General features: G+C 37.2%; 5 protein-coding genes across 8 annotated transcripts; 2 read left to right on the top strand and 3 right to left on the bottom strand.

Moving 5' to 3' along the window:
• Positions 1–4,015: 4,015 nt before the first annotated feature.
• LOC129924024 (RNA-binding protein 12B-like) lies at positions 4,016–4,627 on the bottom strand. The gene has a single exon (XM_056017624.1). It carries the CDS (start codon positions 4,625–4,627, stop codon positions 4,016–4,018), a length of 612 nt encoding a protein of 203 aa, XP_055873599.1.
• A 1,569-nt stretch (positions 4,628–6,196) lies between these two features.
• LOC106061922 (fasciclin-1-like) lies at positions 6,197–146,056 on the top strand. Of its 3 annotated transcripts, none has more exons than XM_056017270.1 (14): positions 6,197–6,600; positions 94,643–94,823; positions 96,278–96,384; positions 96,847–97,022; positions 120,182–120,380; positions 121,247–121,373; positions 121,741–121,900; positions 124,198–124,354; positions 125,035–125,167; positions 127,599–127,746; positions 129,548–129,748; positions 136,097–136,199; positions 137,236–137,380; positions 144,304–146,056. In XM_056017270.1, exons 1-14 carry the CDS (start codon positions 6,478–6,480, stop codon positions 144,633–144,635), a joined length of 2,292 nt encoding a protein of 763 aa, XP_055873245.1. In that variant the 5' UTR covers positions 6,197–6,477; the 3' UTR covers positions 144,636–146,056. The 3 variants fall into 3 exon arrangements, with proteins under 3 accessions (XP_055873245.1, XP_055873247.1, XP_055873246.1); XM_056017272.1 differs by lacking the exons at positions 94,643–94,823; positions 96,278–96,384; positions 96,847–97,022; ... (8 more) ...; positions 137,236–137,380; positions 144,304–146,056 and adding exons at positions 7,829–8,009; positions 9,980–10,086; positions 15,317–15,492; ... (8 more) ...; positions 51,994–52,129; positions 53,491–53,872 and having other exon boundaries at positions 6,226–6,600; XM_056017271.1 differs by lacking the exon at positions 6,197–6,600 and adding an exon at positions 76,787–77,018.
• A 12,566-nt stretch (positions 146,057–158,622) lies between these two features.
• On the bottom strand, positions 158,623–163,283 carry LOC129923951 (uncharacterized). Of its 2 annotated transcripts, XM_056017275.1 has the most exons (3): positions 163,087–163,283; positions 158,959–162,979; positions 158,623–158,851 (listed from the first exon to the last, which is right to left on the bottom strand). In XM_056017275.1, exon 2 carries the CDS (start codon positions 161,851–161,853, stop codon positions 160,699–160,701), a length of 1,155 nt encoding a protein of 384 aa, XP_055873250.1. In that variant the 5' UTR covers positions 161,854–162,979; positions 163,087–163,283; the 3' UTR covers positions 158,623–158,851; positions 158,959–160,698. The 2 variants fall into 2 exon arrangements, with proteins under 2 accessions (XP_055873250.1, XP_055873249.1); XM_056017274.1 differs by lacking the exon at positions 163,087–163,283 and having other exon boundaries at positions 158,959–163,072.
• A 21,847-nt stretch (positions 163,284–185,130) lies between these two features.
• Positions 185,131–212,258, top strand: LOC106065759 (fasciclin-1-like). The gene is made up of 14 exons (XM_056017273.1): positions 185,131–185,299; positions 187,513–187,693; positions 187,828–187,934; positions 188,408–188,583; positions 190,062–190,260; positions 194,766–194,892; positions 195,290–195,449; positions 199,960–200,116; positions 200,961–201,093; positions 202,189–202,336; positions 203,678–203,878; positions 205,118–205,220; positions 206,435–206,579; positions 207,620–212,258. The coding sequence occupies exons 1-14, from the start codon at positions 185,183–185,185 to the stop codon at positions 207,829–207,831; spliced, it is 2,166 nt and encodes a 721-aa protein (XP_055873248.1). The 5' UTR covers positions 185,131–185,182; the 3' UTR covers positions 207,832–212,258.
• A 1,926-nt stretch (positions 212,259–214,184) lies between these two features.
• LOC106054739 (COMM domain-containing protein 4-like) lies at positions 214,185–223,192 on the bottom strand. Its single transcript, XM_056017529.1, has 9 exons — positions 223,002–223,192; positions 218,875–218,946; positions 217,792–217,857; positions 217,531–217,570; positions 217,205–217,324; positions 216,037–216,117; positions 215,182–215,243; positions 214,733–214,847; positions 214,185–214,482 (listed from the first exon to the last, which is right to left on the bottom strand). Exons 1-9 carry the CDS (start codon positions 223,002–223,004, stop codon positions 214,439–214,441), a joined length of 603 nt encoding a protein of 200 aa, XP_055873504.1. The 5' UTR covers positions 223,005–223,192; the 3' UTR covers positions 214,185–214,438.
• Between the last annotated feature and the right edge of the window lie 7,296 nt (positions 223,193–230,488).

The raw sequence follows: 230,488 nt of genomic DNA, 5'->3' as shown, positions 1-230,488 counted from the left end.
AGATCAAGAGTGCAAGTGTGGAGCCTTTTCTATTTGACTATTTGAATTCTAAAGTACGTCAGGACGTCTAAGTTCGCAGGTATCAGGAACGAATTTATGTAAAAATGCTTTTTAAACACACATTTGAAGATTAATTTTTAAAAATCATAAAACCAATAGACTATATTTTGTATATTCATGTGTCAGAGTAAAAAAATATATGTGCAAAGTGTAGTTTTTAAAATTAGAAGATTATATCTATATCCTTTCGTTATTGTCTCGTGTAAATATGGCCTAGATCCATGAAATAGTAATACTTTCTTATAGTTGGGCAACTTTTTATTTTTTAGGACCTTTTTGTTTTAGGGCTACTTTACATACGTTACGGTTCTAGTTATTACCTAAGAAACATTTATGCCAAGTTTTATCAAGATTGGTCAAACGGTTTTGATTTCTATTTGTCACATACATACATACATACGTCTTACATTCTACTTTATAGATACACATTTGAGACCAAAAGAAAATCTTCTGCCGAGGACAAACGCAGACGACGAAAAGAAAATCTAAATCGACCACCTGCGGACAATGGTTATATATATATATATATATATATATATATATATTGTGGAGGCCCTATCATTTTGAAGCCCCGGGGCTTAAGCCTCACCTGCACTTCCTTAAAGCAGGCCATGATACGATCTGCCACTTGAGCTCTAATATATTGTTATGTCTCTCACTTTCTAGTCTCTCTGCAAACTGCACCACACGACACTACCAACTCAAAGAACTTGACAACTCATGGATCTAAAGTAAAGTAACACTTTAATGTCCAATAAATCACAGCGAATGCTAAACAATGGTCGTTTTTGCTAGATGCGTTTCTGAAAAGAAAAATACAGGGTGTTGTAATCAAACCCGATACAGGCTACAAAAAGAAAAGACACTAAACAAGACATGTTAAACTACACATTTACAGTATTTTCTTTGACTAGTCTTTACTCAAGATCTGTGTGTTGTTATGTCCCCGACATTTTCCGATACACAATTTCACACACAAAAATAATTGTAAAAATAAACATTGTAGTGATTTAAAAAATTGTATTTACCAGATCATTCGTAAAATTAGACTATATAACTAAAGACCCGAACAATCGCTATGATTCGGACCTTTACTTTTCAATGATGTAATCCATTTTCAGCGCAATCGTTCAGAGATTATTTAAAAACTGATCTTTGAATTTTTTTCTACTTAATAGTCACTCATTCTAGTTCTGGAAAGACTAAGGCATAGCCCTAGACACCAAATGAGATCCCTGGTCATGGCCACATTCATATGCTTGTGAGTCTTAGACGCTGACTGTAGAGCTATAGAGGAGCTTCCTAGCAATGGAATTGAGATGTTACAGAAAGATCCTAGCAATGGAATTGAGATGTTACAGAAGGATCCTAGCAATGGAATTGAGATGTTACAGAAGGATCCTAGGTATCACATTTCAATACTCATCACAAACGAAGAGATTAGAAACAGTGCTGTTACAGCGATTGGATCCCACGATGACCTGCTAACTAGTGTAAAAAAAAAATAACGCAAAATCTCTATAAGGTCTCTAAAATTCGAAAGCTCCATTACAACATACTAAATGCTCCCTCCACTGATCGAGCTAGCTCAGCTTTCATCTCTTCACTTGGTATTGAGGAGTTCCTTCCTTTTACCAGCCACTGCAGCCAGAGTGTCGGCTTGTGAATGTACTAACTCGTTAGTTTACTTTTCCTGATATATAAAACCCAGCAGTTTTCTGTAGCATTTACTCTCAAAGGCATTCATTCTTCTTATGGGATAAGGAAAATAGTTCAACATGGATCTAGAACAGTGTTAAAACATCGGTTGTACTGTTTAATGGTAGAGTTGTGTAGATTTAGTGTTTTCTTAAGGAGAAGCTGTAACACTCTTGGTAACAGACAAATAGTTTGTTGCTCTAAGTTTCTTTACAATGAGTTAGACTTTCTTCATTGCTGTAAGAGAAGTGGGTGAATGAAAGGAACGTCATACAAACATTTCAATGACAGTTATAGAATTTCTTTCTGGAAGATAAAATCAAATAGGCATACTAATTATTTGTTTCCTTCATATGATCTGCCCCTTGACTTTCGTTGTAGGAGTGCTGTGACAGTTCGCGTAATCAAATCCCTTCACTTTTCCTGGTCAGCAGCTGTTCTTAACAAGAGAGAGGCCGGTCCATTCTTTTATGTTATGATATCAAGAGAGAGTCTGGTCCATTCTTTTATGTTATGATATCAAGAGAGAGGCCGGTCCATTCTTTTATGTTATGATATCAAGAGAGAGTCTGGTCCATTCTTTTATGTAATGATATCAAGAGAGAGTCTGGTCCATTCTTTTATGTTATGATTTCAAGAGAGAGGCCAGTCCATTCTTTTATGTTATCCAGTCAGATTTTCTTGGACAATAGTTCCCTTTTCAGACCTTGTCTCTATAGGGTCGATGATGTAAAGGTCGTCTGTTTCTGTGGCCTACGGTTTACGAAATAGGATGTCATGTGGCCTGCACAACGATCAACCGCCTTTACTTTTCCCAACTAATGTCAGGTACCCATGGGTGGACTTAGAGGCGCTCAAAGATCCTGAAATTAAAAATCCCCGTCTTCACCAGTATTTGAACCCCGGATCCCCGTTTCGGAAGCCAAGAGCTTTACCGCTCAGCCAGCACATCTTGTCTTGTACATACTCTAGTTAATGACACCATTATTTTGTGGAACATTTATTCAGGCCCACTGCAACCTGATTTAGATTACTTGGTAAAGATAACAGGATAAGAGAACAATGGAATGAGTCACGTTAACCATATGTCTGACAAAAAAGTTTCTCAAGACTTAGGAGGAAGGAAACTATCATCATATTTAAATGCAATATTTATGCATCCTAATAAAAAGTTATCACTAGTTGAAAAATAAACCATTACAGGGCGGTAACTTGCACACAGGATGTATGTAATCAGTGACTCTTGCAAGAAAAAAATGTAACTATCGATGTTTATAAATCATGAACGTAATAACATTCTGACCAGAAAATCCCACAAAACTCAGTTACTTTCTAGGACTACAATCAGGGCAATAAATTAAAGAGCAATAAACGTTATCTCATGGAGCCACTTGCCCAGTATGAGTTATTACATCATCATTACTGAGACAATATCATTCTTGACCATGGTGATCCATAGATGTGTTACTGCAGAAAATACATTACTTAGAGTAATAGAATACTTTACCTAAACAGTGTAATATAATACATAACTTGTGCAGAGTAATATAGTACTCTACCTAAGCAAAGTAAAAGAATACACAAGTTACAAAACAATAGAAAGTATTTCTTACTATGATTATAAAGTACATTATTTATGCAGAGAAATAGATTGTATTTTTAGTCAGAGTAATAGAGTAATAGTATTTGAGCTAGATTGCCAGGGTTTTATTTTAAACTGGCAAAAAAATATAGACATTACAGAATGTCATTTTACGATGCTTTTAGCGGCCCTCAAAAAAAGAAAAAGCCGCTATTAGTTTCTTGTTGTCTGCCTGTCTGTCTGTCCAATGGAGCGTAGTCTATTATTATTTTATAATTCAAAAGTGTTCCTCATTACTTTGCTATATGAGTCATGCTACTATCTGGAATGATCAGTGATGGAGATTGATTTAGGATTTCTTTAAAGTGGTTCTTCCACCATTGTCTTTTTCTCTAGTCAGTGCTTTTCTTACTTTGTTTTTAACAGGTCTATTGTCGTTCCTTTTCCGACCGGATAGAATTTCACCTCATAGTCCTTTCATATTTAACCCTTTCTTTCCTAACTGACGATACCAGCGTTGATTTCACCAAAATGTGGTAAATAATTACGGAGAGAAAGAGTTAATGCCTTGCTTGTCTCGCTCTCTTTTTCGCTTGTCGGTGAATTTCCAAGGATTGTGTTCTTCTAGCATCTTTCTCCGATTGATTTTGACACTAATTTGTTTTCTGTTTTCTGTTACTTCTTGACTTTTGTCCAGGTTTCTGGAGTTATCCATTCTTCAATTTCTGGAGTCATCCATTCTTTAATTTCTGGAGTCATCCATTCTTCAATTTCTGGAGTCATCCATTCTTCAATATCTGGAGTCATCCATTCTTTAATTTCTGGAGTCATCCATTCTTCAATTTCTGGAGTCATCCATTCTTTAATTTCTGGAGTTATCCATTCTTCAATTTCTGGAGTCATCCATTCTTCAATTTCTGGAGTCATCCATTCTTCAATATCTGGAGTCATCCATTCTTTAATTTCTGGAGTCATCCATTCTTCAATATCTGGAGTCATCCATTCTTCAATATCTGGAGTCATCCATTCTTCAATTTCTGGAGTCATCCATTCTTCAATTTCTGGAGTCATCCATTCTTTAATTTCTGGAGTCATCCATTCTTCAATTTCTGGAGTCATCCATTCTTCAATTTCTGGAGTCATCCATTCTTCAATTTCTGGAGTCATCCATTCTTCAATATCTGGAGTCATCCATTCTTTAATTTCTGTAGTCATCCATTCTTTAATTTCTGGAGTCATCCATTCTTCAATTTCTGGAGTCATCCATTCTTCAATATCTGGAGTCATCCATTCTTTAATTTCTTTTTAGAACATTTGGTCTCAAATGTGTATCCCTTGGCCTTTTTGAGTGACCTCCAGCTGTCTCGTTCTGAAGCCGCATGCAACCAGATGCTCTCTTCTATGTCAGCCAACGCAAGTTGGCGCCTAAGCTGGTCTTTAAAGCATTTCCGTGGGGCACCTCTGGGAGGGACTTCTTATGTTTTGACAGTTACGCTGGGCAGGGCACGTATGCCGAATCCAGTCTTTTTTTTGTGAGCTAAAGGGTGGTTGACGTGACAGAGGAACAGACTATAGCACTGTTTAAAAAAGGTACATATTTCTCTAGTTGGCAACAGTGAACTTACAATCTGGCTTCGTTGACATTGTTTAGTTTGTCTGTTTATTTCAAAATTTCTCTCAATCTTCTTCTCTTTAATTTTTACCTGTTTATTTACATTACCTTAAAGTGCTCCCACATCCCTCAATATGGTTTCTTTTCTTTGTCTATGTCACTGTAATTTATTGCTTCCAGAATGTTAGCCGGATCTAAAAAAAATCAAAATGTTAACCGGATATACTGTTGGGGGGGGGGTGTTCTCCTGCACTATTGAGAAGGCGAGTTTACCTGTAACTGTTATTTTAATTCTTCGAATACTAACGTTTTAAAACTGAAAATGCAAACTTTTTTTTTTACGCAGACATATATCATTTATTAAACATGATTTTATACTGATATAGTGTACCTACCATCATGAACAGTTAATAATGGGATTCGATAACAAATGGAGACAATTTTTGTGTGTAACATTTATTTACAAAGTTTGTTTGTTTTTTGTGTCAAAAGAATGAAAAAGATATGAAAAGTTTGTTTTTTTTTTGTGTCAAAAGAATGAAAAAGATCTGAAAAGTTTGTTTTTTTAAACAACTTAAGTAGATCCCTCCTCCCATACACTGTGAACAACCGGTTCGGTTCGTTCAGATCTAAAGTTCAGGTTAGGTTCAATGGAATTAGGAAATAGCAAAAACTATGTAAATGTAATAATGTTCACTTCATTTTAGTAGATAAAACAGTTACACAAAGCTGGGTGAAATTAACAGATTATTTTAATCTCCAAAACTTGTATCGCGGGCCACATAACATTGGAAATATTTCTTCCTTGTGGCCTTGAATGAGAGATTCGCCCTTTATAATCTATTAGATAATCATTCAATAACATCGCATAATCCAGAGTGGACCACTTCGTTTGCCCATTGTGAGGTTGTGTTTCCGCACATCTTGAACAGTAGTCCGTCCATTTTCTTATGACATCCCTTTCCTCAGTTAACCATCTATTGTGTCTTTCTTGTATTGTGTTAGTTCTTCCATGTTTTGAGGTTGTGAGGTCCTTTACCAGCTGGTGTCCCTTTTTTTTTACTGTGGTTCCTGTTCAGTCCCTGTTCCATTTCTTCCCCCCCCCCTTATTCTCTATTCACTTCTTTGCGCTTTTTTTTCATTTCCCTCTTATTGCGTACGTTGACACTTTTGTATTCAAGGACATCATTTGGGTCGGACAACTTTTTCCCCGTTACTTGTCACAGAGTTGGAGTATATCCTCAGTTTCACTGGGCTTTTGGGGTGGGCGGAGCTTCCCTAGTACTTCCAGGAAACAAAAGTGTAGTGAAAAAAAATCCTCGTCCAATTCTCTCGCTCATAACCGGCTCGCACAAAAACGTCTCGTAACAATAGACTCCATTACGCATAATAAAAAGTAATACCTCCGCCCGTTTGTGCGTAGATGTTTTCTAGTCTATACAATTGTGTTTAACAGTTACTGCAAACGAAAACATTGACAAAATCTTAGAACAGTGACGCCTGGGCTGGGCTTATCTTTACAACAATGGCTTCGCTGGTTTATTTTCTATTATCGTTGTTGTTGTCAGCGATAGTCTCTGTTTACGGTCAAGCGATTTATCAAGGTAACACTGCCTTCGACGCATTGGATGGTTTAGGATGTTCCCAGGTACGTGTTCTTTTAATGTTGTACTTTTTTTAAAAAAAAAGGCATACCCTGTAGAGCTAATACCCTGTAGAGCAAATACCCTGTAGAGCTAATACCCTGTAGAGCTAATACCCTGTAGAGCTAATCATGCTAAGTAGCATGTTGATGTGTCGTTTAGTCTATAACACAATTCCGCTAATTCAAATCGTCTTCTAAAAACTTTTTGTTCAAGAAAAATAGATCAAGTTACCGCACTTTCATGGGTCCCGCGCTAGTTCTAGGTGTAAATTATTCCATTAAACCATTTTAACTTATAACAGGGTTCCCGCCGCCTCCTGGTTTTCTTCTGGAGATCTCATGAAATTAAACAAATCTACGGAAAAATCATAAAATAGACAAAATTATCATTTGAGCTTTTCCACTAATGAAAGATACACTGCTTTCCTAAACTACTTTGTTGCACTAGTGGCGTTGCTAGAGTGGGGAAAAAGGATCCATAATCGAAAGTCCCCCGTGCCTCCACTTGAGGGGTCCCCCAAATGAATGTTCTAATTTTCTTTTACATTAAATATTAAATATTACACCAAAGCCACGTAGTTTTGTTATTCACGTGGATTCAAAAATACCAGACATCATTGATCTAGATGCTGTTTGCTGCACCTAAAGCACAACTTTAGGCGATATGAATAGAGATTTGGTCAATTGTGCATTATCTCGACGATAGGCAACGTAAATATTCTTTAAAAGAATTTTAATGATTTTTTAAAAAAATTTACTTATATACTGTACCAGTTGGAATTTAGACTTGTATATTTATTAAGTGCATTATCTCATGTCATGATGCCTAATGTCAAAATGCAGGGTCTGCTAAAAAGGTCAAGCTCCCAGGCTACGACACTGATATAATTGCTTGGGAACATGGTGGGTAAGTTTTAAAGCACTTGGCTTCCGAACCGATGGGTCCCGGGTTCGAATATTATGAAGACTGGGATTTTGAACTTCGGCATTTTAGGACGCCCAACTGTAAAAGTCGTTGTGCTGGTCAGATAACCCCTATTTAAGCGTTTACCATTGAAACAGATGACCTTTCATCGTATGCCTTATAAATCGCAATGTCTGAAAGGGAGTAATTAACTTAATATGGTGGTTACATATAAACTAAGAGATTTGTTTTTGTTGACTAAAAATTAGGTCAATTTGGTTTTATTTTAGAAACACATTTTATTTCATTATTTTAAAATTTTTTTAGTTCAAGGCAATCATCCAAGAAGCGTATCTGGAACAAACATTTCAAAGTGCTCAAGCCTTGACTCTATTTGTCTTCAATGACACAGCCTACTCTCTACTGCCTCCATCCAGACTTCTAAGTTTGTATGACAAGCAATCAGCTAATAACTTGGGGGCGAAAGAGTATGTCTACTCTTTTACATGTAAGTACCGAGCTTTGAACTCTTCGTTTATTTACCACAACACTTGTTGAGTTCATCTAACGGGCCCGCCCTATGAATCCACTCACACAGACATATTCATTTCTACCTAGTGACATCGAGTTGCTTTTTGTCTTGCTTTTCCCTTGTAACTGTTGTAGAAGCTTGGTCTTGTAGTCATAGATGGATGTCTGACAAAGTACTCAAGAGATGTTCGATGGTCTTGTAGTCATAGATGGATGTCTGACAAAGTACTCAAGAGATGTTCGATTGTCTTGTAGTCATAGATGGATGTCTGACAAAGTACTCAAGAGATGTTCGATTGTCTTGTAGTCATAGATGGATGTCTGACAAAGTACTCAAGAGATGTTCGATTGTCTTGTAGTCATAGATGGATGTCTGACAAAGTACTCAAGAGATGTTCGATTGTCTTGTAGTCATAGATGGATGTCTGACAAAGTACTCAAGAGATGTTCGATTGTCTTGTAGTCATAGATGGATGTCTGACAAAGTACTCAAGAGATGTTCGATTGTCTTGTAGTCATAGATGGATGTCTGACAAAGTACTCAAGAGATGTTCGATTGTCTTGTAGTCATAGATGGATGTCTGACAAAGTACTCAAGAGATGTTCGATGGTCTTTTAGTCATAGATGGATGTCTGACAAAGTACTCAAGAGATGTTCGATTGTCTTGTAGTCATAGATGGATGTCTGACAAAGTACTCAAGAGATGTTCGATTGTCTTGTAGTCATAGATGGATGTCTGACAAAGTACTCAAGAGATGTTCGATTGTCTTGTAGTCATAGATGGATGTCTGACAAAGTACTCAAGAGATGTTCGATTGTCTTGTAGTCATAGATGGATGTCTGGTAAAGTACTCAAGAGATGTTCGATTGTCTTGTAGTCATAGATGGATGTCTGACAAAGTACTCAAGAGATGTTCGATTGCCTTGTAGTCATAGATGGATGTCTGACAAAGTACTCAAGAGATGTTCGATTGTCTTTGTACAGGTGTATTTTAAGTTCGATGCAACAGACAAATACTTGTACGGGTGTATTTTGAGTTCGATGCAACAGACAAATACTTGTACGGGTGTATTTTGAGTTCGATGCAACAGACAAATACTTGTACGGGTGTATTTTGAGTTCGATGCAACAGACAAATACTTGTACGGGTGTATTTTAAGTTTGATGCAATAGACAAATACTTGTACGGGTGTATTTTGAGTTCGATGCAACAGACAAATACTTGTACGGGTGTATTTTAAGTTCGATGCAATAGACAAATAATTGTACGGGTGTATTTTGAGTTCGATGCAATAGACAAATACTTGTACGGGTGTATTTTGAGTTCGATGCAATAGACAAATACTTGTACGGGTGTATTTTGAGTTCGATGCAATAGACAAATACTTGTACGGGTGTATTTTGAGTTCGATGCAATAGACAAATACTTGTACGGGTGTATTTCGAGTTTGATGCAATAGACAAATACTATCACAAGAATAACTGTTGTAGAAATAAACTTCATAGAATCCCAAAAGCTGCTGGTAAAATCATTGGCAAACACAAACCCCATTTGGGCAGCTGTTGGAGACAAACATTCATAAAAAAGCTAAAAAGATTCTAAAAATAAAAAATCACTCTTTGGGTCAGGATAAAACAGATACAAGACACCAATAGCAAAGACAAACAGACACAAACACTCTTTTTTTCACCTGGCAATCAAATCATTAAATAAGAACAATCTGGTATAAACTTTGTCACATGTAAATTATGAGTGAGTCTGGTGTGAATGTACACTTTGGTTTCTTATAGTTATAATGTTTTTTGTTTGGTGTGATGCACAAATTGTTAGACAAATTTCCTCATGGATAATAAAGATTATTATTATTTTATTATTATTATTTCTTATTATTGTTGTATACATATACATATATATATACAACCAATCTTTGACAACTTTTGTCAGTACCGTTGGCCTTGGAGACGTCAGCATTCAGTGCTGCAGCTCCAATGAGAACATACTCAGTTAGAAACAGGAAAGCATTTCTAAACAAGAAAGAACTGAGCAATGGGGTATGTGAAATTAATCTCTTTTTGTTGTGTGCAGACAAAGATAACTTCAACAATTTGTTTTATTTGTATATCTTACGACAATTTTAATAGGCATCTTTTACCAATGTATGGCCTCACCTCATAAAATTATTTTAAAACAAGGTTACAATGACAGTTTGTGTGAAAACACAAACTCAAAATCGGCCCCCGAAGTGGTCCACCCAGGCAGTTAAAAAGGCAGGTATCGATAATTTCAGAAAAAAACATCAGAATTTAATTTAATCATAGACAAATGACAGAAAAGAATGGAGAAAGAAGGTTGACAGATCTTATGTGGTCCCCCAGCGGTCCAGCTGACTAAAGGATAGGTGAAAGAGAATGTGAAGTTAGATGTGAACCTGGCCTAACTGATGTCTTATAATGAATATCTAATTGATCTAATTGTTTTGTAAAAGGGTCAATCTCTTATTCAAATCCTCAAAATATGAAAAAAGAAAAAAAAACATTTCCGTAAAATAAAAAAAATTGTTAATTAAGTGTTCTATGGTTGTGGTGTGGAACTGCAGTTAACGCGATAATAGGAAAACCTACTTATTAATTGTTGTTTTAAATTATGTCCAACTTATATGCATACTAAATAGATTTTTTTCTCTTGAAAAAAGTAAACATATTTGGGTAATTGTAGTAGTTAGTATGACAGAACTTACATAACGAAGCAATACAAATGTGAAAAAAAAAAAATTTTAAACAAAAAGTCTAAAACCATTTGTATAAATGTGTTAAAAATATGGCAAATAGTCAACTCCCCTACTAAAGAGCCTACATTATTTCTGGCTATTAATATTGAATATTTATAAAAGTGGTGTATTTTTATGAAAAACTGCTTGCATAAGTGATTTAAAAAAGTATATTTTTCGCTTTCAGAAAAGAAAAAAGTAGCCGTTTCATCAGAACTTTGAATGAACTAAAATATTATGATGTCGGATTTTCGCTGTCTTTTCTAGTTTACGAGATCTTAACGGGGTGGACAGACATTTCACACAAAACTAATAGCGTCTTTTCCCCTTTCGGGAGCCGCTAAAAGATTAGTAAGCATGCATAATGAAAACAATAATTGGGAATTTTTCACAAGTAGTCTGAGTGGTCTTGAGTTCAAATCTCGGCGAAGACAGACTTTTTAAGGGCGCTCCTGGGTCCAGGGCCGGTCCTAGCAATTGCGGGGCCCTATGCGAAATTGATTGCGCGGGGCCTAGTCTGTGTGGGAATAAGGATAATAAGTGAAATTTAAGATTTTGTATAAGAAAAAAATTCGACTTTACTAAGTTAAAAATTGCGATCTGAACTTTACGAACCTTGTAACCAATGGCATATTTATAAGCTAGTGACTATAAAAGTAAATAAAGTATTGGAACTTCCGATTAAGGTTTAAATTTGCCCGATTATTACATGAAAGCTGACAATGCCTTTTTTCCTTTTATCATGCGTAGGATTGGCGTTTTCCGCAATTAATGACACCCACTAATGACAATTTTGTCTATTTTTCTGGATATTTTAAAGAGTTTTCAGAAGATTTTAATAAATTCAGGAGATTTTCTTGAGTTTTTCGTATATATTTTGCAATTTAATAATTACACCCTGAATTAGCGCGGGGCCTATGAAAGCGCGGGGCCCACTGCGACCGCATAAGTTGCAGTGGCCTAAGACCGGCCCTGCCTGGGTCCATCCAACTCAAATGGGTACCTACCATTAGTTAGGGATAAGTAAAGGTGGTTGATCATTGTGCTGGTCACATCACACCCTCGTTAACCGTGGGCCACAGAAACAAGTGATCATTTGGATCTAAAAGGGGTACCTATATACTTTTTGTAGACTACTATAGAAATGTTAGGTCACTGGTGATTTATTTCAATAATTTATTGAATGTTATGTTGCACTCACATCTACTTGGTCTTAGAAACATGTCATCTTCCTAAAATATGCTTTAATTGCTGTGAAGTCCGTGCAATAGTTGTCCAAATTAATTTGTCTAAAAAAACAACAAGAATAGCATCTGAATGGTAAAAACTTTCTGCTACTAAAATTGCTATTTCTTCAGTATCTCTCTCTTAATGGTATTGTAACGTTTCTAACAATCCAGGCTTTCTGCAAACTGCACCACACTACACTACCAAATCAAAGAACAATTCAGGGCTCCAAAGTAACCTAACACATTGATGTCCAATAAATCCCAGCCAATACTGTACAATTGGCAACAACGTAACACTGACTGTACAAATACTATGTAGCGCTGTATCAGACTCCACTGGCTTTCCTTCGTTCGTCCACTGCTTCATGGCAAATGTCTTTAAAATAATGTTCTACTCCGTGTTTCTTTGTTTGTTTGTATCTAGTTCACATGATAGGACACCTGGCGGGAGCATCCTGGGGGGCTGGAGGGGGGACCTTGGGACAGTTGTGCACTGGATGCGTCGGGTCTGTCATGGATGACTGTCTCTCCATGCAGGTGGCCGCCAACGGAACCTGTCAGTCATCTTTAGACACAGTCCGAGGCCAGGCCTTGCGTCTGGTCGGTGGAGATGTGGGAGCTGCTCTCACGGCGGCCTGTGAGGAGGACTCCGCTATTGGGCCTCTTGAGTTGAGGCGCGGCGGAGCAGCATTGGAGGCTGTTGGGGGATGCGGGGGGGGGGGGGGGTTGGAGGACGGCTATCCAAGTCAACTACTAACACAGAGAAATGGGAAAGACAAGCAAGGGAGGCAAGGAACTCTGATCCGGCTTGCTGGTGAACTGGCCCTGAGGCACCTTCTACCCAGTGGCAGAGAAAGGGTTACCGGATTCTCAGACATGGCTTCTGGACTTGACTGCAGACAGCCAGCAATTGAAGCACATTTATTAAGTAATACTCTAACAGGGGAGTCAGGTCCACTGGAGCATAGGGTGGGCACGCTCGGAGCGGTTGGGGGCTATCCAAGGACAGCCGTCCATGTGTGCGACGACGGATCGGCCGTTGGGGCCGCCGTCGGTGCTGGTCATGGTGCCCTTCCTGGTCTTCAACAGGGGTAGACATTTTGAGATCAGTGCACCCTGTGGCGACTGCTGCTCATGCTTCCAAGCCGAAATTGAGGCAGTTGCCGTAACTTTGCAGACAATCGAAAACAAATTGTATGAGGGGATACGGTCTCCATCAGATGTTGTTGTCTTTGTAGACTCCCAATACACTCTTCGAGAACTTAACGGCAGCACCTCAAAAAGCCCAAGAGAGTTGACAACACTAATAGTGATGGTATATCGGATGGTGACAAAGTTAAACATCAACATCACAATGCGGTGGATCCCTGGACACATTGACGTCATGTGAAAAGAAAGGGCAGATTAGCTTTCAAATGCAGGGTTGTCTATGAAATAACGTGATGGACCTGTTAGCTACCTCACCCTAAGGTCAATATTAATCAACAGCCGCAGGGAGGAGTGGCTCAACCAGTGGGCAACAGGAAACACTGGCAGAGCCATGTACCAAAAATTAACATGCCTAACAAACAGGACAGTATTAACTTCCTCCCCCGTGGGAAGCAATCTACAGTCTTCCAACGGAGGACGGGACGCACACCTCTGTTGAATTGCCGTCTCGGTAGGGTAGATCCCACACGGCTCCTGCTTTGTAGACGCTGCGCCCACCCTTATGAAACCGTAAACAATGTCCTTTTTGAATGCCCCTTCCTGGTCCACCTTGGGCAGACTCTACTGCCACGCGGCCCAACATAACAAACACCCTGTACGGCAGTGCTGAACAACTGAAGAAAACAGCACACTTTTTTTCCTTGGCAGAGTCTGCAAAAGAGCTCACAGCTCAGAAGCAAAAAGCTAGCTAGAAGAAAAAAAAGAATAAGAAGAAGTATCTAGTTCACTTGTTATCATTTCAATCTTGTATCTAGTTCACTTGCTATCATTCCAATTTTGTATCTAGTTCACTAGCTATCATTCCAATCTTGTATCTAGTTCACTTGCTATCATTTCAATCTTGTATCTAGTTCACTTGCTATCATTCCAATCTTGTATCTATTTCACTAGCTATCATTCCAATCTCGTATCTAGTTCACTAGCTATCATTCCAATCTGTATCTAATTCACTTTCTATCATTCCAATCTTGTATCTTGTTCACTTGCTATTAAAAATAAAAATAAACTTAATAGAATCCTAAATGCTGCTGGCAAAATCATTGGCAAAAAACAAACCCCATTTGGGCAGTTGTTTGAGACAAACATCTATAAAAAAGCTAACAAGATCCTCGAAATAAAGAATCACCCTTTGTGTCAGGATTTTGTGATTTACCATCACAAAAGAGATACAAGACACCGATAGCAAAGACAAACAGACACAAATACTCTTTTGTTCCCCTGGCAATCAAATCATTAAATAAGAACAATCTGGTATAAACTTTGTCACATGTAAATTATGAGTGAGTCTGGTGTGAATGTACACTTTGGTTTCTTATAGTTATAATGTTTTTTGTTTGGTGTAATGCACAAATTGTAAAACAAATTTCCTTACGGATAATAAAGATTATTATTATTATTATTATTATTATTTCAATCTTACATGAGAGTTGACTACTTGATCAGTTCAACCAATCAACAGGACAACAGACAGTGGCGTAGCTAGGAATTTGCCATCAATTTTGGGGACCGGGAGGCTTTACCTTTTTGGAGGTCCCTGCATTTTGCGTAATATTTAATGTAAAAAAAACACTCATTAGGGGGCCTCCCTCAAGTGGTGGCCCGGGGGGATTTTCAAATTCTCCCCTCCCTCCCCCCAGGGATGCCTCTGACAACAGCACACGTCAAACAGTATTGTCTAGTAGAAACAAGAACACACTGATGTCTAGTCAAAACTTTACTTTTCTATCCCAAGATCCCATTGCAACAATAGCCCAGGTTGTTGTAAGAAAGGGGGAGTGTTATGTCTTTTTATTCCATTCCCTTACGGATAAATAAAAAAAACTGAAGAAAAAAACAACTCATATTTAAAGGCACTTAAAAAGTAGAGAATAAGAAAGAAAGAAATAATCAAAGCGTTTGATGTGTTAAGTATGAGTTAAAATGAAATTTACAATTCCATGTACGTACTGCCGCGCATTTATGTACAAGAAATATATAAAGTGATACAAAATGGTTAAGAAGTCAATGAAGCAATAATGTAAGTTCACAGAACAACGCTACAGCTTTGGTTTTAAGTTCGTATGTTTTCATTGTCAGAATGTTACCTGTGGCACACCTGGACCTACAAAATACTTCATCAATGGCGTCAAGTTGATAAGACCAAACATTCAAGCTGGGATGCATATTATTCATGTCATTGATCAAGTCTTGGACAAGCCTTTAGAAGATAATGCCATAGCCTATGTGACAGGATACAACCCTTCTAAATTACAGTAATAACGTTCTACATTCTGTTTTATAAACATTAATTATATTTTTTTTGACAAAGCTTATATCAACTTATTCTATCTGACTGATACAATTTTCGTACACATTATTTCTACCACACTCAATCTTGGATCAAGTTTAAATTAGGCTCAGTTATTTTTTTTTGTACCTGACAAAACAAGAATAAATAAAAAAAAAAGATTAGTTAATTAATTATTGGCTATTAACTTCTTTTTTAGTATCGAACAAAGGAAAGAAAGTGTACTTGACATGTGGTGGTATAAGTTGAATTAGTCTCCTTTATACTTTATGTAGAGAATTAAATCATCCCTTAAAAGATTGAAACTAGCTATAGATAGCATGAAACCTTCTATTTTCATAAGCACTTTACTGGCATAGTGTCTAGTAAATAGGCTTGAGAAGGCTTGAGCTCTAGAGTTTATATGTAAGTCGTACAACATTTAAAAAGCTACCACAGTAACATTTGCCCAGATACCCCCTTCTTTCTCCCCATACTTAAGAAGCTTTTAATGCTAGTACCAGGTGGTCGAGCCTCGCTCGGTTTAATAATTTCTTAAGCAAGGTTATATACCCGAAATCATTTTGGGAATATTTTTGTAATTACGAAAATGAACGATCGGATAAAGACTACTAATCTGAAGAGTTGTTTTAGTGTTCTGTTAGTTCTAAATGTAATTGTACATGGCGATTAAATTTAAAGTCTCTTAAGTCCTCCTACAGTCTAGACAAACCACAGCTCACGTCCGTCTTATAGTTTTACAATGCATCTGTATGCACATACCTTGAAATTTTAAAGAAAATCGTTAGAGCCGTTTTCGAAATAAAATTTATATATATATATAAATATATATATACATACATACAAGAATTGCTCGCTTAAGAGTACAGGATATCTCGTTCCGCGCAAGTGCACTTGAACTGCATCGTTGCTTTAAGAAAGTAAGTTAATGATATCAACAGTAGGTTTAAAAGGCCCTCCAGTGTAATTGGTTTCATAGCGTCCTAGAGAGGCACTTCGGCAACCGCTCGTTTGAAAAGTTCGGAATTAATCCCAATTTTAAATAATCAACGCTGTAGTTTACATTTCTTTTTGTTAAAAATTAGTTGCATCTAAACTAAATTAAGCTATTTAACATTAAATACAACAATTTTTCTTTAGAATAGCAGGATAAATAGTTTAAGGATTAACTAAGGTAGGCCTACTAATCTTGTATAAGTGTATGAAATAATTCCATTAATGGGATATCAAAATTGAAGTCACGGATGGTAAAATTAAATCAATTATCGTAGACCCCGATGGACATCTCATAGACCCCCTATTTATTTTTTCACTTTCGTAGACCGTTTGAAAGTCTTCGTAGACCCTTGGGGGTCAATAACTCTATATAGACTACTTTGGGAATGATTGGACTCTGAGTCTATTACAATTTAATTACATGACTTGTCTAAGCCGATTGATACAGTTACACTTAATATATGGTTTATTTTTTTAAAGTATTTTTTAATGTTCTTGTTTTAGTCAGCAAATATATTTTTATAGTTCTTTATAGTCCTAACCCTAATCCTAACCCTAACCCTATTCAATTAACTTCATGATAGGAGTTTGAGTTTTACATCAATTTATGTTGCTGATACTTTCAGAGAAAATCTGTTGTCACAAAACGTGCTGTCCCAGACAATGAGAAACTATACTTTAAGCGAATGATTAATGACTTAATCTGTTCTAGATTGACTTATCTATTCATATAGCAGTACAATGTTTCTCAAACTTTTTCTTTAACGGAACACTTCGCACATTCATGTGTTTGCCTACAAGCTAATTATTCTACTCATTTGGGAAACACCTATGTACACAGTTAGGGAAACGCTGTAAATATGTAATAGTATATATAGAGTTAATCTGTAACGCTGTAATAGCATATAGAGAGTTAATCTGTAACGCTGTAATAGTATATAAAGAGTTAATCTGTAACGCTGTAATAGTATATAGAGAGTTAATCTGTAACGCTGTAATAGTATATAGAGAGTTAATCTGTAACGATGTAATAGTATATAGAGAGTTAATCTGTAACGTTGTAATAGTATATAGAGAGTTAATCTGTAACGCTGTAATAGTATATAGAGAGTTAACCTGTAACGCTGTAATAGTACATAGAGAGTTAATCTGTAACGCTGTAATAGTACATAGAGAGTTAATCTGTAACACTGTAATAGTATATAGAGAGTTAATCTGTAACGCTGTAATAGTATATAGAGAGTTAATCTGTAACGCTGTAATAGTATAGAGAGAGTTAATCTGTAACGCTGTAATAGTATAGAGAGAGTTAATCTGTAACGCTGTAATAGTATATAGAGAGTTAATCTGTAACGCTGTAATAGTATATAAAGAGTTAATCTGTAACGCTGTAATAGTATATAGAGAGTTAATCTGTAACGCTGTAATAGTATATAGAGAGTTAATCTGTAACGTTGTAATAGTATATAGAGAGTTAATCTGTAACGCTGTAATAGTATATAGAGAGTTAATCTGTAACGCTGTAATAGTATATATAGAGAGTTAATCTGTAACGCTGTAATAGTATATATAGAGAGTTAATCTGTAACGATGTAATAGTATATAGAGAGTTAATCTGTAACGCTGTAATAGTATATATAGAGAGTTAATCTGTAACGCTGTAATAGTATATAGAGAGTTAATCTGTAACGCTGTAATAGTATATAGAGAGTTAATCTGTAACGCTGTAATAGTATATAGAGAGTTAATCTGTAACGCTGTAATAGTATATAGAGAGTTAATCTGTAACGATGTAATAGTATATATAGAGAGTTAATCTGTAACGCTGTAATAGTATATAGAGAGTTAATCTGTAACGCTGTAATAGTATTGTTACGAATCTCACTATCCAGGCTCTCTGCAAACTGCACCTTGCACCACCAACAGAAAGAACTTGACAACTCAGGGCTCCAAATAACGTAATAGTTTAATATCAATAAAATAACAGCCAATACTGTACAATTGGCAGCAAGTAAAGTCTGTACAAATATCTCTCAAGTTAATAACCGTGCCGCCGTATCAACTCTTGCACTGGTCTCTCTGTCTCGTCTCGGACTTGTACTGAGCCGTAGTAACGAACTGTAGATCGGAAAGTTGTAACTGACTCGTCTCTGATACCTTTGCTCTTTATATAGGGTCCCTGCTGGCCTTCTAGAACCGGGCAGAACGTCGCTCGACCATTCTGGGACGCTCCTGAGCTCTGTTCACAACGCCGATCCTACTCGAACCTTCATGTTGTTAACTCGTCTCGGTTGACCGTCGTAGCTCGTCACGGTTCACCGCTCGTCAAACGTTGGCCTGGGGCGATTTGCGTCGGCTGACTACACACACACCACAACCCCCATCTGTGCCACCACCAGGTTTATAACACTGCCCCCTCCTTAGATCTGTCCGTCCCGGGCAGATCCAGCTTCACCATAGTACTTGTTGAGTCTGTCGATGTGGACGACCTTCAGTTTGGATCTTGGGCTCTTTTGTATTCGATACACGACATCGTTGATTCTTTTTATCACGCGGTAGGGTCCTTCCCAGTCTGTTTGAAGTTTTGGGGACTTGCCTTTTCGTCTTTGTGGATTGTAAAGCCACACCAGATCGTTCTCATGAAACCCAGCGGCATTGGCCCGTTTGTCGTACCTTGTCTTCATCTGGTCACTGTTGATCTTGATGTTTCTGCGGGCAAGAGCGTGAGTTTTCTCCATCCGTTTTCGGAGATTTGCGACATAGTCTGTTGAGGAGGCTGGCACATCTCCTGGAATCCCGAATAGCAAATCACATGGTAGTTGCAGCTCTCGGCCGAACAACATCTTTGCTGGAGTGTAACCGGTGGTGTTGTGAATCGATCCTCTATATGCCATAAGGAACATTGGTATATAAGTGTCCCAGTCCTCTTGACGTTCATCGACGACCTTTGACAGATGCTGTTCCAGTGTTCGGTTAAAACGTTCCACCATTCCATCTGACTGGGGGTGAAGAGGGGTTGTGCTTGTCTTTTCGATGCCGAGTACCTGGCACATCTCTTGAAAGATCTTGGATTCGAAGTTTCGGCCTTGGTCGGAGTGTAACTCCATGGGAGCACCAAATCGGCTAATCCAATTCTCCACAAGTGTTTCCGCTATGGTGGTGGCTTCTTGGTTTGGTATCGCATACGCTTCAGGCCACTTAGTAAAATAGTCTATCACTACTAGAACGTACTTGTTTCCTCTTTGGGACTCAGGGAATGGTCCGGCTACATCGATCGCTATTCGTTCAAAGGGATTACCGACGTTGTATTGCTGCATACGTCCCCTCGTTCTCCTGTGCGGGCCCTTTGCTGCCGAACATGCGTCGCATCTTCGGCACCATTCTTCTACATCATCCCGGTAGCCGAACCAGTAAAACCGCTGGCGTATTTTTTCAAAGGTCTTGTTGACACCTAAATGTGACCCACTGGGATTATTATGGATTTCTTGCAGCACCTCAGCAACTCTCACTTTAGGCAACAACAGCTGTAAGCGATTGCATGTCCCAACTGCCGTTTCCCAGACCCTCTTGAGAACTCCATTGTCGATTGTCAGTGAGTCCCATTGCGCCCAATATGCCTTGGTAGCAGCTCCTTTATCAGAAAGGTGATGCCATTCCGGTCTTTGCCCGTCTTCCTTCATAAGCAGAATGGGAGCCAGATCTTCATCTTTTAACTGGTCTTCTCGGATTCTTTCGTCGGACCATGACCCGGAAGCTTGTACCCCAAGATGTCGACAATCAATGATAACTTCCTTCTCTTCAACCTTGCTGCAGTGTTTACATTCCATTCTACAAGGTCGTCGAGACAGCGCATCAGCATTCTGGTGAGTTTGTCCTTTTCGGTGCTGTGTCTCGAAGTCATAGGTTTGCAAACGTTCAATCCACCTGGCGACTTGTCCTTCCGGGCTTTTAAATGACAAAAGCCATTGTAGAGCAGCGTGATCTGTCCTAAGGATAAACTTTTGCCCATATAAGTATTTGTGAAAATGTTGTATGGCATCCACAACTGCCAGTAGCTCACGTCTGGTGACACAGTAGTTTCTCTCAGCTTTGGACAAGCTCCGACTAAAGTAAGCTATAACCCTCTCAGTTCCATCTACCTTTTGGGATAAGACAGCGCCTATTCCAGTATTGCTCGCATCGGTGTCAAGTATGAACGTCTCGCCTGGTATCGGGTAGGCCAGAATAGGTGATGAAACAAGAGCCTTTTTAAGTCTCTCAAAGGCCTCATGACATTCCGTTGTCCAAATAAACGGCCGCTTCGGTTCTGTCAATTGATGAAGGGCGCTACAGAGGCTAGAGAAGTTTGGTACGAAACGTCTGTAATATGTGCAGAGTCCAAGAAAGCTTCTTAACTCTTGGATATTAGCGGGGATCGGCCATCCATTTACGGCTTCAACTTTATCCGGGTCTGTGCTGACTCCTTCCTTCGACACAATGTGCCCAAGGTACTTGACGCTCCTTCTGAACAAGGAGCACTTCTTTGGATTCAATTTCATTCCAGCGTTTCTAATTCGTTCAAACACTTCCTTCAGGTTTGCAATATGTTCCTCGAAGGTTCTGCCTATGACGATAATGTCATCTAAGTAAACAAGGCACGTGGTCCAATTAAGTCCTCTAAGCACATGCTCCATTAGTCTTTCAAAGGTGGCTGGGGCGTTGCAGAGGCCAAAAGGCATCACGGTAAATTGCCAGAGACCATTACCAGCAGAGAATGCCGTTTTATCTCTGTCCTCGGGGTGTAGTCCCACCTGCCAGTAACCGCTCTTCAGGTCAAGGGTGGAAAAGATCTGTGACCCAGCAAGTGTGTCCAATGTGTCGTCAATCCTAGGAAGCGGATAGCTGTCCTTGTGTGTGGCATCGTTTAATAATCTATAGTCGACACAAAATCGCGTGGATCCATCTTTCTTCTTTACCAAGACGATGGGTGAACACCACGGACTGTTGGATGGTTCAACAACCCCCTGCTGCCTCATCCGTTCTATCATGTCCATAGCTTCTTGGTGTTTTGCTAGCGGCAGGCGACGTGGTTGTTGTCGGATGGGCCTAGTGTTTCCTGTGTATTCGATGCTGGATCAGGTTTGTTCGCCCAAAGTCCATTTCATCAGATGGCAATATGTCAGAGAACTCTCTGAGGAATCGTTCTGCTTTGGTGTACTGTTCTTTTGACAAGATCGTTTTGACTTCTGCCAGAAGTTTAGTAACCTGTGGTTCACTGAGCTTGAGTGTTCCGTCGGGATTTTCACTGCTGCAGTTTCGTATCATCTCTATCGCATGGCAACCAGCGATGAGGCTTCCTTCCCGTAAACGTTTCTCCACTGTGCCGAGGTTCATAATTCTTACGGGTACCTTTTGGTCTTTCCCAATCGTGACTAGTGTCTTTCCTACTGCTATCCCATTTTGGTTGGTGTCCAAGCTTTCTACCAGCGCTGTTCTTGTCGTGGGATAGTCCTCATCAATTTTCCCCCAAATGATCATTTCCGACTTAGCAGGCAAGGTTGTATTTTCCACCAACGTAACCCTTCTGACTCGGCCATCTTCTTCATTCTCGTCGCCAAGCAAGGGTACTTCCAGGTCCCCACATTGTAAAGTGCCTCCGCCGATATTCAAGGAAAAGCCATATTTCAGCATGAAGTCGAGGCCTATTATGCAGTCATCTGTGACGTCAGCAATCAGGAATTCGTGTTTGAATGACTGATTCCCGATCACGACTGTTATGTCGATCAGGCCTTTTATGGGCATCAGTTCTCCACTGGCTGTTTTCAACGAGCAGGCCCTAACTGGCGTTTTCTTGCTATTGTCCACTTTATCCGTTCGGATGACTGATCGTGAGGCACCAGTATCTAGGAGGAAGTGATAGTTTTGACATCCAATTTTCCCGATGACTTTTAGACTCTTACTCTGCCCTAGCACGGCGACCGGGATGATGGTTGCAGGGGCTCTCATTCTCTGTGTCGCCGGGTTCCGCCCCTTGAAGCCGGCGCGTGCTAGTTTCCCAGGTAGCCCCGGGAACTTGGTCGTGCATACCTTTCTGGTCTGTGATGGGTTCCGGTTTGTGGAAATCTCCTAGTGCAGCTTCTTTGTATATGACCGAGTTCACCCCAATTCCAGCATCGTACAGGAGCCCTAGGTTGATTTTCTGGTATCTGGTTTGTTCGTCGTTCATCTAGTGCCTCTGTCACCCTTCTCACAAGTTGTGCGAATTCTTCCTCTTTGACTTCTAGCCTTCGGCCTTGATGAGTGCTCCCTGATGCGTCTTTGGCGGCTTCATATGAGAGAGCGTATACGAGGGCTTCACTGGCCTTACGTCTACCACTAACTCTGGTAGCTTTCTTCAACTCGGGGTCTCAAAGGGCATCAATGAAAGCGTCTGTAATAATGACTTCCAGAAAATCTTGTGCGGCGGTTGGGTAGGCTAGATGTGCGAGGCCTTCGATGTCTGTCTCTAGCTCCTGTAGTGTTTCATCGGGGCGCTGTTGTCGGGTCTTCAGTTGCACGCGATGAACTTCTTGCAGATGTTCATCCCCGTATCGGAGTTCCATAGCCTGTACCAAAGCCGCGAAGTCTTGCTGGTTCGGTAGAGACTGTAGCAATTCGGAGGCTTTTCCTCTTAGAGATAACACAAGGGCGATGGCTTTCTCTTCCTCGCTGTTCCATTTGTTAACTTTAGCCGCTGCATCAAATTGCTTCTTGTACACTGACCAGGACACGGAACCATCAAATACGGGGGGCTTCATTATTCCGGTGCTTTCAGGCACAAATGACATCATACTCGCTTCCTGTGCATTAGTGTCCTTACAGTGAACTTGCGTTTTCATTTCTTCGATTGCCTTCTCCACTTTGTCGACCCTCTGATTCATCTGTTCGTCAATGGTGGTGATTCTCTCCTCCACAGCATGTAAGCGTTGGTTCATAGCCAATAACTCGGTTTTGATTCCCGAGGCCATTACATCTATCTTGGCGTCTACCTTGGTGTCCATGGCATCTATCTTGGAATTGGTGTTTCCTAGCATGGTGTCCAAGAGCTCCTCTAAATCTGGTTCGACTTTAAAAAGATACGTGTCCGGATCTGCTTCATCCTCCACCAGGTCCTCCCGAAGGCGTGCTTGTAATGTTTCCTTGTTTCCACTTGTCTTCAGCCCTCGATCACGTAGCTCGCGCTTCAGTTCGTTCACAAGGAGTTGGTCGAGCGTTTTCATAGGAGCCATGGAAAAAAAAGGATCCCACTTCTGACACCAGTGTTACGAATCTCACTATCCAGGCTCTCTGCAAACTGCACCTTGCACCACCAACAGAAAGAACTTGACAACTCAGGGCTCCAAATAACGTAATAGTTTAATGTCAATAAAATAACAGCCAATACTGTACAATTGGCAGCAAGTAAAGTCTGTACAAATATCTCTCAAGTTAATAACCGTGCCGCCGTATCAACTCTTGCACTGGTCTCTCTGTCTCGTCTCGGACTTGTACTGAGCCGTAGTAACGAACTGTAGATCGGAAAGTTGTAACTGACTCGTCTCTGATACCTTCGCTCTTTATATAGGGTCCCTGCTGGCCTTCTAGAACCGGGCAGAACGTCGCTCAACCATTCTGGGACGCTCCTGAGCTCTGTTCACAACGCCGATCCTACTCGAACCTTCATGTTGTTAACTCGTCTCGGTTGACCGTCGTAGCTCGTCACGGTTCACCGCTCGTCAAACGTTGGCCTGGGGCGATTTGCGTCGGCTGACTACACACACACCACAATCCCCATCTGTGCCACCACCAGGTTTAAAACACTATATATAGAGAGTTAATCTCTAACGCTGTAATAGTATATAGAGAGTTAATCTGTAACGCTGTAATAGTATATATATAGAGTTAATCTGTAACGCTGTAATAGTATATATAGAGAGTTAATCTGTAACGCTGTAATAGTATATAGAGAGAGTTAATCTGTAACGCTGTAATAGTATATAGAGAGTTAATCTGTAACGCTGTAATAGTATATAGAGAGAGTTAATCTGTAACGCTGTAATAGTATATAGAGAGTTAATCTGTAACGCTGTAATAGTATATATAGAGAGTTAATCTGTAACGCTGTAATAGTATATTTAGAGTTAATCTGTAACGCTGTAATAGTATATATAGAGTTAATCTGTAACGCTCTAATAGTATATATAGAGTTAATCTGTAACGCTGTAATAGTATATATAGAGTTAATCTGTAATACTGTAATAGTATATATAGAGTTAATCTGTAACGCTGTAATAGCATATATAGAGAGAGTTAATCTGTAACGCTGTATTAGTATATATAGAGAGTTAATCTGTAACGCTGTAATAATATATATAGAGTTAATCTGTAACGAGTGGTGAAACGAGAAGTTTTTGTCATCACTTCTTTTTCTAAATTCACATTTAGTTCACCTATTTTTTTATTCCCCTTTAGTTCACCTATTTTTTTTTTTTCAGGTTTATGTTTTATACTAAAATCATGGAAATTCTTCAGAGATCATCTGAAGAAGATGGAGAGTACAATTATAACAGACAGGTTGTGCAGGTTCTGAATAGTCCACAAGTGACTTTCTTCATTCCGTCTGATGAAGCACTCAACATGATCCCAGTGCAAAAATTAAGTGAACTACAAGGAAACTTGAAGTTAATGCTGGATGTAAGTTAAGTGGATGGCTGTTTGGTATGCGCTCTGTCGTCTCCATGGTTTCGGGTTCAAACCCTGCTCGCCACCGTTTCCCACCATCCTTTGGGAGGTTTAGGCTAGGATATAATACTATTCAAATAAATCAGAAAGATATCAAATAGAAAGTGAACATGCCACTTTATTGATTCCAAAAGATTAGAAATGACAGATAGTTGAGCTTTAGTGTCACCTATCTGTTGTAAAAAACAACATTTTTTTAACAAAAGATATCAACAACTAGCAGTAAACACCGGCTACGCCCGTTGATTTGTTCCTCGACTTTATAGTGTTGTATAGACTCTTTTTTTTTTCTTTACCTCTCTCTTGCTCTTTCTGGAACCCACATTTGTATTATTTCACCTTTTTGTCCGACATGAACCTTTGACTTGATTTAGAAAGACCTGCTTTATGACGCCCCTCCAGACACTCATAGACACATATGCTATTAACCCGTGACTTCTAGTACCACATTTTGCTCATCGTCAATGTTGCTCTTCGACCGTTACCCCCTACAACACACACAAACACCCGATTTCACATTTTCTCGAACAAGGGAAAGACATTGTACTTGACTGAAATTTTTGGTATAAAGCTTAAGGGAAAGTTCACCCAAATACTCCTTTCTTTCCCCCCCCCCTCCCATTTTCCCAACTGGTCCAGACACGTGAAAGGACCACAGCGCATTGAGAAAGCTAAAACCACGAAATAGAGCTAAACAAAAACAATTGGTCAAAATATTTTTAATCGAACAGATTTATTGCTGTTGGTCTAGATCCATGACGTAGAACGCAGGGGGGGGGGGTTGGCTTTTAACCCTACCCCCCCCCCCCCCCCGAAATGAAATTCGCCCGCAGGGGAGGGGGCTGGTATTAAATAACTGATTTTTCTTTTATTTTCTTTATTGTAGAGAATGTGGGTTTTGAGCTTCAAATCCCCTCCATGGGGGGTTTAAGATTAATCCTCCCCCTCTTCAATAAAAGCAAAAATAAAGCAACCGACAGTCAGCAAATTCTATGAGAGTAGCCAAGGAGGGGGGTGAGTTTTAAAAAACTTTCTTCAATATTAAACTAAAGCGAAAAAAAAAGTAACCCAAATCTACGAGAGTAGCCAAGGTAGTTATGAGTTTAAAAAACCCTTCCATGTTGTTTTGAGTTTAAAACCTCACAACAGATGGTTTTGACAATACAACTTCCCTTTTTTCGATAAAAAATCTAAACTCCAAATTCCATGAGCGTATGAGCGTAACAAAGAAGGATTTTGAGATTAACCCCCTTTCCAAAAAAAAAAAAGGCAAATCTACAAATACTGAAATTACTATTTTTTATTAGAAGAGTAGAGGGATAATGCACTGTAGATTCCTCGGAATAGGCATTTTTGTTTTAGTTTTAAATAGTAGATATAATGCATGAGGGTAGCCAAGAGAGTTTTGAAGTCAAAACCTCTACAATAAAAAACAAGGTTATAAAGACAGTTTGTGTGGAAACACAAACTCAAAATCGGCCGCCGAAGTGGCCCACATAGGCAGATAAAACACAAATGACAGAGAAGAATGGAGAAAAAAGGTTGATAGATCTTGTGTGGCGCCCCAGCGGATCAGATAACCAAAGTGAATGTGAATGTGAAGTGAAATGTGAACCTGGTCTAACTGATGTCTTATAATGAATATCTAATTGATCTAATTGCTTTGTAAATGGTCAATCTCTAATTCCTCATTAAAAAAAACATTTCATTAAAAAAAATTATATCAAAGACAAATGAGAGAGAGGAATGGAGAAAGAAGGTTGACAGATCTTGTGTAGTGCCCCAACGGTCCAGCAGAACAAAGGATAGGTGCAAGTGAATGCAAAGTTAGATGTGAACCTGGCCTAACTAGTTCCCCTTTCAGACCTTGTGGTCTATAGGGCAGATGATGTAAGGTTCCTCTGTTTTGTGTGGCCTACGGTAAGCGAGGGTGTCATGTAGCCAGCACAACGACCAACCGCCTTTGCTCAGGTACCCATTAGAGTTGGGTGGACTTAGAGGCGCCCAAGGATTCCGAAGTTGAAAATCCCAGTCTTCACAAGGATTCGAACCCGGGACCCCCGGTTTGGAAGCCAAGCGCTTTACCTATGTATCTACCGCGCCTCTCCTTATAATTGATGTAATTGTTTTGAAAAGGCTCAATGTCTTATTCGAATCCCGTATGGTCATTAGCCCCCCCCCTTAAAAATATTAGGAAAATTATGTTTACAAGATTACTATTTGTTTTAAATTACGTCTAACTTATAATGCATACTAATTAGCTTTTTCTCTTTAAAAAATTGCTTGCATAACTGATTTTAAAAATTAGATTTTTCGCTTTCAGAAAAAAAAAGTAGCCGTTGCATCAGAACTTTGAATGGTCTAAAAAATTGTGATGTCGGATTTTCAATATCTTTTCTAGTTTACGAGATCTAAACGGGACAGACGGACAGACATTTCACACAAAACTAATAGCGTCTTTTCCCCTTTCGTGGGCCGCTAAAAATACTTTTTAGTCAGGTGTAAGTATAGCGTTGTATTTTACGCGATAATATGAAAAATTACTTATTAAATGTTGTTTTAAATTATGCCCAACTTATATGCATACTAGATAGATTTTTTCTCTTTAAAAAAAGTAAACTTTTTTTTTCGTGTAATTATAGTAGTTAGTATGACAGAACGTACCTAACTTAGCAATACAAATGCAAAAAAGATGTGTTTTGACAAAAAATAAAAAACCGTTAGCATAAAATGTGTTTAAAATATGGCCAATTGTTCTCTCCCCTACTAAAGAGCCTCCAGTGTTTGTTACTATTAACAGTGAATAGTTGTAAAAGTGTTTTTTTACGATAAAACTGCTTGCATAAGTTATTTTTAAAAATTAGATTTTTCGCTTTTAGAAAAAAAAAGTAGCCGTTGCATTAGAACTTTGAATGGACTAAAATATTGTGATGTCGGATTTTCACTCTTGTCTAGTTTACGTGATCTAAATGGGACAGACGGACAGACATTTCACAAAAAACTAATAGCGTCTTTTCCCCTTTCGGGGGCCGCTAAAAAGTAGAAGAAAAATACAGTAAAGTAATGTACTATAGATAACGCAGTATATGCATTTTTTGTCTTAGTTTCGAATGTCGGAAATAATGCTGGGGCGTGGGGGAGCTCACAGCGCTCCCCGAGACTCCCCTAGCTGGTAAGGGCAGGGTTTTTAGTGTTTTTAACTAACTGCAGGAATAAGTTTTCTAGGGCAGAAAAAACAACAACATCCGAATGAATGAAGGGTTTCAATGAAATAAAGATTAATTACGTATACTCACACAGACTTACATACATAACCCGAAACCCAAACCGAAAAGAAATTTGACTGTTCCAAACTAATAACTACAACTACACTTAGTATAAGCTTTGTTTTTAAAAAACTATTTTTTTTTTATATTTATATTATTTGCATCCTTTAAAAAAAAGATCTATCGTTTTCATGTTTTTAACAGTGATGACCAACCAAATTTAGCCTGCAAGCCAAAATGTTTTTCCGGCACTCGTGTCGCGGGTCACATGACCGAAATGGTACAAAAATGAAATTGACCTGAAACAATTTTATTTGAATATAGTACTTGCATTCATTAATGGGATATCTGAAAGTCATCTCTTTTTATTTTTACGCGTCTAAAAATGACTTCATTTCTCTACTTAAAATGTAGCTAGCTAACCAGCGACTCATTTTGTTATTGGTAAATATTCTCATCAATGCTCCAATCTCTAGGTGTAGTCTAAAATCTTTTATTCGCGGCTCAAACCAAAAATGCCGCCATATTTGTTTGATACATGCCGTTTATATGTTGTTGTTTTATTTAAAAGCCACACTTTCTTTATTCAACCAACATGTTGTATTAATATTCTGTTCCACAAATAAGTAAAGATCGTTCGCTTGTCCTTCTAGATTCTAAATTGAAAGTCCTTAGTAGTTTCTTCGGCTCTCCCATTTCATAAATGTACAAATGTTAAAGGTCATAGTATCAATACATCTGAGAAAAAGTGAGGACCCTCAAACCTTTCTTGAAGAAGGCTATTTTCTTCACTTTTTGCCGACGTTTCGGCGAGCCGGATGAAACCACGTCGCGAGCCGGATGTGGCCCGCTTGCAGTATTTTGTTTGTAAAATGTTGTACATGCTTCGGATGTTCCTTCAGAGTTGAATATAATTTACATCCTAGCCCAAACCTTCCGCAGGACGATGGTGGATGAGAGCGGGCAGGGTTTGAACCCGAGACCATCGATAAATCCGAACGACAGTCCAGCGCGCAAACCACACGACCAGGATGCCTTCCTTTTTTTTTATTTAGACGGCGTCGACAAGGAAGCGATACGAAGTAACACATATTAAAAATAAGTAGACTTGGGGAAAAAAGTAAAAAAATGGCTTTAAAAATACGGACTTTGTGACATATTTCTATTTATGCTTTTTAATTAGACTAGGTTCTTTTGGAGAAATACGAAAATAAAATACAAAGGTTTGATAGAAAACTTGCGGTTTATCGGGGATAGCGGACTTCAGTTTTTTGCGAATCTGTCAAAACCCATTTTTACTGAGCGCCTAGGTGGTAAAAGTAACCAGTGTACGGAATTTGATACGGATACATACAACAGTTTAAAAGATCACGTGATCAATGAGTGGTATCTTGCGAGTATATAGTTGACTAACACTACACACCGGTTACTCCCAGTGATTTGTTCACAGGCTTTAAAATATTTATTATGGCCGGAACACCCACTTTTTTAAATTTAATTAAATGGGCCTCATTCTAACGATAAACCTAGCATGCTTTTTTTTTAGCCCGAGAATGACTCTTACAATGATTAGCAACAAGTTTCTTTTATTATTGGATATGTAGTAAACAAAAAATAGCATCAGAATTTTTAAATTGTTCAGTTCTTGTTTCAAAATATTTGTTTTTCATTATGTTTTCTTTCTTCCTCAGATTGTCACCCTTCACATCATCCCAAACCAAGTTTTGTACACATCCTTAGTCAATCACAATGAACGTTTCAATACACAGTTCAATTCTGAGACTGTGGTTTTCAGGAAACTCGGCGAGACAGGTAGGCCTGTATCTGTCAGTCTGAAAGATTTTGTTTTTTTAATGGAGAAGTGCAGTATGTCACGTGGATACGCAGGTCTAGCTGTGACCCACATATTTTGCCACATCAATTGCAGACATAACCGTTGTCTACCTGTGTTCCGTTTAGGATTTTTTTTTTGCCGCCTTCGGCTGTCCACGGCAGTAGATTTCCTTTTGGCCTCAAATGTGTATCCTGCTGCCTTTGTAAAAAAAAAAAAACTCTCCCTGTCTATTTTCTAAACCGCCTGCTGCCTGGTGCACTCTTCTATGTCATTTCAAGCCAACAGGCGCCTCGGCTGGTCGGATCCTCTGTTACACTGTCTACCCATTAGCTCACCAAAAAGAGAACTACGGTCTTCCCCCATGCGGGCTATGTGCCTTGCCTATATCTCTAAGCCAATAATAACTTTGCTTTGACACCATGAGGTGGTGCTCATAAATAACACCTATGCATGAGACATGAAATTAACAAACTTTTATTAGCAACTATAAAATCAGATCTGCAGGTATGTTATAATCTTTTTGAATGAAAGAGTGTTCAAGATAAAAAATAAAAGGCGTTAAGTAATGACAGTAACATTTTCATACTATTGTGCCGAAGTAATATTTCTACGTACCATTGATCTCTGCCTCTCTATCATGATTATTATTACATCCACATCGTATTTAAGCACATCTGTGAAAAGATTTTTGCGGGCAGGTTTAGAACTAAATTGGTGAAATGCGTAGTAAGTAGTAAGCCCCACTTGGACAACCTATTTGAGAAAAACATAGCTAAGAAAGCTATAAAAATGTTTAAGGATGACAACTCATCCTCTTCTTCATGGTTTCAACATTTTATCACCACAAAGAGGATATCACAAAAAACCAGCAGACACAAAAACAATTTTATTCCTTTGGTTCTGATAGGGATATTAGTGTGTGTGTGTGTGTGTAGTCAGCCGACGCAAATCGCCCCAGGCCAGCGCTAGATGAGCGGTCAACCGTGACGATCAAATGCGATGACTGGATACGTTTCAAGAAACATGTAAAGTAAATACTTCTCAGTCCAGTCACGCCGGAAGTTGTCATGTGATCAACAAGAATGGTCGAGCGACATTTCCTGGGTTTCCTGGGTCTTCTTTTGATTCACAGCGAATTGTACCGTAGCATTTAATATTTGTACGTCAATGAAATGGGAGAGTTGAAGAAACGAAAAGTAGACTCTGAATGTAGAAACTACCAGGAAAAGTTGGACAGATCTTTGCCTTGTTATGGAGCATGAAAATAAGCCAATATAAAGATGTTTGTGGCTGCTTATAAAGAACGTAACTTTAAACAGCATCATGAAATGAAAAACATAAACAAATATTGCGGCATTCTTAGTTTGAGCCACCAAGAAAAAAATACCTAAAAAACACGCAGAGATTGGAGGATTGACGAAAATATTGACCAAGAAGGGACAAGAAAATGAGTCAGCGGTAAGAGCATGGTACAGAGTTGGTCACATTTTAAGTCGTGAAATGAAGCCTTTTTTCGACATGTGGGGAATGCTTTAGTGGGTTACTATCAGTGATGGATGAAATGCAAATAAGAATGCAGTTGAAGCCACCACACTTCTTCGCATGGCCATTAGGAATCTCAATTAAAAACTAAGAGATAGAGCAGAAAAGCTGGAAATGTTTACTATCAGCGCCGACATGTTTGATAGCGCTCATCTCTTTCTACTTGTTTGCAGCTCAATAGCAATGTTTAAATCACAGAAAAGAGATCTGCTATGATGAACATGCATTGGGGCCACCACTGGCAAAGGCCTGCTCAAATACATTTCAGACATCATGGAGGAGGAGGCTCCTTTCCTTTGATAGCAATTAGTGGGGGTGACTACTGATACTGCCAGAAGTATGGCTGGATGACATAGCGAACTGACTGCAAGAGTTATAAAAGTTGTCAAGTCAAACGGAACCTCTGTGGCCAGAAGTTGAATCAGGCTGACAGACGCGCCTTCCAAACGTAATTGCATCTCTTCATTTAACAGGCAGACAGGGGCGAAACCATTGTTGCGTAATAACCCCACAAACGAGCATCTAGACTCAGTGCTTCAACTTGGTGTCTCATCAATGCAGTGGGATCTACAGAGGTTGGTTTTGGATAAACTTCCACATCCCACGAATAAGTGGGGGTTCGATTCCCATCTCTACTTTAGTGTTTGCTTTAGTTTTTATACAAAAGGGGGGGGGTTTCCTTGACAAATCCATATAAGCCATCTGAAGGTGTTTTTTTTTTTAGTTTGACTTTAGGATTATAGAATTGTGTGCTTGGTGATTTCTTTTAATATAGAATTGCGCAGAATAGCTTTTGATAGTCTATTAGAATATAACACGTAAAGATTTTGAACCAAGTCATACATATCTTCTTATCTTATCTTATATAATACAGACGTTACTTCAAAAAAGAAGATGATTACGTCCTACGCGTCATGCATTTAGTCATGCATATTAACCAATGACTTAAATTCTGCCAAGTCACTGGTTTTCCTGGTTAGCTCAGGCAACCCATTCCATGCTCTAATAGCACTAGGGAAGAAGGAGTATTTGTACAAATTTGTCATAGCATATGGGACGAGGAATGTGCCTTTATCTTTGTGTCTTTCAGAGTATTTTATAAAATTTTGTTTTTGTATTTGAAGATTGTGGTTCTGTAGCTTTAAGACATATTTCGCAAGCCGCAGAAGCGGCGTAAGGAGGAGGCGACGTGGAAAATCGCATCGCGCAGATACAAGGAGATTACCAAATAGCAAAGCAGGCAAAGGTGAAGGCACTTACCAAGAAATGGTTACGACACCTAATAGATACGAAGTGGTCAAAAAAAATAACTACAGTCTATTGTAAACAGCCCAGCAAACACCAAGTGAACAGGCAATCAAAAAAGACAAATGGGATATGATTGGTATGACAACGCCAAAATCAAGGGAAATATTTCATGTATTCGGTTAGCGTAGTACATATTTTCATTTATTACAAAGAAAAGAAAAAAGTAAAAAAAAATATTTTGTAGATTTATCTTTTGAAAAGCAAATTTAAGTCGTACGTTTTTATAACCGTATTTTAATTGATTTATATCGGCCGTGTGGCATTCCGATTGAGTGTTGGCTTTTAAAGCTAAACGTACTAGGTTGAGTTCTCACCAAGAGCAGTTTTTGTTTTTACTTTTTTTCTTTTCTTTGTACTAAATGAAACTATGTAATATAACCGAATACATTAATAAATTTGTCTGACTATAAATATTCTTGCCAGGGGCGGACTGGATGTCAAAATCGGCCCAAGCATTTCTATACAGTAGCCTACAGCCCATAAATTGTATATCATATTGTTACGTATTTCTGAATCTTCTGGCTAGAAGTATTAGTAGGCACACAAATAAAAACACTGTAAAGAACTTGACCACTAAACTTTCAGTTTCATATAACTTTAATGACTATGAACTCTAACAATTCGTCACTGTAACATGTAGTGTAGAAGAATGTACAATATCTGTCAGTTTACAGTTAGCTATACTTCGTTGCAATTCATCTCTTCACTTCGTTGCAATTCATCTCTTCTCAACTTTCCTCGAGCCGTATTCCACAGAACAGACCAACGACACACTTCCCAGTGTCGCTCCAGGTCTCCTAAAGCTGAACCTAGTCGCACTCAAGTCTACCGAATCAGAGCCGCACACGTCTTACATCGACTGTATCGACTGTAACGGCTCAAGTCCACTGTAGTTCGCTGTATAGACTTTAACGACAGTAGTCCACTCCAGTTAACTCTACCCTAGTTAACTTGCACCGAGTCGTACACATTTCTCTTCCACAGAGCCGCACACGTCTTACATAGTCTGTATCGACTGTAACGGCTCACTCACGACTCCATACGACTGACTTTCACATTAACTTTCTGGCTTATATAGAGTCCCTAATCGCTTCTCCAAAGTTGCACAAACACTCCTAGTATTCTCTGGAATAACATGTCAGGAAACGTCACATCCTGTCTTTATTTATACACGTAGATTCCAGAAAACACTCGCTGCAGTGTCATCAAGTCGGGGTCACACGTAGTGACCTTTATCTGTCACTGTTCATTAGTAACTGTCCCCCTACTTAGATCTGTTCGTCCCCTGGAACAACACGTGTGGACACGTCACATCCTGTCTTTGTTTGTACATGTAGATTCCAGGGAACACTAGCTGCTGTGTCATCTCGCCGGGGTCATACGTTGACCTCTACCTATCACTGTTCATTTGTAACACTGCCCCCTTCTTAGATCTGTTCGTCCCGAACAGATTCTACTTCATCACGATACTGATGAAATCGATCGACGATCAAGTAGGAAGCTTTGGTGGTTGCCCCCTTCTCAGAGATGTTCTTTCAATCTGGCCGTTGTCCATCTTCTTTCCATAGAAGAATGGGAGCCAAATCCTCATTTTTCAGCAGGTCCTCACAAATGTTTTCTTCAATCTTGGTATGGAAACATCGACCTTCAGATGACGACATTGGGCAGCATTCTAAAGAGTTCGTACTTCACTCGCTGAGTTTTACATTTTCAAGTATCTTTTTACAGAGCTTCTTCAGAGATGACCAAGTTCATCACAGTACAGCAATATTCACATGCTCTTCTTTTAAACAACAGCAACTGACTTGGGTTTGTACGATGTTGGGTTGATCTTCTTGTACAGTTCTGTCACAGATGGTTACTCACTACAATTCTGACATCTTAAACTACTTCTTTTCTGTCCTTCTTGCTTCTGACTTAATTAGCGTTCTTCTAAAACCTCTGTTATACTTCATCAACCTATTCTCACGAGGAATGTTCTTAGATTATTCATTAGTGGCTTCACACTTTCAACTGATTCGTAAGGCTTTCTTCTTTGGTCTGATGGTTCCGGACAGAATCTTTCTAAAAACATGGGCTGTGGAGTTTCATCAGTGCAGGTGGGGGTCTATCAGTGGGAGAAGTGGTGGGCTTGTTTTCTAACAACATGGGCTATGGAGTTTCATAAATGCAGGTGGGGGTCTATCAGTGGGAGACGTGGTGGGCTTGTTTTCTAACAACATGGGCTATGGAGTTTCATAAATGCAGGTGGGGGTCTATCAGTGGGAGAAGGGGTAGGTTTGTATCTAGATCTTGTTGGAGCCATCCACGTTGCACTCTGCATGTGTCGCTTTCTCCGCCTCCTCAATTTGATATTTCTTTGGTTGCGTTGATGTCGTTGTCGTTGTCTTGCTTTCCTGTCGATCAATGCTGATGGCAGCGACTTAGCACATAGGATGGCATTGCATTTCATAGCTGTAGTCATCAAGACTGTTGATCTAACAAGTTGCTTCAGCATTATTCTTCGATGGGTGCTTTGCGAATGAGCTGCAAGTCCACTTGAAGGCAAGTTTTCAAACACGTCATCACCTTCATCCGAGTCTAGAGGACTCGACTGTGGGGCATGTTGATAACATTCAACGTGCAAAGGTCCATCAACTTCAGCATCAGATTCCATTGTGTTTCCTTTCCTTTGACCAGGACTTCTCGCGCTGATCTTGACAGCTGGACAAGCTTCTGTTAAGTCCAGACCTTGCTGGTGTATTTCTTGGCATTCACAGTCTTCTTGTAAAGCTACGTACGTACAGTTCTTGTCAAACGCATTGTTGCAGTAATCAAGTTTCGAGTTCCTCTCGTAGACACTGGCAGATAGAAGACAGAAGTCTTTAAGGCCCACAGCAACAGGCTTGGACGCAGACCCAACGTTATCTTGTTCTATCTGGCTGGTTGAGGTACTCATATCGGGTATATCTCTAGCAAAATCTTCGGTTGAACTATAGGTCTCTTCTCTTGTTTCTTTAACTGTCTCATTCAGCTTCTCGTTGAAACAATAACAGCTATCGTCTCTTTTCATTTCTTGTGGGCCACATTCATTTGGTTTGCTATCACAGTCAAAGACAGCACAACCATCACCAACATGCCTATCGTAATTGTCTGTATCGCCACATCCTTGGTTGGACAATTGTTCTCTGTTCATCAATGGTGTAGCTCTTTCATCAGTTGACTCAATCTGATAATGTTGGGTGTTCAGCAACTCGTTAATCATGATTCTAGTTTGATCTTTTATCGTATTTGTTTGTTCTTCTGTCTTGTTGGGCTTGGTAACTATTTGTTCATTCTCATTCATGGCTTTGATCAAATGGTTAAATGAAGAAAATCGGGTGTTGATTTCTGATTCTATCTCCTTAATGCTCTCATTCACCGAGTTCATTTTGTATTGCAAAGTTCTCAGGAGCTCCGTCATATTAGGCTTGATTTCAAATTGACAGGTGTCCGGATTCTCATCTTCCTCCAACAGGGCTTGTCTGAGACGTGCTGTTAGCGTTTCCTTATTTCCGTTAAGCTGTAGACCTCTTTCTCGAAGCTCTTGTCTAAGTTCTTTCATGTCAAGTTCAATAAGAAGTTTGGTGGAATACATTCTAGCCAGAAAGATCCCACTTCTGACACCAATTGTTACGTATTTCTGAATCTTCTGGCTAGAAGTATTAGTAGGCACACAAATAAAAACACTGTAAAGAACTTGACCACTAAACTTTCAGTTTCATATAACTTTAATGACTATGAACTCTAACAATTCGTCACTGTAACATGTAGTGTAGAAGAATGTACAATATCTGTCAGTTTACAGTTAGCTATACTTCGTTGCAATTCATCTCTTCACTTCGTTGCAATTCATCTCTTCTCAACTTTCCTCGAGCCGTATTCCACAGAACAGACCAACGACACACTTCCCAGTGTCGCTCCAGGTCTCCTAAAGCTGAACCTAGTCGCACTCAAGTCTACCGAATCAGAGCCGCACACGTCTTACATCGACTGTATCGACTGTAACGGCTCAAGTCCACTGTAGTTCGCTGTATAGACTTTAACGACAGTAGTCCACTCCAGTTAACTCTACCCTAGTTAACTTGCACCGAGTCGTACACATTTCTCTTCCACAGAGCCGCACACGTCTTACATAGTCTGTATCGACTGTAACGGCTCACTCACGACTCCATACGACTGACTTTCACATTAACTTTCTGGCTTATATAGAGTCCCTAATCGCTTCTCCAAAGTTGCACAAACACTACTAGTATTCTCTGGAATAACATGTCAGGAAACGTCACATCCTGTCTTTATTTATACACGTAGATTCCAGAAAACACTCGCTGCAGTGTCATCAAGTCGGGGTCACACGTAGTGACCTTTATCTGTCACTGTTCATTAGTAACTGTCCCCCTACTTAGATCTGTTCGTCCCCTGGAACAACACGTGTGGACACGTCACATCCTGTCTTTGTTTGTACATGTAGATTCCAGGGAACACTAGCTGCTGTGTCATCTCGCCGGGGTCATACGTTGACCTCTACCTATCACTGTTCATTTGTAACAATATGAAGGGCCTTCTATTATAAGACTATTTGTTCTCAAAATCATTGTAATTTTTTAAAATAATGCATGCTCTATATCTTTATAAGAAATATAGATCTAATGTTGCTTTTTAATTGCTATGTTTGTAGGCCCTAAAAGGATGAAACCTACTAATAGCACTGTCTACGGATGTAGGCTATTAAATTATTTTTGAAAATGTGTTAGATTACATTAGTATTACACTGTTGTCTGTAAAATATGTTTTTAACATGACACTCATATAGCCCCTTATATATGAGAAAATTATAAAACCTTTAACAATCTCATGCATGCCATAGTGGCATTCATGAGGCCCTTTAGGCCCATTTGAGCATTTACCCAAATGCCCATATAGCTAGTATCCGTCCCTGGAATTGGGGTTACAACCTCAAACTCAATTGAGGGGGGTTTCAATCTCAATACCCTATGTAAGGGCTATGCTCAAGGAATTTTAAAACTCTAATTTGCTATATTAAAGAAGCTTTTTTTAACGTCAATAATCTCTGGAGGGGGGGGGGTTAAACTCGAAGCCCCCCTTGGCTACGCTTAAAAACTTTGGTGACTGTCTTTTCTTTATTGTATAGAAGAGATGGTTTCATCCTCGAAATGCATGAAGTGGGATTTTTAACTCAAAACCGCCCTCCGGCTGCGCTGGAGCAAATTATGGTTAAATATAAAATCTCACTAAAAATAAAATAAAGCTAAACACCAGTCACAAGATTCCACCCCCTTTGCCTGCAGGGAGGGGGAGATTCGGTTTGCGCGCTGGACTGTCGTTCGGTTTTATCGACGGTCGAGGGTTCAAACCCTGCCCGCTCCCATCCCCCGTCGTCCTGCGGGAGGTTTGGACTAGGAAGTAAACTATCTTCAACTCTGAAGGAACATCCGAATCATGTCAAACATTTTACAACAAACAAAACATGTAAAACATTTTACAACCCCCGGGCTACGCTCATGTTGGATATTTCAGGTGACTAGTATCTGAGATGAACTGCGCAGAGGTTTCCAGATCAGGCAGCTCTCCACATAGTTTTTGTTTTGAGGCCAATGTCTTGTACGGGCCTCTGGATCTGTTTTTTTTCAACAGAATATGTGACTGGTCAACTTAAAGGTGGTCGTACTGTAACTGCTAAACTGAATCCTGCCAATATAACAGTGATGAATGGTGTGGTCCATCAGATTGATAACATTTTGGGATTTGTTTACAAGACAGCTATAGAGGAGATCTCCATTGATCCTCTTACACAGTAAGAGAAAGTTTATAGTTGTTTTTTGCGGGGTAATATTAAGCATTAGAAAAGGTCTATTATATTTCTTTTAAAAATCTTTTTTGGGCTTTCAAATAATATTTTGTTATTTAAAGGATTTTTTCTTCAAGTTACATAAGCATAAAAAATAACAAATTAATCTGTCTAAATTATCTTTTTTTTTATTTTAAATAAAATACAAATAATAGAAACCTTCTAAATTTGTCCATCGTGATACAATGATGACCACTTTTGTCCTCTAGGGGGCTCGATGGACAGTTTTGTGTATTCTCTTACGGCCTGTGAGTCATATGTGGGCTCGAAATGATCGCCTGCTCACTGGGCAAGTTATTGCAGCTGGAGCTTGAGTCAGTTGCCGTGATATACACTGGGCAAGTTATTCCAGCTGGAGCTTGAGTCAGTTGCCGTGATATTCTCCTCTGGTGCTTTTTTTTTTTTTTTTTTTTGGCCAATGCTGTTTTCGATTCCTCAGCGATTTTTGGACCAGTTTTCAGAGCGCAGCGCGATGATGTTCTGCCATTTGCTTCCGTCTCCCAGGTGGCACTTTTCGTTCAGAAATTTTCTGAGGTAGATCATGTGGGAGTGGTTCCGCTTCAGATTCTAGCCTATTCAGGACAGAAGGCTCAAAAGTAAAGTAGCAATCATACATAAAACACTGAACCATAATCTTCAAATACAAAATTTAATAAAATACTCTGAAAGACACAAAGATAAAGGCACATTCCTCGTCCCATATGCTAGGACAAATTTGTACAAATACTCCTTCTTCCCTAGTGCTATTAGAGCATGGAATGGGTTGCCTGAGCTAGCCAGGAAAACCAGTGACTTGGCAGAATTTAAGTCATTGGTTAATATGCATGACTAAATGCATGACGCGTAGGACGTAATCATCTTCTTTTTTGAAGTAACGTGTGTATTATATAAGATAAGATAAGATAAACAAAATATGGACATCTTTCAAGTGAATCTATAAACAAAATAAGGACATCTTTAAAGTGAATCTATAAACAAAATATGGACATCTTAAAAAACAATTGAAATTGTTTCATACGAAAACAAAATTATCACTTATGGATTTATTATCCAAGCTGTTGTAGGAACACCATAAAAACTTAATAATCTAAGATGCTATGACTGGATAATATTGTATGTAGCTAAAAAAATCTAGATTTGTAGAATATAAATGTTGTTACGTGTGACATTATTCAAATCCACACTACACTATGTCAATCGTGGTAACATGAAACAATAGATAGAAGCAGGCGCTCAATCTGCGGATCCTGAAAGTCATTGATATCTAATAAAATGCTTACATGTACATCTAGTTATAAATAAACTACAAGAGACACTTACAGACTTTTCTTAGACACAGCTACTTGCTTGCATGTCGATATTTTTTTATAGAAAGCTGTGTAACACAAATAACATCTTTGTATTAAATTGTTACTTTTTCAGAAATTTTGAGCAGCTGATTCATGCTGCCAGGAAAGATCTTCAGAATTATTTGACAGCTACAAGTGGTGTTACAGTGTTTGCTCCAACCAATGCAGCCATGTTTGCTGTAGCCAATGTCTACAAAAATTACCTAAGCAATCAATCACTTATAGACATGGTAAGTTTTATTTATAGATGATATAGATTGATGTAAGAAGTGACACTATTTATATTTAGTCATCACGGCATCTAGATTGATGCAATGGCTTTGCACAGTAGAGAACTAACTCCTTCAATGTGTACTGGTCGTCACTCACTTGTCTTTCAAAGCCTAGATCTTCCCTACATAGACAAAAGGTTAGGAATCCTTATATTGATAAAATTATTTCAAACAAAGCATTAGGGTTTATTAAAAGAATATTTTACAAATCAAACAGGAACATAAAACTAAAATGCTATTTAACTTTAGTTAGGCCAATATTAGAATTATTCATCCTCTCTAGAAACTAGAACAAACGCAAAAAAGAGCTCTGAGATTTATAACAAACAAATATGCACATTTGACTAGAGCATGGAACATAACTAGAGTAACACCATTATTAAACTTCTTAAACTTAGAGACTTTTCAGAACAGAAGAATAAAAAGTAAGGTAACAACAATACAAAAAACATTGAACCGTAATTTACAAATAGTAAAACAAAACCTAATGAAATACTCAGAAAGACACAAAGATAGAGGCACATTTCTTACACAATGAAGGTCCCGAGGTTCAACCTGACAGGAACATCATTTACACACAGTCGTACATAGAGTAACCAACTATGTGGATGGTTTAAATGACAAAAAAAAATTAATTGTAAGAGACTGATAGATGTATATGTACAATGAGAATGATAGATATTTAATAGATATTATTCAATAATTCACATAAGCACCTTGCTACTGATAGCACTTTGTCACCGTGATTTCGTAGTCAACCAGACACTGACCGACTGACGTCACAATACTGCCAACACCGGCAATAATAAAGTTAGACCTCAGCTGATCCCAACTGATGTGTAACGGTCCTGACACTCAACGCCGTCGACGATCGCCAATCTGACAACGGCACTCAAGACTGTACAATATATTTCTGAGACGACAAGCGACGCCCACACTGGCATAGAATCGAGTTCAGTACATACAACTCCAACACTGGCACCCTATAAACAAAATAAACACAAAACACAACTTCTACTCTAAAACCTAGAAATAGTGACAGCTTCATACAACATACAATAAGAGATATCACCAACGAAGTAACTCACCCTAAACAGAAGTCCCAAAAATCCTACCGAATAGCAAGTCCAAGGAACTAGTACTTGTTTATACAGACTAATCTTTTACGGACCAACACACCGTCCGTTTCAACCAAATTCCAAGGGTGAACTACCTCATGACAAAGAATGACCAATGTCACCGGACTATGTGACGTAGCAAAATCAATTCAAAACAAAAATACAAGTATTACGAGTAAAGAAAAAAAACTAAACAGAGCTGGGGGAAAGCAAAAGACACTTGTCTAAACAACGTGACACTTAGCAGTGTTTAATTTGTAAGTCACACATTAACATGTTTGACTAGATTGACACATGAAATGCGTAAGAAGTAATTATCTTCTCTTTTGAAGTCACGTCTGTCATCTATTAAATAGGATAAGAATGAATGAATCATTGACGACATTGACAAGACAAATAGGAAACGTACATTGAGCGCAGGCACTGATTCTACACGTGCAGATTGTCGGGCTTCACCAGTAGCCGTTATTTAAAATCGTCAAACAAAGATTTTCTCAAAGTTGTGACTGTGAGCGCTAATGAACTCGTTCTTCTCAGATGATTGTGTCTCACACCAAAGACGTACATTTAGTACCAACTCTATCGTTTGGGACTGGTACACCGACAGCATTACGTATATCCGGAACAAGGTTTACATATAACACGGTTAAATCTGTGAGACTCAAAATGGACAAAGGCTGCTTTCGGATATTTTTCACGAACCCTTGCCTGAACACAGTCCTGTATTCTAGCCGTCACTGAGCAGCCATCGTAGACTTGGCCGAGCAGTTTGTACGTATCAAGACTGTACGTAATGTATTTGCGGAAACTGACGTTTAACACAGTCAGTAAATCTCTCTGAACAACAGGGACGCAATCAATGAAATCTTGAATTAATTGAATACAATTGCCATCAACAGCTGCCAGTGTCTATGGGAGCTTGCAACAATAACCCGTTGACGTTCACTTGGGCCGTAGACTGTGTAAGCCCAGAGAAATGCGTTGATGACAAGGTATATGGAGTTATCACACTGGTCAGTGATATTTTGCTGGCAGCTTTGGTGGCTGTTGTTTTACTTGATTTACAAACAGTTAGGAAGTGTCCCTTTTTACCACACTGATGACATAAAGCAGTGATGCCCAAACTACGGCCCGCGGGCCAGATCCGGCCCGCGACGTGGTTTTGACCGGCCCGCCAAAACATCGGCACAAAATGTAGGGGAAAAAAAGGTTGAACATTTTATTTTTTCTATGATAGGACTCTAGCTTTTTCTTTGATGGCTTTCATTCTAATCTATTTTCTTGTAATATTCATGTTAACTTTTTTTTTCTATAAGAACACAAGGTTTTGGTTTTTTTTTCGGCAACAAGAATTGACAATACCCGCGGCTGTCTAGAGCTAACCGTGTTCTTGACATCTCATGTGTGTAACGCAGCACATCTTTTCTGTATCACTTTGTTTCGTGTACGTTTGACATCAACATGATTGGTGCCGCGTCGTGTCACATTTGTACGTTTATGAAATAGGAGAGCTGAAGAAACGAAAATTGGATGTTGAAAATTCCAGGACAAGTGGACAGATCTTCTTTCTTTGTTGGTGGAACATAATAAGCCAACATGTTTGATTTGTAAAATTTGACTGTTTTTAAGGAACATAGCATAAAATGCATTGTAAAACAAACCATTACAAAAATATTGTGGCATTAATGGTTGAGTCGCCAAGAAAAGATCGCCTACGTCTAGAGTTGAGCGAGTGACGAAAATATTTACTAAGAAGTCAAGAGAAGGAGTCGACAGTCATGGAGGCTACAGAGTAGCTCACATTACCAAGAGAAATGAAGCATAAAAAGGTGCTTGCTTGCAGTGATGGAATTAAATCGGCCTGAAAAAAAATGAAGCTGTCAGCGTTTCAGGCATGACAATTGCAAAACGAGTCAAATAGACAATGTTGGTGAAAATCTCAATTCAAAACTAAATGACAGAGCAGCAGATTTCGAAATAATACTATTGCCGCTGGAACTGATTGACTTAAAAATCCAGATTTCCAGCTTGATAAATTTTGAACAATAGTGACAGTACATTTCTTTGCCAGGTTGTCTACTTAAGTCTTGCACATTTGCGAAAACAATTGATGGTATGATTACAATAAAATCACATTGTTCACAAGCACTTGTTTTAGTTGAAAACTTTTTCAGTTATAAGACACCTGAAACCCTTGTTACGTAAAAGAATTATGGTGTAAGTAGGCCTATTGGAGCCACGAAATTGTAATATAACCATTTAAAATTCTCTATTTCATTTTTTTGGCCCGCGACACGAGTGTTAGAAATTAAAATGGCCCGCTGGCCGTATAAGGTTGGGCATCACTGACATAAAGCATTTCGAGCAGGGCATTCAGTCCTAAAGTGTCCCCACCTACCACAAAAGTAGCATAGCGACGTAATGGCATTCAAGTCCTGGTCTTCATTATAATAATAATAATAACAACAAGGCTTGTCTTCGAGTCCGAAGATTAATGAGGAGTGCAGTATTTCCCCTGGCCACGTAGCCCCAGCTGTGACCTACATATTTTGCCAAGTATAATCATTTTCTGCGGTTATCGATTAAGATTTTCTTTTCGCCGTCTGAGTCTGTCCTCGGCAGCGAATTATCTTTTAGTCTCAAATGTGTATCCAGCGGCCTTTGTGAGTGACCTCCAGCTGTGGGTTCTGAAGCCGCATGCAATCAGGTGCTCTCTTCTATGTCAGCTAAAGCAAGTTGCGGGCACCTCTGTTACATGAACCACCTTCTAGCTCACCAAATTCGTCCCCCATACACCTAATAAGAGAAACTCTAAGGAGTGTATGTCATGGACTCTGACATAAAAATCAAATATTTCTAAAAACAAATAAAATTATTTGTTTATATTACCAACCTTCCCAAGCAGTACAATTGAAACCTGTAATGAAATAATGAATTGTAACTTTTTTGGCCAGTTTTTATTTTGACTTTTAATTGTTTGTAGTTAAAATATACGTTCGTGACTCTTAAGCTAGACCCAAATATAGACATCTGTAGACAACATTTACATAATACTTCAAATACATTAGTTTAGAAATAAAAGTCTGAATATTTGCAGACGATTGCTCAATATATAGATAAAGTTAAAATATACGTTCGTGACTCTTAATCCAGACCCAAATATAGACATCTGTAGACAACATTTACATATTACTTCAAATACATTAGTTTAGAAATAAAAGTCTGAATATTTGCAGACGATTGCTCAATATATAGATAAATAAAAACAACACAAGACATAGACATTTTACACAGAGAATTGGATGAATTTCAGAGCACAGTGATCTTTCTTTTTTTTTTTTTTTTGTGCGTTTCAGGTTTTAGAAATGAGTCTTCTCCAACAAGGTCAATATTTCAACCTAATGGATTACAATGGAGGCTATGAGTCTTACAAAACAGCTGTGTCTAGATACAATGGTCGACTTATCAAAGTCTACAATGATGGAAATAGTAAGAACATTGTCATTGAACTAAATGATTCAAACCTTCTGAAAATGTAGATGTAGTTTACCTTAATAATTCAGCTGCTCATGAAACCATTTTCTTACAATTTTATGTTACATGGCCAACAAAATGAGATATATGGCTGTAAATGTGTAGTTATTTCCCTTATGTAAGCTTTTTGTTTAAGTATTTTTTTTATTTTACTTGTTTAATTTGTTTTTAGCTGATGACCTCATGACCCAAACGTCAAGCAGAATTTCCTATATGTATTTATATAGTATTTTGTGTGCACATCTGTTCACTGTTTGCCTCTGTATCAGTAAATCTTATATATTCCTAACATTGTCATTTAAGTTAAGTTATCCTCTCATGGAGTGTGTACCTCCTGGCATATCTGGACATCCTGGAACATAAATAATTTACTTTTAAGAAAGGTTAAGGTTAGGGTTATCAAGAGATCCGTGACATGCAAGTGTGTCAATTTATTAAAATGTGAAATACATTTTGTATTATTTCCCAGACCTGTGGGTTGAAGGAGGCTATGTGAAGGCTCGTGTCCTCAAACCAGATATTGGAGTGACCAATGGAGTTGTACATCAGATTGATGCTGTCTTTGGTATTCCAGTTCGTGACATTCCATATACCATCTTTTGTGAGGACTGGCTAGTGTAAGTACATTTCCGGTTGAGAGACACATAGTTTGGGACAACAATCTCCCTTATGCCTCATTTATTTATTTGTTTTAATTGGTAAAAAATATTTTTCAAACTCGTGAGTTGTTTTGTGTTTTCTTCGTGTCGACTCCATTGTTACAACGCTTATATCAAGACACTCTGTATATCTGTCTAGTCAAAAGTTTGTACACGTTATTTCTCCGACACCCAAACTCGGATCTATCTGAACCATTTGCACAGTTATTTCTTCTGCCTGAAAAGACACGAATTCGAACTTGTGGACTAAAATCTTCTCAGGCTTCTCAAGCTAACGCTGTAAACGTCTGCTAGCGATAAGCCTATGAACAATGGAGATTGTATAGTTATCTTTTTTTTTTCTATTTCAGGTTTGTGTATACTAAGCCTGTGACGGCAGCCTCATATAAAGGGGACTAATTCAGCTTTTACCACCACTTCAGTCTAGTACAAAATGCTTTCCCTTGTCTGAGATACCAAACAAATCATTAATTACCAATAGTAATCTTACCTTATCTTATAAAATACAGACGTTACTTCAAAAAAGAAGATGATTACGTCCTACGCGTCATGCATTTAGTCATGCATAGTAACCAATGACTTAAATTCAGCCAAGTCACTGGTTTTCCTGGCTTGCTCAGGCAACCCATTCCATGCTCTAATAGCACTAGGGAAGAAAGAGTGTTTGTACAAATTTGTCCTAGCATATGGGACAAGGAATGTGCCTTTATCTTTGTGTCGTTCAGAGTATTTTATTAAATTTTGTTTTTGTATTTGAAGATTATGGTTAAGTGTTTTATGTATGATTGCTACTTTACTTTTGAGCCTTCTGTCCTGAGGGCTTTCTAAATTTAGTGATTTTATTAAAGGTGTTACTCTAGTCAAATGTGAATATTCGTTTGTTATGAATCTCACAGCTCTATTTTGTGTCTGTTCCAGTTTTTTTTAATGTTTTCTTGAGTTGAGGGGTCCCAAATGGAGGATGCATATTCTATTATTGGCCTAACCAAGGTTAAATAAAATTTTAGTTTTATGTTCTTATTTGATTTATAGAAATCCTAATAAATCCTAATGCTTTGTTTGATTTTTTTGTAGTTTCATCAATATGTGGATTCCATGACAGTTTTTCATTTATTATAACACCTAGGTATTTTGCGTTTTTAGTCTGTGTTACTGGTTTGCCATGAATAAGATAAGTGGAATTAATTTGTTTTAGTTTTTTTGTTACTCTTAACAACTGACATTTTTCTGGGTGGAAAGACATGCTCCAATTTGGTTCCCATTTCTGTAATTCATCTAATTCTTTTTGTAAAATATCTGTGTTTTGTGTTGTTTTTATTGTTCTATATATTATGCAATCGTCTGCAAATAATCTGACTTTTGTTCCTGAAGTAATGCCATTTGGTAAATCATTTATGTAAATTAAAAATAGTAGTGGACCCAAGACTGTTCCTTGAGGTACACCTGAGTTTACTGTTATCGGTGTTGATTTAGAGCCATTTATTATTACAGTTTGTTCTCTCCCTATCAGAAAATCTTTAATCCACTGATGCAGTGGACCATTAATACCGAAATATTTTAATTTTTTAAGCAAACTATGGTGGTGAACTTTGTCAAAAGCCTTAGAAAAATCTAGAAAGATAGCATCTATTTGTTCACTATTATCTAAACCTTTTGAAAAATCATCAATTAGTCCTATTAGTTGTGTTTCACATGATCTATATTTCCTAAAGCCATGTTGGTATGGTGTGAGGACATCATGTTTGTCTAAGTGGTTTATGATGTTGCTACATATTATGTGTTCTAGGATTTTACATGTGATGCTGGTAAGTGATACTGGTCTGTAGTTTCCTGGGTCAGATTTTTCTCCTTTTTTAAATAGGGGGGGTGACATTAGCTTCTTTCCATTCCTTTGGTACTCTGCCCTGGTTAAGTGAAGCCTGAAAGAGTATTTTGAACACTGGGGCTAGCTCATTGCTTAGTTCTTTGAGTAATCTAGCTGGAAAACCATCAGGTCCAGAAGCTTTATTTGGTTTGGTGTTGGCTAATAGTTTTTGAATTCCATTTTCTTGTACTACTGTATCTTCTATGTTGTTTACTTGGTTCAAATTCAGTAATATGTCTTTGTCTCCTGGGGCTGAGAATGCTGATGCAAAGTATTTGTTTAGGATGTTTGCTTTAGTTTCATTATCATTATGTATTATGTTATGTTCATCTTTTAATGGCGCTATGCCTGTTGTTTCCATTTTCTTAGACTTAATTAGTAAATTAACTAATTGGTTAATATTTTTATTGATTCTTGTATTATTAGGTAAAAGAAATTATTGTGCAAAATTTCAGCTAGATCCAAGATTGGGTGTGTTATAAGTTGAATTGGTTCCCTTGAAGAGGCTTGAGTCCTGAGTGAACAAGTTATTTTAATACATTTGAAAAGCGATCAAATACCCCTTCTCTCACACACCCCATTTACCTATTAGCTCGTAGCGAATTGAGATTGAGAAAGCTAGAAGCATGAAATTGCGCTAAACAAAAACAAGTGGTAAAAACATTTCTAATCCCATATTTGTTAGTCTAGATCTTATAATTGGCCTCCTTCAGTCGTAGAACGACTATGGTTCATCTCACAGCACACTTCCTCATGTGACTGTGGAGCCCTACTTTGGAGAGACATTCCCGTCCACAAATAGCGCAGGTTAAGGTGGCTTTTGCTTGGGTGGTAGAGGAGCTGGCCGTTTTTTGGATGTTACGTTTTTCTTCCTGAGCTGAGACCCATGTACTTTCACTGTCCATAACTTTCTTGGTCACTTTCTCTCTCCATCTGGTGCGGTCTAGAGCTATGTCTTCCCTATTGTAAGTATTGATGTTTACTGATTTGAGGTCCCGTTTTATTACATCTATGTAACGGAGGTGGGGGCGACCAGTTTTTCTTGTGCCAGTCGCGAGTTGTCCGTAGAGGATGACTTTCGGGATGCGCTTGTCCTCATCCGGCGCACATGTCCAAGCCAGCGCAAACGGCGTTGTCTGAGGGCTATAAATATGCTGGAAATACCTGATCGCGCAAGGATCTCAGTATTGCACACTTTTTCTTTCCATGTGACTTTCATGATCCTACGGAAACATCTCAAATGGAATGAATTCATTTTTTTTTCTCTTGCTTTGCGTAGGTGGTCATGATTCACTTCCTTACAGCAGTGTACTCATAACGCATGCCTTGTAGACTTTTATTTTGGTGACGTAGTTAGCTTATGATTTTCCCAAACTCTTGGATTGAGTCTAGCGAAGGTCGATGCAGCCTTCCCTATGGGTTTTTTTCATCTCCTCTTCTAGAGACAGGTCATCTGTAATTGTGGATCCCAGATAGCAGAATTCGTTTACGGCGTCCAGCTTGTTATCGTCTATGAGGATCGAGGGTGGTGCTGTAGTAGGTGGTCCCATAACATTTGTTTTCTTCGTGCTAATAGTCAAGCCATATTCTTTACAGGCCTGAGAGAAGCGGGACATTAGTGACTGAAGTTCCTCTTGCGTGTGTGCCACTACCGCTGCGTCATCCGTGAATAACATATCTCTTACGAGGGTGGTTCTGATTTTAGTTTTGGCCCTCAGTCTGGCAATATTTAGGAGTTTGCCATAAAATCTGGAATGGAGATAGATGCCTTCGGTGGATTTGTCAAACGCGTTGTGGATCAGCAGTAAAAATAGTATTCCAAAGAGGGTTGGGGCCAGGACACATCCTTGTTTAACTTCGCTGTTTATACTAGTCTAGATCTATTACAAATGTAATTACATGAACTATCCAAATCAATAGATACAATTACACTTAGTATAAGCTTTCTTTTTAGTAAATATTTTTTCATGAATTTCTTGTTTATTTATTTTATGTTTTTAGCTACCGATAAATTTATTAATGATTTTTTGTAAATGAAATGTCAGATTATATATTAGTATTGGGAGGCTTTGAGCGTAAAATGAAATCATTGATACAAATATATTTGTTAACTGTTGTTATTGAGGTTATTATTTTTTGCTTATTTTCTATTTGTTTTATTGTTTTTTAACACTTAAATAAAATGGTTAAATGGTTTTTCAGGTCTACATATATTCAACTTCAGTATCTTGGACTAGACAAGTATATGAGAGACCCAACTCTAACACAAAATGTAGAATGTACTTTTAGTGCCAGTGCTGCAGCTGGGAGCAAGCCGCCATCCATTGGCACTAATGCCAACAGCAATACCAACAACTTCGTTGGACCTTGTGGAGTAGGCCCACTCAGGTATCTTATACATTTTGACATTCATGATGTATTTATATATACGTATGATCTTGATTTCTTGAAATTAATTAATTAATTTAAAAAAATTGTGTGTGTGTGTGTAAGTCTAAGCACTATTAGACACATTGTCACATTCACCTATCACTAATTATCCTACCTGGAAGTCACACAAAGAGTAATGTTATTACTTACAATGAACCCGTAACAACTAACATTTTCATTAAAAAGGCAAGTGGTTAGATATGTTTGAATCAATTTTTCTTCATGTATTTGTCCCAATATTTTTTATAAAGAGTAACTACAAATGTTTTAAAGCACTAAATAATTTATTTTTTTTAAAGTCTGTAAACTAGCTATTGTATACACTTAAATTAAGATATAAACATTTTAGTAAGTAAATGAAGTAAGGAATCCACTCTCTATATTCTTTGTTTACAAAGATGTGAGTTCACATTTTTTGTGCCCAATGGAACAGCTATTGAAAACTTTGCACTGACTCCTTATGGAAGACAAGTAATGAATGAACCTCAACGTTGGAGATGGGTAAGTAGAACAGTTGTCAATGTTTACAATATTAAACATTGTTTGCAATATTTTTTGATTAGCAAAATTAAATTAAATTATAACATTTAAGTACAACCCCGGACAACAAGACTTTTGATTAACTATTTTAGTTTTTTTAAAACTATAACTACCACTTTTACAACGCAAATATTTAGAGTAGTGCAAGTCCATAGTAGGTAATTTAAAGAGGGAACCGCAGTAAGCGGATATTTAAGCTAAAACAGAAATTAGATATTGAACAGACTAAGCTGTTTAAATCTAGTAAACAACAAACATTTACAGTGTAAGTATTAAATACAACCAAAGTATATAAAACTTTGACTTATTACCTTCAAACGTATGCTAAATAAATGCACTGGAAATGCAGGGACGTTAATTAGCATTAACCGACCAAAAACTTGCTTGCCACATGATAAGAATCTATTGCTATCTACCATCACAATAATTAAACTATCTAACCCTAACCCAACGAAAAATGAACGCATGCATACTGACGTGGGCTTATATAACGTATTGTATGCCTACATGTAAAAAGATTCAGAAGCCTTAGGAACTTAAAATTTATACAAAAAATTCTACAGTAAATCGCAATCATTAAGGGACTTCATCACCTTTGCAATCCTGTTTCTGATTTTCAGAATTGCTTGTAGAGTCAATAATTGTCTTTGATGTATCCAGAAATGTAATCCAGGATCAAAAAATTTCTTCTAGAATTTTGAATGATTTAATAGACATTTCAAATATATTGAACTACTCTAAAAAATTGTCTATTGAGCATGATACACTAATGATGTAGTGCAATGTGAGGAAACGGATAGTGTAATTTGGACTTTTTTTTTATATAGAAGAGGGAAATTTATCTGCAAAACACCCTGGTAGGGGGTTTTAAACACAAAACCCCCATGGCTGAGCTGGGGAAAGTGATGGTTCAGTATTAAAATATCTCCTAAAATAATCAAAATCAAAGCAAAAATTTTTTCTTATTCATTTAAAAAAAAAATTAAATGGGGACACTAAATCAATTAAACAATCTATTTTATCTAAAATTAAAAAAACTTTGTTTCATTCAGTTGTTTATTCAGATATGATAGAAAAAAAAAACATTTTGGAAATCAAGCAATACATTTGTTTAATTGTATTTTCCAGATAATGAGAAGATTGATGACTTCCAGAGAAAAGATTTACATAGATCAACTTGCAGTGGGAGCTCCAAGAAGTTTTTATGCTGATAACGGAGAAGAACTGATTGTGCAGGTTGATGCTGGTAGCAGTGGACGGCAAAGTAAGTGTATAATAGAATTACTCATTTCTAAACATCAACACCAAAGTAAAACAGTGCAATAGTCCACCAGAGCATCTGTTTTTACTGGCTTCCAAAATAGGAAAATGCCTCTATAAATGTGTGTGCTCTCTCACTCCGCTCTTTTATACAAGATCAAACATAGACCTTTACCATTTGCATATGAAAAGACAAAAGAGTTGATAAATGTATTTTATATATTTCAAATTCTGTCTACATACATCTTGAAAGTTGTTTAATTACTTCCTTATGCGCACATAATGCTATAGTCTGCTGATTCTTTAACATACTCAATGACAGGGTTAATGTTAATTGTACAAAATGTAATGCACAAACTAATTACACTTGATGACCCCCCCCCCCCAAGAGACTGTATCATCCCAAATAGGGTACATGTATAGATGTATTTTAAGTAATGACTTTGTTCCATATCAAAATGTACTGATGACAGGGCACTATGCTCTTCAATAGCTCAGACCAATTGTATACAATAATAATGATGCTTGTCTTTAAGTGTGACGGTTAAGGATGAGTGTCTGCTCGAAACATCAGTTTAGGAAAACATTTTCTACTAATAAATATGAAAAAATAAAGAAATGATCATTGGTTTTTGAAAGGGAAAAGTAGAAATAAAAAATGTTTCAGTAGTGGTAGTGCATTTATTTTGCTTGAAATAACTTTTACATTAGATTATTTAAGTTTTCATTTTTAATACTGATAACAATAAAAAGACTAAATACTCCTTTAGGACATTGCGATCTATGGGGCAGATGAGGTAAATGTCATCTGTTTCTGTTGCCCACGGTTAACGAGGGTGTCATGTGACCAGCAAACCTACCAAACGCCTTTACATTCCCCAACTAATGTCAGGTACCCCTTAGAGCTGCGTGGACTTAGAGGCGCCTATAGATCCCGAAATTAAAAATCCCAGTCTTCACCAGGATTCGAATACTGGACCATCGTTTCGGAATCCAAGTGCTATAACGCTCAGCCACCGCGCCTCCTACATAAGCATATTCAGCATTATAAATTCCATTATATCCGCCTGGCTACTTAATCTCTAGATTAAAATGTAAAATAAATTAATTTTAATTCCTTTGTGTCTCATTTCAGTTTTATTTTTTCTTTTATTAAATAGCCTCATAGATATTACACAAAAATCCCTCACTTTCTTGTAGAAAACTATATGAGGATGTTGTCTACTAAATATGTTTGATGAGAAGGAACTAGCTAATGAACACCGCTAATCTTACTCGTTCAAGTGTAGTCCATTAAAAGAATAAAATAAAATTGTCTTTAAATATGTATTGTTACACACCAAATAATGATTATTTTTATTCCAGCTGCCTATATCATGTTTGAAGGTATCAGGGCTCAGGTAGTTCACTCTGACATTGGTGCCACTAATGGAGTCATCCACATCATCAGTTCACTGCTGTTTGTACCAGAGGACTTGGCCCGAGATGTAAGTGGGCCTTCAACAATCGAAGTCTCACAAACTACGAAGGCTTCTTGTCTAAATTGAAACCTTGATACAAAACATTAAGGTCCTTTAGATCAAGGTTCTGTTTATGTCTGTTTATAATGTGAATATTACTTTTGTTTTATTTTAAATATTACACACAAAAATCTTAATTTGTATACACAATAACCAATAATCTTTATTGTTTGGTAAAAAAAAACAACAACAATATTTGAGCTTTATAAATAAACTTGTGATGCAATCGTGGCTTGTTTTTTTTTTTTTTTAGTAAATTCGAGCAAATATGAGCAGTAGAAAAGTAAACGAAAACAAGATTTTTTTCTATTGGTCAATAAAGATGGTTAATTTTCATAATTATCATCATCTGTACCTTGACTTTCATCGTAGGGGTGCTGTGATAGTTCGCATAACAAATTCGTTCCAGCAGCTGTTCAAGAGAGAGGCTGGTCTATTCTTTCACTTTGTCCATCAAGCTTTTCTTTGGACAGCATTTTTTTCATGCTCCCTCTACTGTACCTTGAATGATGACTTTTGACAGTGAGTCATGTCTAACAATATGACTGAACCAGCTCAACTTTAGTCTTTTGACAGTTTTAAGGAGTGCTTCCATTTAGTCAGCCAGCGTGTCGACTTGAGAAAGTAAAATCTCATAATACTTTTAAGATATTTGTATGGACTCTTCCTGGCTTTGTTCTTGCTAGAACACTGTAATAAAAATATGTTTTTTTAAATATATACTTTATCAGTTAACAAATATATTGTTATAACTCTGCCATGCACACCGCCATTCAATATACCTTGTAGTATGTATTACAGCTGCGAGTTCACCACATACACATCATTTCACGTATATTGAACAGGTACCAACAGGACTAAAAGGTTCAATAACTAAGTTAACTCCAGATGAACAATATAAACAATCTTTAACACAGAATGGGCCACAGTCTAGTCCTTCACTAATAACGATGTTTACCCCTTGAAAGTCTAGCAGTAACTGATTTTCTAAATTTCTATTCTAATCTCTAACCCAAAGTCTATGTCGTCACTATAAAATGTACGTTCACTGGCGGTCTAATAGAGTGCATAACTAAACTAACTAAACTAGCTATCTGACACTAGAATTAGATCTAAAACTAGGTCTAGATCTAGCTAGATGTATGTCTAGTTTGTATGACAAATGACAATGGATATATTAATTTTTATTTGCGAGGGGAAAATCTTAAGACTTGAATTGTTGTCATTTGTACACAATTGTAGCTTAAAGTAGGTCAAGAATTATTTTTTTCGTGTTGCCAATGTATCTAATCTTGTTAGAAGAATAAATCTTTTTTAGTTTCTCTTTATTACATGTAACATGTTATTAATTTTGAATGTATGGATAAGGTTAATAATATTTTTTTAAATATAAGTGTACGCTAAATGAATATATGGGGATGAGGGGTAAAGCACTTGGAACTGGAAGTCCCGTGTTCCGATCATTGTGAAGACTCTAGGTGGATCACTTCGGGGGCCGATTTTGAGTTTGTGTTTCACACAAACTGTCTTTGCAACCTTGTTTTTCTCTATTTTTTTTTTTAGTCCTATGCCGCTATGCGAGGTCCCCGCCTATCGGAGACCATAAGCGGCTGCCTAGTTCACCTATGCCTATGGCACACTTAGGATTACTAGAAGTCCGGCAAAATTAGGACATGTCCTCCTTTTTGGGGTCGTGTCCTCCGGCCTGCCGACGTTTGCCAAAATTGTGAAAATGTCTGGCTTTTTAGAAAGCTTATATCAACTTACTATGTCTGTCTGGTAAAAAGTGTGTACACGTTATTTCTCGGATCAAGTTGAAACTTTGCACAATTATTCATTGACATAGACAAGACATGAATTAATATTTTAAAAAGTAACCCAATCAGTCAATTAATTAGTGGTAATTAATTATTTTGTTTGATACCAACAAAGGAAACTAATCCTTTAGTATTCCCAGGTATGACTACATTTAGCCCCCTTAAATTATTGTTAACACTATTTTTCCCTTGTGCATTCTCTAATCAAGTTAATTTATCTTTAACTTTGAAGGAACATTCAAAACATGTAAAAACAACGCCAAATGAATCTTTGAAACATTATTATTTTTGACATCAAAACGAAATCACATCTTGAATATTCCTTGCGAATATGTGGATCCGACAGGGATCCGACTCCGACGGGGTCCGCCTCTGAGTTTGTGTAACAACACAAACTCTTTTTGTAATCTTGTTTTTATTGATACATGTCTTGTCTATGCCAATGAATAATTGTGCGTAGTTTCAACTTCATCTGAGAATGTGGTGTGGAGAAATGACGTTTACACAATTTTTATCAGACAGACAGACAGAGTGAGTTGATGTAAACTTAGTTGAAAGGATCAAACTCCCATTTTTACGGTGATGTCCCATTTGAGAAACAACAAACGTACAAAGAAAATTTGCCTTTTCTCATAGGAGGCTCTTATAGCTTTACCCCCTGGCAGAGGCGTAGTGAGAGTGGCAAGAGGGCGGGGGGGAAAGCGCATACGCAGAGATAAATTATTGGAGATATATTAGTTAGGTAATACATTCTAAGTTTATTTGTGTTTTATTATTAAATACTTTTTATTTAAAAACCTTTATTTCTATAGGAAGTTCATGGAAAATGGTGTGTGTGTGGGGGGGAGCAATCAAATTTTGTTTCCCCGGGCGTACGTTTTCCTTACTACGCCTCTGGCCCCATGGGTTGCTGTTTTGAAAGCGAAGCAGGTAATAAGACTGGTATCAATATTTTCAACATGAATAGCAGCTATGAACAAACAATATTAATAACGCAAATTAAACCCCAACTTCGTAAAAAAAAATGTGCATTTAAAACAAGATTGTCTGAGAACACTCATAAGAGCAATGGCTTAAGGAGCAGAGACACCTCAAAACGAATGATCACCTTATTGTTGGACGCTTTGATATAAACTTTGACAGAGAAGTTTTTAAAGAGCCAACTTTTTCTTCCTGGTCTCTGTGGGGCCTATTGAAATCTATAGGTTTTTCATTCACTAGGAAACTAAATTGCATTTAAGTTAAATGAAATTTGAAAGTGCATTTGTTTGCCTGTCAATGTGAGGGAGCGTATCATGACTCATTCTTTGTTGTTGTTTCGACTTGTTAGAATTAGGCTTATTCCTTTCTTAAATCATTCGATCTTCTAAATCAAGGGCTAAGGAACCCCTTCCCCCCCCCCCCCCCGCAATGAATTTTTACTTACGTAAAGGCTTAAAAAAATAATATGAAATATTACACGTATTAGGTCCTGTGGGTAACGAAACGAAAACAACCTATAACAGCGACTATTTGAGCTTTACTTTATGATTGTTTCTTGTCCCCTGGCCACACTAATGCTTACGTGAACTGGGTGACAAAATACATACATTGCTTTACATCAGTGGTTCCCAAACTTTTTTATCTCGTAGACCCCTTGCCATGTTTTCCATTCTTCGGTAGACCCCCTGCATTTTTTGGAAAATTCTTCAACTTTATTTGTGTTTTTCTCACTGATTTCTAGGCCATTCATTGATGAAATTCAAATTAAAATGAAGCAAAATAAGATTAAATATGCATTATAGGAATTGACTGAAACGCCTATTGCAGTATTCCCTTAAGTTCGTTTATTATTTTCAACAATTATTCATTTATTGAGGGGGGGGGAAGGGGTACTTAGATTTACGAAAATTATTGAAGGGGTACGCATATTTGGTATATGTTGAAAGTTTGGGAAACACTGGCTAACAAGTTTGTGTAACATTTCAACATTAGGGTTCAATTTAGTTAGATTTAATCTATCATAACTTCTCGATTAGATGATGTTGGTTTTAAATTTGAAAATTAGGAAATTTCATCCAATCTATTGTATGCTTCATAACTTAATCCTCACAAGAAACTTTGAGATTATGCCTTCGTTTTGATCAAATTTAGGTAATCACCTTGTAGCGTAAGTTACCCTCATTAAATTTATGAAATAAGTCTGTTAAAATTGGATTTTTAGCACCCAAGAACTCAGAAATAAATATTGTCAAACATAAGCCTTTCGACAACTATCATTCTTCATTGTGAAGGAGCAATTGATCAAAGTTTCAGGCAATGAGCAGTTCTTTATGGATTTCTTAATTCATAACAAAAAGAAAGCATGATAATAATTACACTATATTATCAGGCAAGGTTAACTAGTCCAGCTTTTTTTTTTAGAAGTATGTCTTTGGAAAGTAATTACATAAGAACCTTTCAGTTTCTTAACTCCTCTTACCATTACACCTTTGAACTGAATTGTTGTTTAGAGAAATTTGTTACTATGATATCGGATGTGTGTGGATTTTAATAGTGCAGTTTTCTGGAGTTTGATATAGGCCAAGAAAAAATATTGTAAGAACTCACAAACCTCTTTTCTTTTAGGATCTTTAATCAAACATTTTGTTCTACTGTTATGAACAAAAAGTGTTGAAAGTAGGCTATTTCAAATCTCAATCTATTTTTATCTTGTTGTCATTGTCTCAAATAATGTTCCAGGTTAGATAGTTTCATTGTAACTTAGCTTAAAACTTTGTTACAGAAAAAGCACATATGAAATGATTTGTTCGACAAGGACGAATACAACAAATGACTAGTAACCAACACTGTACTTTCTACAGTTCTTTTTAACAAGGCCATGTACATTGTTACTTTCATGTATTTAAAATAAGATGTTAAAATTTTAAAATTAAAAAAAAACTCATTAGACTAAGAGAATTACAATTGAAAGGATTAACTAAGGTAAAATCATTAATCGGAAATGAAATTTAAAGTCATTACATGCTTAAATGAGATCCACTATAGTAGACCCCCATTTACAGGTCATAGACCCCCAATTTATTTTTTCACTTCCGTAGACCCCTTGGAAGTCCTCGTAGACCCCTGGGGGTCTATATAGACCACTTTGGGAATCACTTCTTTACGTCCTGGTTTCACATAGTCATTCTTCTTCTTCTTCTTCTAGCCAGTTTTATTGCTGCTGAGCTGTGAGCTCTTTTGCAGACTATGCCAAGGAAAAAAAGTGTGCTGTTTTCTTCAGTTGTTCAGCACTGCCTACATGGTATTGGTTATGTTGGGCTGTAGTGGAAGTAGGGTCTGCCTAAGGTAGATTAGGGAGGGGCATTCAAAGAGGATATGGTTTACGGTTTCAAAGGGGTGGGCGCAGTGTCTGCAAAGGGGGAGTTGTGTGGAGTTTATTTTGTTCAGGTGGTAATTTAATAGTGGTGTGTCTCCTGTTCTTAGTTGGAAGATTGTAGATTGTTCTTTGCGGGAGAGGGAGTTAATACTGTCCAGTTTGTTAGGCATAGTCATTTCTTTGTATATGGCTCTGCCTGTGTTTCCTGATGCCCATTGGTTGAGCCACTCCTCTTTGTGATTGCACATTGTCATTCAAACAGTCGCTAATGCATTATGAACAAAGGTACAAAAACACACAAACTTAAAATCGGCCCCCGAAGTGGTCCACCTAGAAACAGATGGACAGATCTAGACATTGGAAAAGGATCGAACATATTAGGCTGTAAAAAAAATATACTTTAAAAAATATTTTTAAAATGCATATCTATTTTACAGGATGTGACTCACAAAAAAAAAAAAAAAGAAATATTTATTAACTAAAAAAAGAAAATTGGGGTTCGAGCTTAGAACCTTCTGCGTGAGGGGCAGAAGTGATAACAACTACACTACGGAAACACTATATTTGAAATCTTTCCTTATACTTTCAGTTTGAAACAAACTATACATAGATCTTGCTAGATCTAGATCTAGTCTAGATCTAGAGTTAGATCTAAGTCTAAGTAATTCTAACTCTAAGTCCTAAGTCTAAGTCTGTCTATATCTAACTAGAGTTAGATCTAAGTCTAAGTAATTCTAACTCTAAGTCCTAAGTCTAAGTCTGTCTATATCTAACTAGAGTTAGATCTAAGACTCTAAGTCAGTCTAAGTCTAACTCTAGATCTAGATCTAGATCTAGAATCTTGATATAGAATCTACTCTATATCTAGACTAGAACTCTTCGTATATGGATCTACGTAGATCTGGCCTCTATTTATTATTGTTATTTAGAAAAAAACGAAAGCTTAAAACCTTTGGCCACATTACGAGATCTACGGGGCTCGCAAAGACCTTTCTTCAGGGAACAGTGCCAGGGAAAGAAGAAGAAGCAGACAGAAAAAGCGATGGGAGGACAACATTAAAGAATGGACAGGCCTGCCATTGAGAGAGGTTCTGAACAAGGCAAAAAAAAGGGAGGAATGGAGAAAAACGGTCGACAAATCTTGCCTGGTGCCCCAACGGTCCAACAGACTAAGGGATAGGTAAAGGTAAGGTAAAAATTTAGATTCAGATTGTTGTCAAGTGTATAGCCTAATCATGGCATCACTGGCCTAATGAGAATGTGTGAAAACTTACAATTGAAACGAAGTTCGTATCAAAATTTTATTTTAAATATAATATTTGAATCAGTATTCTATTCAATGAGTTAGATAATTAATGGAAAATATATTTTATAATGATCCATTGACACTTTTACCATTGTGACCTTAGATGCAAATGTTTTGTACCAATGCGCGAATCTATGAATGAAGTTGTTTTATTACTGAAAAAGCTTGTAAACTTTTTAATAAAACTTACTTCCCCTGAAGATATTCATTTAAAAGTGGTGTAATTTTTGAAAAATCTGCTTGCATATGATTTTAAAAATTAGATTGTTGACTTTTGGAAATGGAAAAAGTAGCCGTTGCCGTAGAACTTTGAACTATCTAAAATATTCTGATGTCCAATTTTCATTTTCTCTTCTAGTTTCTGAGATCTAAACGGGACGAACGGACAGACGGACGGACAGGCTACACAAAACTAATAGCGTTTTTTCACCTTTTCGGGGGCCGCGAATAAAATGGTGAATGTTTACAAAATTGTATATTTAGTAGTGTGCGTAGGGTTACCATACATGTACGTATCCAAAGGAGGCCAATGTTTTACAAAGGAGGATACAAAAAAAACAACAAATTAAACTTTTAAACTTTAAAAACATAATTTAAAAAATTAAATCATATAGTAATTTTTAATATTATTGTAATGCAGTTTTGCATACAAAATTTGTCAAAGGAATTAGCTTTACTTAGTTAGTTCAGTATTTGTGAGAATATATGCTTGAAAATCCATGCAGGAGCATTCTTCAAATATTCTTTGTGAGTCAAAGCATATTTTATTTCTCTCTTTTTTTTTCATCGAAAATAATCTCTCAACTGTTGCATTTTGTCCTGGAAAACTTCACAAATTTTGAGGAGCTCTGAGAAACAAGTTTGATTAAATCAGTTTTGTATATACACACCAAAGTTCATAAAGTAAAAAAATAAAAAAAAAGGTTACAAAGACAGTTTGCGTGGAAACACAAACTATAAATCGGCCCCCAAAGTGGTCCACCTAGGCAGGCTTCAATATTTTCAGAAAGAACATCCGAATGAAATTATATCAAAGACAAATGACAGATAAGAATAAAAAAAGGAGGTTGATAGATCATGTGTAGTGCCCGAACGGTCCAGCAGATCAAGGGATAGGTGAAAGTGAATGTAAAGTTAGATGTGAACATGGCCTAGTTCCCCTTTCAGACCTTGCGGTCTATAGGGCAAATGATGTAAAGTTCATCTGTTTTTGTGGCCTACGGTTAACGAGGGTGTCATGTAGCCAGCACAACGACCAACAGCCTTTTCTTTTCCCCAACTAATGTAAGGACCCATTAGAGCTGGGTGGACTCAGAGGCACCCAAAGATTCCGAAGTTGAAAATTCCAGTCTTCACCAGGATTCGAACCCGGGACCCCTCTTCGGAAGCCAAGCGCTTTACCGCTCAGCCACCACGCCTCCCCTGGCCTTACTGATGTCTTACAAGATCACTATCCGTTTTAAATTATAATTAACTTATAATACTAAATAGATTTTTTCATTGTAAAAAAAATAGTAAACATTTGTTTGTGTGTAAATGTATAACAGAACTTACATAACTTAACAATACAAATATAAAAACAAAAATCTTTTACAAAAAATCGTCTCCCCTAATTAAGAGTTAATAATTGTAAAATGGTGTATTTTAATGAAAAAAAACTGCTTGCATAAGTGATTTAAAAATTTTGATTTTTCGCTTTCAGAAAAAAAAAAAGTAGCCGTTGCATCAGAACTTTGAATGGTCTAAAATATTGTGATGTCGGATTCTCACTATCTTTTCTAGTTTACGAGATCTAAACGGGACGGACGGACAGACGGACGGACATTTCACACAAAACAAAAATCCTTTTTTTTTAAATAAAATAGTGTGACTAAAAGGGAAGAACTTCGCCCTTAAAACTATAGCTATCAATAATGTACAAGTTATTCGATAACAAACAAAATAATTAATTACCAATAATTGACTAATTGTGTTTTTTTTAAATTGATTCTTGTTTTGTTAGGTACAATAAATAATTGTTTAAAGTATTAAAGTGTAGATTAACTTCCTTATCCAAATCTGCCGCTGGACGACGGGGGATGGCATCGAGGAGCTTATGAAACCGGGACCGTCGAGATAATCAGTCCTGCGCGCTAACCACACGATCAGGCATTGCTGTTAACTTAATAACAAAATAATTGCCTATTATTGATAAAGAGATATATTACACATAACGGCATAACAACTACCAGATATGTACAATATGTCAGACGATCGATTTTAGATAATTTTTGGTACCGGTATTGATTTGTACTTGAAAAAAAAAAGAAAAGAACAAGGCATCGAGCTTGTACTTCGGCAACGTCTGCTCGTTGTCCCAGTACAGTTACCAACAGAGCTATCGGCATTTTCATTTAAATGGAACTAGAATGAGGATGTAGATAAACCTAAATTAAACTTCTGATTTAGCTCTTAAGATCTATATCTACTAGATCTAGATCTAAAATATAAATTTGGAATAATGTAGATGTAATTAAGATAAGATTTATGTAAAAAAAAATAAGCCTATATAATTTATTAATAGAGTGAATGCAATATTAGATTGAAAAATAGTAGATTAGTTTTAGTACTTTATAACATTGCAATATTGATCTAGACATTTTGAAAAAAAAAAATCTACACTTTAATTCTAGAAATTGAAATTATAGCTCCTGATCTAGTCTAAATCATGGATGTCTGGTCGTGCGGTTTGCGCGCTGGACTGTCGTTTGGATTTATCGATGGTCCCAGGTTCAAACCATGCCCGCTCCCATCCCCCGTCGTCCTGCGGGAGGTTTGGACTTCAACTCTGAAGGAACATCCGAAACATGTAAAACAACAAACATTCTAAACTAGAACAAGAAATTCTAGATCTAGAATCTACAAGGATTACAATTAAAATATAAATCTAAATCTAGTTTAAATTATCTAGCTCTAGTGTAAAAAAAACAACATCTAGATCTAGTGTAAAAAATATAGATTAGATCTGAATCTAGCTCTTAGGCCTATGTCTTTTTTTTAAAAATACAAGTTAGATTACGAGGTTTAATTAAAAAAAATACTATACCGAGTTGTTTTAGTATTTCATTTGAAGAATTTATTCCATATGACGTCAATGGAAAAAAAAATCCACTACGTCACACGGCCTAGTTAGACTAAAAAATGTCATTAATACGAGCAGCTTGTTGAGGGTTCATAGACATTGTTGCACCGAGTTTTTTAACATTACATTTAAAGAATTCATTCATATGACGTCAAAGAAAAAACATTCCAATACGTCACAATAGGCTGGTACCAAAAAAAATGTCTTTAATAACACAAGATGTTTAACGAGGGTTCATAGACTTTGGTGCACTGAGTTCTTATAGAATTTATTTAAAGAGGGTTAAAGCCGCATTTTTTAGCGCGTTTTGTCTGTCAGTCTGTCTGTCCGTCATATTAATTTAAAAAAAAAAACTAAAAGCTTTTGAAAATTTAATTAATCTTTAATTTTCATTTTGAAACGTCACAATATTTTAAAGTATGAACGCAATAGATTTAAGTATATATTGTTGTAAACTTGTTCCCCCCCCCCCCGACTGACCATTTGTTTTCCCACGTCAAAAATTTTTTTAGTCGTGCTTGTGCTTGGAAACTGACCTGAGGGGTGTGTTGATGTGTTAATAGAGGAGTAATGAGTTTGGATTTCTTGATTGAGGATTCTTTTCTATTGTGTTAGTGAATCGGGATATGTAAATTCGATTTGGAGATTGTGACATTATTTCTTTTTATCGGGGATATTAATTGATCATAGTTGGATTGTGCTTCTACAATCGGAGAGATACCAGCGATCCCTAGAGCACGGTTAGTTATTTTCTTTAGTTCAATCCCACGTCGTAACAATATAATAGTTTTTACGGATGTTTGTATAAATTGTAAGAGAAAAAGAGAATTTTAACCCTTAAAGTGCTGAGCTGTTTTACAATGAGTGCATACCAAATGGAATTACAATTTTGATGTTTAGAGGCTAATATACCACACGCATTTTAAGGGTTAAATAAATGTAATACCATTTATTAAATTTTTGGGATGGTCTCGTATAAAATTAGATGTACTACAGCCAAGTGGAGAGATTTTCATACCATACTTTGGTGTTTGGAAGTTGTTTTCCTAAAAAATCGAAACAAAATATTTACGATAATTAGCTTATGTAACGTTTTAGCTAGAAAATTAAATGTACTGTAAGAGAGAAGTGAAATTTTACATCAAAATAGAGTAAAAACATTTTTCATAAAAATCCAGAACAACATTTTTTCGTAAATGAAAAGATTATTTTTTTTATTAATTAGAAGTGGGATTTCAAATAGTTATTTGGCGTTAGTAGATTTTTAAATAAAATTCAGAAATTTTTGTCAACGATTTGTAAGAAAATGTAAGTAAAGTAGGTCGATTTCTTTTCAAAACAAAATCCGGAACATTCTTTATCCATTAAAAACTTTTGTTATGTTCAGCATTAAAATAAAATGTAAAATAAGCCTAAAAAGTGATTTTCAATAATCGTTTCTAGTAAATTACTTTCTTTGTTTAAAGATGAAAATATGGAACAATTTGATATCGATAATCAAACTTTAGTGACGTATTGTCAAAGAATATAAGTATAATATTAGTCAATTATGCAATTTCAAACAATCATTTGACATAATTCATTTTTTATAAAACAATATCCGGTACATTTTACAGTTAATGAAATTTAACTGTCAGTATAGAGATTTTGATTTAGCATTTATATGCTATTTACATAAAAAAAAACTTAGCAACATATTATTGATAATGTGTTTTTGCAACGTTTAAGCATGAGACCTAATATAGGTTAGAAGAGCAAACAAAAATTCGTTGGCGTTGATTAGTTTTGCACAAAAACACCCGGAACAATCAATTATAGATACTTAAAACTATTGAGATGTTACTGAAGGAACATTAAAAGGTAAATCATATTTTCAGAGTTAAGAGTTGTTTTTTTAAATCTAAACCTGACGGACAGACCAACCGACAGACAAAACGCACAAAAATAAGCCTCTTTTATTCTGATGGGGGCATTAAACAAAAAATAAATAAAATCTGATTATTTTTTTAATTTTGAGGGAACTCATTGCACAATGTCTTGCAGATGCTTGTCACGCTACTGCACGAAAGTCGCTGCATAAAAAGTCCATTTTAAAAAATGTGCGTGATATTTACAAACAAAGTGCATTCTTAGCCTTAATAAACAAACATAAATGTGTGGGTTTTTTTTAATTTAACAGCTATTGACCAGAAAAAAAACACCTTTAACTAATATTTATATTTGTTCAGAACATTTATTGTACTTGCTATACACTTTTACCATAGTGATACTGAAAATACACAAAAACTGCCTTTGTTTATTAACCTATTGTAACATTGCCTCACTTACATTTACGTAATTGTTTTAGAATTGGTGTATATTTATGAAAAAAAAAATCGCTTGCATAATTAATTTTATAAACTAAACGGTTTGTTTTTAGAAAACCAAAGTAGCACCAAAACTTTTCAAGCCGATTCGTATGTTGAAATAATATTTTTCATTTCTCTTCTAGTTTTCGAGATCTGAGTGTCACAGACGGACATTTTGCACAAACCTAATAGCGGCTTACGGGGCCGCTAAAATGTAACCAATTAGACAATAAATTAGCCTACTCGTATGTTGCATTTAGTTTTGTAGTAAAACTGTACACCATCTAATAGCGCCGCTTTCTTCAATAGGCGATGACGCCATTTGTAAGATTTTAATTTGTGCATTTATTTTTTTTGGCACTTCGTCGTGATTTGGATATGATGTCATTTAATCTCTTTGGCGTTTGGTGCATTCTCGAAATCTTGTACTTGAGAGTAACGCCATATTTCTGTGGTCCTGAATTCTTTCCTTTGCTTTACGTTACTGGACAGCCTTAGCGATTGCCTTGGATATATTGTTAATTAATGTTAACTGAACATCAAAAATATATAATCAAAATCACAATTTAGTGTTACATTCAGTCTATTGATAAAGAAATAGCAAACACCTACTATAAAAAGGATAAATAAATATTGATATTATATATAACATTGAGATAATGTTTCAAAAATCCTACATAAAAATAATTCAGGTTGATTTTTATATACATAGATTGATTACCTAGATCTTTCTAGATTATGTTACATAGGTTAGACATAGACTTATATTATATCTAGACTGGAAACTGGAAATAAATTCTTACCCGCTATTGATCGATTCACAGACCTATACATATATAGATCTAGATTTTTATGTACGTAAACGATTTTTTTCAGGCTCTAAGGGGAGTAACCCCAATCAATCTTTTCTGTCTTTGAAAAGTAATGATCTTTAGTTTTCAAAGTTTAGATATAATGAAAAATCAGCGGATCTTTTCCATGAACATCTCGTGACACAGTTGTAGGCCCACAGGTAACCATGGTTTCCAACACATAGTCTTTCTCAGCCTCATCTGTAAGGTATGCCCATGAAATATCCTTGTAACGTTCATCCACAACTACATCAGGTTTCGCTGGAAATAATTCACAACTGTTCAAGTCACTCTCACTGATATGGTCAGAAGTACAAATTTCTGTTAAGTTTAGATCTTGTAGCTAGGTTTCTGGGCATGAGCATTGTTTACGCAGGGCGCCGCCTATACAGTTCTTGTCAATCGCCTGGATGCAGTTGCCAAGTATAAAGTTCTCTCTTATGCCGCTGCCAAAGTTCAATTCGTTGTTTCTGTCACGGCCATTGTTGGGGCCCGTATTCGTAATTTCACCCTACGACATCCAAGGCAAGGAATCAATCACAAACAGTCTTAAGGCTTTCATGGTTCGAGTTCCCGTCAAAGATATTGACAGATAAACAGAGGTCTTTAAGGTCCACAGCAAAAAGCTTGGACGCAGACCCAACGTTGTCTTGATCTGTCCGGCTCATTGAGGTACTCGTTTCAGGTACACTAGGAACAAAAACTTCAGGCACATAACAGACTTCTCTTGTTTCTTCATTTGTCTCTTTCCTTTCGATTCGGCACATCCCGTTGAGATCGTCGCAGCAATCGTTGTCACGTTTCTCGTCTTGAAAGTCACCCCCGCCAGACTTGCTCACAACAGAGTCACAGACAGCGCTCCAATCCCCAGTGCCTCCATCACCACTGTTTGTGCAGCCACAGTCCTGACCAGGTAACTGCCCTTTCACTAACGAGTTTATTCCTTCTTTCACTTGCGACACAATTTTATCACTTTGGTCTATTTGGCCTTCTACGTGCAATAAACTTTCTTTTATGTTCCTACTCACGTTCCCCATCATGATCCTAATCGTGTTCATTTGTTCCTTAAATGCATCCCCACAGTCCTGGATCTTGCCAATGACATCAACAATCCCAGGTTCAATTTCAAATTTATAGGTCTCCGGATCTTCTACTTCATCGATCAGATCTTGCCGCAGACGAGCCGTGAGCCTTTCCCTGCTATCGACGGATTTTAAACCTTGGTTCCGAAGCTCTTGTTTTAGCTCTTTAATTACGAGCTGATGTAATAGCTTCAATGATGCCATAGAGATCGAATCCTACCTCCTCCCGTTGAGTTGCCTATAATCCCACTTCTGACATCAATGTAATAACTTAAGTGAGGCAACTCAACGAGGCACATATATGGTTATTTACAAGACATCACAGGTACACAAAACAACATCTTCTTTTAGCACAGTTTCTTCATATTGACTCAGGACTTGGACGAAAATCGTTCTTCTTTCTAATGATGACATCCTTTTAGGTCTAGTCTATCACAGTGCGCGCCTTCTTGCACTAGCCTGGATGGTGGTGCGCATTGCAGAGTTATAACAATATATAAGTCTATGACAACAACTTTACTTCTTTCAACTACTTTACAAAACAAAGCCTTGATCCAACTTTCTAAACAATTTTCACGACATTTTTTGTAGTGTGAAAAAAAATATCCATGTGTACATATAGTATATATAAGTCTATGCCGCAAACCTATATATACTATAATGAATATATTTATTTGCTCTATATTTACGATTTATTTAGGTATATGCTGTTTTACTATTACACACCAAGCATCAAATTTTAGAAAAACCCAGGTTCGTTTTTTTGTGCAATGCTATTCACTAAGACCGTATAGATCTAAATTACATCTCTTTATTAGTATAATAAAATGTTCATGTTAAAATCTGTATGAATGCGTTGGTAATATAGTAGATCTAGAACATATTATAAATGAGATTAGTAGATTTATGTTAATATATTAAGTGGAATAGATATATTGTTCTAGAATTTTAGAATCTACATTTTTTTGGCATCTCGTGCAGCACAGCAGACAAACTTACAAAAGCCGTCAAGTCGCAAGAGGTTCTGCGTATACCGTAGCCGTACTCATATCACTACATGGGCACATGTGATTCGTGAAACATTCAAATAAATAGTACACACTGCACTCATCATTAATCTACGGATTTAATGACATTGTCATTAAGTGGATTCTATATCTAGATCTACATTTCAGAAAGAATCTAGGTTAGAAATCTAGATTCTATCTTGAAACTATATTATTACTAGTCTAGATCTAGCCTACCAGGAAAAGTTAAACGGATCTTTACTTTTTTGTGGAACATGATAACAAGCCAACATATTTGTTTTGTAAAGTGTGGCTGTTTAAAAAAATAACAACATATTAACAGCACTATAAAACAAATATGACGGCATTCTTTGTTTGAGACGCGATTGTTAAACTACGTCTAGAGATAGGAGGATCAATGGGAATATTACAAAATGAGTCATTGGTAAAGCTGTCTACAATGTTGCTCACATTTTAAGTGGAGAAATAAAGCCAGTTTACGACGCGTAAAAAAAAAGGCGATATAATCATCCAATATGCTATTAATTAATGTTAGTACTAGATCCACAAGTTTCTAATACATTGTTTCAGATCAATTTCATTTCTTTTTTATACTTTTTTGGTCATGTGGCCTGCGACATGACTGTCTCAAATTAAAATGGCCCACAGGTAGAATTAGGTGGGGCATCGCTGCGCTAGACCATGACATTATGATGGCCAGATTCTCTGCCACTTTTGGTTTAGCAGGAATCGTCCTAAAGTGGCTTGGATCCTACCTGACTGAACGCACCCAAAGTGTCGTGGTTAATGGGACAGAGTCAACAAGCCTACTCTTGAAGTACGGGGTACCAGTGGCGTCACTTGGGTCGGTGTCACCCGTTGCGGTAAATAAGGGTGTCACTCCCTCCCAAGGAAAATAGTAATCTCCCCCTTAAATAACAATCAACTATTATTTTTGGTTTCTTTATATTGAATAATAAAACGGTAAGCTAATTAATTGATAAATTACACCCAAAAATAGTTTTCGATTCTATTTTAATTTTTTGTTTACATTTTATCAAAAGTGAATACATACATTTAAAATGTACAATTACTGATTTGAGAAACATTGAGCTGAAAATTTGTATTAGAGATTATTTAAGAGCTCCTAACGGAAAAGGTTTTAAATTATAGTAGTGTTTCTCATAAGCTTCCGAAAAGGCAAACCAAGCTATACATCCTTCATTTTCCTATTCTGTTACATTTTAACATATTCAGTGATTGGAACACCTTTGAAAAAAGTTTAGGAAATTTTGCACACCCCCATTTTGAACTGGCCTGTCGCGGCAACTTAAAAAAAGATGTTGTTAAATTTAAAAAAATGATGTAGAATCATTTTATTTCATATTTTCGTTAATTAATGTTGTATTACATAATAATTACACTGTATAAGCTTTACTGCACACATGCACACAAAATGCATGCAAGGCACTATTGTTTGTATATAGATGAGAGGAGAAAGCATTTTTGCAGATGCTTTATAACTGGGTCCAGGCAGTCTGAGAATTCTATAATAGATAACTGCTTTACTGGTATTGTAATAGCTTATCTCTCAAACAACTATAAAGAATAAATGTATTTGAAAATCAAAACATGCTTGAGTTTTGGAAATACTACAAAAGTATGAGCTACACCTCAGTTCATTTCACTGTTTATTAAACTTTGCTCATGAAGTCCTCCAAAAATGCTTTGAAAAGTAATTGAGAGAAAGCTGCTGAATCTCTGCTGAGTTCATCAGCAAGAACAACCAGATGAGGAGCAATGCTTAGAGGAATAGAATGCCAAGCCATAAAACTGCATATTGAGGCTTCCTAAATCCTTATGTGACTCTTTTTCATGCTGAAACAAGTTGTTTACAAGAAGTGGATTTCTACCCCACTGGGCTTTTAAAGCATTAGTAATGATTAGTTATTAGATATAGAAAAAACTTTTATATTTCTCACTATAAATCTAGATCTATCTATAATCTAAATCTACTTAAATCTAATAATTTGAATCTACATCTCTAGTGACTCTAGAACCAATATATTATTTTTAGATCTATATTCTATCAGACTTATACTCAGTGGCGTCACTAGGCAGGTGAGAGGGGTTCGGGCCGCACCGGGTGACACCCACCAGGGGGTGACACCCAAGTGGGGAAAATGCACTTTAAAAAAAAAAATTACTGCCTCGAATTTCTCTCACAACTGAGTATCAACAGGTCCCAACCCTTCTTAATTTAATTCTATTTGACTTTATTATGTGTTGTAGACGCAAGGAGAAAGCGTTTATGAAGCTCAGAAATGTAGAAAAACGCTTAGCGCCCGTGGCTTCGCCCCGGACAACTTTGAGTGAATTTAAGGCACTCCCCTAAACATCTTATCTGACTAGTTGAGGGGTGAACATAACATTTTTTGATGCAATATGCATTCGACGCTTAGTTCTGCAAGCTTTCTCCAAGGAAATCAATCTAAGGCGACTTTCACAGCCACTTCTCAGCAGGTGCCCACGAAATTCAGGACTTCTACAAAGGTTTGGCTTTCATGTTAAGGCTGACTTTGGTAAACGTTTTTCGTCTTGTCTCATCATATGTCTCACAAATGTCAATTGACGTTCAATCGCCACTTCACTTAGACAGGGAATGCATGTGAACGAAAAGATTTCTCTATTGGTAAAATTATCTCGGGAGGATTCGTAGGATCCTTCTCAGCCATCACTTCTCAGCCTCTTTTCAACCTTCCACGCCTTGAAGCGTAGATGGCCGTTGGGACAATGATTGTATTGAGTAGGTGGATTTTAATCTCCAGGCTAAATGATTTGTTTGTTCAGATAAGCCGCACTTATTGAAAGACGGCCCCTGCTTTCCAATCCGACATGCAACACCATGATATATATCTCCATCACTAGAGATAACACTGCCTAAATATGTTAACTTTACTATTTGTTAAAGATATGTATGGCCAATGTTAATCGGGAACTGGATAACCTGCACCGTATATGTATAACTTTGTGGTCTTCTTTATTGGTCATCTCGTGTATACATTTAATTGTATTTCAAAGTAATGCTATGTCGCCTGCAAAATCCTAATTGGTTTTGGGAATCCGAAACAGCCTGTTTAATGACATCGTCGATGGCTACAAGAAAGAGAAATGGGGATAAGATACACGCTAATCTCATATCTGTATCGATGCTGAAGAGTTCCACCGTCTGTTGTGAGACAACAGCTTGATTTGCTTTAGACAGATTGCTTAATCTGGACAAATAGTTGCAAGATGCCATACTCTCTGGCTATTTTCCAGAGTGATTCCGATGGACGCTATCAAACGTATTTTCTTTTAATCTACAAAACTGAATTTGTGTCCTTTGTTGGTATTCTAGGCTTTTTTCGACGAAGTTACGCAGGACGTAAACCAGTTCAGTGCTTGGTTTGCCTTTTTGGAAGCAGCTGAGAAACACTAGTATAATTTAAGACCTTTTCCTTAAGGAGCTCTTAAATAATCACTAGTAAAAAATATGTTCAACTCAAGGTTTCTCAATTCTATGATAGTACATTTTTAATTTATACAATAACATTTGCTAAAATGTGAAAAACAACATTTTAAAATATAATCGAAACCATTTTTCGAGTATAAAGAATTACATTTTTTGGGGGTGGGGGTGGAGTGTGACACCCCGAGCTTACCGCACCGGGTGACAACGACCCTAGTGACGCCACTGCTTATACTCAGTAACTCACTAGTCACTAGTCATATAAAGTAGACATACGATGATACATCTATAATTCTATACATTAAAATCTATAGTATAGAGTCTAGATGGCTGGTAGGTCTACTAGATCTAGATCTTATAGATCTATATGTCTAACTGTAATACCATTTGAACTCGTGGAAGTCGGCAGGCAGGGTTCAAATTAGAAAAATCTAGGGGCCATCGTATTGTTACGATCTTCTCTATCAGGCCTTCTGTAAACACTGCCCATCAACAAAACACATCTAAAACATCAACTTGACAACAAGAGCTTCAATAAACGAAGTGGCGGTTTATTTACAATTACATCAACAACAGCCAATAAACACAATTGGCTACAGTAACTTCAAATGCTTTGCTACACTACAGAACTGCCCAACTAATCACTACAAGTCTCTCTAGCTCGTACAGCTACATTTTCGAGGACTCACTTCCTAGCACACAGTCCGTACTGCTTGCTGTCCTGGATTCTACTGTCCTTTCTAACACACTGTCTCTCGTCTGTAAAGGCTTTGTGGTCACATGACCATAACATTGGTCATATTGCGTGCATTAGTAGTAATGTCCCTTGTTCACCAGCCCTTGACCTGTGTGACTGGCCTGAATCGTGTGTGTCAGTAGGCCGCACACACATTAACCCTTTCAGTCCGCCACTAGGGTTATATCAGTATCAACAGAGTAAAAAAATTAATAGCGCATAGCGCCCGAGCTTCATGATACGCTGATATTTTTAGAACAGAACCTTTCAAGATAGCAAGCAGCCATTGAAGTCTAGACGCTCTAGATCAGTGATGCCCAAAATACGGCCCGCGGGCCAAATCCGGCCCGCGACGTGGTTCCATCTGGCCCGCCGAAATGTCGGCACAACGTATATAAAATCAGCTACCCGCCCCCCCCCCCCCTTAAGAAAAGGTTTAAAAATGTCTCTTTTCCTACGTTAGGGCCCTCAATTTTTCTCCGATGATTGGTACCATGACTAACATTTGTGCGTTTATGAGACTCTTAATGTAGAATTCATCATAAACATAAAAAAACAAAAAAAAAACAACAACTTTAAAGTGTAGCTGTTTTTTTTTTTAAAGAAACGCGATTATAAAACAAATTTGACGTCATTGAATAAAAAAAAAGATTGTTAAACTACGTCTAGAGATTGGAAGATTAATGTTAATATTTACCAAAATAAAGCTAGCTACAGTGTTGCTCATATTTTTAGTAAAGAAATGAAGCCGTTTTCTGACGCATGAGATAATACTATCCCATTAATGAATATAAGTGCTAGATCCAGGGGGTTTCTAATCAAATAGTTTCAGGTCAATTTCATTTCATTTTTTGTACCTTTCCTTTATGTGGCCCGCGACACCAGTGTCGGAAATTAAAATGGCCCGCAGGTCGATTTATGTTGGGCATCACTGCTCTAGATCAAAAATATTGTTACGATTCTTTCCTAATCAGGCCTTCTGTAAACAATGCTAAACATACAACAACACATCAAGAACTTGACAAGAGCTCTGGTTAATCTGGTACTTTACCTGGAAAGGAATAAAGTGATCTCAAACTACCAGTGCGGATTCCGGCAGGGGCGGACAACAACTGACCACCTGGTAAGGCTGGAAGCTTATATTAGAAATGCATTACTCAGAAGAGAACATCTAGTAGCTGTATTCTTCGATATAGAAAAGGCCTATGACACAACCTGGAAACATGGGATTCTACGTGACCTGGCGCTTATGGGGCTTAAGGGACACCTCCCCCGTTTTGTGGAGGAATTCCTGAAAGATCGAAAATTTCAGGTTCGAGTGGGCAACTCCGCTTCTGACACTCATGACCAGGAAATGGGTGTACCCCAGGGCAGCATTCTGTCAGTCACCCTGTTCAACATTAAAATAAATAGCATCATAAATGCGCTGTCCCCTGGCATAGAGTGCTCTTTGTATGTTGATGACTTTGTCATTCTCACTTATGGGAAAAACATGAACACCTTAGAAAGAAAATTACAGTTATGTTTAAACAAAATTCAGGGTTGGGCAAACTATAATGGTTTCAAATTCTCAGACTCCAAAACAGTTAGTATGCATTTTTGTAATCTAAGGGGACTCCACCCAGACCCTGAACTATTTATACACAAAAAGAAGATCCCTGTCGTGAAAACTACAAAATTTTTAGGCCTCACCTTAGATTCCAAATTTAATTTTCTCCCCCACATTAAGGAACTTAAGAAGAAATGCCAAAAGTCATTAAACATACTAAGAGTACTCAGCCATACGGACTGGGGAGCTGACAGAGATACCTTGCTGCTGCTCTATCGGAGTCTAATTCGATCCAAGCTAGACTACGGATCCATAATATATGGAGCAGCAAGGAAGTCGTACCTAAAAATACTGGAACCAATACAAAATGCTGCCCTGCGTCTCTGTCTCGGCGCGTTTCGTACATCACCTATCCCAAGTCTCCATGTGGAGGCTGGAGAACTCCCCATGGATATAAGAATGAAAAAGCTTGCAATGCAGTATATAGTCAAGCTAAAATCCAACCCCACGAACCCTGCTTTTGACTCCATATTTAACCCCACAGAGGTAGAATGATACAATCGAAGGCCTAACGTCATACAGCCGTTGGGCCTTCGAATGAGAGAACCCATCCAAAATTTAACCCCACCCATTGACCAAATCTCTAAAATAGAAACCCCTCAGAACCCTCCTTGGCTAATGAATAAACCCAAATTAAATTTATCCCTCCTCAATTTCAAAAAAGAAAATACAGACCCAAGCATACTACAAGTCCACTTTAGGGAACTGCAGGAGAGCTACAGAGATTGTGGCACCATCTACACAGACGGATCCAAAATGGAGGGAAAGGTCGCGTGTGCCTGCTCCTTTCGGAACAAAACAATCTCCCGTAGACTCCCCGATGGCTGCTCCATCTTTACGGCCGAATTGCACGCAATATTGCTTGCACTTATGGCCGTAAAAGCATCAGAAAGGAGGAAATTTATAATCTGCTCCGACTCCAAATCTGCATTGCAAGCTTTGGGGCGGATGAAGACTGACATCCCATTGGTACATAAGAGCCTGAAGCTGTTGGAGCAAATAACAGCCGACCGTAGGGATGTCACCGTCATCTGGGTCCCCAGACAGAGAAGCAAAGAGAGCCCTAAATCATGCGGTGTCAGGAACCCAAATTCCCTACTCGGACCTGAGACAAAGTATTGCCTCTGCCACCTATCGAGAGTGGCAGAACCGATGGGAGGCTGAGACTCACAGTAAACTCAGGCAGATTGTGGCGGATGTCAGGTGGCGGCCCACATCTAAGGGTCTGACAAGGCGTGGTAGCACGACCATGTCCAGACTTAGGATTGGCCACACCTACATCACGCACTCTTTTGTACTGAAGAAAGAGGAGCCCCCACTTTGTGAGTACTGTGACTCTCGCCTCACCGTGGAACATATCCTCGTTGATTGCCCCAGATACCAGGATGTCAGAGCGAAATATTTTAGAATCACTAATTTAAATACACTATTTGATAATGTTGACCCTGGGAAGGTACTGGGCTTTATCCGGGAAGTGGGGCTATCTACGAAGATCTGATTTATGAATTTGTGAACATGCACTATTTACATTAGATTTTTACCAAATATTTAAATTTTTACTACCTTGACTATTTTAACTGTGAATAGACCTTGATTTTAATGATATGACTGTATAGAATCTGGCCCTGTTGTTTAGAGAGAGAGTAGTCCTTAAGGAACTGCAGGCACGACATGGCCTAAATTCTGCCGATGTGCCTCAAATCAAACAATCAAACAAACATAATCTGGTACTTTAATAATGAGTGAATAAGTAGAAGACAGCCAATACTAGACTATCGCAACATATCAACTACTAAAATGTTACACTGTACATCACCGTACTAAACTCTACTGTCTCTATCTCTTCCTGGACTCGTACATAACAACTGAGGACTTGAACTGCCGCTTTCTTACACACTGTGTCTCTGGTTCACGCAGGCTTTTGATCACATGACCATAATGCGGGTCATATCTGTGTACTAGCAGTACTGTCCCTTGTCCATCGACAGCCATTGCCCTGAGTGATGTGCCTGAGTTCACGTGTGTCAGCTGAACCTACAGTTAACCCTCTCGCGCCGCCAATAGGGTTATAACAGTATTTCAAATTAAAGAAACTAGATATCTTATCTAGACTGATTCAAACCACTCTAGTCACGAGTCTAGACCGAGACTTAAGACAATATGGTAACACGAGATCTTTTTTAAAAATAGAACTTATAACTGTGTCAAAAGACCGGATGTGCGCATGTTAATTTTATTTCGCATTCTTCCGAAAATGAAAAAATTATTATAACTGGATTTTTTTTTCATGAAAAAAAAATTGAAAAAGATAATCACAAAACATTTCGGGAAAATTTCGGATTTTTTTTGGTAGAAAATCGGATCAGATGAAATTTTCGGAAAATTCCCATCCCTGCATATCTAATGCATTTGAGAACTTTAACTAGGCTATAAGCAGCCAGAAGTTTAGACCTGTGCCACCTGGGCTGGGTGACAACAAAGTTGACAGATGAGCGTTTACCTTTTCTAAAATGGCGACGCTCTTTTATTTCCTATCGTTGTCAGCGACAGTTTCAACTGTTTACGGGCAAGCGGTAAACCAGGGAAACACTGCATTTGACGCATTGGATGGTTTAGGGTGTTCCCAGGTAGACCTTTGTGTTCTTTTTGTTTTATAATTTAGATATATCCACTTTGAAACTTAGATTGAACGAGATGAATTGAATTTTTTATTGAATGATAGTTAAGCACACTTCCGCATATTCAAATGGTGTGTTTACTCATCAAGATATATACTTTATATAGTCACTAATATAGTGACTAGATCTAGATGATACTATTGTAATATAGATCTTTAAATTAGATGTAGTTATCTAGGGGGTTATTTGTTCTGTACTAGATCTATAACTCTCAATTATATTAGATCTCTATAGGATTAGATCAATTTTAAGCATACAATAAGTACAAGATTATGAAGATACAGAAATTTAAAAAAAGAGAATAAGTTGAATTACAGAAATGGGAATCAAATTGGAGCATGTCTTTCCACCCAGAAAAAATATCATTTATGTCAACTTATGAAGAGTAACAAAAAAGGCTAAAACAAATTAATTCCACTTATTTTATTCATATCACCTCGTTCTATCCAATTATAGATTATGCATCCTCTGTTTTTTATTGAATGATAGTTAAGCACACTTCCGCATATTCAAATGGTGTGTTTACTCATCAAGATATATTGTAATATAGATCTTTAAATTAGATGTTGTCATTTTGGGGGCTATTTGTTCTGTACTAGAGCTAAAAGTATAACTCTCAATTATGTTATAGGATAAGGATTAGTGTTGTGAACTTCTTACTTGGATTATACCTGACACATAACATACTTCTTTCAATAATTCAAAGAGAAATGAATTAACAACAAAATATCTCATTTGTTGCTGCGTTTGAAATTCTTCAGTTGTTGTTGGTTGGTCGATGTCATCAGCTTCTTGTGTTTGCTCCCAGTTAAAAAATTGTTTCCATCTATCGATCTGAGCCTCACTGGGAAACTCTATATTTGGTACAGTCCCTATCACCACTTCAAACGACCATTCTCAACAACTATAGCTTCAACCTTGTTATTGAAATAAGGAGAGTTAATGTGTAGTATAGCTGTTGGGTAGCTCTTTATTTGCCCTCCGAAACCTTGTACTCTGCATTGTCTCTTAGTGTATTGGTGGGGTCTCATAAGTTTAGCTAAGAGTACACATTTGGTGGCCCCAGTATCGCGTATGGCGTGGATAAGATAGTCATTAGCTATAGCTGGACATACGTACGGTGAAAGACTAACCGACAAGCCTCCAACATGGGCTACAACATCATTCTTGTAGTATTCTGTTCTCCGGGCGTCTCGAAAATACTTCAATTTCTTGAGTATCATTTTTCTGTAATATTTCTCCTGGGTGTGCCGCTACGTAAGTTTTGCACAGTTTAATAACGATCTCCACATTACTCGGTTTTCTTTCTTGTAGGAAAGCAAAAAGATTCTTCCCAGCTGTTGATATAATTTTGTCCACGATGATAAACTGCTTTAGATTCTCGAATGATTCTTCAATTCCTGACGCTTGAAACCATTTTTCCAAAGTTATTTTCACATCAGAAACAAATTGCTTCATGTTGCCGTCTGATGGTGGTTTTAGCTCATGAAACTTCTGTCGGTAGTCGTCCTCGCTGTATTGATAGAAATCAAGTAATGTTTTCTTAAGGGTCGAATAGTTTGCTACTTCATCATCGCTTAGGACTTGTAATGCATCAAGGGCCTTTCCTCCGACCAAACTGAGAAGTTGTATGGCCCATTCGTGTTGTGGTTCCTTTTCAAGTTTCATCAGCATTTCGAATCTGTTGATAAACGCATCCGTGTTATCCGTGCCTCCCACACATTTTTGTCTTTTTGTTTGGGACTTATTTCTTTCCCTCGTGTCTCTATCTCCTTGATCATCAATAGTCTTTCCTTTACTCTCTTTTCCAATTGGAGCGATTCTGGCTTTCGATTCTTCATCATCTATTTTTATTTTGGCTGCTACTTGTTCCTCTTCTAGTTTCCATTTAAATCTCATCTTTTCTTCCTGCATTGCCATCTTTTGTTCTTCTACTTTCGCCCTTTCTCTTCTTTCTTTCTCTTCTACTTTCGCCCTTTCTCTCCTTTCTTTCTCTTTTACTTTCGCCCTTTCTCTCCTTTCTTTCTCTTTTACTTTCGCCCTTTCTCTCCTTTCTTTCTCTTCTACTTTAGCCCTTTCTCTCCTTTCTTTCTCTTTTACTTTCGCCCTTTCTCTCCTTTCTTCCTCTTTTACTTTCGCCTTTTCTCTCCTTTCTTTCTCTTCTACTTTCGCCCTTTCTCTCCTTTCTTTCTCTTCTACTTTCGCCCTTTCTCTCTTTTCTTTCTGTTCTACTTTCGCCCTTTCTCTCCTTTCTTTCTCTTCTACTTTCGCCCTTTCTCTCCTTTCTTCCTCTTCTACTTTCGCCCTTTCTCTCCTTTCTTTCTCTTCTACTTTCGCCTTTTCTCTCCTTTCTTCCTCTTCTACTTTCGCCCTTTCTCTCCTTTCTTCCTCTTTTACTTTCGCCTATTCTCTCCTTTCTTCCTCTTCTACTTTAGCCCTTTCTCTCCTTTCTTCCTCTTCTACTTTCGCCTTTTCTCTCCTTTCTTCCTCTTCTACTTTCGCCCTTTCTCTCCTTTCTTCCTCTTCTACTTTCGCCCTTTCTCTCCTTTCTTCCTCTTCTACTTTAGCCCTTTCTCTCCTTTCTTCCTCTTCTACTTTCGCCCTTTCTCTCCTTTCTTCCTCTTCTACTTTCGCCTATTCTCTCCTTTCTTCCTCTTCTACTTTCGCCCTTTCTCTCCTTTCTTCCTCTTTTACTTTCGCCTATTCTCTCCTTTCTTCCTCTTCTACTTTAGCCCTTTCTCTCCTTTCTTCCTCTTCTACTTTCGCCTTTTCTCTCCTTTCTTCCTCTTCTACTTTCGCCCTTTCTCTCCTTTCTCCCATTCTAGTATCTCTCTCCTCGTTCTGTCTTATGATTTTAGGAACCCACTAGTCCAATTCTTCTCTCTTGTAGCCAAGACTCTTCCTGTTTCGTATAGTTTTAATAGGTCGCTGTATGCTCTTTCAGCAATCGTATGGACGTAGGTTTGTTCTAAGAATAGTCTTAGTTAATAGTGAATTAGTTTCAGTTTTTCCGGTTCTTTATTTCACGGCGTATTTCAATTCAGCCAGAAGATAATAGGTAAACAACTCTCCTAGTTCATGTCAAAGGTTTGACACGTCAATAGTACTAGTATAATCAATAGTTCACCTGTCAAATTGTTAACATACTTGCTGCTCCACCATTGTTGTGAACTCCTTACTTGGATTATACCTGACACATGACATACTTCTTTCAATAATTCAAAGACACGGCAGAAATGAATTTTAACCACAAAATTTAACTTAAATAAAAGTAATCGGGATAACTGTAGTTGTAGACAACGCATCAAATGTCAACTAGTAAATATATACATTGTCAGAAGGTTCATTTCTTAGCTTGTCTTGTCTTGGCTCGCTAGGGGTATGAATACTCATTTACACTTATTAATACTTGCTTAGTTACTCACATAAGAACAATTACTACTAGATACACTGAAACTCCAACTATAGATCTAGATTATAGATATACTACTATTGTAATTCCAATTCCAATGAATTTTATAAAATCTAACAGTCTTGTCAGTGGCGTAGCAAGGTATCCGTGGGCCCGGGTTCAAGAACATCTTGGTGGGCCCCCCTCCAGCCAATAAGACAAATTTAGTGTGTGACAAAAAATGAGTAATGCAAAGACATTCCAATGTAAAGATTGTACCTTTTTTAAAAAAAATAAGTTATTCGAATGGATGGTTTTAAGGTCATACGATGTGAATGAGTTGGCATTGCATCATATTAGTTTCAAAATCAACCACCGCAAGAAAAGAAAAAATAAACAAACAAAAAACTTCGAATGGATGGTTTTGAGGTCATATGATGTGAATGTTTGGGCATTAGCATCGTATTTGTTTCAAAATCAACCACCGCAAGAAAACAAAGAAACAAACAAACTTTGAATGGATGGTTTTGAGGTCATACGATGAGAATGTATGGGCATTGGCATCGTATTGGTTTCAAAATCAATCATGGCTGGAATTCGCTATCAGAATAGTTTAAATAGGCACTCGCTGAACCTCCAAGAAAACATTTAACATCTATATTTCATTTAGTATGGGGATCTAACCCATGACTTGTGTGAAAGCTAAATGGGAGATGGCATAAACACGGCTTGGTGTTGGGCCGAATTGATGTTGGAAATCAAGTGCCAGTGCTTCTTGTGACTGAATTAGAGACAGTATTATAAGCGCACATTCTTAAAAGCACGGGATAAAACGATATTATTAATTAATATCTATTCATTTTAAGACACATTATGAAGTAATATATAAGCATGTAGTTTAAATATTGGACTATTAGTGTTAAGTTAAATTTTAATTTAGGTTATGGCCAGAGACTGTAGATGTATACGACGTAACCACTGCCTGCTACATTTATCACACCATTACTGCAATGACTATAGGACTTAACCACTGTCATATACACAAGTAAATATCACTCCAGTACTGCGAGGACAATAGGACGTAACCACTGCCTGCTACACAAGTAAATATCATACCAGTACTGCGAGGATTATAGGACGTAACCACTGCCTGCTACACAAGTAAATATCACACCAGTACTCCGGGTTCAAGAACATCTTGATGGGCTCCTCTCCGGCCAATTAAGACAAATTTAGTGTGTGACAAAAAAATGAGTAAACTAAATGTAAAGACATTCCAATGTAAAGATCGTACCTTTTTCTTAAAAAAGTAATTATGTCATAACGTTTGATTTAGTTAGGATTGCATATAAGTAATAGTGTCTTAAAAGTCAATGTTTTTACAGCTTTTTAACAGAAATAAACAACTCAAAAGTGTTTCAAATGAACAAACAAATGTTCTTCCAAAGTTATAACGTGGGCTCCAACTGGTCTTGAGGTATGGGCCCTAGCGTAATGAGCTCCTTCGAGCCATGGTTGCTACGCCACATCTGTGGGCCCCTATTGCTTGTGGGCCCGGTTTCATTGAACCCCTTTTGCGCCATGGATGCTACGCCACTGAGTCTTGTATCTTACAGACCATACAAATTTGCATGAAATTTTCTATAAGCTTTCCATTAACTCCCAGACGCTTGCTAAGAATGGCTTTGGACAGATTCGCATTCTTCGGAAAGCTATAGTGAAAAATCACAAGATTTTATTAAAACTTTGTATTTTATTTTCGGTAGTTCCCCAAAATAGCAAAAGTTTACATATAAAGCATTTAAAAAATTATGGCAAATTTTGTATTAGTAAAGTAATTTTTTATTTTTTTTTTGATAGAGAAAGATAGAGAGAGAAAGAGAGAGAGAGCAAGAGAGAGAAAGGAATGGTGTACTTTATAAACTTTATACAAATTATCCTAATATCATTAAAAAGATAAAACTAGATCTATTGTAATTTAGACCTGAAACCACTGGCGGATCCAGGGGGAGCGGTAGGGGCGATCGCCCCCCCCCTTCCGACCGACCCACTCCCAAGGGGGGGGGCAGACTAATTTTAGTATAGAATTCACACAATTTGTATACGAATTAATTACTTATGTTATTAATATTGTAACGAATCTCACTATCCAGGCTCTCTGCAAACTGCAACATACACCACCAACTTAAAGAACTTGACAACTCAGGGCTCCAAAGTAACGTAACACTTTAATAGTTGAATAAATAACAGCCAATACTGTACAATTGGCAACACGTACACTGTACAAATATCTCTCCGATAGCACCGTACCGCCGTATCAACTCTTGCACTGGCCTCTACGTCTCGTTCCGGGCTTGCACTTAACAGTACTCCGTACAGAACCACACCGTAGAACTGTGCCATAGTCGACCGTGTTCGAACCCCTGTCGTGAACCCTGTTGACTGAGACACCTCCGCTCTTTATATAGGGTCCCTACTAGCCTTCTCGAACCGGACAGAACGCCGCTCGACGTTTCTAGGTGGTCAGATGACTACAACTCTCGTGACGCTCCTGAGCTCTGTTCACAACGTCGATCCTTCCCGAACCGTCATGTTGACACTCGTCTCGTCTGACCATCGTAACTCGTCACGGTTGACCACTCGTCTAGCTGGCACCAGGGCGATTTGCGTCGGCTGACTACACTCACACCACTTCCCCATCTGTGCCACCACAAGGTTTATAACAATATATACTAATTATTTATATTTAACCTATTTTTAGATAATTTCGCCCCCCCCCTCCCAGTATGTTGGCCGATTTGGTAGGGTCGGTAGGGGGCGATGGTATCAATCCATCTTCCCCCCAATAAACTTTCGAGTGTGGAGACGGTCCAATTTATTTGTAGAAATCAGAGCTTGCTAAAAGAGAATCAATTAAATATCTAAATGATTAAAACTTGTTATTGATATTTTAACCGATCTTTATATTATGTTTGCTAATTTGGCAGGGAGGGGGCGAAACAGGAACATAGAGGTAGAGAGCTGAAGGATGAGCGGAAACAAAGAGGCGCTTATGGAGCGTCTTAGGCAGAGCATGATAGATGAAGAACAGGACCCGGAGACCTATGAGTTTGAAATACAACCGACAATGATGGAGCTTTGGAACATGATACAAGAACAAGGCAAAACAAATACTAACATAGGAAACTCAATAAAGGAAGACATGAAATCATTAAAGGATTAACGCAGAGGTATCGACAAAAACGGCACCGAAGGAAAATTCATAAACTTCTTATCAAGATGAAAGAAAGTCTTTCGATGGAAGAATATAACAAGGCTGAGAAATTAATTTTGGAATTTATGGACATTATGCCCAATGACGAGAATGACTGCGGGAGGAAAAACATTGTACAGCACCGTATTGATACAGGAAATGCCAGATCCATTCGACAACCACCATATCGTCTACCGCTGGCAAAACAGCTCTCGAAATGCTGGAACGTATTGTGACAGGTTTTCGCATGTGACGTGTGTATGGCTGGTTTAATGTCTAGGGGATGATTATTTATGAAGCACACACCAACCTATCAGCATATAAATCGGGAGCAGGCACGCAACGATACAAGCAATGAAAGAGAGATACAATGTTAAAAATTGAAGAACATTTATTTACATAAATATTTACATAGAAGAATAAAAAGGGGGAGGGTTTGCATCTCTCTAATCAATACTATATTTAATCATCACTTAATAAGAGAGTATGTCACTTTGTCTTCTGAACTTAGCTGGTTGTCCTGCTTGGGTCGCAGCTGGCTGTGTCCTAGCTTGAGGTTCTGCAGCTGGAGGTGGCACTCTGGTGGGTAGAGGGACGCCGGTGATACAGTTTGTGACAAGTCTAAAAGCTTGCTGTCCGAGTCACTCAAATTTATCCCAGCATTAATCATTATTTATTATTATTATTTTTTTATTTTCATTATTTCCCCGTCCTATCCCCACTTTCTTCACCCGCCCCACCTTTACCTCTCCAGGCTAGACTTAGTCGACCACCTTGGGACAACTAGACCAAGGCTTTCACTTATCTCCCTTGACCGGGGTAAAGATAAACACACAGTCTCTTTGATGTCTGACGGTCGCAGTGGACGCCACCTTTGGGAGGACTGCGAGTCAATCTTTCTTCCCCCCCCCCTTTCTCTCACGTCTCTCTTTGACCTAGGAGATCACTCGGACCAACACCCCTCTCGACGCTCCAAGGTGCGGCTCCCATCTCAAGTCTAATTCACCCACGTGTAAGATAAATCTTAAGCCTAGGACATTTTCTGTTTCCGCCCACATTTTCCAGGCCTATATAAAGTAGATCCAAATCAAATCAGACCCTCTTATTTCTCATTCTATCTGAGCAATCGAGTCTGGACTACTTCACACATTCTCCCTCCTAGAGGAATACCTGATGGTAAGCCGAACTTAATCACAAGTTCCATCTTAATTAGTCTGTGTATATTTCTCACAGGACACTATTGTGTGTATTTTATTATTTCATTTATATCTAAATTAGTGTATTGTGTATTTCTCACTGTCGTAAGTAGAAAACATAAACATGGCATAAGATCGTTGACGCAACCATGTATATCTTATTTTATTTCCTTTATCTAGGCAGACTGCCTTGATAATTTTACTAGCGTATTAATACTGCGCGTAGAAAAGAGATATGAATTATCTTCCCTTTACTCATTTTACTCTAACGAGAGCTGCGCCCCTTGAATGGACACCCTCTCCATTCAAGCGCGCTCCATTGTTCTCGGCCGACGGTCGTATGTAAACAAACCGTCATGGTCGCTGACCCTCAGGTGTCTGCCTTTGTGCTTAGTGCTTTTCAGCACTGCACTTGCCTATTTATCGGATCACTCACCTGCCTATTTATTTGGCATTGTCTGCCTAGTCAACTGCTTTTTTGCAATTGAGTATCATCTCCCGCCTACGTGGATCTACTTAACTCTACTACTTGGCGCTATCGGCCTTGCCCGCCTATTCGACAGCCCACATGCCAACTTATTAGGTGTGACGTCCCTATAGACCCTGATCTGTGCGAAACGTCATAGCTACGCCAAACCCTCTGCAACTCACTGGACTTATCCTGTCAACTACGCTGCCCACGGCAGATCTGCTCTGCCCGCAGTAACCTTGTGCCCACGGTAGCCGACCACCCGCCCTACTGTGTCCACTACAGATATTAGAACTTTGAATTGAGACTCCACAAGAACTATATCACCGGCGTCCCTCTACCCGCTAGAGCGCCACCTCCAGCTGCAGAACCTCAAGCCAGGACACAGCCAGCTGCGACATCAACAGGACAACCAGCTAAGTTCAGAAGACAAAGTGACATACTCTCTTATTAAGTGCAAGAGTGATGATTACATATAGTATCAATTAGAGATAGATGCAAACCCTCCCCCTTTTTATTCTTTTATGTAAATATTTATGTAAATAAATATTCTTCAATTTAACTTTTGTATCTCTCTTTCATTGCTTGTCTCTTTGCGTCCCTGCTCCCGATTTATATGCTGACGGGTTGTTGCGTGATAGCTTTAAAAATAATCATCCCCTAGACATTAAACACGCCAAACACACGTCACTCTCCCCAACCTGTCACACAGTTCTTGTGGAGTCTGAATCCAAAGTTCTGATATCTGTAGTGGGCACAGTAGGGCGGGTGGCCGGCTACCGTGGGCATACGTGTACTGCGGGCAGAGCTGATCTGCTGTGGGCCGCGTAGTTAGCAGGATAAGTCCAGTGAGTTGCGGAGATCTGGCGGAGCTATGACGTCTCGCACAGACGCGAGGTCTATAGGGACGTCGTACCAAATAAGTTGACAGATGGGCTGTCGAATAGGCAGGCGAGTAGAGCCGATAGCGCCAGGTAGTATATCAGGTGCTGAATAACACTAAATAAAGTAGTTGATTGATGTGGAATAAGTAGGTGATCCAAACAAATAGTTGAGTAAATCCCAATAGGCAGGAGATGATACTCAATAACAAATAGGCAGTAGTGCAGTGCTGAATAGCACTAAGTACAAAGGCGGACACCTGACGGAGGCTGCTGTCAGGGTTCTTAATTATATATATATACTGCTGCTGCTATGCTCTGCTTGTCTCTTGTCTTGTGTTTAACTTGGCTCACTAGGGGTTTCTTGAATAGTAAATAATACTTGCTTGATAATTTCTTGGTTACTCAATTATGTCATCAATACTTGCTTAACTCAAATACGAACACTTAATATACATCAACTCTAACTCCTTATATTCATGAATATCAATAATACTTTAATACTTAATAAAGCACACAATTATATCACTCATATGAAATAGCAATACACAAAACACCAGTCCATCAACTTATAAATATATAAATGCATAAATACCTGTCCAGGAAGTAAACGTCCAACCTTCCTGGACCGGGAGCAAGACCTTACTGACTAACACATTCTCTCGCACATTCAACGAAGACTTAATCACTCAGTTCACAACACGTGCAACACTTCGCATTCATAACAAGGGGATATAACAATCATATCATAATATCAAACTAACATTCATTCTCGCTATACCTCTCCCTGACATCCCCCTCTCACGATATGACTGTTATTAGATAACAGTCATTCAAATATATACATAAATATACTTACATACACACTGTGTCATACACATACTTATATACATATATATAAAAAACTATATCTACACACAAATGTATATAATGTACATGAAAGTAAAATAGCCCTTATTAACCTAACAAAAGAAATATGTCCAGATATTTACAACAAAAGGAAAGAGAGAAAAGAATAAATGAGAAAAGAATAAATGAGAAAAAAAAATAGTGGCATGGAGAATTAAATTACAATTTGAAGTCGGCAAGCCTAGTCCTTTCCACGTTAATATTTAATATGTAAAACAGCAAACATACAAGAAAAGATCAACTCCTATGTATAGCAATAATATACGACAAGATACCATCTCTAATAGTTAAAGGCACGTTTCACATTGTATTGGGAAAAAAATGAATTCTAACAATTATAACTAATACAACTATGTTAAGTCTTGACAGTGTATCTGCTAGTAGACAATGGTCAGTGGTCAAACTGGATTGTGCAACCTCCTGGGTATCAGAGGTATCTGTCTAGGCGTTGGACACTCACGCTACTAATGAAGTAATGCTACTCTCTATGTGTCAGCTCTCTGCAGTTTACAGAAGGAAGCCATCTACTTGGTGCAACACACAGCAAGCTATTTCGGATGTACTGTTTAGATAAACACAATAACTATTAAGATTTGGTACAAAAAAAAAATTAAAATACATGAAGACGTACAATGCTGAATTTTCTCTATTGCCAAGTCGCACTCGGGAATTCAGGCGACCCTCGTGGACATTCCCCTTCTCAGCAACTGGGAGAGGGGAAACACTACGTCAAGATTTCTTTTTTCTTTTTCTTGGAAGTTTTAGGTACAAAAACATTTGTAGCCTATTGGGGTCTGGTTTAACTTTACCCCCAACAACAACTTGACAAACTTCTTTAAGACTTATTTTTCGTCTTCTGGGGATTTTTAGGTACAAAAACATTTGTGGCCAATTGGGGTCTGGTTTTACTTTACCAGTACCAACAACTTGATAAACTCCTTTTGTTAGGTTTAATCTCTTTAATGGTTTGTGTACTCTGTGAAATGGTCTCAGAACATGAATATTATTATTGTCAATAAACTGACAATCATTAAGTTCCTTATCAATGAGTTCCTTCGTAGTTACTTCACTAAACCGACAATCAATAAGTTCTTTAGTAGTTAACACATTTTCACTTTCTTCTCTTTTATATAGTATGTCACTGATATCATTTTCAATATAATGGCAGTCATTTAATTCCTTATTAGTTAAGACATTTTCAATTAATACTCCCTTATCTTCAATCTCTCTCATATCATTAATAATATAATTACAATCCTTTAGTTCCATATTGGTTAAGACATTTTCAATTACTTTTCCCTTTTCTATCTCACTGATATCATAAACAGTATAATTAGGCCTACAATCATTTAGTACCTTACTTGATAAGACATTCTCAATTTCTTCATTATCTTCTATTCCACTTATATTATTATCAATATCCTGACAGTTATTTTGTTCCTCATTAGTTAATATGTCATTTTCAATTTCTATTTTATAGTTCACATCTCCCTGTAATGACAGTTTTACTTCCAGTTCCATTTTCAACTTTACCACTTCTATTGCCTTTCTTTCTAATTCTAATTTTAATCTTTCTAGATCTAGTTTTTGTCGGTTTAAATCTTTTAATCTTTCTAGATCTAGTTTTTGTTGGTTTAAAACAAACTCTCGTAATTCATCACCCTCAATTCCAAACATGTGGGCCTGTTCTATTAATACCTCAATTGACCTAGGTTTAAACTCGTCCATGGTAATCACAAATAATAAGAAATATTACTGAATAAGCGTAAATTAATTTATAAAGGTTAAGTTAACAAATAAAATTGTTCAATTTACATAAGACAAATTATAAAAAATTCACCCTTTATCTCCCCTACTGAAAAGGCAATGTACACTCGACCCTGAATGCCCGATACAACAGACAAAAGAAAAACTCAACTTATCTGTGTCTGATGCCAGGAAAGAAATGACAACTCTTCCCACACGACGGTGTTACTTTTAGAATGTAGAACTTCTGGAGTGTCAGGTCGCTGTTCGGCCTCCTTGTAAACGCTTTATGACTCACAGCAGATTTAGAGAATGAAACAAATACAAAACAAAATTATTCAAACATTGATATGATATTAATAGTAATAATAATGGGAGCATACAAAAAAATGATTATCTAGTCAGGTAGTACAATAATGATCCAAAAGATACCAGATATACAAATAATCAAGTCAGTCCCATAGGTTAGACACAGTGATATAGGCACTTGCTATTTCCTTTACGTTCAACGATGACCAAGAGAGCATCGATGCGCTAAAGTCCAGTATAGTCCAACATCAATGTAACAAAGGTAGATAATTCAATATTACTTGAGTAATTGCATTCATGTACAATAATCCAATAGTAAGTGAATACTAGTAGTAGTAGTGTCTTTTTAAATGGCGATGTCCCTTTAATTGGCGATGTCTCTTTAAATGGCGATGTCCCTTTAAATGGCGATGTCTCTTTAAATGGCGATGTCTCTTTAAATGGTGATGTCTCTTTAAATGGCGATGTGTCTTTAAATGGTGATGTCTCTTTAAATGGCGATGTCTCTTTAAATGGCGATGTATCCAAATGGCGATGTCTCTTTAAATGGTGATGTCTCTTTAAATGGCGATGTCTTAAAATGGCGAAGTATCCAAATGGTGATGTCTCTTTAAATGGCGATGTCCCTTTAAATGGTGATGTCTCTTTAAATGGCGATGTATCCAAATGGTGATGTCTCTTAAAATGGCGATGTCCCTTTAAATGGTGATGTCTCTTTAAATTGCGATGTCCTTTTAAATGGCGATGTATCCAAATGGCGATGTCTCTTTAAATGGCGATGTCTCTTTAAATGGCGATGTCTCTTTCAATGGCGATGTATCCAAATGGCGATGTCTCTTTAAATGGCGATGTCTCTTCAAATGGCGATGTCCCTTTAAATGGCGATGTATCTTTAAATGGCGATGCCTCTTTAAATGGCGATGTCTCTTTAAATGGCGATGTCTCTTTAAATGGCGATGTCCCTTTAAATGGCGATGTATTGAAATGGCGATGTCTCTTTAAATGGTGATGTCTCTTTAAATGGCGATGTCTCTTTAAATAGCGATGTCTCTTTAAATGGCGATGTATCCAAATAGCGATGTCTCTTTAAATGGCGATGTCTCTTTAAATGGCGATGTCTCTATACATCGCGATGTCTCTTTAAATGGCGATGTCCCTTTAAATGGCGATGTATCTTTAAATGGCGATGTCTTTTTAAATGGCGATGTCTCTTTAAATGGCGATGTCCCTTTAAATGGCGATGTCTCTTTAAATGGTGATGTCTCTTTAAATGGCGATGTCTCTTTAAATGGCGATGTCTCTTTAAATGGCGATGTCTCTTTAAATGGCGATGTATCCAAATAGCGATGTCTCTTTAAATGGTGATGTCTCTTTAAATGGCGATGTCGCTTTAAATGGCGATGTCTCTTTAAATGGCGATGTCTCTTTAAATAGCGATGTATCCAAATAGCGATGTCTCTTTAAATGGTGATGTCTCTTTAAATGGCGATGTCGCTTTAAATGGCGATGTCTCTTTAAATGGCGATGTCTCTTTAAATGGCGATGTATCCAAATAGCGATGTCTCTTTAAATGGCGATGTCTCTCTAAATGGCGATGTCTCTTTAAATGGCGATGTCTCTTTAAATGGCGATGTCTCTTTAAATGGCGATGTATCCAAATAGCGATGTCTCTTTAAATGGCGATGTCTCTTTAAATGGCGATGTCTCTTTAAATGGCGATGTCTCTTTAAATGGCGATGTATCTTTAAATGGCATTGTATCGAAATGGCGATGTCTCTTTAAATGGTGATGTCTCTTTAAATGGCGATGTCTTTTTAAATGGCGATGTCTCTTTAAATGGCGATGTCTCTGTAAATGGCGATGTCTCTTTAAATGGCGATGTATCTAAATGGCGATGTCTCTTTAAATGGTGATGTCCCTTTAAATGGCGATGTCTTTTTAAATGGCTATGTCTCTCTAAATGGCGATGTCTCTTTAAATGGCGATGTCTTTCTAAATGGCGATGTCTCTTTAAATGGTGATGTCTCTTTAAATGGCGATGTCTCTTTAAATGGCGATGTCTCTTTAAATGGCGATGTCCCTTTAAATGGCGATGTCTCTTTAAATGGCGATGTCTCTTTAAATGGCGATGTCTCTTTAAATGGCGATGTCTCTTTAAATGGCGATGTCCTTTTAAATGGCGATGTCTTTTGAAATGGCGATGTCTCTTTAAATGGCGATGTCTCTTTAAATGGTGATGTCCCTTTAAATGGCGATGTCTCTCTAAATGGCGATGTCTCTTTAAATGGCGATGTATCCAAATGGCGATGTCTCTTTAAATGGCGATGTTTCTTTAAATGGCGATGTCTCTTTAAATGGCGATGTCTCTTTAAATGGCGATGTCTCTTTAAATGGCGATGTCTCTTTAAATGACGATGTCTCTTTAAATGGCTTGTATCCTAATGGCGATGTCTTTTTAAATGGCGATGTCTCTTTAAATGGCGATGTTTCTTTAAATGGTGATGTCTCTTTAAATGGCGATGTCTCTTTAAATGACGATGTCTCTTTAAATGGCGTTGTATCCAAATGGCGATGTCTCTTTAAATGGCGATGTCTCTTTAAATGGCGATGTTTCTTTAAATGGCGATGTCTCTTTAAATGGCGATGTCTCTTTAAATGGCGAAGTCTCTTTAAATGGCAATGTCTCTCTAAATGGCAATGTCTCTCTAAATGGCGATGTCGCTTTAAATGGCGATGTCTCTCTAAATGGCAATGTCTCTTTAAATGGCAATGTCTCTCTAAATGGCAATGTCTCTCTAAATGGCGATGTCGCTTTAAATGGCGATGTCTCTCTAAATGGCAATGTCTCTCTAAATGGCAATGTCTCTCTTAATGGCAATGTCTCTCTAAATGGCGATGTCGCTTTAAATGGCAATGTCTCTCTAAATGGCAATGTCTCTCTAAATGGCAATGTCTCTCTAAATGGCGATGTCTCTAAATCCAATAATCCAATAGTAAGTAAGTAGTAGTAGTAGTAGTAGTAGTAGTAATGTCTCATTAAATTTTGATGTCCCTTTAAATGGTGATTCTTCATTAAATGGTGATGTCTCTAAACGCAATAATCCAATAGTAAGTAAGTAGTAGTAGTGTCTCATTAAATGGTAATGTCTCTTTAAATGGTGATGTATCCAAATGGCGATGTCTCTCTAAATGGCGATGTCTCTTTAAATGGCGATGTCTCTAAATCCAATAATCCAATAGTAAGTAAGTAGTAGTAGTAGTAGTAGTGTCACATTAAATGGTGATGTCCCTTTAAATGGTGATTCCTCTTTAACTGGTGATGACATCCCGTGCTGAATTACAAGTTGTCAACAAAACTTCTGTGTGTAACAGTCACAATCGTGTGTAGAGGTAAACCAGTGAACAAAAAAAAATTGCAGGCTCTGGCTAGTTCAATGTCAATAATAATACTGATTAAAATAGTACACTGGTTAATACACTGGTGTTAAATAATACAGCGTGTCTTAAATCCACTCAAATATGTCAAGGTAGTGTCTCGTTTGGCTGATCGAAGCGACAAATGATAGATAACAGGTACAACGATACCTGCCCGGACGAAGCCTCCAGATGTCAGAGGTTCTTAATTATATATATATACTGCTGCTGCTATGCTCTGCTTGTCTCTTGTCTTGTGTTTAACTTGGCTCACTAGGGGTTTCTTGAATACTAAATAATACTTGCTTGATACTTTCTTGGTTACTCAATTATGTCATCAATACTTGCTTAACTCAAATACAAACACTTAATATACATCAACTCTAACTCCTTATATTCATGAATATCAATAATACTTTAATACTTAATAAAGCACACAATTATATCACTCATATGAAATAGCAATACACAAAACACCAGTCCATCAACTTATAAATATATAAATGCATAAATACCTGTCCAGGAAGTAAACGTCCAACCTTCCTGGACCGGGAGCAAGACCTTACTGACTAACACATTCTCTCGCACATTCAACGAAGACTTAATCACTCAGTTCACAACACGTGCAACACTTCGCATTCATAACAAGGGATATAACAATCATATCATAATATCAAACTAACATTCATTCTCGCTATACCTCTCCCTGACAGCTGCGGATAAACAAAGACAACTTAGGACATGTCTCTCATGCATCTTATTGATGCCCTCGACTGAGGTGCATTCGTCAGATTGGAAAATAGCTCTTGAGCACAATGGGGAGATGATGACAAATGGGATTTGGGAAAATAGATGGCTGATAGTAGCAATATAAAATGTACATAAAAGGGGAAATAATAATCTCAAATAAACATCATAAGTTGGAAGAGAAAGGGGGGGAGGGGTTTCAATGGGCGGTGGTCATCGACCATGACGGTTTGTTTACCTACGACCGTCGGCCGAGAACAATGGAGTGTGCTTAAATGGAGAGTGTCCGCCGAGATAAAGGAAATAAAATATGATGTACAAATATATACATGGTTGCATCAACGATCAATTGTGAAACGTAGCATTAATAGATTAATGCAATACATAACATATGGCTTGTTTATGTATTCTACTTACGACAGTGAGAAATACACAATGCACTAATTAAATATAAATGAAATAATAAAATACACATGATAATATCCAGTGAGATATATTCACAAAGTAATTAAGTGGAACTGTGAATAAGTTTGGCTTACCACCAGGTATTCCTCTAAGGGCAAGAATAAATGAAATAAACTAGACTCGACTGTTCAGCGAGGATGAGAAATGAAATCAGGGGTAGAAGGGGAAATAATAAAAATAAAATAAATAAATAATAATTAATGCTGTGATAAAATTGAGTTACTCTGACAGCAAGCTTTTGACTTGTCACACGTATGAATCCTGGTGAAGACTGGGATTTTCAACTTCGGAATCCCTGGGCGCCTCTGAGTCTACCCAGCTCTAATGGGTACCTGACATTAGTTGGGGAAAAGTAAAGGCGTTTGGTCGTTGTGCTGGCTACATGACACCATCGTTAACCGTAGGCCACAAAAACAGATGAACTTTACATCATCTGCCCTATAGACTACAAGGTCTGAAAGGGGAACTAATTAGGCCAGGTTCACATCTAACTTTGCATTCACTTGCACCTATCCTTTGATCTGCAGCACCATTGGGGCACTACACAAGATCTGTCAACCTTCTTTCTCCATTCTTATCTCTCATTTGTCTTTGATATAATTTCATTTGGATGTTCTTTCTGAAAATATTGAAGCCTGCCTGGGTGGACCACTTCTGGGGACTATTTTAAGTTTGTGTTTCCACTCAAACTGTCTTTGTAACCTTGTTTAACTTATTAGTATTTTCTTTGTTATCATAGGACTGAATAGTAAAAGATTTTATTTCATAAAATTTATATGTAACAATTTCTTAGTTCAAGGCAATCATCCAAGAAGCGTATCTGGAACAAACATTTCAAAGTACTCAAGCCTTGACTCTTTTTGTTTTCAATGACACAGCCTACTCTCTACTGCCTCCATCCAGACTTCTAAGTTTGTATGACAAGCAATCAGCTAATAATTTGGGGGCGAAAGAGTATGTCTACTCTTTTACATGTAAGTTAATTTATTTTAACAGGCCATTGGTTCTTCTTTATATGTATGTAGTACTTACATCAATTCTAATAAAGTGCTTGGAGAAAATGATTTTGAAACATCTACTGAAAGAAGTCAAAACACGTCTCGACCCGCACCAGTTCGCTTACAAACCGTCAAGAAGTACAGAAGATGCAATAATATTCATGTTGAATAGTCTATACCATCATCTTGATACTCAGAGACACTACGCCAGAGTATTATTCGTAGATTTTTCATCGGCATTCAACACCATCCAACCACATCTCATGATACAAAAACAATCTGAATTGAACCTTAGCAAAAATATACAAGTTTGAATTCTAAACTTTCTAATCAAACGCCCACAATATGCAAAATTGAAACGGGCATGTGTCAGGCACGAGAGAGCTTAGCACTGGACCGCCGCAGGGATGTGCCCTGTCACCAGTATTGTATACCATTTACACAAATGACATTCAGAGCCTATCAGCTGACAATCCCATCATAAAATTTACTGACGACACAGCAATCATTGGCCTTATTGCAGATGACGAAAATCTGTACCATTCAACAATTAACACCTTTTACTAATGGTGTATAGACAACTTTCTAATTTTGAATGTTCACAAAACTAAAGAAATGATTATTGATTTTAGGAAACATAAAGGCCATATTGCAGAAATTCAGATAAACAACTATACCGTACAACAAATACAAAAATATAAATACCTAGGTACAACAATCAACAACAAACTGAAATGAAATGAACACTGTCAAAACCTTTACACCAAAATCACCAACGACTCTTCTATCTTAAAAGCTACGAAAATTTAACATAGACAAAACAATAATTAAACTTTTCTATACAGCAACCATCAGCAGTCTAACTTTGCAATCACCTGCTGGTATGGTAATAATTCACTGGCACAAAGACTTAGACTAATTAAAAAAGCATCGTATATCACTTGAACACAGCTACCATCTCTTGAAGAGTTTTTTTCATGAAAGATGCCTTTCCAAAACACTCACGATTCTTAAAGACAACCTGCACCCATTAAACCACTGTTACATAAGATCTGAACAAAGTGGTCGTCTCCTTTCCATTAGGACTAGAACAGAAAGATTCCAAAACTCCTTTATCCCACTTTCGGTCAGAGTGTTACAAGATCATATGTCGTCATCGAGAAGTACATAGAAGTCTAATTCATAAAGCCCTGGTTGGGAATGTGTATGTGTTTCGTGTGTGAATGTTGTTCGAATTTTTCATCTATATTGTTATTGTGCAGTAGTTACGCTAAGGTTGTCAATTGTAGTCAAACTGAATTTTTTTAATCTTGTTTAAAATAAAGCAAATATATTTTTTATATATTTAAAATAAATCAAATACATTTTTATGTATTTAAATGTAACTTTTGTCTGTTACATATAATATACATTTTGACCAATTTTGTCAGTGCCATTGGCCATGGAGACATCAGCATTCAGTGATTCAGCTCCATTTACAACATATTCTGTTAGAAACAGGAAGGCTTTTCTAAACAATAAAGAACTTCGTATAGGGGTAAGTGAATTTTTTTCTTCTCAAATTCCTGTTGTTGACTGTGGCAAATAAGATGAATGAATGTTTTTCTGTCTGAGAAACAATATGTTTAGTGATGTCCTAAACATGTAGAGTTAAACAAAAATGTTAATTCAGATTTATATTTTGCCACTTAGTGCTATTTCAAATGATATCACCTCTTAATAACAATAATTCATAAAGTTTATGAGCAGCTAGAACATTAGTTGGGCATCTTTTATAATTGACTTGTAACAATTTAAGAAAAAAATCTTTTTAAAATAATGTATTAACTTGCTGTAGATTTATTAATGACACTTTTTTTTTATTGCAATGAATTGTTCCCAGAATAAAATAACACCAGTGGAGAGAACCTATTCTAACTGAACTGAAGACCAATTCAGGAGAGCATTACCCTGAGCAATTTAGGTTTTAATTATTTTTTTTATCTGTGTTAATTTCTAGAATGTTGCCAGTGGCATACCTGGACCTACAAAATACTTCATCAATGGCGCCATGTTGATAAAACCAAACATTCAAGCTGGGATGCATATTATTCATGTCATTAATCAAGTCCTGGACACGCCTTTGGAAGATAATGCCATTGCCTATGTGACAGGATACAACCCTTCTAAATTACAGTAAGGATTTTCTACATTCTGTTTAGTAAAAGTTTATAATATATAGATATAGATTTATATTTAAATTTTTATTGTAATTGGATTTTAAAAAAATGTATTGCCAGTGTTTTTTTTTTATTTGGGTATTACCTTTGTGAAGTGATCACTCCATATGTCCCCTAGCGAGTCATGTGCACCATACCATTTACTCTTCCAGACTGCAGTGACGCTGTCTGTGTCCAGTCCCTAAGGCTGTGATGCCTAAATAATTCTACCAGCATCTGATCACCTCTTTCATGATTAGTCATTTTTCTTTTCTAATACACATTTTTAATCACTTGTATAGTTTACGGGAATGCTAGAGCGGCCATTCTGAAAGTTTTTTCCTTCTGAAATGTTGTGGATCTAAGCAGGGGCGGACTGGCTATATGGGCATTCGGGCAAATGCCCTGTGTGCCGGTACACAATTTTGCCGGTAGGGAGACGCATGGATGCCAGTAAATTGTTTTAAGATTTTATAAAAGCAACATACTGAGCGTCATGTTTAAAAATATTTTTATACACTTTAAAGTCTGATACTACTCTAAAGCGTTGTGGTATACATCCGTATAGGCCTATAGTGCTTCTAGTAAACGTCAATTCCTTATACAGAGACCAACTACACGATAAACAAGAAACTTAAGGCCTTATTTCTTATAGAGATCGACGTTAGTGTACATTTATACGGATTAATCTATATTCTTCAGGTCGACTTCAGTCGTAGAACGACTATGGTTCATCTCGAACTTTCCTTCCCTATTTTGGAGAGACATTCCTGTCCACATATATCGCAGGTCAATGTGGCTTTCGCTTTGGTGGTAGAGAAGCTGGCCATTTTTCGTTTTGCACGTTTTTCTTCCAGAGCTGAGGCACATGTTTTTCACTGTCTACAGCTTTCTTGGTCACTATCTCTCTCCATCTAGTTCGGTCTAGCTAGGGCTACGTCAGTATCAATATTCACTGTTTTGAGGTCACGATTGATTACATCCACGTAACAGAGGTAAGGGCGACCAGTTTTTATTGTGTAGGTCGCGAGGTGCCCGTGAAGAATGACTTTCGGGATTCGATTGTCTGCCATTCGGATTTGGATGAATCTATAAAGGGACCAACAACAATATTCCAAGTCCTATAGATGGCATGTCCAGTCACAAACGAATTCTTATTGATCTTATTGATCACATGATCTCGAGTTGGCCCGCTACGAAGTCCTTCATAATTCACAATATATTATCTTGAACATCTTATTTTATCTTATATAATACAGACGTTACTTTAAAAAAAGAAGATGATTACGTCCTATAAGTAATGCATTCAGTCATGCATATTAACCAATTACTTAAATTCTGCCAAGTCATTGTTTTTTTTTGGTTAGCTCAGGCAACCCATTTCATGCTCTAATAGCAATAGGGAAGAAAGAGCATTTGTACAAATTTATCCTAGCATATGGAATGAGGAATCTTTGTCTTTCTGAGTATTTTATTAAATTTTGCTTTTGTATTTGAAGATTATGGTGCAGTGTTTTATTTATAATTGCTACTTTACTTTTGAGCCTTCTGTCCTGAAGGCTTTCTAAATTTAGTGATTATACTAAAGGTGTTACTCTAGTCAAATGTGAATATTCGTTTGTTATGAATCTCACTGCTCTATTTTGTGTCTGTTCCAGTTTCTTTATGTTTTCTTGAGTTGAGGGGTCCCAAACAGAGAATGCATATTCTATTATTGGCCTAACCAAGGTTAAATATCATTTTAGTTTTATGTTCTTATTTGATTTATAGAAATTTCTTTTAATAAACCCTAATGCTTTGTTTGATTTTTTTGATAGTTTCATCTACATTAGGATTCCATGACAGTTTTTCATTTATTATAGCACCTAGGTATTTTGCGGTTTTAGTCTGTTTTACTGGTTTACCATGAATAAGATAAGTGGAATAATTGTTTTAGTTTTTTGTAGCAATGCGTTTATTGGACTCTAAATGCTAAGGAATCGAAAAAGAAGGAGTAGAAAATAAATAAGATAAAAAGCAATTATTGCTGGAATCTTGAGCAAAAAAAAAATGTATAACAATTAATGTTTTCTCGCAAGCACTAGAGATTCACCAAACTTATGATGACAGCATTTCTGAATGAACAGGCTCAACGCCATAAGACGACAAAGACATATACTGAAGTCTAACTACTATCTTTTACTGAACGTTAGGATATCAAATTACCTTCAAACAAGTGGACATAATATGTTCTGTTGTGTGTGTAAGCCAGCTTTACGGTGCAGACTGTCAAACTAGGTTAAGTCAATTTGAAAGCAGCATATGTGAGTAAGGTAAAGTTCTCTTTCAGACCTTGCGATCCATAGGGCAGCCGATGTTAAGAATCTTTGATCAAAGATTAACAAGCAGGGTGTCAAGTGGCCAGCACAACAACCAACAGCCTTTACTTTCATCAACTAAAATCAGTCTTTTGAGGACAGGTATAATTGGATGCCCATCATATGGCGTACAATTTGTATAGAAATGCCCGGGACGATTTTAACACCCAGTCCGCCTCTGGATCTAAGTTGTTTTTATTATTCCTAATATTTTTAGCATAAGTGCAAGTAACTTTTTCATTTGGGTAATTTCCGATTTTAGCTGGCGTATTTACGTCTATAGGCAGCCCTGGCAACCATTGGCCAGATTTTTGCGACGTCTAACAGCTGAATCAATGCTTAAAAAAAATATTTCCAGGAGGAGATAACCTAAATGATTTTTAAAATCGCCAGCTTAAACCATATTCGAAGAGAGAGAAAATAAAACAGAATTAATAGCGCTGTAGAGCAGACTCACAGACCTATATAAATATCGCCAGCTTATAACTGATTTCAATAGAGAGAAAATAAACCAAATAGAAATAATATGAATATTAACTACTAGTCGACCGGCGGCGTAGCATACGCCGCTATTTTGCAGGGCCAACCTTAGGCCACTGCAACCTATGCGACCTCAGTGGGCCCAGCACTTTTATAGGACCAGATCATTAGGATCTGTCGATTTAAGTGGAGGTCCTGGAAATCTCCTGAAATTGCAAATATACGAAAAAGTCCTGGAAATATCCGGAAAATTATTTAAATCTTTTGAAAACTCATACAAATCTCCTGAAATATACAGACGAAAATTGTCAGAGTTGCAAAAATAAAAGAGTGATCTTTCCATGGTGTCCAAACTCTTGAGCGTGCTCTGTCGCCTCGATAGTTACTACAGAGTAGATTACTCCCCCCCCCCCTTTTTTTTACGTGAGGTAGAAATCTAAAAAAAAAGAGTGATATTGGAACAGTCCGGCCCTGCTTTTTTGTGACTACGTGTTCTCCCCCCCCCCTTTCCCTCTTGTTTTCTCGTGGACTATCCACAGAGTGATCTTTCCTTTACTCCTTACTACTTGACAAAACTCTTGAGGGAAGAAGAGAATTATATATATAGATACTGTATGACTTAGCTACACGCAAGGCTCTTAAAGTAATTCTGTACTTAGTAAAGAATGAATAAAATGCATAGACGAATTTATTTTCTAATACAAACTCTTAAATTTCACTTATTATTCGCTTCCCTACCCAAACTTGGCCCCGCGAAATCCCACAATGGTTAAGTCCGGCCCTGCTATTTACATATAGTAGATTATTTAGATTAGTTCCTAGTCCAAACCTCCCGCAAGACAAAGGGGGATGGATGGGAGCTGCCAGGGTTTGACACATTTAAAAGACAGTCAAGCGCGCAGCCAGTCATCCGTAGTGTGAATACTACTCTTGTTTTCTCGTGGACAGAAATACTTCTTACTACTCGACAAACTCTTGAGGGAAGAAAAGAATTATATATATAGATATTAGTATAAGTAGTACTTTTAAAAAGGAAAGGAGGGAGGAAGTAATAGATTATTATTCTTAAATTAGAAATTGCATCAATAACATGATAAAGCGTAAATCTGGGTACCCATTTTTATTTTGTTATAAAAATTGAATTTAAATAGATTTATACCATGATTTATACCTACATACAATGGAATTATTGTATAGACCTATGACGTTATATTTTTAATATTTTGATAAAGATTTAAGGTGCTGACAACTTGTAATATTTTTCATAAAACTGAAATGAATGTTTAATTTAAATAGATCTAAGCCTAAATCGATTGTAATGTTGTGTGTTATCAGACTTAAGCCTAAATCTAGTGTAATGTTGCATGTTATGAGGCTTGTTGCATAGTATCTAGAATGTGCCGGAGGATACACACAATAGAAAATATAGAAAATAATTTCATAAATATTTATTCATTTAATAGAAATATACCAGGTACAATGACTGTCTCTCAAATCTAGCCTCAAGAGTAAAGGAATGTGGCTCGATAGCCATGCTCACTGAAGCTGACTGATTGATTGAAGAAATGGGTGAAACTGCGTGAGCGGGCTGGGAAGGGGAAGGGGTGGGGGTCAGGTGGTGGTGTGAAACTGCGGAAGCGGACTGGGAGGAGGGTCAGGTGCGGTAGCGGGGGGTCTATACGTGGACAAACACGAGATACCCTTTGATCGGGAAACAATAGATTGACCATATAATGATGACGTCCAGGCGTGAATGTTACTGTAGCGGGTGCCAGATGCGTTGCGCAATCAGACTGGAACTCTGTTGCTGTAGGCCAATGAAGGTCATGCTTTGAAGTGACTGTGACAGGTGGGGAAATGTGACGTGTGTTTGGCGCGTTTAATGTCTAGGGGATGATTATTTTTAAAGCTATCACACACCAACCTATCAGCATATGAATCGGGAGCAGACACGCAACGAGACAAGCAATGAAAGATAGATACAAAAGTTAAATTGAAGAATATTTATTTACATAAATAAACATATAAGAATAAAAAGGGGGGGGGGTTGCATCTATCTCTAAATAATACTAGGTTTAATCATCACTCTTGCACTTAATAAGAGAGTATGTCACTTTGTCCTCTGACTTAGCTGGTTTTCCTGTTGATGTCGCAGCTGGTTGTGTTCGGGCTTGAGGTTCTGCAGCTGGAGGTGGCGCTCTAGCGGATAGAGGGACGCCGGTGATATAGTTCTTGTGGAGTCTCAATCCCAAGTTCTAATATCTGTATTGGGTACAGTAGGGCGGGTGGCCGGCTACCGTGGGCACAAGTGTACTGCGGGCAGAGCTGATCTGCCGTGGGAAGCGTAGTTGACAGGATACCTCCAGTGAGTTGCAGAGGGTTTGGCGTAGCTATGACGTCTCGCACAGATCGGAGTCTATAGGGACGTCGCACCTAAAAGTTGACAGGTGGGCTGTCGGATAGGCGGGCAATGCCGATAGCGCCAAGTAGTAGAGTTGAGTAGACACTAAACAGCAAATAGCAAATAGTTGAGTAGTGTCGAGTAGACACTAAGCGGCAAATAGGCAGACACCTGAGGGAGGCTGCGGATAAATAAAGACAAGTTAGGACATGTCTCTCATACATCTTATCGATGCCCTCGACTGAGGTGCATTCGTCAGATTGGTGAAATTGCTTTAGAGCACAATAGGGAGATGATGACAAATGGGATTGGGAAAATAGATGGCTGACAATAGCAATATAAAAATAAACATCAAAGGGAAAGTAATAATATAAAAATGTACATAAAAGGGGAAATAATAATCTCAAATAAACAACACAGGTGGATAGAGAAAGAAGGGGGGGTTGAATTGGGCGGTGGTCTGCGACCAAGACGGTTTGTTTACATATGACCGTCGATCGAGAACAAAGGAGCGCGCTTGTATGGAGAGGGTGTCCATTCAAGGGGCGCAACTCTCGTAGAGTAAAATGACTACAGGGGAGATAATTCATTACAGGGGAGATAATTCCTTACAGGGGGGGGGTGATTCATATCTCTTTACTTGACGCAGTATCAGTGCGCTAGTAAAATTATCAAGGCGGTCAACCGAGATAAAGGAAATAAAATAAGATGTACAAATATATACATGGTTGCATCAACGATCAATTGAGCAGCGTAGCATTAATAGATTAATGCAATTCATAAATACATACATAGGACATGTTTATGTTCTCTACTTACGCCAGTGAGAAATACACAATGCACTAATTAAATATAAATGAAATAATAAAATACACATGATAATATCCAGTGGAAATAGCACAAAAGTAATTAAAATGGAACTTGTGATTAAGTTCGGCTTACCACCAGGTATTCCTCTAGGAGGGAGAATAAATGATATAGTCCAGACTCGATAGCTCAGCTCGAATGAGAAAGAGAGAGTCTGACTTGATTTAATTTACCTCATATGCAGGCCTGGAAAATGTGGGCGGAAACAGGAAATGTCCTAGGCTTAGAATTATCTTTCACGTGGGTAAATTAGACTTAAGATGGGAGCGTCGAGAGGCGCTTTGACTCGAGTAATCTCCTAGATCAAAGAGAGACGTAGGAGAAAAGGGCGGAGGGGGGGGGAGGAGTGACTTGCATTCCACACAAGGTGGTGTCCACTGCGACTGTCAGACATCCTGCCGATAAGATCAAAGAGTCTGTGTGTATCTTTGCCCCGGTCAAGGGAAGATAAATCGAAAGACGTGGCCTAGCCATCTCCAATGTGGTCAACTAAGTCTAGCCTGGAGAGGAAAAGGTGGTGCGGGTGGAGAATTTAGGGGTAGGATGGGGAAATAATTAGAATAAAATAAATAAATAATGAAAAATAATAATTAATGCTGTGATAAATTTGAGTGACTCTGACAGCGAGTTTTTGACTTGTCACAGTGACTAACAGTGCTTGCTTACTGCATATGCAAAAAATGAGCGGGGTGAAAGACTGGCTAAAAGTTCACTATACTATATCTCTTTCATCATAGCAAAATTTTTTATTAATCGATATTTTCTTTTTATTTAATTACCTTCAGTAATCTAATTGCCATTGTTATAGCCTGCTAGTTCCATTGCTAAGTCTCTATTTTGTCAAAGACAGACATTGACTTTTAAGTCATGATTAAAATATGTTCACAGTGGACGTATTTGTGTCATTATTCATAGAAATTAAAAAAATATTTCTAATTTGACTTCAAAATTTTAGACTTATCTGAATATCAATATTAAACAGAATTTGACAAATTTATCATTCTGTTCTGCCTTCCCTTCCACAAGCACATCTTAAGTGTTAAGGTAGATGGGGATAAGGCGATTATATTTAATCATAATAATAATATTAATAATCTTTTATTGTCCTTATGAAAATTTGTCTTACAATTGTGCATTACACCAAACAAAAAACATTATAATTTTTAACTATAAATTTATAAATATAAATTTATCGTCATCACACCCGATCCGACTCTACATCTATCATCAGAATCTTTTGCTTTATAGTTTAAAGTGGGGTGTGGGCATAGGCGTAGCCAGGGGGGTTTGGGTGTTAAAACCCCCACCCCGAAATGAAATTCCCCCTTCAGGTGGTGAGATCGAAATTTAGTGCTTTGATTTTGTTTATTTTAGATGAGATTTTAATACTAAACCATCATTGCCCAAGCAAAGCCAAATGTTTTTGAGTTTAAAACTCCTTACCAGGGGGTTAAAACCCCTACCAGGGGTTTTGAATTTAAAACCCGCTACCAAGGGGTTTTGAATTAAATCCTCCTCTTCTATAAAACAAAACAAAAAAAATGCAAACGACAATCCCCAAATTCCAAGAGCACAGTTAAGGAAGAATTTAATATTAAAACCCCTCCAAAATTTACGACCAATCCCTTCTTCAATATAAAAAGCAAAATTACACACTCAAAATTTTGAAGGGGTTTTAAGTTTAACCCCTCCCCCTTCTTCAGTAAGGTTTGAAGCTAAAAAAATACCTCTTCAATATAAAAAAAAGCTTATTATGCACTCAAAATGTTATGAGCGTAGCTAAATGGGTTTTCACTAAGTTTTGACTTTAAAAACCCCTTCAGCGGGGTTTAAAGGTAAAAAAATACATCTTCATTGTAAAAAAAAAGAAAATTACGCATTCAAAATGTTATGCGCGTTGCCAAAAGGGGTTTTGAGTTTAAAACCCTTTCAGAGGGGTTTGATGCTAAAAAATACCTCTTCAATATAAAAAAAAAGAAAATTAACACTAAAATTATTCGAGCGTAGCCAAGCCAATTTGTGGTTTTAGTTTAAACTCCTCTTCTACAGATGGCTTTTTTTAAAGTTTAAAACCCCTCCAGGTGGTTTTGAGTTTAAAATCCCCTTACAGAGCGTTTTGAGGTGGAAAACCTCTATCTTCAATATTATTCTAAAGCAAACTACATTTACCAAATTCTATGACGTAGCTAAATGGGGTTTTGAATTTAAAAAAAAAAAAAAAACTCCAGAGATTTTTTAGTTTAAACCCCCCAACAGATGATTTTGACGATAAAACATCCCTTTTCGATATAAAATCTAAAGCAAACTACAGTCACCTAATTCCAAGAGCGTATTCAAGAGATGTTGCACATTTCTACCAGCGGCGACGGCTAGTAAGATTGTGATAGAGCGTCGCATGAGGTTTGCGGGACATGTTCTCCAACAAAAGTAATTGCGCATAATAAGAGTTGCGATGACATCCTATTAAGTAAACTACAACTTGGCGCCACACTTTCACGGAGGTCCTCAGAGCAGGTGAAAAGAGGCTTCAGACATTACCAGTGACAGATTTTTGTGGAAACAGCTTGAAGGCAAATGCACCGAAGGGTCTAAGTCAATAAGAATAGCACATTAGGTTTTTGAAACAAAAATTTTAGCAGGAAAATGCACTGTAGATATCTCAGAATATGCATTTTGTTGGCTTTCATTACCAGAAATAGTGCTTGGCTTCAGGGCCCGCGCTGGAGGAGCTCCTAACGCTCCCCCCAGACCTCCTTGCTGGCATTGGCGGGGAATCTACAATTTTTCTATTAACTTCAGGAAGAAATTCTAGGGCACAATGAACGTCTTCCGAAAGATTGAAGGGTCAGAATGTAATAAAGATTATGTACATGTTGTGTATTTATGTTTCCTTTTGTGTGTTGTGAACTGATCTGTTCTAGTGTGTCAAAATGTCATGGTGTCCAGGTCAGCTTGTGTGTGTGTGTGTACTGTGTTATGTGGACTGTTTTGTCATTCTTGTTCAATAAATCCTAGCTTCAAGACATGTCTTCCTGTAGTGTTTTATTAGGTCACTACAATTTATTGAACAAGAATCCTGTGGATTAATTGTGCTTCTAACCTTAAGTATGGATCGTTTTCTAAGACCTGAAAGATTGGAGGTGGATCCTAATGATCCGGACGCTCAAAGGATCTGGAAGCACTGGCTTCACACATTTGAAAAATTCGCATTAAAACTAGCTGTATCAGAAGGTGAGAAGTTTGATCTACTATGTAACGTTATCTCACATGCTGTGTACGAATTGATATCTGACTGTATTGACCTTGAATCTGCTGTAAACACACTAAACGGACTCTATGTGAAACAAACCAATGAGGTTTATGCTCGCTATCTTATATCCAATTGTAAACAGGAAACAGGACAGAGTGTTGACAGGTATATTCAAAAATTGAGATTGCTAGCTAAAGACTGCCATTTCAGAGCAGTCACTGCCCTCGAAAACCAGAACGAGGCCATCAGAGACGCATTCATTAGTGGCATGTCATCACCAAAGATTAGGCAGAGACTTTTAGAGTACTCATCTCTGGACCTCGCAAAGTCATTGGAGGTAGCTAGATCTCTTGAGATGGCACAGAAACATTCTGTGACATACAACTCTCAACAAGCCACTACTTTTCAAACACCACAAGCACAACAATCCACTACGTCGGAATTGCCACTTTGCTCTGCTGTAGAAGACACGATTGATTCGACACCCGTTACCATAGCTGCAGCTCAAGGCAAGTGCTACTTTTGTGGAGGTGCTATCCACTCTCGTAGCAAATGCTCCGCTAAAGATGCAATCTGCAATAAATGCGGTAAAAAGGGACACTACAAAAAGGTATGCAAATCAAAACTTTCTACAGTTTACAGACATAACTCTTGATTCAGCGGCGTATACAATACCAGCCGCCTCTTCGTTTTCTCTATCTCGTGCTGTAATGAAGATACAAGGTAACAACATTACCCTTGACGCCCTCATCGATACAGGTAGTTCGGACAGTTACATTTCTGCATCGGCTGTCAGAAAGTATAGATTCAAAACTTTTCACTCATCAAAACATATATCTATGGCCAACACGAACCTAACTGGTTATACTCGAGGCCATGTTAATGCTGACATTAAGAGTAAAGGCTACACTTATAAAGACTTCAAGCTACACATACATGACAACCTCTGTGAGGATGTTATTTTAGGCCATGACTTCCTTGAACAACATGAGAGTGTACAGATCACTTTTCAGGGGTCTAAACCAACAATGGTGTTAAATGGAATGAAAGCTGCTAATGTCGAACCCGCTCCTCTTTTCCAAAATATGCTTAAAGAGTGTCGACCTATCGCCACAAAATCCAGACGATATTCTGCAAACGACACTCTATTCATCAATTCAGAAGTTGAGAGACTCTTAAAAGATGGCATCATTGAGCCCTTGTCATCTCCAATAACAACTAACGAACGACACAAACGAAGAATGGTAGTGGACTACAGCCAAACTGTTAATCGGTTCACACTTCGGGATGCTTATCCCTTACCTCGCATTGATGATAAGGTCTCTCAAATAGCTAAATATGAAATATTTAGCACCCTTGATCTGCGCAACGCATACCATCAGATCCCCCTAAGGAAGACTGATCGCCCCTATACTGCCTTTGAAGCTGGAGGGAAATTATACCAATTCTGTAGGATACCCTTTGGAGTAACTAACGGGGTAGCCTGTTTTCAACGGACAATCAACAAGATCATAGAACAAGAGTCACTGGAGGGTACATATGCTTATATTGACAACATCACCATTTGTGGTAAGGACAGAGAAGAGCATGATAAAAATCTGCTTAAATTTCTTGGGGCTATAAAAAATATGGACTAACTCTTAATGAGGAAAAGTGTGCATACGCATCCTCAAGAACAAGATTACTAGGTTATGATGTCTCCCATAATGAGATAAAGCCAGACCCCGACAGACTACTGCCCTTGCGTCAACTTCTTCCACCCAAGAACCTAAATGCACAAAGGTCTATTCTCCTACTATGCCAACTGGATAGGACATTTCTCAGATAAGATCCATCCTTTGGTACACAACAGAACTTTCCCACTCCCTGAAAGAGTCAAAGATACATTTCAAGCGTTAAAAAAAGAACTAGAAATGGCTGTTGTCACTAACGTAGACCACAAAACGCCGCTGGAGGTTGAAACAGATGCATCGGATATCGCTATATCCTCTACATTATCCCAGAACAAAAGACCAGTTGCCTTCTTTTCAAGAACACTATCTCTTAGCGAGAGACGTCAATCCTCCGTAGAGAAAGAAGCAATGGCTATCGTGGAATCAATCAAGAAATGGAGACATTTTCTATTAGGGTCGCATTTCAAACTCACCACGGATCAAAGGTCCGTATCACTCATGCTTAACGGTAAAATAAAAAAAACGACAAAATTCAGAGGAGGAGATAAGAACTATAAATGTACAGTTTTGATGTGTGTTACCGGCCGGGGGCTGACAACATGGCCGCCGATGCTCTTTCTCGTGGATTCTGTGCAAGTACAACCACCCCTAGGTCTTTGAAAGAACTTCACAACACTCTTTGTCATCCAGGCATAGTGCGAATGCTCCATTTCGTCCGGTCAAAGAACCTTCCGTATGCAGTTGAAGAAATAAGAACTGTAGTAAACAATTGCCCCATCTGTGCAGAGATAAAACCTCGTTTTTATCAACCATCTGCCGGCAGCTTAGTAAAAGCCACATCACCATTTGAGAGACTTAGTGTTGACTTTAAGGGACCACTCCCTTCTACCACTAAAAATAAATATTTGTTGACAATTATTGATGAGTACTCAAGGTTTCCTTTTGCATATGCATGTCCTGACATGTCTATTCAAACAGTAATTAGATGCTTCACAAACCTATTCAGCATTTTCGGCACGCCCTCGTATTTACATTCCGACCGGGGATCAGCTTTCATGTCTGAAGAGCTACGATCTTTCCTCAGAAGTAAAGGCATAGTAACAAGCAGAACCACAGCATACAATGTCAAAGGGAACGGGCAAGTTGAAAAACTGAACTCGACTCTCTGGAAGTCAATTCTTCTTGTCGTCAGGTCAAGAGGACTACCTAACACACAATGGGAGCTAGCCCTAAACGACGCTCTCCATTCAATTAGATCACTACTATGCACTGCTACAAACATGACGCCTCATGAAAGACTATTTTCCTACAAAAGAAGGTCCGCCTGTGGTGTCTCTCTGCCGACCTGGCTATCTGTTCCAGGGCCTGTCCTAATGAGAAGACATGCGAGGCAAAGCAAATATGAACAGCTGGTAGATGAAGTGGAGCTTATTGAAGCTAATCAGACAGAACTAGGCCCACATACGTCTTCCAAATGGACGGGAAGAAACTGTATCTCTACACCATTTGGCTCCGAGAGGCGACTCATCTTCAGAGACCGTAGTACATGATTTCGCTCCGAAAGACTTTGAGACATCTTCTAAGGTCTTTCAACATCACTGGCTCCTGGTAACACTGAGACTTCTCCGGGTGTCTCCCAACACTCAGTGGCTTCTAGGGGTGACATAGAGACATTTGTAGAGAACATGGTTCCACCTGCTTTTAGAGCAGAAGAAAACATTATTGAAAATGGACAAAATTCACCTGCTAGAGATACGCCCTTACAGCACTCGTATAATCTCAGAAGTAGAGCGAAAAGAAACTAAACGGGGGGGGTGAATGTTGTGTATTTATGTTTCCTGTTGTGTGTTGTGAACTGATCTGTTCTAGTGTGTCAAAATGTCATGGTGTCCAGGTCAGCTTGTGTGTGTGTGTGTGTACTGTGTTATGTGAACTGTTTTGTCATTTTGTTCAATAAAGCCTAGCTTCAAGACATGTCTTCCTGTAGTGTTTTATTAGGTCACTACAGTACACACACGCAAACATACATACATATAATTTTTTTTCGCGGAGGGAGGGGGGAGATCAAAATCTCTTAACCCCCCCCCCCGAAAAAAATTCTGGCTACGCCCATGGGTGGGAGGCTGAAATGGTAAAACTCAATATTCTACCCTCAAAATTGAATTTGCATTTACTAATGATTTATGAGAGGCTGAATTTTACTTTAGAGAGAGGTAGCGAAATAATATTTAATATTTTTTAAAATAATATTAACAATTAATCTAAAGGGTTGGTGGTGGATGTGAAGCATTATGCGGGGAAATATCTCTACCTCCCCTCCCCATAATCCTTTGATGTGCAGGCCTAAATTATATAATGTGATTTCCCCCCGCATTCTTGTGATTGTACTTTTTGTTTGTTTGTTTTGTCAGCTTTTCTTTTGACTCATGAACATTCTGTTGAAAATTAGTTATTGTTGGTATTTTCGAAATAAAACATGCGCTAAAAAATCAATTATCTTCAAAACTAAGTCTCTATTGAAGAGTGCCTAATTCTCTGCCTTGTCAAAAAGTGCCCGATTTCCCGGGTGCCTAAATTACTGGGAGCTTAAATTTCCAGACACCAGTCGATTGTGAGTCAGAAAGAATAAAATCATATGCTAATAGCAGAGCTGAGTTTGTCACCCAGTCCATCTACTGTACATACACACACACCGTTTTCCATTCATTGGACCAAGGCAGACTCAACCTCGGGTTACAGAGGTCGCTTCCCTCCCCTTGTCTCTGGTAAAGCAAAGAGGGATATCCTTGAGCCGCCATCGTCTGGATGTGATTTCATCCTGGACGTCTTAGCTAACTTCTGTTCCCCCCTTCCCTTTAAGACTTTGTTTTCTTTCCCCACTTTCTCTACCCTCCCCTCTTCTTGACATACCGGTACTTTCATTTTCCACATATGACTCCCCTTCCCTCTTGTGAATGGTTATTGGTGTATGTATGAGTGTGACTTACATAACGCACCTGTGGTGTATTGCTCCAGTGGTCAAAAATGGGACGCCTAGTAATTGAGGTATGTCTTTGATGGTTGTGAGATATGAACAATATGGGTATTTGGCGCAGTAGAAAGAGAAAGTGAGCGCTGTTTTCTTGCTGAAGTTCCAGACCGCCGAGCAACAACTTTAGAACAGAATTAGTATACGACTAATTTTATATTTATCACCAACTACCAGGATCCACTTGTCCAGGTACTACGTAATGTTGTAATTATCTTTGACTCAACTCTTTTGACACACAATATAGTCAGCTTTGCAAAGGTTTATAGTGCTTTGTTAACAGCGCTTAAAAAAATAAATTATTATTTTATAGTTATTTGCAGGCTTACATACCTAGATAAACCTAACTCTATCCTAACCCTAACCTTAACGGTACCTAAACCGTTAATATGAACATTAAGCCTATATCTAGAGTCAAAATGTCGATTTTGCACATTAACGTAATCGGTAGCAAATCAGCTAATGACCAGATCAGCTAGCACGTAACATACACGAAATGCAGCAATCCAAAGGTTAACACAGCATTTTTGCTTCAAGTGAAATTAGACTTAAACCAGATGTAATAGTTTGCTTAGATGGTCAGTGACATCTAATTCTATAAAAAGTAGTATTGTCAATAGGCAATTTCTCCACAAAGTATCCAGACACTGTAAATATTTTATCAGAGTTGCAGAGTTAGCAATGAAAGCTTTGGCATACTCTACAATCACCAATAACAAACATTTTAAATATTTTTTTTCATTCAGACAATCCTAATTAGTCATTGAATTGTTTCTAAGATTAAAGCTGGGCTATTGAGTCAGCTGAATAGCTGTTGTTAGATAAAGTTATTTATTCTGATTTCTGATGCTTGTGTTTAAAAAAGAATTCACTTTCAGGTTATTGAAGGAGAGCCCAAGGAATTTAATACTTTTTGTCAGCATTATAATTAAAGCTTTTCTTTTGCAAACACAATACGCCTAGAATGCCACTGGTTTCATTCTTTGAATTTAGGCCTTCATAAATAACGGAACCTAACTAGTCGCTAGTGACTATAACAGTATCTTTCGATCTGCCACAGAAGATACGTTCTGCAAGTCAGGAAACATCAGTTTGATTTCCTTTATCAAGCTAATAGAGAGATCATTTAGTTCAAACCTGTCAATACAAGCTTCCAGTTCTTGAAACACGTCGCGTCTAGTCGTCGTTCCTTTCATGGGTAGTAAGTCCAATAGCTCTTCAACAATGTTCAAGTTTTCGTCGACCCCACGAATGAATACACACAGTATGCGGTGTCTGTTACACCAGTTGACTCGTCCAGTGCAATGGAATAAGCTACAAAGTCTTTTGCAGCGGCAATCAGTTGCTTTTGAACATTTGTCGCTGCCTCGGTGATCCTGCTTGCAACTGTGTTCGCAAACAAACTTATGCCTTCGAAGAACTTCTTTTTCTTGGGGCAGATAATTTCACACGCCTGTAGCATACACTCTTTTACAAACTGGCCTTCAGTGAATGGTCGTGATGCCTTTGCTATCTTGCTAACAACAAAGCTTGCTTTCACAGAATCTTCGCTTGCAGTGTTGATGCGTGCTAAAAAGTTTCTTTGTTTTCTGAAAGATGCTTTCAAGTGATGGACTTTTTCCTCGCGCATTTTGCCGGACAGTCCAGCATACTGTTCTCGATGCAATGTTTCATAATGTCTATGTACGTTGTATTCCTTGAGCACAGAGATGCACTGCAAGCAAATAATACAGCGGAGTTTCTCGCCCACTTGTGTGACAAAATATAAATTTTTCTACTTCTCCTGGAACAGCCTTTTTTCATCCGCAATCTTTCGTTTTTTTTTTTTTGTCGACGATGACATTTTTAGAGCTACAACACTACTACAGTAAAGTTGAGTAAACAATGAACTCTCCTTCGCAACTGACAAACCTGATGACAAAACATACATATACACTGTTCTAGCCGCCCACCTGAGCGATGCCCGCCTGACACATGTACCCCATCCTTTCCTGGCTTATATGTGGTCATTGTAAATTTTATCTATTTTTTTTTTTAATTCGTGGACGTGGCCGCGGGCCGCACAAAATAGTATCGCGGACCGCAAGCCGCGTGTTTGAGACCCCTAGCCTATCTAGAGCATTGAGCTACTAGACCTAGTCTATAGTCTAAATCTAAAATTAGATGTACCGGCACTTTGATCTAGATTAATTCTAAATCTAAGTCTAGTAGTATACACCTGGTCACATCTGATCTAGACAACTAGACTAGAATAAGATTTAGAACTAGATCTAGATCCAAATCTAGAATAATCTACATCTAGATCTATTTAGATCCAGATATTAATTTTAAATCTAGATTTACGTTAATTCTTTAATTGTGATATAGAGTCTAAGTGCCTGACATCGTACAATATCTCTAGTTCTAGATCCAGTCTAGATGAATTAGAACTAATGAGCCAATTGATTCCCAATCAGTTTGAAGACTTCATATTAACTGGCACATTCAAAGGAACTCTGCTTTATTTAGATCATTTAGATCTAGTAAATATTGAAATCTTCGCGCATCAGCGCGCACAAATAAAAACACTCGATACTGTCTCGCAGTAGATCGAATAAAAAATAGTCCATTTCCAGGCATTGACGCACTGATCTATATATATGATTAGCAAGAGCTACTTTTTAGCGGCCCCCGAAAGGGGAAAAGACGCTATTAGTTTTGTGTGAAATGTCTGTCCGTCTGTCCGTCCGTCCCGTTTAAATATCGTAAACAAGAAAAGATAGTGAAAATCCAACATCACAATATTTTAGACCATTCAAAGTTCTGATGCAACGGCTACTTTTTTTCTTTTCTGAAAGCGAAAAATCGAAATTTTTAAATCACTTATGCAAGCAGTTTTTTTTCATTAAAATACACCATTTTACAATTATTAACTCTTAATTAGGGGAGACGATATTTTGTAAAAGATTTTTGTTTTTATATTTGTATTGTTAAGTTATGTAAGTTCTGTTATAAAATACGAATAAGAGATTGACCTTTTTCAAAACAATTACATCAATTATGACACTTCAGTAAGGGCCCGGGGTCGGCAACCTGCGGCTCGCGAGCCACATGCGGCTCTTTAGTTCCATACGCAAATATTATTTATTTTATCGAAACTTTTTTTTAAATAGTTCTGAATCGTTTAATGAAAATTAGGCGCTGATTCTCTCAGCCACTTGTACTCGCTTTTCGCCATAAACCTCCCCCATTACACGCGTTTTCACTGTTGTCAGTTCCTCGGAAGCTCTCGACCGTCGTCGCTTGTTTCTATGTAGTTTTTAATTCGCTTTCGATGCAAGACGAATATGCATCTTCACGTGCTATGGCGTATAGTTTGTTGTTTCAATTAAATGAGTTAGAAACGATTATCGTCTCAAACTTAGAAGCATTCTTTAAGTAATGCTAATATGGCCAGCTTTGCAGTACCACTAGAAGTTGCACAAAAAAGCAAACCATTTAGAGATGGTGAGTACGCCAAAGACTGCTTCCTACGTGCATCTGAAGAACTGTTTCGTTATTTAAAAAACAAACCAGAAATCTTGGGGAAAAAAGGCAAAGATTTACCACTATCCGCTGAAACAGTACAAAATAGATTGGCTAAAATGTCTTCAAATGTAACATATTTGCAGGTGGAAGATATTCAACTTTCTTTTTCCCTATTACTTGCTGTAAATGAGTCTTGCAACATAAAAGACACAGCACAAGTTGCCCTTTTTTGTCAGGTATATCTCTTCTCAAGGTCCAAAGGAAGAACTTCAGGGTCTGATACCGCTATCGTGACAAACTAAAGGTGAGGATATAACGAATGCCATGCAAAAATACCTTGAAGACATTAAGATCAATTGAAATAAAATCGTTTAAATGGAAACTGATGGAGCTAGAAGTATGACAGGAGCAAATAAAGAGGCACCTACGATTCTTCAGAGAAAAATAAACCACGAAATTCTTACACCATTCTGGCCGAAATAGTTGAGGCCATAAATTCGGTAATCATTATTGTTAACATCATCTTGTCCAAGCACTTTACCATTGTCAGTTGTAAAGACTTAAATGGAGACTCAGTATTCCGAGCTCCTTCTTCCCAATAAAGTGCAATGGCTGAAACGTCTTGTTTGTGCTTGAATGGAAAAGGCATTAATCAGCCATAATTAGAGAACGACAAATATATGCAAAAAAATTACTTTATGGTTGATATAACAGAGAAATTTAAATGACCTGAATCTAAAACTGCAAGGAAAGGGAAACCCATGCAATGTTTTGGTAGAAGAATTTGTTTTTTTTTTTGAAGAAAAATTAATTGTTTTTGCAGAAGATATTCAAAGCGTTAAGTTACTTCATGTTTAATGTCTAAAGCAGCATCACGATAAAATCAGTGAATCTTTTGACACAAATTACTTCAGCACAGTTATAAAAAAAATCAAAGCTAAATTTCTTGATAGATTTGAGCTATTCAAAACCAACAAAACCATTCTAGCATTCCTCTCAACACAAATAGTAACACAATCCACATTGATGCGTTTGGAATTGATACTGGATCTCTAGAAACACCTTTGATCGATTTAAAAAGTTAAGTTTTGTGGGGTGGAAAATTAACAGAGTTGAAAATCAAGTTGAAAGCGTTGGAGGTCGAGAATTGTATGTAAGTTATGCAACAAAAGTGGACAGTTAAAAGGAATGCCGAGAGTTGATTGGACGCATGGAATAATCTTCCAAAATGCTACAGTAGGTTGAAGAAGTTGACCTTTGAAGTACTGACTATCTTTGGATCGACATCTACGTGCAAGCAAGTGTTCTCTTGCAGGAGTATAATTTAATGAAAAGTAAGAAGCTAAAAAACAAATAAAAATTTAGAGCGTGTTTGAAAATAAAAACAAGTTATGAGCCAAATGTATCCAAACTTTCTAAAACCATGCAAAGCCATCGCTCCCATTGAATTTGTTTGCTCAATTGTTTGTATGTAATGTACAAGTTAGTAGTGTAAGTAAATGTTTAATTGCTTTAGTTGGTACCGTAATGAAAAAATAATTATCTAATAATGCCATATGTATATTATATAATTTGTTGTGAAAAACGCTAATCATATATGAATAAATATATTCGTTTTTGTTTCATTAAATTATGTGTGAGTAGGCCTACTATTTATTGTTGGTAAGAAAAAAAATGTAAATTTTGTGGCTCTTTAAAAACTTTAAAATTGTGTAAATTCTAATTTTTGTCTCTTCCGACTCAAAAGGTTGCCGACCCCTGAGTTAGGCCAGAGGAGGCGCGGTGGCTGAGCGGTAAAGCGCTTTGCTTAGAACCGGGAGTCACGGGTTTGAATCCTGGTGAAGACTGGGATTTTCAAATTCGAAATCTTTGAGTCCACCCAGCTCTAATGGGTACCTGACATTATTTGAGGAAAAGTAAAGGCGGTTGGTCGTTGTGCTGGCTACATTACACCCTCGTTAACCGTAGGCCACATAAACAGATGAACTTAACATCATCTTCCTTATAGACCACAAGGTCTGAAAAGGGACTAGTTAGGCCAGATTCACATCTAACTTTGCATTCACTTACACCTATCATTTGATCTGCTGGATCGTCGGGGCACTACACAAGATCTGTCAACCTTCTTTCTCCATTCTTATCTCTCATTTGTCTTTGATATAATTTCATTTGGATGTTCTTTCTGAAAATATTGAAGCCTGCCTGGGTGGACCACTTCGGGGGCCTATTTTGAGTTTGTGTTTCTACACAAACTGTCTTTGTTATTTATTTTATTTGCCTTAGCGGGAGGAAATGCGTACTTTTAGATGATAAAGCGTACTCACGTATTTTCGAGCAAAATACGCAAGATGCTCACTTATTGGCAACACTGGCGTATATGTGATAAAATTTGTGTGAAAAAAAAAATCGACAGAATGAAAAAAAAAAGGTTTTTAATAATTAATGCTGCTAGGTGGGCAACGCACCCTCAAAACTTACCGTTCGTTGGCTTTTCGATTGCATCGATTAACGGTTTGGATCTCTCTGTCCTTTAAGATCAGGTAAAACACTGGATTCAAATAGAAACTGTAAAACTTATCAGCTCAAAACTTCATTTAGATTAGTTTGACGTCTTAATATTTTGTTTTTATGTCTTTAATATTCTCACAGCGCATTGAGCCTACATTAGGTTTGTTGAAATTACTATACAATTTAAATTATTATTTCTATTTTGTTGTTGTTTTTAGCTGTTGATTTCTTTAAGATAAATATTTTATAAATATTAAGATAAATATTTTATAAGCTAAAATATATTATTCTTAAATAATTTTGTCAGTGCCACTAGACCACCAAATTCTAGTTTAGAATACATGCAGGAACTATGTAATCAGATTACTACACTTAAAGAGACAAATAAAAATGCAGTTTTTTTGGATTAATGGTGATTTCAACCTACCTGTTATATATTGGAAAACACTAACCATAGATAAACACCAAAACCTTAAGGACATAAATGAGCTTTTCATAGAAACTTTACACAACCTAAGTTTAGATCAAATCATTAAAAAGCCAACTAGATTAAACAACACATTAGATCTCTTCTTAACCAACAGACCTGGATTAGTAATTGATTATGATATTATCCCTGGTCTATAAGATCATGAGATCATAAAAAATACACAGTCAGATAAAAGCAGTAGCCAATACAAAACCCAAAAGAAAAATCTTACTCTGGAATAAATGTAACCTAACACAACTACACCAAGCTGCATTAAACTTTCAACAAACATTTTTATTAGAAAAAGACATTAACCAACCAGTCGATGACCTCTGGAATTTCATTAAAAACCATCTTAAAAGCATTATAGAAAATCATATACCAACTAAATACACATGAAACAAAATAAATAAATGCTGGTTTAATAATAGACTAAAGAAGCTTTGTAAACAGAAGGAAAACCTATATAGAAAATTTAAAGAAACTAATGCAGAAAGAGTTTACAAAAAGTATATAAAAATTAAACACTTAACCCAAAAAGTAAGCAGACAGCTGCAGAGTGAATACATAAACAATGTAATATCTAAAGATAACAACAAAAACCTATGGGCATACATTAATTCTAAGAAAATGGAAACAACAGGCATAGCGCCATTAAAAGATGAACATAACATAATACATAATGATAATAAAACTAAAGCAAACATCCTAAACAAATACTTTGCATCAGCATTCTTAGTCCCAGGAGACAAAGACATATTACTGAATTTGAACCAAGTAGACAACATAGAAGATATAGTAGTACAAGAAAATGGAATTCAAAAACTATTAGCCAACACTAAACCGAATAAAGCGTCTGGACCTGATGGTATTCCAGCTAGATTACTCAAAGAACTAAGCAATGAGCTAGCCCCAGTGTACAAAACTCTTTCAGGCTTCACTTTACCAGGGCAGAGTACCAAAGGACTGGAAAGAAGCTAATGTCACCCCCCTATTTAAAAAAGGAGAAAAATCTGACCCAGGAAACTACAGACCAGTATCACTTACCAGCATCACATGTAAAATCCTAGAACACATAATATGTAGCAACATCATAAACCACTTAGACAAACATAATGTCCTCACACCATACCAACATGGCTTTAGGAAATATAGATCATGTAAAACACAACTAATAGTACTAATTGATGATTTTTCAAAAGGTTTAGATAATAGTGAACAAATAGATGCTATCTTACTAGATTTTTCTAAGGCTTTTGACAAAGTTCACCACCATAGTTTGCTTAAAAAATTAAAATATTTTGGCATTAATGGTCCACTGCATCAGTGGATTAAAGATTTTCTGATAGGGAGAGAACAAACTGTAATAATAAATGGCTCCAAATCAACACCGATAACAGTAAACTCAGGTGTACCTCAAGGAACAGTCTTGGGTCCACTACTATTTTTAATTTACATAAATGATTTACCAACTTGCATTACTTCAGGAACAAAAGTCAGATTATTCGCAGACGATTGTATAATATATAGAACAAAAAAACAACACAAGACACAGATATTTTACAAAGAAAATTAGATGAATTACAGAAATGGGAGTCAAATTGGAGCATGTCTTTCCACCCAGAAAAATGTCAGTTGTTAAGAGTAACAAAAAAACTAAAACAAATTAATTCCACTTATCTTATTTATGGCAAACCAGTAACACAGACTAAAAACGCAAAATACCTAGGTGTTATAATAAATGAAAAACTGTCATGGAATCAACATATTGATGAAACTACAAAAAAATCAAACAAAGCATTAGGATTTATTAAAAGAAATTTCTATAAATCAAATAAGAACATACAATTAAAATGTTATTTAACCTTGGTTAGGCCAATAATAGAATATGCATTCTCCGTTTGGGACCCCTTAACTCAAGAAAACATTAAGAAACTGGAACAGACACAAAATAGAGCAGTGAGATTCATAACAAACGAATATTCACATTTGACTAGAGTAACACCTTTAGTAAAATCACTAAATTTAGAAAGCCTTCAGGACAGAAGGCTCAAAAGTAAAGTAGCAATCATACATAAAACACTGAACCATAATCTTCAAATACAAAAACAGAATTTAACAAAATACTCTGAAAGACACAAAGATAAAGGCACATTCCTCGTCCCATATGCTAGGACAAATTTGTACAAATACTCCTTCTTCCCTATTGCTATTAGAGCATGGAATGGGTTGCCTGAGCTAGCCAGGAAAACCAGTGACTTGGCAGAATTTAAGTCATTGGTTAATATGCATGACTAAATGCATGACGCGTAGGACGTAATCATCTTCTTTTTTGAAGTAAAGTCTGTATTATATAAGATAAGATAAGTTCTTTCCTTAATTTTAATATCAATGGAGCTTGATAAGCTGGTTTAGACTACAAAAAGCATACCCTAAATAAAAACTGTATGTTTCCATGTATAAAGATTAATAAGCTGGTCTGGACTGCTCTCTGTATATGTTATTAATATGAAACAAATGTTAAAATACTTTTTTGACTTCACTCTTTTTTTTTTATTGTTCTAGCTCACCATCCAACCATTTAACTTTTTTTCAGGTTTATGTTTTATACTGAAATCATGGAAATTCTTCAGAGATCAGCTCAAGAAGATGGAGAGTACAATTATAACAGACAGGTTGTGGAGGTTCTGAATAGTCCACAAGTGACTTTCTTCATTCCATCTGATGAAGCACTCAACATGATCCCAGAGCAAAAACTGAGCGAACTACAAGGGAACTTGAGGATGATGCTAGATGTAAGTTAAGAGAATGTGCAACTTCATTCCAAAAGGTTTACAAATATAATAGTCTGTTTTTTTGTGTTGTTTTTTTTAAAGTTTATATTATAATATCTATAATATGTATTATGTATGAGTGTTAATGTGACATATTCCTTTAGATGAATAGTTTGATTTTTTGAATTGTGGCTAATATACTGTTGTATTAAAATAGAATGAGATCTCTGTGATAAAAAATTCTAAAATCCATTGGAACTTCAGAAATCGGTTAACTTTAGCCTACATGTATAGGCAATCTGTTTTGCTCAGCTTAAGGGGTGGATTATAAAATTACCTTTATCTCAAAATGTTTATTAAAGCATATTTTTTCTTTACCACTTCGCCATGTTCTGGAATCAGAAATCATATTCTCAAACTTTGTAGGCAATAACTTTAATGCAAACTCAAGCTCCTGGATTATCTTAATGAATAAAAAAAGGAGTAGACATAATAATGAAAATTAAATAATTAACTTAGAAATTCACAAGAGTAACATTTTTGCATTAAATTCTAGGAAATCAAATGATAGACTTTAAAAATCAGTTGTATTCTTACTACTGGATGCAATTTATGAAAAGTAATTAAACTTATCACAAATAAAAATACAAGTGAAAAACACAATTTTTAAAAGAACTGCTACACTCTAAATAGCATAGCTGCATGGAAATGTTTATAAACAACATCCACTATGAAAGTTCCCAAATGATAAGAAACATATTATTTTTATTTATTATAGTAATGTAAAAAAGAAATGACATCAGAAATTCAAATTATAATATTCAGTTTTTGCTGTCAAAATATTTGTTTCTTGTTTTGTTTTTCATTGTGTTTTCTTTCTTCCTCAGATTGTCACACTTCACATCATCCCAAACCAAGTCTTGTACACATCATTAGTCAATCACAATGAACGTTTCAATACACAGTTCAATTCAGGGGCTGTGGTCTTCAGGAAAAACTTTAATAGAGAAGCAGGTACACAATAATTAGAAATCATTTTTAAAAAATTTAATGGAAATGATCCATGAACTCTGAAATAAGCAAAAACAACTGTGTACAGAATGAATATGCAAATAAGTAACGAGCTTTTTGAATTAAAGATTTCAGGTATATTTTAACATAATAGAAAATGTTATAGAGAATCTACAAACAAAATAGTAATACTGTACCAAAGTAAAATTTTCTAACACACCATAAACCTCTACTTTTCTGGTAAAAGAATTATTATATTGCCCTAGTTAGACACCATCAGCGTTAGATCCAAGGATGGATTTTCTTTAATGTGATTCTGTATATAGTTTGGTGTGTAGTCGATTGCATCCCTTTTTCTTTTTTTCAACAGTATATGTGACTGGTCAGCTTAAGGGAGGTCGTACTGTAACTGCTAAACTGAATCCTGCCAACATAACAGTGATGAATGGTGTGGTCCATCAGATTGATAACATTTTGGGATTTGTTTACAAGACGGCTATAGAGGAGATCTCCATTGATCCTCTTACACAGTAAGAGAAAGTTCACAGTAGTTTTAACATTTTTGGGCTAATGTTAAATGTTAAGTGTCGAGAATGGTAGGCAGGCTTATAATCTAAGTATAAAATGGTGTCCATATAGCAGGCATGTCAAACTCATTAAGATGTAAGGGCCACATAAAAAACTTACTATGACCTGAGGGGCCGCAGCAAAAAATCAGTTGCATAACAGCCTACTTGTTTTATGTAAATTAGACATAATACAGTAGAATACAATAATTAATGGCATATCTGTCCCTTAGTTAGCTAAATTTGTAGTACTATTTGGTAATTAAAAATTACTATGATTACGCATTATTCTCTTTGTCCTGATACTTGACATCATTTCTGGGATACAAGTTTATTAATGTCAGGTTGAAGTTTGTTTGCCACTGACACTTTTATCACTGATGACAAATTTTGATCAGATAATCTCGAACGATGAGGTGATTTTTTAGCTTTCATTATGCAAAAGAACTGCTCACAGAGATCAGTGCTTGCAAACATAAAAAAAAATTCTGGCTGCAAATTTTCGCCATTCGACGTACCGCTCAGGTATATAATTGTAAAATTTTGGCACAGAAAATTATATACACTTCGATTTCAACAAAGAATCTGACTGCTTTTCTATCAGCTCTAGTTGCACATTACCAGCAGTATTTTCAGAATCAAATGAGAATGGAGATGCAAACAACGAAATTTCTTGCTCATATGAAACGACGTCAAGAAAACGGTCATTGAAAGCATCTAATAACGATTCCAGGTGTAAGACATATATGTTGTAGCCTATTTAATATTTTAGTTCCTGACACGTTGAGAAGTGAACAAGATTTTCTCTTCATATTTGGTTTATCCACAAACGTAATTTTGCTTGAAAGCGCTTCAATGATCACACGCAGTTGTGACAATTTTGTCTTTACTTTGAAGTTTCAAATTCATGTCTTGCAGGTGACCAGTGTGATCAACTACAAAAGCCAAATCCTGAACCCATTCGTCAGTTTAAAAATGTTCAACAGGTTCACCTTTCATGTTTAGATACAATACAATTTCATCACTCAGTGCAAAAAATATTTTCAATACTTTATGACAAGAGACCCACCGGACTCCTATGTAGTAGGGAACACAATTATATTCGTGTCCAATGTCATCTACAAACATTGAAAATAGTCGAGGATTTAAACTACGGGCACGAATTAAATTTAGAGCGACTGAAACCGGTCTTATGACATGTTGAAACTGTAATTGCTGTGCGCAGAATGTTTCTTGTTGAATGATGCACTGAAAATGAGCAAGTAGCTTTGCATCAAAACCATTTAATTTCATGGTTGGTGCGCCATCTGTTGTTAGACAAGCTAATTTTACCAAAGGTAAATTATACAGCAATATCACCTCCAGTTATTTCTTAAAAACATCCTCGTTTCTTGTGGTGTTAAGCATAGAACAGAGCTCAAGTAGCTTCTCGTGTATCTCAAAATTCCTGTCACAAGCCCTTATGAATATAGTCAACTGTGCTACGTTATATGAGTTGACTCATAGAGACCCAATGAAACGAATTCAAAATCAACTATTATGTTTTTTAATCACGCAAGATGACTGACGTGCCATTAATTCTATCTACCAGTGTTCCTAGTTAACGCTATTTCTTGGAATGCTTTCACCTTTTCTGGACAAATTACTTCCACGGTACACTCCCTTACATTTACTTAATGATTTGCTATGGCTTGTAATTAAGTTTGACAAAATGTAGCAGGCTTACCTTGCAGACTCTCTCTCTCTCGTTGTTCAGTTTAACAAATACTATTTTTCAATTCAAGTAGCTTGCCATCTCTAATTTTCAAGCGTAATAGTTTAGCATTATTTTGATAATTTTTTAGGTGCCCAAGCGGGCCGCATGCAAAGCGTTTAAAATGCCTGCCATATAGTGTAGTGATTAGAAATTTAATGTTGACATGTTGGTGGACGTAATGGTTAAATGCTTGGCTTCCAAAGCTGGGGTCCTGGGTATGAATCTCAGTGAATACTGGGATTTCGAATGTCTGATTTTTAGGACGCCTCTGAGTCCACCCAGCAACTATAATGGATACCTGACTTTAGTTGGGTAAATTAAAGGCAGAAAGGGAATCATAGCTTAGTTATAACTAAAAAATTTTTTATGTATAATTACAAAAGAATTCAAAGAACAAAATCATTTGTGCTAATACAACTCCTAGCTACTTGTAAGTTTATTACTTTTATATATTATATATATGTAAAAAAAACAAATTAATAATATAAAAGTTATACATTTTCAGAAATTTTGAGCAGCTGATTTATGCTGCCAGGAAAGATCTTCAGGATTCCTTGACAGCTACAAGTGGTGTGACAGTGTTTGCTCCAACCAATGCAGCCATGTTTTCTGTTACCAATGTCTACCAAAATTACATAAACAATCAATCACTTATTAATATGGTAAGTTGATGATGGGAAACACTGATGTAGAGCTTTGAAAATATTAAATTCATTGAATACACTAAAGAATGAGTGAGCACAGATGATAATCTAAATGTCTTGGTTTGAACACTAAAGAATGAGTGAGCACAGATGATAATCTAAATGTCTTGGTTTGAACACTAAAGAATGTGTGAGCATAAATGATAATCTAAATGTCTTGGTTTTAAGTCCTAGTTGAGGCCGGATAGTAGGACTACAAAATCAATACCTTTTGGAAAGAAACTCAACTACTTTTGAACACAATGAGTGTTTCTGTAAAACATTGATGAAGAACTTTCTTAGAATGATTATGAGAAAGAAAACATAATACTAGAATCTAAAATGAGTGTGTTTCATGTCTTTCTATGATAAATGTTTCATGTCTTCTGCACTAACATAATATATAATTGGTAATTATTTGTATGTTTATATAATAAATTTATTCTACTTCCCAAGAGTTTGAATATGTGGTTAGTACAATGGAAACATTTTATGAAATAATGAACTTATGCTGTTAATGTGTTGTTAAGTCAGACTTTTAATTAAAAACTAGGATGTAGTTTATTATGTTATAAATCTTCCACGGACATGAATAAACATAATTTACATACTATTAATAGAAGAAAACTCACCCTTATCTTGAATTGTGTACACTTCAGGTTTTAGAAATGAGTCTTCTCCAACAAGGTCAATATTTCAACCTAATGAATTACAATGGAGGCTATGAGTCTTACAAAACAGCTGTGTCTAGATACAATGGTCGACTTATCAAAGTCTACAGTGAAGGAAATGGTTAGAATATATTTACAAAGCTTATAGGAACTCACTCTGTCTGTCTGGTAAAAAGTTTGTTCATATTATTTCTCCCGCACCAAATCTTTGATCAAGTTGAAATTTCGCAAAAATATTTCTTTAACCTAAACACATGAATCAATAAAAAAAAGTATCCAATTAGTTTAGTAACTATTGATAATAAATCATTTTGTTTGGAATCTTAAAGGAAAGAAATTGTAATTAAATCAAGTAAGCCTTAGTGAACACAAACCTGAAAAAAAGGACGAGACTGTAAGACTAAGACTAAGACTAAGACTGCTTTATTGATCCTTACGGAAATTTGTTGTGATTACAAGGACTCGTGTCTCATATAAAGACAACACAACAGAAAAATACACATAAATACAACAGACAACATAAAGAGTTCATTCAGCGACTACACACAGGTATCTTGGTGCATTTCATGTTCCCTGATCAATGAGTGGCGGTGATAGAGTCTGACCGTGTGAGGTACGAACGAGTTTTTGTACCACTCCGTTCTTGTTTTGATTGACAGCAGTCGCCCACTTCGCGACGACCTGACGTAGTTCTGATGGAGCGGGTGACCGTTGTCTTCCAAGATTTTTTCAAATTTTCTTAAGCACGTTTGTTCAAAAAGTTCCTTTAAATGTGGTAATGTTGTGATGCTTTTTTAATGATGTTTTCTAGACGTTGCAACAGTTTAGATAAGGCGTTGCCTTGCCAACAACTTATTCCGTATGTTAGCAGATTTTGTACAGTCGCGCCGTAAAATGTCTCAATGATCTTCTTGTTTAATTTAAAACTGTTGAGTTTGTATAGAAAAAAGAGTCGCTGGGCTGTTTTCTTTGTCAGAGTTCCAAGGTGGTCTTCCCATGAAAGCTTGTTGTTGATGATAACGCCTAGATATTTATATGCCTTTACTTGTTCTATAGATGTAGTGTTTATTTGCAGTTCACGTATAGTTTGTTTTTTCTTTCTAAAATCTATTATAAGTTCTTTAGTTTTTGTTACATTCAGTTCTAGAAAGTTGTCGGTGCACCAGTTTGTAAACTCTTCTATCGAGCTTCGATACTGAGTTTCGTCTCCTGAAATAAGACCGACTATGGCAGTATCATCAGCGAATTTAATGAGTTTAACTGAGTCATAGATGCTTCTTATGTCATTAGTGTAAAGAGTGTATAGAACAGGAGAAAGTACACAACCTTGTGGAGCACCCGTACATAGTACTCGAGTTGACGATTTGGTGTTGTTGACTTTAACATACTGGGGCCGTTGGGTTAAAAAGTTTAGAACCCATGCTTGCAAGTAAGGGCTTACATTTAAGTTACTCAGTTTGTTTATCATTAGATGTGGCTGTATGGTATTGAAAGCCGAGGAGAAATCTACGAAGAGGACTCGTGCATATGTTTTGGGTATATCGAGATGCTTATAAAGCTGGTCCAAAAGCAATAGAATGGCATCCTCAGTTCCTCTAGCTGCTTTGTATGCAAATTGGTGAGGGTCTAGGCTGTTATTGACTTTTGCTACAAGTTGTTTAAGGATATATTTTTCAAAACATTTCATAACAATAGATACAGTAGAAACAATAGATAACTATACAATCTTCCATGTTTATAAGCCTTTCACTAGCTGAGTGGTTAACATGTGGGCTTGAGAAGGTTTGAGCAATGAGTTTGAATTCAGGTCGTTTCCCCCTTTTTTTTTTATAAATGCTTTTTTATTGTTAGTCTAGATCTATTACAAAATTAATTACATGACTGATCCAAACTAATTTATACAAGTACACTTAATATAAGCTTTTTTTAATAATATTTTTAAAAAATATTTTTTTGTTATTGATCTAAAATTTAACAAAATTAGTTGTTAACCTTAGACCTCAAGTCCTTTCAGAAACTTGTTTCTTACACCATGATGTGTGATATGGTTAACAAAAAAATACAACACTATTTGAAGTAGGAATTTGAGTCTTGTCTCACAATATCTAAATGACTCCACCCTCACTTTGTCTGCTGAACATGGGAACACATTGAAACTGATTTTTTTTTTCAACAAGCAATAGTCTTTGACCAAAATTCACTATTTGATAATAAAATAATCATAAAAAATATATCATTGTAAGAAAAAAAATAAACCAAAAATTTTAAAAGTGACAAAAAAAAAAAAAAGAAAGTAATTAATCCGTCAGTATTCTTCAAAACCATCAACGTCTTTATGAAGAGCATTACTAGAATTACCTAGAAACATTGGTCAGCTGAATAATTCCATTTATATATAACTTTCATTATATTATATACCTGAACTAGTGCAGTTTCACATGATTTATCAATTGGATTCAAGTTAGGCAATAACCAACTTTATTTGATTTAAATGTATGTAATGTTTTAAATTTTAAAACAAAATGTACAACAATATTTTTTTTTTACAACAGACACCTGGGTTGAAGGAGGCTATGTGAAGGCTCGTGTCCTCAAACCAGATATTGGAGTCACCAATGGAGTTGTACATCAGATTGATGCTGTCTTTGGTATCCCAGTTCGTGACATTCCATATACCATCTTTTGTGAGGACTGGCTAGTGTAAGTTTACTTCCAATTGTGATATAAAGGGAGATTATTAGTGTGGGAAAACCTCTCTGAATATCTTTTTTTAATCTTGCAAAAAAAAAAAGGTGAAAAGTTGGAAAACAATGCAGAAAAGAGATAAACCTTTTTTTTTTAAATATCTTTTGAGATTTCTACAAAACTTATGTCAACTCACTCTGTCTGGCCAAAAGTTTGTACATGTTATTTCTTCAACACTCAATCTCAGATCAAACTGAAATTTTGCAGAATTATTTTTTTTTTTTACCTGACAGCACAACAATCAATACAAATGTATTAACCAATTAGTTAATTAACTATTGGTAATAAATTACTTTGTTTGGTATATCAAACAAGGGAAATAATTATTTCTTGACTGAAGTGGTGGTATAAACTAAATTAGTCCTCTTTATATTAGGCTGCTATATGAGGCTTAGTAAACAAACACATGAAATAGAAACAATAGATAATTATACAATTTTCCATGCTGATAGACTCCTCACAAGCAGAGTGGTTACCGCGTTGACTTGAGAAGCCTGAGAAGGCTTTAGTTCGAATTCAGGTTATTCCCTTTTTTAAAAAACACATTTAAAAAGCAATTACCCAGATACCACGTTCTTTCTATCCCTTTCCCAACTGGTCCAGACAAGTTATGGGATCATATCGTATTGAGAACGCTAAAAGCATGAAATTGCGCTAAACAAAAACAATTGGTAAATAAATATTTCTAATTGCACAGATTTATTATTGTTAGTTACATATTTGATTACATGACTGATCCAAACTAATTGATAGCCTACACATTAATATAAGCTTTGTTTTTTTTAAGTTGTTTTTTTTTTATATTCTGCTTGTTTGAATTATGTTTTCCTTGTAATAAAAATAATATACATATAGTAATACTGCATTGTCACAGTCTCTGTTGGCCTTGCCTTTTCACCTCAGGTTAATAGAGTGGAAAGACACTGAAACTCCTAATATAGAAACAGGAAGTAAGAATGACTAAATTGACTTTTAGTTCAGTCAGTAGTATCTTTTGGTCCGGCGCGGACAGTAGTGACTTAGAGAGTCAAGTAGTAAACTTGAGTTAAGTACTAGCTTTTGAGCAGTTGAACCCAGAAGACTTTTGAGACAGTACACGTATTTTGATAAGTTTTTCTCTGAAGTCAAGTAGTAACTTTGAAATTTATTGTTACCCGCTGTGGTTTAATAAGATTTAGTATATTGGATATGTTTGGTATCGCTGTTATGTGGACGCGACTGAATTCTATGCATTGGATCATTTTTGTAACTACCATGAAGTGTGCAACATATTGGACTCATTCAATCTCTACCATTTGTGTTGGTTAAGTGTCAAGTGTGACTCCAGGAAGCACGAACCCAGCATTCCACGACATTCGCATTCCTCAACATTACACCATTTAACCTTTTACATGCATACATCTCTATTACATCAACATTCAAATGTAGAATTTTCAGTCATTAAATATTATGTAAATTGCTAAATGTTGCATTCTTTATACATTAAAATGCATTGTTTTCATTTTATAAATTATCTGTAACCTGTCAATACACACACTCTTACATAGAATTAATAATTTAGTAATTTCATTCTTGAATGTTAATATTCCATCTTCAATGAAATGGTCTCCTATTTAATCTCTTACTAAAAATTCTTGTGATTAAATATCAATAATAGACTTCAATTAAAAATAATCACAATTGATAAATCTATTTTTTATGACTTCACTGAATTAGGCTTGTATTGTTTTTTAATTTTAATTAAATGGTGTTCCAGGTCTACATATATTCAACTTCAGTATCTTGGACTAGACAAGTACATGAGAGACCCAACTCTAACAAAAAATTTAGAATGCATTTTTAGTGCCAGTGCTGCAGCTGGAAGCAAGCCGCCTTCCAGTGGCACTTGGATCACTAATCCCAATAGCAATACAAATAACAATAACTATGTTGTACCTTGTGGTGAAGATTTACTCAGGTGGGTTATACTTTTTTACTTTAATGATATTTATTATGTTCGGTAATACAGTTGTATATCACTTAGGTAGTTAAGAAAAATTATCCTTTCAAAGAGTTTGAGTTTTTTGCACATCGGCACAATTTATGCAATGTCGTGCCCATAATCATTCAAGGATTACTCTCCCTTCATTTCACCAGAGCTAAATTCCATACAGTTAAATCATTAAAAGCAAGGTCTATTCACAGTTAAAATAGTAAATTTTGTAAACATCTTTAGTAAAAAATCTTTTGTAAATATTATATGTTCACAGTTTCACAAATCAAATCTTCATAGGCAACCCCACCTCCCGAACAAAGCCCAGTACCTTCCCAGGGTCGACACTATCGAACAGTGTTTTTAAGTTCTGCGCTTCCCCTAATATCCTGGTATCTGGGGCAATCAATGAGGATATGTTCCACAGGGAGACGAGAGTCCCAGTGCTAACAAAGTGTGTCTCCTCTCTCTTCAGCACAAAGGAGTGCGTGATGTAGCTGTGGCCAATCCTAAGTTTGGACATGGTCGTGCAACCACGCCTTGTCAGACCCTTAGATGTGGGCCGCAACCTAACGCCACAACCTGTCTGAGTTTGTTGTGGGTCTCAGCCTCCCACTGATCCTGCCACTATCGATAGGTGGCAGAGGCAATACTTTGTGTCATGTCCGAGCAGGGAATTTGGGTTCCTGACACCGCGTGATTTAGTGCTCTTTTTGCTTCTCTGTCTGCGGCTTCGTTTCCCTCTATGCCCACATGGGAGGGAATCCAGATGAAGGTGACATCCCTATGGTCTGCTGTTATTTGGTCCAAAAGCTTTTAAGTACCAATTGAATGTCAGTCTTCATCCGTCCCAAAGCTTGCAAAGCAGATTTGGTGTCGGAGCATATGATAAATTATCTCCTTTCTAATGCTTTAACTACCATTAGTGCAAGCGATATTGCATGTAATTCGGCCGTAAAGATTGAGCATCCATCGGGGAGTCTACGGGAGATTGTTTTGTTCCGAAAGGAGCAGGCACACGCGACCTTTCCATCCATTTTGGATCCGTCAGTGTAGATGGTGCCACAATCTCCACAGCTCTCCTGCAGTTCCCTAAAGTGGACTTGTAGTATGCTCGAGTCTGTATTTTCTTTTTTTTTTGAAATTAAGGAGAGATAAATTTAATTTAGGTTTATTTATCAACCAAGGAGGGTTCTGTGGGATTTCTATTTTAGAGATTTGGTCGATGGGTGGGGTTAAATTTTGAATGGGTTCTCTCATTCGAAGGCCCAACGGCTGTACGATTGTATATTTCTACATCTGTATAGCTAAATATGGAGTCGATAGCAGGGTTCTTGGGGTTGGATTTTAGCTTGACTATATACTGCATTGAAAGCTTTTTCATTCTTATGTTCATGGGGAGTTCTCCAGCCTCCACATGAAGAATTGGGATAGGTGATGTACGAAACGCAGCGAGACAGAGACGCAGTGCAGCATTTTGTATGGGTTCCAGTATTTTTAGATAAGATTTCCAAGCTGCTCCATATATTATGGATCCATAGTATTCCAACTTGGATCGGATTAGACTCCGATATAGCAGCAGCAAGGTATCTCTGTCAGCTCCCCAGTCCGTATGGCTGAGTACTCTGAGAATGTTTAATGACTTTTGGCATTTCTTCTTAAGTTCCTTAATGTGGGGGGAGAAAATTAAATTTGGAATCTAGGGTGAAACCTAAAAATTTTGTAGTTTTCACAACAGGGATCTTCTTTTTGTGTAAAAATAGTTCAGGGTCTGGGTGGATTCCCCTTAAATTACAAAAATGCATGCTGTTTTAAAACCATTGTCGTTTTACCAATTTTGAATTTTATTTAAACATAATTGTAACTTTTTTTTTCTAAAGTATTCATGTTTTTGCAAAGTGTAAAAATGAAAAAAATCAACATACAGAAAGGGTTACTGAGAGAATGCTGCCTTGGGGTACACCCGTTTCCTGGTCATAAGTGTCATAAACGGAGTTGCCCACTCGAACCTTAAATTTAAGGTCCTTTAGGAATTCCCTCACAAAGCAGAGAAGGTGTCCCTTAAGCCCCATAAGCTCCATGTCACGTAGAATGCCATGTTTCCAGGTTTTATCATAGGCCTTTTTTATATCGAAAAATACAAAAAAGTACAAAAAAAACAAAAACAATACAAAAAAATATATATAAAAGCCCTCAGCCCCCTGGATGACAAAGTGGTCATCATCGATACACGATGGACGAACTATATCATAGGCCTTTTCTATATCGAAAAATACAGTTACTAGATGTTCTCGTCTAAGGAATGCATTTCTGATGAAAGCTTCCAGCCTTACCAGGTGGTCAGTTGATATCCGCCCCTGCCGGAATCGGCACTGGTAGTTGGAGATTATTTTATTTCTCTCGAGATACCAGACCAACCTATTGTTTATCATCCTTTCCATGGTTTTGCAGATGCAGCTTGTTAGTGTTATTGGGCAATAGTTAGCTGGGTCAGACCCATCTCTTCCCGGTTTAGGTATCGGTATAACTGTGGCTTTCCTCCAGCTGTTTGCGAAAGCGCCTGTTTGCCATACACAGACTTTTAGCAGGGTTGCCAATGAGGGTTCGTAAATATGCTTGAGGAATTCACAATGGATTTCATCTTCTCCTGGCGCTGTGTCATTTGATTTGTCCAGCGAGTCCCTCAGTTCTTTAAGCGAGAACGGTTTGTTATAATCTTCATTGTTCTCTGATCTGAAGTCAATGGGGTGTCTTTCCTCCCTTTTTTGACTTTTTGGAATTCTGGCGTGTAGTGGCGTGTAGTGTGCAGTGGATGATTTATCTGCTATTGAGGATGCAAGGCAGTCAGCTTTATCTCTGGAGGACGTAATGTTCGTCCTTGGTTTTTCAAATGCCATATTGCATTTCATTCTTTCCCTTTGGCATCCAGACTGCTAACAAAATTTCAACAGGAATACATTTTGGCTATCCGAATGGTTTGTCTAACCTTTGCTCTAGCTATCCTGAATAGCTTTAGATTTTCCTGGAAAGGATTCCTTATAAATGCAGCCAGCCTTTTTTTTTCTTATCGCCAATAGCACATTTGCAAGCTGTATCAAATCATGGTTTGATAGGCCATTTAGGGTTTGCTGAGGTTAAAGGGAAAACTTTCCGGGCAATATCAAGTAGCTTCTGTTTATTTAGGATATTTTCTATAATACCCTCGGAGCATCTTTTTGGAATTGTTCCCAATCAGCTTTATTCAGCTTCCACCGCTTAGGTCGTCCCAATGAGGGGAGATTGTTAGTTAGCATTGATGATTGGAAAGTTATCACTTCCTCGTAGATCATTGCTTACTGACCACTTAAATCGTCCAGAAGTCCGGGGACACATACGGTGAGGTCAATTCACGTGAGAGATCCAGTTCCTGTGTGCAAGTAGGTCGGTGATGCATACGACCTCTTGTGTCAGTATTGTTGGATCCCCACTAAGTGTTATGGGTATTGAAATCCCCATGGATTATATAGGGCCGAGAAAGTTGTTTTATGAGGTTCTCTGTGTCTGTTGGGTTCAATGTAGCGCCTGGGGATAGATGCAGGCTGCAGCAAGTGATAACCTTGTGTAGGGTTATCCTAGGTGCTACAGCCTGTAGTGTGGTGTGTAGCACTACTCTCTCATGGGGGACGATGTCCTTCACAAGGATACAGACTCCACCTGATGCTCTCTCTGCATCCTAAACATTCCTGTTGTAAGCACTGTATTTTCGGAAACGGATGCTATCTTTCAGAAATGTTTCCTGTAAGCAGACAGCTACAGGAGTCTCTGAGTAAATCAGTAGCTGCATTTCTTCGTAATTGGCCTTGAGGCCACTACAGTTCCACTGCCAAATTCTAGAATCCACGGCTTGTTGTAAATGATCTACTTGGAGCTATTAGGCCTTGGGAGACCTCTAATGGGTTTCCCTTTATTCCAGTGACCTTGGTATTTTAGTCTTGAGTTTGGATGGAGAGGAGGACAACCCCCTTTTGGGAAAAGTCTTTTTCTCTGGAAAGGGGAGATTCCTCCGGTTAGAGCGGAGGCTATTTTCTCCTCCCTCACTTCGGGTATCTCTCAGTAGAGGTGTCTGGCTGGGTTCTCTGAGAAGAACCTGTGTCAGACATGATGTCTCCGGGTTCTCCAGGAGTGTTGGTTTTGACATGCTGCTCAGTCTCCATGCTCACAGCGAGCACAGAGAACCTGTTCTTTAACATGACAACAAGGCTTTCTTTTCTCTTAGGAGGTGTATTTTGTGGCGTTGTTTTCTTCTGCGTTGGAGGAGGAAGAGGGGGTGGTGGGGTCAATGTGTCCGTCAATGTGGCTATTGATTTCCTATCTTTACCACAGCCTGGGCGTAGGTCTTTGTCAAGCCGAATTGACCGTTGGGTAGGGCCGATACAGCTGATTTCGCCTGGCTGAAGGTACATTCATTTCTTTCCTTGTACTCCTGTACGACAACCTCCTGTTTCCACACAGGGCAGTTCTTAGAGTAGGCTGAGTAGCCAGCGCGACAGTTCGGGCATTTGAACTGGGCTGTTCAGCCGTTGTCCTCATAACCCTCTCCAACACATCTGGCACACACAGTGTTCCTCTTGCAGACTGCCGCGCCGTGTCCATAATCCTGGCACTTGAATCACCTCATCGGATTAGGTATATAAAGCCTCACTAGAACTCGTAGGTATCCTGCCTTCACATACTCTGGCGGTGTCCTAGTTCCCAATGTGAGGATAATATTGGCGGCCTTGACCTCCTCACCATCCCTGCGCCTGGTAATGCGCCGGGCATGGGTGACTCCTTCAATTCCCTCCACTATTTCCTTCTCGGAACATTCCAGCAGGTCTCTAGTGCAGATTACACCTCTGCTGGTGTTCAAACTCTTGTGTGGCATGACTTTCACTTGGAGATCACAGAGTCTTCTGCATCGTAAAATCCCATCAGAGTGTATCAACTTCTACGAGAAGTTCCAATGACTTGTGTAGCTTAGATACACTCTTGGGCTCTCCCACTACTGACTTAAGTCCCTTTTAGATGATAAAAGAGCTCATCTTAGTCAGGCTTTTCCCCTCCTCTGTGTACCTGACCACCAAAAATGATGGCCAGGTAGTTCAGCTTCTTGTGGCCTCCTCCTTTTTTGAATCTGTTATTCGCCTCTTGCCCAGACACAAATCTGGGGCAAGAAGTTTTTTGGTGGTGTTTTTTTTTTTGTCCGTGGACATTAGTAGTAATTTGGCACCTGTGCTCCCCACCCGCCATCGAGTCCCACAAGGGGGCGGGCCATTCAGATGTCCAGAATGAGCCCGCCAGGGCTACACAGGTGCTATACTTAGTCAGCTGCTGCATCTATAGCATTTGTTTGCATCTTTCTAAGACTATTGAGTGGTTTGGTCAGGCCAGTCCAATTACTCTTCTAAAATACCTAACACTTGCCGGATGTCTTGCGGTTAAACACTTTAAAAAGCAACTCAGGTGATTGTATGCCTTCACTGGCATGGATACGAAGTTCACAGGAAATGGTTACTGAAAGGGATGGGGGAACTTTTACAAAGACCTAAAGAAAAGCTGACACCAAAGGCAAGCATAGGCATCCAAAAGAGAATTTTAATCTGCCACCAACAGACATCATTTTGTCTGCATTACACATGGCAAATTATCTAGGTCTCCATAGTCTTGTGAAATATTGCCTCTCTTCAGAACATTCAAACTTGAAGATACAGCACTTTATTAAAAACAAAGTGATATTTTGTTTTCTAAAAAAAAAAAAAGAAATATGTAAGGTTATGTGTGCTATGTTATTAGAGTGAAATGAAATGTTTTATCTACTACATCTAGTCAGAGTATACATATTTTTACCATTCTCTAAAAACCCTTGACATAACAAGATGGCTAAGTCAAGAACCTGACAACTTGGACTCTGATATAACGAGACACTTTAATGAGTGTAATAAATAATGAAAAGTAAAAATCAAATACTTAACAATTGGCTGTAGTCAATGTCTGAATATCACAGTTATACACAACTTGTACTTAAATCTCGTTCTCACCTTAACTCTCCTGGTCCTCTACTGTGTTGGATTGACTTGACCCAAGCTTTTCGAAACAACACACAGTCCATAGTCTAGTGTCTTACACACTGTTGACCTACACAAACCATAATTATGTGTAGGGGGAATGCTACAATTCATTTGAGGTTGCACAAAATACAATATGTTTTTAGAAAATATAGCCTATTAACTTTTCAATGTAACCAGCATAAATATTAGCTGTTATAAAATATAAATAAATATATACAAGTAAAATTTATAATTAATTTTTTTTAAGATGCGAGTTCACATTTTTTGTGCCCAATGGAACAGCTATTGAAAACTTTGCACTGACTCCTTATGGAAGACAAGTGATGAATGAACCTCAACGTTGGAGATGGGTAAGTTGTCAATGCTTACAATAATTCACCTAGTCTCACTTCTTCATCTTTTCTCAGCTAACATTATAATATAAACACTATGTAGCATTTTGAAAAGAATTTCTACTTTTTAACATTTTCAAAATTTTAAGTCAAATCTGGAACATTTAAGTTATTATTGAATCCACGCCTGCATTTAAATATATATTGAATGTTGCCTTAGATAGAGATATAGATGAAGCAAATAATACATTAAATATAGATGTGTAAAGTACGCAACTAAATGGGGCAAAGTAATACAGCCTTGTACCAATAAAATGATAAAAGAAGCCAAGCATGATAAATGCTAAAATGCCACACCATACCCTTAGCTGCATGGATGGAGCCACAATTCATAATAATGGGACCTCCATAGCCATTTTACCTTTCCAAAGTCCAGAGCTGTATGCTTAGCTAAAGGGGGAATAAACTCAATCTGTAAACAAAACTATATCTAGAATTTTAATCCAGGATAACTAAAAGAGTTTCTTTCTAGTATGTTGTAATTGCTTAATAAAAAATGTTAAAAATCTAATCAACCAAATACTGTGTAAAACCAGTTTGTTTACCCTCTTGTTGGCTACATTTGTGCCCAATCTAAGTACAAGCTATGGTGTACATATTGAAATATTGCTATCTTCAGAAATGAACTATATGAATATATATATATATATATATATATATATATATATATATATATATATATATATATATATATATATCGTAGTTCACCCCCCCCCCCTGCAGGATTGCAGGAGATGGGAGATGGAAGTGGGCAAGGCTCAAACTATAAACTATCGGGATGACAGTGCATACATATTGACCAGGCAGCCATCATGGTTTCATAAGATGTAAACAATGAGCTTCTTTCAAATGTAAACAGTTTTGGTCAAGTAATTTTCCTTTGAATTGGCAGCTATTGTGATTACAATCTCAGACTCAATAGAATTGAAATATAATTCAGTAATTCATAAAAATATTTTATAAAAGTCAATTGCAAAAAAAAAATATTTTCCAGCTAATGAGAAGATTGATGACTTACACAGAAAAGATTTACATTGACCAACTTGCAGTGGGAGCTCCAAGAAGTTTTTATGCTGATAATGGAGAAGAACTAATTGTGCAACTTGACTCTCGAAGTAATATTCCCAGTGGACAGAGAAGTAAGTTAATACTTGAAGTAATATTCCCAGTGGACAGAGAAGTAAGTTAATACTTGAAGTAATATTCCCAGTAGACAGAGATGTAAGTTAATACTTGAAGTAATATTCCCAGTGGACAGAGAAGTAAGTTAATACTTGAAGTAATATTCCCAGTGGACAGAGAAGTAAGTTAATACTTGAAGTAATATTCCCAGTGGACAGAGAAGTAAGTTAATACTTGAATTAATATTCCCAGTGGACAGAGATGTAAGTTAATACTTGAAGTAATATTCCCAGTGGACAGAGATGTAAGTTAATACTTGAAGTAATATTCCCAGTGGACAGAGAAGTAAGTTAATACTTGAAGTAATATTCCCAGTGGACAGAGATGTAAGTTAATACTTGAAGTAATATTCCCAGTGGATAGAGAAGTAAGTTAATACTTGAAGTAATATTCCCAGTGGACAGAGATGTAAGTTAATACTTGAAGTAATATTCCCAGTGGACAGAGAAGTAAGTTAATACTTGAAGTAATATTCCCAGTGAACAGAGAAGTAAATTAATACTTGAAGTAATATTCCCAGTGGACAGAGAAGTAAGTTAATACTTGAAGTAATATTCCCAGTGGACAGAGAAGTAAGTTAATACTTGAAGTAATATTCCCAGTGGACAGAGATGTAAGTTAATACTTGAAGTAATATTCCCAGTGGACAGAGAAGTAAGTTAATACTTGAAGTAATATTCCCAGTGGACAGAGATGTAAGTTAATACTTGAAGTAATATTCCCAGTGGACAGAGAAGTAAGTTAATACTTGAAGTAATATTCCCAGTGGACAGAGAAGTAAGTTAATACTTGAAGTAATATTCCCAGTGGACAGAGAAGTAAGTTAATACTTGAAGTAATATTCCCAGTGGACAGAGAAGTAAGTTAATACTTGAAGTAATATTCCCAGTGGACAGAGATGTAAGTTAATACTTGAAGTAATATTCCCAGTGGACAGAGAAGTAAGTTAATACTTGAAGTAAAATTCCCAGTGGACAGAGAAGTAAGTTAATACTTGAAGTAATATTCCCAGTGGACAGAGAAGTAAGTTAATACTTGAAGTAATATTCCCAGTGGACAGAGAAGTAAGTTAATACTTGAATTAATATTCCCAGTGGACAGAGAAGTAAGTTAATACTTGAAGTAATATTCCCAGTGGACAGAGATGTAAGTTAATACTTGAAGTAATATTCCCAGTGGACAGAGAAGTAAGTTAATACTTGAAGTAATATTCCCAGTGGACAGAGAAGTAAGTTAATACTTGAAGTAAAATTCCCAGTGGACAGAGAAGTAAGTTAATACTTGAAGTAATATTCCCAGTGGACAGAGAAGTAAGTTAATACTTGAAGTAATATTCCCAGTGGACAGAGAAGTAAGTTAATACTTGAATTAATATTCCCAGTGGACAGAGATGTAAGTTAATACTTGAAGTAATATTCCCAGTGGACAGAGATGTAAGTTAATACTTGAAGTAATATTCCCAGTGGACAGAGAAGTAAGTTAATACTTGAAGTAATATTCCCAGTGGACAGAGAAGTAAGTTAATACTTGAATTAATATTCCCAGTGGACAGAGATGTAAGTTAATACTTGAAGTAATATTCCCAGTGGACAGAGAAGTAAGTTAATACTTGAAGTAATATTTCCAGTGGACAGAGATGTAAGTTAATACTTGAAGTAATATTCCCAGTGGACAGAGAAGTAAGTTAATACTTGAAGTAATATTCCCAGTGGACAGAGAAGTAAGTTAATACTTGAAGTAATATTCCCAGTGGACAGAGATGTAAGTTGATACTTTTAGCAGAAAAAAAGGAATTTAACAGATGATTCTGTGTAGGTAGGCCCACTAATTCCTAATAAAAGAAACGAAACTGCTCTATATAGGTAGCTAAATTCTATATAAGACTTTGCATTCCCCCCCCCCACCCCCCAAGTTCTAAGAAATTTAATAAATGTTAACAATAATCTTATAGTTTTTAATTACTTACTACACTCTTTTTATCAAAATAAAAATTATTTCTCTTAGAAAGATCTTAACGCAAAATTCTGTCATTTAAATTTGAAAAAAAAAAAAAAATTCTATTTTATTTTTTTCCAATTCTGTCCAAACACACAAGCATTGTCTTATTCATAACACTTTAACCTCAAGGGTTCATGCTAATTGCACATTCAGCATCCATACTACCAGCCCAGTTTAGCCCAATAAATTTACATAACAATTTTTGGTATATTTTTGTAGACCAATTTTTTTTTCTGTCATTGCTGATGATAAGGCATTCTTTGCCTTACCTTTTGGTATCTTTTGGAGTACATAAGGTTACTTTGTTTACTGTTTAACATCATACTTTATTTTCCCATATTAAAAGTACACTTGTAGTAAAGCTGATGTTGAAAATGTTGGCAGTAAAGGATGTTGCCTACTTGCACCCATCTCATCGCACTGGATGATTTGCTCAAACAGAAATTTCTTTTATTCTTGTCCCATTTTTCCAGCTGCATTTCTGCTCCTTCCTGTTTTCACTCTTTCAAATCTTTGAATAAAGTCTCTTCATCAAAATCTTTAGTGAGATCAGTTTCTTATTGTAGGCTCTTGGCATGATTATCTGAAGAAAAAAAAATCACCACATGGTTACTTTGCCTCTGCCTTAGGCATAAAATCTGTAAAAAATGTGTTTCATCAAAATTTCCTCACGTAATTATAAACCAATTATAACAACCCAGAAATATAAAATAACTGTATATATTTGCAAACATTATATTATACTTAAACTCAAATTCAAACTCAGTAAAAATGAAATAGAAGTTCCTGTAGCTGGCTTGTTTTGCAAATTATAGAAGGTGGAAGAGTGATTTCAAAACACTAACCTATATTCTTTAATAAATAGATGAAAAACCAAGGGAAACAACTCAGAAAAACTTTTTAAAACCATTCATATTCTAAGTATTGAGTAGGCAAAATCACCTCTTGAAGCAAAGTATCCCAATTTCATGTTATATATATATATATATATATATATATATATATATATATATATATATATATATATATATATATATATATAATTAAATAAAAAACTGAGCAGATAAAGAAAAAAAATTGACAATTATTTTTTCTGGGGAAAAACTCAAATGAAGTGCATTCACTGGATGACCTGTCATGGAGGGGTTATTCGGGCTCATCTAGGGTATGATGTACAGGCCCGGCTGCGGTTCCTGAACAGTGTAAACCGAGAACAAAGAATACTAGCATTAGAACCACAAACTAAATTATCCAACGGAACTGTTGAATAACAATTGTCAACGTGAACAATATTTAATAACACGTAATTGCAAATTAATAAAATATTTTTTTATGGATATCAATATCATTGTGGTTAGCATTCCATTAATAAATATTCAAATAGCAATAACACACCTTTCACACGCCCACTCCATCTTGGTGGCCTGTTAATATTTGGCTTGTTTGTTTAAGTCTAGGGGAAATTTTATAAATTTATCCCGCTCACATATAAGATTTTGTACAGGCACACCGCAACTTACAGTAAGAACAGACCAATATTAGAAGTTTATAAATTAAAATAATTTAATAAATGAAAGTTTACAAAAAGATAAATGATCAAATAAAATTATAATCAAGAAACTAAAAGAAGGTGCTAATATCTAACATAACTGCTCATCATGGATTGCTAATTATTGAGTGATTGGAAGAGAAGAGGGTTCCTATGTCTGGCTACTTATTTTCTTAGCTGCTAGCCCGTGGGTCGTCTTCTGTCGGTCGAAGGACTGGCACTCAGAAGGATGAGTCATCCGGCTCTGTCTTAGGACGTTGGCTCGGGATATTCTCTATGATGTAGGCAAGCTGGCTCTAGGGTGAGGCCGCTGTCTGTTTAGCAGTAGAGAGGGTTGGTGCTGCAGACTAAGTTGTAGTGGGACGATCTCTCAGCTGTGATCTCTAGCTCGTAGAGAGCCGTGCTAACTCAACACCAGTTTATCTTCTGCAGCGAAGATTGCTCTAATCTGTCGGCATTAGGTAATAGCTATTGGGCAGTGGATAGTTTGGGCCGGGTACTGGACAGATGATACTGGGCAGTATAAGGCACTGTGGACACTGGGCAATATGTTAAGGCCAAGGAAAGTAAACAATGCCAATGCCAATTGGGGGGGGGGTATCTGGTGTGGTCTGCTCCGGTTACAACTTTCTATGGAGATCTGGTAGTTATAACCGCGGCGTTCCAGTACCACCTCATCGTGGTCGCCGCGTGAACACTCCGCTCTTTGGGAGTGGCCAAGGGTACTGGTTGCTTGCCGCTGATGAATGAGCAGCCGGCAAGTGTAAAAGGAACTTAAAGGGGTTATGTCCAGTCCCCCCTTGTGGGGCCCCGGGGCAACGGTGAGTAAGAGACCTAACGGGATCTCCGAAAAGCGGATAGCGCTGGACACCAACTCGAGGGTTGGTCGGGTTCTCCTGGGACTCTGCTGATTCGCGGGTCTCACTTTGGGCAAAGACTGGACTGACTGGCGCGGCCTTAGCGGGCTGCGTCGGGCGGACCGGTCGGCGTCCACGAGCTAGGCTCTAACTAGCCCGTTCCCTGGCGCGCTAGTGGAGGAATCCGCCGCGACCAATGGCGACTCTGACACTGGGAATATCGAGAAACGCGCGCCGCCCCACTCCTGCCTTGCAGGAAACTTATATGCCAATCTGTGGCGGTGATTGCTTGGGCAGGTCTCTGCCTTGCCCTTAGTGGCGACATAAGTATAGGCCATGCACGCTGCTGCATTAGAGCAGTAACTAAGGCCGCCAACGGCCTTAACCATACAACCATGATCGACACAGACACAGTAAAAAGCGGGCACGAGCAGACCCGAACAGGCTCCGTGCGCCGGGTAGTGGGCGTCAGGCCTGGACACGAAAAGTCAGCTACTAGTCGCCCCGCGACCTCGATGAGGGGGAATTTGTCAGGTCGTGAAAAGTTAGCTAAAATTCCTCCACCTAAGTCCTCTTCTCAACGAACACTGCATTCGTACCTCCTTCGGAGGTCCGATTCGAATAAGGTTGATGGAAGTCTGCCACAACCTCCTGCGGACCTAGATACACCGCAGGCAAATATAACTGGAAGCGAAATAGTGACGGGAGCCTCCGGCCCCCAAACAACCCAAACTGACACCAGTGGGATCCAACCCACTCCAGGGACTAAGCCCATAAACACAAGGTCCCTCCTGATTTTACAAATTAACATCTGCGGGGTCATCCCAAAGGTGTTAGAGCTCTCAAAACTCCTCCACGAGAGGGCAATAGACGTGGCTTTATTACAAGAGACATTAACTGGCAAACGCAATGCCAGTATCACCGGCTATACTGTATTTAAGTGCAAATGCACAGACTGCCGGGGGCTCATTACTTATGAGCAGCCACACACCTCGAAGCACCAAGCACGTACTTACAAGCAACGGCACAAATCCGAGCACTCATTCATGAGAAGTGGTTAAAGTCCTGGGAGGAATCCGACAGAGCACGTGGTGTCTGGCAGCGCATGCGTCACCCAGATCGCGACGATCCATGGTGGCGACTGAGGAGGTCAGAGCAGTCAATAGTTGCGCAGTGCAGGACGGAACATTGTCCTATTGGGGCATACTTTGCCCGGTTCCGCACTAACTTTGACTCCCGATGCCGTCACTGTGGAGAGAGCGTCGAAACAGTGTCGCATGTCTTGTACGAGTGTCCCCAGCTCCGCGAGCTAAGGGGGGACTTGCCTGTGCAGTCACTCGACTTGTATGGTAGCCATGAGGCACTACGCCGGACGGCTAAGTTTCTTGCCAGAGCACTACGGGAGGACTAGTCCTTCCTGCTCTGATTTTTCAATAGGAGTTCATCTCAGGTAGTTATAACAGTCGGGTGTAGCAATCGTGTGTAGCAACCAGGCCGTTTGTCCCTAATGAAACCTCACAAGTACAATTCCTAACAGGGGAGACTGTATGAATCCTAGCGGGCCTAACTTAGAATGCTTTGGTCTCTCTCTATATATAGATGGGGCATTTTGTTTAACGGGTGGGGAAGAAATCTAGGTGATTTTCTCACATGTATCGATGTACCGGAGATGTCAGGCGTCAGGTCAGATTTATGGCCTGTACCGTGAGAGTAGGGACTAAGGCGAATATGTATCTGTCCAGCCCGAGTGCAATGCTAATCTTAGAGCGGTGCGTATCCTGCGTGGGGGGGGGGGAATAGGTATGAAAAGTTATTAGGCCGCTGCGTGTAACGCTGGTGCAGCGACCATTGTGTGCTGGTCACCTGTACAGCGGTCAAAAATTAAAAGTTAGCCCTAGAGAAGCTAGTTAATTGTTTTACGTCGAGATTTGTCCGTGAGAAACAGTGCGAGGGGAGATAAATTCTATAAGAATTTAGTTATGGGTGGACAGGAAAATAATTGATTAAGTTAAAATTTAAAGTTTCTCACGATTTGCTGGGAAAAACTCAAATGAACTTTTGCATGCAAGTTTTGTATCGTCACATGGCCTACAGAACATTATTTTTATACACCTCCAACAACGATTGTTAACGATACGGCTCTATGTGCGAAAAGGCGACACTCTTTCCCGTAGCCCAAACCTAACAGAAGTTAAAACGGGGAAATAGAAAAGCCAGCTAAACAGCTAACAAAAGAAGATCTCTCCACCGCGGAAACTAAGGATGATGTTAACATACATATGCACAACATTTTAGACAACAAAACGCACCTAATGCTAACTAATTCCTATACTCTAAAACACAAATATTAAATACAAAAGAAAACTTCACTCGCGCACGACACTAACATTGTCCCAGAAACATTTGTAGTCCCATCTCTTTGCCTTACCATAAAACTTGAACTAAACACAGTTATATTTGATCTCTTCTCTTTCAGCTGCCTATATCATGTTTCAAGGTATCAGGGCTCAGGTAGTTCACTCTGACATTGGTGCCACTAATGGAGTTATCCACATCATCAGTTCACTGCTGTTTGTACCAGAGGACTTGGCCCGAGATGTAAGTGGGGCTTCAACAGTTAATGTCACATCTGTACCAGAGGACTTGGCCCGAAATGTAAGTGGGGCTTCAATAGTTAATGTCTCATTTGTACCAAAGGACTTTGCCCGAGATAAAAGTGGGGCTTCAACAGTTAATGTCTCAATTTTATATATTTTAATCCTGACATTAATGGGTCTTATTTATTCTGTTACATTTTTACAATTATAGTAATTTTTTATTAAATATTACTTCTGATCTGTAGCTAATACATTGGTAAAATCTACCACCTCAAAGTCTTTATGTAAATAATATTTTTTTTTAATAAAATTTTTTGTAAAATTTTTGTTTCTTTGTTGTCTGTCTGGCAAAAAGTGTTTTTTTTTTATTTAATGAAGACATATTTAAGGGTTAGTGTAGAGGTCTAATTCTCAAGACCAGTAGTTCTCCCATTTTTAAACTTAAGGGACCACTTAAATATTTTGTGTCCAGGCTGTTGACCACTATAAAATTTATTTTTTAGCTCTGTTTCACTTATTGGGGGCAGCTTAAGAAATAATGTTAAGGTCTGTTTCATGTCACTAATAAATTTCCAATTAGCTTCGTCACAAGGCCAATGCATTAATCTGCTTACTAAAGATGGGAGTTCTTACATTGCAAAGATCTGTATATAGTTTAGAAGAGAAGGTATAAGTGACAGTTGAAGACATTTTAGATTCCCTTAGACTAACATTTTTCATTTGGTTTTTAATACCTGTGACCAATAATAGTGTGCCAAGCTTTTAATTAAGTCTTTCATTTTAATTGTACAGTGTCTCATTGCTTTGTATGTTTCTTGTGTGTGATGTTTTACATAGGAAAGTTGTCATCTATGGGGGAGGTGATGTTAAGGTCATCTGTTTCTTTGACCAACGGTTAAAGAGCAGGGTGTCTGTGGCCAGCACAATGAGTTACTCCTTTACTGCCCACAACTCTTCACTGAGATTTGAATCCAGGACCCCCAGATTTGGAACCCTTAGCCCCTCGACCACCGCGTTCTGTGCTTTTGTACATACTTTCTTTGAGTGTTCTTTGGTTTTGTAGTTTGTTTGTTGTTTTTTTGTTTAAAAAGAAAACCAAATAATGATTTCCAATGTCCAATTGGATCACATTGAATTGAAGATGTTTTAGTTACTCTCACACTGTATCAAACTGACTTGCAGAAATGTGTTTTTATTATGTTAACCCTCACATTCCAGTTGTATCAAACTGACTTGCAGAAATATGTTTTTATTATGTTAACCCTCACATTCCAGTTGTATCAAACTGACTTGCAGAAATGTGTTTTTATTTTGTTAACCCTCACATTTCAGTTGTATTCAAGGTTCAATTGTTTATATATATGACAAAAGACGTTGTTTTTTTAGTTTGATGTATATTATTAGTGTAGACTAGCGTTACATTTTATATATTTGTTTTTAAAGAAAACACTTTGTGTTAAATTTCAATTGGCCTTCAGGAAAGTAATGTGCCACATTCAAAGGGATACAGTAGTATCTATTTAAATGTTTGTGCATTGTCAAATAGCTGATAATAACATTTTTTAGTATTATCTAGTTTAAATAATCTTTCTTAATTTGGTTCGTCAATTGCATTAAAATGATGCTACTTTATATGTCTTCGTGTATTTTTTGCAGTCATTAAGACTTAATGTTGTGTTGTCTGTTCTATTTATTGAACTGTACTTTGTTAAAAAGTAAACAATTGTGAGCTTGCGCTCCCAGAGCTATTTTATATATATTTTTGTTGTATAGGTTAGAGCTATTTTTATATATTTTATTTTTATAGGTTAGTGTCAGATTTTATAATTGTACTTCCGCATATTTTTATATACGTTAGTGTCTTATCTTATATAATACAGACGTTACTTCAAAAAAGAAGATGATTACGTCCTACGCGTCATGCATTTAGTCATGCATATTAACCAATGACTGTATTAAAACAGTTGAGTGTACATTTGACCAGTGGTCAGTACCGTATCTCTCTCTGTGTGGCAGCCGAAGATCTTTGTGGTCTGTCGTGTAATTATTTTATTATTCTGTACCTGGGACGGCCTGTAAGTGTAGTGTAGATCTATGTCACACTGTGTAATTATGCTAGATATATTTTAATTTAGTTTTATTTTCTAGTTGGCAGCTTTTGTTTTGAGCATTTGAATTAAAGATGGCGGCGCGTATCAGTCCTGCTTGAGTGTTCTAGATCTGATAGAATATATGATTTTGTATTTATAGTTTCGCATTTATGTATTGCAGGCTATTATAATATAATAATAATTTATTTATAAAGCGCTATAACAAACAAAATGTAGGCTCAAGGCGCTGTAATAACATTACAAACACAAACACGACAATTAAAATCATAAACTAATCTAAAAAAGTTTTAAACAAGTAGGTCTTAATGTTCTACTTAAAAGTGGTATAGCATGTTGTCTTGTCTGAGATCAATGGGCAGTGAGTTCCAAACCTTTGGTCCGTGCACTGAAAAAGCCCGCAGACCGTAGCTTTTGAGGGAGAAACGTGGCGTTGAGTTAAGGAGTAATCAGTTCTCTAAGGTACAGGGGCATCTCATTGTTATATATACACTGATGACAAAGCGTGGCGACCTTGTAATCGATTCTCGCTGTCACGGGAAGCCAATGGAGCATGCGCAAGAGCGTAGTAGCAGAATCTTGTCTTGTTTTTCTAAGTACTATTCGTGCGGCGTTGTTCTGTATACGTTGCAGTTGGGCTATTTTGTCATCAGGTATAGCTGCTAGCACGGCGTTACAGTAGTCATGGCGGGAGAGTATGAATGCCACAGCTAGCGTTTTTGTTGACTTCATTGTTAAATCTGGCCTAATCTACGCAGCTGCAGATAAAGACCCTTGCAGAGCTGACTTATGTGTGGGTCGAAAGATAGTGTTGAGTCGAAGAAAATTCCAAGATTCCGCACTACATGGACATAAGGAAGCTGGTAGTTCGAAATAAAAAGAGAATCTGTGCTTTCAAATTTCGAGACGTTGTTTCGAGTGCCAATCTTAATTATTTCTGTCTTATCCTTGTTCATCTTGAGCTTATTTTCAACCATCCAATTGCTCACCCTTGCAATGGTACTACTGATTTTCTCTGCCAGATGCAACACCTCTGATGGTACTGAGGAATCGTATAACTGTGAGTCATCGGCAAAGAAATGGTATAGGATGCCGTTGGCCGTATGACATCGCTGAGTGGATATGTATACATAGTGAACAGTACTGGGCCTAGAACTGATCCCTGGGGTACTCCGTACTTCAAGAGTAAGCTTATTGATTCTGTTCCGTTAACAACGACACTTTGGGTGTGTTCAGTCAGGTAGGATCCAAGCCATTTTAGGACGATTCCTGTTAAACCAAAAGTGGCAGAGAACCTGGCCATCATAATTTCATGGTCTAGCGTATCAAAGGCTGCGGACAAGTCCAGCATTGAAAGAATTGAGATGTGGCCTATGTCGGAATTGTGAAGTAAGTCGTTTAGTACTCTGACCACTGCTGTCTCTGTGCTTCGGCACTTCCTATATGCAGATTGAAATTCTTCCAAGAGACAGAACTGTTCAAGATGAGAAAGAATTTGCGCTAACACGATGCGCTCCAGAAGCTTTGACAGGAAGGGAAGATTTAATACTGGACGATAGTTTTTTAGACATTCCGGGTCAAGACTGGATTTTTTTAAATAAGGGCCTGACAAGTGCATGCTTAAATTGCTGTGGTACAATGCCTGAAGTCAGTGAAGAGTTCGCAATGCTAGTAATTATGGATACGAGCTCATCTAAACATTCAAGGAGCAAGGAAGTTAGAATGGGATCAAGGTCACATGACTTATTTGGAATCTTTAAAATAGTACTTTTGACATAATCTTCAGATACAAGCTGAAACTTGCAAAAAGGAGAATTTTGAAAGATTGGAGAGTGGTCAAGCTGTGATGAGAAGGATGGCATGTCATTTCTAATATGCTCAATCTTCCCAATGAAGAATCTATTGAAGGAATCAGGAAGTTCAGATACTGGGATAGATGACGGCAAACGTTCGTTATTTGCTCCCCCTAACATTTCAGCGGTGATCCTAAATAGCTCCTATGAAGAATTAGAAGTTTCGTAATTATTACTGCTGTTTTAACTGCTGAATATAACTGCTGTGTTATTGTTGCTTTAAGCTGCTCTTTCTCTGCTGAAATACATGCTGCTATTTTTACTGCTATTACTCTGCTGAATATAACTGCTATTGTTATTACTGCTGTAGATCTAGGGAATCTAGTGTTATTTTGATTTTGTTAATGTAGTGTTGCATTGGTCGGCTTAGACTTAGTGGCTTAGACTGTTCTTAGTGAATAGTAAGGTACTAGGATGTTCTTGTTTTAGTGTTAGTGTAGATCTAGGTCTAGTGTAGTAGTAATATAATCAAACAAAATAAATAAATGCTGGTTTAATAATAGACTAAAGAAGCTTTGTAAACAGAAGGAAAATCTATATAGAAAATTTAAAGAAACTAAGACAGAAAGAGTTTACAAAAAGTATATAAAAATTAAACACTTAACCCAAAAAGTAAGCAGACAGCTGCAGAGCGAATACATAAACAATGTAATATCTAAAAATAACAACAAAAACCTATGGTCATACATTAAGTGTAAGAAAATGGAAACAACAGGCATAGCGCCATTAAAAGATGAACATAACATAATACATAATGATAATGAAACTAAAGCAAACATCCTAAACAAGTACTTTGCATCAGCATTCTCAGCCCTAGGAGACAAAGACATATTACTTAATTTGAACCAAGTAGACAACATAGAAGATATAGTAGTACAAGAAAATGGAATTCAAAAACTATTAGCCAACACCTAACCAAATAAAGCGTCTGGACCTGATGGTATTCCAGCTAGATTACTCAAAGAACTAAGCAATGAGCTAGCCCCAGTGTTCAAAATGCTTTTTCAGGCATCTTAACCAGGTCAGAGTACCAAGGGACTGGAAAGAAGCTAATGTCACCCCCCTATTTAAAAAAGGAGAAAAATCTGACCCAGGAAACTACAGACCAGTATCACTAACCAGCATCACATGTAAAATCCTAGAACACATAATATGTAGCAAAATCATAAACCACTTAGACAAACATAATGTCCTCACACCATACCAACATGGCTTTAGGAAATATAGATCGTGTGAAACACAACTAATATGACTAATTGATGATTTTTCAAAAGGTTTAGATAATAGTGAGCAAATAGATGCTATCTTACTAGATTTTTCCAATGCTTTTGACAAAGTTCACCATCATAGCCTGCTTAAAAAATTAAAATATTTTGGCATTAATGGTCCATTGCATCAGTAGATTAATGATTTATTTTATTAGAAAATAAATTCGTCTATGCATTTTATTCATTCTTTACTGCATACATAATTACTTTACGAGCCTTTCGTGAAGCAAAGTCATACAGTATATCATAATAATTCTGTTTCCTACATAGATCACGCTCAATAGCAAGAATTACCAAATGTTTTAATCTATCTTTGAGAATTGTTGACCTCAAGTAATTTTTCATTAGTTTGAGGCGCGAATAGCTTCTTTCACCAGATATAAAAATTACGGCTAATGCATAATGCCGTTTTTATTTATCGCTCGTAGGATTGGAGTTTTCCAGATTGAATGACACCTTAAAGTGACAATATTTTTATATATATTTCCGTATATTGTAAGGACTTTTTAGTAAATTTTGCAATTTTGTGAGATTTCCAGGAGCTCCGTGTAAATCGACAGGAGGGCGCGGGAAATCTGTTTTAAGTTATAAAATGATTTCATTTAATAATTTATACACCTTGAATTAGCGAGGGTCCTATGAAAATGTGGGGCCCACTGCGGTCGCATAGGTTGCAGTGACCTAAGGCCGGCCCTGCAAAATAGCGGCGTATGCTACACCGCCGGTCGACTAGTGTATAAATAAAATACCTAAAATAATCCTACCGTTTATAATCCTTCGCAAGCATACATTTAGTTTTCGATGGGTTATCAAACTGTATGCGTATATTAGACTTACACATATGACACATGGGCATAGCCGGGGGGGGGGCAGGGTTGAAGTTCAAACCATCAGTTGTCCAGATCTTAATTTACTTACTGCCACAGTTCAGCGGGGGGGGGGGTCCCCTTCCAGGGGATTTCGAGAATAGCCCCACCCCCTTTTCATTAAAACAAAAACAAAAAATAAAGCAAACGACAATCACCAAATTCCATGAGAGTAGCCAAAATGGGTAGCAGAAGAGTAGCAGGATAATGCAATGTAGATACCTAAGAAAATGCATTTTAAGCTTTAAACAACGGAAATAATTATTGGATCCGGGGCTTAGCCCCGGAACCCGCAGGAGAACTTCACAGCGCTCCCCCAGACCCCCTAGCTGTCAAGGGCGAGGTGTCTACTGCCTTTCCACTAACTAAAGGAAGACCCTATTTCAGGGTACAAAAAAAGGCCGAAATAATTAAAGGTCGATATGTAATTTAGATTAAATACGTACACACTTACTCATATAAATATATATGTGCGGAGGGGAGGAGGAAAAAATCCCCCTCCCCGAAAAAAATGCTGGCTACACCATGATATGACATGTCATTTGTGGGCCGGTTTATATGGTAATGCCTGGGCCGATTTAAATACCCAGTCCGTCCCTGCTAAAGCCTTTTCCCACCTGCTCTGATGTCCTCCATGAACGTGTGGCACCAAGTTATACTAGGATTTCCCTGTTTGCGCTTTCCTCGTAATGGCCTCCATGTCATCGCAACTCTTATTATGCGTAATTTATTTTTTAGGAGAACATGTCCCCAAAACCTCATGCGAAGCTCTGTCACAACATTACTAAGGGAGTCGACTCACAGTTCGGCATAGGATTTCCTTCATTGAGACGCGAACTATATATCTGACTCCTAAAATCCGTCTTAGCCATCTTTGTTGAGCCACATTTAGTCTTTTTTCAATTTCAACAGATAACTATTCACAGCACTTTATTAATGGAGCCCAGCCACAGGTAGAAATGTGTAACTTCTCTTGGCTACGCTCTTAGGTGACTGAAGTTTACTTTAGATTTTATACCGAAAAGGGAACTATTATCATCAAAATCATATTTTGGGGGGTTTTAAACTAAAAAGCCTCTGGAGTTGTTTTTTTAACAAATTCAAAAACCCCTCATAGAATTTGATGAAAGTACTTTACTTTAGAATAATATTTAAGAGAGAGGTTTTCAACCTCAAAACTCTCTGTAGGGGGATTTTAAACAAAAACCATCTGAAGGGGTTTTAAACTTTAAAAAAAAAGCCCTCTGGAGGAGGGTGGTTTAAATTCTAAACACCCCTTGGCTTGGCTACGTTCATAGAATATTGAGTGTGTAATTTGAAGAGGTATTTTTTAGCTTCAAACTTCGCTGGAGGGGGTTGAAACTCAAAACAAACTTTGGCTACGCTCATTGAATTTTGAGTGTGAATTTTGCTTTTTTTATATTGAAAAGGTGTTTTTTATCTGGATACTCCTCTGGAGGGGGATTTTAAATACAAAAGCCCTTTTGGCTACGCTTATAGAATCTGGTGATTGATGTATGTTCAGTGTTATATTGAAAAGGGGGTTTTATCGTAAATTTTGGAGGAGGTTTTAAAATCAAAATCTTCCTTAGCTATGCTCTTTACCTTGGGCAATGTCGTTTACATTTTGTTTTTGTTTTATTGATTATTTTATTACTCGAAACCCAGCTGCGCTGGGGCAATTGATGGTTTAGTATTAAAATCTCTCCTAAAATAAAAAAAAAATTAAAGCAAAACATCCGTCACTAAATTCCGACAGTGGGGATTTCATTTCTCTGGGGGGGGGGAGTTCAATGTTTACGCTCAATTGAGCCTGTACCCGATTGAATGATTCGAGAGCCTTCTTGCTTGCGTACACTTGAACTGTAAAGTTGTACTCTATCTGCGCTCTGACGGCTCCTAGGTATAGTGCGCATAGCATGTCAGCTCTAGCGTCCCACTTTGTACTGGCTAAATTAGGCTAAGTAGAGGTCTCCGATGTCTTTCTTTTAACCTCCTGGATTCATTCTGATAAAAAAGCAATATTTGTAGCATATGTCCCGAAAGTAATCCTCTTTTCAAAATTAAAGCGAAGATAGGACGGAATACGGACATCACTATGTAGATTGCAAAAGTTGGATTTCACATTAAGATGGACAGTCAAACCAAGAGATTTTATCCAATGTATCTCATTTCACTAACAAAGTCAATGCATTAAGAATCATTTAATTAAACAACATACCTAACTTTGTATAGGACAAACAATGCAGGAGAAAAATCGGGTTTTCTTTTATTTAGTCATTTTCAGGTTTTTTTTCGCAGCTATATAGTTTTTGTTTTGAGGCCGGTGTTTTGTACGGGCCTCTTGATCTAATTTTTTTTCAACAGTATATGTGACTGGTCAACTGAAGGGAGGTCGAACAGTAACTGCCAATATAACAGTGATGAATAGTGTGGTCCATCAGATTGATAACATTTTGGGATTTGTTTACAAGACAGCTATAGTGGAGATCTCCATTGATCCTATTACACAGTAAGAGAAAGTTTATAGTTGTTGTTTTTTTTTGCCCAAATTATCTTTTTTTTTTATATTTTAAATAAAATACATATAATAGAAACCTTCTAAATTTGTCCGTCGTGATACAATGATGACCACTTTTGTCCTCTAGGGGGCTCGATGGACTTACAATACAGTTTTGTGTATTCTCTTACGGCCTGTGAGTCATATGTGGGCTCGAAATGATCGGCTGCTCACTGGGCAAGTTATTCCAGCTGGAGCTTGAGTCAGTTGCCGTGATATTCTTTTCTGTCCTTTTTTTGCTGTTTTCGATTCCTCAGCGATTTTTGGACCAGTTTTCACAGCGCAGCGCGATGATGTTCTACCATTGGCTTGAAACTGTTTCATACGAAAACAAAACAATCACTTATGGATTTATTATCCAAGCTGTTGTATTAGCACACTAAAAACCTTATAATCTAAGATGCTATGACTGGATAATATTGTATATAGCTAAAAAATCTAGATTTGTAGAATATAAATGTTGTTACGTATGACATTATTCAAATCCACACTACACTTTGTCAATCGTGGTAACATGAAGCAATAGATAGAAGCATGTGCTCAGTGAATCTGCGGATCCTGAAAGTCATTGATATCTAATAAAATGCTTACATGTACATCAAGTTATAAATAAACTACAAGAGACACTTACAGACTTTTCTTAGACACAGCTACTTGCTTGTCTGTCGAAATTTTTATAGAAAGCTGTGTAATACAAATAACATAATTGTATTAAATTGTTACTTTTTTTTAGAAATTTTGAGCAGCTGATTCATGCTAACAGGAAAGATATTCAGAATTTGACAGCTACAAGTGGTGTTACAGTGTTTGCTCCAACCAATGCAGCCATGATTGCTGTAACCAATGTCTACACAAATTATCTAAGCAATCAATCACTTATAGACATGGTAAGTTTTATTTATAGATGATATAGATTGATGTAAGAAGTGACAATATTTATATTTAGTCATCACGGCATCTAGATAGATGCAATGCCCTTGCACAGTAGAAAACTAACTTCTTCAATGTGTATTGGTCGGCTCTAACTTGTCTTTCAAAGCCGAGATCTTCCCTACATAGACACAAGGTTAGGAACCTACCCCCATTGTGTCCTAACAAACTATACCATCTTTGAAAAGAATTGTACATCTACCTGTTCAAAACAGGTTATTTGGGTGCAGGGACGGCCGCACGATTTTTGCACGGGGTTCACACTGCGACATATAGCTCAAAGTCGTAGCTTCAACTTTCTTGTTACGGAGAATATTAAAGAAAAGTACGTGTGCCCCCTCGCCTCCTTTTGCGATATTAAGTGCACTGTAAATTGGTGTTTCGTGAAATTTTAAATATATATTGTTACAAATGACAGTGATAGGTAGAGGTCAACGTATGACCCCGGCGAGATAACAAAGCAGCGGGTGTTTCCTGGAATGTACATGTATCAACAAAGACAGGATGTGACGTGTCCTTACGTGTTATTCCAGAAGGTACTAGCAATGTCCAGTGACAGATAGAGGTCACAACTTGTGACCCCGGCTAGATGACACTGCAGCCGATGTTTTCTGGAATCTACATGTATAAACAAAGACAGGATGTGACGTTTCCTCACGTGTTATTCCAGAGGATACTAGCCGTGTTTGTGCAACTTTGGACAAGCGATTAGGGACTCTATATAAGCCAGAGAGTTAATGTGAAAGTCAGTCGTATGGAGTCGTGAGTGAGCCGTTACAGTCGATACAGACGATGTAAGACGTGTGCGGATCTGTGGAAGAGAAATGTGTACGACTCGATGCAAGTTAACTAGGGTAGAGTTAACTGGAGTGGACTACTGTCGTTAAAGTCTATACAGCGAACTACAGTGGACTTGAGCCGTTACAGTCGATACAGTCGATGTAAGACGTGTGCGGCTCTGATTCGGTAGACTTGAGTACGACTTGGTTCTGCTTTGGGAGACCTGGAGCGACACTGGGAAGTGTGTCGTTGGTCTGTTCTGTGGAATACGGCTCGATGCAAGTAGAGAAGAGATGAATAGCAACGAAGTGAAGAGATGAATTGCAACGAAGTATAGCTAACTGTAAACTGACAGATATTGTACAGTCTTCTACGCTACATGTTACAGTAACAAATTGTTAGAGTTAATAGTCAATAAAGTTATATGAAGCTGAGAGTTTAGTCGTCAAGTTCTTTGCAGTGTTTTTATTTGTGTGCCTACTAATACATTTAGCCAGAAGATTCAGAAATACGTAACAATATATATATACACTTTAAACATGTGAATAAATTATTTACTGAAAGCTTGCTTTGTTAAGTCAATCCGCGCCTACGTACGGTTGAAAAAATAAACTGCAAATGTCAAAACTGTCAATAACTTTATTAATGAATAGCTTCTCGTCGCGCTGGACAAGTTGGCGATGAACGCTTATCGTGTACAGTGCTGAGAGTCTTCTTCACGTTCCAGACCTTGCCTCGCTTAAAGATTAAGACAAAACAAGTTGAACTGAGTATTATTGTTGCCCGAAAAGCGTGACGTTAATGAAGAAACTAACGAATAAAGATACGGAATGCAAAGTCGTGTTTTGAATAACTCTCAAAATCCAAACATGTGTCAACTGCAAATTATCGGCAGCACCAGCTTAATACATATTTTACCTGCCAACAGGATGCCATCCGTCAACCTCGGCATGGTTACGTTGCCTTTTGATTTTCTCAATTAGACTACTGATACGGCAACTATGTTCAGTTGGACAGACTGCAACATTTTGGTAATTGGTTCATGAATCCTCATATTGATGAAATTATTTCAAACAAAGCATTAGCGTTTATTAAAAGAAAATTTTACAAATCAAACAGGAACATAAAACTAAAATGCTATTTAACTTTAGTTAGGCCAATATTAGACATCCTCTCTTCGGGACCCATCAACTCAAGAAAACATCTAGAAACTAGAACAAACGCAAAAAAGAGCTGTGAGATTTATAACAAACGAATATGCACATTTGACTAAAGTAACACCATTATTAAACTTCCTAAATTTAGAGGCATTTCAGAACAGAAGAATAAAAAGTAAGGTAACAACAATACAAAAAACATTGAACCATAATTTACAAATAGAAAAACAAAACCTAATCAAATACTCAGAAAGACACAAAGATAGAGGCAAATTTCTTATCCCATATGCTAGATCACATTCGTACAATATCCTTCTTTCTTAGTGCCATTAGAGAATTGAATGGATTGCTTGAATCAGCCAGGAAAACCAACAACTTAGTGTCAGGTTTAGGAGTTATTTGTGTTGTTGAAAAGCTGTACACAATTAAGGCCCAGAGATTCAACCTGACAAGAACATCATTTACACACAGTCGTACATAGAGTAACCAACTATGTGGATGGTTTAAATAACCAAAAAAATTTAATTGTAAGATACTGATAGATGTATATGTACAATGAGAATGATATATATTAGATAGATATTATTCAGTAATTCACATAAGCACCTTGCTACTGCTACCACTTGTCACCGTGACTTCGTAGTCAACCAGACACTGACCGACTGACGTCACAATACTGCCAACACCGGCAATAATAAAGTTAGACCTCAGCTGATCCCAACTGATGTGTAACGGCCCTGAAACTCAACGCCGTTGACTATCGCCAATCTGACAATGGCTCTCAAGACTGTACAATATATTTCTGAGACGACAAGCGACACCCACACTGACATAGAATCGAGCTCAGTACATACAACTCCAACACTGGCACCCTATAAACGAAATAAACACAAAACTTAACTTCAACTCTAAAACTAGAAATAGTGATAGCCTCATACTACATACTATAAGAGATATCACAAACGAAGTAACTCACCCTAAACAGAAGTCCCAAAAATCCTACCGAATAACAAGTCCAAGTAACTAGTACTTGTTAACACAGGCTAATAATCTTTTACGGACCAACACACCGTCTGTTTCAACCAAATTCCAAGGGTGAACTGCCTCATGACAAAGAATGACCAATAAATGTCACCGCACTTTGTGACGTAGCAAAAATCAATTCAAAACAAAAATACAGGGCACTCTCTCCCCGTACAAGTATTACGAGTAAAGGAAAAAACTAAACAGAGCTGGGGGAAAGCAAAAGACACTTTTCTAAACAACGTGACACTTAGCAGTAAACAGAGCTGGGGGAAAGCAAAAGACACTTGTCTAAACAACGTGACACTTAGCAGTGTTTAATTTGTAAGTCACACATTAACATGTTTGACTAGATTGGCACATGAAATGCGTAAGAGGTAATTATCTTCTCTTTTGAAGTCACGTCTGTCATCTATTAAATAAGATAAGAATGGATGAATCATTGACGACATTAACAGGACAAATAGGAAACGTACATTGAGAGCAGGCACTGATTCTACACGTACAGATTGTCGGGCTTCACCAGTAGCCGTTATTTAAGAACCGTCAAACAAAGATCTTCTCAAAGTTGTGACTGATAGCGCTAATGAACTCGTTCTTCTCAGATGATTGTGTCTCACAAAAAGACGTACATTTAGTACCAACTCTATCGTTTGGGACTGGTACACCGACAGCATTACGTATATCCGGAACAAGGTTTACATATAACACGGTTAAATCTGTGAGACTCAAAATGGACAAAGGCTGCTTTTGGATATTTTTCACGAACCCTTGCCTGAACACAGTCCTGTATTCTAGCCGTCACTGAGCAGCCATCGTAGCCTTGGCCGAGCAGTTTGTACGTATCAAGACTGTACGTAATGTATTCGCGGAAACTGACGTTTAACACAATCAGTAAATCTCTCTGAACAACAGGGACGTAATCAATGAAATCTTGAATACAACTGCCATCAACAGCTGCCAGTGTCTATGAGAGCTTGCAACAATAACCCGTTGACGTTCACTTTGGCCGTAGACTGTGTAAGCCCAGAGAAATGCGTTGATGACAAGGTAGTTGGAGTTATCACACTGGTCAGTGATATTTTGCTGGCAGCTGTGGTGGCTGCTGTTTTACTTGATTTACAAACAGTTTGGAAGTGTCCTATTTAACCGCACTGATGACATAATGCATTTCGAGCAGGGCATTCAGTCCTAAAGTGTACCCTCCTACCAAAGAAGTAGCATAGCGACTTAATGGCATTCAAATCCTGGTTTTCATTATAATGATAATAATAATAATAATAATGAAGACAATACTAAGAACAACTGGAATCAAATTGACGGACTGTGATAGCCACGCACGACTCTTATGTTTGAAAGATACTCTGAGACAGAAAGCTAAACTAAAGGGAGCTAGGTTAAAGCGCTACAACAAAACCACCAAAAGAAAGGAGCATTGTCAGGTGGGTTTTGTCCTCGCACTCATCTAGGGTATGATGTACTCCGCCGGGCTCCCCACCTGAGCAGTGTTTATTAGCTTTATGCCGGGGTTATAATTTAGCCTTGGCTCGTCTGCCTGGGCACCCCTAACAGTCTAGTAATCAATTTATGCAATACATATCTAGGAACGAATAAACCAAATATTAACGTATACTAGGGAATAACAATATTGCATATAACAACAAAGGTTTAATGAGTTAATGATATATATGATATTATGAGGCATACATTATGAATAAATATCAATAGCAATTACAGATTACATTCAAAGGGCTATAGCACACCTTAATCTCAGTGCCATAGTCAATCAGGCCTCACAACGCCAACCCAACGCCACGGGCAATAGTCAACTACCAAGCCTACAACTCAGACTTGACTCCAGCAGAGTCCCAAGCCTGCGTCCCTAGATAAGAAAAATACACACTCCTTTGATACCGCCATTCTCACGATTATTAAAGAACCGATTGTAAAGCTACGACATGTAGAAGATAGTAAAATAAACTAACTTACCCAATACTGGGGAAGAACACCACACAGATAACTCAATCTCAAGGCACACCAAGAGAACACAAAGAGACTCATCTCAAGGCACAACAAGAGAACAATGACACCAATATAGCGCATCCTTAGAAACAGAACTAATAAGACCTTATGGTGCTCAAACGAAAATACCCTACCAGATGCGCACGACATCCCCCCTCTCCCTCTAACTGGATCTTGCGAAGACAAGTCCAGTCTTCAAAAAAAAATTAAAAACTGTAAAAAGTAAATAGACAGCAAAAGAAATTAGGAAACATTGCCCAACATTGAAGCCGAAGAATACAACCTTCATAAAGTCAAAATTACAGAATTATTCAAATAGATGATGTCGCAAACAACAACATCCATCATAAAACTAGTATAACATTACAATGCATAATAACAACAAGCAGTACATATTACACACATATTCATACATATCAAGCAATAGCTATAATAAAATAGTCTTTTTGTGCGAATCACACCAGTCTTGAGCACAAGTCTGCAAGTATATTGTCCTCTCCTTTTATGTGACACACGTCGAAATTGTAGTCCTGGAGCATCAGCGCCCACCTCGTAACACGGTGGTTCGTAAAGTTCGTGCTCCGGAGGTAAGCCAAGGCCTTGTGGTCTGTCTGAAGATGAAACGTCGTTCCCCTAAGGTATCTGTCCAGTTTTCTAATGGCAAATACAATAGCCAAGCCTTCTCTCTCGATGATGGAATACCTCTGCTCCCGAGGCAACAACTTGCGACTCACATACTTGACGGGATGCAGAACACCTTTCACGCACTGACTCAGTATACCGGAGATTCCTTTGTTCGACGCATCGGTCTGAAGAAAAAATGGCAATGAAGGATCAGGCAAACGAAGAATGGGGTACCTACACAGATACGCCTGCACCCTGCTCAAAGCCTCCGCGCACTCATGATTCCAGTGCACCTTAACAGACCGACCCTGACCCAATAGATCAGTAACATAGAACAACTCCGCGTACCCTGACGAACCTACTGTACAAAACCGCCGTCGCGATTAATAATTACAGGTATTAATTTTTTCAACCCTCTAGACCACTTTAAGCCTTAAACCTTCCTTTAACTTGGATATCTTTAAAAAAACAGTTGAACAAGAAAATGCTACTATTATACCACCCGTGGTACAATTAAGCATGTCATTAATGATCTTCATCCTATACGACAGAAAATGCAACTAGATTTGTAACCCAGATCCAATTGCTAAATTCAAATAGGATAAGATTGTACTTTTACGATGGTATATGCTCTATTACATGAGCTTCATCATTTACATTTTACTCTCCTACCAATGACTCAACCAACTAGTAACGCAATACTTTCATGTGTGTGCTAACCTAGCAAACCACGACCGCAAAATTTACCGATGCGACCAAATTACTAACTTAATCATCACGTCAACCTCTCGAGCTCACGCGATGAGGGACTACCACAATACTTCTACTACCAAATTTCGACCTGTCCAAATATCTAACGGCCTTAGCAACGTCTGCTAAGTTCTTAAACCTTACATGTCCAACACCCATGGACTTCCCATTTGCCTCTAAAACCTCCACAAAACCAAACAAACCAAAGTCCCTAAACCTATCCTTAAGCTTTTGCCAGTTAACATTGAATGGCAAATTCCTAATAGTAACTGTATAACGATCCGGCATTAACTTATACCTACGGCGACCTTCCGAATCGCGACGACTCTCTAGTCATCTATGTCTAGATCGCTGGTCTTGGTCATTAATACTATCATTGGGATTTACATCCTCAACACCAGTCTCATTATTTTGGGCAACAAATTCATTAGGGCACTCAGCTGATTTATGACCTTGCTCACCACACCGAAAACAAACAATTACCTTCCTTTTAACCACTGGACTCTGCTTTATCACAGGCTCACAACATGCTGCTGCCACATACACAGTTTCTTCCTTTCTTATTGCTACCTCAGACCCAGCAACCTTGAAACATTCAATCACCTCCAACATATTTTCTACTGTGCTGAGTTTGTTTAACACGAGCTGCCTGTACACCTCATTTAATACGCTTTCTAGTATCCTATTTTTAATGAAAAGATCTTTGATCTCTTCTACTGTCTTACCTACCTCGGCCATTTTGCACCAGTTGTCCAGTGCGGCCCTCAACTCAGTCACATACCCACGGAAGTCATTCTGCCGTGGTTTGACCCGGTGGAACCTTTTGCGGCATGTCTCCGCATTGATGTCTGCGTGGCGGAGAAGTGCCGTTTTGACATCCTCATACTTGTCGCTAAGGAACAGACTGTCCCTCAACATAAAGTTTTTGAGAGGTGTCGTCAGTTTGTAGGACAACAGTAGGGCCCACTCTTTACTCTCAATCTTACACCTTGCTGCTACGGCCTCGAAGTGCGTTAAGTACGCCAGAAGATCGTCCTCTTCCTTCATGCCTTGGAAGTTCTTGTCTAGCCTGTCCAAGACATTCTTTTGTCGCACCTCAACTGCCTGACCTACCACTGCACCTGCCTCTGGCGCCGACTTCTCTTTAAGCCGTGCCAACTCCAGTTCATCTTTTCTCTTGAGCTCCTCTCTAGCATCTCTCTCCTTCCACCTCTCGTGTTCCTCACGCCTGGCCTTCTCCTCCCGTTCATGTCTGGCAGCCTCATCCGCCTTCGCCTCTCTTCTCAACCTCTCTTCCTCCGCCTTCGCCTCTTTCTTTAATCTCTCCTCTCGCTCAAGCCTAGCCGTCTCTCGTTCAAACTCCTCCTTCTTGGCTCTCTCGTATTCAACCTTCTGCTCTGCCACATACCTCTCCAACCTCTCACCATCATACCCGAGAGCACGGCCGTCACTGATGAACTGGGCGGTTAGAGTCAACCTCGTCTCCATCACACAGACTATTAAATAATACTTACAGTCTAACTATCGCTAACAAAAACCAAAGTTAGATCATAGAGATAAAAAGGAAAAAAAATATATATTATTTCTTAATTACAACGGGCTAACTGAAATCACGGGCGCATCGACAAAAACAGGGCCAAGGACTTATCTGCTCAGTATCCCGCGTCGGAAGAAAATCGCCTCACTCCAGGCTCCGCAGAAGAGAAAAGCCACAGACAACCAAGGCCACTGGAGCAGACCAACGGTTCTAACTTCAGGACGGTTCCGGTACACCAGCCAGCAAGACACACAGTTTCAGGTCGATCCCGTCGACAGGCACTCGATCCACTCACACGTTGCCGCTCAGAGTCAGAGGATTCAGGCGTTGGTGACAATAAATAAAAGAACAGGTTACAATAGTTTCAAAGAGTAACTACACACTCTAAGTTTCTCGATACACATTGTGAACCAATCCCATTACGCAAAATACACCGAATGCTCGTCTAATCTATTTAGTGCTGCACAACAGCATACCGCTTTAACATCATAAATGTATTTACTGATCACTTTAAAATATACAAAACATATCCATTATGTATCTGCATTTTATACTGGCCCTAGCGGTCAAATCAAGGACACAGAGATCACAAAGTTGACATTTACATATTGTTTCCCAGAGCCCCCATTTCTGTCAGGTGGGTTTTGTCCTCGCACTCATCTAGGGTATGATGTACTCCGCCGGGCTCCCCACCTGAGCAGTGTTTATTAGCTTTATGCCGGGGTTATAATTTAGCCTTGGCTCGTCTGCCTGGGCACCCCTAACAGTCTAGTAATCAATTTATGCAATACATATCTAGGAACGAATAAACCAAATATTAACGTATACTAGGGAATAACAATATTGCATATAACAACAAAGGTTTAATGAGTTAATGATATATATGATATTATGAGGCATACATTATGAATAAATATCAATAGCAATTACAGATTACATTCAAAGGGCTATAGCACACCTTAATCTCAGTGCCATAGTCAATCAGGCCTCACAACGCCAACCCAACGCCACGGGCAATAGTCAACTACCAAGCCTACAACTCAGACTTGACTCCAGCAGAGTCCCAAGCCTGCGTCCCTAGATAAGAAAAATACACACTCCTTTGATACCGCCATTCTCACGATTATTAAAGAACCGATTGTAAAGCTACGACATGTAGAAGATAGTAAAATAAACTAACTTACCCAATACTGGGGAAGAACACCACACAGATAACTCAATCTCAAGGCACACCAAGAGAACACAAAGAGACTCATCTCAAGGCACAACAAGAGAACAATGACACCAATATAGCGCATCCTTAGAAACAGAACTAATAAGACCTTATGGTGCTCAAACGAAAATACCCTACCAGATGCGCACGACAAGCATAACGCTTTATTTCAGCACATGAGAAAACAGTTCTTCCGTAAACTAGCTGATAATGGTGCTGACAAAATTCAAACCATTGATAGCACTAAACACGGCTCCTTTACCGACTACTGGGCGGCGCTTTGGTCCGACCCGCTACATTACAATGTGCAGGCTGACTGGATCGAGGAAATCCAAACTAAAAACAACCTAATACCAAAAATGCCTGATGAGGATTTCACAGCTGAGGAAGTCTCAGCAGCTATATTAAAAACCCACAACTGGACTGCTCCTGGACCGGACAATATACACAACTTTTGGCTGAAAAAACTTACAGCCGTACATGCACCACTAACATCAAGTTTTAACGAGCTAATATCAGGGTTTGCTTCTATCTCTAAATAATACTAGCTTTAATCATCACTCTTGCATTTAATAAGAGAGTATGTCACTTTGTCCTCTGACTTAGCTGGTTGTCCTGTTGATGTTGCAGCTGGCTGTGTCCTGGCTTGAGGTTCTGCAGCTGGAGGTGGCGCTCTAGCGGATAGAGGGACGCCGGTGATATAGTTCTTGTGGAGTCTCAATCCCCAAAATCTAATATCTGTAGTGGGCACAGTAGAGCGGGTGGCCGGCTACCGTGGGCACAAGGTTACTGCGGGCAGAGCGGATCTGCCGTGGGCAGCGTAGTTGACAGGATATGTCCAGTGAGTTGCAGAGGGTTGGCGTAGCTATGACGTCTCACACAGATCTGAATCTATAGGGACGTCGCACCTAATAGCTTGACAGGTGGGCTGTCGAATAGGCGGGCAATGCCGATAGCGCCAAGTGGTAGAGTTGAGTAGACCTCAGTAGGCAAGTGCAGTGCTGAATAGCACTAAGCACATAAATAGGTAAATAGGCAGGTAAATAGATCGTTGATCCAATAATTAAATAGGCAGGTCAGTGAGCTAGTGCAGTGCTGAATAGCACTAAGCGCAAAGATAGTAGATGATTCTTGATATCAAACCAATAGGTGATCCAATAAATAAATAGGCAGGTAAATCCAATAGATAAATAGGCAGACACCTGAGGGAGGCTGCGGATAAATAAAGACAAGTTAGGACATGTCTCTCATGCATCTTATCGATGCCCTCGACTGAGGTGCATTCGTCAGATTGGTAAAATTGCTTTAGAGCACAATAGGGAAATGATGACAAATGTGATTTGGAAAATAGATGGCTGATAGTAGCAATATGAAAATGTACATAGAAGGGGAAATAATAATATAAAATGTACATATAAGGGGAAATAATAATCTCAAATAAACAACACAGGTGGATAGAGAAAGAGAGGGGGGGGGAATGGACGGTGGTCAGCGACCCAGACGATTTGTTTACATATGACCGTGGGTCGAGAACAATGGAGCGCGCTTGAATGGAGAGGGTGTCCGTTCAAGCGGCGCAACTCTCATTAGAGTAAAATGAGTAAAGGGGAGATAATTCAATACAGGGGAGATAACTCATATCTCTTTTCTAGACGCAGTATTAGTGCGCTAGTAAAATTATCAAGGCGGTCAACCGAGATAAAGGAAATAAAATAAGATGTACAAATATATACATGGTTGCATCAACGATCAATTGAGCAACGTAGCATTAATAGATTAATGCAATTCATAAATACATACATAGGACATGTTTATGTTCTCTACTTACGCCAGTGAGAAATACACAATGCACTAATTAAATATAAATGAACTAATAAAATACACAGAATAATATCCAGTGGAAATAGCACAAAAGTAATTAAGATGGAACTTGTGATTAAGTTCGGCTTACCACCAGGTATTCCTCTAGGAGGGAGAATAAATGATATAGTCCAGACTCGATAGTTCAGCTCGAATGAGAAAGAGAGGGTCTGACTTGATTTAATTTACCTTATATACAAAGGCCTGGAAAATGTGGGCGGACACAGGAAATGTCCTAGGCTAAGAATTATCTTACACGTGGGTGAATTAGACTTAAGATGGGAGCGTCGAGAGGCGCTTTGACTCGAGTAATCTCCTAGATCAAAGAGAGGCGTAGGAGAAAGGGGGGGGGGAGGAGGAGTGACTTGCATTCCACACAAGGTGGTGTCCACTGCGGCTGTCAGACATCCTGCCGATAAGATCAAAGAGTCTGTACGTATCTTTGCCCCGGTCAAGGGAAGATAAATCGAAAGACGAGGCCTAGCTATCTCCAATGTGGTCGACTAAGTCTAGCCTGGAGCGGAAAAGGTGTGGCGGGTGAATAATTTAGGCGTAGGATGGGGAAATAATTAAAATAAAATAATAAATAATGAAAAATAATAATTAATGCTGTGATAAATTTGAGTGACTCTGACAGCGAGTTTTTGACTTGTCACAATCGACCACCTTCAAGCTCACCAAAAAGGACTTCTTTTGGCATAAGTTCTTCCCCCATACACCTAATAAGAGAAACTCTAAGGAGTGTATGTCATGGACTCTGACATAAAAATCAAATATTTCTAAAAAAAAAAAAAATTATTTGTTTATATTACCAACCCTCCCAAGCAGTACTATTGAAACCTGTAATGAAATAACGACTGCAACTTTTTTGGCCAGTTTCTATTTTGACTTTTAATTGTCTGTAGTTAAAATATGCTTTCGTGACTCTTAAGCCAGACCCAAATATAGACATCTGTAGACAACATTTACATATTACTTCAAATACATTAGTTTAGAAATAAAAGTCTGAATATTTGCAGACGGTTGCTCAATATATAGAAAAATAAAAACAACACAAGATATAGAAATTTTAGAGAGAGAATTGGATGAATTTCAGAGCACAGTGATCTTTCATTTTTACTTTTTAGCGGCCCCCGTAAGGGGAAAAAGCCGCTATTAGGTTTGTGCAAAATGTCCGTCTGTCCGTTTGTCTGTCTGTCCGTCTGTCCGTCTGTCACACTCAGATCTCGAAAACTAGAAGAGATATGAAAAATATTATTTCATCATTAAATGCGGCTTGAAAAGTTTAGGTGCAACGGCTACTTTTGGTTTTCTAAAAGCAAACCGTTTAATTTATAAAATTAATTATGCAAGCGATTTTTTCATAAAAATACACCAATTCTAAAACAATTATGTAAATGTAAGGGAGGCAATGTTACAATATGCTAACAAAGATGAACAATTTTTGTGTATTTTCAGTATCAATAAGTCAAATATATTTTAAAAATGTACAGGAAATGTTTACAACAAATATAAACAATAGTTAAAGAGGTTTTTTCTGGTCAACTAGCTGCTAAAATTAAAAGAAAACATTTCTGTTTGTTTATAAAGGCTAATAATGCACTTTGTATGTAAATATCACGCACATTTTTTTTTAAATGGACTTTTATGCAGCGATTTTCGTGCAGTAGAGTAATGTCGCAACATGATCAGGTTCTAAACCAATTCCTTAAACTTTTTTAAAAAATCAGATTTTATTTATTTTTTGCTTAGTGCCCCCATCCGAATAAAAGAAGATTATTTTTGTGCGTTTTGTCTGTTGGTCGGTCTGTCCGTCACGATTAGATTAAAAAAACTAGAACTCTAAAGGCTATTGAAAATCTGATTTACCCTTTAATGTTCCTCTCAATAGTTTTAAGTATCAAAAATTGATTGTTCCGGATTTTTTTGTGCAAAACTAATCAACCCCAATAAATGTTTGTTTGCTCTTCTAATTTATATTACATTCAATTTCCATGCTTAAACGTTGCAAAAACACATTATCAATAATATGTTGTTCCGTTTTTTTATGTAAATAGCATATTAATGCTAAATCAAAATCTCTATACTGACTTATATTTCAGTAAGTGTAAAAATGTTCCGGATATTGTTTTATAAAACATGAATTATGCCTAGTGATTATTTGAAATCGCATAATTTACTAATATTACACTTATATTATTTGACAATGCGTCACTATAATTTGGTTATCAATATCAAATTGTTCCGTATTTTCATCTTTAAACAAATTTTAAAAATATCGACAATAGGTTGTTCAGGGCTTAAAAAAAAGTAATTTACTAGAATTGATTACTGAACATTACTTTTTAGACATTTAATTTTCTTGCTGAAACATAACATAGAAGTTTTGTAATCGATAAAGAATGTTCCAGATTTTATTTCTTACAAATCGTCGCCAGAAATTTCCGAATTTATTTAAAAATCTACTAACGCCAAATAATTGTTTGAACTCCCTCTTCTAATTAATAAACAAATAATCTTCTCATTTATGAAATAATGTTTTTACGGATTTTTATGAAAAATATTTTAACTCACTACTCTCTTACAGTACATTTAACTTTCTACCTAAAACATTAAAAAATCTAATTATCGTTAATATTATGTTCCGATTTTTTAAGGAAAACAGAATCCAAACACCAAAGTAAGGTATGAAAATCTCTCCACATGGCTGTAGTACATCTAATTTTTATACGAGACCATCCAAAAAATTTAATTAACGGTATTACATTTATCTGAAATTCTCTTTTTCTTTTACTATTTATACAAACATCCGGAACAATCTATTATATAAACTTTTCAATTGTGTTCATACCTAAAAATTATTGCGATGTTTTGAAACGTAAAATAAAGGTTAATCAATTTTTTAATAACTTTTAGTTGTTGTTTTTTTATATCAAGATAAGGGACAGACCGACTAACAGACAAAACGCAAAAACAATGCGGCTTTGATCCTCTTTAAATAAATTTTATTAGAAAGTGCACCAATGTCTATGAACCCTCGTTAAATATCTCGTGTAAATAAAGACATTTTTTTATGGTCCGGTACTAGCCTATTGTGAGGTAATGGAATTTTTTTTCTTTGACGTCATATGAATGGACTCTTTAAATGTAATGTTAAAAGAACGCACTCGGTCCACCAATGTCTATCAACCCTCGAAAAATTGCTCGTATTGATGAAAACATATTTTAGTCTAACTAAGCCATGTGACGTAGTGTTTTTTTTTCCTTTGACGTCATATGGAATGAATTCTTTAAATGAAATGATAAAAGAACGCACTCGGTGCACCAATGTCTATGAACACTCGATAAATGGCTCGTATTGATGAAGGCGATTTTTAGTCTAGCTAGGCCGTGTGACGTAGTGTTTTTTTTTTCCCTCTGACGTTATATGGAATTAATTCTTCAAATTAAATGAAAAAAGAACTCGGTATAGTAATGTTTATTAAGCCTCGTTATGTGACTCGCGTTTAAAAAAGGAATGATATCTTGATTTAGATCTAATCTAGATTTTTAAAACTAGATCTAGATTTTTATTACAGTATATCTAGATCTGGATTTATATTCTAATTAAAATTATTTTAGAGTCTAGATCTAGAATTTCTAGATCTAGTTTAGACTAAAATAGACTATATTAAGATGTAGAATTTCAATTTCTAAACTTAAAGTGTAAAAAAAAAGGGTAGATTTTCATTTCCAAACGTTTTGATCAATATAGCAATGTTTTAATATACTAAAACTAATCTACTATTTTTTATTTAATTTAAATTTAAATTTACGGCAAATGAATCTTTGAAACATTATTACTTTTGACCATCAAAATTAAATCACCTCTTGAATTTGCGAATATGCAGATCCGACAGGGATCCGACGGGGGCGCCTCTGAGTTTGTGTAGCACAAACTCTCTTTGTAATCTTGTTTTGTTTTTTTTTTTGCGTTTCAGGTTTTAGAAATGAGTCTTCTCCAACAAGTTCAATATTTCAACCTAATGGATTACAATGGAGGCTATGAGTCTTACAAAACAGCTGTGTCTAGATACAATGGTCGACTTATCAAAGTCTACAATGATGGAAATAGTAAGAACATTGTCATTGAACTAAATGATTCAAACCATCAGAAAATGTAGCTGTAGTTTACCTTAATAATTCAGTTGCTCGTGAAACCATTTTCTTACAATTTTATGGTACATGGCCAACAAAATGAGATATAAAGCTGTAAATGTGTAGTTATTTCCATTATGAAAGCTTTTTAAAAAGTATTTTTTTATTTTACTTGTTTAATTTGTTTTTAGCTGATGACCTCATCACCCAAACGTCAAGCAGAATTTCCTATATGTATTTATATTGTATTTTGTATGCAAACCTGTTCACTGTTCACCTCTGTGACAGTAAATTCGTATATATTCCAAACATGGGAATTTAAGTTTGATTATCCTCTCATGGAGTGTGTACCTCCTGGCATATCTGGACATCCTGGAACATAAATAATTTACTATTAAGAAAGGTTAGGTTTAGGATTATCAAGAGATCCATGACATGTGTGTCAATTTATTAAAATGTGAAATACATTTGTATTATTTCCCAGACCTCTGGGTTGAAGGAGGCTATGTGAAGGCTCGTGTCCTCAAACCAGATATTGGAGTGACCAATGGAGTTGTACATCAGATTGATGCTGTCTTTGGTATTCCAGTTCGTGACATTCCATATACAATTTTTTGTGAAGACTGGCTTGTGTAAGTACATTTCCTGTTGAGAGACACATAGTTTGGGACAACAATCTACCTTATGCCTCTTTTTTTTTTTAATTCGTAAAAAATATTTTTCAAACTATTGATTTGTTTTGTGTTTTCTTCGTGTCGACTCCATTGTTACAACGCTTATATCAAGACACTCTGTATATCTGTCTAGTCAAAAGTTTGTACACGTTATTTCTCCGACACCCAAACTCGGATCTATCTGAAAATTTTGCACAATTATTTGTTGTACCTGAAAACACACGAATTCGAACATGTGGACTTAAACTTTCTCAGGCTTCTGAAGCTAACGCTGTAAACCTCTGCTAGCGAAGAGCCTATGAACAATGAAGATTGTAGAGTTATCTATTTTTTTCTATTTCAGGTTTGTGTATACTAAGCCTGAGACGGCAGCCTCATATAAAGGGGACTAATTCAGCTTTTACCACCACTTTAGTCTTGTACAAAATTATTTCCCTTGTCTGAGATACAAACAAATAATTAATTACCAATAGTAAATTAACTAATTGGTTAATATTTTTATTGATTCTTCTGTTACCAGGTAAAAGAATCAATTGTGCAAAATTTCAGCTAGATCCAAGATTGGGTGTGTTATAAGTTCAATTTGTTCCCTTGAAGAGGCTGGAGTCCTGAGTGAACAAGTTATTTTAATACATTTGAAAAGCGATCAAATACCCCTTCTCTCACACACCCCATTTACCAACAGGATCATAGCTAATTGAGATTGAGAAAGCTAGAAGCATGAAATTGCGCTAAACAAAAATAAGTTGTAAAAACATTTCTAATCGCATATTTGTTAGTCTAGAATAGTCTAGATCTTATAGTTGGCCTCCTTGTGTCGTAGAACGACTATGGTTCATCTCAGAGCACACTTCCTCTTGTGACTGTGGAGCCCTACTTTGGAGAGACATTCCCGTCCACAAATAGCGCAGGTTAAGGTGGCTTTTGCTTCAGTGGTAGAGGAGCTGGCCGTTTTTCGGATGTTACGTTTTTCTTCCTGAGCTGAGTCTCATGTTCTTTCACTGTCCATAACTTTCTTGGTCACTGTCTCTCTCCATCTGGTGCGGTCTAGAGCTATGTCTTCCCTATTGTAAGTATTGATGTTCACTGATTTGAGGTCCCGTTTTATTACATCTATGTAACGGAGGTGGGGACGACCAGTTTTTCTTGTGCCAGTCGCGAGTTGTCCGTAGAGGATGACTTTCGGGATGCGCTTGTCCTCATACGGCGAACATGTCCAAGCCAGCGTTGTCTGAGGGCTGTAAAGAAGCTGGGAATACCTGATCGCGCAAGGATCTCAGTATTGCACACTTTTTCTTTCTATGTGACTTTCAAGATCCTACGGAGACATCTCAAATGGAATGAATTCAGTTTTTCTCTTGCTTTGGGTAGGTGGTCCATGATTCACTTCCTTGCAGCCGTGTACTCATAACGCATGCCTTGTAGACTTTTATTTTGGTCACCGTAGTTAGCTTATGGTTTTCCCAAACTCTTGGCCTGAGTCTAGCGAAGGTCGATGCAGCCTTCCCTATGGTTTTTTTTAAATCTCCTCTTCTAGAGACTGGTCATCTTTAATTGTGGATCCCAGATAGTAGAATTCGTTTACGGCGTCCAGCTTGTTATCGTCTATGAGGATGGACGGTGGTGTTGTAGCAGGTGGTCCCATAACATTTGTTTTCTTCGTGCTAATAGTCAAGCTATATTCTTTACAGGCCTGAGAGAAGCGGGACATAAGTGACTGAAGTTCCTCTTGCGTGTGTGCCACTACCGCTGCGTCATCCGTGAATAACATATCTCTTACGAGGGTGGTTCTGATTTTAGTTTTGGCCCTCAGTCTGGCAATATTTAGGAGTTTGCCATAAAATCTGGAATGGAGATAGATGCCTTCGGTGAATTTGTCAAACGCGTTGTGGATCAGCAGTAAAAATGGTATTCCAAAGTGGGTTGGGGCCAGGACGCATCCTTGTTTAACTTCGCTGTTTATACTAGTCTAGATCTATTACAAATGTAATTACATGAACTATCCAAATCAATAGATACAATTACACTTAGTATAAGCTTTCTTTTTAGTAAATATTTTTTCATGAATTTCTTGTTTATTTATTTATGTTTTTAGCTACCGATAATTTTATTGATGATTTTGTTAATGATATGTCAGATTATATATTAGTACTGCACTGCTATGAGGGTAAAATGAAATCATTGATACAAATATATTTGTTAACTGTTGTTATTGAGGTTATTATTTTTTGCTTATTTTCTATTTGTTTTACTGTTTTTTTAACACTTAAATAAAATGGTTAAATGATTTTCCAGGTCTACATATATTCAACTTCAGTATCTTGGACTAGACAAGTACATGAGAGACCCAACTCTAACACAAAATGTAGAATGTACTTTTAGTGCTAGTGCTGCAGCTGGGAGCAAGCCGCCATCCATTGGCACTTATGCCAACAGCAATACCAACAACAACTTTATTGGACCATGTGGAGAAGGTCCACTCAGGTATCTTATGCACTTTAACATTAATGATGAATTTATATATATACGTATGAGCTTGATTTCTTGAAATTAATTAATCAATTTAAAAATATGTGTGTGTGTGTGTAAGCCTAAGCACTATCAGACACATTGTCACATTCAACTATCATTAATTATCATACCTGGGAGTCCCAAAAAAAAAACTTTTATTACTTACAATGATCGCGTAACAACAAACTTTTTCATTAAAAAGACAAGAGGTCAGATTCGCTTAAATCAATTCTCATTTCATTTATTCGACCCAATATTTTTATAAAGAGTAACTACAAATGTTTCAAACACCAAATAAAATTTCTATTTCTTTTTTTTTTTAAATCTGTCAACTAGCTATTGTATACACTTTAATTAAGATATAAACATTTTTGTAAGTAAGTGTAAAATACATTATCACATCCATATTTTTTGTTTACAAAGATGTGAGTTCACATTTTTTGTGCCCAATGGAACAGCTATTGAAAACTTTGCACAGACTCCTTATGGAAGACAAGTGATGAATGATCCTCAACGCTGGAGATGGGTAAGTAGAACAGTTGTCAATGTTTACAATATTAAACATTGTTTGCAATATTTTTTTGATTATCAAAATTTAATTAAATTATCACATCAAAATACAACCCCGGACAACAAGACTTTTGATTAACTATTTTACTTTTTTTTTTAAACTATAACTACCACTTTTGCAACTAAAATATTTAGAGAAGTGCAAGGACATTTTAGGTAATTTAAAGCGCAAACACTAGCATAGCGGACATTTAGGCTGAAACAGAAATTGGATATTGAACAGACTAAGCTGTTTAAATCTAGTCGGGGGCTTCCCTAGCAGTGCGCGGGGCCCTGGGCAAGCGTTATGTGAGGGGCCCTTAGACGTAGAGTCATTAATTTTCTTTAATGTATCCAGAGATGTAATCCAGGATCAAAAAATTTCTTCTAGAATTTTGAAATGGTTTAATAGACATTTCATATATATTGAACCACTCTAAAACATTGTCTATTAAGTATGATACACTAAGGATGTAGTGCAATGTGAGGAAACGGATACTGTAATTTGGATTTGTTTTTTTGGTTTTAGTTTATAGAAGAGGTGGATTTAACTGCAAAACACTCTGGTAGGGGGGGGGGGGTTAAACACAAAACCCCCATGGCTGAGGTGCGGAAAGTGATGGTTCAGTATTAAAATCTCTGCTAAAATAATCAAAATCCAAGCAAAAATTTGTTTCTTATTCATTTTTAAAAAATCAAATGGAGACACTATAAACAATCTATTTTATCTAACATTAAAATAACTATTTTTTGTTCCACTATTTATTCAGATATGATATGAAAAAAAATATTTGGAAATCAAGCAATAAATTTGTTTAATTGTATTTTCCAGCTAATGAGAAGATTGATGACTTCCAGAGAAAAGATTTACATTGATCAACTTGCAGTGGGGGCTCCAAGAAAATTTTATGCTGATAATGGAGAAGAACTGATTGTGCAGGTTGATGCTGGTAGCAATGGACGGCAAAGTGAGTGGATACTAGAATTACTCATTTCTAAACATCAACATCAAAGTGAAGCAGTGCAATAGTCCACCACAGCATCTGTTTGTAGCGGCTCCCAAAATGGGAAAAGCTGCTATTAATGTGTGTGCTCTCTCACTCCGCTCTTTCATACAAGATCTTAATGCAATCATAGACCTTTACCATTTGCATATGAAAAGATAAAAGAGTTGATAAATGTATTTTATATATTTCAAATTCTGTCTACATACATCTTGGAAGTTGTTTAATTACTTCCTTATGCGCACATAATGCTATAGTCTGCTGGTTCTTTAACATACTCAATGACAGGGTGAATGTTAATTGTACAAAATGTAATGCACAAACTAATTGCACTTGATGACCCCCAAGAGACTGTATCATCCCAAATATGGTGCATATTATAGAACATGGGCGTAGCCAGGATTTTTTTTTCGGGGGGGGGGGATTTTTTTTCTCCCCCCCCCCCCCACGCCCCCACCCGAAAAAAAAATTATATATATATATATATATATGTTTGTATGGATGGATGGATGTGTGTGTGTGTACATAATTAATCTCTATTACACTCAAAACCCCCTGGTAGAAAAAAACAGAAAAAAAGAAAAAGTGGACCACAACATGCGAACAACTAGATCCAAACAAGGATGGTCGAAAGGCCTGGACCCTTCTGCACCGGCTAGCAGGAAAGAAACAAATAACAAACCCCCAACCTACAAAAGGCACTGACGACATAATAACAGAAAACCTTAAAAAGCCTGAAAACGTCAATAAATATTTTGCCAACATTAACAAGTCAAAGCCAAGAAAACAACTGGACCAGGCCTTCAGTAATATCTTAAAGAAAGAAGAAAAAGCTCCAACAGTCAACTGTCAGATCTTTGACACTCCCTTCACTCTACATGAGCTCAATACTGCCCTAAAAAGCCTCAAGTCAAGAAAATCCCCTGGACCCGATAAAATAACAAATGAAATGATTCAGGGACTAGGACCACAGGCCCAAAACTGTATACTTAACTTTATCAACCATACATGGAAAACTGGAGACATACCACAGGAATGGAGAACTGCAAACATAATACCCATTTTAAAGAAAAATATACCACCTGGAGACCCAAAAAGTTATAGACCAATATCTCTAACATCCAACATTGGCAAAATGGCAGAAAAAATGATCAATAACCGACTTTATTGGTGGCTAGAAAGTACTTGCTCACTCCACAATGCACAAGCTGGCTTCAGGAAAGCAAGTAGAACAGAAGACCACCTCTTTCGTTTTATCCAGGACACAGTAGAAGGGTTTCATGAAAACAAGCACACTACAGCAGTATTTATAGATTTGCAGCAAGCCTATGATAGAGTGTGGAGAAAAGGTCTATTTTTGAAGATGAAAAAAATTGGCATCCATGGGAAAATGTACAGCTGGATCAGGGCATTCTTAAAAAACAGAACCATCCAAACCCGATTCGAAGGTGCCATCTCTAGTAAAAAAAGTTTGGAAGAAGGACTACCACAAGGTTCAGCCCTTAGCTGCACTCTCTTTCTAATCTTCATGAATGACCTCCCGGACCTCATTTCGGTCAATAAGGCACTTTATGCAGACGACCTTTTAATTTGGACTACAGAGAAATATCCAGTGCTGACTAAATCCAAACTAAATAGAGCCCTCACAACTATCTCCACATATTCAAAATTATGGAAAATGGAAATAAACAAAGAAAAGTCAGTTTATTCAATCTTTAGCCACAGCAACAAAACAGCAAAAAGAAACTACATCCTAAAAATAGACTCTCAGCCAATAAATAAAGAAGAAAATCCAACATATCTTGGTGTAAAGCTAGACCAAAGACTGTCTCTAAAACACTTTATGGCAGATTTAAAAGAAAAGGCATCACAAAGATTAAACATAATAAAACACCTAGCAGGAACATCCTGGGGAGCTGAAAAGGAAACCTTAAGACAGTTATACACTGGATATGTCAGATCTGTAATGGATAACTGTCTCTCCATACAAGTAGCTGCCAACAAAACCTATCAATCATCATTCGATACAAATCAAAACCAAGCCTTGCGGTTAATTAGTGGAGGTATGAGAACTACTCCCACAGCAGCCTGTGAAATAGACTCCAATATTGAACCTCTTAAGTTAAGGCGCAACAGAGCAGCATTAGAAGCTATTGAGAGATACAGAAGGTTGGAGGACGATCATCCAAATAAATTACTAACACAGAGAAATAGGAAAAACAACCAAAAAAAGCAAAGGACTCTGATCCAACTTACTGACGAACTAGCCCTAAAACACCACTTACCCAACAACAGAGAAAAAATTACCAGGTTTTCAAACTTTACACCCGGACTAAACTACAAACAACCAACCATCAAAACACATTTACTAAATAACACCTTAACAAAAAAATCAAATCCACTGGAGCTCAAAGTAGGCACGCTTGAAACAATCGAAAGCTATCAAAAAACAGCTATCCATATTTATACAGACGGATCGGCTTTCAAAGCTACCATCAATGCTGGTCTTGGTGCCTTCCTGGTCTTCCCTAAAAATAAACACTTTGGGATAAGCGCACCCTGTGGTGATTACTGCTCAAACTTCCAAGCCGAAATTGAGGCAATTACCATAGCACTCCAGACAGTGGAAAACAAATTATATGAAGGAGTGCAACCACCATCAGATATTGTTGTCTTTACAGACTCCCAATCTACTCTGCAAGCACTTAACAGCAGCACCTCAAACAGCCCAAGAGAGTTGACAACACTCATTGTGATAATCCACCAGATGATATCAAAATTAAATATCAATATTACACTACAGTGGATCCCTGGACACTTTGGCATCATGGGAAATGAAAAGGCAGATAAGCTATCAAAGGCAGGTTCATCTATGGAACAACCAGATAGACCTGTTAACTACCTCACCCTAAGGTCAATGTTAGTCAACAATCACAAAGAGGAGTGGCTCAACCAATGGGCATCAGGAAACACAGGCATAGCCATGTACAGAGAAATGACTACGCCTAACAAACTGGACAGTATTAACTTCCTCCCCCGCAGAGAACAATCTACAATCTTCCAACTAAGAACAGGACACACACCACTATTAAATTACCACCTGAACAAAATAAACTCCACACAACTACCCCTTTGCAGACATTGCGCCCACCCCTTTGAAACCGTAAACCATATCCTCTTTGAATGTTTGAATGCCCCTCCCTAATCCACCTTAGGCAGACCCTACTTCCACTACAGCCCAACATAACCAACACCCTGTACGGCAGTGCTGAACAACTGAAGAAAACAGCACACTTTTTTTTCCTGCAAAAGAGTCTGCAAAAGAGCTCACAGCTCAGCAGCAATAAAGCTGGCTAGAAGAAGAAGAAGAAGAAAACCCCCTGGTCTGGGTTTTCAAACTCAAAACCCCCTGGTATGGGGTTTCAAACTCAAAATCCCCTGGTTTGGGGTTTCAAACTCAAAACCACTTAAAACCCCCTGGTAGGGTGTTTTAAACTCAAAACCCCCTTGGCTGTGCTAGGGCAAGTAATGGCTTAGTATTAAAATTTCACCTAAAATAAACAAAATTAAAGCAAAAGATCAGTCACTAAACTCCGACACCCCCCTGTGGGGGGGATTTCATTTCGGGGGGGGGGTTGACCCCAAAACCCCCCTGGCTACTCCCATGGTATAGTTAAAAAATGTCTTTGTTCCTTATCAAAGTGTTCTGATGCCAGGGCACTATGCTCTTCAATAGCTCAGACCAATTGTATACAATAATAATGATGCTTGTCTTTAAGTGTGATGGTTAAGGATGAGTGTCTGCTCGAAACATCAGTTTAGGAAAACATTTTCTACTAATAAATATAAAAGAAATAAAGAAATGATCATTGGTTTTTGAAAGGGAAAAGTAGAAATGAAAAATGTTTCAGTAGTGGGAGAGAATATTGAAGTAGATTTATTTTGCTTAACATAGCTTTTACATTAATTAAGTTTCATTTCTAATACTGATTACAATATAAAGACTAATATGTATTTTGTAATTATTAATCTAAGTAAAAATCAATGACAATGTTTTTTCATGCCAATATATAAGTATATATTTACAAAGTAAAGTACCCCTTTAAGACATCGCGATCTCTGGGGCAGATTAGGCAAATGTCATCTGTTTCTGTGGCCCACGGTTAAGGAGGGGGTCATGAGGCCAGCAAAGCTCCAATCGCCTTTACATTCCCCAATTAATGTCAGGTACCCATTAGAGCTGGGTGGACTTAGAGGCGCCTATAAATCCCGAACTAAAAATTCCAATATTCACCAGGATTCGAATCCTGGACCATCGGTTCGGAATCCAAGCGCTATACTTCAGTCACCGCACCACCTATATGCAACATTATAAATTCCATTATATCCGCCTGGTTACTTAATCTCTAGATTAAAATGTAAAATAAATTATTTTAAATGCCTTTGTGTCTCGTTTATGTTTTATTTCTTCTCTTGTTAAAATGACACAAAAATATCTCACTGTTTTGTAGAAAACTATACGAGGATGCTGACTACTAAATATTTTTGATGAGAAGGAACTTGCAGATGAACACAAATCTTACCCGTTCATGTGTAGTGCATTAAAAGGATAACATAGAATTGTCTTTACAAATGTATTGTTACACATCAAATAATGATTATATTATTTCCTTTCTATTCCAGCTGCCTATATCATGTTTGAAGGTATCAGGGCTCAGGTAGTTCACTCTGACATTGGTGCCACTAATGGAGTCATCCACATCATTAGTTCACTGCTGTTTGTACCAGAGGACTTGGCCCGAGATGTAAGTGGGCCTTCAACAATCGAAGTCTCACAAACTACTAAGGCTTCTTGTCTGCATTGAAACATTGAGACAAAACATTAAGGTCCTTTAGATCAAGATCCTTTTTACGTCTGTTGTGTGAATATTACTTTTGTTTTAGGTGAAATATTTCACACACAAAATTGTTATTTGTATATACAATAACCAAAAATCTTTTGTGTTTGGGAAAAAAATCCAACAATCTTTGAAATTGTATAAATAAATTTGTGATTCAATATGACTTGTTGTTTTTTTCTAGTTAATTGAACAAATATGAGCAGTAAAAAAGTCAACGAAAGCAAGATTTTTTTCTATTAGTTAGTAAAGATGGTTAACATAGTTTCATCATTATCATCATGTGTACCTTGACTTTCATGGTAGGGGTGCTGTGACAGTTCGAGCAATAAATTTGTTTCACTTTTCCGGACAGCAGCTATTCTTAGCAGGATATCAAGAGAAAGGCTGGTCTATTCTTTCATGTTGTCCTTCCATTTTATGACTGAACCAGCTCAACTTTAGTCTTTTGACAGTTTTTAGGAGTGCTTCCATTTAGTCAGCCAGCGTGTCGACTTGAGAAAGTAAAATCTCATAATACTTTTAAGATATTTGTATGGACTCTTCCTGGCTTTGTTCTTGCTAGAACACTGTAATAAAAATATGTTTTTTTAAATATATACTTTATCCCTAACTCAAGCCCTAACACTAATTCATAACTGTCACGTAACATAAAGCAGCAGTTGCATTAAGTTTATTTTTAGATTGTATATTTCATGGTTGTATGTTGATGACAAGGAATGACAAGCTCAATTAAAATGATGAGGGTTTTTCCATAAGTTTTAAAAACAGTTTGGATAATGCTAAAAGGGGGCAAGAGGCACTGGCGGATCCGGGAGGGCGATAGGGGCCATCGCCCCCCCCCCACACTAGGCCGACCCCCCACCCCGAAGGGAGGGGAGGACGAATTTTAGTAAAGAAAAAAGAAATCACACAATTTGTATACGAATTTATTAGTTATCTAATAATATATACTAATTATTTATATTTCAAATTATTTTTATATTATTTCTACCCCCCCCTATAGTATGTAGGCCGATTTTGGTGGGGTCTGGAGGGGGCCATGGTCCCATTTCTTTGTAGAAATCACAGCTTGTTAACAGAATCAATTAAATATCGAAATGATTAAAACTTGTTATTGATATTTAACCTATCTTTATATCATGTCGTTTCCCTATTAGCCGAATGGGTGGGGTGGGTTGGGGGGCGACTACATCTAACGATTGAGATGAATTCTGAACCCAAATATAATTTTCCTAGTCACCTTTTTCCAACCTTTACTCATGCTGATATTATTCTATTGAATAAAAAAAATTGGCCTATTGAACAAAATCTATCTCCTACAAATGAGTTTTTTTTTATAAATATTTTTCGAATAATTTTTTTTTCTGCGGTGAACTTCAAAGCCATAACATAACTAATAGGTTCGTATACAAATTGTGTGATTCCTTTACTAAACTTAGTCGTCGGCCGAGTGGGGGGGGGCGATTGCCCCTACCGACCCCTCCACCTGGATATGCCAGTGCATGTTTGTCCTCCGAAATTGGAAAAGCTCTCCAACTGTCTCTTTTAGAGCCCATACGCTATCCGTTACTTTCCTCTATGCATGTGAGGGCAAAATGGCGCCAGAGTTGATCTTTAAACACGAGATGTGCACATTCGCTGTTTTGTCACCTATACTCACCTATTTCTTGGGCTATATTTAGACTTAATAGTTGTACATTTATAATTTAATGACATTATCAAAATTACTACATTTTTTTTTCTCAAGATAAATATTTATGGACAGCTGATTAGAAAAAAAATCCGGATATCAATGCGGCAAAAATTGAAGTTTCCTTTTTTCAAAGTGATTAGGCTGCAAAATTTTAAAAGAACATATAAATAGGTGGGGGGGGGGAATTAAATCTCGAAAACTCAAGTATTAGACTGGGTCTGATAGGAAAATTCCATGATTTAAAACTGGATTTCACAAATTTTTTATGCTAAGGGAAAACTTCGCTTACAATATTTTAAGAGTTGATATTATCGATCTACTTATTTATTTATATGCTCATCAAAACTTATTTTGTTTTTATAGACCAATAAGTATATATGAATAATATCTTACATGTTGCCAGATATGTGGATATGCTTGCTATTCAGAGTATCTTATATAATGCGCACACCAAGGAGCCTTAGATAATCGTAGGCCCTTTGCGAAACGAATTTGGTGAACCTAATAAAATTTGAAAAATTCAAAAGAAACAGCGAAAAATAAATTACTGTCTTGATCTAAATCAACAAATAACTGAAATATCGTAATTTCGGTACCAGAGACAAGAGTTAGACTAGAAAACATAAAGTCATAATGCTCTACTATATGTTTGAGATCTGATCCAAATTTCGTCTTTTTTCCCTTTAGTTTTTAAGTCCTGTGCGGGGCCCCCACCTATCGCAGGCCATTGGCGGCTGCCTGTTTCACCTATGCCTAAGGCACACTTAGGGTTACCAGATGTTCGGCAAAAGGAGACCATGTCCTCCTTTTTGGGATCGTGTTCTCCGGCCTGCCGGCGTTTGCCTAAAGTGTGAAAATGTCCGGCTTTTTAGAAAGCTTATATCAACTTACTCTGTCTGACAGGTAAAAAGTTTGTACTCGTTATTTCTCCCACACCCATTCTCGAATCAAGTTGAAACTTTGCATACTTAATTATTGGCATAGACAATATATGAATCAATCTTTTAAAAAGTAACCCAATTAGTCAATTAATTACTGGTAATCGTACTAGCCGTACTTAGCCTCTCGACCACGCTTCCCACTTCTACAGTAATCGTTCGTAAGTAACCCTTAATGAGCCAAGAAAAGAACCTGACTCCATGGTTGAGTGTTATTGAAGGGGCCCTGAGCCGTAAGGGCTGATAATAGGCCTATATATATCGTTCCATATCTTGCTAACGGGCTCTCGACCGCCTCTAACGCTGTAGTACTTATATTTGTTACAAAACATAGGCTACTACCTTACGTAAGTACAGACTTTTTAACCACATAAACTCAGAGTGTTCTCGATGACGGAAAAAATATGCCATCAGGTTCATGATCTTATAGCCGAGTTTCTGGTCGTGAGCCTCGGCGTTCTTAATTCATCGAAGACGTTCTTCAAGTTCTTGCATGGTTGGGTCGAATCTGTCGAGCATGTCAACCAAGCTTAAAAACTGACCGTTGTTCAGTGAATAAAGTTTCTCTGTTCTCCCACGAAATGTGCTGTGTTTTTTTTTAAAGGTACTGAACGATAGCTAGACTTCTTGCTAAGGCTGCGGCTTTTCTTTTCTACTTTGTTCTAGCATCAAGTTATCCATTGCGCTACCATTGGACATTCTCAAAATTTAATCAAATCACGCTGACACATACTTATAACTCCGCTGTGCTTTTTTTGTGACACTACGCACCGGCACGGCGTACCGGCACATTTTACAGTGAGGGGAACATTTTTTTTTTTACTTTTCTTGTATTTTAAATTTTATTATTAATTTATTAATAGATAAAAGTTAGTCAATCCACCACTGAGTACCGGCACCTTTTTTTATTACAAAAAAAGCACTGCTTATAACTATGGATGGCTGCCTGGTCGTGCGGACTGTTGTTCGGTCGTCTCGATGGTCCCGCTGCCATTCCTCGTCGTCCTGCGGGAGGTTTGGACTAGGTAGTGGATTATCTTCAACTCTGAAAGAACATCCAAAACATTTAAAACGTTTTACAAAAAGATTTTCAAGAGATGTACAGAAACTTGGCTAGACTTTCTAATGAAAAAATACATCAGGTACACGGGTTTTTACACGGCCACCCGATGTATATAAATAGTAGTCTGGTGGGGGGGGGGAATGAATACGCCATCATCAAACTTTCTGGATGCTAATTGGCCGAAATAACTGTATAGCAGTATAGCACATCAACTGGTAAAATACGAGCTAGGTCACAGTAACCAATAAGGACTCCTTCTTACACACCCTCGTCCCTTTGTTTCTAATGGCGGACAAAAGTAACAGTCTACTGTATACAGTACCAATTCTTTTTATATTGTAATGCGACATAACAGTAGTGTATGATCCTTATGTACGAAATAAACGACCTTCCGGCTACGTGTTTTTGTTATGCTTAAGTGAACTGTTAAACGGTGATAGCCGATTAGAATGTAGAGGTCGTAAGATACTGTCTTTACCAAAACTGAACAGTATTTCGAAACCAAAAATGTCATGCTAAGAGCTTACATGGTAATTAGTATCATATAGATGCCAGGAAATATTGAGTAACAAGTCCTAGTTGATGAGAACTGGTCTGGTTTTCAAACCTGACGGTGACAAGGAAATCTCCTATCGCGGGGCCCCCCTCAGGCGCGGGGCCTGGGGCGGTTGCCCCACTTGCCACCCCCTACTGGTCACAAATACAGGTGAACTTGTAGCCCAACTCAATGTCTTTGACCGTGAGTCAAAAGATCATTTTCATGTACACTTTGAAATGCGCCAATCAAAAACAAGAAGATCCACGAAAAACGTGACTTCCCGTACACTTAAAGCCATAGACATTGCCTCCTTCAAAATGGACGTAACCTCTATGCTGTTGCAACGGAGCAGCACAGACTTTCTGAGCAATAATAATTTTTGCTTGAAAAAGTTGCTCGATAAACCATGCACCACTTGTCAATCGTAGTCTCAGTTAAGCCACTTGCATCCTGGATGTCGGAAGACATAATAACAGCTAAACTTCTTCGCCGACGTGCTGAAAGAACATTTCGAAAGACAGGTCTGACGATGCATCGATAAAGAAAAAAAATAAGAAAAAAATAAACAAGGTGAATCAAATTATTAGAGATGTAAAAGCTCGTCATATTCGACAGAACATCGAAACTTCTGATTCTTTCAGGGAGTTGTTTAGGATCACCGCTGAAATGTTAGGGGGAGCAAATAACGAACGTTTGCCGTCATCTCTCCCATCTGAACTCACTGTTTCGTTCAATAGATTCTTTGTCGGTAAGATTTAGCAAATAAGAAATAACATGCCATCTCTCTCATCACAGCTTGACCACTCTCAAATCTTTCAAAATTCTCCTTTTTGCTAGTGAAAGTGTGTCTCAGAAGATTATGCTAAAAGCTATGGTCAAGAGTCTTATTTTAAAAATGCCAATTAGTCATGTGACCTTGATCCCATAACAACTTCCTTGCTCCATGAATGTTTAGACGAACTTATACCAACAATTACTAAAATTATGAATTCTTCTTTGACTTCAGGCATTACACCACAGAAATTTAAGAATGCAATTGTCAGGCTTTTATTGAAGAAATCCAATCTTGATACTGAATGTCTAAACAAATATCAAATCTTCCCTTCCTGCCAAAGCTTCTGAAGCGCATAGTGTTAGCGTTAATTCTTTCTCATCTTGACCGCTAGGCCTACTGTCTCTTGGAAGAATTTCAATCTGTGTAGGAAGTGTCTTAGTACAGAGACTGCAGTGGTTAGGGTTCTAAATGACTTTAATTCAGACATTGATACGCTAGACCATGAAATCATGATGGCCAGATTCTCTGCCACTTTTGGTTTAGCAGGAATCGTCCTAAAGTGGCTTGGATCCTACCTGACTGAACGCACCCAAAGTTTCGTTGCTAACGGGACATAATCGACAAGCTTATTCTTGAAGCACGGAGTACCCCAAGGATCGGTTCTAGGCCAGTACTGTTCACTCACAGTTATACGATTCCTCGGTACCCTCATAAGTGTCGCATCTAGCAGTAAAAATCTGTATGGTTGAGAATAAGGTCAAGATGAACGAAGACAGAACAGAAATAATTAGCATCGGCACTCGGAACAACGTCACAAAAGTCGAGAGCACGGACGAAAGGTTTGGAACTCACTCCCCATTGATCTCAGGCAGACAACATGCTTCAATACATTCAAGAAGAACATTAAGTCATATCTGTTCAAAACTTTTTTGGATTAGTTTGTCATTTTAGCTCTCGTGTGTTATGGTATCACATAATGTTTGTAATGTTATCACAGCGCCTTAAGCCCACGTCATTTTTTGTTAACAGTGTTAAATTAAGTTAAATTATTATTATAGATATATATAGAATATATATAGATATATAGAGATAACTCGAGACCTATTTATAACTCACACGTAATGGTTCTAACAACTTTTACCTTGGTACCTTTGTTTTAATGATATGCCATTTAAATTATATAGGGCTAGACTCTACTGTCTTCTAGCAATACTTTTTTTTTTTTTTTGATAAGTGTAATTGTAGGCCTAGAATAAAAGTAATGCCCCCTTCCATCATTTTCCTAATCTCTGTTACATTTTATCATATCTTATGCATTTGAGAACCTTGACTATAAGCAGCACTTACCTGGCCAGAAGTTTAGACCTGTGCCACCTGGGCTGGGTGACAACAAAGTTGACAGATGAGCGTTTACCTTTCCTAAAATGGCGACGCTCTTTTATTTCCTATCGTTGTCAGCGACAGTTTCAACTGTTTACGGGCAAGCGGTAAACCAGGGAAACACTGCATTTGACGCACTGGATGGTTTAGGGTGTTCCCAGGTAGACCTTTATGTTCTTTTTGTTTTATAATTTAGATATATCCACTTTCAAACTTAGATTGAACGAGATGAATTGAATTTTTTATTGAATGATAGTTAAGCACACTTCCGCATATTCAAATGGTGTGTTTACTCATCAAGATATATACTTTATATAGTCACTAATATAGTGACTAGATCTAGATGATACTATTGTAATATAGATCTTTAAATTAGATGTAGTTATCTAGGGGGTTAATTGTTCTGTACTAGATCTATAACTCTCAATTATATTAGATCTCTATATAAATATTATTATTATTATTATTATTATATTATAGGATTAGATCAATTTTAAGCATACAATAAGTACAAGATTATGAAGATACAGAAATTTAAAAAAAGAGAAATAGATGAATTACAGAAATGGGAATCAAATTGGAGCATGTCTTTCTACACAGAAAAATGTCAGTTATAAAGAGTTTACAACAAAAAAAAGCTAAAACAAATTAATTCCACTTATCTTATTCATTTAACCTTGGTTTGGCCAATAATAATTATAATAGAATATGCATCCTCTGTTTGGGACCCCTCAACTCAAAAAAACATTAAGAAACTGGAACAGATACAAAAAAGAGCAGTGAGATTCATAATAAACGAAAACCTTTAGTAAAATCACTAAATTTTTAAAGCCTTCAGGATAGAAGACTCAAAGTAAAGTAGCAATTATACATAAAACACTGAACCATAATCTTCAAATACAAAAACAAAAGTTAATAAAATACTCAGAAAGATACAAAGATAAAGGCACATTCCTCGTTCCATATGCTAGGACTAATTTGTACAAATGCTCCTTCTTCCCTAGTGCTATTAGAGCATAGAATGAGTTGCCTGAGCTAGCCAGGAAAACCAGTGACAGAATTTAGATCATTGATTGATATGCATGACATGTAGGACGTAATTATCCTCTTTTTTGAAGAAACTTCTGTATTATATTTATAAGATAAGATAAGGATCATCAATATTTATTCATTATTGAATTATAGATTAGGTACACTATAAATAAAAATCAACATCATGCTATGAATTTAATCTTGCTCTAATCATTTATTTTATAATTGATCTAGATTATAGATATACTGCTATTGTGAATTTGAAAAAAAAATTATATCTATCTTTTATCATTCCAATGAATTTTATAAAAATATAACAGTTGTTTGTATCTTATAGAATATAGACTATACAAATTTGCATGAAATTTTGTATAAAAGCTTCCTATTACCTTCCAGACTCTTGCTAAGAATGGTTTTGGACAGCTTCGCATTCTTGGGAATGCTATTAGCGAAAAATCACAAGCTTTCTATTAAAACTTTGTATTTTATTTTCGGTATTTCCCCAAAAGGCCACAGTCTATAAAGCATTTAAAAATTATCATTAATTTTGTATTAGTAAAGTAATTTTTTTTTTTTTTTTTTTTTTTTTATAGAGAGAGCGAGGAATGGTGTACTTTATAAACTTTTTAAAAAATTATCCTAATAGCATTAAAAAGATAAATCTAGATTTATTGTCCACCCAACTCTAATGGGTACCTGACTTGAGTTGGGGAAACTAAAGGCGGTTGGTCGTTGTACTGGCCACATAACACCCTGCTCGTTAACCGTTGGCCAAAGAAACAGATGACCTTAACATCATCTGCCCCATAGATCGCAAGGTCTGAAAGGGGAAACTCTTTTTTTTTTTTACTTTTTATTGTCATTTTGCTACATTCAAAAGGAGTATTACTTCTAATATATATATATATGTAAAAAAAAAAAATAATGTTCCCCTTTCATATCTTTCGATCTATAGGGCAGATGATGTAAAGGTCATCTGTTTCTGTGGCAAGCGATTATTGCCAGCTCAATGACCAACTACCTTTTCTTTTCCCCAACTAATGCTAGGTACCCATTAATGCTGGGTGGACTCTGAGGCGCCCTACTAAAGATCCCGAAATTAAAAATCCCAGTCCTCAGCAGGATTCAAACCCAGGACTCCCAATTTGGAAGTCAACTATTTTACCACTCAGCCACCACGCCTCCATATATCATACTTCAGTAAAATTCTGAGTTAGCTCAATATCTCAGTTTGGTATTTTAAAAACATGATTTTTTAACTCATTCATTATTTTCTGTTTTATCATAGGACTGAATAGTAAGTGATTTTATCTCATAAAATGTATATGTAACAATTTCTTAGTTCAAAGCAATCATCCAAGAAGCCTATCTGGAACAAACATTTCAAAGTGCTCAAGCTTTGACTCTATTTGTTTTCAATGACACAGCCTACTCTCTACTGCCTCCATCCAGACTTCTAAGTTTGTATGACAAGCAATCAGCTAATAACTTGGGGGCGAAAGAGTATGTCTACTCTTTTACATGTAAGTTAATCTGTTTTAACAGGCCATTCTTTTTTTATATGTATTTAAAATAAAGCAAATACATTTTTGATGTATTTGAATGTTGTAACTTTTGTCTGTTACATTTTTACCAATGTTTTGACCATTTATGTCAGTGCCATTGGCCATGGAGACATCAGCATTCAGTGATGCAGCTCCAATGAGAACATACTCTGTTAGAAACAGGAAAGCATTTCTAAACAAGAAAGAACTTCGTATAGGGGTAAGTGAAAATTATTTTTTTTAATCTCAAATTCCTGTTGTTGACTGGAGCTAATAAGAAATGAATATTGGGAATCTGTCTGAGAAACAATATGTTTAGTGATGTCCTAAACATGTAGAGTTCAACAAAAATGTTAATTCAGATTTATATTTTACCATTTAGTGCTATTTCAAATGATATCACCTCTTAATAACAATAATTCATAAAGTTTGTGAGCAGCTAGAACATTAGTTGGGCATCTTTTATAATTGACTTGTAACAATTTAAGTAAAAAATCTTTTTAAAATAATGTATTAACTTGCTGTAGATTTATTAATGACACTTTTTTTTTTTGTGTTGCAATGAATTGTTCCCAGAATAAAATAACACCAGTGGAGAGAACCTATTCTAACTGAACTGAAGACCAATTCAGGAGAGCATTACCATGAGCAATTTAGGTTTTAATTATTTTTTTTATCTGTGTTAATTTCTAGAATGTTGCCAGTGGCATACCTGGACCTACAAAATACTTCATCAATGGCGCCATGTTGATAAAACCAAACATTCAAGCTGGGATGCATATTATTCATGTCATTAATCAAGTCCTGGACACGCCTTTGGAAGATAATGCCATAGCCTATGTGACAGGATACAACCCTTCTAAATTACAGTAATGATTTTCTACATTCCGTTCAGTAAAATTTTATAACATATAGATCTAGATCTATATTAAATTTTTATTGTAATTAGATATTTTAAAATTACCAGTGTGTTTTTTTTTTCGGTATTACCTTGGTGAAGTGATCACTCCATATGTCCAGAGAATCATGTGCTCCATACCATTTACTCTTCCAGACTGCAGTGACGCTGTCTCCGTCCAGTCTCTAAAGCTGTGATGCCTTAATGATGCTACCAGCATCTGATCACCTTTTTCATCTTTGGTCCTTTTTTTTTTCTAATACACATTTTTAATTACTTGTAGGGTTTATGGGAATGCTAGAGCGGCCATTCTGAAATTTTTTTCTTCTGAAATGTTGTGGATCTAAGCTGTTTTTATTATTCTAAATATTTTTAGCGTAAGTGACAATTGACCTTTTTGTTTGTTTGCATTTTGGCTGACAAGCTTTTTTTGTTTTTCTTCTGGCTCTTCCCTGTTTCACTGCTGATAAGGCTCTAAATATCTTTTTAGTAGCTCTGAAAGTGATTTTCAGCCTTAATTCAAGCAAATCTGATAGTGAAATAGCTCTATATTTAGGATACCCATAGATCTAGTGAACGGATGCATTGCCCCAGCTGTTTTAGTAAAAAGATCAGTTTTTTACAACATTTTTCATTTATGATACTGAGGTATAAACTATCTTGTAGTACATTCAATTTCCAAAAAAAAATTTATATAAGAAGTCTATGTTTTAACAAACAGAAAAAAAAAACAGTAGAACATTTTAAATAGGTATATGTGATAAAATTTGTGTGAAAAATAATCATTTGTTTAAATGAGAAAACAATTATGGTTTTTAAGACTTAATGCTGTTAGGTGGGGCATATCATCCCTCAAAACTTACCGTTTACTGGCTTTTTGATTGCATGGACCAACAGTTTGGAGCTCTCTCCCTATTAAGATCAGGTAAAACACATGATTAAAACAGAAACAGTAAAACTTACCAGCTCAAAACTTCATTTAGATTAGTTTGCAGTGCTAATTTTTTGTTTTTATGTCTGTAATGTTCTCACACCGCCTTGATCCTACATTATGTTTGTTAACAGTACTGTACAAATTAAATTATTATTAGTATATTGTTTTTTCTTAGCTATTCATTTCTTTAAGATAAATTCAAGCTAAAATATATTATCCTTAAATAATTATGTCAGTGCCACTAGATAAGCTGTTTATATAGACTAGTTGAAAAATTCTTTCCTTAATTTTAATATCAATAGAGCTTGATAAGCTGGTTTAGACCACTAAAAGCATACCCTAAAGAAACTGTTTCCATGTATAGAGATTGAAAAGCTGGTCTAGACTGCTCTCTGTGTATGTTATTAATCTGAAACCAAATGTTAAAATACTTTTTTGACATCACTCTTTTTTTTTTTAATTTTTTTTATTGTTCTAGCTTACCATTCAACCATCTAACTTTTTTAAAATTTCAGGTTTATGTTTTATACTAAAATCATGGAAATTCTTCAGAGATCAGCTCAAGAAGATGGAGAGTACAATTATAACAGACAGGTTGTGGAGGTTCTGAATAGTCCACAAGTGACTTTCTTCATTCCATCTGATGAAGCACTCAACATGATCCCAGTGCAAAAACTGAGCGAACTACAAGGAAACTTGAAGTTAATGCTGGATGTAAGTTAAGAGAAAGTGCAACTTCATTCCGAAAGGTTTACAAATAAAATAGTCTGTTTTGTTGTTGTTTTTTCAAGTTTCTATTATATTGTTATGAATCTCACTATCCAGGCTCTCTGCAAACTGCACCAAACACCACCAACTTAAAGAACTTGACAACTCAGGGCTCCAAAGTAACGTAACACTTTAATGGTTGAATAAATAACAGCCAATACTGTACAATTGGCAGCACGTAACACAAGACTGTACAAATATCTCTTCGATAACACAGTACCGTCGTATCAACTCTTGCACTGGCCTCTCCGTCTCGTTCCGGGCTTGCACTGGGTTCAACAGTTCAGGATTGACTTCACGCACTAGGCTCGTTGTGTCGGACTCGATCGCAGCCCAAGATCAAGACGCCAGTCGTCTCAACTGTACTTGACAGTACTCCGCACTGAACCGTCGTAATGCTCCGTACAGAACCACACCGCTGAACTGTGCTGTAGTCGACGGGACTGTAGTGAACCGGGCTCTGAACCCCTGCCGTGAACCGTCTTGACTGCGACACCTCCGCTCTTATATAGGGTCCCTACTGGCCTTCTCGAAACGTTTCTATGTGGTCAGATGACTACAACTCTCGTGACGCTCCTGAGTTCTGTTCACGACGTCGATCCTTCCCGGACCACCGTCGATCCTTCCCGAACCGCCGTGTTGACACTCGTCTCGGCTGACCGTGGTAAATCGTCACGGTTGACCGCTCGTCTAGCACTGGCCTGGGGCGATTTGCGTCGGCTGACTACACTCACACCACTACCCCCATCTGTGCTACCACCAGGTTTATAACACTGCCCCCTCCTTAGATATGTCCGTCCCGGACAGAATCAAGCTCATGACATTGGCTGTGAAGTTTCATCACTGTAGGTGGGGGTCGATCGGTGGCGATTGGCTTGCCTCTTGAGCTTGACGGAGCCATCCATGTTGCAGTCAGCAATGGTCGCTTCCTTCTCCTCCAGTTTGCCTTGACCTGGTTGCTTCGCCGTCGTGTTTTCATGGCCATCAATGTTGAATTCAGAAAACGTTTTCTTTTCCTCCAGTTAGCCTTCATCTGGTTGTATCGACCTCGTGATCGCATGGTCATCCATCTTGCATTCAACAAAAGTAGCCTTCTTCTTCTCCGCCAGTTGGTCTTCATATGGCTGCAGTGATGTCGTGGTCGCGTCGCTCTTTTGTCGTTCGATATTGAGGGCAGCCGTTTGGCGCATGGAGAGGTATAGGATGTAAGGGCGGGGGATACCAAGATCGTTGGCTAAAGAGGTGACTTCATAGGGCTTTGCGAAGAAGGAATGGGATGGGCTTCAAATCCACAGGACAGGGAATTGTGGGTCATGTCATCATTTTCAGCCTTGTCTGGAGGGCATGCTCGTCGGGCAGGTTGGTAACACTCCTCGTGCAAAGGTCCTTCCTCTTCGGCCTCAGGCTTCATTCGGCTTTCTTCACCACCATCAGGACCTCTCTCTCTCATCTCTGTATCGCCTGTTGGTTTCAGACCTTGTCGATGACTTTCATAGTGCAAATGTCCATCAACTTCGACGTCAGGCTTCCTTGGATATTCTTCACCACCATCAGGACTTTCATCTCCAGTCTTGGCAGCTGGGCCAATGTCTGTTGGGTCCGGACCTGGCTGGTATCTCTCAGCTTGCAAATGTCCCTCAACAGCTTCGTCAGATTTCATTGGGTTCTTATGGTCACCATCAGGGCTTCTCTCGCTGGTCTTAGAATCTGGGCAAGCGTTAGTAGGGTCCAACCTTCGTACGCCACTTGCAACTTGCAAACGTTCATCAGCAACATGCTTGGACACGGAGCAAACATTCACTTGATCTGTCTTGCTGTTTGAGGTGCTCATATCAGGAACAGCTGCAACACAAGCTTCTGTTGGACTATAGGCCGCTTCTCTTGTCTCTTCCTCGCTCTCTTTCTGATTTTCAGGTCTGTACTCCTTGTTTTCGGATTCACAGACAGCACCATCTTCATCAGCATTGCCGTTGTTACTGCCTATTTCTTTAAAGCTTTGGGTGGGTAATAGTTCATTGTTTAGCGATGGCGCAGCTCCTTTATCTTTCAAGTCTCCTTGGTCGGACAGGGTTTCTTCCACCACGTCCATCGTTTTCACCATGGGGCTCGTCACGTCCTTCACCTAGATATAAATCTTTTCAAGCTTGGTACAGGTCTCTTCGTTGGACTTCTTCCATGTCGTATTCATAGCCCGCAACTCTTCCTTCCAGTCATCTAGCTGTTGGTGCAAGAACTCTCTTAAAGTTGGTTTACTTTCAAACAGGTGTCCGGATCTTCCCCTTCTTCCACAATGTCTTCTCGGAGGCGTGCTTGTAAAGTTTCCTTCTTTCCGCCGTTCTTCAGCCCTCGTTCATGCAGTTCTTGCCTCAGTTCTATAAATTCAAGTTCATACAGCAGCTTTAGACGAGCCATAGTAGATCCGATCCAATCCAATTCCTATCTCACTTCTGACACCAGTTGTTACGAATCTCACTATCCAGGCTCTCTGCAAACTGCACCAAACACCACCAACTTAAAGAACTTGACAATTCAGGGCTCCAAAGTAACGTAACACTTTAATGGTTGAATAAATAACAGCCAATACTGTACAATTGGCAGCACATAACACAAGACTGTACAAATATCTCTTCGATAACACCGTACCGCCGTATCAACTCTTGCACTGGCCTCTCCGTCTCGTTCCGGGCTTGCACTGGGTTCAACAGTCAGGATTGACTTCACGCACTAGGCTCGTTGTGTCGGACTCGATCGCAGCCCAAGATCAAGACGCCAGTCGTCTCAACTGTACTTGACAGTACTCCGCACTGAACCGTCGTAATGCTCCGTACAGAACCACACCGCTGAACTGTGCTGTAGTCAACCAGACTGTAGTGAACCGGGCTCTGAACCCCTGCCGTGAACCGTCTTGACTGTGACACCTCCGCTCTTATATAGGGTCCCTACTGGCCTTTATGAACCGGACAGAACGCCGCTCGACGTTTCTAGGTGGTCAGATGACTACAACTCTCGTCAGATGATGACTACAACTCTCGTGACGCTCCTGAGTTCTGTTCATGAAGTCGATCCTTCCCGGACCGCCGTCGATCCTTCCCGAACCGCCGTGTTGACACTCTTCTCGGCTGACCGTGGTAAATCATCACGGTTGACCGCTCGTCTAGTGCTGGCCTGGGGCGATTTGCTTCAGCTGACTACACTCACACCACTACCCCCATCTGTGCTACCACCAGGTTTATAACAATATCTATTTTTTTGAATAATAAATAATATATATATATATGTATATATATATATATATATATATATATATGTGTGTGTGTGACATAGTATTCCCACTAAGTGAATAGTTTATTTTGAATGTGTGACTAACATACTGTTGAATCAAAATACAATGAGATCTCTGTGATAAACTTCTGAAATCCATTGGAACTTTAGAAATCTGAACTTTAGCCTACAGGTATAGACAATCTTTTTGCTCAGCTTAATGAGTGGATATTCTGTTCATAAAATTACCTTTATCTCAAAATGTTAACAGGCAATACATTTTAAATATTTAGTCTAAAAAATTTATCAAAATAATTTTAAAGTAATGAAAAAAATATAGTAATATCTAACAAAATTGACATAAATCAGTTGTTCTACTTTCACACATGCATTTCCATTCCAAGTCTTGAAATCATTTGCTGAACTTGTATATTATAAATGATGGCTTCCTGGTCATGCTCGCTGGACTGTTGTTCTGACTGCTCAATGGTCCAGGCTTCATACCCTGCCCACTGCCATCCCCGTCATCCTGCAAGAGGTTTAGACTAGGAAGTAAATTATCTTTAATTCTGAAGGAAAATCCATAACACATAAAACATTTTGCTAACATTTTTTATGTTTCATTGTTGTTACTCATAAAGGTAAATATCAATAAGAATGGTGGATAAGACTGCCTTCAGCATTAAAGTTTTTTTTTTCTTGACCACTTTGCCATGTTCTGGAATCAGAAATCATGTTCTCAAACTTTGTAGACAATAACTTTAATGCAAACTCGTACTCCTAAATTGTCTTAATGAAGAAGAAAAAAGAATAGACATAGTAATAAAAATTAAACCATTTCCACACATTTCTTAAATGTAAGGAAATTCACAAGAATAACATTTTTGCTTTAAATTCTAGAAAATCAAATGATAGCCTTTAAAAACGTTTATCAGTTGTATTCTTACTGGATGCAATTAATTAGAAATGATTAAACTTATCACAAATAAAAATATTATTGAAAAACACTATTTTTTAATCAACAACATCCACAATGAAATTTCATAATTAATTAGAAACATGTTTCTTTTATTTATTATAGTAATGTAAACAGAAATAACATCAGAAATTTAAAAGGATATTATTCAGTTTTTGCTGTCAAAATATTTTTTCTTTGTTTTGTTTTTCATTATGTTTTCTTTCTTCCTCAGATTGTCACACTTCACATCATCCCAAACCAAGTCTTGTACACATCCTTAGTCAATCACAATGAACGTTTCAATACCCAGTTCAATTCTGGGGCTGTGGTCTTCAGGAAAAACTTTAATAGAGAAGCAGGTACACAATAATTAGAGTATGATATAGATCTATAGAAAATCATAAAAAAAAATGTATGTAAATGATCCATGTACTCTGAAATAAGCATGAATAGCCAGATTAAACAATGGATATACAAATAAGTAATAAGCTTTCTGAATTAAAGATTTCAGGTATATTTTAACATAATAGAAAATGTTATAGAAAAGTTGGTAACTTTTCAGTAATATTCTACCAAAGTAAAATATTCTGACATTCCATCAATCTCTACTTTTCTGTTAAAAGAATTATTATATTGTTTAACTTTAGCCCTAGCTAGACATCATCAGCATTAGATTCAATAATGGATTTTCTTTAGTGTGATTCTTTGTATAGTTTGATGTGTAGTCGATTTCATCCCTTTTTCTTGTTTCAACAGTATATGTGACTGGTCAGCTTAAGGGAGGTCGTACTGTAACTGCTAAACTGAATCCTGCCAACATAACAGTGATGAATGGTGTAGTCCATCAGATTGATAACATTTTGGGATTTGTTTACAAGACAGCTATAGAGGAGATCTCCATTGATCCTCTTACACAGTAAGAGAAAGTTCACAGTAGTTTTTAACATTTTTTGGCTAATGTTAAATATTAAGTGTTGAGAAGGGTAATTAGGCTTATAATCCAAGTATAAAATAGTCTCCATAGAGTGTATTGATTTGAAATTTAATGTTGACATGTTGGTGCATGTGCAGGACTAATTAAGAGCCATGCTTGAGGCATTTGGCCATGACAGTAAACCCAACTGCATCGAAAAAAAAAAAACCTTTATGCAAAATGAAACAAAATGGTGGCTGGAACTTTCAAAACACCTACAAAGATATGTGGATACTGGAGACAGGAATCTTTCTTTCAATTAACTCTGTTATGCTCTCATGGCTAACAGATGTGTGCTGGGACAAATGCACTGTCCCATCTGAACTTGAACTTTGTAATGCCACTATCATATCCTAGTACAAAAAAAGTCAAAAAGTTTTAAGTGCTCCGATCACCTTGACATTACCTTACTGTCAGTTGCAGTAAAAAAAAAAACTTTCTAGAATACTCCTTGACCGACTGACAATTGTAGACAATGTTCTCTCTGGGTGACAGTGTAGTTTCCAAGCTGGTAGAGGTACATCGGACATGATACTTGTCTTGCATCAAATCCCGGAAAGTTGCAAGGAGCAGAACCTGGACTTTTATGCTGTCAACATCAATCTCACCAAAGCTTTTGGCACAATGAATTGTGATGGTTTTATGGAGGATTCTTTGCAAGCTCAGATGCCCTCCAAGGTTCCTATTCATTCATCAAGTAGCTTGTTGGATAAAAAGGCCAAATTAGACACAAGTTGACCTAGCTGATCACTTTCCCATAGAAAATGGCATAAAGCAGGGTTGTGTATATCCTCCTACTGTGTTTGCTATTTTCTTAGGCTCAAAGCTGAGTAAATAGAGGCAGAAACTGAAAAAGGCAAGTTCCACTGAGACGGCAATGTGTTCAACCTTTTGCCCCTACTATCCCACTATAAGACAAAAGAGATGATCATCACAGAGCTTTTTCTATGACAATGATTGCACCTTACTCTAAACCTGTGCTTCATCTCACCATTAAAGAATTTGTTTTCGCTGTTTAAGCTATCAAAGGCAGGTTCATCTATGGAACAACCAGATAGACCTGTTAACTACCTCACCCTAAGGTCAATGTTAGTCAACAATCACAAAGAGGAGTGGCTCAACCAACGGGCATCAGGAAACACAGGCAGAGCCATGTACAAAGAAATGACTATGCCTAACAAACTGGACAGTATTAACTTCCTCCCCCACAAAGAACAATCTACTATCTTCCAACTAAGAACAGGACACACACCACTATTAAATTACCACCTGAACAAAATAAACTCCACACAACTACCCCTCTGCAGACACTGCGCCCACCCCTTTGAAATCGTAACCATATCCTCTTTGAATGCCCCTCCCTAATCCACCTTAGGCAGACCCTACTTCCACTACAGCCCAACATAACCAACACTCTGTACGGCAGTGCTGAACAACTGAAGAAAACAGCACACTTTTTTTCCTTGGCACAGTCTGCAAAAGAGCTCACAGCTCAGCAGCAATAAAGCTGGCTAGAAGAAGAAGAAGTTTTCGCTGTCACTTCTTTTAATTTATCAATAAACCTAGGAAAAACAGAAGTCCTGTTTCAGAAGTCACTCAATAAAATCTACTCAGCCTCTACGTGGTATACCACTTTACATACCATTGTACAGTATTCACAGTACAGCATTCAATGATGCATCATTTTCTAGAGAGATTTTTAACTGTCTTACTTACTAAGACAAGTATCACTTTTGGACGCCTCCAAGTGAGAGTGTGACAGAATAAATTATTCCAGCCTACAAAAATTAGTGTCTATCTAGCAGTGGTTCTCGCCATTCTTTTGTTTGGCTCTGAGACCTGTGTGTTATATAGGTTGCATTCAAGGCCACTCCATAATGTGCATATGCTGGTGTGGGCAGTATAGAAGCACTAGTTACCTTTTAACATCTGCATGGCTCAGACACTTATTTTGCATTTGGGATGATCCCCCCTCCCTGTAAGCACAATAAAGATCAGCTCAGGTACCATTTTGCACTCATTGGCATAGAGGAAAGTATCTGGCAGCAGATGGCCGCTGAACGAGACAGTTTGAGAGCTCTCGGAACATACATTTGAGGCCCAGAGAAAAGTCCTTGTAGAAGACAGAGGCAGACGACATAAAGAAAACTTTAGTGGTCTGTATGACAGTTTCCATTTGGAAATGTGTGGCAATTGGTTTTGGACTTGGTTAGAAGGCCTTGGTTTTAGACTTGGTTAGCAGGCCTTGGTTTTGGACTAGGTTAGCAGGCCTTCGTTTTGGAATAGGTTAGCAGGCCTTGGTTTTGGACTAGGTTAGCAGGCCTTGGTTTTAGACTTGGTTAGCAGGCCTTGGTTTTGGACTAGGTTAGCAGGCCTTCGTTTTGGAATAGGTTAGCAGGCCTTGGTTTTGGACTAGGTTAGCAGGCCTTGGTTTTGGACTAGGTTAGCAGGCCTTCGTTTTGGACTAGGTTAGCAGGCCTTGGTTTTGGACTTGGTTAGCAGGCCTTCGTTTTAGACTAGGTTAGCAGGCCTTGGTTTTGGACTAGGTTAGCAGGCCTTCGTTTTGGACTTGGTTAGCAGGCCTGGGTTTTGGACTTGGTTAGCAGGCCTTGGTTTTGGACTAGGTTAGCAGGCCTTGGTTTTGGACTAGGTTAGCAGGCCTTGGTTTTGGACTTGGTTAGCAGGCCTTCGTTTTGGACTAGGTTAGCAGGCCTTGATTATGGACTAGGTTAGCAGGCCTTGGTTTTGGACTAGGTTAGCAGGCCTTGGTTTTGGACTAGGTTAGCAGGCCTTCGTTTTGGACTAGGTTAGCAGGCCTTGGTTTTGGACTAGGTTAGCAGGCCTTCGTTTTGGACTAGGTTAGCAGGCCTTGGTTTTGGACTAGGTTAGCAGGCCTTGGTTTTGGACTAGGTTAGCAGGCCTTGGTTTTGGACTTGGTTAGCAGGCCTTCGTTTTGGACTAGGTTAGCAGGCCTTGGTTTTGGACTAGGTTAGCAGGCCTTCGTTTTAGACTAGGTTAGCAGGCCTTGGTTTTGGACTAGGTTAGCAGGCCTTCGTTTTGGACTTGGTTAGCAGGCCTGGGTTTTGGACTTGGTTAGCAGGCCTTGGTTTTGGACTAGGTTAGCAGGCCTTGGTTTTGGACTAGGTTAGCAGGCCTTGGTTTTGGACTTGGTTAGCAGGCCTTCATTTTGGACTAGGTTAGCAGGCCTTGATTATGGACTAGGTTAGCAGGCCTCGGTTTTGGACTAGGTTAGCAGGCCTTGGTTTTGGACTAGGTTAGCAGGCCTTCGTTTTGGACTAGGTTAGCAGGCCTTGGTTTTGGACTAGGTTAGCAGGCCTTCGTTTTGGACTAGGTTAGCAGGCCTTGGTTTTGGACTAGGTTAGCAGGCCTTGGTTTTGGACTAGGTTAGCAGGCCTTGGTTTTGGACTTGGTTAGCAGGCCTTGGTTTTGGACTAGGTTAGCAGGCCTTGGTTTTGGACTAGGTTAGCAGGCCTTGGTTTTGGACTTGGTTAGCAGGCCTTCGTTTTGGACTAGGTTAGCAGGCCTTGATTATGGACTAGGTTAGCAGGCCTTGGTTTTGGACTAGGTTAGCAGGCCTTGGTTTTGGACTAGGTTAGCAGGCCTTGGTTTTGGACTAGGTTAGCAGGCCTTGGTTTTGGACTTGGTTAGCAGGCCTTGGTTTTGGACTAGGTTAGCAGGCCTTGGTTTTGGACTAGGTTAGCAGGCCTTGGTTTTGGACTTGGTTAGCAGGCCTTGGTTTTGGACTAGGTTAGCAGGCCTTGGTTTTGGACTAGGTTAGCAGGCCTTGGTTTGGAATAGGTTAGCAGGCCTTGGTTTTGGACTTGGTTATGGACTAGGTTAGCAGTCCTTTCATTGAACCATTCTGGTGTAGTCTGCTGGGTGATGATTTTGCTAACCCTAGTTCACCTATGAGCTGCTACCAAGGTTTGGTTTATGCCATAGGAGCTGGAACTCCTCGTAGTTATTGTTACCAACATATAATAGCCTTTGCTATGTTGTGCTGGAGATTGTGAATGGCACTTACTTTGGGGGGGGGGGGGCTGAGTGTTTCAGAGATTGGCTTCTGGACTTTGGATCCTGGGTATGAATCTCAGTGAAGACTGGGATTTTGAATTTTGTTTTTTTAGGCCGCCTCTGAGTCCACCCAACTCTAATGGGTACCTGACTTTAGTTGGGGGCAAGTAAAGGCATTTGGTCATTGAGCAGGTCACATTACACCCTGTTCATTAACCATTGGCCAAAGAAACAGATGACCTTAACATCATCTTCCCTTAGATGACAAGGTCTGAAAGGGAAACTTAACTTAGTTATAACTAATCAAATCAAGTCTTTTGTGCATATAGAACTCCTAGCTACTTGTAAGTTTATCCCTGCTATATAAACCTGTATAATAAAATAACATCATAGTATAAAAAATTCTATACATTTTCAGAAATTTTGAGCAGCTGATTTATGCTGCCAGAAAAGATCTACAGAACTACTTGACAGCTACAAACGGTGTTACAGTGTTTGCTCCAACCAATGCAGCCATGTTTGCTGTAGCCAATGTCTACCAAAATTACATAAACAATCAATCACTTATTAATATGGTAAGTTGTTTATTACAAAGAATCAAGTAGAATGTTCTTGCACCTTGCAGAACTAAATGCTCCACTAAACACTATTAGAGATAAAGGTGTCTAGTTTGTAATACATTTTTAGTATGGGTCAATTTAGCAATTTGGTGGTGATGTTTGTGTCTCTATGTAAAGCTTTGAAAATATTAAATTCATTGAATACACTAAAGAATGAGTGAGCACAGATGATAATCTAAATGTCTTGGTTTGAACACTAAAGAATGTGTGAGCACAGATGATAATCTAAATGTCTTAGTTTGAACACTAAAGAATGTGTGAGTACAGATGATAATCTAAATGTCTTGGTTTGAACACTAAAGAATGTGTGAGTACAGATGATAATCTAAATGTCTTGGTTTGAACACTAAAGAATGTGTGAGTACAGATGATAATCTAAATGTCTTGGTTTGAAATCCTAGTTGAGGCTGGATAGTATGCCTACAAAATAAAATACCTTTTGGTCTTGAAAGAAACTCAACTACTTTTGAACACACTGAGTGATACTGTAAAACATTGATCAAGTACTTTCTTAGAATGATTATGAGAAAGAAAACATAGTAATAGAATAAAAAATGAGTGTATTTCATGTTTTTCTATAATAAATGTGTTTCATTTCTTCTGCACAAACATAATATATAATAGGTATTTATTTTTTTGATATAGTAAAAGTTGTTCTTTAGCCAGACTTTTTTTTTTTTTTACTAGAAATGAGTTTATTATGCTACAAACCAACCACAGACATATGTAAACATAATTTATATACTATTACAATTACTACAATAAAACTTACCCTGATCTTGAATTGTGTACACTTCAGGTTTTAGAAATGAGTCTTCTCCAACAAGGTCAATATTTCAACCTAATGGATTACAATGGAGGCTATGAGTCTTACAAAACAGCTGTGTCTAGATACAATGGTCGGCTTATCAAAGTCTACAGTGAAGGAAATGGTTAGAATAATTTTACAAAGCTTCACTCAGTCTATTTCTCCCACACCCAATCTTTGATCCAGCTGAAATTTCGCACAATTATTTCTTTAACCTGACAACACATGAATCAATAAAAAAAAATTAACCAATTAGTTGATTAACTATTGGTGATAAATCATTTTGTTTGATATCTCAAACAAAGGAACGAAATTGTAATTGAATCAAGTAAGTCTTAGTGAACACAAACCTGAAAAATAGAATGAGACTATAGAAACAATAGATAAATATACAATCTTCCATGTTCATAAGCCTTCCACTAGCAGAGTGGTTAACATGTGGGCTTGAGAAGGCTTGAGCCATGAGTTCAAATTCAAGTCATTTCCCCTTTTTTTTTTTTATTAATGTTTTTTGTTGTTAGTCTAGATCTATTACAAAATTAATTACATGACTGATCCAAACTATTTGATACAAGTACACTTAATATAAGCTTTTTTTTTTATATAGTATTTTTTTTTTTTTAATTTTCTTGTTATTGATCTAAAATTTAACAAAATTAGCTGTTAACCTTAGACCTCAAGTCCTTTCAGAAACTTGTTTCTTACACCATGATGTGTGATATGGCTAACAAAATAATAAAACACCATTTGAAGTAGGAATTTGAGTCTTGTCTCACAATATCTAAATGACTCCACCTTCACTTTGTCTGCTGAACATGGGACCACACTGAAACTGTTGTTTTTTTTATCAATAAGCAATATTCTTTGACCAAAATTCACTATTTGATAATAAAATAATCTTAAAAATATATCATTGTAAGAAAAAAGATAAACCAGAATGTTTTAAAACTAAAGAAAAAAGGAAAAAATTAATCAGTCAGTATTCTTCAAAACCATCAAAGTCTTTATGAAAAGCATATCTAGAAGTATCTAGAAACATTAGTCAGTTGAAAAATTCCATGTATAAGAAGCTTTCATTATATACCTAAACTGGTGCGGCTTCACATAATTTATCAATTGGATTCAAGTTAGGCAATAACCAACTTTATTTGATTTAAATGTATGTAATGTTTTAAATTTTAAAACAAAATGTACAACATTAATTTTTTTTTTACTACAGACACCTGGGTTGAAGGAGGCTATGTGAAGGCTCGTGTCCTCAAACCAGATATTGGAGTGACCAATGGAGTTGTACATCAGATTGATGCTGTCTTTGGTATCCCAGTTCGTGACATTCCATACACAATTTTTTGTGAAGACTGGCTTGTGTAAGTTTACTTTCAATTGTGATATAAAGGGAGATTATTAGTGTGGGACAATGTCTCTGAATATCTTTTTTTAATCTTGTAAAAAAAAAAAAAAAAAAAAAGGTGAAAAGTTGGAAAACAATGCAGAAATGAGAAAAACAATTTAAAAAAAAATATCTTTTGAGATTTCTACAAAACTCACTCTGTCTGGCCAAAAGTTTGTACATGTTATTTCTCCAACACTCAATCTCAGATCAAACTGAAATTTTGCAGAATTATTTCTTTTACCTGACAGCACAAGAATCAAAAGAAATCTCAAACAAGGGAAAGAATTAGTTCTTGACTGAAGTGGTGGTACAAGCTGAATTAGTCCCCTTTATATTAGGCTGCTATATGAGGCTTAGTAAACACTAACATGAAATAGAAACAATAGATAATTATACAATCTTCCATGCTGATAGACTCCTCACAAGCAGAGTGGTTATCACGTTGGCTTGAGAAGCGAGAAGGCTTTAGCTCACAAGTTTGAATTCATGTCGTCCTTTTTTTAAAAAATACATTTAAAAAGCAATCACCCAGATACCCCATTCTTTCTCCCCTTTCCAACTGCTCCAGACAAGTGATAGGATCATAGTGTATTGAGAACACTAAAAGCAAGAAATTGCGCTTAACAAAAACAATTGGTAAAAAAATATTTCTAATCGCACAGTCTAGATCTATTACAAATTTAATGACATGACTGGTCCAAACTAATTGATACACATTAATATAAGCTTTTTTGTTGTTGTTTTTTTAAGTATTTTTTTGTATTTTGCTTGTTTAAATTTTGTTTTTCTTGTAATAAAATAATATACAGATATTAATACTAGCTGCTTACAACTCTATTACATCAACATTCAAATGCAGAATTTTGGGTCATTAAATATTAAGTAAATTGTTAAATTTTGCAGTCCTTATAAGTTTACATGCATTATTTTCATTGAATAAACTGTAACCTGTCAATACACACATAAATCTTCAAAGAAATGGTCTCCAATTTAATCTCTAGCTAACCTTTTTTTTTTTATTTGATCTAGATATTTCTGTTAGAATAGTAAAAAAAAAAAATTGTGAGAAATATTCATCTTGAAATATGCAATTTACGTAAGTTTTACTGCACAGGACACATTTTTTTTTTTCATTTTGTAAGCAAGGCAATATCAGTGATTTTTTGTTTTTGATATATATTTAAAAATTTTTGTGATTAAATATCAGTAATAGACTTTAATTAAAAATAATCACAATTGATAAAACTATTTTTTTTAATGACTTTACTGAATTATGCTTGTATTGTTTTTTAATTTTAATTAAATGGTGTTCCAGGCCTACATATATTCAACTTCAGTATCTTGGACTAGACAAGTACATGAGAGACCCAACTCTAACAAAAAATTTAGAATGCGTTTTTAGTGCCAGTGCTGCAGCTGGGAGCAAGCCACCTTCCAGTGGCACTTGGATCACTAATCCCAATAGCAATACAAATAACAATAACTATGTTGTACCTTGTGGTGAAGGTTTACTCAGGTGGGTTATACTGTTTTACTTTGATGATATTTATTATGTTCGGTCATACAGTTGTATATCACTTAGGTAAAAGTAAGGTATCCCTTTCAAACCTTGCAATTTATAGAGCAGATGATGTAAAGGTCATCTGTTTCTTTGACCAACGGTTATAGAGCAGGGTGTCATGTGGCCATCACAACAACCAACTGTCATTACTTTCCCAAACAAATATCAGGAACCCATTAAATTTGGATGGTCTCATGGGCATCCTAAAAATCCCAAAAAAATCTGAGTCTTCACTGATTGGTACCTGAGCCCTATCAGCTCAGAAGCCAAGCATTTTAACACTCTGCCACCTAGCCACCATCACATAAGAATACTCAGATTTTTGCTTTGTAATGTACATAGTGGATACAATGGATATATAACATACATACATAACAAATTTTTTTTTACAGCAGCTAAATAAACTGGGCTCTAAATCTTAAGTTTAGCCAGTCTAGGAGATGGAAACTTCTATATAGAACCTACAGCTTTTGTCTGCACCTTTCTCAGACTACTGAGTGGTTTGGTCAGGGCAGTCCAAGTTACTATTATAAAACACTTGCTGGATGTCTTGCAGTTAAACACTTTAAAAAAACAACAACTCGGGTGTATGTGTGCCTTCACTGGCATGGATGAGAAGTTCACAGGAAATGGCTATTGTAAGGGATTGGGGAACTCTTACAAAGACCTTAAAGAAAAGCTGACACCAAAGGAAAGCACAGGCATCCAAAAGAGAATTTTAATCTGCCTCCTAGAGACATCATTTTGTCTGCATTATGCATGGCAAATTATCTAGGTCTGCACAGTCTTTTGAAATACTGCCCCCTCTTCAGAACATTCAAACTTGAAGATGCAGCATTTTATTAAAAACAAAGTGATATTTTATTTTCTAAAAAAAAAAAAATAATGAAATATGTAAGGTTATGTGTGCTGTGTTATTTGTGTGAAATGAAATGTTTTAACAGCTAGATCTAGTCAGAGAGTAAACATATGTAGGACTATTTTTAGGGGGAGATGGTGAAGTTAGAGAATTTCAAAACCAAAATTATGTGTTGGGGGAAACGTTACAAATCATTGGAGGTAGCAAAAAATACAATGGGTTTTAAGAAAATATAGCCTATTAACTTTTCAATGTAGCCAGCATAAATATCAGCTGTTATAAAATATAAATAAATATATACAAGTAAAATTTATAATTATTTTTTGTTTACAAAGATGTGAGTTCACATATTTTGTGCCCAATGGAACAGCTATTGAAAACTTTGCACTGACTCCTTATGGAAGACAAGTGATGAATGATCCTCAACGTTGGAGATGGGTAAGTTGTCAATATTTACAAGAATTCACCTGACTCACTTCCTCATCTGTTCTCAGCTAACATTGTTAGCTTATTTACCACTATTTAACTTTGTAAAAATCTAATTAGTCAATTTACTTACAATCCATGCTGGCAGGACTTTTTAAACACTATGTAGCGTTTTGAAAAGTATTTCTACTTTTTATCATTTTAAATATTTTAAGTACAATGTGGAACATTTGAGTAAGATTATTACATTATTGTATGGGATATCCAAGCCTGCTTATAAATATTGAATGTAGTCTTGGATAAGATATAGATGAAGCAAACAATACATTAACTTTATTTGTGTAAAATATGCAACTAAATAGGGCCTACTGGATTTTGTTTTGCCAAGTGATAAAGCCTTGTGCCAATAAAATGAAGGCAAGCATGCTAAGGGCTTTGCTTATTGTGTTTTATGTTCCTCCTAGGACTGACTTAGACTTAGGTCCTCCCGCGCCGTTCGGCGCATTGGGCGGCAAGCTGTCTCCATAATGATCTGTCACTGGCAATGTCTGAAGCCTCCTCCCACCTGGTGTCCACTGTTCTGAGGTCCTCCATGAAGGTGTGTCACCAGGTAATACGAGGACGTCCCTGTTTGCGTTTTCCTCGTTTTGGCTTCCATGTTATCGCAACTCTTGGTGTGCATAATTCATTTTGACGTAGAACATGTCCCGCAAACCTCATGCGACGCTCAGTCACAACCTCACCAAGTGTTCGACTCCCAGTTCGGCATAGGATTTCCTTGTTTGAGATCTGATCTGTGTAACTGTGTTCCTCCTAGGAGAAGCTTACAAATAAATGATCTAGGGAAAAGAGGTTGACATTGTCTTTACTTAGGTCTGACCACAGAGATGACAACTACCTACACTCACTGGTTGTCACACACATTCACTTTGGGCTGTCTTTCTGCTTGAATAATGCATTGCTGCAGTTCAAAATACTGGAAATAGCTTGGTAGTTTGACCTTGCTAAAATGCCACAAAACAAAAAGAATGAGCTTCTTTCATCTTTCTTTTTATTGTTAGAATGTTAACAGTTTTGGTCAAGTAGTTTCCCTTTGATGTTGAAACTATGGTGATTAAAATCTGATACTTAATAGTATTGAAATTAAATTTCTTTATAATTTAGTAATTAATTAAAATATTTTTAAAAAGTCAATTGAACAAAAAAAAAACCTTTGTATTTTCCAGCTAATGAGAAGATTGATGACTTACAGAGAGAAGATTTACATTGACCAACTTGCAGTGGGAGCTCCAAGAAGTTTTTATGCCGATAATGGAGAAGAACTAATTGTTCAACTTGACTCTCGAAGTAATATTCCCAGTGGACAGAGAAGTAAGTTGATACTTGAAGTAATATTCCCATTGGACAGAGTAGTAAGTTGATACTTGAAATAATATTCTCAGTATATAAGAAAGCATTGACTCATCAGAACATATTTCACCATGTTTGGGATTTACTTTGATACTTTAAGCAGAAAAAAAAGGAATCTAACAGATTAAGCTGTGTTGGTAGGCCCACCAATTGCAAATAAAAGAAACTTCTTTATATTGGTAGCTAAATTCTATACACGATTTATTAGTTTTTTTCTCCCAATTTCCAAGAAATTTAATAATTCTTAACAATAATCTTATAAACTACTTTCTACACTCTTTCTACCAAAACAAAAATTATTTCTCTCATAAAAGATCTTAATTTAATGCAAAATTAAGTCATTTTATACTTGGAAAAATGTTGATAATTCTATTTTAAATAGTTTAAATTCTGTCCAAACAGAAAAGCATTGACTCATTCATAACACTTTGACTTCAAGGGTTAATGTAAATTGCACATTCAGCATCCATACTACCAGCACAGGTTACCCTAACCCTTCAAGGGAGACAACTAAAAAAAAACAACCTTTTTTATCTATTTGAGTAGGCAAAGTCACCTCTTTGCTGGATGGCTGCCTGGTCATTCGGTTTGCATGCTGGACTGTCATTGGGACTAAATGATGGTCCCCGTTTCAAACCCTGCCCGCTGCCATCTCCAGTCATCCTGGGGGAGGTTTGGACTAGGAAATAAATCATCTTGAACTCTGAAGGAACATCCTAAACCTGTCCAGCAACCAAACAATAAACCTCTTGAAGCAAAGTAACCCCATTTCATGTTGTATATATATAATGAAAACAAAAAACATTGATACAACTGAGCAGATAAGTTTGCACTAAAAATATGAAAGAAACAAAATATGGTCAATTATTTGTTCCGGGGAAAAGTTCAAATGAATTGCTTTCAGTGGATGACCTAACATTGTCCTAGAAACATTTGTAGTCCCATCTCTTTACCTTACCATAAGTCTTGAACTAATCACAGTTATATTTGATCTCTTTCAGCTGCCTATATCATGTTTCAAGGTATCAGGGCTCAGGTAGTTCACTCTGACATTGGTGCCACTAATGGAGTCATCCACATCATCAGTTCACTGCTGTTTGTACCAGAGGACTTGGCCCGAGATGTAAGTGGGGCTTCAACAGTTTGTGTCTCATTTGTAGATGTTTTAATCCTGACATTAATGGGTCTAATTTATTCTGTTACATTGTTATAGTAATTTATTAATGAATAATACTTCTGATCTGTAGCAAATACATTGCTATTGTCTACCACCTCAAAGTCTTTATGTAAATAATTATTTTTTTTGTAAAATTATTTTTTGCTTAATATTCTTTCTATCTGTAAATGCTCAAATGGATTTTTTATTTTTTTTTTTTTGTTTCTTTGTTGTCTGTCTGTCTGGTAAAAAAGTTGTTCTTTTTTAAAATTTAATTTGATGGTTAGTGAAGAGCTCAAATTCTAAAGAGCAGTAGTTCTCCCATTTTAAAACTTAAGGGACCACTCAAATAATTTGTGTCCAGACTGTTGACCACTATTTAAATTTATTTTTTAGCTCAGTTTCACTTATTGGGGGCAGCTTAAGAAATGCTGTTAAGGTCTGTTTCATGTCACTAATAAATTTCCAATTAGCTTCGTCACAAGGCCAATGCATTAATCTGCTTACTAAAGATGTGAGTTCTTACATAGCAAAGATCTGTATATAGTTTAGAAGAGAAGGTATAAGTGACAGTTGAAGACATTTTAGATTCTCTTAGACTAACATTTTTCATTTGGTTTTTAAAACCTGTGACCAATAATAGTGTGCCAAGCTTTTAACTGAGCCCTTTCATTTTAATTATACAGTGTCTCATTGCTTTGTATGTTTCTTGTGTGTGATTTTGTATATAGTAAAGTTGTAAAGTTTCCCCATTCAGACCTTGTGATCTATGGGTGAGATGATGTTAAGGTCACCTGTTTCTTTGGCCAAAGGTTAAAGAGAAGGGTGTCATGTGGCCAGCACAATGACCTACCGCCTTTACTGTACCCAACTAAAGTCAGGTACCCATTAGAGTTGGGTGGACTTAGGGGTGCCCTAAAAATCCTGAAATTTAAAATCCTAGTCTTCACTGAGATTTGAATCCAGGACCCCCAGATTTGGAACCCTAGCGCTTAACCCCTTGACCACAGCGTTCTGTGCTTTTGTACATACTTTCTTTGAGTGTTCTTTGGTTTTGTAATTTGTTTTTTTTTTTTTGCTTAAAAAGAAAACCAAATGATGATTTCCAATGCCCAATTGGATCACATTGAACTGAAGATGTTTTAGTTACTCTCACACTGTATCAAACTGACTTGCAGAAATGTGTTTTTATTATGTTAACCCTCACATTCCAGTTGTATCAAACTGACTTGCAGAAATGTGCTTTTAGTATGTTAACCCTCACATTCCAGTTGTATCAAACTGACTTGCAGAAATGTGTTTTTATTATGTTAACCTTCACATTCCAGTTGTATCAAACTGACTTGCAGAAATTTGCTTTTAGTATGTTAACCCTCACATTCCAGTTGTATCAAACTGACTTGCAGAAATGTGTTTTTATTATGTTAACCCTCACATTCCAGTTGTATCAAACTGACTTGCAGAAATGTGCTTTTAGTATGTTAACCCTCACATTCCAGTTGTATCAAACTGACTTGCAGAAATGTGTTTTTATTATGTTAACCCTCACATTCCAGTTGTATCAAACTGACTTGCAGAAATGTGCTTTTAGTATGTTAACCCTCACATTCCAGTTGTATCAAACTGACTTGCAGAAATGTGCTTTTATTATGTTAACCCTCACATTCCAGTTGTATTCAAGGTTCAATTGTTACCATCTCTGACAAAAGATGTTGCATTGTGAATTCTTAAGTGGTTTTTGAACTTGATGTATATAATGTAGTGTAGACAAGCGTTATATTTTATGTATTTGTTTTTAAAGAAAACCCTTTGTGTTAAATTTCAATTGGCTTTCAGGAAAGTAATGTGCCACATTAAAAGTGCTAAATATTTATCTTGCAATATTTTACAAATGCACTGTGTCCACGCTTGATCAGGAAACACATTTTCAGCTTTCCCTGCAAGGTTCTGGTTTTGCTAATAAGACTACTACCATGTTCTATTTACTAATTAGAACTTGGAGATTGTAAGATAATATAATTTATTATACCATGAACTAGATAGAGATACAGTTAATATATTTATTTTAAACTGGTAAGATAATATAATTTATTATACCATGAACTAGATAGAGATACAGTTAATATATTTATTTTAAACTGAAAGATACAATAGTATCTATTTGAATGATTGTGCATTGTCAAATAGCTGATAATAACAATGTTTAGTATTATCTAGTTTAAATAATCTTTCTTAATTTGGTTTGTCTATTGCATTAAAATGAGGCTACTTTATATGTCCTTATGTATTCTTTGCAGTCATTAAGACTTAATGTTGTGTTGTCTGTTCTTTTTATTGGAATGACTGTACTTTGTTAAATAGTTAATAATAATCATTTTACTTTAAGATACAATTTCTAATCATCTTTATTGTTTGCTAAAAACATCTGACAACCTTTCACCTTTTCTGAATATATTTTTTAAGCATTGTGTTTCAATTAGGACTTAAGTTGGTCCAAAAACAAAATGTCACCAGTTTAAAAAAAAATTGAAAATCAAACTGGATAGCAGTCTAGTTGTGTGATAAGGGCTCTAGATAGCAGTCTAGTTGTGTGGTAAGGGCTCTAGATTGTCAATTACAGGACAGAACCTAAATAATTTTAGCATTTACCAGTCTGATAAAACAAGTCATCCATAAATATTAATTTGAATGTGAACTATTCTTTGTTATTGACATGAACTTTTTTTTTATCTTTCAAGTGTTAAAAAAAACTATTCCATTATTTCATGTATTTCTTGACAACACCTTTTTTGGTTTATTCATTGTATTAAGTAACAGACTTGTTGATAGACTGCTCCAGTGTCCTCATTTATGTACCACATTCCATGTAGCAACGAAAGTAAATGTAGGCATACATTTGCAGCACATATTTCAAAGATATCAGAAGTGAATTAGTTTTGCCTACAAACTATAAAGTTATAACAAGTCACATTTGGATACCTCACATTTTGGTTGGGACTTACAAGGAATGTACTTTCAAAAGATGTTCTTAGAATTATTTGGGACTTAAAAGGATTGTCCTTTGAACAAATGTTCTTTCTTTGAACAAATGTTCTTAGATTACAGAAATGTTTAAGTTGTGTAACCCTAACTGTAAAGTAATATAAATTATGAAATTTGTTATACTTTCTTGCACGACAAATGAATGAATATTTGTGTACAAACCTGCTGTGTATATAATGTTGTTTTTTTTATAATTTGTACATACATTTGATTTTAATGTACAATAATTGATCAGCTAAATTTTACATTTGTTTTTGCCAGTAGTGTACATTACATACAAATTAAAAAAATGATTTGTTCTTCCTTATTACGGAATGAATTTGTTTTTCAACCTTGTAAATGCAATGAATTGCTTTGTACAGCTTTGATTTCAAAGCATAATGAATGAAGAAACTAATGTTAAACTAGAACACCATGAATTAGATCTTACCTGTTTTTGTTGTCTAAATCTTTGATACCATTTGTCTCTTTTTACAATAACTTGCATCTTTATAGAGGAACAGGGATGGTACCTGGACACGGATATGAAAAAAAAACTCTATCGATTTTCCTAGAAATTTTATAGTTGATGTATATCGCTGAGAAAAGAATTACTAGCTCATTGGACACACTGGGAAAACTCTATTTTGACCATTATAATTTTTCAAAGTAAAAAAAAAAATAGCCAAATTAAAATTTCTTTTTTAATTTTAATTTGGCTAGAGAACTAGGTCTGATGTAGATCTGACGTTGGTTTTGAAAAGACTGTTGCGCTCTGGAATTTCTGAATGTAAGGCATTATTGGTTCAAGAGTTTAATAAATTAAAGAATAATGTTACGTAAAAAATGTTCCATTGTTTTTTAATCTAACATTCATTAGTTATTAAGAGAGAAAAAATGACTATAAGATGTATAAAGGAGGTATTGTCTTATGTAAATAAAAAAAAGTATTTTTAATGTTTTTTTTGTTTAACAATGTTAATATAATGGCAGCTCAAAAAAACAAAACAAAATGGATTGAAGCAAATGTTCATTAAAGTTTGGCTCTTTAATTTTTTAAATTGGATTCTGATGCTTTGAGTCCCAGTAAAATTGTTGGCTTAAATGTAAATGTCATTAATCTCTCCAATAATTAGCAATAGAACAATTAACTTGTAATGCCAGTATGGGTTCTTTACAGCTGTTTCAAAAATTTTGTGAATATTAATCTTAATTTTTTTTCTATGTGGTTAGTTATTACTCTGAAACACATTTCTGTCCAAGTTTAATTATCTTGGAAGAAAGTGACTTTTTAAAATCACTTTTTATTACCCATAATGGCAAGTTGTTCTATGCAAACTGTTCTTTACTTTATACTCACTAGTTACAAATTTTCTGTATTTTTATGTAAACTTATTCCATACATTATTTTTACATATTCCCTTGTACATTGATAAAATAAAAGATGTTTTGATAAGTAAAAATATTTCTCTTGTTTTTTTATTTTATATTTATATATAGATTTATGAATTAGGTCAAAGTAAGTTGAGGTACATTGTGCTTATTGAGGGTGCTTTATACATGAAATTATTATGGACACAAATACATATTGTGACTCAACCAATTCAAAGAAATTTTGATAACTCACAGCTCCAAAGTAACATTACACTGTAATGTCCAATAAATCACAGCCAATACTGTACAATTGGCAACACTGACTGTACAAAAGCTTCACTATAGATAACCACTCTGTCATATCAACTCTAACGCTGTATCAAACATCACTGGCTCTTCCTGGACTTGTATTCAATTCTCTGTTCCTGACTGACTTCACACACTAGACTGGTTCTTAACTCTAACTTGGACTTTGTGAAGTTGCGAGGTAACATAAAGTGACTTGACTCTGACACTTACGCTCTTATACAGAGTCCCTAAAAGCCTTCTAAAACCCAACATCACTTGTCTTTTCTAGTTGATCACATGACCGTGACTGGCCTAAAAAGTGTTCACCATAGATGTTTCTTGAACTTTGCCAGTGATTGCGGTTGACTGTCGACAGTTGACCATTTGACTAGGGCTGGCCTGGGGTGATTTGTGTTGGCTGACAACACACACTACACATCACCACCAGAGCTATAACAATATTATATGTATGTGCATATATAAAGAAATGTACACATTTTTTTCTCCTTTGTAGGGAGGATAAACTAATATGAAAATTCAACCAGGTATTATTTACGATGTATTGCTCCTGTCTCTAAGGATGCGCTTAAATAAATCCCTGGTTTTTGGTTTGAGTCTAGGCAGGATCTGATGTGACTAAATAAACAGATTATTGAGGGGCAAAGTTTGCCACAATTAGTGTATGTGAATATAAAAATAAGCTTATCTAAGGGGAAAGATCTCAGCACTATATCTCAATAATGTAAAAGTTATTTCCCTTATTCAATTTCAAACAAAATAATTATCAATAATTAATTGGTTAATTTTTTAAATTGATTCATGTTTTGATAGGAAAAATAAATAATTTCTTTAAGTTTCAACTTGATCCGAGAATGTGTGTAGGACAAAACTCTTGTTCAATTATCTAAGGGGACAAAACCCCACATATTTAGCTGAAGTTGTGAATACTGAAAAATATATTCCCTTGTTGGTATCAACCAAAATAAATAATTACCAGCAATTAATTCACTCATTGGTTAATTTTGTTTTTATTGATTCATGTCATTGAATAATTGTGCAACCTGATCCAAGAATGGGTGAAGGAGAAATAACAGGGACAATACAAAAATGTTACCAGACAGACAGATAGACAGAGTGAGTAGATAAAAGCTTTGTAAAAATCAAGTTAATAATGAAAAAAATATTTAAAAACATACTTTTTTAAAAGTGGCTTCTCACTTGCCACAAGGTTTAACGTTGGTACTACTATTTGCTTATTTTGTATACTCATAATATGCCAAAAGCAGTCTTTTTTGGTGAGCTGAAAGATGGAAACCCTTTAAAAATCAGCTTAGGCACCAACTTGCTTTAACTAACTTAGAAGAGAGCATCTAGTTGCATGTGGTTTCACAATGAGACAGATGGAGGTTACTTACAAAGGCCAAGGGATAAACATTTGAGACCAAGAGACAATTTGCTGCCGAGAATAGACATAGATGACAAAAAGAAAATCTAAATCAACCATCGGCTAACAATGGTTATGCCTGCTGGGGCATTTATCTTCAGACTCAAAGACAAGCCTTATTATACTCAGTCCCAAAGTTTTGTTATGTAGTCTTATTAAGTTGTACCACACTGTGACATGTGTTCCTATTCTTACTTTAGTAAGCTTTGGCACACTTCATTTTGTCAATTTAAAATTGTACATGCATACAGAAAGAAGATTAATTAATTTAAAAAAAGGAAGATTAATTTTTTTAAAACATTAGAATGTTTATTAATTTAAAAAATTATTTGACAAAAAAATGCACAATTTAAAAAAAAATTGCACTTTCTCAACGTAGCTCTTGCAACACATTCAAACCAACTTTGACAAGAATGCAACACCCGCAAACTATAGAATAAAACATACAATAACTCGTACAATCAAAGTACAAAAAAGCTCTTTCAACACATTCATAGGTAAATATAAACCATAAGTCCTACACAATGTAATCTTTATTTAATTTCCTAAATTGGTCATGATGTTCTGAGCTTGTTTTAATTCTGAAATGAAATAACATAAATGAGTTGACTAACAGTAATAAAAACATTTAATTTTAAAAATACTCAACATGCATAAAATTAGTTAGCAATATAGATATCCACCAATCTGTATGTGATTCAGGTAAGAGTCTTTGTGTAATGTATTGTGCAACTAACCCACAGAACCAGCTAGAAGTTTATTCTATTATTTTTCTTTAATAGCCACCTTGTATGATTTTCCAACTTTCACTTGAAAAGAAATTTGACTCACCATGTAATAAAACTCTAAACTTGTCTGCTGTTAAGGTGAAGGTTACAGGTTCAAGGTGACTTGTCTCCCCAGGCTTTATTCCTAGCTTTAGCTGGACACTTGGTTCATTGACTTCCTAGAGAAGAACAAGACTGGTGTCAAGTCTAACAACTAGATTGATGTCAAGTTTAACAACTAGACTGGTGTCAAATCTAACAACTAGACTAGTGTCCCAGTAAAATTGTTGGCTTAAATGTAAATGTTTTAGTTTTAAATATTAGTTGAAGGTTGAAGTTAGATAATAGAATTGATTTCTTAGCATAAAAAAAAAATATTAAATAACTCTTGTAAAACATTGTTGTCCAAGAATCATGTGAAGTTGTTTTTTTTACTCAAATTTAAATATGCAGTGTAGAGAATGAATGCTTTTATGTTTTATTGCAAAGCAAACCTCTAGTCTCACTATTCACCTGTAGTTCACTGGAACTCAAGACATAGTCAACTCTCCATTGAACTGAATCAAGATTGGACACTGAAAACATAAATAATACAATATGTGTAACTTTTTTTTAAAAATAAGAAATACCAGTTCTGTCAACTAGATGGTTTGAAGCTAGAGGAGCAAGGAAACCATAATAAATAACATTCAAAATTAGACTGTGATATGATACTAAATCTGTTTGGAACACTAAAGAATACTGAAAATGTTTATAATTTATAATCCACAGTTGAAATTTTAAAAGTTTTGATTTATAAATGTATAAGAACGGAAACATAAAATTTGCAAGGGCAACAACTAGTGTGTACATTGTTTCTTGAAGGGGAAACCTGTGTCTTAAATTAAATTTTCTGAAGTATCGATAAAATATTTTAAAACGCTTTTTTTAGATTGTTTTCACACAACATTTTACACCAGTACTTGTTAGTACTTAGTTATAGTAAAAAATGGTAAGCATCCCAATAAATGATACATATTAGAAACTAGCCCCAATAAAAACATATATTCTTACCATAAACTAAAATATATAATGTAACTAAATTGTTAAAAATATTTACAAGTAAATTTACAGCTTTCATTCATTATACATTTTCCAAATGTGGCCTATTATTATTACATCTAGCAATATATTTTAAATAATTAGGTCAACTGATTTACAATTCCCTTTACCTACTTCTCCAACCCTTAAGTAAAAAAAAAATAAAAAATCTGGGCTTTATTATAAGAAAGAAAAGTGTTGTTGTTTTTTAAGTGTTTAATTGTAAAACCAGCTACAGGAATGGATACAAAGTCAAAGGGATAGTTCAACAACAATTTCACTTCTGACCTCTAAGACTGGTTTTTCTAAAATGTTCTTGTAAACTTGATTGACCATCTGAATAAGACTTGCACAAGGATGTTGTGTGTTCTGTGTTTAAAAAAAAAAAAAGTACATGTTAGAACTACAGACTGTCACAAGTCAGGATTGTGATTTGTAGTTATTAAAAAATGAATTAAAGATAAATATATGCATTTATTTATGTAGACTATAATATAAAGTTATTTAAGCTTGGAGCAAAACAGACCATGTTTTGTACATGCTTTATGTTTGATGAAGATTGTTGCTATTACAAATGAATATAGTGGTATAAGTAAATGGATTCTGCTGTTAATTGGATAGAAGAGTACATTTTTTAAAATGATTTTAAGTAAGAGAGATGATTGTATTATTTCCAACCTCATGGTGAATGGGGTTTACAAACTGGGCTACAGGGATGGATGTCTTCTTCTTCTAGCCAGCTTTATTGCTGCTGAGCTGTGAGCTCTTTTGGAGACTATGCCATGAAAAAAAAGTGTGCTGTTTTCTTCAGTTGTTCAGCACTGTCGTAACGGGTGTTGGTTATGTTGGGCTGTAGTGGAAGTAAGGTCTGCCTAAGGTGGATTAGGGAGGGGAATTCAAAGAGAATATGGTTAGGGATGGATGTATGAAGTCCCACTTAAGTTTTATTTAAGAGAGGGGAGATTTTTTGTGGTCATACTTAGCATATTTTGTTTAGCAGGTCAGTAATTTACATATTTATAACATCTGGTGCACCTAAACCCTAATAATAAATAGTAATGAGAAATAAATAATTATTTTGGTTGTTCATATTGATCTGCTTTTGTGGGAAATTATTTGATTGGATAGTATTTGGTTTAAAAGTGTTGCATGATCAACACTTGACCCCAACCCTTTTTGGATTTAAATATTTCACCAGTTTTTCTTGTTCATATCGACCTTATTGTAAGTCAGACTTAATTTATCAAGTGTGGTCAATTATGTGTAGAGATTAGTAGACTTAAGTACCTCAACTATATACAATTTGTTCTAACCCTGTTCAAAACAAGACCAGTAATTTCAAGTCATCCACCCCAAGACATGCCCGCACCACCCCCTTGAAATCAACCATAGACTGACATTTTGTGATAATAGAATTAAGGCATGCGTTATTGTTCCATTACTCTAGAAAACAGACCTTTAGGTAATCCAAGCTGCTGTAGCTCATTGGACAAAGTTTCAGGATCAACATTATATTTAGCAGCACTTGTCAGAATAAATGACAAAGCAGCTATTGATGCTTTAATATCTCCGATTTCTGAGAATATAAACAACATACAAACTTTATAAAACATCTATCTCGATGGAACAATTATAAACATAAATCAAACCACGAAAGTTGCTATTATTCTTAATTACTTGGCAGCTGAACTAAAACTGACGAATGCTAGTTTTATCAAGCATGTTGTAGTTGATGTAGTTCTAATCATTAATACACTAAGATAAACACACACAGCAACACACCAAATTTTGCGTCTGAGGTTAGCTTGTGAACTTTTTCATACTGTGGAACAAAAAAAAATGGTACAGAATATTGGATATATTGAATAGTGAAATATATATACAACAAGAAATAGTACAATCCATAGAAAAGCATTTTTAAACTATATATTTCATTTCAATCATATATTATAATTTTGTGATTATGTGTTTAACTAAAATTATAAAATTACATATATATTTTTTTTTTAAATTCAGTTTAGTAAAAAATTGTGTGTCACTTACATCTAGACTTTCACCCAAAATATCTTTCAAAACTTGAACTGTCAAAAATTTTATTTTAACAGATGTCTGGGAAAAAAATTGTAACATTAAAAAATTTAAAAATACAATTATTTCTACTTCATTAAATTTAAAACTTTACAATTTATAATTTTAAGATTACAATAAGTTTAAATTTATTATTAATGAAGTTTTTAAAGTTTCTGTAAAAGAGGATTGGAGGAGAAAAAGTGGAATTGTCCAATTAAATTGTGAAACTTTTTTTTTATAAAAAAGAAAATGATAATAATCCAGTAGCATTTACATTTTTGATTCATACGTTCAGTCCGACCTTTCTGGTCGAGAGACTAAGTATGCATGACCTTGGCTTGGCTACCTCTGAAGGGGGCTCAAGGTTCAACACCCAACTCAAGTAGAGTTGTGTTTACTGAGAGCCTAAAGGCAGCACAGAAAACCTCCCAGATAACCCTTTCTCCCGGTCCACAAACGAGATTGGACCATAGCGCTCTGAGCATGCTATAAGCATGAAAGTAGCAGCACTATATAAAAAGATATAATTTATTTATTTATTCTCTCTAAAGCAGAAAAGAGTTATCCTTACAATGAAATCAAAGTACTTGGTAAAAGAATATGATCACAAATCCTATATCAAGACATAAAACATAGACGCAAAACAGAGCCAAGAGATTTGAATATTCAAATAATTTAGTTGGCATAAATATATCTTTATATATATTCAGTGCTTTTTTGTGAGGGTAAGCACCGGTACAGCATACTGGCACCTTTTTCAATGTGGTGAAAAAAATATATTACTTTTCTTGTATTTTAACATTTATTATTAATTTATTAGTAGTTAAAAGTTAGGCAATCCATCACTGACTACGGCAAAAAAAAAGCACTGTATATATTTATGTATATGGTTCTTTGTCATTACATTTGATAAAGTTCAAGATAAGCTAATACATGTTTATATGCACAACTGACCTAATGAAAATGTTGATAAAGTACAAGATAAGCCAATTCATGTATGCACAAGTCAATTGACCTAATGAAAATCAGAGGACATATTTTTTTAAAAGCACTTACTATTTTAGATAAAATGTTTATTTCTGCTAGTACCCAGTCAGGACAGTCTAAATCTCCACAAAACCTGAATTTCTTAAATTAGAAAATAATTTTACATAAATATGCATAACAAAATGTATCATCTAATTCTAAATTATGCATATATATATAGTGTACAAGGCCCCAGAAACTGCTCAGTACATCAATAGTAACAAGTATAACATGTCATTTTATTAAAAATATTTATATCAAATTCATGCTAATCTGTACATTTATCTAAAAATTAGAGGGTGGGCTTTTCTGCTCCTTCTTTCAAATCACTCTATATATAAAGGACAATAATGGTTCACACTTCAAAAAAAATAAATAAATACATTTTTTAACGTAACTAACTTAACCTGTCACTGTGGACTTTTCAAAATAATTCTCAGAAATTCTATCAAGAGTCTTCAAGAGTGGCATATTGTTGGAAAATTCAGAATCACAATTTGACAACCAAAGCCTAAAAGGGGAGGTGTATAGTGGCTGAAATTAAATCACTTGGCTTTGAAACCATAAGGGGGTTTAATATTTACATTATCTGCTCTATATAGAATTGCCACACTCCAGGCTTTAAAAAATTCAAGGTTAGGGTCTTAAATTCCATTAACGAAGGTTTATAAATGGAAAAACTTTCAGAAGGCTATAGATTGCCCACTCTGAAAGGGGTACAACCTTTTTTTTTTTGACAGCCTATCAGGTAGAAATAGAATATCCATTGGACAATGTATTTCAGCTTTTGATATAAAAAATTTGTGCCCAAAAAAAATGAATATCATCACTTATAACCTTAAAAATGCACGGACATGTGTAGGAAGAAAATTCAGTAATATATTCAATAAGATTTAAGAAAAGGCAGAAATGAAACAAACTAGAAGAGGTACAAAATACCTTGGTGTCAAACAAGTTATATATGATATAGCATTTTAACCAAAAACAAATGTTATAGTCATTAGATGTGAAGCTTAAACAGGTAACAACATAGATCCAAAGAATAATTTCAGAACGAGGAAATAATATTATTCTGAGGACTTTTCATTCGTAGAAAATGAATAAAAATTGGTAAAAAAAAATAAAATCAGAAATACTGAGATAATAACTACTGTTTAAATTATTCATTATGAATTTGTTTCAGTATTATGTTTTGCATTAGTGAATTCTCAAGATTGTTAAGAACCCCAACACCTTCTGACTTGAATTTCATCGTTAAATATGCAGGGTTTAGCCTAATGCTGGGAATTGAAAGCAACCAATATATTTGTATTGTCCAGAAACTTAAGCTTTATTTTAGTTTTTTTCCGATATAATAATTTTTTTTCTAGATAGATCTAGATCTAGGTCTGCTATTCAAGATATTGTCATTATTGAAATGAAAAATAAAAAGAAAACATGATGCGAATTTGAATGTGTCAGAAAGTGATAGATCTATAATAATAATTCATTTTAATTGGTCTAGCTAGTAGATCTAGATATTATAGAGCTCTAGCCAGCTAAATGCTGAAATTACCAGTATAGATCTATGTATTCAATATCATATGATACAGACGTTACTTCAAAAAAAGAAGATGACTACATCCTACATCAATTTAGTAATGCATTGTAATCAATGATTTAACTCTGCAAAGACATTGGTTTTCCTGCCTGGCTTAGGCAACCTATTTATATGCTCCAATAGCATTAGGAAAGAGCATTTGTACAAATTTTTCCTAGGAAATATGGAATGAGGAATGTGCCTATATCTTTGCTTCTGAGTATTTTATTAAGTTTTGTTTTTGTATTTGAAGATTATGGTTCAGTGTTTGATGTATAATTGCTACTTTACTTTTAAGTCTTCTATCCCGAAGGCTTTCTAAATTTAGTGATTTTACTAAAGGTGTTACTCTAGTCAAGTGTGAATATTCGTTTGTTATGAATCTCATTGCTCTATTTTGTGTCTGTTCCAGTTTCTTAATGTTTTCTTGAGTTCCAGTTGAAGGGTCCCAAATAGAGGATGCATATTCTATTATTGGCATAACCAAGGTTAAAATAGTTAAATTAAATAACATTTAAGTTTTATCTTTTAATTTTATGATTTTATGTAATGTTCTTATTGATTTGTAGTTCAGAAATTTCTTTTAATAACCCCTAATGCTTTGTCTCTCTCTTATCTTATATAATACAGACATTATTTCAAAAAAGAAGATGATTACCTCCTACACGTCATGCATTCAGTCATGCATATTAACCAATGACCTAAATTCTGCAAATTTAAGTCACTGGTTTTCCTGGCTAGCTCAGGCAACCCATTCCATGCTCTAATAGCACTAGGGAAGAAGGAGTATTTGTAAAAATTTGTCCTAGCATAAGGGATGAGGAATGTGCCTTTATCTTTTTGTTTTTCTCAGTATTTTATTAAATTTTGTTTTTGTATAATTGAAGATTATGGTTCAGTGTTTTATGTATAATTGCTACTTTACTTTTGAGTCTTAAATTCTATCCTGAAGGCTTTCTAAATTTAGTGATTTTACTAAAGGTTACTCTAGTCAAATGTGAATATTCGTTTGTTATGAATCTCACTGCTCTATTTTGTGTCTGTTCCAGTTTCTTAATATTTTCTTGAGCTTAGGGGTACCAAACAGAGGATGCATATTCTATTATTGGCCTAATCAAGGTTAAATAACATTTTAGTTTCATGTTCTTATTTGGCTCATAGAAATTTCTTTTAATAAACCCTAATGCTTTGTTTGATTTTTTTTATAGTTTCATCAATATTGGGTTCCATGACAGTTTTTCATTAATTATAACACCTAGGTATTTTGTGTTTTTAGTCTGTGTTACTGGCTTACCAGGTATAGATAGATGATTAGACTATATACTAATAACTAATTGTCTAATAATATAATAAAAAATAAATATATAATCTATTATATCATTTCTAGAGCAGATGACTAGATGATAGATCTTAAGTCTATAGACAAATATTATATTATAATTAATTAATTATTTATATAGATCTAGATCTCCTCGTGGGAGCAGAGTTGCAACAGTAATATATAGAGTCTAGATGACAATGTGTTTGCAACCATGGCTACATGTGGGTCTACAAGTATGTCATGGGACGTCCACCGAGAAGGTCTGCTGAAGCGGGGTGCAGGACCAATCGCTCTGATGACTACTACAGGGATTGCCATTACCTCTATACGTGTCAGAAGGCGAGCACCAGCAACAACGGTCACGAAGAAGTAAACAAAATGATCACGCCATCGTCTCAAGAATGGACTGGCCAACTGGAGAACGAGAAAGTGGCACCAGCAAAGAACAGTTCTGATGACTTCATGGGGAACACGATCTCTGTCATCTGTATGGAGATCGAGAAAGTGGCACCCATAGAGAACAGTTCCAATGACTTCGTGGGGAACACGCTCTCTGCCATGTGGCTCCCACAGACCGACCTCCAACTGCACTGACCAACGTCCACTACCTTGTAGGGCACCTGAATCTGTTCTGGACAAACAGAGCTGAGAAGGGGGCAATGTTGTAACTGTGCTCCCACACCACACTGATGGGTGCGCATTAGAGCACCATTCAAAACAAGTAGTAGAAGACTTGTTGATACTAGGAAGAAGGACTGTGGTAGATCCGGCTGGAGTGATCTGCAGGTTATTGAATTATGCGCTATCTTGACTCAAGAGAACGTCCTTTGTGCTATCTATGAACTGTGTTGAGGACATGGGGCAGCACTCAGAAGTGTGATGGTTTGTACTGGTATTTTGATAGAAAAGGACTGGTGTCACTTTATACTTAAGTGTCTTAAGATGGGACACTCTGGGACTCAATAGCCTATTTTTACTGTAAATATAATACGGTAAAACCTCATTTATTGTTACCTCCTGCCTTTCGTTGAGCGCTTGCCTTAGATTTACAACATTATAGTAACAATCTACATCAAGTACATCTAGTTATAGTTATACTATTATACTTATACACTTATAGGTCATAGACTACATGGATCTAGATTTCATAGTATATAAAATTATTATACTAATAACTAATGAAATGATAGAGATTTAGATTTAATCATTAATCATAAATTTCTACTTGAATAACTTTACTTTACAAATTCGAATTACCATTTGTTGTTAATTTTAAATTTCCTAATCCAGAGATGTTTCTGTTATATAGATTATTATAGATCTATGTAGATCTAGACTAGGCTATTGTCTCTAGACTCTATAATGTAATGATGTCTAATTTAGACTTTTTTTTTTATTTATAAATCATGTGAATACGCCCCCATTTATTTCCGTTTCGTTTCGCTGTTTTAAATAAATTTTGTTTTCAATGTTTATGTTTTGTTTTTGCCATTTTCTGTCATATAATAAATAAAGTACTGATTGCGAACAAGTTGGCGCATTTTTTTTTATTTTTTATTTTCAGTTTTTAACTCCCTAATAGTTAGACCATCACGGGAAAAAATGAAAGTAGATTATAAATAAACTCATCAGCTATTGGACAATAAGAATAGACTTTGATTGCCAAGGCCTTTTTATACTTAGAATTCAACTAAACTTGTGAACGCAAAACAAAACATGAGTATTAACGTTTGCCAACGCCATGAAAACATTGCGTACAAAGAATAAAGAATGTATGTTAAAAACAATATATTATCTTCAAATTCCTTTCATTTAGTAAGTTTCTTTTAACACTGGACCTAGCTTGAATGGTTATCACTTTCAACCCACAGCATCTATATGAGTATATCCCTAACCCTTCTCTGCTTGTAACTGACGTCACACCTAACCCCAGTATCTCACCATGCACCAATTTTTACCTGTACTGTCCTAGCCTCGCCTGCGATACTGGTCATTCCATCTCTTCTGAAACAGGTGGGGGAGGGCCTTAAATAAACAGTTATCAGCTTGATTTTTTTTTCACTGGCCGCTCAACTCACCCCACCCCCCGCGGCCTCCAAATTTAGGTTACGGAATGATCCCTCCCATACGTGTATGCCGCTATTGACTCTAGTCTAGGTGATTTTTTCTACACCCTTGCCATTGTTAGCTGTGTGGCCCCTGTTTATTTGTTTTATATAAGTATTTATCTAACTTCTTTGGACCGCAATATAAGGAGGAAAAAATGTCCATGTGTAATGTTTACGTTATTTGTACATTAGAAAAGTTTCTATGTGGAATTAGTAGGGGAATGCCCAGTTTGATTCTAATTGCGTCGACAGCGCACTTTTTCTTATCGCTAGAAGAGTGCCCGCTGATTTAAAAAAGCTTTTAAAATATCATCTCTAAGTCTATAAAAGAATAGCAATTAATTAAACACAATTAAATTCAAATCATATCATCTTTAATTATATTTAATGACACATAAGCCTGATAAGCTTAAAATTATTTTTGTGTTGTGCGCAATGGCTTACATACATAGTAAACGTAAATGTAAACATAGAGTTGAAGCTAGGTGCTGAAACAAATGATACATACATATATTAAACATAAATGAATGACAGCACCAGGGACCAAGTTTTTAAGAGAGAAAGTAGTGAATTAAAATGCTACGAAAATAAGGGCATGTGCCGACCGAGGCTCGAACCTGTGACACTGGATTCGACACCACCGCCTAGCGATAATGCACCAAGCGAAACTAGCCTCTAGACCATCGGAATGTCCAAAAAAAAAAAACATTCTTCTGATCCAGAGTCATTTCGCCCGTATGCAAATTACCACCCCAGTGGTCAAAGGTCACAAGCTCCAGCTAGCCCCTCCCCCACCCTCGCAGCATCCGTTCACTAACAACTTCGATAGAGCCGACACAGACAGCCGTTAGGCATGTATTAGCCATCGTTTGTCTAATACATGCCTAACGGCTGTCTGTGTCGGCTCTATCGAAGTTGTTAGTGAACGGATGCTGCGAGGGTGGGGGAGGGGCTAGCTGGAGCTTGTGACCTTTGACCACTGGGGTGGTAATTTGCATACGGGCGAAATGACTCTGGATCAGAAGAATGTTTTTTTGGACATTCCGATGGTCTAGAGGCTAGTTTCGCTTGGTGCATTATCGCTAGGCGGTGGTGTCGAATCCAGTGTCACAGGTTCGAGCCTCGGTCGGCACATGCCCTTATTTTCGTAGCATTTTAATTCACTACTTTCTCTCTTAAAAACTTGGTCCCTGGTGCTGTCATTCATTTATGTTTAATATATGTATGTATCATTTGTTTCAGCACCTAGCTTCAACTCTATGTTTACATTTACGTTTACAGCATTATTGCTCGTACCCACTGAAGCTTCTATATGTAATGTGTTTATGTTGTCCACTTGTCTTTGTGAGAGATAAACAATTAGATAGAGCCATCGTTTGTCTAATACATGCCTAACGGCTGTCTGTGTCGGCTCTATCGAAGTTGTTAGTGAACGGATGCTGCGAGGGTGGGGGAGGGGCTAGCTGGAGCTTGTGACCTTTGACCACTGGGGTGGTAATTTGCATACGGGCGAAATGACTCTGGATCAGAAGAATGTTTTTTTGGACATTCCGATGGTCTAGAGGCTAGTTTCGCTTGGTGCATTATCGCTAGGCGGTGGTGTCGAATCCAGTGTCACAGGTTCGAGCCTCGGTCGGCACATGCCCTTATTTTCGTAGCATTTTAATTCACTACTTTCTCTCTTAAAAACTTGGACCCTGGTGCTGTCATTCATTTATGTTTAATATATGTATGTATCATTTGTTTCAGCACCTAGCTTCAACTCTATGTTTACATTTACGTTTACAGCATTATTGCTCGTACCCACTGAAGCTTCTATATGTAATGTGTTTATGTTGTCCACTTGTCTTTGTGAGAGATAAACAATTAGATAGAGCCATCGTTTGTCTAATACATGCCTAACGGCTGTCTGTGTCGGCTCTATCGAAGTTGTTAGTGAACGGATGCTGCGAGGGTGGGGGAGGGGCTAGCTGGAGCTTGTGACCTTTGACCACTGGGGTGGTAATTTGCATACGGGCGAAATGACTCTGGATCAGAAGAATGTTTTTTTGGACATTCCGATGGTCTAGAGGCTAGTTTCGCTTGGTGCATTATCGCTAGGCGGTGGTGTCGAATCCAGTGTCACAGGTTCGAGCCTCGGTCGGCACATGCCCTTATTTTCGTAGCATTTTAATTCACTACTTTCTCTCTTAAAAACTTGGTCCCTGGTGCTGTCATTCATTTATGTTTAATATATGTATGTATCATTTGTTTCAGCACCTAGCTTCAACTCTATGTTTACATTTACGTTTACAGCATTATTGCTCGTACCCACTGAAGCTTCTATATGTAATGTGTTTATGTTGTCCACTTGTCTTTGTGAGAGATAAACAATTAGATAGAGCCATCGTTTGTCTAATACATGCCTAACGGCTGTCTGTGTCGGCTCTATCGAAGTTGTTAGTGAACGGATGCTGCGAGGGTGGGGGAGGGGCTAGCTGGAGCTTGTGACCTTTGACCACTGGGGTGGTAATTTGCATACGGGCGAAATGACTCTGGATCAGAAGAATGTTTTTTTGGACATTCCGATGGTCTAGAGGCTAGTTTCGCTTGGTGCATTATCGCTAGGCGGTGGTGTCGAATCCAGTGTCACAGGTTCGAGCCTCGGTCGGCACATGCCCTTATTTTCGTAGCATTTTAATTCACTACTTTCTCTCTTAAAAACTTGGTCCCTGGTGCTGTCATTCATTTATGTTTAATATATGTATGTATCATTTGTTTCAGCACCTAGCTTCAACTCTATGTTTACATTTACGTTTACAGCATTATTGCTCGTACCCACTGAAGCTTCTATATGTAATGTGTTTATGTTGTCCACTTGTCTTTGTGAGAGATAAACAATTAGATAGAGCCATCGTTTGTCTAATACATGCCTAACGGCTGTCTGTGTCGGCTCTATCGAAGTTGTTAGTGAACGGATGCTGCGAGGGTGGGGGAGGGGCTAGCTGGAGCTTGTGACCTTTGACCACTGGGGTGGTAATTTGCATACGGGCGAAATGACTCTGGATCAGAAGAATGTTTTTTTGGACATTCCGATGGTCTAGAGGCTAGTTTCGCTTGGTGCATTATCGCTAGGCGGTGGTGTCGAATCCAGTGTCACAGGTTCGAGCCTCGGTCGGCACATGCCCTTATTTTCGTAGCATTTTAATTCACTACTTTCTCTCTTAAAAACTTGGTCCCTGGTGCTGTCATTCATTTATGTTTAATATATGTATGTATCATTTGTTTCAGCACCTAGCTTCAACTCTATGTTTACATTTACGTTTACAGCATTATTGCTCGTACCCACTGAAGCTTCTATATGTAATGTGTTTATGTTGTCCACTTGTCTTTGTGAGAGATAAACAATTAGATAGAGCCATCGTTTGTCTAATACATGCCTAACGGCTGTCTGTGTCGGCTCTATCGAAGTTGTTAGTGAACGGATGCTGCGAGGGTGGGGGAGGGGCTAGCTGGAGCTTGTGACCTTTGACCACTGGGGTGGTAATTTGCATACGGGCGAAATGACTCTGGATCAGAAGAATGTTTTTTTGGACATTCCGATGGTCTAGAGGCTAGTTTCGCTTGGTGCATTATCGCTAGGCGGTGGTGTCGAATCCAGTGTCACAGGTTCGAGCCTCGGTCGGCACATGCCCTTATTTTCGTAGCATTTTAATTCACTACTTTCTCTCTTAAAAACTTGGTCCCTGGTGCTGTCATTCATTTATGTTTAATATATGTATGTATCATTTGTTTCAGCACCTAGCTTCAACTCTATGTTTACATTTACGTTTACAGCATTATTGCTCGTACCCACTGAAGCTTCTATATGTAATGTGTTTATGTTGTCCACTTGTCTTTGTGAGAGATAAACAATTAGATAGAGCCATCGTTTGTCTAATACATGCCTAACGGCTGTCTGTGTCGGCTCTATCGAAGTTGTTAGTGAACGGATGCTGCGAGGGTGGGGGAGGGGCTAGCTGGAGCTTGTGACCTTTGACCACTGGGGTGGTAATTTGCATACGGGCGAAATGACTCTGGATCAGAAGAATGTTTTTTTGGACATTCCGATGGTCTAGAGGCTAGTTTCGCTTGGTGCATTATCGCTAGGCGGTGGTGTCGAATCCAGTGTCACAGGTTCGAGCCTCGGTCGGCACATGCCCTTATTTTCGTAGCATTTTAATTCACTACTTTCTCTCTTAAAAACTTGGTCCCTGGTGCTGTCATTCATTTATGTTTAATATATGTATGTATCATTTGTTTCAGCACCTAGCTTCAACTCTATGTTTACATTTACGTTTACAGCATTATTGCTCGTACCCACTGAAGCTTCTATATGTAATGTGTTTATGTTGTCCACTTGTCTTTGTGAGAGATAAACAATTAGATAGAGCCATCGTTTGTCTAATACATGCCTAACGGCTGTCTGTGTCGGCTCTATCGAAGTTGTTAGTGAACGGATGCTGCGAGGGTGGGGGAGGGGCTAGCTGGAGCTTGTGACCTTTGACCACTGGGGTGGTAATTTGCATACGGGCGAAATGACTCTGGATCAGAAGAATGTTTTTTTGGACATTCCGATGGTCTAGAGGCTAGTTTCGCTTGGTGCATTATCGCTAGGCGGTGGTGTCGAATCCAGTGTCACAGGTTCGAGCCTCGGTCGGCACATGCCCTTATTTTCGTAGCATTTTAATTCACTACTTTCTCTCTTAAAAACTTGGTCCCTGGTGCTGTCATTCATTTATGTTTAATATATGTATGTATCATTTGTTTCAGCACCTAGCTTCAACTCTATGTTTACATTTACGTTTACAGCATTATTGCTCGTACCCACTGAAGCTTCTATATGTAATGTGTTTATGTTGTCCACTTGTCTTTGTGAGAGATAAACAATTAGATAGAGCCATCGTTTGTCTAATACATGCCTAACGGCTGTCTGTGTCGGCTCTATCGAAGTTGTTAGTGAACGGATGCTGCGAGGGTGGGGGAGGGGCTAGCTGGAGCTTGTGACCTTTGACCACTGGGGTGGTAATTTGCATACGGGCGAAATGACTCTGGATCAGAAGAATGTTTTTTTGGACATTCCGATGGTCTAGAGGCTAGTTTCGCTTGGTGCATTATCGCTAGGCGGTGGTGTCGAATCCAGTGTCACAGGTTCGAGCCTCGGTCGGCACATGCCCTTATTTTCGTAGCATTTTAATTCACTACTTTCTCTCTTAAAAACTTGGTCCCTGGTGCTGTCATTCATTTATGTTTAATATATGTATGTATCATTTGTTTCAGCACCTAGCTTCAACTCTATGTTTACATTTACGTTTACAGCATTATTGCTCGTACCCACTGAAGCTTCTATATGTAATGTGTTTATGTTGTCCACTTGTCTTTGTGAGAGATAAACAATTAGATAGAGCCATCGTTTGTCTAATACATGCCTAACGGCTGTCTGTGTCGGCTCTATCGAAGTTGTTAGTGAACGGATGCTGCGAGGGTGGGGGAGGGGCTAGCTGGAGCTTGTGACCTTTGACCACTGGGGTGGTAATTTGCATACGGGCGAAATGACTCTGGATCAGAAGAATGTTTTTTTGGACATTCCGATGGTCTAGAGGCTAGTTTCGCTTGGTGCATTATCGCTAGGCGGTGGTGTCGAATCCAGTGTCACAGGTTCGAGCCTCGGTCGGCACATGCCCTTATTTTCGTAGCATTTTAATTCACTACTTTCTCTCTTAAAAACTTGGTCCCTGGTGCTGTCATTCATTTATGTTTAATATATGTATGTATCATTTGTTTCAGCACCTAGCTTCAACTCTATGTTTACATTTACGTTTACAGCATTATTGCTCGTACCCACTGAAGCTTCTATATGTAATGTGTTTATGTTGTCCACTTGTCTTTGTGAGAGATAAACAATTAGATAGAGCCATCGTTTGTCTAATACATGCCTAACGGCTGTCTGTGTCGGCTCTATCGAAGTTGTTAGTGAACGGATGCTGCGAGGGTGGGGGAGGGGCTAGCTGGAGCTTGTGACCTTTGACCACTGGGGTGGTAATTTGCATACGGGCGAAATGACTCTGGATCAGAAGAATGTTTTTTTGGACATTCCGATGGTCTAGAGGCTAGTTTCGCTTGGTGCATTATCGCTAGGCGGTGGTGTCGAATCCAGTGTCACAGGTTCGAGCCTCGGTCGGCACATGCCCTTATTTTCGTAGCATTTTAATTCACTACTTTCTCTCTTAAAAACTTGGTCCCTGGTGCTGTCATTCATTTATGTTTAATATATGTATGTATCATTTGTTTCAGCACCTAGCTTCAACTCTATGTTTACATTTACGTTTACAGCATTATTGCTCGTACCCACTGAAGCTTCTATATGTAATGTGTTTATGTTGTCCACTTGTCTTTGTGAGAGATAAACAATTAGATAGAGCCATCGTTTGTCTAATACATGCCTAACGGCTGTCTGTGTCGGCTCTATCGAAGTTGTTAGTGAACGGATGCTGCGAGGGTGGGGGAGGGGCTAGCTGGAGCTTGTGACCTTTGACCACTGGGGTGGTAATTTGCATACGGGCGAAATGACTCTGGATCAGAAGAATGTTTTTTTGGACATTCCGATGGTCTAGAGGC

The sequence above is a fragment of the Biomphalaria glabrata genome, chromosome 18, assembly GCF_947242115.1.
Source record: "Biomphalaria glabrata chromosome 18, xgBioGlab47.1, whole genome shotgun sequence".
Classification (NCBI taxonomy): domain Eukaryota; kingdom Metazoa; phylum Mollusca; class Gastropoda; family Planorbidae; genus Biomphalaria; species Biomphalaria glabrata.
The sequence above is the reverse complement of the archived record's forward strand: the minus strand, read 5'-3'. Positions and strand labels throughout refer to the sequence as shown.

Bases quoted from the DNA above. Each gene is read 5' to 3' on its own strand.
- LOC129924024 (XM_056017624.1), bottom strand. From the start codon at position 4,627: ATGACTCCAGATATTGAAGAATGGATGACTCCAGAAATTGAAGAATGG.
- LOC129923951 (XM_056017275.1), bottom strand. From the start codon at position 161,853: ATGGAGACGAGGTTGACTCTAACCGCCCAGTTCATCAGTGACGGCCGT.
- LOC106054739 (XM_056017529.1), bottom strand. The intron at 217,571-217,791 runs GTAAGTGACACA...TTTGTTCCACAG, and splicing joins TTTTGGGTGAAAGTCTAGAT to TATGAAAAAGTTCACAAGCT. The intron at 215,244-216,036 runs GTCAGAAGTGAA...TTATGTTTTCAG, and splicing joins TAGAAAAACCAGTCTTAGAG to TGTCCAATCTTGATTCAGTT.
- LOC106061922 (XM_056017270.1), top strand. From the start codon at position 6,478: ATGGCTTCGCTGGTTTATTTTCTATTATCGTTGTTGTTGTCAGCGATA. The intron at 97,023-120,181 runs GTAAGGATTTTC...ACTTTTTTTCAG, and splicing joins TACAACCCTTCTAAATTACA to GTTTATGTTTTATACTGAAA. The intron at 125,168-127,598 runs GTTAGAATATAT...TTTTTACAACAG, and splicing joins AGTCTACAGTGAAGGAAATG to ACACCTGGGTTGAAGGAGGC.
- LOC106065759 (XM_056017273.1), top strand. From the start codon at position 185,183: ATGGCGACGCTCTTTTATTTCCTATCGTTGTCAGCGACAGTTTCAACT. The intron at 200,117-200,960 runs GTAAGTTGTTTA...TGTACACTTCAG, and splicing joins ATCAATCACTTATTAATATG to GTTTTAGAAATGAGTCTTCT. The intron at 205,221-206,434 runs GTAAGTTGTCAA...TGTATTTTCCAG, and splicing joins ATCCTCAACGTTGGAGATGG to CTAATGAGAAGATTGATGAC.